The sequence below is a fragment of the Macrotis lagotis genome, chromosome 3 (genome assembly GCF_037893015.1).
Source record: "Macrotis lagotis isolate mMagLag1 chromosome 3, bilby.v1.9.chrom.fasta, whole genome shotgun sequence".
NCBI lineage: Eukaryota > Metazoa > Chordata > Mammalia > Peramelemorphia > Peramelidae > Macrotis > Macrotis lagotis.
Genome location: NC_133660.1, coordinates 287,766,384 through 288,054,741, shown reverse-complemented (window position 1 = coordinate 288,054,741; position 288,358 = coordinate 287,766,384). Strand labels below are relative to the sequence as shown.

At 39.4% G+C, this 288,358-nt stretch overlaps 7 protein-coding genes and 2 long non-coding RNA genes across 17 annotated transcripts; 7 read left to right on the top strand and 2 right to left on the bottom strand.

Annotated features, from left to right (window-relative positions):
• Positions 1–6,650: 6,650 nt before the first annotated feature.
• Positions 6,651–18,136, bottom strand: LOC141518971 (membrane-spanning 4-domains subfamily A member 6A-like). Of its 2 annotated transcripts, XM_074231395.1 has the most exons (8): positions 17,856–18,136; positions 16,242–16,503; positions 15,419–15,581; positions 13,430–13,561; positions 11,027–11,083; positions 9,377–9,589; positions 7,421–7,522; positions 6,651–7,257 (listed from the first exon to the last, which is right to left on the bottom strand). In XM_074231395.1, exons 3-8 carry the CDS (start codon positions 15,563–15,565, stop codon positions 7,162–7,164), a joined length of 747 nt encoding a protein of 248 aa, XP_074087496.1. In that variant the 5' UTR covers positions 15,566–15,581; positions 16,242–16,503; positions 17,856–18,136; the 3' UTR covers positions 6,651–7,161. The 2 variants fall into 2 exon arrangements, with proteins under 2 accessions (XP_074087496.1, XP_074087495.1); XM_074231394.1 differs by lacking the exon at positions 16,242–16,503 and having other exon boundaries at positions 17,856–18,133.
• Positions 18,137–45,326: 27,190 nt separating this feature from the next.
• LOC141518970 (membrane-spanning 4-domains subfamily A member 14-like) lies at positions 45,327–57,252 on the top strand. Of its 2 annotated transcripts, none has more exons than XM_074231393.1 (6): positions 45,327–45,587; positions 46,928–47,062; positions 47,766–47,801; positions 50,644–50,796; positions 53,693–53,794; positions 55,901–57,252. In XM_074231393.1, the coding sequence occupies exons 1-6, from the start codon at positions 45,444–45,446 to the stop codon at positions 56,039–56,041; spliced, it is 711 nt and encodes a 236-aa protein (XP_074087494.1). In that variant the 5' UTR covers positions 45,327–45,443; the 3' UTR covers positions 56,042–57,252. The 2 variants fall into 2 exon arrangements, with proteins under 2 accessions (XP_074087494.1, XP_074087493.1); XM_074231392.1 differs by having other exon boundaries at positions 47,766–47,819.
• An 8,056-nt stretch (positions 57,253–65,308) lies between these two features.
• Positions 65,309–72,736, top strand: LOC141518968 (uncharacterized). Its single transcript, XR_012477324.1, has 3 exons — positions 65,309–65,364; positions 68,251–68,403; positions 71,681–72,736. It is a non-coding gene; the product is annotated as an uncharacterized LOC141518968 (long non-coding RNA).
• LOC141518969 (uncharacterized) lies at positions 72,010–277,375 on the bottom strand. The gene is made up of 3 exons (XR_012477325.1): positions 276,599–277,375; positions 193,962–194,054; positions 72,010–72,207 (listed from the first exon to the last, which is right to left on the bottom strand). It is a non-coding gene; the product is annotated as an uncharacterized LOC141518969 (long non-coding RNA).
• Positions 73,997–86,010, top strand: LOC141517180 (uncharacterized). The gene is made up of 2 exons (XM_074228036.1): positions 73,997–85,756; positions 85,845–86,010. The coding sequence occupies exon 1, from the start codon at positions 73,997–73,999 to the stop codon at positions 84,452–84,454; it is 10,458 nt and encodes a 3,485-aa protein (XP_074084137.1). The 3' UTR covers positions 84,455–85,756; positions 85,845–86,010.
• On the top strand, positions 118,522–172,215 carry LOC141518965 (membrane-spanning 4-domains subfamily A member 14-like). 5 transcript variants are annotated; one of them, XM_074231386.1, is made up of 6 exons: positions 118,522–118,797; positions 118,882–119,019; positions 120,433–120,483; positions 122,018–122,170; positions 122,569–122,673; positions 165,157–172,215. In XM_074231386.1, the coding sequence occupies exon 6, from the start codon at positions 165,309–165,311 to the stop codon at positions 172,026–172,028; it is 6,720 nt and encodes a 2,239-aa protein (XP_074087487.1). In that variant the 5' UTR covers positions 118,522–118,797; positions 118,882–119,019; positions 120,433–120,483; positions 122,018–122,170; positions 122,569–122,673; positions 165,157–165,308; the 3' UTR covers positions 172,029–172,215. The 5 variants fall into 5 exon arrangements, 4 of the variants coding, with proteins under 4 accessions (XP_074087487.1, XP_074087488.1, XP_074087490.1 ...); XM_074231389.1 differs by lacking the exon at positions 165,157–172,215 and adding an exon at positions 141,200–141,286 and having other exon boundaries at positions 118,525–118,797; XM_074231388.1 differs by lacking the exon at positions 165,157–172,215 and adding an exon at positions 134,599–135,335 and having other exon boundaries at positions 118,525–118,797.
• LOC141517179 (uncharacterized) lies at positions 151,944–153,571 on the top strand. Its single transcript, XM_074228035.1, is given in 3 exon segments — positions 151,944–152,015; positions 152,458–152,604; positions 152,606–153,571. Coding segments are annotated over 3 exon segments (1,011 nt in total). The 3' UTR covers positions 153,398–153,571.
• On the top strand, positions 187,761–200,743 carry MS4A5 (membrane spanning 4-domains A5). Of its 2 annotated transcripts, none has more exons than XM_074231391.1 (5): positions 187,761–188,040; positions 189,255–189,383; positions 191,005–191,061; positions 191,812–191,964; positions 200,611–200,743. In XM_074231391.1, exons 1-5 carry the CDS (start codon positions 187,891–187,893, stop codon positions 200,623–200,625), a joined length of 504 nt encoding a protein of 167 aa, XP_074087492.1. In that variant the 5' UTR covers positions 187,761–187,890; the 3' UTR covers positions 200,626–200,743. The 2 variants fall into 2 exon arrangements, with proteins under 2 accessions (XP_074087492.1, XP_074087491.1); XM_074231390.1 differs by lacking the exon at positions 200,611–200,743 and adding an exon at positions 196,956–197,104.
• MS4A1 (membrane spanning 4-domains A1) lies at positions 220,120–236,568 on the top strand. 2 transcript variants are annotated; one of them, XM_074231384.1, is made up of 7 exons: positions 220,120–220,324; positions 224,454–224,631; positions 226,246–226,368; positions 227,240–227,296; positions 230,455–230,685; positions 233,447–233,548; positions 234,912–236,568. In XM_074231384.1, the coding sequence occupies exons 1-7, from the start codon at positions 220,155–220,157 to the stop codon at positions 235,092–235,094; spliced, it is 1,044 nt and encodes a 347-aa protein (XP_074087485.1). In that variant the 5' UTR covers positions 220,120–220,154; the 3' UTR covers positions 235,095–236,568. The 2 variants fall into 2 exon arrangements, with proteins under 2 accessions (XP_074087485.1, XP_074087486.1); XM_074231385.1 differs by lacking the exon at positions 220,120–220,324 and adding an exon at positions 220,349–220,882.
• Positions 277,376–288,358: the final 10,983 nt, after the last annotated feature.

Sequence of the window (288,358 nt, the reverse complement as noted above, 5' to 3'; positions counted from 1 at the left end):
TGTAGAAACTATACTCATCCAGGACAAAATGAAAAAGACACATCTGGGAAGAAATTCATTCAAAACTATATTTCCTAAGAATTGACTTGGTTAGGAATTGGTTATTGGTGCCAAATTGGTGTCCACAAAACATTCCTTATTATAATAACCTATATATGATAAGGTTCTTGAGACCACTTGTGACTTCTAGTCTTCAGTGAATTTGGGGTAGGGAAAGATTTTGAATTTTTCTACCACAAACTAGGGGAAAGATCTAACATTATTTGTCTTAGACACTAAAAAGGAGAATGAATTCCCTATACTCCAGTCAGTTCAAAGTAATATCCAATCCTAATCTTCAAGTCTCATCTACCTGACAGATAATAATGATTGAAAAAGGAGAAAATGTGTAGCTTTGCCTTTAAGCTCTGATTGGTTTTAGGAGATCTTCATCTAAGTGACTTCATATTAGAATCTATCATTATAAGAATAACAATAATGCACAAAAGAATATAAAGTTTACAATGTCTACAAATTCCAGGTATATCAGGTCAGTTAAAAATTACATTCATTTCATAGCGTTTTCAATCCTTTTATATAAAAACTGTAGAGCAATTTCCCTCATATGAACAATCTGAAGACCATATGCAGACCATGCATTAGGAATTGAAAAATGAAAATGATTGTGGCACCAAAAATCTTTTCATCGACTATCATTGCAATGTTAACTGTATTTGAGATGATCATTTATGCAAATGATTCCTCTTCTGAGTAATGAAACTGGAGGTTTGAAGGTTTAGAGACTGGAATTAAATGCAACTCATTTTTAGAAAATTTATTTATTTAGTATTTCATTTTTCCCCAGGTAACATGTAAAAAACAATTTTTAAACTTTCATTTTTAAAACTTTGAATTCTAAATTCTCTCCCTTCCTCCCTCCCTATCATCCTTCTTTGAGAAAGCAAGGAATTTGATATAGGCAATAAATGTAGTCATGCAAAACATTTCTCAAATAGTCATGTTGTGAAAGCAAACACCAACCCACTCAAAAAAAAGAAACTTTAAGGAAAATAAAGCTTAGAAATTATGTTTCAGTTTCTATTCTGAAAACTATCATTTTTTTCCTCTGGGGATGAATAGTATTCTTCATCAAAAATCAGCCCTTTAGAATTGTCCTGGTTTATTGTATTGTTGAGAAAAGTTATCATAGCTGATAATCCTGCAATATTTCTATTTTAAATTCCCCCTATCAGGTGGAGGCACTGGTGGAAGAGGGTGAAGTGATCCCTCATAGTCAGAGATTCATAATTAATAAAGAAGACATAGATTGATCAGCAGATTTCCCTATCCCAATACATTTCACTTTGTAGCTCATGTAAGTTTTCCAACTTTTTCTGAGTGCATCCTATTCATCATTTTATAGGAGAGTATTATTGCATCATAATCACACACCATGATTTGTTCATCCATCCCCTAATTGAAGAGCATCCTCTCAGTTTCAAAATACTTGCAACCAGAAAAGAACTGCCACAAATATTCTTGTACATATAGGTCTTTTCTTTTTTTTTTCCATCTCTTTTGGGATACAGACTTAGAAGTGGCATTGCTAAGTCAAAAGGGTGTGCATCATTTTATAGCCTTTAGGGCATAGTTTCAAATTGCTCTTGAGGATGGCTGAATCATTTAATAGAATCCACTAACAGTGCATTCAGGTCTCATTTTCCCTACATCCCCTCCAACAATGGTCACTTTAACTTTTCTGTCCAATTAGCCAATGTAATAGGTATAAATAAAAGTATATCTATATTTCATATTGGTAAAATTATTTTATATAGTAAGATTATTTTAATTTGAATTTCTTCAATCATTAATGAGTTAGTACAATTTTATATGTCTATAGCAAGGTATCACCCCCCCCCCTCGATGTCATGTTCAAGAATGAAGGACATTCCTCAATGGGAGAAATAGTCAAGGAACAGGAAATTTCCAGATGAAGAATTAAAGTTAGCTAAAGTCATATACAAATTCTCCAAATCATCATTGATTAGAGAAATACATGTTCATATGTTCATATGCCAAATTAGCTCAGCCATTCCCCAATTGATGGACATCCTCATGATTTCCAATTCTTCATTCTCATAATTCCCAAAAAGAACTTCTATGAATCTATTTGTAGATATAAGTCTTTTCCCCCTTTTTTGCTGATCTCTTTGTGATACAGACATAGAAGAGTGATGCTTAATTAAAGGGGATACACAGTGTTATTGCCCTTTGTGTGTAGTTTCAAATTGCTCTCCAGAAAAGTTGGATCAATCCACAACTTCGCTAACAGTGCATTAGCAACCCAATTTTCCCACATCCCCTCTAAGATTTATTATTTTCCTTTTCTATCATATTAGTTAATCTGATAGTTTTGAGTTAGTACATCAAAGTTGTTTTAATTTGCATTTCTCTAATGAACAGTGAAATAGAACATTTTTAAAAATGATCATTGATAGCTTTAATTTCTTCATCTGAAAACTGCCTGTTTTATACTTTTTGACCATTTAGCAATTGACCATTTAGCATATTCTTATACATTTGAATCAGTACTCAGGTATTTTAGCAATGAAATCATTATCAGAAACACTGCAAAAATTGTTTAGGAGTTTTCTATTTTCCTTCTAATCCTGATTGCATTGGTTTTGTTCACATGAAAATTTTTCAATTTGTTTTCACTGAAATTATTCATACTGTTTTTTTTATAATTTTCTCTATCTCTACTTTGGTCATAAATTCTCCTTTGCTCCATAAATCATCGGATAAATGATTCTTTGCTTTTGTAATTGGCTTATGGCATCACCCTTAATGTCTAAATCAGGTTATTACACATTTCTTAAGGATGATACTACATGCTAGGAAATGTGTTAAGTTCTAGGATTGCAAAAAAAAGACTAAGAAAGTCTCAGTTTTTGAACATTTCACAATTCAGTGGGGAGACCTGAGACCACAGACTTTAGATAAGGATTCTGAATGTAAGACATCAGAGATATCAGATATTTAGAAGAAATTACTCTTTGAGTGAAAAAACATGAAATGACTTTTGAGCTAAGGTCAAAATTTTTTAGCACATAATTGTTGCCTGGTGTTATTATTCTTCTTTTGTTCATGTTCTTCCATGGAAATGGAGAAGAATACAGAGCTCTAAGTTGAGCTCCAGAAGGAAAAAAAATGAAAAAGAGAGAATGACAACTTTGGAAGCTGCACATTCAGAGTCTATTTAATGTTGAGAGTCAAGGCAGGGACATGGGCATGAATCCTTCCTTCCCCAAGAATTAACAAATTCTGCTTCTTGCCTTCAGCTCTATCATTTCTTGAATTGCATCAGTCCTGCCAATGGTACCAGTGATGAGGCTCCAGGGAAGCCAGGACAACTACTGAGGCATAAGATATCCTGAATTTTAAATTCCTCCCTATCAGATGGAGGCACTGGTGGAAGAAGGTGAAGTGATCCCTCAGGTCAGGGATTCATAATTAATGAAGAAGACATAGATTGGCCAGCAGATTGGCCAGGTAAGACCTTTATCACATTGCCTTTTTAAAGTCCTGGATACTGTTGTTTCTCTATTAATACCAGGACATTCCCTAAAAACACTGGAAATGACTGTGACAAGATGTCACTTCTACTTTTCTTTTTTTAATTTTGGGTAAGAAAGTATTCTGATTTCCTTATATTCAGCAGTACTTTTTTTTTTTTTAGGTTTTTGCAAGGCAAACGGGGTTAAGTGGCTTGCCCAAGGCCACACAGCTAGGTCATTATTAAGTGTCTGAGGTCGGATTTGAACTCAGGTACTCCTGACTCCAGGGCCGGTGTTCTATCCACTGCACCACCTAGCTGCCCCTCAGTGCTTCTTTCAAATAATTTTCAGTTAACTTACATAATGATCTGAATAGTTCATAAAAAAAGAGAACCTTGAAATATCTAAGATCAAGTGATTAAATTTTTTTTTTAGTTTTTTTTTGCAAGGCAAATGGGGTTAAGTGACTTGCCCAAGGCCACACAGGTAATTATTAAGTGTCTGAGGCTGGATTTGAACTCAGGTACTCCTGACTCCAGGGCCGGTGCTCTATTCACTATGCCACCTAGCTGCTCATCAAGTGATTAAATTTAAAGCATAACAATAGGGTGGAGAATAGTGAAAATTTTTCCCCCAAAGAAACCTATTGCATGAAAGATCACCCAGTATCTGGAATCCTACAAATACATAAATAATATAGGCTGCATTTGTGTCTCCGAAATGACTTTTAGAGATTCTTAATTTGTATGTTGTGTTTATATCTTCTACTGATGTCAAATATTTGTATCTATGTGTTTTTGTCTATGTGATTCAATAAATCCCACTTCATCCTTCACAGTGGTCCCCAAAAGAATCTCCAAATGTCAGTCCCAAAATCAAATCATCAATCCAATCCTGTGATTCTTAGTCAGATTTAGTCAAAATAAACTGTTTAATTAGTACTGTAATTAGTGCTTTAATTAGTGCTCTGTAAAGACATGATTACCTGAAAGACTCAGATTACTTTATGAAAATACAAAAAGTAGGACTTTGGAAAGAGGGAATCAAAGAAATATTTCTTTTTATGTGGTCAAGAAATCGTTTTAATATTATCTGTTCAAAAATGGAATTGTTTAGAAATATACTAGTATTTTTGAAAAAAGAGAAATACACCAGCAAATATACTATAATTATATAAAAAAATCAAGGAGCTTGATTTGTGCCCCAGGGAGAATTTGTGCAGGTTCATTGAAGAAAAGATGATCTGGAGAGGAAGATGGAAATGCAGGAAGAAAATTTCCATTGAGAAATAGATCATCTTTGCCTTACAAAATGCAAATCCTTTCTTTTAAATATCTTCCATAGAAGATGTCTGAAATCATCATGGCCTTAGTACATCTAACTTTCAACATTCACTCTTATTAAGTAACATGTTCTCCCTTTCTGTATTGGAAACACAAACTCCAAGATCCATGTTCAATCTGAACTGTGGCCTGAATTCAAGAAGACAAGCCATCTGCTGCTTTGATTGTCCCCCACTGACCTAGGAGCTCCCTGAGAGCTGGACTGTTCTTGGTCTTTCTTTGTATCCCCAGTCCTTGCCAGAGACACCATAGCCACCCAATAAACACTGACTGACTGACACTAGGCAGCTATAGGTCCTTCAGTGCTTGCATTATCTCTCTGGAGGATCGTTCCTAGAAGAGGCTGAGTGAAATTGCTGTTTGGTCTGATCTCCATCAGGACCACAGGGTCTTATCTATCTAAGGCCAGGGACAAATTGGGGCCAGAGGCAGTGACCCAGGAGTGGGGACCTCAATGATCTTTTCAGACAGATTTCTCCTAATCTCCTTCATGGAGTCTGAGGACAGTTGATAACTCCCAAAAAAATCAACATTCCACCCCACCTTGATGTTATATGTACCCAGCATACAGTTCCCCCCCATACTACCACATCTTCGAACCCACAGCTTTGGGGGCGGCTAGTTGGCACAGTGGATAGAGCACCAGCCTGGAGTCAGGAGTACCTAAGTTCAAATCCGACCTCAGACACTTAATTACCTAGTTGTGTAACCTTAGGCAAAGTCACTTAACCCCATTGCCTAGCAAAAAAAAAAAAAAAGAATCCACAGCTTTGGACAAGGTTCAACTCAAAGGGGGTTTCCTAAAGGAAACTTTTCCTGATTTCCCCATTTGCTAATTCTGCTTGTCTCTGTCTGTCTTTACCCCTTTCTCCCTTCCTCCATGTCTATCTCTCTCTCCATCCCTCTTGCTGACTCCTCCTATTTCTCCCAGTCTCCCTCTCCCCCTCTCTCCTTCTTTCCTTTCTCAATGCTTCTCTGTCTCTCTCACTGTCTCTCTGTCTCTGTCTCTGTCTCTCAATTACTTTGTCCTTTGTAGCTCTTTTATATAATATACTCACTGGTGGAATGGAAGTTCCTTGAGTTTGGAGACTCTTTCACTTGTGAGCTTTTTATCCTGAGCCCCCACCCAACACAGCATCACCTGAGCCCAGGTGAGTTGTTCCTCCCCCCTGTCACTTCCAAGGATCTGCTTCAGTTCTTTCTCTTCTCCCTTCTCCTTCTCTACTTTACCTGGCCTCCTTCCATTTCCCTGCCAGCTTCTTCTTCACCTTTTGTCTCTTTCCTCCTGGCCTTGCTATTGCCCCTATTGCACGAAAAACTTTTGGGACCTCTGAGGAACCGAGCTAAGATATAATAGCAGAATTCTCTCTCAAGATAGAATTGTTCAGTGGAAACTAGGTCTAATCCAACTCGGTCATTGCTGTGCCAGATTCTCAGGGCCAAGATCAGGAGGAGGCTGTAAGCATCAGCCTTTGGAGAAACAGTCATTCCTGGACCAATTGGGATCCATCTTCCAAAGTCCATGTACGTGAAGAGGGCAGACAGATTCTAAATGGCAAGGGAAGAGGGAGGGCCAAGAGGAGCAATGTAAATGTTGAATGTAGATCCCTGCCCTTCCTTATTTTGAAGTAAGGAAGGATGTGCCTCTTTCTCTTCCAGAGATAGGCCCTGGCTCTAATTTCTGGTTTCTAAGCACTCTCCTATCATATCTCCCTTGAGGTTTCCTATTCCTTTAAAAACACAATTGAGAAGCAATGCAAAAAACAAGTCTTAGAATATAAAAAAAGAATTTATTAGTAAGCAAATTGCACCAGCATTCCCCTGATTTAACCCAAAATCTCATGTCCTTTGCATATAAACAAGCAAAGTGAATGTGGGAAACATCACCACCTGGAGAGAGACTGGGGTCTTAGCTCTCTAGCCCAAGTCTAAAATTCAGTAAGAGTTGAATGTAACAAAGAAATAATTGACTCTATTTCACCAGAAATAGCATCAGCATTCACCCCCCCCCAACCATCATCAGGTCACCCAATGATAGCGAGGGGTGGGGTGGAGGGGTAAATGCTCCTTAGAGATGATTTTTCTCAGTAACCCTCCATTAGGCTGAGCCAAGGACGAACATAGGAAATTCATGACCCATGTAGAAGAAATGTTTACTTTGAAAGGAACAAACATTTTCTGCCTCTCCATCTGAATCTGGAACTTGCAGAACCTTGGATCACATTGACTCTCTAATGGGATGGTGATGTCTAAAACCCGCAAAAGGAAGCCCACCTCATCTTCTAAACAGAGGGCTCCAGTTCCTCATAGTTTGACTCAGAAAATGGTGTCCTGAAGCTGGAATTGATATGGCGACCATGTGGTAGGAATAGGACACTCTGGAAAGAGGTAAAAGGAACTTGGTCAGACATGTCCCTCTGCCTCCAACCCTCCAGGACCTTATGAGGGCTGTCTACTTCAGCAAAGATGTTCCCTTGTCACCACCCACCATCTGGCCTCTCCCAAAGAATCCCTGCTTGGCGTGGTGGGAAAGGCACTCACCCCACCAGAGTCCCCTGACAGTCTCCTCCATTCAAAGAGGGCCACAAACACGGCACTGCATAACTCCAGGCCACTGAAGATCAACATCACAGACAGTGTTCCCTGTGAACACAGGAAGGATGGTTTTGGGGTCTTGGCCTTTCCTGAGACAAGGAATTTTGGGTTCCTTTGGGCAATGACCTTAATGACAAAATCCATGGAGCATTCACCCAAGAATCATGGACTTCCAGGGAGCAAAACAGAGGCCCCAGTGAATCCTTATCTGCCATTCATTTTCCTTCAGGTTGGCATAACCAAGGCCTTGAGTTATTCACAATTATATTCACTTTCCTAACAGACACAGTCTTGGAAAAGTGGGCCCCTTAGAAACAGGGACTATATGCTGATCATTTCCATGGAATCAGTTGACTTTGGGGCCCAAATGACTTCTTTGGGCTTCTCTATAATGCTGAACAAACAAAATACAGTATGGCAGAAGATTTTCGTCCCTCAGTGGATGTATTCACAGAAGGCCCAGAATGCAATCCCAGAAGTTAATGAAACATCAAATGACCTATACAGAATGCATCTGAAACTGAACCCTTTTTTGACCTATAATTTTTCTTCTGATTAAGGTGAAGAAAACAAATTAGTCTTATCTAAGGGAAATTTTAAGTTCCTTAAGGCTATTCAGATTTGGAATAGCTGTGTAGGGAGGCTTCTGAGAATGTTTTTCTCTCTCTTCCCACCCTCCCACTTTCATTGCACCTAGTTGCATCTACCATATGATGCTGGGGTGAGTCCCATCCACCATTGCCAGCTGGAGGCTGAATGTGGGTTTCCAGTTGGAGGGAATATTTCTCTCCTCCTTCCATCACATTGTTCAGGTAGGTTTGAGAAAAGCTATAGAGAGAGAAAGTCTTTCCAGGCCCTTCATATGTCTATCCAGGCCAAGGTCACAGTGTACTCTAAATTTTTTCCCACTTTCCCCACTGACACTATGTATATTTGTGGGAGAGTATCTCCTACACTAATGAAGGAAATATTTTGGAACTATCATCCTTGCTGTGTTATTTGAATAAATGCCTTTGAGTGGATATAATAGGATGTCTCCTGATTGGCAGTTAATAGGAAGCAAACTGGGGGCCTCGACCATGTGTATTATTAGAATTAACTACCCATAGGTTACTACTAGAACCCAAGGTAGCAGTCCACTTTGAGGTACTTAGTCTAAGAGATTGAATGGAAGGTGGGCAGTGTTTCCAAAGGAAACAGCTTATATGGCTGCTCCCAACCATGCTTTGAAATGTTTGGTCTGAGGAATCAGGGGCTCTCAACCATGAAAATTCACTGGTAAACTGAGGTGGTGTGCAATGGAATATTGGCTTGGGAACCAATGAATGCCCCTCCAATATGCTTCAGAGAATGGGTACTAAGGAAAGTGAAGAGCTCTCAAGGAGCCAAACCTATAAGAGGGGATGAATGGACTTATGGAACCTCCATTAGACTGGGGGAGGGGCTAACATGAAGGGTTTGTCAAGCCAGGACAGTGACTTATCATTGAGAATTGCTGGGGACAATGAGGACTGGAGTGACTCTCTCCTCCTCCCTTCCCCTCTCCCAGCCTCTTCCCTTCATCCCTTCCCTTCTCACACCCCTAAGCCCAACTTTCTATGTTCTCTGAGGATCTAGTTCCTCAGTCCTAACCCAAGGCCTGGAAAGGAGGAGATCTCAGAGCCTAGTCTATTCCATATGCCAGACCTGCCTCCCCATAGAATGGCTCTTTTGATTATAAGATTTCCCAACTCCAGGGCTTTCTTTCTTTCTTCCCTCTTTGTAAACCTTTGAACTTTCCTCAGAATCTACCAGACTAGGGGTCTCCCCAGCATTGGTAGCACCTCTTGTCATCAACAAGAATTCCAGAAATAGAAAAAACAATCACTGAGAAAATTGGACACTGGATCCGAAAATACTTACAGTGAGGGCAGAGCTGGCTATTTGGCATGGCCAGTCACTGAGGTAGTGATGGTGGTAAAGATCATAGTCTTGTCTTTCTTGGTTTAAATGGTTGATTTGTTCAATGCAATGAGCTAGATCCTTGTGCAGCTCAGGCAGGACGACTGAAAACAAGAGGATCCCAGCTGTGGCCTCAACACCACTGATCATGTTTGCAGCCAGGCTGGCACGATTCTGAAGGAGAAAGTCCTGAGTGACCCACCTGGGAGCCAGGAAGATGGCAGAGAGATGGCAGCCTGAGCTCACAGCTGGAACACACCCTGGAAACCCTCAAATCTCTCCCTCACCCTGAAGAGGAGAGAGGGGGAAAGGGATGGTGCCTCCTCAAATGTTACTATCTGTGTCTCTGTCTGTCTGACTCTGTCTGTCTGTCTCTCTCTCTGTGTCTCTATCTCTCTCTGTCTCTGTCTCTCCCCTCCTCCTTCTCCTCCTCTTTCTTCTCCTCCTTTTCTTCCTCTTCTCCTCTTTCACCTCCTTCTGAAGTCTAGTATGGTCCTACTATGCCCCACCATGTCCTCTGGGTTGGGGAGACAAATTCACATAGAAGAAACGAATTGACCTTGAAAAATACAAATTAACATTATCTGTGTTTTGTCACTAGATATTTTGTTAAACATTTCCCAATTTTGTCTTGTTTTTTTTTTAGGTTTTTGCAAGGCAAATGAGGTTAAGTGGCTTGCCCAAGGCCACACAGCTAGGTAATTATTAAGTGTCTGAGACTAGATTTGAACCCAGGTACTCCTGACTCCAAGGCCGGTGCTTTATCCACTATGCCACCTAGCCACCCCTCCAATTTTGTCTTAATCTGATTCTAGCTGTGTGGGGCACAAGGACCCTAAGTTTGAGAACTTTGGCTTTCACCCAAGTGGGCCCCAGGAATCTCCCAGAAGCACAGGTCCTCAGAACAAGACCATTTGTCTGACCATCTAGGCTGAGAAGTCTTCTCTCTCAACACATCTAACTAGTTATTTATCATACACTGTTAACATTCTTTCCTTTCCAATGCAGTCCATTCTATTTTGGGACAGCTTTAATTATTAAGAAATTCTTTCTTTCAACTAGATAAATCTTCTTCTTTCCAAGTCCCCTGCTTCTGACTCCTCCATTTCTCCTGCCTAGCTCAAAACCCCTCTCCTACCCTTTCCCAGGAGCCTCTTCCCAAAAGAAGGGAGAGAGAATAACCAGGTCATTCTCTGTCCTAGTGTGGTTTCTCTCCACTTGTTGGAAATCCTGAAAAGACCTTGCCTCAAGGGTGGCTCTTGGGACTTGCCTCAGAAGACCAAGGTACTGAGGTCCAAAGTGCTCCATGAAGGGCTGTCTGTGCATTGGAAGGAGAGAGGACGAGAAAACCCTTGGGTTTTCTAGACCAATATGTTCCTGTGTTACCTTCAGGAATGATGGCCTCTTTCTGTACTAAGTTCTAAAGCCAAGGAATCATTGAGTTTCTGGCCTCTCATTTTATAGATGAAGAAGCTGGAACCCAGAAGTGGAGGGAAATGGCCATGCCCAAGCTAAGTGCACCACTCCATGCCTGGAAGACTTGCCTTGCTGTGCGAGGCTGATGGGACTAGTAGCTGGCTCTCCCTGTCCTCAGATACCTATGATACTCACCAAGGATTTCGTCTTTTCCCTTTCTGATGCTATAGAGAGTGAGCCAGAAATGATAAACTGTAAAGGAGAACAGAAAAGGTCAGTTCCAAGGGGTCACTTGGCCAGGGATGCTCCCATTTGCTAAGGGGACACAATTTTCTACAAATTTATCTGCTGCCTGAAAGCAGATACCTTCTGCAGCCGTGATCATCATTTTGTCCAAATACTTTTGTCTGACTGAATGGGACAAAAATTGCCAAATACACAGAAACTCAGGTAGAAAAGGCCTTCAGTGGCCTTCTAGCTCAATTCATGCTTCAGTGAGGCCAGACTTGGCTTGAGTCAGCCTTGCCTCCCAACAGAAGGGAAAAGAGAAAGCTCCAGTCAGAGCTATGCACCATCCTAGTAACCAGAAGGGGTTTGGAAGGGAAAAGCTTGGATTGTGTTCAGGGCTTAAAAGTGGGCACCTTATGGACAAGGAGGGCTTTGCCCACGATTTAAAAAAGTGAGTATGGGGAGAGGTGGGGTGAATAGGAAGCAATGGGGCGAACATGCTGAGTCCTGAAGGGAATGGCCCACATGGGGCAGAAGAGTCTGACCAAGACAAGGGAGCCACAGGAAAACCCATGAGGCAGAAGGGAGTAGGGAACTTGGGCCCTCATCACCCTTCCTGTATCTAGCCTCAGACCTCCACAAAACCCCTTCTGCACAGCCAAGATGTCTTCCTAGGACAGAGGACTGAGAAGGGTTCATCTTCTGCTAATAAACTTTGAATGACTCCCCATTACTTGCAGGGCAGATCTTCTGTCTTTTCTGGAACATGGACCCCTTGGGTAATGTCTGCTGAAACATTGTCTGCTCTGAATTCTAGTTTTCGAATGCGTGAAAGGGTGAACCAGGAACCCAGTTCGTGAAAAGCAATTATCGGGTTAGTAACCCTTGCTCTGTGCACACTCCTCAGTTTAGAACATTTAACCAACCCAATCTGGTGCCAACCTACCTTTCCAGTCTTGTTCACCTTCCTCTGAAGCAATATGGCTCAGGAGGAGGAGGGTTGAGTTTAGAGTCAAAGGGCCTGGGTTCAGATCTTCCCATAGCCAGTGACCACCTGTTTTATTTGGGATAAATGGGAGAGCCTCCAGGACTCAGCTCCAGTCCCCCTATCCCATAGCTCTAGTCTCAGATCCTGAGACAGTCTCATTGCTCACTCCCCCCTCTAACCAAATTAAGTCATCCTTTGGGGCCCAGACTCTACTCCCAGGGCTGGATGGCCTTCCCTCCAGGGTAGCCGACTCCCTAAAGTCCTTCCCGATGCCCACAGCAGGAAGGACCAGCCTCCAGCCCCTCTCCCCTGGCTCCCTCTTCTTCTGTGACCTGGGTCACCTTGGGGCATACTTGTTCAGGTGCCACAGACCCTCAGGAACCCCCAAGCCTCAGGAAAATAAAGAATGTCCTTTTTTGTCACCTTTCCCATTCCTGGAATCTAGCCTGGGGGCCCACATATAGTAAATAGGTCTAGTCTGGGGGCCCACATACAGGAAATAGGCCATGAATATATGTTACACAGATTTGAGTTGAAAGGCAGCAAGAAAAGAAACCAGGCAGCCAAAGCAGGGACCCCTGAAGATCACATGAGAAGCTGGGCAGGAATTAATAAAGGGAGCAGTAGGGAACCCCTAGAGGTTGAGCAGCAGTAGAGTGGTCTGGATAAAAATAGCTTCAACCAGACCGTCGTGAGGCAGTTACTGAAGTCCAGGTCTAAGATACAGGGCAGGGGACAAAGAGAAACTAGAGGGCTGAGCTTAGAATCAGGAAGACTCATCTTCATGAGTTCAAATATGGCCTCAGATGCTCCCTCACTATGTGACCCTGGGCATGTCACTTAACTCTGTTTGTCTTTGTTTAATCAACTGTAGAAGGAAAAAGGAAACCAATCTGGTATCTCTGCCAAGAAAACCCCAAATAGGACCATGGAAAGTCAGACACAATTGGATAATAAAAGGAAATGAATAGACCTGAACATCAGAATACAGAAAGAGTTGCCGGACTTAGGTATACTTTCTTATCAAAAAATGAGCAGATTTTCTAGAACCATATTGGTTCCCCTGACTTTAACAAATTTTGAAATAAAATATATCTTCTTAATGACTAGGGGAGAGAGTGAAGGGAAGGAAAAAATTTGGAACTGAAAATAAAATAATTAAATTTTAAAGATTCTATAAATCAAGTTAGTAGGTCACCTTCTGTCAGGTGTTCTCCTCCCCCAAAGTCTTTAAGATATAGAATGAGACTCAGTCCCCCAGTGCCTCCTGAAAAGTCCCAATATGTTAGGGAAACAGTTGGACAGAGAGAAAGGTATCCTCAAGGCTTGCCTTCCTCTTAAATGAGTCACCTGGAGGAAATCCTGGAGAAGCTACTACTTACCGACACGCTGCCTATAAATGGGTAGCCAGACTTAACGATTTTAGAATAGGAAGGCTGGAAGGATTCATTGTGCAAGCACGCCAAAATGATCCCCACACTCAAAATCATCAAGCCAGTCAAGATCTGGATGGTCTGAACAGAAAGAAAAATAAATGGAAAGTTTTTTGGACAGATTCATTTTTCTTCTCAAGGGACAGAGAGAATCTCACCCGGAAACCCCCAATAAGTCAACACAATGACTAAGATTCTTAACATGAATTTTAAAAAAGTAGTATTATTTAAATTACATTTCAATTTAATTAGTTTCCTTTGTAATTCTATGTCTTTTATTTTTTGAATCTAAAAACAGGATTCTGAGGAATTCTCAAGTTTCACTACACTATATACCAGGGGTTCCTGACAAAAATAGTTTGGAAGTCCCAACCTTGACAAAGTTTGATTAAAACAGGGGATCCAAGATACCATGCTGGATGGCCTGCCCTCCAGGGTGGCCCACTCCCTAAAGTCCTTCCTGATGCCCGAGAGGTGATCCATCTGAAGCCACAGCTCAATTCTGCTCTGATAACAATTCCCATGCTCATTCACCAACCTTCTACAAAGCCCCCAATGTATCTGCTACCTGAAAGCAGATACCTTCTGCAGCCATGATCACCATTTTGCCCAAATATTTTTGTCTGACTGAATGGGACAAAAATTGCCAAACACACAGAATCTCAGGCAGGAAAGGCCTTCAGTGGCAGTCTAGTTCAATTCACCCTTCAGTGAAAATAAAAGATTCCTCATGACACCCACTGTTCAAGAGGTCAACCAATCCTCAACTAAGACTTCCCCTCACTTTGGACCTTTATAGCTCCCGAACAAACCATATTTAAATTGATCCTTTTGCTGCTTCTCCCCATCTTCTTTTTTAATGCCCACTGAGGTCAAACCAAACAAGACTAACCCCCTTTTCACATCCTTTCAGATAACTTATCAGTAGCTATTACAGGTGTTCTCAAGAAATATCAACATTTCTATCAAGAGTTTAGGCTCCAACTTATCAATGTCCTTCCCAAAATGTGTCACTCTGAACTGACAATAAGACCTTAGCTTTGGTCTGGCCAAGGCAGAGATCAGGGCTGAAATCCAAAGATATGCTAGTAACCGTTTAACAACCAACCCTCCAGGGCAGAAAAGTGTATATGGAAGACACTCTGAAGTTTAAATGACCTTTTTAATATTTTTTCCATCACTTTCCTAAATCTAGAAAATCAATAATACAAAAAGAACAAATTTTCATTTGTAATGTTTGGCAATATTGCAGGTGCACTTAAAATAGAACAATCAGTAGGCACAAGTCATCAGAGCTGTTCTAGGGCACCCTCCTTCCATCTCCTTGATCCTTAGACACTGTGTATTAAAAGAGCCTTGGCTTCCAGGACTGCAAGATTGTGTTTCCATTGTAGTCATTTCTGGTCAGACCGCATCTGGGCAACAGGGCTCAGTTCCTTGGGCCACCTACATCCAAGGTCATGGCTCTTCATCTCCCCCTTGTTCAAGCACTATCCCAGATGAAAGAGATACACAATGGGGAAGTGGAAAACAATCATGCATTGTAAGATGTGCCTCCCTTCTGTTTTCTAATATGGTGAGGTCTCCAGTCACATATCCTCATGAAAGGAGTTGGAAGGGCTTTCATAACCAGTGGGTGTGATAGTGAGGAAGGAAAGATTGTATAACTTTTCCTGAAATTCTTTTTCTGCAAGGGGCCTGGATGAGGAAGTTGGGCCTTTCTCTGAAATGCTGCCCCAATACCTGCAAAGCTGTCACAATTTTCAGTTCCCTAGGTCTGAGAAGCACAGGCTAAAGGTTCCTCCTCCTCTCCCCTCACCCCCAAATCTACCAGTTGTTCCTGGAGCTCAGCTAAAGGATCTCCAAGCCTATGGTAGAATAAAAACTTGAGATGTGGTTGGCTTCTCCCAGACTCTCTTTAAAAGAAGGGGAACTTACCCCAAGAGCTTTGGACTCCTCTTTAAGCCTTTTTCCAAGGTTGTTGTTTGCTTCAGAGTTAGATGCAGGCTGTTCCATCTGGGGGATACTGATTCCATTGGGGGTTACAATCATGAACATGCCAGAAGGTACAGCTTGGGAAGTCATGTTGTCTCACCTGGTGCTGGAAGAGATAGCAAGGGGCGGGGCGGGGGGGGGGGGGGGGTCCAGACTACTACATGAGCCTCGGGCTTCCCATCTGGCATTCTCCCAGGGGAATCTGGGAGAACTTGTCATTTGGAAAGTGGGAGAAGAGAGTGGAGGTAAGCATGGAACCTGCCATGGAACCTTCTCTTTGACAAAGAATGGCCCTTCTCCTTGTCAGGCCCACCCTCCACATGTGCCCTTAATCCCTCTTTCCCATCTCCCCAGTAGATAAGCATCCTTAATCCTGTCCCTTCTCACCTATTTACCAAACAAGGCAAGCAACTGAAGATTTGCAGAGTGTTCTACAAATAATAATGTCTTTTGATAGTTGAGCTAATCACAACCCTGGAAGGTTGATGCCATTATTATTCCCACTTTACAGATGAGGAAAATGAGGCAGACAAAGGTTGTGACTTGGTTAGAGACTTATAGTCAACTTGAGTCTTAAAACAAAAAATCCACTAGACTTTCTTATGATCTCAAGATATATGTGTCTTTTCGTGTATAGACAAATAGATGGATCCTGGAAAACCTTCTCTTTGCTCATTGTCTCTTCTATTGATCCTCTCACTACTCCAAAACTTTAAAATCTAGCTTCTGAGCTCATCATTCAAAAGAAACTGTTGTCTCCAATTACCTGTGACCAAATGAGAAGATATTTGTAAAGTATTCCAAAAAGGGTCTGACATTATATGTGCCCTCTGGATGAAAATGATGATGATCTCCGAATTGTCAGACCTCTTTTTCAGTCCTTTCTTCACCTCTCTGCTGCATTTAAGTGAATCCTCTTGTGTTTTAGATAAGTAGACTGAGGTCTTGGGAACCTCAAGGCAGTTCAACTGATCCCTCCAGTTTTACAGATGGGTAAGTTGAGGCCAAGTTGCCCAAGACCACATAGACTGTTGAAATCAGAAGTGAGATTCAAAGTCAGAATCTCTGAATCCAGAGCCAATGACCTTTCCATTTCATCATGCTTGGCTTGGAAGTCGTCAGAGGGGATTTAACTATCAGATTACCATACAAAGGGTTAAAGCATGGGGCCGCTAGGTGGTACATGGGGCGGCTAGGTAGTGCAATGGATAGAGCACTGGCCCTGGAGGCAGGAGTGCCTGGGTTGAAATCCAGCCTCAGACACTTAATAATTACCTAGCTGTGTGGCCTTGGGCAAGTCACATAACCCCATTGCCTTGCAAAAAAAAAAACCTAAAAAAGGGTAAAGCACTTGTAGATATTCTCCAAAGACACTGGATTATGAATTGATAGCAGGAAGGGAACCCAGGGATCAACATTCAGGTCAGCTCTCTCAGTTTACAGATGAGGAAACTAAGTGTTACAGAAGTTAAGGGACTTGTTTGATGTCACAGAGGAAAGAAATTGATGGGCTGAGACTTGAATTCATCCTTGTATCCAGAGCTCTTTGAGTCCAGAGTTCTTTCCCACTAAACCACACTGCCCTCCAAATACCCTCTTTCTGGTTCTGTGTTCTATGGTCTAAGTCCCCTTCAACTCTGACATTCTCCATCTGCTCTTGCCCAGCTAGGAAACTTTATCCATGGCCCAGTACCCCACAACTCTGGTGAGAAGATTCTGAGACTGCATGTTGAGGTTTTACAGAATCCATTATGAAAAGCTGAAGGTGTGGCAATGATAATGCTGAACAATGCTATTTCAGCAATGGCTGGCCTAAATCTCTATCTGGACACTTGTTTGGGCTGAACCACTGTAGATCCCTTTGCTTTCCTAATCTCACAAGCATGACAATCTATTTTGTTGTTTTGGGGTTTTTTTGAAACTTCTCCTGCCCTTGATTATGGCTCTTCCAGATAGTTTTCTCATCTGTAAAAGAGGGCTCATATTACTAATAAAACCCAGCTTATAGAGTTGCTGCAAGAATGGAATGAAATGATTTGAAAATCTAAGACTCTCAATACATGTCATCTATTACTATGACCTACTGTCATATGTACTCCCATCACCTTACCATTTCCCTATAATACTATAACCAAAGTTGGAATGGGACAGGTAGGGTAGGGCAGTGAACAGAAGTCTGGATTTACATCAGAGATCTTTGATTCAAATCCCAATTCATTCACTACCTGTGTGACTTTGGCCAAGTTAGTTAACCTCTCTGAGCCTCAGTTTCCCCATCCATGGCCTCTAGAATCTGTTCTACCTTAAAATCCATGTTCCTACGATTCCCTAGAATCACAATGAGGGATTCAATCAAGGAAAGAGGATCCATGACACCTACCTGCCCCTTCTTGCTGAGTTTCTGCAGAGATGTCTGTTAGTAGGTTAGGATGGTTTCCCTCTGCTGGGGAGATCTGGGGTCCGGAGATGGGGCCTCCCTCTGGGTGTACAAGTCCTCAGTAATGAATCCTTGGAGGCTTTCCTGTCCCTTCCTCTATCTGGTATTTACACTCACACAGGATGTGATGCTTGCAGCAGAAAAAGCTGATTTATGTAAAGGGTACATGCTTCCTTCTTCTGAACAGCACTGAATGTTGATAAACCCCTCAAAGAACAAACAGTGACTTTCATCCCTTGGATGAGATCACCAGAAGATACTCCCTCCCTTTTCTTGCAATCAGTTTTAGGCAAACTGGAGGCAATTGGACCTCTCTGCTGAAAGATTGAACCCTCATTTCTCTCCTTTGTCTCACTCCATGACTGGGACTTTGATTTGGATCTCCAGGCTCTAGAACAGTGTCTACATAGATATCAGGTGCTTCATAAATGCCTCTTTGATTGATTAATTGGTGAGCAGTTTTTCTTTCCATTTTGGCTAAATTTGAAGAAAATTACAGCACTTTTTTTTTAACTGGGCTTTGTTAAGTGCATTTTATTTTTCATTTTTTTCAGTCATGGTCCAAATATCCAAATACCTTGTTCTGATACCATCTTCTTGTTTTTAGGCTTTTGCAAGGCAAAAAGTGCCTTGTCCAAGGCCACACAGCCAGGTAAATATTAAGTGTATGAGGACAGATTTGAACTCAGGTCCTCTTGACTCCAGGGCCAGTGCTCTATCCACTGCACCACCTAGCCAACCCTGATACCATCTTCTTTAAGCTGATGCTTCAACCATGATTTCCTAATCTTTGACCTTACATTCTAGAATGTTTATAGGTGTATTATCTGTCTCTGCTTCAATTCCCAGAAAGTCAGATTCCCCCAGTTTCATGAGTTTTGAGATGTCCTGGATACATAAATTAGGAAGAAATCAGAAAAAATATCTGCCTTGGAACTCCTCAGCAGAGAGAATCAGTTATCAGAACTGCTCATCTCCTGTCCCTCTGGTCATTCCTGGCTGACCCCTCCCCTAATAACCCTCTCCCTGTTATCACTCCTTGGAAAAGAAGCTGCTTCAGATTGAAATGGCCCCCAAAGAGACTTATACACAAGGGAATACAGGTAAATATTTAACAACCAATTCCAAAAGAGTAGAGAAATCTACACAGGAGCCATGTTTAAGTTTAACTAGCATTACCAGCATTTTCTTCATCACTTTCTTAAGTTTAGACAGTCCACAAAACTAGAAATTCAGCCCTAATTTGTAGTGTTTGTCAATGCCAGAGGCATAACTGTTCATACCCCAAATTTATCCCAAATATGCTGGCTCTAGCATAGCCCTGCTCATACCTATAGGATGCCAACAGAAGAAAGTGAACAGGAAGAATGGCAAGGGATCTGAAGTCACATAGCAAAGGACCTTGATGCCATGTTCATCCTCAGTGAAAGTGTCTGATATTATGACTGAAAAAATCATGCTAAAAAGCATGGGAGCAAGGATGCGTTCTTGTTTCACTCCATTCATGACTGGGAAATCTCAAGAGAATTGTCCACTTTCCAAAACCCGGGTAAGTATGTGGTCATGAGACTGACAGACAATACTGATGAACTTCTCTGGGCAACCAAATTTTGACATAATTTTCCATAAGCCCTCATGATTGATGGAATCAAAGGCCTTGGTCAGATCTACTCCTGGCATTTTTCCTGGGGTTGTTGGACAGCAAACACCATATCAACTGTTCCTCCATCCTTTCTGAAGCCACACTGGCTCTCAGGGAGATAACCATCTTCCAGGTGAAGGATCAAACTATTGAGGAGTCTGGCAAGAATCCTCCAGGAATGACTAAAAGAAAAATATCCCTGTGATTGTCACAGGATAATTTATTCCCTTTACCTTTATAGAGCTGGACGATGGAAGCATCCTTGAATTCTCGGGGAATAATCTCTTCATGCCATATAACCTGGAAAATTTCAGCCAGCTTTTGGATGAGAAATGATCCGCCCATCTTGTAGATCTTAGCTGGAATAGAATCAGCACGGACATTCACTCAATTTCCAGTTCTTTGCCACTATGAACATAGTTGCTATGAATATTTTTGTACAAGTGATGTTTTACCCTTTTGCATGATCTTTTCAGAGTATAGACCCAGTAGTGGTATTTCTGGATTAAAGGGTATGCACATTTTTGTTGACCTTTGGGTGTAATTCCAAATTGCTCTCCAGAAAGATTGGGTAAGTTCTCAGCTCCACCAACAATGTATTAGTGTCCCATATTTCCCACATCACTTCCAACGGTGGTCATTGTCCTTTCTGGTCATATTGGCCAATTGTCTGCAGCTATTTTAAATGAAATTTATGTATCTATTCCTGGTCCATTTTGTTGGTAATATGTCGAAATGCAGATGATTTATGTGGATTTATTTTACATTCTGCAGTTTTGCTGAATTTGTTCATTGTTTTACCCAGGTTTTTAGTTTATTCTCTAGGATTCTCTAAGTAAAACATCTTATCATCAGCAAAATAGTGATATTTTTGATTTCCCATTTTTTCCCTCATTACCTATTCTAATTTCTTTAATTTCTTTTTCTTGTCATTGCTATAACTACCTTTTCTGGTATAATATCAAATAAACATTTCTAGTTTAGAGAGAGAAATGTGCATATTAGCATACTTCCTCATGCCCTTGTGTCTCTCTCTACAAAAGATCTAATGTAATATTTATCGAAATCTTGAATAAGGAATATGTCACGCCATGTGAAAATACAATTTTGAATTTACATTCTCCTCCATCAAATAGAATAACAACTACTTAATTTTTGCTGAACCTGTTCAGTTTCTTTCTTGTTGACTTATTTCCCTAAAGTATCTGAAGGGAGGAAAAATTCCATAATCCATTCTGAATGGGAAAAGAGACTGCTACTTTTAGATGGAAACCATTGTGCCAATCTCTTTCGGGGATGGGGAAGTCAAAGATTTTAACTAGAGAAAAGATACTTTTCTGATTGTTCTACATTTATCATTAAATTTGTTTCCCAGAAACCTTAGCCTGAAGGCAAAAGTCTGGAAGGAATTATAGGCTAGAAAAATTAATATTTTGGAAATAGCATTCAGTACATGGTCAGATCACCTATAATGGTGTGGATTAATAGGGACTGCTTCAGGGGAATTCTTGACTCTGGAATTCTCTCCTATGCTCCAGGAGCTGCCTCTATCCCATAGTCTTCTCTATGAAAACTCTTTCTCTGCCTGTGTGGCCAACCTGTAGGTGAACTCCTGGAAACTTCTATTTAAAGAAGTGCCTGAGTCAGTCAAGCTCTACATCCACTTCTCACTCTCCATTGTTCCTGTGTGGAACCTTCTCCCTCTACCCTTAGATTTCAGCTCCCTTTTATGATCTCTTATTGTACTCCATTAGAATATAAATTCCTTATTGGTAGGTTCTATCTCTTTGTTTATATTTGTATTCCTAGTGTTCCCTAGAGGCCATAGCACATAATATGAATTTAATAAATACTTAGTGACTTTTTGACTACAGTGTTAATTCATATTGCCATTTTGTTATACTGTGTTTATATTATGTAGACAATGTATTATATTGTATAAGTTTTCTCTTATGGATTCAGCTGCAGTTGTTCTACATCTGGCACAGTTTTTTCTATTCTCTCTCTCTCTCTCTCTCTCTCTCTCTCTCTCTCTCTCATTTTTGGCAGGGGGAGGGAGTTAGCTGGATGTGGGGGAAAAATCCAGTCCTCCATTTTGCTGATCTTATTCCCTGGAAGTCCACAATGTGTTTTTTTTGGGGGGTTTTTTTTTTTTTGGTATATCACAAGATGCTTCCTCCTTGGAGAGTCTTGTTTCCAACAACATGGGGAGAGCTGTTAGCCAGCCTCAGGTGTTCACTGGTTCCTGTTTCTTTTTTCTTTTCAATCACGTGCTTCTAACCCCAGCCTCTGATCACAATGTGGTTTATTCTATTTAGAGTTAGCTTTCCTAATGTGGTCTAGTCAATCTTTGCTTGTTTTTCCTTTTTTTCTACTTCCTTACCATCATCTAGAAACCAATCATTGTGGGATCTCTGAGAGATTTACTAAGACCAAAATCTAATCATATAGGAAAAGAAATTCTAAGTTTAGGCTAATGGATGTATTCCTTTTCTTTGGGTTTGCTCAGATAGGTCATGGGAAAATGTTGATTCTCTTTATTAACAAGACTAATAATATGGAAATTGATATTTCTTTGACCAGGCTTTGAGTGACCTAAGTCATATAACCCCCAAAGTAGCCCACTTCCCATTTGATTGACTAATATAAGAGCTGATTAGACATCCCTCAGGAACATTTCTTTGAAGGGCATCTGAGAGGATCAAATGACCATCCTTTTATTAATGATCTTCTGCTCTGCTCTTATTAATTATTAAAATGATTAAGTTACACAGAAACTATGACTTTTTTAAACATCACAAAATCAACAGTGATTACAAAAACACTGTGTGGGGGAGAGGGCATGGGGAGGAGGGAGAGAGAAAAAGAAAGAGAGAGAGAGAGAGAGAGAGAGAGAGAGAGAGAACTTTCAATTTTGGAGAATGTAATGGTAGCTTATTTTAGTTCCTTGTATTTACCTGCTGATCTGTGCATCAATGGGATGTAGGGTGTATTGAAGGAAAACTAGTACCTCTAGTTTGAGTGCTGCTGAGACCTTTTCAGGGCTACTTTCCACCTTTTGTGTCCACCTGAACCACCTAACTCTCACCTGTAGCTCCAAGAAACTGTGGCATGCATGGTGGTCCACCCCATTAAATATTTTCCACAGATAGGCTGAACTGGGTTGAGAGTAACTGAGGGAGTCTCAAACTCATCTGTGAATTTTATGGAGTGTTCACCCCAAGCTTGTGAAGTCTTCTACTGGTGGAATGGGCAGATGAGAACAATGATCATGTAGGCAGCTAAAGCAGGTGCTGTGGAACTCTTAGGGTTTGGTTAGACATTCAAGACTCTAAGGGCATCCACAGCATCTAGAGCCATCACCAGTTGTCTTGACTCTGTTTTGCCACACTGGAGCATGATGACTTTGGAATAGAGTGAGGTGGATAACTTATGCAGTTCTACCTCACTTAAATCCAATTTATACACACATCAAAAGACATTACCCATGCCATTTTACCATTCTTATCTCAAAGTCCTCTTGGTGACAGACATATGATGAAGCAGCAGGTGCAGATACACTGGGAGCTGTAGTCTCAACCCTGCACATAGGAGGCCCAGATCATAGGATCATTTCTCCACTGCAAGTGGCAATGAGATTCAGCAGCAGCCCTGACTGAGCATTCCTTTTAAAAATCATACTGCTCACATCCTGATGTGAGGAAGGGGGTTAGAAAAGGTGCCCTAAAATTGTTTCCTTACCCAATTCTGGCCTGATTACTGTGGCAGGTAGAGATCCCACAGTGTGGGCAAGACACAAGAAAATCTACAAAAACTTCTTCAAAGAAGATTCCATTCACCATCAGTGCATGGAACATGCACACACTCATAGACAACACAAGATCAAATAGACCTGAAAGACTCAATGTTAGAGACATCATCCTAGAGAGATGAACTGAGCACTTCCATATTACTCTTAACTGACCATCATCAATCAATGCAGAAGCCATTGACTGTTTACTTCAAGTTGTAGTCAATCAGTCCCTAACTGAAGTTTCACCTGAAGAAAATGTTTTGAATGGCATTAGACTCCTTTCAAGTGGCAAAGCTGGGAATGGCTGAACAAATTGTGGTATATGTATATTATGGAACACTATTATTGTATTAGAAACCAGGAGGGATGGGGATTCAGGGAAGCCTGGAAGGATTTGCATGAACTGATGCTGAGCTAGATGAGCAGAACCAGAAGAGCGTTGTATACCCCAGCAGCAACATGGGGTTGATGACTTGCTCATTTCATCAGTGTAACAATCAGGGGCAATTTTAGGGTATCTGTGAAGGAGAATACTGTCTGTATCCAAAGAAAGAATTGTGGAATTTGAACAAAGACCAAAGGTTATTAACTTTAATTTTAAAAATAGTTAACTTATTATGTAATTTTGCTATCTCTTATATTTTATTTTTTCTTTTAGTATATGATTTTTTTCTCAATACATTTAATTTTGATCAATGTATAGCATGGAAACAATGTAAATACTATCAGACTGCCTTCAGTGGGGGGGGAGGGAAGTGAGATAAGGGGAAATTGTAAAATTCAATAAAAAATAAAATAATTTCAGACAGTATAAAATAAGTGGAAATCTATCTACCAAGACATATTGGCAAAATTTAATTGCTCACAGCTGAGTCAGTGCAATAAAAATGAAAATGCTACCTAAATCAATTTACTTATTCAGGATCATACCAATTAAACATAAAATATTTACTTTATAAAGCAAGAAAAAATAAGAACAAAATTCATCTGGAGGAAAAAAGGTCAAGATTATAAGAATATCAATAAAAAAGAGTTAAAGAACTAGTATTGTAGGAAGCAAATGAACACAGTTAACCCAGTGTTTGATAAACCTAATGATCTCAGCTAATAGGGAAATAATTCATTATATGACCAAAACTACTGGAAAAAACTGGAAAGTATCCTGGAAGAAAGTATATACAGAACCATATCTCACTCTATATTTACTAAGATAAGTTCAAAGTGAATACATGATTTAGATGTAAAAGTTAATATCATGAGCAAATTAGAAGAGCATGGAAGAAATTATCTAACATATTGAGAGGCTGCAACACCACTACTAGATCTATACTTAAAGAGATCAAAGAAAAGGGAAATTTATACATATGTGCAGATATAGTTCCAGCAGAACTGGAAACTGAGGTGGTATTCATCCATTGGAGAATGGCTGAACAAGTTATGGAATATGAATGTAACATAATACTGTTATGCCATTTTTAAAATGATCAAGGGTATGGTTTTAGAAAAACCTGTGAAGATTTATATGGGCTGATTCAGATAGAAGTAAGTAGAACTAGGAAAACAATTTATACAGTAATAGCAATATTGTAAAGACAGTTGACTATGAAAGATTTAGAAATTCTGATCAACATAATGACCCATCAAAATTCCATAGAATTTCATGATGAAAAATGCCATCTAATTCCAGATAGAGAACTGATGGGTTGAGTATAGATTGAAGAATTATTTTTCTCCTTTTTCTTTTTTTCCCCTCAAAATGTGACTAAAGAATAATTATGTTTTGCATTAATTCATATGTGCAATGGGTATTATATTGTCTTCTCAATAGGAGGGGGAGAGTGTGGAGGGAGGGAGAAAATTTGGGAATTGAAAACAAAAGAAAACTGAATAATTATAAAAATTTAAAAAGAAAAGTTAAGTGGCTTGTCTAGAGTCTATCTTTTTTTTTAGGTTTTTGCAAGGCAAATGGGGTTAAGTGGCTTGCCCAAGGCCACACAGCTAGGTAATTATTAAGTGTCTGAGACCAGATTTGAACCCAGGTACTCCTGACTCCAAGGCCAGTGCTTTATCCACTACGCCACCTAGCCACCCTGTCTAGAGTCTATCTGAAGTGGGTTTAAGAACCTGACTCTTTCAGACTCTAAGCACACTATCCACTCTACTATCTCTACTAAAAGAATGAAAATGAAAGATAAAAATTTATGAATGCAATTCTTAAAAATAAATAAATGAGAAATTCTTTGATTTAGATTAAAATTAATTTTAAAATGCTTTTAGAAGACTTGTGCCTTAAATGAAGAGTAAAGAACATTTTTCATTGACATTGGGTTAATAGTAAAGGTGAGAAAACCCCTCTAGTATGTTAGCAAAGGGGCTACAGGAGAAATCTAGGGTTGGTAGAAGGGAAGAACTGAAATGGGGAGAGGGGAAGAAAAAGGGATCTCCATGCGTTGAGGGGATGGGGTCTTGAGGAACACTCCTACAATGGAAGAGGTAAATATCTGTGCTGGAGATCTGGTGATCAGTTCAATCTAGAGGGAGTATAGGGAGAGCTCTTCCCCTGAGAGATAGCTGTGTCTCCATAGATGATATCTTGCCTCAGGAGAAGGGAGATCAGAGTTCCTAGGAGGAGAAAACAAGAAGTGGGGGAGGGCATAAATTCTGAGAGAAGTCTAGTGGATCCCATAGCAAGTGAGAATATCTAAGGGGTAGAATTTGCGTATTTTGGTACATAATAATTTTTACTAAGGAGGCAATGCTTCAAAACTTGAACTGATGTTTTCCCTCATGAACTGATATTTTCTCTTTTTTTGTAATTTCTTTTTTTAATTTTCATCCATTTGTACATGCATAGTTATAGTTCTAAGTTACAAAATTTCCTTCTACCGTTTCTTTCCACACCCCTCCCCTCAGTAGGGAACATTTAGGTTAGCATTTTACAGACATATTTTGTTAAATATATTTACAAATTAATGATTTTTGGCATGAGGAATTAGGATTAAGGGAAAGAGATACATAAGAGATAATTTTTATAAAGTATTCATCAGATTCGGTAGGGGTGTTTTTGTTCTTTGTGTTTTTCTTCCTCTGGTTGGGGATAATATAGACCATTACCAGTCTAATATAGTTGTGCTAGCTTTCTGGACTGTCCAGAGGAATTGTTTCCATCAAGGCTGCTCATCTCATAATGTTGATGTGTACATTGTTCTCTTGGCTCTAATCCCTTCACTCATCATCAGATCCCATAAGTCATTCCATGCTTCTCTAGAGTCAGATCATTTATGGTTTCTTATAGAATAATAATTCCATTGTATTCATGTACTATAACTTGTTAAGCATTGCCCAATTGATGGGCATTCCCTCAATTTCTAGTTCTTTGCCACTACAAAAAGGGTTGCTATAAATATTTTGGAACATGTAGGACATTTTCCACTTTTTTACAATTTCTTTTGGGTATAGCCCTAAAATTGGAATTGCTGGGCCAAAGGGTATGAACAGTTTTATTGCTCTTTGGGCATAATTCTATATTGCTCTCCAGAAAGGTTGGATATGTTCACAACTCCACCAACAATGCATCAATGCCCCAATCCTCTCCAACACTGATCATCTTCCCTTTTTCTCATCTGGGCTAATCTAATAGGTGTAAGATGATACCTCGTCATTTTAATTTGCATTTCTCTAATCAATAGTGATTTGGAGCATTTCTTTATATGATTATATATATATATATATGTATATATACATATATATATATATATATATACACATATATCTTTAACTTCTTCATTTGAAAACTGTCTCTTCATATCCTTTGACCATTTCTCAATTGGGGAATGACTTGTGACCTGATAAATTTGGTGCAATTCTCTATTTTAGAAATGAGACCTTTATCAGAACTCCTTGTCATGAAGATTGTTTCCCAGCTTTTTAATTTCCTTCTAATTTTGTCAGGATTGATTTTATTAGTGCAAAACATTTTTAACTTAATTCAGTCAAAATCATTCATTTTGTAGTTTATAATGTGCTCTAATTCTTGTTCGGTCATAAATTTATCTCTTTTCCATGGATCAGATAGAGAGAGTATTTTTGCCTATTAATTTATCTATGGTATCACTCTTTATGTCTAAATCCTGTACCCATTATGACCTTATTTTGTTATCAGATGTGAGATGTGGTTCTATGCCTACTTTTTGCCATACTATTTTCCAGTTTTCCCAACAATTTTCATCAAATAGTGAGCTCTTATACCAGAGGCTGACGTCTTTGAATTTGTCAAACAGTAGATTGCTGTAGTCATTTACATCAGTTTCTTTTGAACATTTCCTAATTCACTGATCCTTTACTGTGTTTCTTAACCAGTACCAGGCAGTTTTGATGATTGCTGCTTTATAGTACAGTTTGAGATTTGATAGAGCTAGGCCACCTTCCTTTACATTATTTTCATCAGATGAACTGATGTTTTCAAGAGTCACCACGGAGTGAGGAGAGAGAGAGAGAGAGAGAGAGAGAGAGAGAGAGAGAGAGAGAGAGAGAGAGAGAGAGAGAGAATTTTAAACTTGAATACAAAAATAAGAAAAAAAAACATAGCCATGTGTACAGGAGAACTAAGAGGATTTAAAAAATGAAACAATAAATTTCCATTTCAAGGAAATCTATATAATATAGCATCTTTCCACATCTTTGTAAATCCATCAGCTCAGCATTTCCTCCACTACAGCAATATTCCAAATCCTATACTGTCTAATTATTTTAAAAACTCTAAAACAATATGGAATAATGTTGTTGACATACAGTCTAGTTTCCCTCTTTTTCATCCTTGATTAAATCTAATTTCACTTTATCTGAGATTATGATTAATACCCTTGCTTTTGTTTACATAAATTCTATTCCTGATCTTTATTTTATGTTTGTGCGTCTCTCTCATTTTTATAACATTTCCTGAAGACCAAATTCTTCCTGATTCCTCTGTTTCACGCCTCCCTGCTACCTTGCCCTCCTATTCCTTAACCTAGAGAATTTCTTTCTCACACACTTCTACTATGCTGCTCTATTCCTGTTAATCTACACACTCTTCAAAACTACCCCCTTACCCTACCCTCACTCACAGTCTTATCTCAGTACCTTCCCTACACTGGTACCCTCTAATATTTTTCTGAATTTGCAAGGCTTTTATATGCTTTTAGATTTTAAATATCTATATTATATATAGATATAGATAGATAGATAGATAAGCCTCCTCCCCACCTAATTCCTCTATATTAGCTCTTCTCCCAAGAGATACTCTTTTTATCTTTTCCTACACTATATTACTTTTTCCTGATCATATTCAGCTCTTCCCCAATCTTTCTTTCACACTACCCATTTACTAATGATAATCTTAGATATAGTTTACCTTTCTACATATAAAAAGAAAATAATTTGTTTTTAATGAGTCCCATGTAATTATTTCTCTTGTATCTTATATGTCAAACTTAAGTTCAGGGCTTTTTGCAACAAAATTCTGAAAGTCTGGCAATTCACCGACAGTCCATTTCTTTTTCTATTCACCCAGCCTCGCTGGGTGTGATATTTTCAACTGCCACCCCAGTTCTTCTGGCTAGGAGAGGCCAATTTTTTGTTGCTTCAATAACCTCCTCTGAAGATAAAGTTGTTTTTTCTATTTCCAGAGCAAGTGACTATGGTTGGGTTCTTTCTCCTTTGCCTGCACATTTTTATTTTATTTTATTGGGTGTTATATTCACCTCTAGTCCTGAGGACATGGTGCCTCTAGCCTCAGGTCCTTCTTACTATCATTCTTTGAGCTTTGTCCCGAGCCCAACAACCTCTGGACTCCTGTCCTCCATCCAAGCCACAGCTAGGGTATCCCACTCCACTATGCTGGGGATGATCTTGCTCCCTGAGAAGCGTCCAGGAGCTATAATCTTCTGGAGCCCAAACCAAGAACTGGATTCTCCTGTGAGTGTCCACAGCTCTCCACTCATTCACCTGGCATGTGCTGGTTCCTTCAGGTGTCTAAGCAGTAGAGCTGGGCCTGCCGTCCCTTGGCAGTAGAGGTTTCCTCACTCTTCCCCCATCAGACCCCAACTCCCTGAACCTGTCTAGGAATAAGAGTTCTTGTGTGGCCGAGGCCAAGGCTACCTCCAGAGCCAGCTGGCCCCAGGCCTTGCTATTTATTCTGTCAGCAGAGATAGCCTGGACCTGTTTAGACTCATTTAGGTCTGGGGACCTTTCCCCATTTCTTTTGCAGTCGTCCCAGGAAGACAACTGCTCTTCCCCAATGGAGGCCCTATGTAGTCTTAGTTTGTGGAGGAAATCTGACTTACTCTGCCATCTTGCCAGAATCCTCTACTCACTAATTTTTTTAAGTCAAAGGAAGGATTTCTAACTAGCTGAGATGGAAAAGAAGAAAGAGGAGAATGAGATAAGAAAAAAGAAAGAATAATAAAGAAGTAAAAAAATGTAAGAAAAAGCCCCAAATCAGGCAAACCATTTGTCAGTGGGAAAGGAAGGGCAATGAGGGAAGTGATACTGTAGTAATGAGTGTTGCATCAAAGTAGTTTGGGGAGGGGAGGAGGGGGTAGAGTAAGGACAGAAATGAGAAAAGAGAACCAAAACTTAGAGAAATACCAAAGCAGTGCTATAGCCGCAAATGGAGAGGAAAACATTTACCTCTTATAATTTTAAAAAAGAATGGAAAACAAAGAATAGAGAAAGGATAAGAAAGCAAAGCTCCATATTGTTTCTCCTTTTTTTAATAACTGGAGGAAAAACCAATGAGTCAAATATCAAGAGTGTTACATGCAAAATAAATAAATAATACAAATATATGGGGGGCAGCTAAGTGGCACAGTGGATAGAATACCAGGCTTGGAATGTGGCCTCAGACATTAATTAGGTGTGTGATAATAAGGAAACTGAGGCAACCAGGAAGAAGTGACTTGCCCAGGATCACATGGCTTGTTAAGTTTCTGAGGTCAGATTTTTATCTTACTGATTTCAAGTCCAGTCTCTGTGCTCTATAGCTACTTGCCTACTTGGCTTAATATTTGGCCACAATGAAATTAAAATGTTAAAGATCATAATATAAAAAGTAAGAAGAGAAGCAGATCTTGTACTTTCCACAACAACTATAGGTAGATTAAGTATTTTTAAAGAAACAAAGGACTGCTGTTTTAAGAGGACATTCGGGTCATCCATTTCATCCTGAGCCACTGCCAGAAAATAAAGTAGATAGATTTGATTATCTACAAGGTCTGCACTACGGTCAGTGCAGTGTCAGAAGAGAAAAGGGGCTGTTTTCAAAAAATCCTAAAAAAGTGAAATCAAGTAATGTTGATAACAGATTGGACACATTGAGATAATAGGACAGGAGGGTCCAAGATGACTCCTAGGTTGGGAGGCTGAGATGCTTCATGGAGCCTGCGGGTCCAACTTCCCATCTCTGGAGCATCTACAATGACGGGGGGTCTCAATACTTGTCACTGTTGGAGAACTCTGAGGTTGGGGAGGTTCCTTCTCTGGATCTGAAATCTAGCTTCTTGGGTTTCCCCCAGTTAGTCCAAACTTAGCTCTGGAGCCACAGAGAATGTCCCTGCCTGCCTTCTGTCCACTTGCCCCCATCCCCATTTTCTGGGGGACATGAGGATTTGTCTACCTTGGGTCCTCTCCTGGTCATTCTGTGCCCCAGATGTGTGCTGAGGAACTGAAAAGAGGTAAGGAAAAATGGAGACAGCAATAAGGCCAAAAGCATGTGCAGGTGTAGGAGGTAGACAGAGGGGGCTGGGGCACTGGGGCAGGTCACAGTGGATCTGTTGGGCAAAGAGACGGCTTTGAAGACAAGCATCCCTGGATCAGCTCATAACTGACCTCAGGCAAGGCAATGAACCTCCCAGGCCTCAGGTTCCCTATCTATAAAACTGGCCTGCTGGTCCTTCTGCCAGTCACTCCAGAGGGATGCTTGAGGGGCCCCTGCTCTGCAAGGCTTAGGAGCCATAGAAACTCGAGGGGGTATCTGTCCATTCAGACAAATAACAATTCTAGAGAGCTTTAAAAAATTAGTACAGCCCCAAGGTTATATGAGTCATGGACTCCTAGATTTAGGGCTCAAAGAGGTCTTAGTTATTCCCCAGTCCCAGCCTTCATCCCACAGAGGAGGTAAGAGTATACAGAGAAATCAGGAAGAGAAGTTCCAGAGGAGTCCTGGGACTTGACCACGGCCACCAGCCTGGGAAGGGTCTGAGTTAGGCCTCCCCGGACATCAGTGACATCCAAATTCTCATTTTACAGTTTAGAATTTGGGGAATAAAGACCCCCAAACTCTGGTCAGTGTCTGTTTTCCTTGGCCCCTTCTCAGTCCTCTGGGAAGTCCCCGGAGCAGGGTCTGTCACACTTTTGCATTTGTTTCATCGGCTTAGTCTGGTGTGAAGCACATGGTGAGTGCTCGGTCAAGGCTTCATTCATACATTCATTTATTTGTTCCTTCACTTGTTCACTCATTCATTCATTTGGTCATTCATCTGTTCATTAGGTCATTCTTTCATTCATTTATTTGGTCATTTGTCCAGTTATTAATTCATCATCCACTTAACGAGCCGTTCATCTAGTGCCCACTCCACCTGGCACCGGCCACTTTTGTTCACTGTCATGGGAGGCAGGGGAGGATGAGGACTGCAGCCCCTGTATCACAGGGACATGATTAACTCTCAGAAGCAAGTGTGGTGAGGAAGAACATCTGAATCTTGGACCTGGGGAAGGAGCTCATGATCTGGGCCTCAGAAGGCAGTCTCTGGCAGTGCCCATCAGCTACTGCCACCTTCCTGAGGGAGGAAGGGCTGCCCTGGCCTGAGCCTGGCACAGGCTGACCTGAGCCATGGACAGGACTTCTATGGGAGCCCTAGTGGGGGTGGGGAGGTGGGGCTGGCCAGAAGAGTCCTGGAGTAAGAGTACAAAGTCATGGCCTGCACACCAAGACACACATGCATCACAGACACATGCACACTGCAACAATGCAGCACACACACAACACAAAGCATGAAAAACCCAGTCTGTCCACACTACAAAGAATATGCACACTCATACCCAGTGCACACATGCTCACACAGCACAAAACATACAGAACATTCAACATGTGGACAGTACACATGTCTACAACCCAATGCACATATACAACATACAACCTGCAACACAGTAGACACGTAACACACAAAACAGATACAACATATAAACAATTTCTAATACACACAACACACCTACACACAAAATGTGCACCCCCACACACACACACACATGTTCTTTTCTCCACCTGCATTTTCTAGAACATGAGCTCCAAAGAGTCCAGGTCCCCAGAGTCAGTGTAGACTTCTTCCAGGGAGCAAACTGAGTCCCCATCAAAGGTCTCCCTGGAGGCTGGTGGAGGGGGGAGTCCCTCTCTCCAATAGCTCTTCAGTAGCAACTTCAAGGCAAGGGCCTGGCAAATAACACCAAGAAAATCCAGGTGCTCCATCGGCCAGCACCACACCACCCATATATTGGTTATAGCAAGTGGAGAAGTATAAGTTCACTTCACTTGGCAGTGTCCTTTCCAAGGAGGTTCACATGGACAATGAGGTTGACATTCGCATTGTCAGAGCTAGCTCGGTGTTTGGGAGACTCCAAGAGAAAGTGTAAGAGAGAATAAGTTTTACACTGACTACCAAAGAGAAGGTCTACAGAGTCCATGCTGACCCCATTGCTGCATGACTGTGAAACCTGGACAATCTACCAGCGCCATGCCAGGAAACTGAGTCAATTCCATTAAAATGTCTTAGAAGATTCTGAAGATCACCTGGCAGGAGAAGATACCAGACACTGGGGTCCTTTCTTGAGCTAAACTGCCTGGCATTCCAACATTGCTACAGAGAGTGCAACCAACATAGACTGGTCACAGTGTTAGAATGCCAAACCTACACTTGCCAAAAAGGTGAAACCCACCTGGGATCATAAAGAATTGAAAGGGCCTAAATGGCAATAGGTAAGTAAGTAGATAGATAGATAGATGATAGATAGATAGATAGATAGATAGATAGATAGATAGATAGATGAATAAATGAAATTTTTAAAAATAGAAAAGGGCCTAAATGGAAGAATTGGGCAGTGCCAGCACTGAGAGCAATCCAACCCTAGGTCTGGTGGCCTGAGGAGAGGGAGTAGGTAACTGGGTCTCATACCCATGAAGGTTGGAGAGAAAGATTGGCTGAGGAGAGGCATGCCATGCTGATGAGATTCTGTGCTGGCAGTTGTCTGAGACCAGCTAGCTGAGGACCAAGAGCAGAAGCCTTGGCTTCAACATTAATCAGTAACCATCTAGTAACTGCCAATTTTATGACAGGCTCAAAGGACACAAAGACAAAAGAATGAAATAATTTCTGCTTGTGGAGAGCCTGCATCCTAATGTGGTAGATAAGTACAATTCTAACTGGATACAGAATAAATATGTCTAAATAAGTAGAAAGAGGTTCTTGTAGAAAGGGGCAGTGGATAGAGCACCGGCCCTGGAGTCAGGAGGACCTGAGTTCAAATCCAGCCTCAGACACTTAATAATTTCCTAGCTGTGTGGCCTTGGGCAAGTTCACTTAATCTCACTGCCTTAAATAAATAAAATTTAAAAAAAAAGGGTACTTGAACAAGAGGTGAGAAGCTGGAGGAGGTGAGGCAGAAGGGAAGAGGACATGCTTGCTAGCTAAGGGAGACAAGCATGGAATGGAAATGGTAAAATGAGATGGAGTTCCATGTGTAAGGAACAAAGAGAAGGACCTTTGGACTGAACGACAGAGTGTTGGAGTGGCGAGAAGCTAAAAAAGGACCAGTGGCTGAAGGACTCATGAGTCTAATCTTAAGTAATAAGGAGTTGCTGGAGTTTATTGAGTGGAAGAGGAACATCGTAAGGATTCTGCTTTGGGAAAATCAATCCATTTGGAGCTGTGTGGAGAATGAAAAGAAGTAAGGTAGGGTGAACAATTCAGGTGAGATGTGAGGAGACTAGAACCTAAGAAAGCATCTGTGTGAGTAAAAAGAAGAGGTCAGAGGTCAGAGGTGTTGCAGGGGTAGAAACTGCAAGGTCTAGCAGTATCAGATCTTAAACTATACAACAAAGTAGTCATCATCAAAGCAATCTGGGATTGGATAAGAAATGGAACAGTTGATCATTGAAACAGATTAGATAAACAATCTACAGAAGCAAATGAGCATGGAAACTTAGCATTTGATAAACCCAAAGGTCTCAGCTACTAAGGCAAGAACTCCCTCTTTGGGAGGGTGGGGTGGGAAGGAACTATTGGGAAGACTAGACTTTCAAGCAGAAAGTAGACATAGATCAACATCTCAAATGCACTCAAATTGGGTACTTGGTTTAGACAAAAAGGATATTCTAAACAAGGGGAAGGGGATGGTTTCAGAAAAAATCTGGGAAGATTTGATGTAGAGGGCAGTGAGAGAATCAGAACAACTTACACAGTAAAGGTAATATAAAGGGTGAAAGACTTAACCACTTCAATCAATAGGTGGCTACAAAGGACTCATGATAAAAATACTATCCATCTCAAAATAGAGAACTGATAGACTCAAAATGTAAATTGAAGCATCTTTCTTTCTAGGGATATGGCTAATGTGGAAATATTTTTCATGATTTTATATACATAATTGGTATTGTATTTCTTGTCTTTTCAGCGCAGGAGGGAGAGAGGGAGAAAAATTTGGAAATGAAAACAAAATAACATTTAAAAAAAAAGAAAAATCAAGATCTGGCAACTGACTGGAAATGAGGGTTGATGAGAGAGTGAGGAGTCAAGGAAAACATAGAAATTGGTTGGTTGGTTGGCTGCCATTCTTTGTTGTGAAAAGATCTAAAATGACATCAGCATGTTGAAGTCAAGGTACAGTATGTCCAACTGTGACTTATCAGACCAAAATGAGCTAGGAAAGCCTGACCATAGGTCAGGAACAAAAAGTCCATAGATGCCTAGAAGAGACTAGGAAAGAGAGGCTTTAGGAGACCTGGGGGACTAGACCTTTGTAAGAGGAATGCATGGCAGAGGGTTCCTTTTGCCCAGCAGTTGCCAGAACCATGGAGAAAAACTGAGCTCACTCAATGCTAGTTAATAATGTTGTGCCTTCAGGAAAGTCACCAGGAGGCGTGTGAAAGGAACAGTCAAAGATGCAGAAGAGTTTGGAATCAAGAATCCTGAATATTTTCAAAGTGTGTTATTCTTCTCTTTTAAGTCCAAAACAGAGCAGCCATGAAAATCTTCTCAGCTCTGATTGGGAATTATCATTATCTCCAGAAGTTTCTTAATTAACAATTTTTGTTTGCCTTATTTTTTTCAACAAAGAATTAGGTATATGGTTTCAAGATGTGTCAGCTAAGTTGTTTCTGTGTATTACTCAAAAACCTACAGTGATGTCTGAATTAAGAATACTCTCTAAGAGAAGACTGAAATAGAAAGGATCTTGTTCTGGATCTGTGCCATCTTGGACTTCTGGGGTTGGGATATGGAAGAAATGAACTCAACCACAGATTTGTACATCAAATTAGGAGAGGTTCTCTTGGAAGGATAAGCATGTGTTTTCATCTAGACCCAGTTCCTTTCTCTGTGGAAACCCACTTACTAATGACTTTTCTAGAATTTCAACCCAGTGGCACAGAGTGTCTAAATTATAAGGTTGATCTTGGACCAAATTGTGCTATCAGTTTTCATCTAGACTTCATCTCCCTTATTCTATCTTTCCCTCCCTTGTTTTTCCATCATCATTATTATATGATTCCTGATATGATCTCCTTGGCTAGACAATCCCAATCCCAGTACCCCAAGGTCTAATTGTGCCTTTCAGTCTAGACCCCTTACCTGCCATTTATCTCTACCCATCTTGGTCTCCTGTCTTCCAAAGGGTCTGAGAAGAATGTAAGAATATCTAATCAACTCATCAAGGATAATTTGTTCAAAAGAAAGGCAAAGATTATACCATTAAGCATCTTTTAACCTCTTCTCCTAGATAATACATGCATTTTTAGCATGGGCCTTCTGAAAATAACATCCCAATATCTAGGGATGTGTTCCAAATACTACGGAGAGAGATGTCCAGCTAGGCAGAGAGAAGGTTAATGCTGTGGCAGGTTACAAGAGACCTGGGAGACAGAAATGACCTTGAAGAACCTGTAAAATCACATCTATAACCTGCTGTTATATTTTCTGTGGCACTCTGAGCCTTGAAGAGAAAGGATTGAAGGTCCCTAGGCCATGTGTTTCATCTTATACCCCAGTAGGTCTGATCATGCATCTACTTTATCACGTCCACTATCCTTTGATGGAAGAATGCCAGGAGACTCAGTGACTACCACCACCCCCAACTGCCTGCTGTGATATCTGAATAGGAACCTATAAAATCTTCTGTTTAGCTTTCAAAGCTCTTTATGCCCGGCCTCCTTTCTTCTTTTCTAGACCTTACTTTTTTCATCAACCTTACTTCCCCGACATGCTCTCTGTTCCACAGAGCACTCCTAGCTCCTGACTTGGAGCATTTTCCCTGGCTGTCTGTCCCTCTTGTTGGAATTCTAACCCTCCTGGCTTCCTTTCTAGGTTCAGCTAAAATCTGCCCTTCTACTCTACAAGAATTCTTTCTAAGTTTCCCTTTTCCTCCGAGATGATCTGCATTTCATCCTGATAGAGAGTTGTTTGCATCCTTTCTCATATTAAAAAGTAAATTCCTTGAGAACAGGAACTGCTTTTGCCTTTCTTTGTATCTCCTGCACTTAGCCAAAGGGACAGCTGAAGGGACTCACTGTTCATGACAAGCACAAAGACAGACCCCCCTATTCTATACATAAGTCTACTTCTCTATAGTGAATTTGGGATGTGTTCAGGTGGTGCATAAGGTGTCCAGGGAAGACCAGCTCCTCTGGTGGGAGGAAGGCCCCTTTCAGGGCTGCTCATCCACCTTTGGTGTTTCCTTGGGTCTCAGCTCTCACCTGTGGCTCTAACTTTTGGTAAACTGTCACAGGAGATGAGCTAAGGTGAGGGAGAGCTGACAGGCCTCAGACCCATTGGGTAGGGCTCACTGCATCCCAGGCCATTACCAGTCTTCCTGTGCCTTGCCAATTGACTTCTAGAGATTGAGGCTGACAACTTTGTGCACCTCTGCCTCACTTAAATCTAATCACACATGAGTCAAAATGTCACCCCATGATGATCTTGGTCTTCTTTGAAAACCAAGAACAAACAACAAAAATGTAATCAGTTATTTTGTGTCCAACTCTTCATGGGGATTTTGTGGTTTGTCATTTCCTTCTCCATTTCATTTTATAGTAAGACAAACAGGATTAAGTGACTTACTTAAGGTTACTGAATTTGGATTTGAACTCAAGATGATGAGTCCTCCTGTACCACTGAGCACCAGTCTGGTCGCCTTTCTCTGTGTTACTTTGTCAGCACCCTTCCTAAACACGATGCCTAGGTCCAATGCAGTGCCACTCATCTCAGAGGCAGCTCCTGGCCACAAATTCAGAAACAAATTCCAGCAGAAAGGTGACAAAAATATAGAGAGAGAACATCAGTGCGTTAGTAAGACCCCAGGAAGGAGATAGTAGCATTAGGAAGGAAAGGTGAGAGGCTATTACAATAGCCCAGAAGAGTAGAATCAACAAGACTAGGTGACTGACATGATATGAGAGGTGAGGGAGATAATGGCTACCTGGATGGTGCTTTGGGTATCTGAAAAGTCTACTGGCCCATGGATACAGGTTTCGCTCCCTCTTTGAATTCATAGACATTGCTGCTACTTCACCTCAATCTTCTTGTTTTCTCTTATCATATAGGGCAGTTTATCAGTTGATTGACTTCTGCACTAATCATACAAGCTGGATACAAAGTCATCAGTAATGAGCCTTAGGTGAGTTAGTAATCCTAGCATTAGTATGTGTTAAGAAGACTGTGTGGGGTGGGGCATTCATAAACTCCCATAGCTCTCAGGAATTTCAAAAGGCTGTGCTGGAACCCCATTCTTACCCAGCTCCATACATATGGTTATATCCACCCCATAGTAGAAAATTGACAAGGCTGAGTTATTCACTAGTTCTTGAGGTGGATCACTGTCTTTTTTAGATAATTCTAATTATTAATGAACCTATCCTTTTTGAGATAAAACCTGCCTCTTACAAACTTTACTTACTGGTCTTATTTCTGCCCTTTGGAATCTGGTATAGAAGTCGAAATTTCTTTCCATTTGTCATCCCTTTAAATACTTGAAGCTAGCCTTCATATCCTCCATCCCTCATATCTTCTCATCTCCAAAGCTAATATTCTCAGTTCCATCAGTCCATATCATATTAAATGGCATTTAATCAAATGAAATTCACTAAATACAGGTAAGCACCCATTATTCTGGAAACCAGGGATACACGTTCATTCAGCCTGCCTCTGGGCAATCCCTTTATCAACATGCTTCCTTAAATCTGGCACCCCAAAACAGATCACAGCATCCAGATGTGATGTAGCCAGGGGATACAGTACAGAGAAAATGTTATCTCCCAGTTTCAGGAAGCCATGCATCTACAGGTGGTCAGCCTAACATAACACTCAGATTGTTAACTTGTCGAGTTGAATGAATCGTTTGATACAATAGAAGTTTCCCAACAAATACACAAGCAACCCTCACACAAAGGATGCTTTCCCTAAATTCTTAAGCAAGAAAAACTTAGTAGAGTGCTTATGATTTATAGTATCCAAATACATCATCATCGAAAAGAAAGGCCTCTCAGAGACAACTGGAACCATCTAATGTTCGTGACTTTTAGATATTGGATTGTCTATCAAAGATACTATCCAGGGAGAGGATGTTTTACAGAATTAGAAAAAACAATTAGCACAATTTTAATAGAGGAGAGGAAAAAAGGTCGAGAGCTTCCAAAAAAATCATTAAATAGAGTAGGAATGACATTGACCTGGCATTATCAGATCGCTAACTATCTTCAAAGTCTCTAAGCTGTTGGACTCCTATTTGCTAAACTGAAGGGAAGAGGAGGAACTAAGTTTTCGAGGATTTCTTCCAGTTCTAATACCTATACCTAACTGCAAAATCCAAATTAATAACGAAAGAGAAGAAATGCTAGACTACAAGATATAGCTCCCCCTTGGTTTCCTATTGTGGTCCTTGGTTCTAATAAGACAGCTTATAGGTTTGAAACATTCATACCCAGATACCTCTGAACCATGTAAAAGTAGCCAGAGTGGCTAGGAATGGGGAATAAATATGCTTTTGGGGAATCTTCTGTAATGTTGAGTCAAATATAGTGAGCAGGGAAGGGAAGGCATTCCTACTAAGGAAGGTGATTCTAGAGATAACCCTGATAAGGAACCACATAGAAAGATGATATCAAGGAGAGCGGGACATTATTATTCTGTTTTATTTATAGATTGTGGATATCATGGCTTCAAATTCCCAAGCACCAGAGACAGTTTAACTACAAAATCCATATGGTAATCTTGCTAATAAATCAAACAAATATCAAGTGTTAAGTTAAAAAAAAACAATTTTTTCTTCTACCAAGAACATCTAAGAAAACAAAAGGTACTGCTCTTTAGCATCAAGATTTTTACATTCTTTATCTAGAGTATCTCAGGGTTCTCTGTATCTTATACAGTGAGTCACTAATCTTCAATAATAATGTTTATTTGAACCTTTCTGCCTCATTTCTGTTCCTTTCATCATTTCCTTGAGAGGAGAACAAGACCTATGGGGCAACATAGACTTTTCACAGATGTAAGCCAGGAAGAAAACCATATAGGGTTATGTTGATGAGTATCAGGAAGACACATGACTGCCCAACATACTGGTTTGTGATTAGATGGCAATTTCCAAAGGGAAATGAAACTTGGGGACCAATTTGGGATTCCTTTTTTTCCTGGAATTAAAGCAAAAAGGGGATTTGAGATCAAGGCAAAGATTTTTGTGACACGAATATGAATTTTTTTCTACCCTACTCTTGGCCCCATACTGTTCAACAACTTATCTAGAATAACATAGACTAGTGAGAAAACAATAGGACATAAAAAGAACTACTTTACATCAGTCCATACTTTCTTCTAAAATAAAATTAACTAAATCTAAAGTTATTCTCATTCAGAATAATTTTACTTGGTGGGGGGGAATAAAATAAAATATAAAAAAATATAATAAAAATTGCCTGACTGCAAGATAGGACAAAAGAAGAATTGAACAGGAGAAGCAAGATAAAGTATTTCATTAGAGAAAGGAAGGAGTGAAAAAATAGAGGAGGCCCTTGGGAGAGTAGGGGATGTATAATGATCATCGGGCTACAAGGCAAGGTATATGTTCTCCAGGACAGATATCAAGTTTCTGATGGACTATCAGACAAAGGGAATTAAAGATTTCCAACCTTACCTGGGGCAGCATAGGTCTTCCACTTCTTAGAACCAAGTGAAGTTGGCTGAAAAAGAGGTAGCTCCCATTCATATGGCACTTTATGTACTATAAGTAAAAAGCACTAAAAACATAGTTAGCCTCCCTTTAGAGAGGAAGAAACTCAGAGGTACAAAGAGGATTCAGAAACCTGGGCTTTATCTCATGTCATCAAAATTTAGAGGACAATGGTCATTCTCACACTCCTTGTGCAGTTTAAAAATTACTGAGCTTAGCAGCTAGTAAGACTTAATTACCATAGAAAATATTGTCCTCATTTTACAGACTAGGGGGGCACTAAGGTTTTGAGAGGTTAAATATCCTGGTCATGGTCACATAGCCAGTAAGAGTCAAGAGTGGCACTGGAAACCTGGCCTTTAAAGCACTATGGCAGGATGCTGGAGGCAGTTTCCTCTCCTCAATGACCCAACCTGGGTGATCTTTCTTACCTAACTCTCCCCCCAATTACTTTCTTTCTAAGGAGTAGTTTTCTCAACAGTGGCCTTGTGGGGTCCTATGATCACCACTCTTGTCCTCCCCTCCACAATCCTTGGTTCAACTAAATTTGGTTTAAAAACCACATTTCTTCCTGTTTACCCCAAATGGCAAAAAAAAATTGAGGTTCAGAAAGATGATTGCTTGGTCAGGGTTGGGGAACTAATAAATAGAGTAATGATTTAAACCAGATTTTCTGACTGCAGGCCTGCTGTTCTTTCCATCATACCATTCTGTCCCTCCAGGGGGAGACTCAATTCTTGAGGTCCTATATTTCATCATTTTCACAACACAGAAAATCTTTCCAGTTAACAAAGGAGAAAATTATAATTTACCTGCTTCTCTTTTTTTTTTGCTTTTCCATCCTCCCAAAGAGTCAGTCTACATACCATTGTGTCCAAAGTCTGATGCCAGAATTCTGAAAAAAAAGATCAAATTCAGTTCAGAGACATTTGAAATGATAAACTAAAGCAAAAAGAGCATCAGCGCAAAATCTAAATGGGAAAAGACTAGCGAGACATGGACTAATAGAGAAGAACACTTAGTTCACCCCTCAATTAACAAACAAGATCAGTACAATGTTGGGAAAAACCCTGCCAATGGGGGCTTCCTCTCTCCTAATCTTTTGTGAAAGTCCCTTGACATCATCCAGCCCAGTCCTCTCCATCGCACTTTACATATATGGAATGGCTTAAGACACACCATCCCACAGGCAGAGAATGTCACCAAATGAGTGGCAAAGGGTCTCTTCAACCTTTTTTTTTTAACCCTGTCAATGAAAAGGAATAACTTTTAGGTACAACATACATAATAGGTAACCAAAGAGCTTTTTCTCTTGAAGATGAACCCTACTACCCCACCACAACCACCACCACCATCATAGACAGTCATTCTTACCCAGGGTATCTGCTTCTGAATCACTGTCTTCTATAACATACCAATTACAACCATACTGGGTTGTGTACTAGATGGGTTTTGCTTTTTTAAGATAGTTGGAGAAACCAGAGATGGGTAAGAGAAAAAAAAAATCAATCAAAGGAGATGGATGAACAGAACCAAGAAAGGAAAGCAAGAAGTAGTCCAGCTGTGCTACATGTCTCTTAAAAAGTCTTTAAATATTCTATAAAATGCATTAAGTCTAATCCTGTTTGGAAAATCCAATGAAAAAAGTCCCAAAGTCACTTTTACAGCCAAGGTTGTTATAGGGGAACAGAGAGGTCTTGCTAGCACTGGAGATGGAGTCTGGTGAGGAGCATCTCTATAGAGGTTTCCAGTACCCAGGGACTGTGTCAGTGGCAGGATGAGGTTCAGACTCAAAAGGGGCACAATTTCATATACAGTGGGAAAACAGGTACCAAACCGCAACTTTGTCACCCACTCCCCAATCCTGGGCTGCAGATCTAGGGTCGATTGATGAGGGGACCTGTGTGTACAGTGAATAAGGAGCAATTGTGGACTCTGGTACCAAAAAAAATGAAGAAGTTCAGAAGCAATGGATGGCTTGGTCCCTGGAGGCAGGGTCTTCATTACAGCTTCTAGCCCAATCTGAAGCCTGCTTAGCAAGTTTCCCAGGCCAAAGATTCACTATTCTCAACCAAAGGAACATTCTGACTGACTCAAAGGGGCTGAATCCAGATGCATATACTATGGTTCAGATTCAATCCCAGGTCACAAACTTGCAGAGTTCACATAGAGGAAGGCAGCCTGAAGAAGAAAAAAGAAAAAACCCAGTCCAGACATAAATTCAACTAGAATTCCTGCAATAGATGAAGAGTTCAAAAAAGATGTTTGCACTTTTTTTATAAACAGAGGACAAGAAGAAAAAAATTGGAAGAGAAATCAAAAAAATGAATTATGAATGAAATGAATAGCTTAACAGAAAAACCTGCCCAAGCAACAAAGTCCTCAAAAATTAAAATGGATCAAATAGAATTCAATGACTCCATGAGACAAAAAGAATTATTAATACAAAGTCAAAAGACTGAAAAAATAGAAATAAATTTAAGGCATCTCATGGCCAAAAAAAAAAACTGACCTGGAAGACATATTAAAGAGAAAACACTTGAGAATCACTGATGTACCAGAATACAATGACCTAAAAATAGAGTCCAAACATCATATTTAAAGAAATCTTAAAAGAAAACTGCCCTCAATCTTTCAGAACCAGAGGGAAAAGCAGAAAATAGTTACTGGTCACAAATAAATATAGACATAGATAAAGATATAAATATACCCATTTAAATATTATATAGAGAGGTAGAGAGATTGTTTTTATGAGATGGCAAAAAATGGGAAATTTGAAGGGTTGACCACCATTTGGAAAATAATTGAATAAGTTATGATATATAAATGTAATGGAGTATTGTTGTGATATAAGAAAGGAAATGGTTTCATAGAATCCTGGGAGACCTAAAGGAACTGATGCAGAGTAAAAGCAACAGAACCAAGAGAACAATTTGTATACTAGCCATAGGGTAAAGGCAACTTTGAAAGAGTTAGAAACTCTAATGGGTGTAGTTGCCAAACAATTCCAGAGGACTAATAATGAAATAAGCTAGCTACCTTCTAATGGAGAAGTGATGGACTTGAGTACAGAATGAGCCATACCACTATACGGGGATATATGAATTCCTTAAAAAACATTGAGCAATGCAAAAATCACACAATCAAAACTACAGGTCTTATGGAAAGAATTGAGTTAGGAATGCAATACTTAATTTTAAAAGATAGGAATTTAATAAGAATGGTAGCACAGTTTGATAGATGTTAAATGGTTAAGAAATAAATAGTACAATAAATAGTGACTATGTCTGAAGCCTTGGGCTGATGCTCATCCTGTCACAGTTCCCATGGAGCCTAAGCTAGCATAGTTGATACCTATAGGTAAGAAAGGCACATAACTGAGAGGCAGGGGGACACAGCATGCACCAAGACCAAAGCTGAAATGGGTGGATGTGGACCTGCCCTCCTCCACCCATTGCTCTTACTTCACCAGAAGATTTACAATAAATAATGGCACTTTGTCTTGAAAAAGACCAGAAGTTTGCTAGTGGGAGTGGGTCCTGGAAGAATTGTGACTTGTGAGTAAAGTTATGTGATTTTGTGTAGTTTTGTTATGAAACAGTATAGTTTTGTTCTCACTATTTCTCTAGGAGGAAACTGCATATTAGCAAAACAAATTCTAGCTTTGCCTTAATTGTTCTGTTAATCATGTTGAAACAAATTCATGTTTTTAGAACAATACAACAGAAGCAATGGATAGCTCAAGCCCTGGAGGTATGTATATATGTGTGTCTTTGTGTGTGTGTGTGTGTGTGTGTGCATGTGTGTGTGTATAATGTGTATGCGATCTATTTCATTGTGGAAATTTATTTTGCTTGATTTTCTTTTTGTTTCATTGTTACTTGGGCAGTAGGGAAGAGAGGGGAGAGAGGTGAAAATTTTCTGTTTGAAAAAATAATTTTGAAAAAAAGGGTAAAGAAGGGGCAGCTAGGTGCTGCAGTGGATAGAGCACTGGCCCTGGAGTCAGGAGTACCTGAGTTCAAATCCAGCCTCAGACACTTAATAATTACCTAGCTGTGTGGCCTTGGGCAAGCCACTTAACCCCGTTTGCCTTGCAAAAACTAAAAAAAGGAGGGAAAGAGACAAAAGTGATTGAAAGGATGGAAAACAAGTCTTATAATGAAATTTAAGAGAAATGAAATTTCTTTGCCTAGAATAGAAAGTTAAGGAGACACCAAACATAGTAAAGACGGTATTATAGAAGTGATATTAAAATAACATTCTCCATGTCCATTAAAAAAAACAGAGGAGATGAACTTGAAGTAAAAAAGAAATACTTCATGAGTTTCTTAAGCATGAGACTACTCTGGGGAGTTAAGAAGTCCTCAGGGATATCCAAGTTCTTCACCTGCTTGGTCATGGAGGAGCCAGATAAAAATTCTCAAGGCTCCTCCCAGCTCCATGATTTTATGACACTAAGGTTCCAGAACTATGACTCTATGGCCCTGTGACTCTAAGATTCTAATGTCTAGTCCAGGAGCAGCCACACTACCCAGGTGACCTTGGCATAGAAGCAGAGTATGATCTTGGCTGGGATGTTGGCCAGCCAGTTCGTTTAGCATATTCCTGTCAAACAATCCATTTCCTAGCCATGCCACCAAAGTCTGGCATAGGGGATACCCAGGAAATTCCCAGGAATACTCTCCAAACAGAAGAGATAGTCATTACTGCATTTCCCTACAAGCCTTCTAAGACCCTATTGAACTTCCTGAAAGGGGAGCCAAAGATGATGGGGGTAAGTCTGATGGCCTCCAAAGTGGAGTTTGGGAGAGAAATCATTACTTGCTTCCTGGAGCAGGTCACTCATCCATTTACTTAATAGGTGTTTATGAAACACCTATAACGTACCTATGCTGAGGACACAGACACAAGGAGATTGCATTTTATTTCTTTCTATGTAACTGCGGCAGTGGATAGAGTGCCTGGCCTGTAATCAGGAAATCTCATCTCCCTTGAGTTCAAATACTAGCTGTGTGACCTTAAGCAAGTCACTTAACCCTGTTTGCCTTAGTTCCTCATCTGTAAAATGAGTTGGTGAAGGAAATGGCAAACTGTTCCAGTATCTTTGCCCAGAAACCCCAAAATTGAGGTCACAAAGAGTCAGAAATGATTAAAAAACAATTCAACTTCAACCTTGTAACTGTTGATCAGTGAACTGGGAAAGTAGGAGATAGAGCACCACGTTTGAAAAGTTCCTGGTTCAACTCTTCCTGAGTCACTCTGCCCCAATGACAGGCACATAATTCCAAGGTTGATCAACTTTCTAGATTCATATTTTAAACAGGATAAAGCAGGAAAAAGTTTATATATTTGGTCTGAATTGTCCTAATGCACTTAACAAGAGATGGTAAGTCTTTGGGTTGGTTGCATATTAGCAAAACAAATTCTAACTTTGCCTTAATTGTTCTCTGTTAATCATGTTAGAACAAATTCATGTTTTCAAAACAAACATTACATAAGAACTCTCACCCAACTGTAGGAACCTTATCTATCTCCATTTTGTATCCCCTCTCCCCAACAAAGCTTTTCCCACAATAGGTAATTATTAATCCTCATTGATGAATGCAAATACTTATATATGATATTTCTCTATTTCCTCCTCCTCCTCCTTCCTCTCAGAATTTTGTAACTTAGTTGCCTTACTGATCTCAGAAAGAATTTTCACCAGTGCAGTTCTGAGTCACAGTTAGGGCCAAGTCTTCCCAGATCTATCCTCCCTTGACATAGGTGAACGTAATTCTATAAGAATCATAATCACCCAAAGGATAGTCTGAGACAAAACCTAAAAGTAAAAGGGGGAGTAGAGCTGGCCTCAGGACCAAAAGTCAGGCCCTGAACTGACCTCAGGACCAAAAGTCAGGCCCTGCCTTCAAAGAGCTCACAATCAAACAGTCCTAGATGGAAAGGAGAGAATCATCTTATAATCTGAAAATAACCAAGAATATTCAGCATCCTCCCCTTTCCCTGTGCCAGGAGAGCCCTTTCTGAACTCTCAAAGAAAGATTAGGCTGAATTTCTAAATTAGGCTAAATTCTAAACCAAATTTCTCAACATGATCTATTTCTCTTAATTCAGGTTTTCCAGATTTTATTGGGTGTTCTTATCACTGTAATGGGGTACATTTTATGGAGCAGTATCAACAGACTCCGCCTTCAAAGGAAGTTTCCTATTATCTTTGTCACAGGGTATCCATTCTGGGCAGGAGCATGTGTGAGTATAGTCAACAATATAGAGACAAAATAGAGGATTCATTCAGAAGCTCCCAGCAGTTTTCATGAGCCACCCATAGAGTACACATGAGAAGCTGGGGCTAAAGATGACCAGGGATGAGCAGGCATATCCCCATAGCATCCATGAACCAGTACATCAGTAATCAGACCTCAGTCATTCTACTGCCATGACCCTGGAGGTTGGTCTCACCTTGCCAAACTATGGGCATTTACCTGTCAGCATAGCAGCAATCTCCCTGAAACCTCTACTAATGACAGAAACCTTCTGTGATTGAAGGCTCTCATTTGGTTGTCAGAGGGGGTGGGCCCAGTTCCTCTTCTCCCAGAGGAGGGAGCATGAAGTTGTGGACTTCTGTGAAAAAGGTTACCAATTTCCCTGAGAGGTGCCTGTTTGTTTTAATTTCCATTGCACTCTCAATGAGAGAAGATTCTTGTCAATCTGAAGAACCTAGCCTTAGGAGGCTTAATTATTGAAGATAGTGAAAAGGGAAGGAAGGAATGGTGGGTCAATTCCTCAGGGTTGAAGTTTGATATCTCCATAGAGAAGCTATCTGCATCATATTAGCATCAGATTAGCTATGGTGACTGGTCAAGGAGGGGATGTCAGTCAGTCAACAAATCTTTTTTAAAATATAAGCTTCAAGATCTACTTAGATCCACTAACCAATGTATTCTCTCAACAGTACATTATTACAGGATACTTCACAATTCTTAATGAAGTAAGATATCCTCGCTGGGTAAGAATATCCTCTTGACATTTCAAAAATTTTCATGTAATTTAATCACTCCTGTTTAAATGCTTTCAGAAATCAGTAGGCCTATAGTGATTTTCCATAGCCTGTCTAAATAGAAATCACAATTTCTATTTGTTAAGGCGTCAACTCCCTATGTTATTATATAGCACTGCTGGGGTGAGTTTGAAATACCAAAATTCCCCTGAAAAATTCTCAGAAGGGAAAATGAGGGGGAAGCTAGGCAGTGCAGTGGATAGAGCACCAGCCCTGGAGTCAGGAGGACCTGAGTTCAAATTTGACCTCAGATACTTAATAATTACCTAATTGTGTGACCTTGGGCAAGTCACTTAACCCATTGTCTTTCAAAGAAAAAAAAGATAGAGATGATAGTACAGAACCAGAATCATGAACTCCCAATATTGGAAGAGACCCCAATACCCATACAATCATAATAATTAAAAATAATAATAGCATTTATTTAAGTTTTGTAAAGCACTCTGCAAATATAATTTCTCTTGAACCTAGGAAATAGATGCTGTTACATTCTTCAAGAACAGAAAGATTCAGTGATGCACAAAGTTACAAAGTATCTGAGGCTAGATTTTAACTAGGGTCTTCCTGAGTCCAGGTTTAGTGTTCTATATGCTGAGCCACCTGGCTATGCTACCATCCAACCCATTCTTACTATATTTTTTGGCAAATGGCAAAAAATGTGGTCATTCAGTCTTTGTTTGAAGATCTCCAAGGAGAAGGAATCTGGTTACTTCTAATTATTAAGATGTTTTCCTTAACATCAAACTAATCTACCTCTGTTCCACTTGACTCTAACCCCTCATTTTCTTCTGGTCCTAATTCTATCCTCTGGGACTAGGTATACTCCCACCAAACTTCTACATGAGCCAACAACCAGTCACAGACTTGAAGACCCCTTTGGTGAACCTCTGTAGTTTTAACAGAGTTTCTTCAAATAATTTTCACATGGCATGAAAGGAGGGCTTTCGTCATGATGGCTTTCCTCCCAATGGCCTTCCTAAATGGTCTCATCTCACTGAACAATCTTCCAGAAAGGGTCAGACCAGACAGGGTAGAGGGAGCTATCACTAAAACCCTCAGGGCTGCTTCAGAATATTTGTTTTTTCAGTCATCTGATCTTATAATTGCCATGATAATTCTTTGAACCTCTGTGTAAGTCTTTGTGGTTGATCACGAAGATATACATACATATATATATATATATATATATATATATATATATATATATATATAGGAATGGATAGAGAGCTGATCTCAAATCCTCAGTTCAAAATCCATCTTTGATGTAAACTAGATGTGTGACCTTGATCGAGTTACTCACCTCAGTAATCTCTATAACTGTTAGTTACAGAGAAGATGCCAACTGCATTTGTAGAGGGGGTCACCTCACATGAGTTCCCTCTATCAATGGAATCACAAGTCCAGATTCTATTCCTACATAACATCATAGTCTATTCAGGATATTTGTTCTAGACTTTAAATATCCTATTTAATCCTGACTCTGCTATCTGATATTTTAGCTCTTCATTCGAGAGTTGAATCATTTACCAAACATATCCATATTTTCATCCAAGATAATAATAAACACATTAAATAGAGGGAAAAGTCTAAATCTCTCAGATTCTTCAATGGATATCAATTTCCAAGTTGACATCAAATGAATAATGATGACTGTATCTGTAGCCATCCCACCAGTTCTGAATTCAATGAATTACACCATCAGCTGGTCCACCTTTTCTACAAGGACCATATGAAAAATTTTCTCAAATGCTTTGCTAAAAGCAAGTTAAAGCCTATCTACATAATTCTCTTGTTCTACTAATTGAGTAACCATGTTTAAAAAAGTTAGATAGGTGAGAGTGGAGGGGGGAATAAGATTGTCCTAATATCACTCTAATAATATGAGGCCAACTTTTAGTGATCAAAATTGACTTTTCTAGGGTTATGCAATCATTTCAATATTATGTTCTTGAATTCTGTCAGGAATCAATGTCAAGTTCACTGAATTCCAGTTTGAAGACTCTATTCTTTACCCTCCTCTTTTTCATAGAGGCACTAATTCCCCCCTTCTTCCAACCTGTAGCTTCCTGTTGATTATAATCTTTCAAAACTCTGTAAGGGTCACTTGGCAACATCTGTCAACTCTTTCAGTAACATAGGAGGAGATTCATCTGAGTTAGATAACTTGGAATTTTGTAAAGTCAGGGACTCTCAATCTCATTATCAATTGTATCAACAGCCTATTAGTCATATATGAGTCTTTCCCAGTTCAAAGGATATTCTCTTTGGCAATGAATTAAAAAGTTACATCATAATGGAGCAAGTCTGTCCTTTTAAATTCTCATAGTCCCATCTCATCTGAGTTTCTTCTAACTCTTTCCTTATTATTATTCATTATTTGGCCTAACACTTTCCTCCAATACAAATTTGTAAAACAAAACAAAATCACTCTTCTTTGTCCTTATTTTTGCTGAAAGTCTCATTTGGTTCAAAGTGTACCAATCTTCCAAATTGACCTTTTAATTTTGCTTTGTTAATGCTTATTTCTGACTTCGAGGCATTCCTAGTTTCTTTAAGCATGGTTTTATTTCTCTTTTGAACCACTCTGGAATTTCTTCCTCAATCATCCTCATCCACCCCTCCTACTTTGATTTCCATCTCCTCCTGGGAGCCACTGGACTCTTTGCCATCTCTGCCTGATCAGGGCCCAGTCACCACAGGGTCTCTGATGTCTTTCCAGATGGTATGGGGTGGGAAACTGAGGGCTATGTGCTGAAGGCTTCCTCTCTTCCAGATGCGCATAAGTCTCTATGTGGGCGTGGTGAGCACCGTGGTGGCAGCAGGAGGGATTGCTATGATTCTTTACACCTTCCATGAAGACAATTATTTCCATTGCCGGATTCCTATCAAGTCGGGCATATGTTCTATTGGGAGAACACTATTTCTAGTAAGTGGTTCTGTCCTGGATATCAAAGTCCCACAGGGCTAGACTGATTCCATGGAATAGTAAGGATTCATTCATTCAATCCCTGGAAGTTGGGATTTTATTCTGATTTCATTTGGCAACTGTGGGGATAGAGTGTGGTGTGGTAGACAGTTGACTCTGAAGCCAGAAAGACCTGGGTTCAAATCTTTCTCTGATACACACTTCATCATGTGGCCTTGGCCAAGTCACCCCCTCTCACCAGACCTCCAGGGTTCCCACTGTAGAGACAGAGCTGATCTTCATTGTGTGAGAAGGCTGGAAATTTCCTATTCCAATGAAATCACAGGTCAAACCCCTCTCAATAGGCTAGGGTGGAAAGGCAGTTAGGTGGTGCAGTGGATACAGCAATGACCTTGGATTCAGGAGGTCAGAAGTTTGAATCCAGTCTCAGACACCTGCCACTTACTGGCTGTCTGACTTTGGGCAAGTCACTTAACCTTGATTGCCTCACATCTGGACCATCTCCAGTTATCCTGATTCATATCCAGTCCACTGGTCCCAGATGCTCTGGAGGAGAAGGTAAGACTGGTGACTTGGCACAGTCCCCCCCCACACACTCAAATCCTATTCATGTGCTTGTCATGATATCACCTCCCTGATGTCATGGTCTTCTTCAAAAATGAAGGACAAACATTAGGCTGGAAATATAAATGAAAAAATGATACAATTCCTAACTGAATGAGTTTTTCATTCTCTTGGAAGAAAAAGTCAAGAAGACCTTAAAAGTTGGAAAGAGGGCTAAATAGCTGAGCTGCGTGTTTGGAGGATAGGATGTGATCAGGAAGGCCTTAGGTGGTAAATAGCACTGGGATTCCATGACAGAAAAGGAAGGTGTGAATTGTCAACATGTAGAACCATCTGTCAATGGCATCTTAACCAAAATATTCTAACAGATTGTTAAAATGTTACCATTGGCCAGAAAGTCTAATTCTTAGAGGTGGAAGGGCCCCTGAAGATGTCTCAAGAATGAAGTTCCACATCCAGGTCTTCTGACACCAAGCCTAAACTTTTCACTCTGTTGCACTCAAAGACATGGGGCAAAAATGTGCTGGTGGGAGGTGAGGAACAGCGGAACCTCAGAAAAGAAGTCAAACACTATTTGTCCATCAGGAACACACTTCAGCCTCACTGCATGAGGCAGAATCAGAACAATGGATAAAAGTCACTAGCCTCCCCCACCATTTAACTTGCATTTATTTTGTATAGTTAGAGGATATGCTAAAATAGAAAAGTGGTATCTTCTCTGATAATTGCAAATTCTTTTGTGGTTGTTTTTATACTCCTCTGGCAAAGAACGCAGCACCAATAGTAATAGATAACAATGCAGGTTTAAGAAAGTAAAAACTGAAAAGAAAACATTAATAAAATCTGAATCTATGATCAAAATCTATTAATTCCTGAATGGTTCAGATGAGGTAAAAAATAGAACTTCCCCAAATACTGAAATACCAGAATTTGGAGTGAGTTGATAAATCCTAAGAGAAGTCAGCTTGCAATATGGAAAGAGAAGTGTTGTTCCAAAAAGGAAATAGCAAGCTTGCCCAACATATTCTTTTATGACATCCAAAGGGGGAAAAAAATGGTTTCAAAATTATTTGGATAAAGTAAAGACTTGCAGAGTCAGTGAATCAGTAAAGACAAGAAGGGGAATTTGAGTCATATCCATAATCATCAGCAAGGGTAGAAGAACTTTCCTCAATACATGCTTTGGTGCCTTGGTCTGAAAGGTCTACAAGAGCCAGTGTACCCAAAGAGGCCTGAACTGGAGGCTCTTTGAAATATTAGCCATTATGCTAATAGAATTAGGGCTTTTAGATTTTCCAAGTATTTGCTAGGTTGTATCTCAATTGATCCTGACAATAGGTAGATCCTGAGGTAAAAACTGTTATTAACCCTTCTTTCTACAGATGAGAAAACTGAAGTTCAGAAAGATCCCATATGCCACAGGGAAGGAGAGTCAATGGTGAAATTCAAACCCAGGGTCAATGCATTCAGGAATCCCCATCTTCATTCTGGCATATGTCAGAAAATAACCCCAGTAGGATAATATAGAGATCTGGGGTGGGGGGAGAATCTTAGCACATCATTGCAAAGTATAGGCATATTCCAGTGACTAGACCATTGAATGACAGAATGAGAGAGAACTAGAAGGACCTCAGGGGGTCTCTCAACCAGCCTCCTCTTCATTTGACATTAAGAAAACAGGTCCCTAGAACTTCAGGGGCTTGGCTAAGCTCATTCAGAAATTGGTGTCAGAGGGAGAATCTGAATCCATATTCTCTGATCAGAGAGCTAGCATTCTTACACTGCAGATGAAGAAATCATGGTGATTGTTACTGTTTTGTGATTCTTATCCTCTCTGAGTCTTTTGCTGACAGATTCTTCAAGTTCAGGTGTCTTTGGTCTACTAACTCTTCTCCATAAACACACCTTCTTGATTCGATGTGCTACTTCAAGAAAGACTTCTGCATCAGACCGGGGGCTGCTACCATTCAAGCCCTCCCTTTTCCAAAGCTAGGTTGATGGGGAGTTAAGAGAGTCCAGCACCAGAACATGCAGGGTATGCCTACAAAACACAGTGAAGCTGCAGGGTGTTGAGAAACCAAGTACCCAGTCACCAAGGCATCTTAAATCTATTTGGAGAGTTAGATCTGAACCCTTAAACTGTGGGGAATTACTTAAATCTGTCTTAGAGGCAATACAAAAAGGAAGGTCAAAGTGGCCCAGACAGTATGGGGTTACCCCATAAAATTCTCTAATGTCTGCTTTATTTTGGACACGACTCTAATCTGGCAACTCTAAGGAAGCCCTCTTCCTTCTTGACTATTAATTCTCTGTTCTTTATTTTGTTCCATAGGGACTGTTGGCTCTGATACTTTTCCTCACAATTGCTGAATTGTGCATCACTGTGACGGTCTTAGCTTTTAAGACCAATTTGATATGGAGAAATGCCGAAGAGGTGGGAGAAAGAGAAGCTCAAAGTTGTGCTGTTGTGATTCTCATGAGTGATGACTAGTTTTAGGAATTCATTATCCTCATCCTCATCATCATCTTTATCCTCCTCATTGACATCACCATCATCATCATCATCATCATAGATAACATTTTTATAGTGCTTTGTATCTCATCATGACCAGGCACTCTGATAAGTATTTTATAAATATGATCTTATTTGTTCTTCAAATCAACCCTGGGAGGTACCATTAAGTGGAGGCTACTGAGATAAAGAGAGATTAGGCATGACGTGCCCAGGGCCACACAGATAAGTATCTGGGGTTAAATTCTAGCTCCATCTTCATGACACCATATCAAATAGTCTATCCACACTAGGGCCATCTAGAATGTGACATGATCTGGCTCTAGATAGATCAGAAGGGGTAAGCAATAGGAGCATGTCCAATGAGGAAGATAGGATCCCAACTTCTCCAACCCATCCCAATGGTTAAAACCTCCCTTGTATGTTCCACTTCCTACCCATTTTTTCAACCACATATATAGTCCTCCAGCAATATATTGACAGTAGGGCAGGGCAGCAGGACACCTGGTGTTACAGAATTTGAGTGTAGAACAAGTGCTCCCATCTTCATTTGAACTAGAACCCCCATACCTTCATTCCTGACTAGTGGTCAAGAAACCATGCCTGAAGATCTTCCTTCAGGAGGGTCCCATCAAAGGCATCATCTCTCCCACCATTTCTAGACAGCTATGAGGAAGATTTTCCAGATGCCAAGCCTAAATTGGTCCTTGGCAACTTCTATCATTGCAACATTGTTCCAAGTTCTTATCCTGACCGGGGTGGGGGGACCCCACAGAACCAACCTTGTTCCTTTTTCATAGAACAGTGATCACATCCCTTCCTGAGGCTTTTCTCTAGAATAATGTGTTCCAGTCTGCCCACCATAGTTTAGTAAGGATTGATTTAAGTACTGGCAGGGGTCCCATGAAAGAGAAGTTTGGTTGGGTCTGTTTTTCCTTGTGCCAAAAGACAAATGTTAGAGCATATATATAGTAACACATGTTATCAGAAGAGATGAGTCCTCAAAGAGACTTGAGAGTTCATCTAGCTCAGTGTTGGGACCCTTTCCTTCCAGAAGAGGGAACAATGGGCCTTGATGGTGCCCAAGGTCACACAAGTCAGAATTTGATAACAGATGCTCTGACGTTCAATTCAATCTAAACTCTATTTCCTGTGAGATCTCAGGGAGGAGAGAAGAGGAGCAACCATTTATAAGGTGCCTCCTATGTGCTGGGGGCTATTATCAACCCCATTTTACAGTTTAGGAAACTGATGCACTCAGAGGTTAAGTGACTTGTCCAGGTATCTAGTGAATACAAGAGGCCACATTTGAACTCAGGTCTTCCTGAATTCAAGTCCAGAGCTCCATCCATTGTGGCATCTAGCTGCCTATTGCCTATGTTGGAGAAGATAGTCAGGTACAAGGTGGGTTAAATGTCCTCTGATGACACTTTCAACTTGGGGATTTCTCTGAGCCTGAGTGAGATAGACATGGTTATATAATATTCAGCTTTCTCTTACAGATGACTCAGGTCCAACTAGAGTATAATAATACCCTCTTTAAAGGGTCTTGTATTTCTATGCTCATCAGGTAGCTCAGTTTTGGGACATAGTGATCACTTAATAAATGCCCCCATTATACTCCTGATTAAGTTAATAATATAGATAAGATGTCTGAAATGGGAAAGGTGGTTAGTAACATCATGCATTTAAGAGAAAGAATGGAAAATCATCAGGTCATTAAGCATTGAAAGGGATCTTGGAGACACTCAATTCTCCCACTGTCATCTTATGCCACAGGCAATAAAGGGGAGGCCCAGAGCAGTGAGGAGGTTCCACCAATAGTAAGTGGAATATTAAAATCAATATATAGGTTCTCTAACCCTATACCCCACCATCATCCTCCTGAGGCTACTGATTAGAAGGCAGGGAGGATGTAGAGATACTTAGCAATCACTGGAAAGACGCAGGAAGCTCAAATGAGAAACAGTGGGAAGAAAGATGATACAAGGACTGTGGTGAATTTAATGGGTCCTGTTTGTTTTATAGGTAGTGTTTTTCTTGCCTTCTGAAGGCAAAGAACTTGGACATCATGAAGAGGAAAGATTCCAGTTCCAGATTCAGGCAAACCCTGTTGGTCAAAATGAGAAGGACCTCTCTCTCTCCTTAACTGGAAATTATACTTATTAAAGCTAAGAGCTATAAGAAGCCCTAGAGCCCACTTTCCCCTCCCTTTCATACTTCTCCCTCTCTTCTTCCCTTGTCTCATTCTTCTCTTTCCCCTTTCTCTTTAACTTCCCCCTAAATTAGAGGAAGAACCCAGAGAAAGTCTCTCTCTACAAATTAAATTAACTTGGAGAATTTACAAAAATCTCCCCTTTCAACAACAGAAGTTCACGCCAAGAATCCATTCTAAGTCACCTTTCTCCAGGTCATTTCAACAAGAAGATGCAGCTGTGTTCCCTCTTTTGCTGTTTCAAGATTGTTAAAAGAATGAAATGAAGTTCTACCACCTTCTGACCCAAGTTCACCCAAGAGAATTCTGAGGTCTCACTTTCTCCAGCCCAAGTTCAAAGAGAGAAGTCTTACCAAGGCCAGCGTGGTCAAGGTCAAGGTCAAGGAGAGAATCCTTAGGACATAGTTTTTTTTCCCAATTCAAGGTCATTGAGACTATCTGCTAAAGTTCCCCCCCCACTTCCTCTGGACCAAGTTTATAGATAGAATACACTCGAGTTCCTCTAACACCTAGTCACAGCATAGAAATATTTCAATCACTTCAGTCTGATGTCATTCACTGCAGTATCTAGTTTTAGTGATTAGGTGAAAATGTTTAAAGCAAAAGATAAAGGACAAGGAGACCCCCCCTGCCGAGGGAACTGGGTCACATTTTTCTTTTGTTGGTCCAAGTTCCAATGAATGCAAAACTTGGGCAATGTTATCGAAGTGATGAGATTGGGCTGGGGCCCTTCCTGTGATGAAGTCAACCCTAGTAATAGAGAAAGGAAAGTAGTCTTACTCAATTGTTTATAGAGATGACCTCAATAAGGAATGGGATCAGAAGAGGATATAGAAGAGGGTTCTGGTATTCTGGTAGGTTTTTAAACCATCAGTGTTTTTTTTCCCTGCTTTCAAATCCCCAAGCACCAGAAATGGGCCAGCATAAAAGTCAGTCTGAAAAGTTAAAGGGTCACCTGAGCTGTCCAAGGAAATTAGCCCTTCAGAGAGGAAAACCTATAAGTAACACACATAGAGGAAAATGAAACAAAGTCAAACCAGGCTCCTTGGTATTGGGAAGAATGTTTTTCCTTTTCCTGAGTGCTTCTAACAACTCTGCAGTCTTCCGCCTGTTCCCAGCTCCCCTGGAATGAATATCTGATTTTGAACAATTACTTTTGCAAAAACATCTTTTGTCTCAAACTGTCTTTCAATTCTCCCTTTGCAATTTTAAGTGTCAAGACATCACTTTAATCCAAGAGCATTTATTAAATATCTTCTCTATATCTAAAACTATGTAGGCACAGGGATACATAGCCAAAACCACCCATATCCTCAGAGGATCCAATCTGCTCTGGTGGGGAAAAGGAAGCACACTCAAATAGAGAACACGAGGTTGCTTTGGGGAAAGTCATTGATCTGACTGGGGGAGAGTGTTAAGGAAATAAGGTAATCTTAAAGCATAAGCCTGTAAAGGAACTAGAATTTGAAGGTCTGAGGGTGAAGAAGCATGGAGATCAAACTTAATAAAGGACCAGCAAAATACTCCTTTCTCAGGTAAAAGGGAAAGAAAGTTAAAATTTGTGCAGGATCGACACAGCTTCTGATCCAAATCTCTTTTCCTTCAAATCCCCAACATTATGGTCATCTTAGTTCTCTCCTAAAAGAATAGTGGGTAGTTAAGAGAACTGGGCTTAGAGTCAGAAAAGGTCAGATTTGAACATAAAGATGGCAAATCACTTAAATCTTGTTTGCCTCAATTTCATCTGTAAAATCAGCTGAAGAAATTGACAAGTCCACCAGTCTCTTTGACAAGAAAACCCCAAATGGAGTCATGGAGAGTTGGAGATGACTGAAATGACACAATATTTTCCTCAGATAAGTGAGGTTATCAGATAAGAGCTACTCCATACCACATTTTAAAATCTATATTGTATTCATTCCTTCCATGTTCTTAGGGAATTAAGCAGACCTCCTCCTTCCCAAAACTTACTTTTCAATTGATGCCTTTGGCCCCATTATTTTCCATATCCATCAGATCTTTCACTTTTATTTCTCTCCAGTCTCTCCATTGACTGACTGTCCTAGTTTCAGAATAATTCAGTTTCTTACTCTGCACAAGTCATTGAACTAGGAGATGGGGATAGATAGATAGCAATGATACAGCCCACACCCTCAAGGAACTTCCATTCTATTAGGGAACATACCAAAGGATACCATAAAGATTCAGGCTGAAAGACAACTGAAGGACTTGTGGAGAATGCCTCCCATTCTCAGAGAAAGAGATGATGGTGTCTGGATATAGACTGAAGTATACTTTTTTAACTTTATTTTTCTTGAGGTTTTTTTAGAGGGAGGGGTCTATGTTTTTTTTTCACAGAATGACTACTATAGAAATGCTTTGCATGACAACACATTTTTTTTAGGGTTTTTTCCCCTAAGGCAAATGGGGTTAAGTGACTTGTCCAAGGCTTCACAACTAGATAATTGAGTGTCTGAGGCCGGATTTGAATTCAGGTACTCCTGACTCCAGGGCTGGTGCTCTATCCACTGCACCACCTGGTCACCCCTGTGACAACACATTTTTAACCTATATCAAATTGCTTGCTTTCTCAATGTGGGGGAAGAGGGAGGAAGGGAGAATTTGGAACTCAAAGTTTTAAAAATGAATATGAGAATTTTTATATGTAACTGGAAAAACTAAAATATCAAGTAATTTTTAATACAAAATTAAAAATTAAAAAAATATGACTGGAATGAAATGGAGCTTCTTCAAAAAATTTGAAAAGTTGAACTGACATTTCATTTGACTTGCTTAAGAAAAGTCTAACCTTAAAGGCCACATAATTCAACTGAAGATGCCAGGGAGCAGGAGGCAGAAACAAAGGAACAGTTATATCTGAGCATTGGTAGGAAGGGGGAGTCCAGCATGGTGTAGCCCTTCTGGGTCCAAGCTTCAAAGAAATTTGTTCAGCTCTGGGCCATGGCAGAAAAATAGATCTATTATAGGGTAGAAAACTTAAAACTTTTCTCATGGAATATTCAGTTAGCAGACAATCTCAGAGGGAGAAGCTTTCAGAAGAGGGAAAGAACAGGAGTAAGTAAGAAGATACCAGGCAAGATGAGGAGAAATAGATAAATCATGACCTGTTGATAAAAAAGGAAGATTAAGCCAGAAAAGTCAAAAGTTTGTCCAGAGCTGCTCATAAACAAATCAAAAAGTACAAGATATTTGGAGGAGTTATCTGTTGTTTAGCTCTCAATCTTTTCCTCAAGTATACTATGAAATTGTTATCAAAAGTTTTCTTAAAATCTAGGTAAACTATATCCACAATATTCCCTTCATGTAATAATTAATAATCCTGTCAAAAACTGAAATAGATAACTATGGATGTGATTTCCCCCATTGGCTAAAACAAATTCTACAATGGAAAGCTCACTCTCTTTCAAGGAAAAAAAAATCACCAGAATAGGATCAAAATCATAACACTTCTGGTGAGTGCTCCATAGACTGAAACATGAAATTAGAAGCAAGACAAAAGACTATATTAACTGCTGTATTTTTTTTTTTAGAGAGATTGGCAGAAAAGTGTTAGGTAGTGTATTTCCTCCATACCAAGTATATTTTATCTCTGGGTTGGCATTATGGTGTCTCTCAAGAACCCTATGAATTCTTCCAGTAATTCTGCGAGAAAAATGCTTAATAGCCAATGATTTGGGAGGGTTCAGATTTTTCCCTTTTTCTTCTGTCCTCACTTCAAGACCTCAGGCTCTGAAGGTTGAACTAAGCTTCTCCTCTAACCAGCCCCCACCCAGTTGGAGCAGTTTTTGTACTCTACTCAGATTTGGAGATAAACTTTTTGAATAGAGTGCTGAAGGCTTTACTTCAGAAATAAATGAGCCTCAGTGAAATATTCATTCTCTCATTAAAGGTTAACCAATTATAGTTGACTGTCACCTTTAGGACCACTCCTTTTTGAAAGGACATTTAAACTGTGAGCTTTATCCTCATGAATGTCTTGGGTCTAAGACCTTCCCATCTATCTATTATTATCATTATCATTATTATTAAAATGATTAAATTACTCAGAAATTATGTCATGCAACCCACATCTGTGGGCCCAAAGCATTTCCCAGTGGGGTCAGTCTTCTATTCATTATTCCATTGATCCTCATCCAAACACTTCCCATCCATTCCTACTCACTATTGCCCCAGAGTTCTCCTTCTTTCTGTGGCTAACCATCTTTAGAAAGTCATCAGGGGTGGCTAGTGGATAAAGCACCGGCCCTGGAGTCAGGAGGACCTGGGTTCAAATCCGGTCTCAGACACTTAATAATTACCTAGCTGTGTGGCCTTGGGCAAGCCACTGAACCCCATTTGCCCTGCAAAAACCTAAAAAAAAAAGTCATCATTCCTTTTCCTCTCATCTTCTTAACTTTACAGACCAGCTTCTGACCTCATTCAGTTGAAGCTGTTCTCTCCAAAGTGACTAATGATCTAATTCTCAAATCCAGTATCCTTTTCTCAGTCCTTATCCTTCTTAGCTTCTCTGTACAGGCTTTGTTATCATTTGAACTTCTCTTTCATGTTCTCTTCTCTCTAGGATTTTTGTGAAATGGCTCTCAATTAGTTCTCTTTAATATACACTTTAAGAAATGTCAGACCACATATGGCAGAAACTCATGGGTTCACATTCAATCCTCTTTGGTGTTCTTTTTTAAAATATGAATGCTTGTGTTTGTCTTTATTGTTTGTCTTAATGAGAATCAAATTCATAACACAAAATGAAAGACAAACCAGTGTCCAGAGATAGAGCCTGGAGGTCCCTCCCAAGCCCATGGTTCTATGACTCTGGTGTTCCATGGCTCTTATGACTCCAGGATTCCATGCTTTCAGGATTCCAATAGAAAGCAAAGGAGTAGCTTACCAGCCCAGAGGAGAAGCAGAATGTGACGTGGGCGGCAAGGCTCATCTGCTTAGACAGAGCAGATTTCTGCCCCAGAATGAATTCCAACATCATGGAGGCAAAGCCGAGGACCAAAGAAAAGATGAAGACATTCCTGAACCCTTGCCATAGAGAGAAGCTAAAAATGACTGCAGATCCTTATAAATGTCAAGATTTCATGCCAGGCTTACTTCAAAGGAAGCCAAGGTTGATGGGGGTAAGTCAGATGCCAGCCCTTGATATTACAGAGGAGGCCAGTCCACACTCCTTTTGGTCTTTTAAGTCTGGGTGACTCCAGACTGGGGAATGCAACCTGCAGAAAGCAAAACCACAAAGAAGGGACCACAAAGAACAGTTTAAAAACTTTCCTCATAGACTATCCATGAGACATTCAAACCCTAATCTTCAGTTTTCTAACCTTAATTTCATTTTCTATAAGACAGTTAACTGATTTTTTAAAAAGGCATTTTGTTGACATACAAAATGATTAAAAACAAAAGTTCGTGGTTTAAAAAAGAAGAAAAAAGAAAAAAAAACACTTTTCCTGAGTTCAAGGACTACTTCCTGCATGGGGACAGACATTAAGAACAGCTGATGGAATGAGTAGAGACACACACTTAAATCCTGTCCCTTTCTGGGGCAGAATACAAACAATGAACTAAGCTGGGTCTGGGGACTCAGAAACAGAACTCTCTCCCCTCAAGGAATTTAATATTGAAAGGGGAAGATAAGGTCCATCCCCAATTATTTGCAGAATACAAGTTCTCTGGGGAGGGAAGAAAAAGGGGATCAGTCAAGACCTCAGAAAGAAGGCTAAATTGAAGCTGAGTTTAAAGGAAGCTGGAAATTCCAAGGGAGAGACATGGAGTGGGAGATGATTTAATACAGAGAGAGTGCCAATACAAAGGAAGAGAAATAGAAGCTAGAATGGTCTATGTGGGGAAGTACTTAAGCAGGTCAGTGTGTCTGGATCATACAACATGGAGGGGAAATAGGTCTAGCAAGACTATCAAGGAAGGAAGGGACCACGTTAAAGAATATTTCAATTCAAAAAATTCATATTTGAGCCATAAGTAATCGGGGTTCACACACTTTTATTAGGTAGGGGATGATACTTTACAAAGATCCCTTTAACAGCTAAGTATAGGGAAATAAGATGGAGAAAAGGGGGGAGTTAAGGTAAGAGGACTCAAAAGGAAGGCACTGAAATTGTCTGGGTAAACTATGAGAAGGTGGCCATATAAGAGGGGAAAGAAGAGAGAACCTATGAGATGCCAAGGGAAGGAGAGATGGCCAGATCTGGCCAGTGATGGGACCATAGGCAGTAATAAGGATGCTCTTCATAGGGGCAGCTAGGTGGCACAGTGGATAGAGCACCAGCCCTGGAGTCAGGAGTACCTGAGTTCAAATCTGGCCTCAGACCCTTAACAATTACCTAGCCCTGTGGCCTTGGGCAAGCCACTTAACCCCACTGCCTTGAAAAATCTAAATTAAAAAAAAAAAAAAAGGATGCTCTTCAGAACTGTCGAAGTATGGATTAGAAATGGGGGTGGAGGGGAGAATAATTCTATTTCCCCAGTGGAAATTAATCCATTCACAATGGTAGACCAACTCTAACCAGAGGAAGACAAACAAAGCATTCCATTGTTTCACTAGGAAGTTTGGCTTCTTAGAAAAGGTATTTTAAATGTTTAATACATAAGCATACTCTCACCAGTATTACCCAGAAAGAAAAATCAGATGGTCCGACCCTTCTATTAGGCTCCCTTTCTCTCCCCCACAATCTTCTCTGTTATTGCATGAAACACAACTCCTAGAAGTTTCTAGAACCTTAGTCTGGGAGGCAGGATCTAAAAGAAAAGGGAAGGTAGATCAGAGTGGAGAGAGGGATTATGAAAGGCAGCCATCAAATACTGTCATTTTTTAATTCATCAAGTCATCAACACAAACTCGGGTCCTCAATATTTTTCCTAGATTATTTTGGGGGTACATAAATTCTTATTTTTTAATATTTTATGTTTAATACTTTAATATTTTATGTTTAACACTTTTCATTTTCAATTAAGTTTCAAATTCTCTCTCTTTGCCTCTCCCCCATCCACTGAGAAGGCAAGCAATGTTATCAAATTGCAGAATATAAAACACATTTCCAATTGATAGGCATACCTTCAATTTTCAACATTTTGCCAAAGCAGAAAGAACTGCTATGAAATTTTTGTACATATAGGCCCTTTTCTTTTCCTTTGATCTCTTTTGGGTACAAGTATTGGTAGTAGTGGTACTTTGAGGTCAAAAAGTTGGCACCATTTATAATACTTTTTTCCCAGAATGGTAGGACCAGTTCACTAGTCCACTAATTAGTGTCAATATATTTTACGCAAATCTTCTATCATTTGTCATTTCTGATAAACATGATAGATACTTTAGAAATGTTTTAATTTGCATTTCTCTTATAGCGATTTAGAGCATTTTTGGTATGACTAAAGATAACTTTGATTATTTCTTTTGAAAACTTCCTGTACCTTTTATCCATTAACTCTTATTTTTTTTATAAATTTGACACAGTTTTATACTCAATATATTTTTGAGAAATGAGGCCTTTATTAGAGAAACTCACTATGTCCAGAACTGAATATAGCACCTTGCACAGAGTTTATTGACTTTCAGTGAACAGAACTGTCATTGCAAGGGGGAATTCTCTTTGTCCTGTGCCCTTAGTAGCAGCCTTATTCATCAGAGGGTAAGGGATTCCCATGTAAAATCAGGGTAAGAGCTTGATTGAAAAAAGAATAGAAGATTGATGGGTAACAGCACCTTGTTTCTCAGGGCATTTCCCCACCCTCCACTTATGAAAGAATCATTGAGTTCTCTTCCTGAGCTCCCAAATCTGGATCAGGATTCATTTGTTTAAAAAAGAATCTACTTTTGCACCCATTTCCAAATTTTTCATCTTTTTTTTTTACACAGGTTCTCCAGATTCTGATAGGTCTGCTCATCACTTCATTTGGAGCCTTTTTATTTTCAAATACCAACAAAATTGGCCTTCCAAAGTCAAGTATTCATCGTTTCTTTATCACAAGGTATCCATTCTGGACAGGAGCATGTGTGAGTATAGTGAACAAAATAATTTGGGAATCTGGATGGAAAGCTTTTTTGAAATTCTCATTAGGGTCCAGGAACCTATCCATGTAAGTGAGATGTTGGGCTTGACCAATTTTGTAAAGGATTGTGAAAGGATGAGGAAACCCATCTGTCTCATCCCACGCTAGGCACTGATGGGACAGAGCCAGGGATTAGTGGGTGGTACCTCACTTGTATCTTTTGGCCAGTCACCTGTCCAGTTTTCTAGTAATTTCAGAATCTAACATTAACAGTAGAAACCTCTCCTGGATCAAAGTATATGGGAAACAGTCTTCTTCTTCTCCTTGGAAAACTGAGTAAATAATCAAAACGATTTGGAAAATGTGACCCTTGAAAGCCAACATTGAAAAGAACAAGACTGATGGCTAGTAGAATTCCACATTTAACTTGCTCCTCAGGGCTTTCTTTCCAATTTCCCTTTTCCATGTGTTCTCTTCTAAAGGCACCACCCTGATCCCACCCCTGCTTTGCACAAAGTCCTTCTCTCTCTTCCTATGTCTCTGTCTTTTTCCTCTGCCTCTGTCTGTCTGTCTCTATCTCTGTCTCTCAGTCTCTGTCTCTGTCTGCCCTCTATTTTGAGCTATTCATATACATAACCATTCTGTCTCTCTGTCTGTCCATCTGTCTTTCTCTGTCTATCTTTACCTCTCTCTTTGACCTTCCCAATGCCTACTTAAGAAGGTAATCCCTGCTGATCCTGGGATTCCAAACCCTTCACCCTCTGGTCCCCTCATACACAACCATTATTTATATACTCTACCTTTTAAAACCAAGTGGACCACTACTCTCCATTGTGTTCCCATTGATACCTAGCTCTTCCGTGTTTCGGGAGTTTGATTCCCTGCCCCTCTCTGTACCAGGTCTGGAGAGTCCTCTCCCATCTTTGAGACCAGGTGAAAGTCATGAAAACTATTTCGATTGCCTCAAATGAAAGTGATCTGTCTCACCTGAAATTTCTCCTGGAACTCTGCCTGGATTTCTGTCTTTTGTTCCTATAATATTGTTACTCATATTCCACTTCTGGAACCCACTAGAGTATCTCTCTGCTGCTTTGTGTTACTCTGATGTCCTGAGCTTTTGGTGATGGTATCAATCAAATGATGTGGGGCATCTGAAGCCACCTGGGATCCACTAACAAATTTACTCTCTTCTTCACAGTACACCATTACAGGAGTCTTTACCATTCTTAATGGTGTGAAATATGCAAGTCAGGTAAGAACCGGCACGGGATTCAAATTACATAGACGATTTTACCCATTTAAAGATGTACCCAACTCACTGAGAAAATGCTCATTTTCTATGCCACATCAACTCAAAAATCATGCCATTTTTATTTACTGATATCACTGTCTTTTCGGATTCCTGACAACATCTCATGGAACCACAAAATTTAAGAGTTGGAAGGGACCTCACTAGTCATCTTTGCCAGTCTATACCCCAGGGATTATCCAGTTATTAGATAAAGATATCCAAGGAAGAAAGCGTAAATCCAAAATCACTCGGTTAATAAATTATAGCATTTGTCTTCAGGAAATCCAGACTATGAAAAGAGATCCCAACTGCAATCTGATAAAAAAAAAAAAAGAAATGGGAAAGCATTGATTTCTTTGTGGTCTGGAGCCCAACTTTCACATCAGCATCCCCAGACTATTTTCTCCATCTCCAGGGATGCATGCTGTTAAGGCTGTTAGAGCTCAGAGGAGAAGAGATGTTAGCTGGGAACCACAGCATTGTAGCTGCCAATATAGCACATGTTTAATAAATGGTTATTCCATTTCATTCCAGAGTCATTTTAGACTTGTCTTCAGTTCAAGATTAAATTTTCCTAAGGGCAAGATGCAGGTCCCAGTATGGAGATGTAGGCTCATTCTATGAGGAAATTACAGAAAGGTGGGCCGAAAAATTAATCTTTCTCTGTTGCAATGAGACATCAATCACTGACAGAAAGCAAACTGCTTCAATGACTAATCTAGAGTCTGGTCTGCAGCACGTGGGACAGGTGACATGCTGCCTCAAGATCCTCTTCTCTAAATTAAGGAAACTGGATAAGGTCTAATGTAAGGTCCTTACTAACTTGAAGGACTGGGTGCCTCCCCCATGATTCGATTGTGATATTTTTGGTTCAGAGATCAAAGATGCACTTTATATGAGTTAAGCCATGAATGATTATTAGTGTCTGCTCCTTGCAAAGCACTGTCCTCGGTGTGGGGGATAGAAGGAAATATGGAAAAGAGTCCCCAGGTATTGACAGATTCACATTTTCTTAGAGAAGGGGTTCGGTGGAAGGGACTTCTCTCTCTTTATTCTATTTGGAGCTACTCACATACTCATATTCTCTCTCCATCTGTCTTTCTCCCTCTGACCCTATGTCTCTCTGTCTGTGTCTCTTTATCTGTCTCTCTCAGTCTGTCTCTCTGACTCTCTCTCCTCTCTTCCTTCCTCTCTTGTTCTCTTTCTCCTGCTCTCTCCATATCTACATCTCTGTCTCTATCTTCCTATGTCTCTGTCTGTCTCTCTGTCTTTCTCTCTGCCTCTCTGTCTCTCTCTTTGCCTCTGTCTGAGTCTCTATCTCTGTCTGTCTCTCTTTGTCTGCCCTCTCTTTTGAGCTCATTCTGTCTGTCTCTGTCTGTCCTGTCTTTCTCTGTGTGTGTGTGCCTGTCTGTCTATCTCTTAGCTTTCTCTATTCCTGTCTATCTTTCTGTCTGACTCTCATTCTCTCTGTATATATATATATGCTCTCTTCCTCTCTCTTCCTATCCATTTTCTCCAGCAACATCTCTTATCTCTTTCTCTGTCTCTCTGTATCAGTCTTTCTGTTTCCGACTCTCCTCTGTTTCTCCTCTATTTCAAGATATTCATACACGAAAGCTTTTTGTCTCTCTGTCTTTCTCTCCCTCTGTCCCACTGTCTGTCTGTCTCTCTCTCTCTCTCTCTCTCTCTCTCTCTCTCTCTCTCTCTCTCACACACACACACACACACACACACACACACACACACATACTTTCTCTCCTCTCTCTTCTCTCCCTCCCCTCTTATTCATCTATTTGGAGCTACTCACATAACCTTTCAGAATTCCTTATGCCCCTGGACTTTCTACCATATTTAAAGTTTAACGTGAATTTTCCACATCGACTCTAAATATTAGGCAGTGATATCCCTGACTCTCCAGGAACCAAACAGGAAGCCTCATTTTGAAAAATTCTTATAAAAAAAGACAACCCTAAGTTTTGAAATTAATGGAAAAGCAAAACAGATTGAGAGAAAGCTTTTAATCCTAACAAAGAGGTTTTCTCAGAATGAAAAATAAAGGCTGGATATGTTCTATAGCTATAGTCACTAGTGTCTAACCTTAGTGTCAATTGAATGTTTTCTTATTTCTCCACCTCCCATCTTCTTCCAATCTCACCGACTTTGTTTTTAAAGGTACTGTTATATTGTCCACTACCAATATGAATTCAAGTTTGACCTTGGACATTTACTAGCTGTATAATCCTGAACAGGTTACTTTACCACTGTTTGTCTCAGTTTCCTTTCCTGTAAAATGAGGATAATAATATTATCTCCCTTCCAGCATTGCACTGAGGTTAAAATATTTATAAAGCACATAGAGTCCTGATTGTTAATGTTAAAGTAGGTGCTGTAGAAATATTTATTCCTTTACCTTTTCCACTTCCCCCAGTAGGTTTGCTTCTATCTCTGCCAAATATCTGGGGAGCCAACTCGGGCCAATCTGACTTCACTTGTACTTCGTAAAGATGATTTCATTGAGCTTTGAGACAGTGAAACTAGATTTGATTAATTTGGCTCCAGCCCCCAAAATACAGAGAGCTGGCATCAACTGGGGCACAGTCACAATGAGGTTTCCTGGCTCCCTGCTCCTGCCATTATTCTCAGTCTAGGGATTCTGGGCTCCCCTACAGCCTTGTCCAATTAGGACATCCAGTATTTGCCACAAGCAACTGGTCTAAACTCATCTGGAGCCCTGGGGACTGAAGTCCTGAAGTGTGGGTCTTAGGCTACAATGCTCAGAACTCTCTCCCTTCTGGTCCCAAATGGGAAAGACCCAGTGGCTGGGCATCTGCTGTCATTCTCTTCCAGGACCGTATGAGTCTTTACATGGATATTCTCAGCGCCATGGTCTCTGCATCTGGGATTGGCATCCTCTTCTACAGCTTATCTGTCCATCAGTTACTCCAATGTGTTCGCCCTTCAGCAAGCAGCATATGTATCACAAGTGAAATTGTTCTTCATGTAAGTAATTGTAATCCCTTTATTGAAATCTCTTGGAGCAATCTGACTTGCCCCCTAGATGTTCCACCATTTTCAGTCTGACCCTGTGACCCCCCCCCCCCAATTTGATGTTTTCTTGGCAGAGATACTGGAGTGGTCTGCCATTTCCTGCCACAGTGTATTTTACTATAGGTGAAGAAACTGAGGCAAACATAGGGTTATGCGACTTGTCCGGAATCACACAGCTAATAACTGAATCCAGATTTTTACTCAGAAAGATGATTCCTGATTCCAGGACCAGAGTCACCCTAGATGAAATGGAGCTAAAGGAACCCCCCCCCAGCAATTTAGACTGTGAGTCCTGAGGAAGCTAGATGATAACCTGAATAGAACCTAGCTCACAGGGTTGTTAGGAGGTACAGTGAAACAACAGACAATTCTGAAAGCTGAAAGGACTATGTAACTGCTTATAATAGTGATTGTCAGCACTGTGATGATCAGCACTATCTGATCATCCCTGGGACCTGGCAAGTACCTTCCCATGGCTGGGGCTTCCTGTAGTTTCCTTACAGAATTCCATTAATCCTCCTGATAACCCCACATTGGACATACAGGAAAACAAGATGTAAAGATGGTAAATGGTCCCAAGGGAGGCAATGTGTGGGTTGGTTTCAGTCAGGTCTTCCTGGTTCCAAACCTCATACTATACTGATTCTATCACACTGCCTTTAAGATTTCTTCTAAGTCCTAAAATCATTCCAAAGTTTTACTCAATCAGAAATGCCTCTTTCAGGTGGCTAGGTGGCGCAGTGGATAGAGCACGTACCCTGGAGTCAGGAGGACCTGAGTTCAAACTGAACTGCAGACACTTCATAATTACCTAGCTTTGTGACCTTGGGCAAGCCACTTAAGCCCATTGACTTGCAAAAACCTAAAATAAATGCCTCTTTCCATTCTACTAGGCAGCTAGATAGTACAGTGGATAGAGCCCTGGCCTTGGAATTAGGAAGACAGGAGTCTGAATCCAATCTCACACACTTGACTCTTGCTAGCTGTGTGACTTTGGGCAAGACACTTAACCCTGAGTGCCTCACATCCTGGGCCATCTCCAGTCCTCAGATTCCTATATGGCCACTGGACCCAGATGACTCTGGAGGAGAAAGTGGGGCTGGTGACTTAGCATGGCCTCACCTCCCTGACATCATATCTTCTTCAAGAACAAAGGACAAACATCATCATCACCTACTCCCTAAAAGGGGATGAAGCTTTCTGGAGCTCCAAAGGAGTTCCACTGACTACACTTCATGATTTCTGCCCATGGATCTCAGTTCCTCAGACTTTTTTTGAATTAGGACAGAAACCAAGGCAATTGAGTATCTCCTGGGAGACTCTAGTTTTCTCCATTCTCATTGACTCACAATAAGACTGAAAAAAAAGTTCTTGCTTTTCCCCATCAAACAATGCATCTGTGCAGCAAAAAGTTTGTTATTCAATCAAATAACTGAATCTATTCAATTGTGTGGCTAGTCAAATCACTAACTCAGAGATTACTAGAGGGAAACCAAAGGGTCCTCAGTTTTCTGACTCAGTGTGGGAAACTACTATCCTGTCCTCTACGCTTCTGATACTTAAAAGAAACTTGATTTACACAGAAGTAAAGGTAAGACTTTAAAGGGTCAGAGTCATTCTCCTATGAGAACTATGTTTTCAAGGTTTGGAAGCTAGCTAGACGGCAATAATGTAAGTAATTGGACATTTTTCTGGAAATTCAGGTCTATAGGGATTGGTTCCAGGGACTCTTTGACTTAATAATTATATTCAAATAACCTGGAAAAGGATTTGACAAGGAAGTCAAATCACATCATAGAAAATTTTACAAGATTCAAAGAAGAATATCTCCTAAAAGGAGATAAGAAAATGTCCCTCCCTTTCTTATCTGCAAAGGGAAAAGACTAAGTGTGGGAAGATTATATATGTTTCACACTTGTTCGTCAAGTTTTGAGGGATGTCTTTATTAAGTCTCTTTTTTTATTCTTTATTATCATTTTGGGAGAAGAGGCAAGGGGAGGATCATACTTAGAAACAAAGAAGATTTCATTAAAAAATATACTTGATAAAATTTTAAGAATCTGTTTTTAAAAATCACGTTTAAAAAAAATCCACTGTAGCAGGGCTAGGTGGCCCAGTGGATAAAGCACCAGCCCTGGAGTCAGGAGTACCTGAGTTCAAATCAAGCCTCAGACACTTAATGATTACCTAGCCGTGTGACCTTGGGCAAGCCACTTAACCCCATTGCCTTGCAAAAAAAAAAACTTAAAAAAATCTGTCTCATGAATGTTTCATAACAAAGGGTTGGAGATTCAGATTCATTGCAACCCCTATTTGAGACAGCAAAAGGATTGCTGATGTCAGAGAGACAAAGTGGTTTTAGGAAGTCATTAATAGGATTGGAGATTCTAGAAAAAGGAAAGGTACTTGGACTGCTCAGCCTATAGACCTTGGCTGGAGAATTGTGCTCCAGCTTAGCATCACATTATGAGACAGTCACTAACAAACTGGAGGTAGTTACGACATTGAAGGACCAAGACAAAGAGAAAACCAGAACCATGCAATATAAAAAAAAAAGGTTGAAGAAATTGGTGGTGCTTATACTGGACAGGAGAAAATTAGGGGCAGCCATGAGTGCTTGCTTCAGATGACCTAAAGGGTTCTCATCTGGAAGAGATTAGAGTCACTAGGATTCAATGGTTAGATTCAGGCCTAATTACAATATTAAATTGACATAGGGACAGCTAAGGGTAGAGTGGAAGCCTTAAGTTCAAATCCTGCTTGTGTCAACCTTTTTTTTTTTAAGTTTTTGCAAGGCAATGGGGTTAAGTGGCTTGCCCAAGGCCACACGGCTAGGTAATCATTAAGTGCCTGAGGCCAGATTTGAACTCAGGTCCTCCTGACTTCAGGGCCGGTGCTCTATCCACTGTGCCACCTAGCCACCCCATGTCTTAACTTCTTAAGAGACTTAAACAAATCACTTATCCTCTCTCATCCTCTTTTCTCATTCATAGCGCTTTGTAAACCTTACAAATGCTACATGAATGTTAGTCATTATTTACTGCTGCTGCTTTTGTTGTAATGATAATATGATATGGCACCAGTAATGTGTCCATATCCTATGCCTGCAGAAGCAGGTGAAGTATGTTGTCCTTGCTCTGCTTCATGACTTTCCCAACACCAATCAGGTACCCACTGCCTCAAGTCCTCTAAAAGGTGGACATCTCTACTCTGTTCACCTCTCTTGCAGGGTGTCCTGTGCATCTTGCTGATCCTCACAGTCATCCAATTCTCCATCGCCGCACTAGTCTTAGTCTTAAAGTGTAAAAGAACAAGTGAAAGCCCTGCAGATGAGGCCTGCTCAACATCTTTGAGAGAACCAAGACAGGTTGTGACATCTTGGAAGGTGACTGGGCTGGCATCTTCTTTAAGATGCACTCAGGGAGTGGATCAAAGTACAGGAATCCTTTGAGAAGAAGATGGAGTGGGAGGTAGGGAGTATCAGTAAGGAAATGGAGGGAGATTTTTTCCCACCTTCTGGGGATCCTTGCTTCTTCCAATTTCTAGAAAGGTCTCTTCTCCTTTTGTGTTTCTTTCACCATACCCAGAGCCCACATACCAAACTGCTACTAAAACTAAAATGGTTTTTAGGCCTGAGCTTTGCATTCACTGCCTTTGTGACCATGGGCAATCATTCAACTTGCCTGAGTCTGTATCCTCTCTGCAATTTCAGTGGTGGAGAATAGCTGAATTTTCTTTACATGTAGACAAAGCTTCCTATAAAACAAAAAAGATGAGATGAGTACCCAATAATTATTGCAACCTGGATCTTTCAGGGAAAGGAAAATCTAACACTTCCCATGAGATCTTAAATTTTTTATGATTACTACCCAAGGATTCAATTATTCTGTACATATAGTATCACCAAACTCCCAAAAGATAAAAAGAAAAGAAGTTTTAAAGGGAAATGAGAATACTTTGACAAGACCTTTGCCCAAGAAATTCATCCCTTAATGGTCCCCTGTATTCTTAGCTGGACCAGTTTCTGGATATCTTGGCTTCACAGGGCCTTTACTGTACCTTTTTCAGCATGGCATAACTGCTAGAGGTAGTATATCACTGGTATATCCTTTGAAAAGCTGGGTCATTTGTGTGTCTGGGAAGGATTTATAAGTCTAGAAGAGTACTACCCACATTCCATATTGAGGGCAGCCCACATCCAGAGTCATCCTTGAATTCAATTTCCTTTTAAAACATTCAATAGCATGGCTATAAAATATGGCATCCCATCCAAGGGTGCTATGGAAAGGAATAAAAATAAAGAATATGAGCTATTTGGTTTTAGTTTATTTATTGTTCTGCTTAAAAATACATATTAAACCAAAGAAAAGAACAAATTAGGTCTCATTCAGTAATATAGCCTTAAATTTCATTTTGGTGGTGGATTTTCATTTGCCTCAGTGAGGAGACAGTCACTTCTTCCTTTGGGTGACTCTAAAACAATTAGAGTTTAACCTGTTTGAGAGAGCAGAGAGGGATGTTTTTACTTTGCTAGATTTAATTTTTTGTTTTGTTTTGCTAGTAGAGAAATTAATGAGGGTCTTTCCCTAAATACTCTACTGAGCAAAGGATTTACCTGTTAAGGCAGGAAATGGGGTGAAATATGATCACAATGGAAGCAGAAATGCCCCAATAAGAGGGGGAAGAAAGGATGATTTGATGATGATGAGAGAAGACCTTAGAAAAGGCTGAGAATCCTCAGAAACAGGTAGAGAAAAAACTATGGGAAAGATGACTCTCACAGGAAATGACTTTAGGGAAATTAATATCTGTCATTTCTGGTTGACTTTATAGAATTCGTATTTCCCATCTTCTGAAGTCAAGAAACCCAAACAAACTGAGAATGTGGCAAACCAGTTACAGATCCAGATTGAGAAAAATCCTTCTGACACAAATGAAGAAAAAAAATCAGTCTCCTTGATTAGGGGCCATACTTTCTTTAAACTAAAAGCTTTGGGAAGCCCTGTCACCCACCCACCTCCTTCCTCTTCCCCTCCTCCTCCCCTTCCCCCTCCTCCCCCTCCTCCTCCCCCCCCCACCTTCTCCAAGAGTACCTGAAGAATCATCGATTGGATTTTTAACTTCAGTAGTAAATTCACAGCGCAACACTTCATCTTCCACAAGTGAATCCATGCAAGTTTCCTATTTCTCTACTACAAATTCATCAAGTACTTTGACACAACAGTCCTCTTTATTAGAACCACTTTCAACAGACAAATCTGTGCAAGTTTCTTCATATTCAGATCTAAGTTCGGGGGGGGAAATGACAGAATTTCCCCCTTCTTCCAGCACAAGCTCAGTGAGTGAGTCCACAAAATATCTCTCTTCCTCCAGCTCAGAAGATCCCCTTTCCTCCAAACTCGCAGCAGCAAGCATATCAGTGCAATTTCCTTCTATCTCAAGCAGGACTATATCAACAGAAGATACCAAATGTTTGGATTCACATTTACTCACCAAATCAGTCCAATGCCCATCTTACTCGGATGCAACTACAGCAACAGAAACCATGGAAGATGCCACCTCTACAGACACCTTTGCATGTGCATTGACTAAATCAATACAATTTCCTTCAGTCTCATTCACAGCCTCAGCCACAGGAGTGACAGAGGAGACACCTACGGACCTCTCTGCATCGAACACATCTATAGAATTTCCTTTGGTTTCAGGCACAAATTCAGTCACAGAAGTGACAGAGGAGACACCTACAGACCTCTCTGCTTTGACCAAACCGATACAATTTCCTTCCATCTCAAGCACAGTTACAGCCACAGAAGTGACAGAGGAGACACCTACAGACCTCTCTGCATTGACCAAATCCATAGAATTTCCTTCAGTTTCGGGCACAGCTTCAGCCACAGAAGTGACAGAGGAGACACCTACAGACCTCTCTGCATTGACGAAATCGATAGAATTTCCTTCAGTTTCAGGCACAGCTTCAGCCACAGAAGTGACAGAGGAGACACCCACAGACCTCTCTCCATTGACCAAATCGATAGAATTTCCTTCAGTTTCAGGCACACCTTCAGGCACACCTTCAGCCACAGAAGTGACAGAGGAGACACCTACAGACCTCTCGGAATTGACCAAATCGATAGAATTTCCTTCAGTTTCAGGCACAGCTTCAGCCACAGAAGTGACAGAGGAGACACCTACAGACCTCTCTGCATTGACCGAATCGATAGAATTTCCTTCAGTTTCAGGCACAGCTATAGCCACAGAAGTGACAGAGGAGACACCTACAGACCTCTCTGCATTGACCGAATCGATAGAATTTCCTTCAGTTTCAGGCACAGCTATAGCCACAGAAGTGACAGAGGAGACACCTACAGACCTCTCTGCATTGACCAAATCAACAGAATTTCCTTCAGTTTCAGGCACAGCTATAGCCACAGAAGTGACAGAGGAGACACCTACAGACCTCTCTGCATTGACCAAATTGACAGAATTTCCTTCAGTTTCAGGCACAGCTTCAGCCACAGAAGTGACAGAGGAGACACCTACAGACCTCTCTGCATTGACCAAATCGATAGAATTTCCTTCAGTTTCAGGCACAGCTTCAGTCACAGAAGTGACAGAGGAGACACCTAAAGACCTCTCTGCATTGACCAAATCGATAGAATTTCCTTCAGTTGCAGGCACAGCTACACCCACAGAAGTGACAGAGGAGACACCTACAGACCTCTCTGCATTGACCAAATCGATAGAATTTCCTTCAGTTTCAGGCACAGCTATAGCCACAGAAGTGACAGAGGAGACACCTACAGACCTCTCTGCATTGACCAAATCGATAGAATTTCCTTCAGTTTCAGCCACAGCTATAGCCACAGAAGTGACAGAGGAGATACCTACAGACCTCTCTGCATTGACCAAATTGACAGAATTTCCTTCAGTTTCAGGCACAGCTTCAGCCACAGAAGTGAAAGAGCAGACACCTACAGACCTCTCTGCATTGACCAAATCGATAGAATTTCCTTCAGTTTCAGGCACAGCTTCAGCCACAGAAGTGACAGAGGAAACACCTAAAGACCTCTCTGCATTGACCAAATCGACAGAATTTCCTTCAGTTTCAGGCACAGCTTCAGCCACAGAAGTGACAGAGGAAACACCTAAAGACCTCTCTGCATTGACCAAATCGACAGAATTTCCTTCAGTTGCAGGCACAGCTACACCCACAGAAGTGACAGAGGAGACACCTACAGACCTCTCTGCATTGACCAAATCGATAGAATTTCCTTCAGTTTCAGGCACAGCTATAGCCACAGAAGTGAAAGAGGAGACACCTAAAGACCTCTCTCCATTGACCAAATCGATAGAATTTCCTTCAGTTTCAGGCACAGCTTCAGCCACAGAAGTGACAGAGGAGACGCCTAAAGACCTCTCTGCATTGACCAAATCGAAAGAATTTCCTTCAGTTGCAGGCACAGCTTCAGCCACAGAAGTGACAGAGGAGACACCTACAGACCTCTCTGCATTGACCAAATCGATAGAAGTTCCTTCAGTTTCAGGCACAGCTACAGCCACAGAAGTGACAGAGGAGACACCTACAGACCTCTCTGCATTGACCAAATCGATAGAAGTTCCTTCAGTTTCAGGCACAGCTTCAGCTACAGAAGTGACAGAGGAGACACCTAAAGACCTCTCTCCATTGACCAAATCAATAGAATTTCCTTCAGTTTCAGGCACAGCTTCAGCCACAGAAGTGACAGAGGAGACGCCTAAAGACCTCTCTGCATTGACCAAATCGATAGAATTTCCTTCAGTTTCAGGCACAGCAACACCCACAGAAGTGACAGAGGAGATGCCTACAGACCTCTCTGCATTGACCAAATCGATAGAATTTCCTTCAGTTTCAGGCACAGCTTCAGCTACAGAAGTGACAGAGGAGACACCTAAAGACCTCTCTCCTTTGACCAAACCAATAAAATTTCCTGCAGTTACAGGCACAGCTTCAGCCACAGAAGTGACAGAGGAGACACCTACAGACCTCTCTCCATTGACAAAATCGATAGAATTTCCTTCAGTTTCAGGCACAGCTTCAGCCACAGAAGTGACAGAGGAGACACCTAAAGACCTCTCATCATTGACCAAATCGATAGAATTTCCTTCACTTGCAGGCACAGCTACAGCCACAGAAGTGACAGAGGAGACACCTACAGATCTCTCTGCATTGACCAAATCGATAGAATTTCCTTCAGTTTCAGGCACAGCTTCAGCTACAGAAGTGACAGAGGAGACACCTAAAGACCCTGCACTGACCAAATCGATAGAGTTTCCTTCAGTTTCAGGCACAGCTTCAGCTACAGAAGTGACAGAGGAGACACCTAAAGACCTCTCTGCATTGACCAAATCGACAGAATTTCCTTCAGTTTCAGGCACAGCTACACCCACAGAAGTGACAGAGGAGACACCTACAGACCTCTCTGCATTGAACAAATCGATAGAATTTCCTTCACTTGCAGGCACAGCTACAGCCACAGAAGTGACAGAGGAGACACCTAAAGACCTCTCTGCATTGACCAAATCGATAGAATTTCCTTCACTTGCAGGCACAGCTACAGCCACAGAAGTGACAGAGGAGACACCTACAGACCTCTCTGCACTGACCAAATCGATAGAATTTCCTTCAGTTTCAGGCACAGCTTCAGCTACAGAAGTGACAGAGGAGACACCTAAAGACCCTGCATTGACCAAATCGATAGAGTTTCCTTCAGTTTCAGGCACAGCTTCAGCTACAGAAGTGACAGAGGAAACACCTAAAGACCTCTCTGCATTGACCAAATCGACAGAATTTCCTTCAGTTGCAGGCACAGCTACACCCACAGAAGTGACAGAGGAGACACCTACAGACCTCTCTGCATTGTCCAAATCGATAGAATTTCCTTCAGTTTCAGGCACAGCTACAGCCACAGAAGTGACAGAGGAGACACCTACAGACCTCTCTGCATTGACCAAATCGGTAGAATTTCCTTCAGTCTCAATCTCAGCTTCAGCCACAGAAGTGACAGAGGACACACCTAAAGACCTCTCTGCTTTGACCAAATCGACAGAATTTCCTTTGGTTTCAGGCACAGCTACAACCACAGAAGTGACAGAGGAGACACCTACAGACCTCTCTGCTTTGACCAAACCGATACAATTTCCTTCCATCTCAAGCACAATTATAGCCACAGAAGTGACAGAGGAGACACCTTCAGACCTCTCTGCATTGACCAAATCGACAGAATTTCCTTTGGTTTCAGGCACAGCTACAACCACAGAAGTGACAGAGGAGACACCTACAGACCTCTCTGCTTTGACCAAACCGATACAATTTCCTTCCATCTCAAGCACAGTTATAGCCACAGAAGTGACAGAGGAGACACCTACAGACCTCACTGCATTGACTAAATCAATAGAATTTCTTTCAGTTTCAGGCACAGCTTCAGCCACAGAAGTCACAGAGGAGACACCTAAAGAACTCTCTGCTTTGAAAAAACCAATACAAATTCCTTCCATCTCAAGCACAGTTATAGCCACAGACGTGACAGAGGAGACACCTACAGACCTCACTGTACTGACCAAATCAATAGAATTTCCTTTGGTTTCAGGCACAGCTACAGCCACTGAAGTGACAGAGGAGACACCTACAGATGTCTCTGCATTGACCAAATCAACAGAATTTCCTTCAGTCTCATTCACAGCTTCAGCCACAGAAGTGACAGAGGAGACACCTACAGACCTCTCTGCTTTGAACAAACTGATACAATTTCCTTCTATCTCAAGCACAGTTATAGCCACAGATGTGACAGAGGAGACACCCAGAGACCTCACTGCATTGACCAAATCGATAGAATTTCCTTTGGTTTCAGGCACAGCTACAGCCACAGAAGTGACAGAGGAGACACCTACAGACCTCTCTACTTTGACCAAACTGATACAATTTCCTTCCATCTCAAGCACAGTTACAGCCACAGAAGTGACAGAAGAGACACCTACAGACCTCTCTGCTTTGAACAAACTGATACAATTTCCTTCTATCTCAAGCACAGTTATAGCCACAGATGTGACAGAGGAGACACCCAGAGACCTCACTGCATTGACCAAATCGATAGAATTTCCTTCACTTTCAAGCACAATTACAGCCACAGAAGTGACAGAGGAAACACCTGCAGACCTCTCTGCATTGACCAAATCAATAGAATTTCATTGGGTTTCGGACACAGCTACAGCCACAGAAGTGACAAAGGAGACACCTTCAGACCTCTTTGCAGTGACCAAATTGATACAATTTCCTTCACTTTCAAGCACAGCTACAGCCACAGAAGTGACAGAGGGTATACCTACAGACCTCTCTGCGTTGACCAAATCGATACAATTTCCTTCGATCTCAAACACAGCTACACCCACAGAAGTGACAGAGGGCATAGCTACAGACATCTCTGCATTGACCAAATCGATACAATTTCCTTCACTCTCAAACACAGCTACAGCCACAGAAGTGACAGAGGGCATAGCTACAGACCTCTCTGCATTGACCAAATCGATACAATTTCCTTCACTCTCAAACACAGCTACAGCCACAGAAGTGACAGAGGAGACACCTGTACACCTCTCTGCACTGACCAAATCGATACAATTTCCTTCTATCTCAAACACAGCTACAGCCACAGAAGTGACAGAGGGGATATCTACAGACCTCTCTGCATTGACCAAATCAATACAATTTCCTTCGCTCTCAAACACAGCTAAAGCCACAGAAGTGACAGAGGAGACACCTACAGATCTCTCTCCATTGACAAAATCGATAGAATTTCCTTCAGTTTCAGGCACAGCTTCAGCCACAGAAGTGACAGAGGAGACACCTACAGACCTCTCTGCATTGACCAAATCGAAAGAATTTCCTTCAGTTGCAGGCACAGCTACAGCCACAGAAGTGACAGAGGAGACACCTACAGACCTCTCTGCATTGACCAAACCGATACAATTTCCTTCCATCTCAAGCACAGTTATAGCCACAGAAGTGACAGAGGAGACACCTACAGACCTCACTGCATTGACTAAATCAATAGAATTTCTTTCAGTTTCAGGCACAGCTTCAGCCACAGAAGTCACAGAGGAGACACCTAAAGACCTCTCTGCTTTGAAAAGACCAATACAAATTCCTTCCATCTCAAGCACAGTTATAGCCACAGATGTGACCGAGGAGACACCTACAGAGCTCACTGTACTGACCAAATCAATAGAATTTCCTTTGGTTTCAGGCACAGCTACAGCCACTGAAGTGACAGAGGAGACACCTACAGATGTCTCTGCATTGACCAAATCGATAGAATTTCCTTCAGTCTCATTCACAGCTTCAGCCACAGAAGTGACAGAGGAGACACCTACAGACCTCTCTGCTTTGAACAAACTGATACAATTTCCTTCTATCTCAAGCACAGTTATAGCCACAGATGTGACAGAGGAAACACCTGCAGACCTCTCTGCATTGACCAAATCGATAGAATTTCATTGGGTTTCAGACATAGCTACAGCCACAGAAGTGACAAAGGAGACACCTTCAGACCTCTTTGCAGTGACCAAATTGATACAATTTCCTTCACTTTCAAGCACAGCTACAGCCACAGAAGTGACAGAGGGGATACCTACAGACCTCTCTGCATTGACCAAATCGATACAATTTCCTTCACTCTCAAACACAGCTACAGACACAGAAGTGACAGAGGAGACACCTACAGACCTCTCTGCATTGACCAAATCGGTACAATTTCCTTCCATCTCAAGCACAGTAATAGCCACAGAAGTGACAGAGGAGACACCTGCACACCTCTCTGCACTGACCAAATCGATACAATTTCCTTCACTCTCAAACACAGCTACAGACACAGAAGTGACAGAGGAGACACCTACAGACCTCTCTTCATTGACCAAATCAATACAATTTCCTTCGCTCTCAAACACAGCTAAAGCCACAGAAGTGACAGAGGAGACACCTACAGACCTCTCTGCATTGACCAAATCAATACAATTTCCTTCAGTCTTATTCACAGCTTCAGCCACAGAAGTGACAGAGGAGACACCTAAAGACTTCTCTGCTTTGACCAAAGTGATACAATTTCCTTCCATCTCAAGCACAGTTACAGCCACAGAAGTGACAGAGGGGATACCTACAGACCTCTCTGCATTGACCAAATCAATACAATTTCCTTCGCTCTCAAACACAGCTACAGCCACAGAAGTGACCGAGCAGACAGCTACAGACCTGTCTGCATTGACCAAATCGATACAATTTCCTTCGATCTCAAACACAGTTACAGTCACAGAAGTGACAGAGGGGATACCTACAGACCTCTCTGCATTGACCAAATCCATACAGTTTCCTTCCATTTCAAGCATAGCTACAGCCACAGAAGTGACAGACAGGATACCTACAGAACTCTCTGCATTGACCAAATCGATACAATTTCCTTCTATCTCAAACACAGCTACAGCCACAGAAGTGACAGAGGGCATACCTACAGACCTCTCTGCATTGACCAAATCAATACAATTTCCTTCCATCTCAAACACAGCTACAGCCACAGAAGTGGCAGTGGGGACACCTAAAGACCTCTCTGCATTGACCAAATTGATCCAATTTCCTTCAATCTCAAACACAGTTACAGTCACAGAAGTAACAGAGGGGACACCTACAGACCTCTCTGCATTGACCAAATCGATACAATTTCCTTCTATCTCAAACACAGCTACAGCCACAGAAGTGACAGAGGGCATACCTACAGACCTCTCTGCATTGACCAAATCTATACAATTTCCTTCCATCTCAAATACAGCTGCAGTCACAGAAGTGACAGAGGGGATACCTACAGACCTCTCTGCATGGACGAAATCGATACAATTTCCTTCCATTTCAAGCATAGTTACAGCCACAGAAGTGACAGGGGGGATACCTACAGACCTCTCTCCATGGACCAAATCGATTCAATTTCCTTCCATTTCAAGCATACCTCCAGCCACAGAAGTGACAGAGGGGATACCTACAGACCCCTCTGCATTGACCAAATCGATACAGTTTCCTTCGATCTCAAACACAGCTACAGTCACAGAGGTGACAGAGGGGATACCTACAGACCTCTCTGCATGGACCAAATCAATACAATTTCCTTCCATTTCAAGCATACCTCCAGCCACAGAAGTGACAGAGGGGATACCTACAGACCTCTCTGCATGGACAAAATCAATACAGTTTCCTTCTATTTCAAGCATAGCTCCAGCCACAGAAGTGACAGAGGGGATACCTACAGACCTCTCTGCATTGACCAAATCGATACAGTTTCCTTCGATCTCAAACACAGCTACAGTCACAGAGGTGACAGAGGGGATACCTACAGACCTCTCTGCATGGACCAAATCAATACAATTTCCTTCCATTTCAAGCATACCTCCAGCCACAGAAGTGACAGACAGGATACCTACGGACCTCTCTGCACTGACCAAATCGATACAATTTCCTTCACTCTCAAACACAGGTACAGCCACAGAAGTGACAGAGCAGACAGCTACAGACCTGTCTGCATTGACCAAATCAATACAATTTCCTTCGATCTCAAACACAGTTACAGTCACAGAAGTGACAGAGGGGATACCTACAGACCTCTCTGCATGGACCAAATCAATACAATTTCCTTCCATTTCAAGCATACCTCCAGCCACAGAAGTGACAGACAGGATACTTACGGACCTCTCTGCATTGACCAAATCGATACAATTTCCTTCTATCTCAAACACAGCTACAGTCACAGAAGTGACAGAGGGGATACCTACAGACCTCTCTGCATGGACCAAATCAATACAGTTTCCTTCTATTTCAAGCATAGCTCCAGCCACAAAAGTGACAGAGGGGATACCTACAAACCTCTCTGTATTGACCAAATCGATGCAATTTCCTTCTATCTCAAACACAGCTACAGCCACAGAAATGAAAGAAGGGATACCTACAGACCTCTCTGCATTGACCAAATCGATACAATTTCCTTCGATCTCAAACACAGTTACAGCCACAGAAGTGACAGAGGGGATACCTACAGACCTCTCTGCATGGACCAAATCAATACAATTTCCTTCCATTTCAAGCATACCTCCAGCCACAGAAGTGACAGAGAGGATACCTACAGACCTCTCTGCATTGACCAAATCGATACAATTTCCTTCGCTCTCAAACACAGCTACAGCCACAGAAGTGACAGTGGGGATACCTACGGACCTCTCTGCATTGACTAAATCGATACAATTTCCTTCAATCTCAAACACAGCTACAGCCACAGAAGTGACAGAGGGGATACCTACAGACCTCTCTGCACTGACTAAATCGATACAGTTTCCTTCCATCTCAAACACAGCTACAGCCAGAGAAGTGACAGAGGAGATACCTACAGACCTCTCTGCACTGACCAAATCAATACAATTTCCTTCGATCTCAAACACAGCTACAGCCACAGAAGTGACAGAGGGGATACTTACAGACCTCTCTGCATTGACCAAATCGATACAGTTTCCTTCAATCTCAAACACAGCTACAGCCACAGAAGTGAAAGAAGGGATACCTACAGACCTCTCTGCATTGACTAAATCGATACAGTTTCCTTCGATCTCAAACACAGCTACAGCCACAGAAGTGACAGAGGAGATACCTACAGACCTCTCTGCATTGACCAGATCGATACAATTTCCTTCCATCTCAAGCACGGCTACAACCCCAGAAGTCACAGATGGGACACCTTCAGACTTCTTTGCATTGAACAAATCAATGCAGTTTCCTTCTGTCTCATTCATAGCTACAGCCACCGAAGTGACAGATGGGACACCTTCAAACCTCTTTTCATTGACCAAATCCATACAATTTCCCTCAATCTCAAGCACAGCTACAGCCACAGAAGTGCCAGATGGGACACCTTCAAACCTCTTTTCATTGACCAAATCAATACAATTTCCCTCGATCTCAAGCACAGCTACAGCCACAGAAGTCACAGATGGGACACCTTTGGACCTCTTTGCATTGACCAAATCAGTACAATTTCCTTCCATCTCCTTTACAACCACAGGCTCAGAAGTCACAGATACACTACTTTTAGGCCTCCTCTCAAGGACCAAATCCATGCAGTTTCCTTCTATCTCTGGCACAGCTTTACCAACTGAAGTCACAGAAAGTCAATCCATGAAAGACACCAGACTTTCAGACTTACTTGCACTGACCAAATCTATGCAATTTCCTTCTGTCTCAGCCACAGAAACCATAGATTCAGGCCTCCTTTCTCTGACCAAATCTATACAGTATCCTTCTATCTCAAGCATGACAACACCAACAGAAGTCTCAGAAAGTCAACCTATGGAACATATCACAACTTCAGGTTGTCCTGCATTGACCAAAGCTGTTCAATGTCCTTCTATTACAAGCATGACAACACCAACACAAGTCCCAGAAAATAAACTTGCACTGTCCAAATCTATACAATTTCCTTCTATTTCAGACATGGCCACACTAACAGCAGTCTCAGAATATCAATCTAGAGAAGACTTGGGCCTACTTGTACTGTCCAAATCTGTACAATTTCCTTCTATCTCAGACACAGCCAGAAAAACAGAAGTCCCAGAAACTCCTCGGCCATCCAATTTAAGTTCACGGACCAAACAATCCACTGATATTGTCCCATATTTACACTTAGCTGACCAGACCATGTCTGTGCTACCTTCACATCACTCTGTCTCACCTGAACCCAAGGATATTACGGAAGCTCCCTCTACTTCCAATTTAATTTCATTGACTGAATCCCCTGATATAGCCCCACCTTTATACTTAACTGACCAGCGCATGTCTGTGCCATCTTTACATCATTCTGTCTCATCAACATCACAGGATATCAGAGACACTCCTCATCCATCCCTTTTAAGTCCTGAGAATGACCCACCTTTAAACTTAGCTGACTGAACCATGTCTGTGCCATCTTCATGTTATTCTGTCTCATCTGCACCAAAGGATATCACAAATAATCCTCGTCCATCTCTTTTAAGTCCATCACCTGAATCCACTGATATTGTGTCACCTATACACTTAGCTGACTGAACCATGTTTGTGCCATCTTCATGTTATTCTCATCAGCACCACAGGATATCAGAGAAACTCTTTGTCCATCTCTTTTAAGTCCATCACCTGAATCCACTGATATTGCCTCACCCATATACTTAACTGACCAAACCATGTCTGTGCCATCTTCACGTTATTCTGTTCTAATTATGCCAATCTAATTTACAGAAAATCTTCCATCTAATTTCAGTTTAGTGACTCAATTCCCAGAAGATACCTTATCTTTTGACTTACTTGATGTGACATGTATTCAGTCTCCAAGTTCTGTCCCAAATAAACCAAAGAAAATCCCATAAAAACCTCTATCCAATACCAGTTTAGGGACTCAGTATGGGGAAGATGCCATATCTTTTGGCTTACTTAACTGACTCCACCTTCCTCTGTCCCCACCATATCAAAGGAAATCACAGAAGTTTCTCATCTGCCCAATACCTCAATCCACTGAAATTGAAAATACACCAAAGAAAATCCTTCTGTACCAACATTCAGTTGAGTAACTCACCACGGAGAAGATGTCACACCTTCACCTGACATGACTGCATCTGAAAATCTCCATTTTCCTCTGCCCCAGCTACTCAAGTCACAGAAAATCATCATTCACCCATTGGAAGCTCATCAGCTCAATCTTCTGAAGCTGTAAAAACTTTAGCTGTACTTGATCTGATCACATTTATGCAATCTCCACATTCTTCAGTCCTGACTACACTAACTGAAATCTCAGATAATTCTCCTTCACCCAATAGAAGTCAATTGACTGAATCTATTGAACTTGCCACAACTTCAAGACCACTTTCACTGCACAAATCTGTGCAACTTCTTTCTGTCCCAGGCTCAATTACATCAACAGAAGTTCCAGGAAATCTTTCTTCAACCAATATAAGTTCAATGATTCAAGGCACTGAAGATACCCCATCTTCAGTTCCACTTTCACTCTCCAAGTCTGTGCAATATTCTTCTATCTCAGGCTCTGCTGTCTCAACAGAAGTCCCAGGAAATCAACCTGCCTCCAATATTAGCTCAAAGACTCAATCTGTGAAAGGTGCCACATGTCCAAGCCCACTTTCACTGACTAAATCTATACAATTTCCTTTTAACTCAAGCTTGACTACCACAACAGAAGTCTCAAGAAACCTTCCTCCATCTATTGTAAGTTTAATGACTCAATCTATAGAAGATGCTACACCTTCAAGCCCACATTTACTGACCAATTCTGTGCAATTTCCTCCTATCTCAGGCCTGGTCACCTCAGCAGAAGTCTCAGGAAATCCTCTTCCATCTAAGTGCAGTTATTCAATCTATGGAAGAAGTGACACCTTCAGGTCCACTTGCCCTGAACAAATCTGTGCAATTTCCCTCTTTTTTCAGGGCCAAATAAATCAAATAAAACCATACAAATTCTCCCTTCCTCTTCCAAGTCAAGTTCCCTCATGGAATCTATGGAAATTCCCATTCCCTCAGTCCCAATTGTCTTGAAAAAAATCTTTGCATTTTCCCTCTTTCTCAGGCCCAAGTGTACCAATAACTATCACTGAAGGTCCCTCTTTCTATTCAAGCTCATCAAGGGAATCTATAAAAGTTCTAATTTCTGAGAGGAAATCTTTACAATTCCTTTATTTCTCAAATTCTATTCCAGCAAGAGAATTTGTAGTAAGTCCCTTTACCCCTTCCTCAAGTTTATTGAGGGAACCCATAGAAGGTCCTTCTTCTGGACCTATTACATTAAGCAAATCTTCAGAAATTCCTTCTTTGTTAGTTTCAAGTTTAATCAAAGAACACAGTCTACCTTTGACCAGATCAAATTCAGGGACAAAAATTAAAAAAGGATCATTCTCCCTCTATTCTATTATCAAAAGATTCCATAGGAGTTCATTCTTCATATAGCCTAATTTCAGAAAACAAAATTCTGCAGTTCCTTATGTTGAGAGATTTTTTTCAAGTAAAGTTATCCAAATTCTCTCTATATGAAATAATTTTAGTGTAAGACTATAGAAGTTCTGCCTGCCTTCAGCTCAAATAAATCAGGAGACTGTATAGAAGAAACCCCATGCATCTAGAACAATTTCAGTTCATTCAGCTGGAGTCATGGAAGAAGTGGTGTCTTCCCCAGGTCCACTGAAATCAAGGGAATACATCCAAAACACCTCAAACCTAGGTCCTCTTTCAGTTAACAAGTCCACCCAATTTCCTTCTTCCTCTGATGACCATGTAATGAATAACACAGAAGAATTTTCATCTTTACTGCTTCCATTTTGTCCAACAGAATCCAGGCAGTTTTCTGATTTCTCTGACACAAGTAGCCCAAAAGAAGAAACAAAAGGATCTTCTATTTCTTGTACCTATTTTAGTGAGCAAACTTCTAGAAGTTTGTCACTCCTCTGACAATAGTTTACCAAGAGAAACTTTACAAGTTCCTTCCACTGGCCTTGTTGTCACAAAAACCAAATCAACACAAACAAGTTCCATCTTTGATGTAAATTCATCAGCTGGAGGCATGGAAGAAACAGTGTGTTTCCTGATCTCCTGAAATCAAGGAAATCCATCTAAAATATCTCAAACCTAGGTGCTATTTCAGTTAACAAGTTCAGCCAATTACCTTCTCCCTCTGTTAACAGTTCAGTGAATGACACAGAAGTAGTTTCAATCTTTATTACTTCCATTTTGTCCAACAGAATTCAGGCAGTTTTCTGATTTATCTGATTGACATAAGTTTACCAAAGAGAGACACACAAGGACCTTCTCTCCTTGTACTTATTTCAGTGAGCAAATGCACACAATTTTCTCACTCCTCTGATAAGAGTTTACTAAGAGAAACTTTTACAAGTTCCCTCCAACCTTCCTATGATACAAAGCAAAGCAACACAAACAACATCTTTCTTTGATGCAGATCTAAATCTATGTATGGAAGAAGTGATATCTTCCCCAGTTCTGTTGAAATCAAGGGAATCCATCCAAAAATACCTCAAATCTAGGTGTTATTTCAGTTAACGAGTCTACCCAATTTCCTTTTTTCCCTCTAATAACATTTTATTGAATGACACAAAAATTGTTCCATCTTTTTTGCTTCCTTTTTGTCCAACAGACTCCAGGCCACATCCTGAATTCCTTGACCCAATTATAATAAAAGAAGACACAAAAAGGCCTACTATGCTTTTACCAATTTCAGTAAGCAAATTCAAACAATTTTCTCACTCCTCTAATAAAAATTTAATAAGAGAACGTTTACAAGTTCCCTCCACCTAACATGCTGCCACAATGAGCAAATCAACACAAACTACTTCCTCCTTTGATGCAAGTTCATCAGATGTAGGCCTAGAAGAAGTTACGTCTTTCCTGGGTCCACTAAAACCAAGGAAATCCATCCAAAATTCTTGGAACCTTGGTGTTCTTTCAGAAAACAAGTCCACCCAATTTGCATCTTCCTCTGATAACAGTATCTTGAATGACACAGAAGTTGTTCCATCTTTTTGCCTACTTTTTGTCCAACAGACTTAAGGTCACCTCCTGACTTCTCTGACCCAAGTTTACCAACAGATGTCACATAATGACCTTCAATTCCTGAACCTATTTCAGTGAGCAAAAGCTCACAATTTTCTCATTCCTCTGACAAAAGTTTACAAAAAGAATCTTTACAAGTTCCCTCCTTCCTCCTTGTCACAAAAAGCAAATCAGTACCATCTACTTACTTCTTTGATGAAGGTTCTTCAGCTATAGACAGGGAAGGAGTTGTGTCTTTCCCTCATCTACTGAAATCAACAGAATCCATCCAAAATTCCTCACACCCAGCTGCCATTTCAGTTAACAAAATCACTCAGTTTCCTTTGTCCTCTAACACCAGTTCAATGAATGACACAGAAGAAATTCAATCTTTGATTCCATTTTGTCCAATAGAATCCAGGCAGTTTTCTGATTTCTCTGATACAAGTATACAAAAGGAGGAAACACAATGACCTTCAATTCTAGAACCTATTTCAGTGAGCAAATGCACAGTTTTCTGACTCTTCTGACAAAAATTTGCCAACAAAAACATTACAAATTCCCTCCTTTTACCTTGCTGCCACAGAAACCAAATCAAAACAATCATCTTCCTCCTTTGGTGAAGGTTTATCAGCTGTAGGCATGGAAGAAATTATGTCTACCCTGGATCAACTGAAATCAAAGAAATCCATCCAAAAGTCCTCAAATCTTGCTATTACGTCAAGTAGCATGTCCACTCAATTTTCTTCTTCCTCTGAAATCACTTCAAGGAATAATACAGAAGTTTCAACTCTCTTGCTTTCATTTTTGTACCAACAGAATCTAGGCAGCTTTCTCATTACTCTGACACAAATGAACTAAAAGAGAACACACAAAGGCCTTCTATTCTTGTACCTATATCAGTGAGCAAATGCACACATGTTTTTCACTCCTCTGACAAAAGTTTACCAAGAGAAACTTTACAAGTCCCCCCCCCACTTACTATGCAGCTACAGAAACCAAATCCACACAAATATGTTAATCCTTTGATGTAAATTATTCACCTTCCCTGGGTCCACTGAAAACAAGGGAATCCATCCAAAATACCTCAAACCTAGGTGCTATTTCAATTAACAAGTACACCCAATTTCCTTCCTCTGATGACAATTCATTGAATAACACCTAAGAAGTTCCATCTTTTTTGCCTCCAACAGATGCCAGGCCATATCCTGATTTCTCTGAACCAAGTCTCCCAAAAGAAGCTACACAAAGGCCTTCTATCTTTGAACCTGTTTCAATGAGCAAATGCATGTGATTACCAAGAGAACTTTTTCAAGTTCTCTCCACCCATCTTACTGCCACAGAAACCAAACCAACAGAATCTATTTCCCACTTCAATGCAAGTTCATCAGCTGATGACATGGTAGAACTTATGTCTTCAACAAGACCACTAAAAACAATGGAATCCATTCAAAATCCTTTAAAACTTGTTATTTCAAGCATAATGTCAATTTGATATCCTTCTTCCTCTGAAATCAATTCAAAGAATCAAACAGAAGAAGTGACATCTTTGATTCCATTTTGTCCAATAGAATCCAGGCAGCTTTCTTGATTTATCTGACACAAGTCTACTAAAAGATGATATGCAAAGTGAACCTATATCAGGGACCAAATGTATACAATTGTCTCACTTCTCTGACAAAAGTTTACCAAGAATCATTCCACATTCCCTCAATCAACTCTGAGGCCACAGAAAGCAAATTGAAACAACCTACTTATTTCTTTGATGCAGATTCATTGGCTGTAAGCAGAGAAGTTTTACCAACCCAGGGTCCACCAAACTTTCAGGAATCCATCCAAAATCTCTCACACCTACATGTTATTTCAGGCAGCATGTCAACTCAATTTACTTCCTCCTATGAAATCAATTCAAAGAATGATACAGAAGACGTCCTATTCTCCAGTAGAATTAAGGCAGTTTTCTGATTTCTCTGAAACAAATATACTAAATGAAGGCACGCAAATGCCCTCAATTACTGAACCTATTTCGGTGAACAAATACACCCAATTTTCTCACTCAGACAAAAGCTTACCAACAGAGACATTTCAAGTTCCCTCGATCCATCTTGCTGCCACAGAAAGCAAATCAAAACAATCCTCCTCCTTAGATGCAGGTTCATCAGCTGTAACCAGGGAAAAAGTTATGTCTTTCCCAGGTCCACTGATATCAATGGAAGCCATCCAAAATTCTTCAAACCTAGTTACCATTTCAGTTTAACAAGTCCACCCAATTTCCTTTGTCCTCTAACTCCAGTCCAATGAACAACATAGAAGAAATTCAATCTTCATTGCTTCCATTTTATTCAATAGAATCCAGTCAGTTTTCTGACTTCTCTGACATGGGTACACCAAAAGAGAACTCTCAATGGTCTTATAGCCTTATACCTATTTAAATGAGCAAATGTACACAATTTTCTCACTCCTCTGACAAAAGTTTACCAAGGGAAAGTTTACAAGTTCCCTCCACTAACCCAGATACCAACAGAAAGCAAATCAAAATAATCTTCTTCCTCCTTTGATGCAGGGTCACCAGCTATAGACAAAGAAAAAGTTCTGTCTTCCCTGGGATCACTGAAACCAATGGAATCCATCCAAAATTCCTCAAACCTTGGTATTATATCAGGCAGCATGTCCCTCCAGTTTCCTTCTTCCTCTGAAATCAACTCAAAGAATGATATAGAAGTCCCATCTTTCTTGCTTGCATTTGGTCCTAAAGAATCCAAACAGTTTTCTGATTTTTATGACACAAGTTTACCAAAAAAAGACACAACAGCCTTCAATTTCTGAACCTATTTCAGTGAGAAAATGCTCACAAATTTCTCACTCTTCTGACATATGTTTGCCAACAGAAATATTACAAGTTCCCTCCATTTGCCTTGCTGCCAAAGAAAGCAAATCAAAACATTCTTCCATTGATGAAGGTTCATCAGCTACAGGCAGAGAAGTTATATCCCTGGGTCAACTGAAATCAAAGGAATCCTTCAAAACAATTCAAAACTAGCTGCTATTTCAGTTAACAAATCTATCCAATATCCTTCCTCTGAAATCAATTCAACGATACAGAGGAATTCCCATCCTTACTTGCTTACATTTGGTCCAAAAGAATCTAGATAGTTTTCTGATTTCTATGACACAAGTCTACCAAAAAAAGAAACTCAACAGCCTTCAAATTCTGAACCTATTTCAGTGAAAAAACATGCAAATTTCTCAGTCCTCTAACAAAAATTTTCCAACAGAAACATTACAAGGTCCCTTCTTTTACCTTGCTACCACAGAAAACACATCAAAACAATCATCTTCCTCCTTTGGTGAAGGTACATCAGCTATAGGTATAGAAGAAGTTAGGTCTTCTCTGGATCTACTGAAATCAAAGGAATGCATCCAAAAGACCTCAAACCTTGATGTTATATCAGGTAGAAAGTCCACTCAATTTTATTCTTCCTCTGAAATCAGTTCAAAGAGAAGTCCCATCTTTCTTGCTTGCATGTGATCTGAAGAAAGCCAGACACTTTTCTGATTCCTTTGACACAAGTATACCAAAAGAAGATATACAAAGATTTTGTACTTCAGGGAGTAAAGACACAGAACTTTCCCACTCCTCTGACAAAAGTTTACCAGCACAAACTTTTCAAGTTTTCTCCACTCACCTTGCTGCTACAGAGAGCAAATTGACAAAAATCTACTCCCTCCTTTGATGTAAGCTCTTCAGGTGCAGGCACAAAAGCAACTATATCTCTCTCGGGTTCACTGACAACAAAGGAATCCATCCAGCATGCCTCAAACCTAGGTACTATTTCTGTTAAGTCCATCCAATTTTCTTTCTCTGTCCCAGTTCACTGAGTATGAATGTAGGAGAAATTTCATCTTTCTTGCTTCCATTTTGTCCAATAGTTTTCTTATTTCTCTGATACAGGTCTATCAAATGAAGATACATAAAGTCCTCCTTTACCTGTACCTATTTCAGTGAGCAAAAGCACACAATTTCTCATTATTCTGACAAAAGTTCAACAGAAACTTTACAAGTTCTGTTCAACTATCTTAATGTCACAGAGAAAAAATCAGCACAATGTACGAAAATTTCTTCTTTGATGCTAGTGCAACTGTAGTCATAGTACAAGTTATGTCTTTCCTGAGTCCTCTGAAATCAAAGGAATCCATCCAAAATCCATCAAACATAGGTATTTTTTCAGTTAATATATTCACCCAATTTCCTCCATCTGAAACCAGTTCAATAAATGACATAGAAGAAATCCCATCTTTATTGCTTCCATTTTGGTTAATAGAATCTGGGCAGTTTTCTTATTTTTCTAACACAAGTCTACCAAAAGAAGACTCCACAAATGCCTGATATTCTTAGGCCACAATTTTCTCACTCCTCCAACAAAAGTTTACTAAAAGAAATTTTACAAGTTCCATCTACCAACTTTATTCTCCCAAAGAGCTGACAAAAATCTTTCTTTTATGGAAGTTCACCAGTTCTAAGCATAGAAGAATATATCTGTCTTTCCTGAATTCACTGAAATCAAGGGAATTCATCCAAGATACTTCAAACCTTGTTACTTCAGCCAAGTCTACCCAATTTCCTCCTCTTTTTCACTGGAAATTAACCAAGCCTAAGTTTGCAAGAATTTGCATCTTCTCAAATTCTAACTTCATCAAAGGAATCTACATGATACTACTACTTCTTAAAACAAATTTCTGAAGAGAAACAGATCATCAACCAAATGCATAGAAGCCATGTCTTTTTTTGTTTTTATCAACAGATCTATTCAAGTCTTTGTTAATTCAGTCAAGTCCACTCTGTTCCTTTACTTCTATGACCCTGGTTCATGAAGCATAACACACAAGACATTTCATCTTTACAAATTCCAGTTTCACATAAAGAGTTCATGCATGATCCTGCTTTCTCTGTAACCAATTCATCAAATTAAGCCATACAAGCTTCCTCTCCCTACCAGACCTTTGCAGTGACCAAGTCCACACAAGTTTTCTTCCTTTTGTGACCCAAGCTTATTAGCTGAATGCACAAAAGTAATCATATCTTTTCCAGATCCACTTTCATCAAGGAGAGTTACAGAATATTCCTCAATCTTGCTGTTATTTCAGTCAGCAAGTCTACCTAATTTTTGGCTTTCTCTGACAGAATTTTGTCAAGCATATACACAAGAACTTCATCTTCCCAAGTTACAGATTATTCATATGAATCCATGTAATCTTGCTTTCTTGGAAACAAATTCATCAAGTATGCTCTATCTGCCATGCTCTTACAGTGACTAAATCAACAAAATTTCCTTCTCAAGTTCACCAATAGTATGCAGAGAAGTTATGTCTTTTCCAAGACCACTTTCATAAAGGAAATTCATAGATGTCCCCACACATTTTAGTGTTATTTCATTTAGCAAGCATAAACAATTTCCTTCTTTCCCTGACCCAAGTTCATTGAATGTGAACACAGAAGAAATCAAAAATTTTGCTTCCACTTTGCCCAATGAAATCATGAATTTTTCTGAGAAGACATGCAAAAGCCTGATAAGCTTGGACCTATTTCAGTGAACAAATGCACAGAATTTTCTGATTTATCCAATTAAAGTTCACCAAGAGAAATATTAAAAATTCACACGTAGAACAGATCCACAAAAGTTTTTCTTTGATCCAAGATCATCAACTATAGGAATAGAAGACATGAGGCCTTTTGAAGATTCACTTTTATCAAATGAATTAATACAATATCCCTCAGTCACTCCATTTTCCTCTCAACTTCATCAAATATATGCATACATGATAGTTCATCCTGCAAATCTCCAGCTTTTTTGAATGCATGCAGCAGTATCCTGCTTTCTCTAGAATCAATAGGAGAAGTGGTACAAGTAACCTGCAATTTTTTTCCTCTGACCTGAATTCATTGAATGTGAAGATGGGAGTTCCATTTTTCTCACTCCCATTTTGTTCTACAGAATCCAGACAGTTTCCTGATTTTTCTGACAAATCCACAAAGAGAAAATGAATTCTATTTATCCTTGGACATGTTTCACTGAGCAAACACATTCAGTTTTCTCACTCCTCTGAAGAAAGTTAACCAACAGAAACTTTACACATTCACTCTACCTTCCTTGTTGACACAAGGAACAAATAGATGGAACCTACTTCCTTCTCTGATGCAAGTTCATCAACTATATCCACAGAAGTTATATCTTCCCCAGGTCTATTCTCATTAGTTGAAACCATGTGATGTTCCTCAACTTTGATGCTGCCTCAAGATTTCCACCCAATGTTTTTTCTACTGACAGTTTCATTGAATGTGAACAAATGACACCGAAGTTAGTTTCACTGAGAAAATACACAAAATTCTGATATCTCTGACATTAATTCACCAAAAGAATATATATGCAAGCTTCTACCTATAATATTGTTATGGTGAACAAATCCTGCATAAGTACTTTCCATCTCTGATTGAAGTTCATAATATGCATAGAATTTGTTTTCCCCCATGTCATTTTTCATCAAAAGACTATCTACTCATCTGCTATAGATTCTATTTCAATGAGTAAAGATATTCTCTCTCTCTGACCCAAGTCTATTGTACATATTTGTAAAAGATATTCCATCTTTTCCAGTGTCAACTATCAAGAGAATACAAGTTCCTGATGTCAATGACAAGTTCATTAAGAAAAGTTGTAAAAGATCCCTCTTGCCTACCAAGCTACTTCTGTGAGCTAATTCAAATAAGTACCTGCTTTCTTTGACCCATGTTCATCAACTATGTGCTCAGAAGTAGTTAATGTCTTTCCTCCATCCACTTTTATCAAGAAAATCTATTCAAGATCCTTATTTGTCCCACACAAGTTCCCTCTAACTTTGGCACAGTTTCACTGAATAAGTACACACAATGCTCTTTTTTCTCTGATTTAACATAATCAAACATGCACAATGAAGAAATTCTGTCTTTTTCATTTTTCTGATGCCAATTTACCCAGAGGGACTTTTACAAGACCATCTACTCTATGCTGTTTCTATGAGCAAGGTCATACAAGAACTTCACTTTTTGCCCGACTCAAGTTCAAAACAGAACTGCCTTCTTTCTCAACTTCAGATTCATCAAGATAATTTCTACAAATTTCTGATGCCTCTACTTCAAGTTTGCTAACAAAACTAGTTTAAGATCCCTCTACCTCTAGCAGGCAAGTCTGTATGTCAGTACTTCTGCTGAACTGTGAACATTCAACAGACCCATCCAATTTCCCCCCCTTTCTCTGACCTAAGCTCAATAAAAATATGGCCACAGGTTTCTTATTTCTCTGACCCACATTCATCAAGGAAATGCACAAAAGTTCTGCCTTCAGTCAGATTCAGCTTCACCAAGGCAATTCAATAAACTTCGATTTCAGTGAAGATCACCAAAGGAACGCATACACATTCTTTCATCTTTGGTGGTAGCAGTTCCTCCTCCTCCTAGATTACAAACATCCAGCAGATCTCAACAAATACATCTGCCTTTGACCTTTCAGTGAACAAATCTACAAGTTTCTTCTTCCTCTGATGCAAGTTGAACAAGAAAATGTAAAGAATGTCTATTTCATCCAGTTTCATCAATAGTGTCCACATAGCCAAAGGTTCTGGAATTCTCTAACACAAATTTGCCAAGAGAATCATTAAAATTACCCTCCATCACTGGCATTATTTGACAAGGTAAATCTCTGCAAATTCCTTCTTATTCTGATCTATGTATGTCAAAGATGCCTGTCTAATTTCCTTCTTTCTCCAGACTAATTTCAGTTAGCAAAACTACACAAGTTTCTTCCTTCTTTTCCTTAAGCATATACAATTTTCAACTTCCAGATTCAAGAGAATCCTTACAAATTCCTTCTATCTCCAGCTTAGGTTCACCAAGAGTAACCATACTGATTCCCTCCAATTTTATCTCAATTTCAGACAGAAAATCCATAGAAATCTTTTTTTTCTTTCATCAAGTGAATCTAAAGCATTTCTATCTTTCCTAGGGTCAGGTTGAAGAGAATTCCCACAAATTATATCTCCAGCTTAATTTCAAGAGAAATTGCACTGATTCCCCATGATTCCAGTCACATTTCAGACAACTAACCTGTGCAAGTCCCTTAATCCTATAATCCACATATATTAAATAGATCCATCCAATTTTCCTCTTTTTCTGGGACTATTTTTGTGACCAAATATAAGTTTCTCCTTTTCCTAAAACAACTATATCCGAATGAACACATAATTTTCATTTTTCTTAGGGTCAGTATAAAGAAATTCATAAAAATTCATTTTATCTCCAGTTCAAGTCAGCTCCCTCTGATTATGGTACAAATTCAGACAATAAATCTACAAAAAAAAATATTATTTTAATCTCAAATCTAAGGCCACCAGCCAAACACAAGGAATTTTCATCTTCCTTAATCCCAATATCAAGAGAATCCATGTAAAGTAGCTGAGGTTCACAAAGAGAACCCATACCCATACCCTTGAAATCCTGCATTATGAAGGGGAAAATTCTGTTCAAGTTCCTCCTTTAAGTTGAAAACAAAATTGAACCAAATCTCATCATATGCTGACTAAACTTTAGGAAAAATCCATATGCCAACTCCTTTGTCAAAGTCCATCTAATTATTCCATGATAACTAGCAGTCACTCAGAAAAAGATTTTTTGTAAGTTCCTTCCCCAAATCTCAGTTTTACTAAGAAAATCCATATAAGTATCTGTGTTCTTCAAGTTCAACAAAAGAATCTATGAACTATCTCTCTTTCTCCAGGCCATTTTCAGGAAACACAGACCTGCCAATTCCTTTTTTCTCAAGTTCTAATTTACCTTCCAGAACCAGGGAAGCTCTACACTCACACTCGAGTGAAAGAAAAGGATCCATGCAGGTTGATTTTCTCTAGACTGAATACAACAAAAAAATTTCTTTAAGGCCCTCACCCTCTCCTGCCCAAACTCAAAGAATGTATTCAAGCTGTATATGTTTCCAAACTGAGCTCAATGAAGAAAACCACTCACCAAGAAAGAACTGCCCCTACATTTCTTCCTCATGTAATCCTTTCTTCTAGGTCACTTCTCCAAGAAATCTACCTTGACCCCTCCATCTAGAAAGGCTCCTTCCCTCCTCCTTAAATCTCTGATAGTCCTTTGGGACATTATCTATGAATTTTCCCTAGCGTCCTTGATATACAACTATTTGTAAGGATAATATAAAATTGAATTGACCATCAAAGTAAGATATCAAACAGTAATATAAATTGACTTATAATAATAATAAAGGCCTGAGATTTTTCTTCACTCAACAAAGTCACCTAGCCAGATTACAAATTGGTGGGGGGGGGGGGGAGGAAATAGATAAGTATATTATTCCTATAGCATTAAATATGATCTATGTGGTATAGAATCATCAGTGGCTTATATCAATAAAAACTAAGGTCAATGGTATAAAACTGGAAACATTTTTGATTCATATGTCAGTCAAATTCAATGCTAACTCTTTAGACCAAAGATATAAATAATAAACATTATCACTGATTCGTAATTTAAAGATTAATTGGCAGAGGCCCTGGAATTCTAGAATCCAGCCCTCTCTTATATCAACTAACTCTAGATACAGCTTCAGTTATGTGAAAGTCTTATTTGAGAAGCAATCCATTTTTACCTTATCAACTGAGGCCTCCTGTTCCTAGGAGATCTTTTCCTAAATCTAATGTAAGAATATAAGTTCCTGATTTCCTCAAGTTCCTTTTCATCATAGGCTACAGTTCAGGGGAGATCTCCATATAGACTATAGTAAGGAGATTTTGGGGACCAGTGGAGTCCTGCTGGAATGGAGAAAGCCCTGCTTACCAATCCATCAGTATCCTGGACATAACCAAATAATGAAAATGTCCTAGGATTTCACTGAATTATATGAGAGGATCATCCATTTGGAGATGGCAGAGTCCTTAGAGGTCATCTAGTCCAACCCCCTCATTTCAGATTTGAGGAAGTAAGATTCCTGGAACTTAAGTGACTTGCTCAAGGTCACACAGGTAAAGGAAACATCACTGGTAGAATTTGAATCCAGGTCAGTGAATCAAAGCCAAAGCATGTCTTTCACTATAGCATAGCAGCCTCAAAATAGTTGGATGTTTTCTCCTATTAAGCAGACTACAAACATATTCTGTAACTCTCTTCTGTATTCTCTCATGAGTTCTAAAGGATCTATCCAATGTGAGAGATAACCTCTTCATTTTTCTGTGACATCACCTAAATTCCAGTGGAGTTCTTGGGTTGTTTCTCTTCCAATATAACAAGTCCATCTTTGGGGAATCACACAATGCCTAATACCATCTATTCATCTTGTTTTTAATGTTTGTCTCAGTTGTTCATTTATTGGCTCGTTCCCATCTCTCATGAAATTATTAATAGTTCTATGCAAACCATTTCAATTTGTGAAACAAAGGTCTGAATGCATTTTTTTTCTTCTTGGGATGGGAGGTAACCAATAAGAAAACCCTAAAGTGGGAGATGGAGTATCATGGGCAAAGGAAAGGAAGAAGGCCAATGATGCTGGATCATGGTGAATATGGGAAGAAGTCAAATGGAAGAAGGATGAAAAGGTAGCCAAAGATTAAACAGATCTTTAATGTAGAGGTGTCATATCTTATCGTTCAGGAGACCTATCTTCAAATGGAGTAGTTAGGTGGTATAATGGATAGAGCTTTGGCACTGGAAGCAAGAGGACCTGAGTTCAAATCCAGCCTCAGACATTTAACTAGATGTATGACTCTGGGCAAGTCACTTAACCCCAGATTACTTACTCCACCACCACTACCAAAAAAAAACAGTCACTCTCATTGATTATATGACTTTGGACAAGCTTCTTAATCTCTGTTTAACATTCTTAATTACACAGAATGGCTGGGAGAACACCCCAGAAATTACAGATGCTTTATATGCTGACAAAGGAATTTTAATAATGGAGGTCAAGTGGTAGTCCAAACTGGAGTAGAGCATTGAATTAAAGATTTAAAGAGCTTACTAGATGCATAAAGACATAATAATTTGAGAACATAGGCAGAGGAGAGACAGCCAAGAATCCTAGTCCATATTTTAGACTTTCTTTGTCCTTGTTCAGCAATGGGCATCAAGCTAGGGATTTATTAGGGATGGTTACTAAGATCATTTTATAAGTCTCACAAAGACAAAGTAATCTTAATGGTCTAGGAGACCTTATGAGAAATCCTCACTATTCAGTCAACAAGCATCTATTAGTGCCAAAAATTAAGTGCTAGGCCTAAAAAAGGAGGCTAAATATATGATTGACATAGGTCATGCTACCACTGACACCAGGAATAAGAAGAGCCAACATTCTAATTGCAAAGTCACCAAGGGAGAAAGTTAACCTACCAGACTTACATAGTATAAAAGTAAATTTAGATGGAAGGTAGTTGTAATGGTGGCACTGTGCAGAAGGTGGCGTTTAAGGAAGTCAGGGGGTACAGGTGGGAATAGGGGGGACTCTTGAGATAGGAGGTGACCAATAAGAAAACCCTAAAGTGGGAGATGGAGTATCATGGACAAAGAAAAGGAAGAAGGCCAATGATGCTGGATCATGGTGAATATGGGAAGTCAAATGGAAGAAGGCTGAAAAGGTAGCCAAAGATTAAACAGATCTGAAACTTGATAAGAGGAGGTATGGGGTCTTGGTGTTCTACTAGTCCGGTCCTCCCCCCTCAAAAAAAATTTAAAGCTAAACAGAAAATTTTCCTATTCTATTAGAATTATTCAAGGAAAGGGTTAACAATGTTGAGACTTGTACTTGAAGAAGCTCTTTTGAAGTTGAATTAAAGATAGATTAGAATGAGATAAAATCAGGAAAACCAATCAGAATCTGATTGCAACTATCCAGAGATGAGAATGGTGAGAGTCTGCACCAGGGTGGCAGCTATGTGAGGAAAGGGAAGAGATCATATATGAGACACATTGTGAAAGGAGAAATGACTTAGTTTCACAAGATTGACTATGTAGGGTAAGTGCAACTGAGTAGTCAAGGATGATATGATAGCGAAATACAGATACTGCTTAAGAGTAGTTAGGGAGCTCAGGAAAGGTTGATTTGAGCGGGGAGGAAATGAAAATTCAGATATGTTGAGTTTGAGATGCTTAGAGACATTTAATTCAACATATCTACAGAGGCAATTGGTGATGGAAGACTAAAGTCTGAGAGATGAGAGATTATAGATCAAGAAATATGCATAGAGGGGCAGCTAGGTGGTGCAGTGGACAGAGCATGGCTCTGGAGTCAGGAGGACTTGAGTTCAAATACAGCCTCAAATACTTAATTGCCTAGTGTGTGACCTTGGGCAAGTCACTTAAAAACTCCATTGCTGGGGGGGTTGGGGGGGGCAATGGATAGAGCACTGGCCCTGGAGTCAGGAGTCCCTGAGTTCAAATCCAGCCTCAGACACTTAATAATTACCTAGCTGTGTGGCCCTGGGCAAACCACTTAATCCCATTGCCTTGCAAAAAAAAAAAAACCTCAAAAAAACTAAATAAAAATAAAAACTCCATTGCTTTAAATAATTTTTTTTAAAAATTGAATAAGAAGAGAGGTAGCAGGCGAGACCTGAGGTGATGAAAAGCAGACAGATCCCTGAACGACATGTATCATAAATAGACATGACCTGGATAACAGCCAAAGAGATTATAAAGTTGTGATCAGGTTATACAAAGACCTGGAGAGGACAGAGTCACCAGGAGAGGATGGCTAGTAGTATCAAATGCTGCAGATAAGTCAAAACTGAGAAATGTTCAGACTGTACACTCTATCTCATGCCTTTACTCTAGGCTAATAATCTGCTTCCCAAACTTTTAATCTATTTTCTCTTTCTATTCAGATGATCTATGATATACTATAGCAAGGCATCAAAGGTCAATTTTACATGGAGAAGAGAACAGAGTTTACATGAACCTCAAAGCAGTGAGGCCAATGCCCACTACACTCTGATGATAAGATCGCACTATCAGTTTCTTTCTATGATATTAGTCATCCAAATATCTCCATCAAGATATTTGCTCTTTCTGGTTCCTTGAGTCCCTAACCTGAGCATATATTCTTAGTATACAATGATATTCCCCAATCACCCTTTACCTGCCTTGGGCTTTATGAAGAAGGTGTATTTTTCCACTTATCCTGGGTAGAGGTCTCATTTAACTATTTTTCCATGAGGTTAAATTTGTCTTTTAGCACTTAAATCTCTGGGGAAGCTAGGTGGCACAATAGATAGGACATCACACCTAGAACTGGAAAGACCCCCTCTTCCTTTTTTTTTCCATTGTAAAATTTTATTAAGATTTTTGCATCAAGGTTTATTAGGCATATTGATCTATAATATTTTTTTATTTGTTTTGGTTCTTTCTGATTTAGGTATCAGCATCATGTTAGTGTCATTAAAGAAATTTGGAAGGATTACTCCTATTTTTTTAATAGTTTATGTAGAAAAGGAATAAATTGTTCCTTAAATGTTTGGTAGAATTCACTTGTAAAGCTGTTTGGAGTTGGAGACTTTTTCTTAGAGAGTTTATTGATAGTTCTTCAATTTCTTTTTCTGAAATGGGATTGTTTAAGTATGTTATTTCCTCTTCTATTAATCTGAGCTATTTATATTTTTGTAAATATTCATCCATTTCTTTCAGGTTAGTAAATATATTGGCATATAGTTCAGCAAAGTAGGTCGGAATTATCTCTCTAATTTTTCTCATCATTGATAGTTAGCATAACTTTTTCATTTTTGATACTGGTAATTTGGTTATCTTTCTTTTTCTTTTTAATCAGATTAACCAATGGTTTATCTATTTTATTAACTTTTTTCATAAAATGAACTCTTAGTTTTATTAGATCAATGGTTTTCTTTTCAATTTTATTTATCTCTCCCTTGATTTTTCAGAATATTTAATTTGTATTTAGTTGGGGATCTTTAATTTGTTCTTTTTCTAGCTTTTATAGTTGCATACCCAACTCATTGATCTCTTCTTTTTTCATTTTATTCATATAAACATTTAGAGATATAAAGTTTTCCCTCAAAACTGCCTTGGCTGCATTCCATAAATTATGGTATGATGCCTCATTATTACCATTTTCTTGGATATAATTTTGATCATTTCCATGATTTGCTGATCCAGCCATTATTTAAAATTAAGTTATTTAGTTTCCAATTAATTTTTTGTTTATTTTTCCATGACCTTTTATTAAACATAACTTTTATTGCACCATGGTCTGAGAAGTATGTATTTATTATTTCTGCCTTTCTGCAGGTGATTATAAGATTATTATGCCCTAGGATATGGTCAGTTTGGGTATAAGTGCCAAGTACTGCTGATAAAAAGGTTTATTCTTTTTTATACTCATTTTTCTCCAGAGGTCTATTATATCTAAGTTTTCCAAGATTTCATTCACCTTCTTAACTTCCTTCTTGTTTATTTTGTGGTTAGATTTATCTAGTTCTGAGAGGGAGGTTGAGGTCCCCCATTATTAAAATTTTGCTGTCCTTGTCTCCTTGTAATTCATTTGGTTTTTTGCTCTAGGAATTTGAATGTTTTACTATTAAGTGCATACATGTTTAATAATGATATTGCTTCATTACCTATGATAAGATTTCTCTTTCTGAGTTCAACTCAGTCATCAGACACTTCCTAGCCATGTGACCCTGAGTGAATTGCTTCATCCTGTCTGCCTCAGTTTCCTCATCTGTAAAATGAGTGGCAAACCACTCCAGGATTTCTGCCAAGAAAATCCCAAATAAGTCAGGAAGAGTCAGCACAACTGAACAAAATAATGGTATTTAAATCTCTTATTCCTTCTGCTTGTTTCCCATCCTCTATCCATTTTCATTTAAAGACATTTAAAGTCATAGTGTTTGCTGCTAGGTCCTTTCTTAATTTTTTTTCTGCTCCTGAATATCTGGGTATCTTTACCACCTTTCTTTTTCTAATACTATCTAACTACTTAGATATAATTATAGATGGTATAGATATAAATATAGTATATAATATATATATATATGTATATATGTAATCATGCCTGTTTGCTCCCCATTCCCAACTCAGAAAGTCCCTAATCTTTCCTCCAATTAAAAATCAGATTACCTAATTTTGTATCTTGGCTAATTGTTCTCTTTTAATTAATTGATCTTATTTAATTATTTTCAGTGCAAAAATTCTGGGTCTCCAACACACTGAGACTCACCTTTTCATATTCTGGGTCCAGTGCCAAAGCTGAGGAAGGTGACTGGTCCCAATTTGTTATGCAATAGACTTGCACTGCTTAATAAATTGATATGCTCTGAAGCTTCCTGTCATTTCACCTTAAAGCACTTTAGTTATATTATTTCATTTGATCCTCATAACAATCTGTGATGTAGTTGCCATTATTATGCTAGAAAACTGAACTGAGAGGTGAAGTGACTTTCCAGATTCACATGGTGAGGAAGCACCTGATGTAGGCCTAGAACCCAGGTCTTCCTGCTTCCAAGACCAGGACTCTATCCACTTGACCTCCAAACAGTAAGCAGTAATGTGACAAGAACAGTTGATGACAGGGGAGGGCCAAAGTGGGTCACAGTTTCCTTCCTGATGATGAAAGAATGGGAGGAATCCCACTGGGGGAACTCATTGTGGTGAACTTTTAGAAGAACACAGACAAAGGCTGCACAGAACCAGAGGCATGAATGGGCTGAGTTTTTCATCACTGGAAATGCAAAGATAAGAATTACATGCATGACTTCCAGGAACTCAACATTCTACTAGGGAGACATGAAAGTCTTATAATAATAGTTGCAAGTTATATAACACATGAAATTCAGGACAGTGCCTGATATATAACAGGTACCAATACATGATTGTGGAATGACTGATCACATCATTTTGTAGAAGAAGAAAGTGAGGTTCACAGGTAGAAAATAAAAGCTACAGAATTATAAACCAGGAGATGCCAAGTTCAAAATTCTCTCCACTGTCTACCATCAATCAACTAATTAATAGGCATTTATCAAGAATGCCATTAGTATGAATTCTCTTTGAGGGAAGAGATTGTTTTTAACTTTTCTTTGTATCCCTAGTACACAGAATGGATGGTTGTATTGTATTGTATAATATTGTATAATCTATTGTCTGCTATGCAGCGATCACTAGGGATGCAAAGGAAAAATAACAAACAGTTCCTGACTTCAGGGCGTTTGCATTCTAATAGGGGTAGGGATGGGAGAGAAAAAATACATAGATTACTTACAAGATAAATATAGAATAAACAGAAAATTGCCTTAGAGAAGTAGGCCTGTACACAGAAAAGAGTGGGAGAAGGACAGAATTGGAGAAGTCATAATAAAGAAGGTGAGATTGGAGCTGAGTCTTCAAAGAAATAAGAACTATGAGGAAAGCATAATGCAAGCATTTGGTCCAGCCAGTTTGGAGGCATAGAGACAGGAGAAGACACATCAGGTAGACTGCAGAGCACATGAATGGGAATAATGGAAAGATAGGAATGAATCATAACTGAATAGTTTTAGATATCAAATGGAGAAGTTTCTATCTGATCCTAGAGGTATTAGGGGGCCATTGTAGTTTATTCAATAAGGAGGAGTCATAATAGCAATTCTGTATTTTAAAAATCACTTTGGAAGCTATGTAGAAGATGGATTGGAGTGATAAGAGATGTGAAAGGTGCCTCATTAAAATGGTATTGCAATAGTACAGTTGAATGGCAATAAAGCTCTGGATTAGAGTGATGATTGTGTAGTATGTATCCCACCCAATAAATTTCAGATATCTCTCAAGGTATGACATGTTTTTATTCGATTCCCATTGGAAGCGGGCATTAAATCCACAATGTGAATGGTGGAGAGAGGCAATGAGTACAAGTAGCAGAAGCAATATATGTGATTCCTAAGCATGCCCTCCCCCACTAACCTTGTTCTCATTAGCTGAAAATGTGATTTTACATTCTAGAAGTGAAATCTAATTCAAAGCAACAAACTGGAGAACAAATAAACAAGTTTACTTATTATTATTTTTTTTTGCAAGGCAGTTGGGGTTAAGTGGCTTGCCCAAGGCCACACAGCTAGGTGATTATTAAGTATCTGAGGCTGGATTTGAACTCAGGTACTCCTGACTCTAGGTCCAGTGTTCTATCCACTGAGCCACCTAGCTGCCCCAAAATAAACAAGTTTAAATGAAAACATACTTGCCCCTAGGGGCCCAGCTGCCCCATGGACATATAGCAAGGGGATAAGATAAGATATTTTCTGAGAAATATTCCTTCACTTGCTCTCTAAGAATTGTTTGTCTGGTAAGGCAGGAGGAGAGAGGAAGAAGAAGCGGGGGGGGGGGGGGGTGACCCTGTAAGAAATCTCACAACTTAATCCACTCAGTCCCTCCTCTTTTATTTTTATGAGATTTCTTCAAATTTTCATAATACCAATTCACATTGTTGATGTATCTGGTCATTGCCCTCAGGCTCTTCTCCATCCCTGGTGTTGAGAGGAATCCATCCCTGTCCTTTTAGGATTAGCATTTTTGTCTGCCTGGATGTTACTGTCCTGAGTTACTCAAGTTATCAGTTGAATTAAACAAGGCAAACATATTGATAGTAGGATAATTCCACTGTGAGCTATTAAGGTAAACCAGAAGATCTGTTTCCAGAAACTTCCCCCAAACCATGACCACCACAAAGTGATAAAAAAGAGAGTTCCAAGTCTGTACCAAAACATGTGCTAATTTCCTAATATCTTTGGTAATTTCTTTTACCAATTGTCCATTGTCATCAATCTTAATACAGCAGGTAGATAAATTCATTTTCCCCACATACCCCTCCTTCAGCTAACAAGTAGTCTAACACTAATCTATGTTGCAGTACTGCTTCTCTGGTCTGAGTGGCTTGGTCAGCCAGGAGATCTAGTTCCCTAGGTGTTTGGTTAGTAATAATTTCTATAACTGCTTGAGCCTAATTATTCTGTTCAACATATAAATAGGGGTCCTATATCCCCAGCTCCCATCTTGGGCCCAAGTTGCCAGACCATACACCTGGATAATTCTTTTGGGTGACCACTCATTTCCCCATCCATTGGTATCTCCTGTCTGAGTGACAGATGTATCTAGGCTATGTTTCTCTCTTCTTAGATCATCATATAATTGTATAGCCAAATGTTTCCCCTCCCTGGTCTGGTAGAAAGAAGAATTTAGGTATAACCAATCCTATATAGCAGTTACTGGCTCAGTTCACAGGAAGATGAGGATAAGCCATTAATCCACATATCCAATAATGGCCCTTTAGTGCTGGTTGGATATTGTAAAGGGTTAAAGTTAAGAATGCTGGCCATGAAGTTCTCTTAAGAAAACATGAGACCCAGATGTTTGCACAAGGTCAGAACACTCTGATAACAGCCAATATCTGAGTGTGCTCTGTACTCAGGGAGGAGCTCTGGTCCTTCTTTACTTAACCATTATCTTACTCCTTTGAACTTGATAGAAAAGAGAACATATAGTGTGAAAGAGGAAGCCTGGGAATGATCTTTGAGTTATACTGTTTTCCATACCTAAGAGAGGCCAATAAAGTTCAAGAAGTGTAAGGGGTTAATAGACAGAGTCATGAGGAGTTCATCCTGAGAGTCATTGAGACCTGGGACAACAGGAATGTCCATACCAGAGTGCTCTGAACTCAGGAAGGAGCTCTGGCCCTTCTCTCTCTTTGCTCTCCTGCCTTTCATCCTTATCTTGTTGAATATTCTCAGGAAGGACCTTTTGTCCTTATCCCTCTGCCTTTCATCCTCATCCTGTGGAAGTGTCTCAGGAAGGAGTTTTGGTCCTTATCTCTCTGCCTTTCATCCTTATCTTGTTGAAGATTGCACATATTCCAGGATACACCCTTTTGTGGAATGCCCTACACTTTCACAGCGCCTGGAGATGAGGAATGCGTATACAGGGGGACTAGGCTTATATATACCCTGACTCAACTATGAGAGTCAGAGATGTAGCATTTACCTGCAATAAACTCCTTGTTTATCTCTCACTGGCTGACTTTCATTATTGAACATGCGGGTCATGTCCGGCAGTGCCCTGAAGAGCTGTGTAAATTAGGCTGAGGCCCGGCTGCCCAGAATGGAATGCAACAGAGGAGTGGTCTCACATACATAAAAAAGGACTGTCTACTTGCAAAGGCAGAGATGTAGTGGCCTGTTAATAAAACTTGTTGCTCATCTCTCCTGATTTGGACTCTCATTATTGAACATGCTGGTTGTGTCCGGTGGTGTCCCAAAGACCTTAGAAAAAGGTAGGACCCGACTGCCAAAAGGAAAAGTCAAAGGACTTTTCAGGATATCACAGAATCAAGGGGAGGTTACAGATATAGATCCCTTTACTACACAATGTATACATAGGTGAGAGATGGTGGAGACAGAACTGGTCTAGTGTTTCTCCTCTCTTCTCTTCTCCCCTAGAGACATCCGATGTCCTTCTGCATCTTCTGAATCTATTCCAAAAAGTCCTCTCCAGGTCAGGTGACTAATTGAGACTTTGTCTTCTGGTAAAGAAACTGCTTAACATTTTACTCAAATCAAAACACATGTTTTCATCACAAAACAATGAGATTTTGGAGCTTATTACAATTTACATTTTGCCTTATTGCCATATTGATACACATACTTCACTTTAATACAATAAACTTCCATTAGTGTTTTACTACATGAGCAAACTCCCAATGAGAATTATCACATTGATTTAAGCTTGTAACATACATTCAGCAATCATTTTAGTTCAGAGTACCCAGCATATGGTTTAAAAATAAAACAATCTTAACCTTTGCTCTTACTACAATAATGACTCAAACATCCTTAAACAAAATGAATTTTTTTCCAAACTATTCCTTTATATACTACATATTTTCCTTTTCCTAATATACTTATCTGACTCACATTCCTTTCCTTAAACTAGTCCTTAAAACTGTAATTATCCTAAGAATTTCCCATTCTTCTTATCCAAATATCCCCTCTAAATAAAAATTAAAGAAACTTAATTCCTATCTTAACATGTAGCTGATAGCAGGTGTCAGAGCCCCATACCTTATCTAACTGGCTATTAAATCCAATTCACCTAAAACTTTTTCTGTTTTGCTTAGTAACTATAAAGATCCAGGACATTAAAGGAAAGTTCCTTTATAAGTATTGGATATCAGTGTCCAGGCAAGAGGTCATGTGGGTAGTCAAATGTCTTAGGCCAGATTTATCCTTCAAGGTGAGATATTATCCAAATGTCATTGTGGAGAAATCAAATTAAAAAGGTCCAACTTCAGGCCATACTGAGAAGCTGCCCCTTTGAATGTACATCCCTGTCACCTGACATCTTTAGCCCACTGGCCTCCTTGGCTCCAAGAACATAACATTTACCCAGTAGCATTTCCTTTTGCTGACCATCCTGGTATCTGACACACAAAAAAAGAGAGAAATGACTTAAAAGTCCTAAGATCTAAAATAGTTGTTTTACCTAATTAAATTTCCAAGTGAATCTACTTCACTATCTGGTTGGGGGGGGGGGTCACATTCAATCCAATCAGTCCCATTCACTATACATATATCACATATATAAACTCTGAGTGTCCCTGTCAGCAGAATACATTAAATAGGATTACTTTCTAAACATTCAAAAAGCAGTCAAGTTCCCCCAGCATCTGAAGTATTCCTTGACATACCAAAAAAAAAAAAAAAAAAAAAAAACTTCCTTTCAAATATGTTTCATATTTCAACCAGAAGGTCTATTCTCCTGGTGGCACTAACTTCTAATCTTCAGACCCACATCCCTTTATCTGAAATCATATCTGTTTTATTTCTGGATAAAGATGGTATGTTGGAGGCCTCTTGGCTAACCTGTTGTATTACAATAAATGAACACCTCCTTTGGCTAGGAAATTATTTTAAAAATTCTCACACAACAGCCAAAGATTATCATAGAAAAAAATCACAAATTATTATCATCATTGTCTTTTCCATGTTGCTCAGGTGCTTTTACTTCAAAGCAAACAACCACAACTTTGAGATTATATATATATATATATATATATATATATATATATATATATATATTTAACCACAAAAATTCCAATTTATATATAATTGGCATGTTTTTATGCAAACAATTCTCTATAATAAACCTGTTTAATTAGTAGCCATGTTTGAAATACAAATTATTACTTTCCAGAATTCATTCAATTCATTAGAATATCTTAAGGATCTCCAAATTTAACAAAACAGTAATAAGTGTAACACATTAAGAACTAGATTTCACAAAATAATCTTTCCATTATTACTTTCATACCTGGACCTACAGATCTGGAGCAAGATCCAACATATCATTTAAAAATTTCAGGGAACCAGAGGGTGATGACCTTTGATAATTTCTCTCATTAAAGCAATCAATCATTAATTCCAGGTTTGACATCATTACAGTAAAATAGTTTATATTTCCAAAAGTAGATCACATTTGATAACACTCTTCAATATCTTACTCATTGATAAGTCATCTAATTAGGGTTACCTAATTTTAATTTCCTAGTCTCTCACATTCAACATTATTAGAAAGGGTATCTTGCAGGTAATATATACCTCCCAATCTCTTATACACTATCCTTCTGAATCTGCAGAGGGTTAAGGTAAGGGGAAGTAGTAAAAGGAGGGGATCCTATTCTTCCCTCTTTTCCTCCTTCTTTTCCTTAGCCTTGTTCTCCTGATTCAAAAACAGCTTTTCCCTGAGAAGCCATAAACTGGAATATACTACTCCCTCCAGGTTAACATTAACAAATAGGTTCAATTTTTCACATACCCAATCTTCAACAATGCCATAAGATGGACTGCTGAGTCCGGGGGAGGGAACTCAGGCCGACATCAATATGATGCATAAGCTGGTTCATTTATTGATTACAGGATACATACTTTTATACTCTACATTTACGTAACCAATTACATAAGCGTTTTAGCAAGCATTTTTTTCACATGCATACCTTGTGTATGTCTTAGGTGATTGTTTTGAGAACCAAACAGTGATTTGATAAACAAAGTGCAGAAGGTAATTATCTCAGAATGCGCTATCTATCTGAGCCTGGGAATACACCTCATTAGCTCAGACATGTAGCTACTCCCTTATCTAAGCTCTGAAGCACATCTTGATTGTTAAAGCACATAACTATTTCTGTGTTAACCCTTCATAGCTCTTAGCCTGGAATACATATGACACAACAATAGACAAATGGTTCCTTCTCCTATATCTTTATTTCCCCATACAAGACAACAATACACAATCATTTTCTCCTTACTTTTCCCTTTATATTTTGGCAACTTATTCCAATCACTTAATCTTCTCCCTAAGGGACTATCTACTAGTATCTCTATCTTATTTTCCACGGTAGAACCTTGGACTGGGCCCTTCCCATTCTAAATATTGACAAGACCTCTCAGGATCAAGTGCTTTTAGATACAAGTCTCTTATGCCCAATACGGTAGGGTCACCCCCAACCTTCAGTCACCCAGATTGTCCTGACCCTCCATGAATCTAATGTCTTCATATTCCAAGGTCTAAGTTTACCTTTTGGGCTTCTGTGCACAGAAGTTGTCGACTACTGTCCTCACCAACCAGAGTTTCAGCCACGGATTTACTTTTTTCTTCTGAGTTTCTCCGCTTTGGGTAACTTGCACAGAGGGGAAACTGAGGCCCTCAGACAATGGCAAACTTCCAAACTAGGGCAAGGCACCTTTTGGCCAAGTTCTGAGAGGCCAAGGGCCCCTAATGGACATGTAATCCAGGGCCAAGTCCCTGAACTGTGTGGTGTGTACCCCCACCCAATAAATTTCGGAGATCTCTGAAGGTATAAAGAAAAAAGCTTTTATATGATTCCTATGGGAAGTGGGCATCAACTCCACCATGTGAATGATGGAGGGAGGCAATGGGTACAAGCAGTAGAAGCAATATATGTGATTCCTAACGTTCCCCCCCCCACTGACTTTGTTCTCATTGATTGAGAATATGGTCTTATATTCTAGGAGTGAAATCTAATTCAAAGAAGCAAATTGGGGAGCAAATAAACAAGTTTAAATGAAAACATACTTGCCCCTTGGGGTCCAGCTGCCTGATGGACATATGGCAAGGGGATAAAATAAGATACATTCTGAGAAATATTCGTTCATTTGCTAAGAATTATTTGTTCAGTGAGGCAAGAGGAGAGAGGAAGAAGAAGGGCAGGGGGAAAAAGACCCTGTAAGAAATCTCACAGCTTAATCCACTCATGATTGTGTAAGCTAAGAAAAGGGGACACACATGAGATATGCTGTGAAGAAATTATAAGATCTGACAAATGATTAGATATGTGGTGTGAAATAGAAAGAGTAATCAAGGAGGACACTGAGGTTGTGAATCCAAATGAATGGAATGATGGTGTTACTCTCAGCAAAACAGAGAAATTCAGAAGAGGGGTAGATTTGAAAGGAAAGGGAAAGATGAGTTCTGTTTTAGACACAGTGAGTTTGAGATGAGTATAGGTTAACTAATTCAAAATATCCAATAAGCAGTTAATGATGAAGCACTGGAGCTTATGAGGGAAGTGAAGGTTAGAAAAAATTACATAGGAGTCATGTGCCCTTAAATGAGTTATCCCTATGCTTAATAGAAGGTATGGTATAGAATTAGCATTTAATAAATATTTACTGAATGAATTAATCTGCACAGAGATGATAATGAACCCATTGGAATATAGGCAGAGAAGAGGGCCTAAGAAAGAGCCTTAAAGAATTTTGCCATGAATTACACTCAAAGGGTAATAAAAGTGTTCACCCCTTTTGACCCATCAATACTACTATTGGATCTGTATCCTGAAGAAATAATGAAAAAGAGAAAAAAATTCCACACATACAAAAATATTCTTAGCAGTTCTTTTTGTAGTAGCAAAGAATTAAAATTGAGGGGATGTCCATCAATTGGGGAATAGTTGAACAAGCTATGGTATGTGAATGTGATAGAATACTATTGTTCTAAAGGAAGTCATGAGGGAAGGGATTTCAGAAAGCCTGGAAAGACTTGCATTGAATTGATGCTGAGAGAAATGAGCATAACCAGAAGAACATTATACACATTAACAACAACATGGAGTGATGATCAACTATAGTGGACTTGTTCATTTCAGTAGCACAATAATCAAAGGTAATTCTAAAAGACTTATGATTGAAAATACCATCCATATCCAGAGAAGGATCAAAGTTTACTATCTTCAATTTTTAAAAGTTGTCTTACGTATTATATCATTGTGTTTTCTCTAATGCTTACTTTCTTCCTTTTAGATCTAATTCTTCTCTCGCAACACCTTCCATTTCAATCTATATTTAGTATGGTTACAAATGTAAGGCCTAAATCTGATTGCTTTCTATCCCAGGGAAGGGGAAAGGAAAGGAGGGAAGGAGAAAAACTATAAAATTCAAAACCATGAAAGAAATGATTGGTAAAAACTATTGTATGTCATTAGAAAAACAAATAAAATACTTATATTTAAAAAAAAGAACTTTGCCATGGACAAAGATCCAGCAAAGAACAGTGGAAGAGAGCAAAGTAATACAAATCACAGTCACGGAAAGGAGAAAAATGTCCAGGAAAGTGCTCAGCAGTGTCAAATACTGCTAAGGGCTTAAGGAAGATGTTGGTCAAGAAAATGGCATCACATGTAGAAATTAAGAGATCACTGATAACTTTGGAGACATCAGTTTCAATTGAAAACCAGACCACAGAGAATTTAGAAGAAAAGAAGAAAGGAGAAGGTGGAGATATTGGTTGTTTATGGCTTCTTCAAGCTTAGATGAAAAAGTGAGAAGAGATAAAGGACAATAAAGAGTGAGCATGGTAGATTTAATGAGGGGTTGTTGTTATTATTATTATTACTGAAGATAGGCATGCTGGTAGGTAGCAAGGAAGGAGTCAGTATTTAGAGAGAGTTTAAAATATAGAGAAGGGATAAAAAAAGCAGCAAGCTGTTGTAAAAAAAGTGGTATGGAACAAGATCAAGGGTTGGTTTTGACGAGAAGAGCCATCTTATTATTAGAGAGGGCTGAGGAAGAAACTAATTTGGAATGGTACAAAGAGATGTGAGATGGTACAAAGGGGAGATAAGGGAACTTCTGATAAATAGTTTCATTATTTTTAGCAAAATGTGAAGCAAAGTTCTCAATAAAGAAAGTTGGAGGATGGTTGCTTTGAAAGGCTTAAGAGAATAAAAAGTTTGGAACAGTTATGATCCTGACTTAAATCAGGAATTATTTAGAGAAAAATGATAGAATTATGTTGCTATAATGAGGGCCCAGTTGAGATTACCTAACATAATCTACATCCAGTTAACATGATGTCATAATATCCTCCAGTTCCATTCAGTAGTCTACGTGGAGATAGATGAGAAGAAAAAATATATTAATATGGTTTGACATAACACAAGGGTAAAGGAATAGACAAAGAGTTGAACTGCTTCACCAATGGTCAAAATTAGTAAAGGTGGAGAGTGTAGTCAGGGTTGGGTTGGTGACCAAGAATAATGCTCAGAGATGAAGGGGATAATGGTTATGATGAAAAGTATGTTTTGAGGAGTAAGGCAAAGGTAGAGCTGGAAAGATAAAATATTAATGAAAAGGAAAATCAGAGCTCTTGATCATGTAATTGAAACATCTGTGAATGATGACAAGATGGAGTATGTGGCTATGCCTGTTTCTATCAGAGATGTAATAGAGGACTAGATCATGAGAATTGAATATATTAAAGATCTGGAATGCTGGAAAATGTTAAGAAAGATTCATATATATGTTGTAGTAGAAGGAAGTTGGCGGTGAGGATAGAATAAAGACTCTGAAGCAGTTATTAACGACTTGAGAAAGAAAAGAAAATGTCCTCCTGGGTTCTAGCAGATAAAGGCCATCAGAATTTATTCTAGGTAATAACTTTGAATTCCATGAACCACAAAGAAGCAAAGAATATTATGTTTTACCCACCATGCCTACTGAGTCATGGAATGGAAGGGCTGTAAACCCTGTGCATTGCACTAAGCAACAGGAATAGAAATTTAAACAAGTAACACACTCCTTTACCTCCAGCAGTGAAAGTTCTTGGTGAAAAAGACAAAATATATAGAAGATTGATGACCACGGAAAAGTGTGTGAGGGGAGTAGACTTGGTTCCTCTTCCCAGAGTGTACATTTCTGTTGGCTTTGTTGTTGTTGTTGTTGTTGTTGTTGTTTTTAGGTTTTGTTCAAGGCAAATGGGGTTAAGTGGTTTGCCCAAGGCCACAGGGCTAGGTAATTATTAAGTGTCTGAAGCTGGATTTGAACTCAGGTACTCCTGACTCCAGGGCCGGTGCTCTATCCACTGTGCCACCTAGCTGCCCCCAGAATGTCCATTTCTAGTGACATGGCAATGATGTGTCACATAGGTGGCAGGGGGATCTGAATCAAGCTATTTTTGGTGGGTACTCATTAATCCTGAGATACTAAGACTAGAGGTTAGAATGTTGGTCAGTTTGAAAGGCTTGAATGAAGAAATACAGGAACATGGCAGCAGAAAGAGAAGTCTAGGAGGAGTGAAGGAAAGAAACGAGAGCCATAAAGGGAGCCAAGAATCTAAATAGGGTCATACAGGGAAGCCAGTAAGTACCAAAAGATGAAAGCAGCAAATAGAGGAAGTGTTTCATTATGGAACAGGAGATCCAGAAGTCACAATGAATAATGTACAAATCGATGGGGTTGAGGTAGATGATAAGGAAGTAAGATTTGGGAGGGAGTAGTATTCTTTGGAATCCAAAGATGCAATAAGTCTAGAGAGAAGAGGTGGTGGAAATATGCTAACCATGAATCCAGTCAGAGTACCAATGAGGGTTGTAGATTAATATAAGAGTTACTAAGTTCAAAATCTTTTCCAGAGGTTTCAGCAAGCCTCCCAACTTTCCAGCTTTCTATGTCATGAGATTCTTAAAGATATCTGGGAGTTCAAAGGAGATGGTGTGTGTGTGTGTGTGTGTGTGTGTGTGTGTGTGTGTGTGTGTGTGAGGCCAGGAAACTGAGAGAGGGACTGAGAGATTTAGAAGCCAAATAGGCCATGGTAGTGAGTCCTATGTAATTTTTCCATGATTACATTTTTACAATTTTTCTGTATTTATAAACTTTAAAATTGTATAATACAATTACAATATAACATTACATCAAATTATTACAATGCGCTTTCTCAGTCAAGGAAGGTGATGTAGTTATAACCAAAAAAAAAAAACAAAACCCAAAAAACAAAACCACAGCATAGGTTGGGATATCTCCCCCTAGTTCTGCCATTAATCCCCTGTAGGATCTTAAACAACATCTCAGAAACTGGTAGCTCAGTTATCAGATGAGAAAGCTGGATAAAAAAAAAAAATCTCAAAATGTCCCTTGTATGTCTGACATCTTATCACTTGCCTGAAATTTCAGGTCAAATGCAATGCACTCCATTGTGCTCCAAAAATTGGCAGATGTCTTAGCAGCATCATTTGATATTTTGGAAATAATGGCAGATGAGTGTTGTCCAAGGAGTTTAGGATTAAGAAAAATAAACGGTCTGCTGCAGGGTAGTACTCTTGGTTTCCTATAAAAACAAATGTGCTTGCTCTAAAACTCTACAAAAGGAGAAGCAGGAAAGTGTTAATTAACACTTTTTAGGGCTGTTGCCTGATTTTTATTAGCATTTAAGTTGAAACAAGCTGAGGAGCCATCTAGAGCAACACCTTCATGTAACCAGCAAAGTCATGGAGACCCTAAGGGGCTCTTTTTCAAGTATACACAACTTGAACAGAACAGACTCAGAATTGGAAACCAGGTTTCTCAGTGTAGAATGAAATTCTTTCCATGCTCTGATTCATTGTTCTGATCCTATAGAAATGTAAAAGGGCTTTTTTGGTTCTTTCAGAGCAATTTTAGACTTCTCAGAGTCTAATGCTACATATCTTTCAGGGAGATCTGCAGGTCCTTTTAGGAAGTTGGCACCAAGTAAAAGTGAGATATTTGGTTTGAAATTCAATTCAACATGCATCAATTAAGAAATATTTGGAGGTCAGTGAATATTTGTTCCCTGGTCCATAAAAGAGGAACACAGATTTCCTAGGCAAATACTTTAATCTTGGCCTCAGTTTCTTCATTTATGAAATCAGGGTTTGAGCTAAATAGGTTCTAAGGTTTTTTTAACTCTACAAATATAATCACGGATATCCAGTTGAAAGAGTGATATTCTCTACACCTTAAGAAAGAACTAGGGCTAACATGTGCAAATGAATGGGAAAATATAAGAACTTGGCTCATTTTAAGACAAAACCTAATAATAATGAAAATGATCACAAATTGGAATGGGCAAGATTGTAAGAGAAGAAGAGGGGAAATCAGTGCCAATTTTCCAACAACATAAAGACTGAGATATAAAGAAGGTAATGGGACATGCTGAGGGATGGATTACATGCAAGTATCAATACAAATTGGTATTTCTGACAGAACCATAAGTAATACAGATTTGTAATTCCAGTTGCTAAGGAAGCCAAATCTGGCTGATGTCTTAAATCCAGGTTTTCTGAGCTCCAGGGGAAATCATGCCAAATTGATCTCTATTTATATCAATATGGTGAACATGAAGGAGGGAAGGGCTAATAGATTGCCTAAAGAGGGGTATATTGGCCTAGGTTGGATATAGAGTATGTCAAAGCTCCCTATCAGTCCTGGGATCAATACCTTTCAGTAGGTAGAGTGAGGGACTCTATCAGTAGTGGAAACAAACCATGAGGAACCTTCTCAACCAATTCCAGTTAGGGTGAAATTAGGAAAACAAAAAAAAAAAGACTGTTAGGCTTGAATAAATATAGTTGCTAAACAGAGGACATACAGGACTCCAACTAAATAAAGGAAACAAAGCTCAATAGCAATTTCCTGTTGGGTAAATTCAGGCTTCTTCTATTATCACTAGCTATAGAAAGCTATGATTTAAGGATGGTTAGAATTAAAAAGTAGATGAGGTTCAGAGTAAGGGACTGGATGAGATGACTTCCTACAGTCTGTTCTAACTCTAAGATTTTATGATTAGATAAAAAATTAGTCAAAGTTGTATACAAAGGCACTGCAAAAACATCTTATTTTTATTGACATGGAATTTTATTTACATGCATATGAAAATCGAACAGCAAAGTCTGACAAGGTGGAAAATGATAGAAAAGGGTCCAAAGTTCACCTTAAGTTGATGAAAAGTAGAAGAGAGTATTAGGAAAAACCAGGCATGGTTACCATGGAATATGTAAGCTAAAGCAGAACTCTCCAGGTCCAGAATGAACACTCTCAGCTAAATCTACTTCAAAAAAAATAATAGAAATTCATAGTTGGAAGTAACCTGAGAGGTCATTTAGTCCAAGGTTAGTGCCCATAAAAAAGTTGGAAAGTTTCTAGCAGGCAGTTTCTACTTGAATACTTCTAATGATGAAAAAAATCATTACTCCCCATCCTTAAGGCAACCAAGTCCCTGTATGGGCAGGTCTAATTGTAGGAAGTTTTCTTTTTATTCTTTATGTTGTAATACAATAATCCTACCCAAAACACAACCTATTTTTCCTAGATTTTTTAAACTCCTCTGGGGCAAAACAGGAAAGAAAGTTTATCTCATTTCCTCAAGATAAGTTTTCACATTATTTGAAGATGCTTCTCATGCCTTCTGTCTCTCATCTACCCTGAGATTTTTCTCTTAACTAGGTCTCCTCAGATTGAAACCAAATTTTCTTATGGCCTGCTTTTAAGCCTCTCTTCCTCCCTCTTTGTTCATCTATGGGCCTACCCTAGTTTACCAATATCCTTTCTAAAATCTGGAAGTCACTACAGACACTATCAGATTGGATGTGGATTGTGTGACTGAGGTTTTGTGTATTATTCTCATTAGCACCATCTTACTGAGATAATGAGAAAGGATCAATTGCCTTTAAAAGATAGAAAGTAGTCATTTAAATGAAAACTTAAGAGAAATTCATTTGCTTGAGTTTAAGAAATGACCTGATGAAATAAAAGGAGATCAGAGGATTAGGAGATTAACAAATTATTCTACCTGTCCACAGAAAAGTCAAACAGAGAAATGGACATGAATTAAGCAAGAAAAGAATTCTCTTGGTCAGAAGTCAATGGTATTGGAGAATGGGTTCCTGAAAGAGGCTGGAGGGTAGCCATTCATTCATCAAGGGGCATGGCCTAGCTTGGAAGATCTTTCACCTCTTTCATACAGGAAGCTGTAGGTAGTGACCTCTGAAAAGTTCTCTCTAGCTCTATGACCCTTTGACCTTATCATTCTATTGCTTTATGACCCAATGACTCTGATTCCAATATAAAGAGGAATTGAGTCAAACAAACCAAGTGAACTTGGCAGAGGAGCAAAAAATGATCTTGGCTGTGATGTCAATCAATCCATTTTCTTACCATACTTCTGGCAAAGAATCACCAACAATGTCACAATGTTAAAACCCAAACCCACAGAAGAGAACTCAAAGATGCGCCAAGATTCTTGCCATACAGGGAAGTTAATAATTAGTGCCCTTCCCTATAAAAATCAAAGTTTTATGCCAAGTTTACTAAGAGGGGAGCCAAGGTTGTTGGGGGTAAGTCAGACCTGGTCAAAGGTAGAATTCATGGGGGACTATGTTATACCTATATACTCACCATTATCTCTTTCTCTTTACTAGGTTCTTCAAATCCTAATAGGCTTGATCATCGTTACACTTGGAGTCCTTTTATTTCACAGTTTCACAGAAATCAGGCTTTCAAAGGCACACGCTCCCATTTTATATATGACAAAATATCCATACTGGGCAGGAATATGTGTAAGTAGAATAAATGGAGCAACTTTGGATATAAAGTCAGAAAGACTACTCTGTAATGCCTAGTGAATTCTTTGAGTCCAGTTGTATTAATGGAGTTAAATCCTGGGTTTCAGTAATCCTACAAAGGTTTATAGACAGATAATAGAAGGCCTGCTCTGCAAAATATGGTTAGTAGCAGAACAAAATTAGGGCTTGGCCTTTCCATTCCTGTGTAGTCATTGAGTATTGTAGCAATCCCTATGTTCAGGGGAAATAGGAAAATCAAAATCATATGAAGGACTGAGGCAGCAAACAGTAGTGGGAAAAATAGTGAACCTGAATAATCAAATCCCAGTTGGGGCCAGTACCTATGTCACCTTGTTCAAATTACTAAAATTTCTGTGCCTCAATCCCTTCTTTGTAAGATGTGAGGGATTGGACTAGATGGTCCCTAATTTCCCTTCCAACTCTAAATCTATGATTCTAGAAGTCTACATGATAATAACCAGCATTTAGAGAGTGTTTCAAGGTTTGTAGTATGTTTTATATATGTTAATTTGTTTGATCATCCCAAGGATTCTGTAAGATAGGGGCTATTGTTATCCCCATTTTACAAATGAGGAAACTGAGGCTGAGAGGGGTTAAATGACTTCTTCAGGACCACATAGTCAGTTAATGTCTGAAATGCAATTTGAACTCAGGTCTTCTGCCTCTAGGTCCTGACATGACACTTAATTGATAAGAATGTGGCTGGTGGCCACAACCATGATACATTTCAGGAGCCCTTCACTGTCTGATGACCTGGATTTGGATCCATTGATTATACCCTGGCATAGATTAATCCACTACTCTGAGTACCTCAAAAATATTAATTGACTCTCCACTGCCTCCCTATTAAGACACCTCCTTATCTCAACATTTAAGGCCCCCTACTACCTGTTTCCAGCTCCATCTCATACCCACATACTTCCTATATTTGCCTTTCCATTCCAAATGAAGTTCACTATTTGCCTTCTTGTTCTGCCTTTCTCTCATTACCAAAGCTAGTCTCATATCATTCTCTGCCCCAGGCTGAGCATAGGCTTTCCCCATCTCCTATTTTCCCCTATTCAAATCAAGATAACTACCATCTCTTCCATGAAGACTTCCCTGATTCTTAAAAATGAAAGTTATCACTCTTCCCCAATACTTCATGATAGTCTCTCTGGAGCTCATTTTGCCTTTACTACATTCTAAATTAAATCACAGAACTATCCTACCATTACTTCTTTAGCCTATTGTAATATTTCTTTGCTGAACTGAACTTCTCTGCCTTGAGAATTTTATGATCAAGCCAGGAAGAATTTGGGGAGATGGGGGGAGACAAAACTAAATGTATGTTATGGTCATGAAAGCTAAATCAGATGACTTAACACATTACCCTTCTTTCCATAGTATACCATTACAGGATTCATTACAATTGCTAAGACGCTGTCTGCCCAGAAGGTAAAAAATGGCTTCTTGATGATTCAAATTATTTTCATGATTTAATAGTTTAAAGCCTCTTAACTTGGGGTTCATGAACATTTGTTTAAAATATTCTGATCATTGTTTTTCCACAAAATTGACTTTCTTTGTAATCCTATGCATTTAAAAATATTACTGAGCATAGGTCCATAGGCTTCAGCAGCCTGACTGTTAAAGGACTCCATTCACAACACATAAGAGATAATCCAATGGTCTTGTGATCTCAATGACTTGGAAAATCCATCCAATATTGTAGCTCTTAACCTATTCAAGCCTGCCCACCTTGTCTGCCTTTTCTTTACAATTAACCATGGAGGCTCCCAACACCTTGAAAGACTTCCTTGTGCAATCTTAGAATTTCCTGGTGATCAATGCTCTTAACATGTAATTGATCCAGTTTTCTACCCCACATCCCCAATCACACTTTGATAGAACCCTCTGAAACACTGCCACTGGCCAAATCTTAATCTATACCATGAATGTCTCTGTTGTCTTTTGGATGATCCTGAACACCAAATTTTTGATGAGTCTAATAATTTCAATAGAAAATATCACTGATTCCCCTTCCCTCATCTTCACCCCAAAATCACTGGATCCTCAATTAATTCCCTCTAGGCCAGCACATAAATAATTGAAGTATTTCATTATAATTGTCTACATCATGCTATTATCCTATATGCTTAGGGTTAATAAAATGAAAACATTTACCTGCAGAAGACTACTCTGAATTTCTCCATGAAAATTCTCTAAGAGTGAGAAAGCATCCATTGCTTTAGAGCCTGTGGTATTAATTCTAGTGAGGCATTCTGGATGCTTTTTCACATACTCTAAGATTTGGACAGGTGCTTTTTGTCAGAGATTTTTGGGCTATCTTCAGTCAATTACTGAATTTTTCTAAAAAAAATTTAAAAATAAATCTGGTTATGAGACTAGAAAAGATGGGAAGGAGAGTCATATTTTAACCATTGTAAAAAATATAGAGAATTCATCTTTGTTGGCAAGTACTTCCCTAGTCAACAAGCAAATTGGACTTTTGAAACAAATTTGATAACAATAATTTTGATAATTTGATAAATGCAGGAAAAGAGCTGGGAACAAAAAACTTACATGAGAAAAACTGGTGTATGTGTGTGTGTGTGTGTGTGTGTGTGTGTGTGTATGTGGACCCAGATCTCTTATCTATCATCTTATGAGCTTGTATTTGAGGTAAACACTGGAAGAGCAGAGAAAGAGGCTGAGAAAATGCATTCAGCATCTGCCAAAAGGTTCCCTGGAGCCAGTACAAGGAGAAGTCCTCCAGAATGAATTGGAGCATTGTGCTCAGGGCCTGCTCATCCCTCCCCTCCATGTTCCTGAGATTATCCCTAGTTTGGCTCTGCTTTGGCTGGTTTCTAGCTCTGCCATGTAGGGTTCTGGGTCTTGGACTCCTTCCTTAACTTTAAAGTAAAGTTCATAAATCCTGTACAATGCTGGAAAGGCCAAGGGCTGAGTGTTGTTTCTCCATCTCCTTTAGAGTCACATCAGTCTTTTCCTGGATGGTCTCTGTGTCTTGGTAGCTACATGCGGGATCGGTCTGTTCCTCTACACCCTATCCGAGGATGACTTCTTCCGCTGTGATCCGTCTTTATCCAAAGGCATTTGTCTCATGGGGAAAGTCTTCCTTCATGTAAGTATTCTCCTAAAAAGATGGACATTCCAGACCCTTCCCTGAACAAGCTTTCTCAAGGGCTAGTATGGACCAGTATGTATGGGCTTAGGGAGACAAAAAATAAAATAAATAAAAAAGTCCCTACCCCCAAGGAGCTCACAGTCTAATAGGAGGTCAAGTTCCTATTTTGAAAGTATAAAGTTAGTTGTTCATTTTTTTAAAAAAGCTTAATTAAATTTCACTTCCTTTAGCTTTTTTATTGAATAAAAAATATTACCCCTTGTAAGGGAGGTCAATATTTGTTTGCTTTAAAAATTAAGATAGAAATAAAATTCTCAGGCTGCACATTCTCCTTCCCATAGGCCCATGTGCTTCTCTCCTGGCTAAGGGCTCTCTCCCATCTCTGCCTCTTGCAGGGGATTTTGTCTCTCTTCCTGATCCTCACCATTGTCCAGATGTCCATTGCTGCAACACTGTTAGCCTTCCAGTGTATAGGGACAAGGAAAAATCTTGCAAATGAGGTGAGTTCAACATCACTGGGAGAACTAAGACAGGTTGTGCTCATCTTGGGAGATGAATTGACTTTCAGACACCTTGGTTATTCCAAGAAACTGAATTAAGGCTTAGGAATCCTGTGACTGGGGAGGGGGTGGGGCTAAGGAAGAGACCCTGAATTTGACAGGGGCTTTTTCACTTGGGAAGAAGAAACCTTTCCTTCTGTGACTACAATCTTCATTGCATTATCTTCAATCTCTGCTGTCTACAAAAAAAAAATGACTTTCACAACTATACCTTTCTCTAGTTCATTGATAAAACAAAAGCCAAGTTTTTTCCCACCCTCTGAGAGAAGTCAGTACACAATGACATTTTCGAGTACTCTTCACAAAGAGAAGAAGGTGGTCATATTTCTGGAAGGGGTAGTGTAAGGGAAAATCAATTGTTTGTGTGATGTGGCTTTGATGCCTGCCCAGATCTCCTAGGATGAAAGTATTCACCTGAGACAACCAGATACTTGGCAATGTCTTTCTCTCTCTCCCTTTACCTCTGTGTGTGTGTGTCCCTCCATCTATCTTTCTTTTTTTGTTTTAATTTTTTCACATTACTACAATAGTCATGTTGTAAAAATAAACACAACCCCCCCACACACACACACACACAAAGACAGAAAAACCTCAAGAAAAATAAAGTGAGAGAAAAAAATGTGCTGCAATCTATATTCAGACACCATCAGCTCAGTCTTTGGGATGGATAGCATTCTTTATCATAAGTCCATCAGAGAAATTGCTTCAGTATTTTTCCCCCACAGCTACTACTGCTAGCTGAACTTCCCTCCATCCTAATCCTCCCCACCCTCATTTGTTCTATTGTCTCTCTCCCTTCACCCTGTTCCTCCTCAAAAGTGTATTGTATCCAACTACCCTCCCCCACAATTTTCCTTAACTTTTATAAGCTACACCCCCTTACCTACTCTGGTAGCCTTTCTCCCATTACTTTCCTCTTCTATTTTCTATACATGACTGAGTATTATTTCCTGTCTGAGTCAATTCCAGTGAGAATGATGGCTCACTCACTCCTCCCTCACCTCCCCCCACCTTACACTCTATTGCAAAAACTCTTTTTGACTCTTTTTTGTGGCATAACTTTGCCCATTCTACCTTTCCTTTTCCCTTCTCCCAGGACATTCCCTTTTTACCTATTAAATCCATCTTTATAATATATAATACCTTCATATTCAGTTCCCTCCTGGATCTTGGCTATACATGCTCCTTCTAACTGCCCTAATAAATGAGAAGGTTCCTATGAATTATCAGTATCATTTCCCCAGGCTGGAATACATCTAGTTAGTCCCTCATCATTTGGCCTATCCGTCCTCTCTCTCTTTGCTTCACCTGAGTCCTGTACTTGATCAGACTTTCTGTTCAGCTCTGATCATTTCAACAGGAAAGTTCGAAATACCCCTCTTTCACTGAATGTCTATCTTTTCCCCTGAAAGAGGATGCTCAATTGTGCTGAGTAGTTGGGTTGGATTCCAAGCTATTTTATCTTCCAGAATATCATATTCCAAACCCTATGAGCCCTTAATGTGGGTGCTGCTAAATCTTGTGTAATCCTGACTGTAGTGCCACGATATTTGGATTATTTCTTTCTGGCAGCTTGCAATATTTTCCACTTGACTTGGAGTTCTAGAATTTGGATGTAATATTCCTGAGAGTTTTTATTTTGGGATCTCTTTCAGGAGGAGAAGGATGGATTTCCTCAATTTCTAATTTACCTTCTGCTTCTAGGATATCAGGGCAATTTTGTTGGATTATTTCTTGAAAAAATGAAGTCTAGACTCTTTTTTTATTGAATTACTTTCGAGTAATTCAAATAATTTTTAAATTATCTCTCCTGCATCTGTTTTCCAGGTTAGTTGCTTTTACAGTGAGATATTTAACATTTTCTTCTAGTTTTTCATTCTTTTGGTTTTGTTTTATTGTTCCTCGACTTCCCACAAAGACATCAGCTTCTCTTAGCTCCATTCAACATTTGAAGAAGTTGTTTTCTTCAGAGAGCTTTAGTATCTCCTCTTCCATCTGGCCAATTCTGCTTTTTTAAGGTATTCTCATTGGCCTTTTGGAAAGCTTTTTCCATTTGACCCAAACTAGTTTTTAAGATGTTTTTTTTCTTCAGTTATTTTTTGACATCTTTTTCACCAAGTTACTGACTTGGTTTTTGTGATTTTCCTGCATCATTCTCATTTCTCTTTCCATTTTTTCCTCTACCTCCCTTATTTGATTTTCAAAATCTTTTTTGAGCTCTTGAATAGCCTGAGACCAATGCACATTTTCTTGGAGACTTGGATACAGAAGCTTTGACTTCCTCATCTTCTGAGTGTGTGTTTTGATCCTTCATGGGACCAAAATAATTGTCTATGGTCAGATTTTGTTCTTCTGTGTTTGCTCATTTCTCCAGCCTATGATTTGATTTTAATTCTTTGTTAGGAGACTCTGCTTCCAGGGTGGAGGGTACACTGTCCCCAGCTTTTGAGGGTTTTTGGAGTTGTTTTCAGGGACAGCCCCCCAGGGAGCTCAATTCCTCCAAGGTCTTCTGAGAGACTCTGAATGTTCTCCTGGCTGGTGTTCTGGACTGTGGATGACCACAAGCACTCTCCTCTGACCTGCAGCTATGAGGAGGGTCCCTACCCACTATGGCAGAAAAGCTCCTTTTTCTGAGACTGGGGCCTAAACTATGACCTAGATCTGAGTATGGGGCAAAGTCACAGAGTTCTGCCTCAGAGAAAGCAAAGAGACCTTCTGCAGACTCCCCTGATCCCTTTTCTGTCCACAGACTGAACATTCTGGAAGCAGCTACTGGGTGGTTCCCCAAGCCTGCCCCTCTGGACTGGGCTCCCCTCTCACTCTGGTGTGGTAGAGCTTTCCCAAATAGCTGCCAAATTGTCCTTGGAAATCTCTGGGCTAAGAGATCTGGAAATCACCCTGCTACCTCAGACCCAGTGCTCCAAGGAATGTTCCTGGATGGATGGAGCCAGTTCACACTGGCATGGCCTGGGCTGTGTGGCAGGCCTTTTCTAACAGTGTAGCAAACTGTTCCAACAGATCTTCCAAGTTGTCTTAGACTGGGAAATTGTTTACTCAGTCATTCTGTGGGTTCCACCACTGTCAAGATTGGTTAGTCATTATTTAGAGTTATTTGCAGTGGTCTGGGATAAAGCTGCTGGGATTTCCTGCCTCCACTCCACATCTTCTCCAACTGTCTATGTCTCTCTGTCTCTGTCCGTTCCTTTTTCTCTGTTTTTCTCTGACTTTGTCTCAATCTGTGTCTCTCCCTTTCCCTCTGAACTGTGTCTGTCTCCTTTTTCTGTCTCCCTCTCTCTTGCCCAGTCTCCCTTTCTTTCTTTCTCTCTGTTTCTCTCCATATTTCTCTCTGTCTCTCTGTAGATCCCTGATTTTCTGTCTTTTGCTCTCTCTCTGTATGTCAGTCTTTTGCTCTCTCCCACTGACACCTACTGATTTGTGTGTGTGTACATATATGTGTCCCTGTCTCTCCTCCCTGTCTCTGTCTCCCTCTTAACCTCTTATCTTTCTGTCTCTGTCTCCCTCTGTCCCTCTCTCTACCACTGTCACTTTTCTGTGTTCCTTCATCTGTCTCTTTGTCTATCACTCTACCTCTTTCACTCTGTCTCTTTCTTTTTCTCTGTCTCCCTGTCTCTGTCTCAGTCTCTCTGTGTCTCTGTCTCTCTCCCCGTTACTCTTTTTTCTCTTTCTCTGTGTCTCTCCATTACTCTCTTTTTTCTCTTTCTGTCTCTCCCTCTGCCTTTCTCTGATTATCTTTCTTTTTCTCTATATCTCCCTCGTTCTGTCTGTCTTTCTGTCTCTGTTTCTGTCTCTCTGTGTCTCTCTGATTCTCTCTCTGGCTCTCTCCTTCTGTGTCTCTTTCTTTCTCTCTTTCTCTGTCTCCATCTCTGTCAATATCTGTCTGTCTGTGTCTCTCTCTCCCTCTCCATCTGTCTCTCACTGTCTCTCTGAATCTATTTCTATCTCTATCTCTCCCTCTGTCTCTTCATTTGTCTCTCTTTCCCTCTCCATCTCTCCTTCTCTGTCCATCTCTCTTTCTATCTCTGTCTCTCTCTCTCCCTCTGTGTTTGTTTCTCTCTTGTCTCTGTCTCTATTTGTGTCTCTGTCTCTCTCTCTTCCTTTGTCTCTCACTCCTTTCTTTCTGTGTCTCTGTTTCTGTCTCTCTCTCAGTCTATCTGTTTCTCCATCTGTTAGTGTCTCTAATTCTGTATCTCTGTCTCTTTCTTCCTCTATCTCTGTCCCTCTGTCTTTCTGTTTGTTTCTCTGTCTTTGTACCACTCACTGCACTTGAAATGTACATATTTTTCCATTCCACAATTTATCTTATCTAGTTTCACTGACTTTGATAATCTTTTAATTTTATGTAATCAATATTTCCTGCTTTGTTTCTTATGAATGCCTTTAGCACTTGTGTTTAGCATTCTCTCCTTAGTCTTTGTTATGATACATAGTGTATACTTCCCTCCTGTTCTCTAATTTTTTTTAAAACAACATGACTTTTTGCATTCGGTATGTTTTAACATTATAAAAGTAACTGAGATGCCAAGTTCCTATTTTGGTGGCAATTTCTCAATGAGTTGATTGACTCCAAAAAGTTATTGTGTGTCAAACACTGGGTAAAGTGCTAGAGAACCAAATCAAAAGCAAGAGATGGTCCTTACCTTCAAAAACTTTCACTGTCAAGAATGGGAGATCGATCATGATGGAGAGTAATGGATAATGAAGGATGTTTTGATCTCAAAAGTAGTAGGAGTGGAGAACAAAGAGCAGAGTCAACTGGCACATCTCTTCCAGAAGAAATGGAATATAATATTTATACAGCAAATATCTGAAAAAAGACTACAGAAAGATCTGTGTTAAGGAAAGACAAAAAGAAACAGGATTGAGCACCCCCATCTTCTGTAGGACTTTACAAAAAAAGATGGAAGAAATTCAGTAGTAATGGGAGAGTGATAAGATCAAAAAAATGAACCTAAGGTGCCAGCAAATGGGAGAGAAAAGGTGAAGTCTGTCTACCAAATGAACCTGAAATCATCCTTCTACATTTGGAAGGCATGACAATGAATCATCACAAGCTCCAGTATTTGTGGTCCTCAATTCAGATTCTAACCCAGTCCTAAAAGAAAAAGAACTGGCACCAAACCAGGCTCCAGTGATCACTGTACAGAGAGTTAGGGTTCTGGCATGCACTCCTTGGAATACCAAAAGCCCCAGAAGGAGAAATGAACTACTCAGTTCCTGGGCACCAATACCAGTGGGTGACAACAAAAGGAGTTGGGAAATCCGGGAGGAAGCCTGAGCTTTTTATTGATGAACTAGGGACATAGGAGGTGACAAAATCAATTTCTTATTGGAGACAGTAAAAAAATAAGTCAATATGACAGGCCTTCTAGAGGACCACTATGGGCCTGAGGCAGAAGCCAGGGATCCTGGAAAAGGGCAAGGCCAAGGCATCCCATATAGACTGGAAGTAGCACCTAGCTACAAAAGGGCTACAACCAAATAAAATCTAGTAAATCAGCCAACAATATAAGGAGGAATTTCTAGGAACTCAAAATTCTGAATCGTGAACTTAAGGTTGAATATATCAAGAAATAGGAGAAAATACCAAATAACAGTAAAAAAAACTACTATGGGTTAAAAGAAGCCCAAGAGAAAAACAAGAAGAAAAACAGCAGAATTTCAAAGAAAATAATGAGATTCTCACAAGGATTATAAGAGTGACTAGAAGAAATCAAGGAAAAGATTTTTTTAAATGAAATGAAAAATTAGGAAGGAAAAAATTGAAAGGATAGGTCAGAAGAAAAGCCAGAAACATTTACTCAAGTTGATTGGTTCTTGTCCTTTGTTAGCAAAAAAGACCAAAATGACATCACTTGTGTTTGAAACAAATTACAGTGTGTCTGACTATGGCTGATCAGACTAATATGAGCTTGGAATGTTCTAACACAGGTTGAGCACAAATAGTCCATGTGAACACCTGGGGTGGGCACTCTAAACTTAAAAGATGTCATGTTTCTTTTGAGCTACTTCAATTCTTCCTTCCTCATGAAGAACAGCCCCCTCTCTGATGAGGGCATGCCATGCTGGGTGGTCCTGGACCAGTGTCTCCCATGCTGTATGATCAATTCTAAAGTTCTTCAATGAAACCTTCAGGGTGTTCCAGTATCACTTCTTCTGACCCCCCTTGTGAGTGCTTGCCCTGGGTGAGTTCTCCATAGAATAGTTTTTTTAGTAAGCAACATCTGGCATTCTGTCAACGTGTCCAGTTCATCATAGTTGCACTCTCTGTAGTAATGTTGGAATGCTAGGCAGTTTAGCTCAAGAAAGGACCTCAGTGTCTGGGATCTTCTCCTACCAGTTGATCCTCAAAATCTTCCTAAGACAATTTAAGTGAAAGAGATTCAGTTTCCTGACATGGCACTGATAGATTGTCCAGGTTTCATGGGTAATATAGCAATGAGGTCAGAACAACAGTGGTAGACCTTCAGAACAAACAAAAAAATTAAACACTATTTTTTAAGAACTCAAAAAAAGAAAAGTGCCTAGATTTATTATCTAGAGGGCTAAGTGAAAATAAAAAGAAATCATTATTCACCTCCTGAGTAAAACCCTAAAGATTACAAACAGAAAAAGGGTTCAAATACAGAGGAAATATATTAAAAACAGGAAAGACACTGCTAAAACTATTATATCAAGAGGAGAAAATCTTAAAACATGATATAAAAAATGAAAGAAAAAAGATAAATAATTCTATCCAAGAATAATTCACTCTGCAAAACTGAGCAATACTATTGCAAGGGGGAAAGGATATTTCAGACATGATAAAAGGACCTGAAGTGAATAGAAATTTTGATATGTAAACCCAGGAGTCAAGAGAAACAGAATATAATAAAAAAAAATTGGAAGGGACTAAATTATCCATTGTTACCCACTTGTTGCACTAGGAAGGAATACTGTCCAATCTCTAGACTCTCCCCATAGCAAGGCAAGTTTCTCACTCCTCACTCAATGATTTATAAGCCCCCTCACCAAGCAGCTGTTCCAAATCTTCAGCATTCTCCCAACAGTATCACACTCCATCCTCATCCATTACATGGAACATCTCCCCTCATACTTTGAAGGAAAAAATTGAGGCCCTTCAGTGAAAGCCCTTATCTCACAACACCACAAAATCATGTCCCTTCATTGGTCTTTACCCTATATATTCAATTCTTGTTTTTCTCCCTACAACATCTCTTACATATAACTCCTCTACAATCATTATACATAAGCTTAGTTCAGGAATGCATGACCTTGCACTTGGATTATTGAAAATTCCTTTGAAGATTTTTCTCAAGAGACTTTGAAATTTAAAAAAGAGGGGGCAGCTAAGTAGCACAGTGGATAGAGCACGGGCCCTGGAGTCAGGAGGACCTGAGTTCAAACCCGGCCTCAGACACTTAATAATTACCTAGCTGTGTGGCCTTGGGTAAGCCACTCAACCCCACTGCCTTGCAAAAACCTAAAAAAAAAATTTAAAAAAGAAACTGTCAAAAGATAGAACAAAAAAATGATTTCTGTTGTGAAAAATCTTTTTTAATTCAAGAAATAATAGACATTTGGGTAATAAGATGCATTTAATTACATGAAAATAAAAAATGCTCAACAATAGCATACTTAAAAGAAAATGCATAATAAAAAAAATCATGGCAAATGTCACAGATTGTAAACTCAACTTTTTAAATATACAATGAACTGTTGAGTCAACATGGCAATTCTCAGACTACAGTTGGTAAATGGTATGAACAGAATTTTCACTCCAAAAGAATAATTTCACTCCAACAGAATAGTCACTCCAAAATGTTCAACTGCTGAGAGGCTAGGTGGTGCACCAGCCCTGGAGTCAGGAGGACCTGAGTTCAAATCTAGTCTCAGACACTTAATAATTAACATAGTCATGTGACCTTGGGCAAGTCACTTGGCCCTTGTAGAAGCCTTGCAAAACAAAATATTCAACTACAGTAATAATCAATGAGATACAAAATAAAACACTTCTAAGCATCTCATGATTTGGTGATTAATAACTAGGAAATAATCTAAACTGTACAATATATTAGCAAAATAGGCATAATAAATAGATCAACAAACCCCTCTAGTCAGTCCCAAAACCCTAAATACAGAGACAGATTTTATGTATTAAAAACAATTACTCAAATAACACCATCAAATAATTAAAAGAAAAGATTTAACTAGGATAGAAAAATGGGTAGTCTGATTTCTAAATGGAAAAATGATTAGGAATTTTCCAAGTTGAGAATGCTGAACAAGTGCAATTTTCTGAATTCAGAAAAAGAGATGTTCCACTCCCCTCAAGTATTTGCATTCACTCAAAGAAAACAATAACTGATTGGCCAGTACAGGACCAGTTTTCAGATAAGACATAAGGGTTGCATGAGATGTTTCTTGTCTTTCATTACTGAAAAAGACCAACCTTGCTGGAGAGCAATTTGGAATTATGCCCAAAGGGCAACAAAAATGTGCATCCCCTTTGATCCAGCAATGCCACTACTGGGTCTATACCCTGAAGAGATTATGAAAAAAGGGTAACAGCATCACTTATACAAAAATATTCATAGCAGCCCAGTTTGTGGTGGCAAAAAATAGGAAATTAAGTGAATGTCCTTCATTTGGGGAATGGCTTAACAAACTGTGGTATATGTAGATGATGGAACACTATTGTGCTATTAGAAACCAGGAGGGGTGGGAATTCAAGGAAGCCTGAAAGGACTTGCATGAACTGATGCTGAGGGAGATGAGCAGAAACAGAACATTGTTCATCCTAACAGATGGGTGTGATAAACAACCTTAACGGATTTGCTCATTCCATCAGTGCAACAATCAGGTACAACTTGGGGATATCTGCAATGGACAATATCATCTGTATCAAGAGAAAGAATTGTGGAGTTTGAATAAAGACCAAAGACTATTACTTTTAATTTTAAAAAAATTATCTTATTATGTAATTTTGCTATCTCTTATACTTTGTTTCTTCCTTAAGGATATGTTTTCTCTCTCATCACATTCAACTTAGATCAATGTATACCATGGAAACAATGTAAAGACTAACAGACTACCTTCTGGGGGGGCTGGGGGGAGGGAAGCAAGATTTGGGGAAAAATTGTAAAATTCAAAACAAATAAAATCTTTCTTAAAAAAAAAAAAAAAGAAAAAAGACCAAACTATCACCACTATGCTTGAGACAAATGAGTGTGTCCAACTGTGTCTGATCAGGCTAATACAAGCTCAGAATGCTCAACCACAGGTTGGTAGAACACCTGGAGTGGGTTCTCTAAACTTACAGATGTCATGTTTCCTTTGAGCTACTTCAATTCTGCCTTCCTCATAGAGCACAGCATCCTCACTGATGAGGACAAGTCATGCTGGGCAGTGCTGTGCCAGTGTCTCCCATGCTGTACAATCAATTCCAACTTCTTGGTATCACTTCTTCTGACCTCCTTGTGATTGCTTGCCCTGTGTGAGTTCTCCATAAAATAGTTTTTTGGTTAAGCATATATCTGGCATTCTCTCAATGTGTCCCAGTCCATCATAGTTGCTCTCTTTTTAGTAATGCGGAAATACTAGGCAGTTTAGCTCAAGAAAGGACTTCTGTGTCTGGTATCTTCTCCTGCCAAGTGATCTTCAGAATCTTCCTAAGACAATTTGAATCGAAGTAATTCAGTTTCCTGAAATGACTCTGGTAGACTGTTCAGGATTCACAAGTATATAGCAATGAGGTCAGCAATGGCTCTGTAGACCTTCAATTGGATACTTAGTCTAATAACCTCTTCTCTCCCACACTTTCTTTCGGAGTCTCCCAAATACTAAGCTAGCTCTGGCAATGTGTGTGTCAACCTGAATGTCAATGTGTAGCTCCCTGGAAAGGACACCACCACCAAGGTAAATGAACTTGTCCACAGTCTTCAAAACTTCTCCATTTGCTGTAATTGATGGTCTCACATATGGATGGTATGGTGCTGGCTGATGGAGCACCTGGGTTTTCCTGGTGTTATTTGTAGACCAAAATTAGCACAAGCAGCAGGGAATCAATTCATACTTTGCTGCATCCCAACTTCAGAGGCTGCATTGAAAGCACCATCATTTGCAAACAGAAGATCATGCACCAACACTCCTTCCACTTTAGTCTTGGCTTACAGCCTTTTCAATTTGAAGAATTTGCCATCAGTGCTGCAGTTAACCTTGAGGCCATGTTTATCCTCAGTGAAGGCATTTGATAACATGACTGAAAACATTTTGCTAAAAAGTATGGGAGCAAGGACACATCCTTATGTCACTCCATTGGTGACTGGGAACTCTTGAGAGCATTGTTCACTAACCAGAACCTAGGCATATATACCATCATGGAAGTGACAGGAATTACTGATCAACTTCTCTGGGCAACCAAATTTTAACATAATTTTCCATAAGCCCTCATGACTGATGGTATCAAAACCTTGGTCACACCTACAAATATCGTACACAAGACCTCTGTTCTGCTCTCAGCATTTTTCCTGGAGTTGTCAGGCAACAAACACCATATCAACTGTTCCTCACCCCTTTCTGAAGTCACACTGGCTCTCAGGGAGGTGACCATCTTCCAGGTGAAGAATCATTCTATTAAGAAAGCCTAGAAGCAAGAATCTTACCAGGAATGACCAAAAGAGAAATAAGCCCATGATTGTCACAGAACAATCCATTCCCTTTACCTTTATAAAGATGGAGGATGGAGGCATCCCTGAATTCTTGAGGGGTAACCTCTTCATGTTTTATAACCTGGAAATTTGCAGTTTTTTGATGAACAATGGACCCTACATCTTATAGAATCTGGAATAGAATCAGCTGGAATAAAATCAGCACCAGATGCTTTGCCACTTGAATGGAGCCTAATGGCATTCAAAACCTCTTCTTCAGTTAGAACTTCAGCTAGGGGCTGATTGACTACAACTTGAGGTAAATGGTCAATGGCTTCTGCATTGATTCATAATGTTAAGAAAACTTATGGAAGTGTTGAGCCCATCTCTCTAGGATAATGTCCCTATAGTTAATCAATGTGTATGTAAACAGAGATGCACCATAGGTCTTTGGCTCATAAATAGCCTTCAAGACATCATAAAAGCATTTTGGTTTGTTACTATCTGCATAAAACTAAATTTTGTCTGCCTTCTTAACAGTATTACCCTTCACTATGACCACTCCAGAAAAATGTATATTCCATTCCAGTCAGCTGGTCTTCATTTGTCAGCCTTGTTTCACTGGGAGCTGCTAATTGTTTATGATACCTGCTGAATTCTCTTGCAACAAGAGCTGTTCATCCTTCGAGTCTATTGGATCTTGTGCTGTCTATGTGTGGGCACACATTCCATACTTGAATGGTGAATGGAATCTTCTTTGAAGAAGTTTCTGTAGATATTTTTTTTGGCTCAAGTGCACAGGGGATCCCCATCTGCCATAGTAGTAAGGCCAAGGTTGGGTAAGCAGACAATTTTTAAGGCACCTTTTCTAACCACTTCCTCACACCAGAAGGTGAGCAGTGCATTTCCTTCAAAGGACTGCTCAGTCACCCAGGGGGCTGCCAAATTCCATTGCTGCTTTCAGTGGGAAAATGATCCAGTGACCTGGGTCTCCTGTGAGCAGGGTTGTGACTACAGCTCCCAGTGTATCTGCACTTGCTGCTTTATCATTTGCTACTAGCCAACAGGACTTTGAAATAGGAATGATAAAATGGCTGATGGTAAAGTGGGTGATGTCTTTTGATGTGTGTGTATATATAAATTGAATTTAAGTGAATAGAGCTGCATAAAGTCATTGGTCTCACTCTCTCCTCTAAAGTTGTCATGATCCAGTGTAGCAAGACAGAGTCAAGACAACTAGATGCAGCAGCTGACCTTAGTGTCTTTGATGTCTAACGAAGTTCTAAGCTCTCCACAGCACCTGTTTCAGTTGGCTTCACCTGCTTTAGTTGACTTCCTGGTTATTGAAACAAAATGTTCTCATTCACCCATTCCACCAGTGGAAGACTTCACATGCATGAGACATATAATTGTGAGGAAACTTCTGTAGCAATCCCCTGACTATCAGGGGATGGATTCAGCTCAATGAGAGAAAAGAAAACTCGCACCTGGATGGAGAATACCAGAAGTACAACTGGCAGAGCCAGTTTACTGAAAATATCAAACAGTTCCTATAGAAGAAAACCACAAAATTAGCATATGTGATAAAAACAATGATGTAACTTTGTTATGGGCAGAAATTAACCCAGCAGGATGTGACCCAGGTCAAGAAGTTTGGAAACAGGGCTTATTGAATAGTGAGATCAAGAATGACACAATTGTGTTATCAAACCAAAGTTCCATGGAAGCTTTCAGCTCAAGGGTCAACAGAGCTCAGGTTATTTTGGCCATGACTGGCCTCTTGACCCCAAACTCACTTGAGTGGCCTCTATAAACTCCCTTGGATCAATTTTTGGATCTGATTGTGTTTCTGATCAGCATAACCTAGGTCCTTAGTTAAGGGTCTCTAAGCAATATGTGGAGGTGATCCAGCTTCCCAGAAATGCAAGACTAAGTTCAAACAATGTAATAAAGTTTTCTCATAATTTTTACAATTGAATAAAGTCTTCTCACAATTCAGAAATTGGATTAGATCCATAATTTAACAGAAATGGAACTGATCTAGTTCCAGAATTGAGTCACAAAATGGAACAGAGTCACTATAGTTTACTCAATTTCCACAATTCCCCCTTTTGATTCATGGGGGATGGGCCAGTACATGGATCACTTATCTATAAGTCAAATTTATAAGGATTTTCAAATATTCATAATCAGAATTACATAAATCAGGCTACAGATAAAACTAGAAGTTCACAATGGAGTAGTTATTTTGAGGGGAAGATAAATATGACAGCAAGGTAACAAAGAAAATGTAAAATAAACACCATGAAAGAAAAGGCCAAAACAATACAGACATTATTATCTATGCTAAATAACATCATTTCCTTGTATCCTAGTGACTCACTCCCAATATCCATTTAATAATTTCATCTTATTTTGAGTCCCAGGTATCACCCATTTGGCCATCTGATCCCTGGAGATACCTTCTCTTGAACATTCTGGAATAGGACTCATTCTTAGAGCAGCTCTGAAGGGGACTCTGCTTCTCTGGTTCAAAATCACTTTTAGAAATTCCTAGGTAATTCTGTTAAAATATGCCAGTAACAAGTCTCAATACAATTTGGTACAATTCCTTAGATCTAGTTTTCCAATAACTAGTTCATGTAGTGAAAACTAATTCAAGTCTTATGGTTCTGATTCTATTAACAAAGAAGCTAAAAGAACATCATCAAATTAGGGAAACATAATTCACACAAAACTTCAGAGAATTTCAGTTTTTATATACCACTAGCTATTTTTAGCTTTACGAAAGCCTGTAGCTGAAAAAAATATATTTTTTAAAAAATGAATGAGGGTCTAAGCTGTAAAATGAATCCTTCTGTCCTTTAAAAGTATCTGACACTTTTAAAAATAAGAAAATAATTTTACTTTATAATTATCAAGGCAATTTTATATGTAAAATCCTTTATTCAATATTAAGAACGTGTTATTAAAAACATAATCAAAACCTGAATTTCCAAACTAGATATATCTGGGATACAAGTTCATAGTTCTTAGAGAAAACAGTATAATCCTTTTGCTTTTTCAAAATCTATTATTCCATTTCATCAGAAATTTTTCCATTACAATTTGTCTTCTAACTTTGTCTAATTTTTTTTTTAGGAAATCATGCCTATGTTATAATTTGACCACAAATAAAGATTAAAATGTTAAGATTTTTCACTCTTAAATATTATCATTTTTCCAGCAATCTATTGAGTACTGTACTTAAAACTATTACTCAGGTACTCTGATTATGAAAATTTGCTATGAAAGGAAAAGGTAGGCAGGAGTTCTAATAATGTCTATCCTTGTACACTCAAGGGCACAGAATGACCTAACATATATCATAAAACAGGAGAAAATGTCCTTTAGCTCCATTTGATTCCAGAGTTGTATCTGATAGACAAACATGTAGTCATAGGACATCAAAAGTTGATCAGGATGAACCAAATGCAGAAATTTCCTATTGAGAAAGAAGGTGGCACAGTGGATAGAGCACTGGTCTTGGAGTCAGGAAGACAGGAGTTTGAATCCAAACTCAGAAACTTGATTTGTACTAGTCGTATGACCTTGGGCAGGTCACTTAATTCTGAGTGCTTCACATCCAGGACCCTCACCCAGTTGTCTTGATTCATATCTAGCCACTGAACACAGTTGGTTCTGGAGGAGAAAGCAAGGTTAATGATTTAGCACAGTATCCCCCCTCAAATCCAATCCATGTGCTTGTCATGGTATCATTTTCTTCAAAAATGAAGGACAAAAAAATAGTTAAGAAACTGAGTTAAGAAGATACTCCCTGGGGCCCCTAGGTGGCTTAGTGGATAAAGCACCAGCCTTGGAGTCAGCCTCGGTTCAAATCCCATCTCAGACACTTAATAATAATAATTACCTAGCTGTGTGGCCTTGGGCAAGCCATTTAACCCCATTTGCCTTGCAAAAACCTAAAAAAAAAAAAAAGATCCTCCCTTCAGCCACACCAAGGTGATTTTTTTTCTACCTTTTCCAGGATCAAACACAGTTCCCCCCACCCAACTCAGAGATGGGGTATTTGTTTCTTTTGCTGAAGGGAAGAAAAAAGCAAAAGAAATAAATGTACATCATAATTTAGTTTTATATTTGTAAGGACTGGCATGTTTTACAGATTTGCAATTTTATGTGCAATCATCTTGCTTTTTTTTATGGGATTATAGAAATGCTTATTTTGCTTCATATATTGAAAATAAAATTACCAGTGTAATACAAAATAAATATATAAACATTTTTATTTATAAGTTCTTTCTCTGGATGCAGATAGCATCTTTCTTGATATTTTTAATTTGTGTATGATAATAGTCAAAAATGACTTAGTCACCCAAAGTCATTCTTAAAATAATAGAGCTGTCACTATATATACAGTGTTCTCTAGATTCTGCTCACTTTGCTCTTCATCATTTCATGGAAGTCTTTCCATGCTTTGCTAAGATCATTGAGCTCATCATTTCTTAGAGCATTGTAGAATTCCATCACAATCATACACCACAACTTATTCAGCTACTCTACAATTGATAAAGATACCAGGTATTGCCAGTTCTTTGCCACAACAAAAAGAATCATCCCATTCACATTAAAAGTTATGTTTACAATTTGGAAATTTCCTTAGATTTCTATACCCTTCCATATGCGCATATTGTTATCTATGCAACCCAGATAAGAGTAAGGTTTCAACAATACCAGCCTTCCACACTCACTTGTTTCCTCTGAATTAGTTGTTCTTTCATATTCCATTTTTATAATTACTCTTTTATCTTTTCCTACCCAATTTTGTTTTTAAAAATCACTCCATGTTACAAAATTCAGGCCCAACCTTTATTTCAAACCACCTTAATAATGATGACAATTTTAAGAATAGTGATTATATTTTTATTTAAAATAAACAGTTTAACCTTAATGTGTATTTTATAATTAGTTTTTAATGTTTTCCTTATATTTTGGGGGGATCTTTTGTATCAGATTTTCCAATGAGTTCTCTTTTTGTTAAAAATAACTGAAACACTTTCAGTTCATCAAATATTTATTTTTCTTTTCATTCAGGATTATTCTCAACTTTGTTGAGTAAATATTCTTGGATATAAACCCAGCTCTTTTGTTCTTCAAAATATAATGCTACAAGATTACAGTCTTTTACAATAGAAGTTGCTAGGTCTTATGAAATCCTGGCTCTCTTTTCACAGTATTTAAATTGTTTCTTTATCGTTGCTTACACTATTTTCTCCTTAATCTGGGAGCTTTGAACCTTGGCTATAACATTCTTCTAAGTATTCTTCTTGGGATCTCTTTCAAGTAATGAAAGGTAAATTGTTTTCCACACCCACATTGCCCTCTTGTTCTAGAACTCAAGGGCAATTTTCCTTAATAATTTCCCATAATATTACAACATTTCATTATAAATAATTATGAATTTATAAGTAAAATTTACTTATAAAAAATAAAATAAAACCAACATTGAGGTTCCAGCATATAATAGATATGAGTTAACTCCTGTTACTGTATTGAAGAGGGACAGAGGGAGTGGAGAGAGAAAATATAATAGATGGTAGTGGGGAGGAATGGACAGAGGAAATTACAATCAGCAACAGCAACTGTGGAAACATATGGAAGTAACTTCTATGATGGACTTATGATAAAGAATATGACCCACCAGAGACAAAGCTGATGGTATCAGAATACAGACTGAAACACATTTTTTCCCTCTTTATTTTACTTTATTTTTCATAAGGTTTTGTATTTTTGTGGAGGTGGGGGTATTGTGTTTACTCTTCAGCAGGAATATTTTGGTAATGTGTAAATAAAAAATAAATAGAAATAAAATAATAACATATCAAATGTCATATATTTAAAATATGTTACTTATCAGATGTCATCAATTCAGCTGAATTCATTTCCAAATTATCTCATATATAAAATCATTAATATGGCATGTTATACGAATCACATCTAAAACCAGATTTGCAATTATATATGCAAGAAAACCATAAAGAAATTATAACAATAATCTACATTTACATAGTATTTAACCATTCACCAGTCATGGTATAAAGTACTTCTCAATAGCTAGATCCTTAAAACAATATTGGGAGTTGAATACCATCATTATTTTTCTCTCTACAGATCAAGAAACTGGGGGTAAATGGAGATAATACTCTTAAGATTACCCAACTAATAAATTTCTGAGCCCAAAGTGTAACTTTGGTTTCCCTGCATTTTCCCAGTATTTTTTTAGATACTACAATTAATAAGAGAACACATTTGAAAAGTCAAATCTATTTTTTTTGTACTTCTACCTTCTCTTTCCCCTGAGGCTCTGGTCAGCCAAATGTGGCTTCCAAAGCTGCAGATTTGTATTCTTGTCTGTTTGCTTTAGAGCACTTAAGATTCTAAAGGCTGAAGAATATGCTTCTGGAATGGTCTTTCAGGGATAGAGTCTTATATTTCCTAATCATATTTCAAACTATATGACTAATCTTCATTCCAAAGAATTTCTCCTTTGCGATTTAACATAAAATTTTACACAGCCCCAATGAGTTACTGTTGCCCCTTTAGGTTCCTAAAACCATACAAATGTTTGGTTTCTTTCTAAAATCCTTTGGCAAGCTTGCTTCTTTAATTTACCTAAACAATTAATATAAAGTTTTGAAAATTCTACTCCAACCTTTCCCAAAGATATTCCTAGTTCCTGGTCACCTCCTCTACCCCATCATTGTGAATCTGGGCCCAGGCACAGGGGTGTGGAGGTAGGTAGCCCCACCTTAGGGACTTCTCTTCAGTTAAAATCACCCTTTCCATTCCTTAATTAAATTTTACTCATTTTAAAGTTGTTTTAAACAATTCATTTTCTCAGGGAGGCTAGGTGGATAGAGAGCACCGACCTTGGATTCAGGAGTATCTAATGAGTCCAAATCCAGCCTCAGACACTTAATAATAACCTAGCTGTGTGGCCTTGGGCAAGCCACTTAACCCCATTGCCTAGCAAAAACTAAAAAACAAACAAACAAACAAAAAACAATTCATTCTCTCTTTTCATAATCAAGAAACAGCTAACAAGAGATAGCTATAAAATACAAAAGGCACACCTGCTTGTTTGGGGTTTTTTTTCCTTCACTCTGGGATTACTTTCAAACAAGTTGCCTTCCTTTAGTACACTAAACTAATAGGTTTATCACTCTAATTTAGAGGAAAAGTGATCTATGTTTTATCTACTCCAAAAACTTTTACGGAATTTGATTCTTATTTTTTCCTTAAAACAAACTCAAAAGAATGATAGCCAAAACTCATTAAGAGATTTCAACATATGTTAAGCTTCTGCTAAGTAGAACAAAAAGAATGAGGAGTTCTTGGAATTACCTAAAGCAGAAGTTCTGTCTTATAATCTTAAAATGTTTAGTCTCCAAACTCCTTAATGAGTAATGATTAATAATTAATCCACACATCCAAACTCTACTACAATGTCCTTAACAGTTCTACAAACTAGTAAAACGTTTTACTTTTTTTGTTTATATGGCTTTAGCTCTGTAATTTAAACATGACTAGGGTTGAAATCATAGAGAAAAAAATATCTTATGGGGTTGGGTTTTCTTTCTAAGCTAATCTCCCAGAGAAAGCCTATAGTGGGAGTTCATCCTGCTTATTGTGTAACAGAAAACTGCTTCAAATATGAAACTTCATTAATCTTTCCTAGCATTCTAAATTCTTAGACTGCAGCTTTTTAGCAGTTTTTCTGACTGGTTGCATTTTCCTATTAGAAATCTTAAACAGTTGCAGAAGTATAAACAATACTAAACATGAAGCAAGACAAAATTTTCCTACATTTTACAGAGAAACAAAAACACAGACAAAAAGGTAAGACACACATAAACTTGATAGTTTTGATTTATTCAATTTGTAATAATGAAAAAGGAGTCAAATTAGGGTCAAAACAAATTACCAGTTGAATTTCTTGAGATTTATGCAAAATATCACATAATTCAATTGTGCAGCCTGCTTCCTAAACTTCCCATGTTGGGGAAAAACTTATTTCTAAACTTCCCCACTGCTGGGAGGAGATCACTAGTATAATCCTATACTTACACCCAAACCCTACAATAATCTGGAAAAATATGGGTTTGAAAGCAGGAGTTGAAATTTTGGTGGTCTTTCAAAAAAAAAAGTGAAAAATGAACTGAAACACCCTAAAGCAGGTGTGTCCCACCCACAGCTATAAGGCAGTCCTCAAAGTCCATACTTTATTACCTTATTGAATTTTATTATTATACTCATTGATAATATGGGTCACCTTGTAGTCGTAAATAAAATGTGGCCCTTGACAAGCTTTTGCTGGTCAATACAGTCCAAAAGTGTTAAAAGGTAGAACACCCATGCTCTAGGGAGTTTTTCACAAAGGGTATTGTCCTGGGGGTCAGAGTCCTGCTTCAACCCAGCCTGATTTACCAGAAACTGTGGTGAATAATAACTTGGGAAATGTTCTGAGCTATATCATTTATTAGAATACAGAAAACAGTGAAATTACTCAAATAACACCAATTAGGTAAAAGAAAACAATTCACCAGGATACAAAATTAAGCAATCTGATTTCTATTTGGAAGGAAAGACTAAGAACTTTCCAAATTGGGAGGAAGAAGGCAAACAGGTTGTTCAATTCCAAGAAATCAGAAAAAAGTGTGTCTCACTCCTCTAAGTTTCACTATTATGTTAAAGGAACAAAGAAACAATTAACTGATTGTCCAAAATGAGGCCTGGTGTCAGATAAGACATGCTTGAGATGTATCACTCTGAGAAAACTCCTTTGCACCAATCTTGTTAAAAACAAAGCAATTGTCTCACAATTCCCATAACTGAATAAAGTTTTCCCTGAAGACATAAATTGGACTCATAATTGAATAGAAAAGAAACTGAATTACCTTCAGAGCTGAGTCACAAGATGGAATCAGTGTGATTCCCTTCATTCTCAGAAGGCCCATCAAATAGACAAAAATAATTAAAAGCAAAAAAAAATTCTTCTGAGTTTTTAGAAGATCCTCTAATTCCATTATTGGAAATAGGGTTTTTTAAAAATACCATAAAAAGTATTCTGTGTCAAGATTTTCCTATAAATATTACATCTGCTCAAACACATAATTACTGGGGAGATTGGCCAAAGAAAAACTTCAATCTCTAGAACATGTATAGATTTACCCTTCTTGGTGAGTTTTATGACCACTATTCCCTGTCTATCTTTAATCCAACATGTGAAAGGTTAGTGAGACTACTTCCAGTCATAAGTTATAGGGGTTGATACTGTGGAGTCTTCTAATTGGCTGAGGAAATAGAAATGAAGGGGTATAGAAAAGGTTTTAGAAGATGATTATAGGACTCACTTTATGGCAGATTTTGAGGGAGAAGAATTCCTATGAGTCGCTTAGTATTTTACTGTTTCATGACCAGTTCCTAAAGCATTTGTCTTTCTTCTTCCCTTGTCTCATATATGGACCAGGCTGCAGCCTTGAGAGCTTTGACAGGCTTAAATGGCTATCAGAGGTTCTCTTGGTTAGTGGAGTGAGCTGCAAAGACAGTAGCAACAGCAGTGCAATTCAGTGAAGAGCTAGCCCTAAGGAGCATCCTGCTTGACCCACTCCAGCAGAGAACTAACTGAGCATACAATTAATCCTTTTTTATGTCTTCTCAGTTCCACCTCCTTAGCTAATTAGAAGACTCTCCACCATCTTTAACCTAAAACTATTCACCAAAAGTAGGGTCACCAAAACTCCACATGTTGAACTGTAAACAGGGAATTGTATATATGCTTTAGGTAAGCCTTCAAGAAGGGCAGATCTGAGTGGAACCTCTTTGGTCATTCCCATAATTACACATAAAAAAAACCTTATATCTAATAGAGGGATCTTAAGAAAAATGTGAAATATTAATGTGACAGAACATTATAATTAAGATAAATAGCTATTAGCTATATAAATAATAATAAGTAAATAAATAAATAAATAAATAAAAGTCAAAGAGTGGGATCAGAAGAATGAAACATATATATATATATATATATATATATATATATATATATATATATATATATATATATATATATTCACTATGGCCATATAAGAAGATACTACCCTACAGGCGAGGAGGAGTGGAGGAGTGGAGAGAGACAGACAGATAGAGATTAGAGATAGAGATAGAGAGAAATATAAGAAAAGTACATGAGAATGAATGAACAAATGGTCAAAATGTACAAAAGAGGACAGAGTTGTAATAAATGAAAATGTTATGATGCTTTATTCATTGAAAATAATTAATTTTATGCTCCAAATCATTATTTATTAAAAAATACAAATTAAAACAATTCTGAGGTATCATCTCACACCTATCAGATTTGTTAAGATGACAAAAAAAGAAAATGATCAATGTTGGAGGGGGCGTGGAAAAACTGGGGCACTGATTGTTGCCCTGTTAGTGTAGTTGTAATCTGGAGATTAAGGAGAGCAATTTGCAACTATGGCTACTGGGCAATAAAAGTGTGCATAACCTTTGATCTCGCAATGCCACTATCTCCCAAAGAGATCCCAAAAAAGGGTAAAAGATTCACATGTACAAAAATATTTATAGCAGCTCTTTTTTTATGGTGGAAAAGAATTGGAAATTTAGGGGATGCCCATCAATTGGAGAATGGTTGATTTCCCAGTTGTGCTGTATGAATGTGGTGGAATACTATTATTCTAGAAGAACTATCAGCCAGAGGACTTCAGAAAAACTTAGAAAGTCTTGCCTGAATTGATGGTGAGTGAAGTAAGTGGAACCAGGAGAATATTGTACACACATGGCAACACTGTGAGATGGATCAGCTATGATGGATGCAGCTCCTCTCAACCCAATGATCAAAGACAATTCTGAGAGATCTGTTAGGGGAAATGACATCCACATTCAGAAAAAAAAATGAGTGTGAACGCAGAACAAACTATACCATGTTCACTTTTTAAAATTTCTTTTAAGTTCCTTCTTTATCATGATTTTTCCCCTTTAGTTCTAATACCTTTTTCATAACATGACATATATAAATATGTTAAACCCAATTATACATGTACAAATGATACCAAATTGCTCAATGTCATGGGGAGGAAGGAGGAATGGAAGAGTGGTAGAAAATATAGGACTTAAAAGTTTGCGAAAGGATAAATCCTGAAAACCACCTTTGTATATTACTGGGGAAAAAAATTTAATTTTTTTAAAAAGAAATATTTTAAAGGAATAATAGTCTTGGCACAAAACATAGTATTGGGAAGTAGAAAGATACATTCAATGGAGATGACAGCAGTGGAATTGATAACCTGTCATTTCTTGGCTTTATAGGTTGTGTATTTCCTGCCTTCTGAAATCAAGGAGCCCAAAAAAACAGAGAATGTGGTAAACCAATTGCAGTTCCAAATTAAGAAAAGTACTACTGACCAAAATGAGGAAAATGTATCAGTCTCCTTAATTGGGAGTTATACTTTCTTTAAACTAAGAGCCTCAGGAGGTATTCAGGAGGTTCTATTGAAGCCTCCACAGCTTCCACTACCTATATTACCTTCACATTCCATCCAAAAAGAAGATTCACACACCTCAATTATAATTAAAGAATCCATGCGAATGTCTACATGTGATATTAGTCCACAGGAATCCATGCAAATTTATTTCTCTACCACAAGTTCATCAAGTGTGTCATTACAAAAATCAGTTTCCTTACCTTCAGTTACAAATAAGGATTTGCCGGTTTCTTCATCTTCAGGGCTAAGTTCACCAAGAGTATTAAGAGAGGTTTCCCCACCCAGCCCAAGTTCAACAAGTGAATTTAAAGAAGCTTCCCCCCTTTCCACAGAACTATCTGCAGTGAATGAATCCATTCAAAGCACCTCTTTCTCAGGCCCAAAAGAACTAAAACAAAATACAGAAATTCCCTCTTCCTTGACCAGTCCAAGTTCAAATGAATCCAAAGAAACTCCCATTTCCACAGGACATTCTGGAGTGAACAAATCTATTCCACTTCCCTCTTTCTCAGATGCAAGAAAACCAATAAAAATCACAGAAATTCTCCCTCCCCCTTCCAGCCCAAGTTCAACAAGTAAATTTACAGAAGCTCCCATTTCCACAGGACAATCTGGAGTGAACAAATCCATCCAATGTCCATCTTTCTCAAGACCAAGAAGACTGAAACAAATCACAGAAATCCTCTCTTCTCCAAGTTCAAGTGAATCCTTAGAAGCTCCCATTTCCACAGAACTACCTGGAGTGAACAAATCTATTCCACTTCCCTCTTTCTCAGATGCAAGAAAACCAATAAAAATCACAGAAATTCTCCCTCCCCCTTCCAGCCCAAGTTCAACAAGTAAATTTACAGAAGCTCCCATTTCCACAGGACAATCTGGAGTGAACAAATCCATCCAATGTCCATCTTTCTCAAGACCAAGAAGACTGAAACAAATCACAGAAATCCTCTCTTCTTCTCCAAGTTCAAGTGAATCCTTAGAAGCTCCCATTTCCACAGAACTATCTGGAGTGAACAAATCTATTCAATTTCCCTCTTTCTCAGATCCAAGAGAACCAAAAGAAATCACAGAAATTCCCCCTCCCCCTTTCAGCCCAAGTTCAACAAGTAAAATCACAGAAGCTCCCATTTCCACAGGACAATTTGGAGTGAACAAATCCATGCAATGTCCATCTTTCTCAAGCCCAAGAGGACTAAAACAAATCACAGAAATCCTCTCTTCTTCTCCAAGTTCAACAAGTGAATCCTTAGAAGCTCCCATTTCCACAGAACTATCTGGAGTGAACAAATCTATTCAATTTCCCTCTTTCTCAGATCCAAGAGAACCAAAAGAAATCACAGAAATTCCCCCTCCCCCTTTCAGCCCAAGTTCAACAAGTAAAATCACAGAAGCTCCCATTTCCACAGGACAATTTGGAGTGAACAAATCCATGCAATGTCCATCTTTCTCAAGCCCAAGAGGACTAAAACAAATCACAGAAATCCTCTCTTCTTCTCCAAGTTCAACAAGTGAATCCTTAGAAGCTCCCATTTCCACAGAACTATCTGGAGTGAACAAATCTATTCAATTTCCCTCTTTCTCAGATCCAAGAGAACCAAAAGAAATCACAGAAATTCCCCCTCCCCCTTTCAGCCCAAGTTCAACAAGTAAAATCACAGAAGCTCCCATTTCCACAGGACAATTTGGAGTGAACAAATCCATCCAATGTCCATCTTTCTCAGACCCAAGAGGACTAAAACAAATCACAGAAATCCCCTCTTCTTCTCCAAGTTCAAGTGAATCCTTAGAAGCTCCCATTTCCACAGAACTATCTGGAGTGAATAAATCTATTCAATTTCCCTCTTTCTCAGATGCAAGAAAACCAATAGGAATCACGGAAAATCTCCCTCCCCCTTCCAGCCCAAGTTCAACAAGTAAATTCACAGAAGCTCCCATTTCCACAGAACTATCTGGAATGAACAAATCCATCCAATGTCCATCTTTCTCAGATCCAAGAGAACCAAAAGAAATCACAGAAATTTCCTCTCCCCCTTCCAGCCCAAGTTCAACAAGTAAAATCACAGAAACTCCCATTTCCACAGGGCAATTTGGAGTGAACAAATCCAGCCAATGTCCATCTTTCTCAGGCCCAAGAGGACTAAAACAAATCACAAAAAAAGAAATCCCCTCCTCTTCTCCAAGTTCAACAAGTGAATCCTTAGAAGCTCCTATTTCCACAGAACTATCTGGAGTGAACAAATCTATTCAATTTCCCTCTTTCTCAGCTCCAACAGAACAAAAAGAAAAAACAGAAATTCCCCCAATTCCCCCTTCCCCTTCCGGCCCAAGTTCAACACATGAATTCACAGAAGCTCCCATTTCCACCAAATTATTTGGAGAGGACAAATCCATCCAATTTCCCTCTTTCTCAGGCCCAAGAGAATTTAAAGTCACAGAACTGAAAAATAATGCAGAAATTCCCCCTTACTCTTCCAGCCCAAGTTCAACAAGTAAAGTCACAGAAGCTCCCATTTCCACAGGACTATCTGGAATGAACAAATCCATTCAATTTCCTTCTTTCTCAGACTCAAGAGAACTAAAAAACATCACAGAATTTCCCCCTTCCTCTTCCAGTCCAAGTTCAATATCTAAATCCATAGAAGCTTCCATTTCCACAGATCAATATGGAATGAACAAATCCATCCAATGTCCATCTTTCTCAGACCCAAGAGGACTAAAACAAATCACAGAAATCCCCTCTTCTTCTCCAAGTTCAAGTGAATCCTTAGAAGCTCCCATTTCCACAGAACTATCTGGAGTGAATAAATCTATTCAATTTCCCTCTTTCTCAGATGCAAGAAAACCAATAGGAATCACAGAAAATCTCCCTCCCCCTTCCAGCCCAAGTTCAACAAGTAAATTCACAGAAGCTCCCATTTCCACAGAACTATCTGGAATGAACAAATCCATCCAATGTCCATCTTTCTCAGATCCAAGAGAACCAAAAGAAATCACAGAAATTTCCCCTCCCCCTTCCAGCCCAAGTTCAACAAGTAAAATCACAGAAACTCCCATTTCCACAGGGCAATTTGGAGTGAACAAATCCAGCCAATGTCCATCTTTCTCAGGCCCAAGAGGACTAAAACAAATCACAAAAAAAGAAATCCCCTCCTCTTCTCCAAGTTCAACAAGTGAATCCTTAGAAGCTCCTATTTCCACAGAACTATCTGGAGTGAACAAATCTATTCAATTTCCCTCTTTCTCAGCTCCAACAGAACAAAAAGAAAAAACAGAAATTCCCCCAATTCCCCCTAACTCTTCCAGCCCAAGTTCAGCGAGTGAATTCACAGAAGCTCCAATTTCCACCAAATTATTTGGAGAGGACAAATCCATCCAATTTCCCTCTTTCTCAGGCCCAAGAGAATTTAAAGTCACAGAACTGAAAAATAATGCAGAAATTCCCCCTTACTCTTCCAGCCCAAGTTCAACAAGTAAAGTCACAGAAGCTCCCATTTCCACAGGACTATCTGGAATGAACAAATCCATTCAATTTCCTTCTTTCTCAGACTCAAGAGAACTAAAAAACATCACAGAATTTCCCCCTTCCTCTTCCAGTCCAAGTTCAATGACTAAATCCATAGAAGCTTCCATTTCCACAGATCAATATGGAATGAACAAATCCATCCAATGTCCATCTTTCTCAGACCCAAGAGGACTAAAACAAATCACAGAAATCCCCTCTTCTTCTCCAAGTTCAAGTGAATCCTTAGAAGCTCCCATTTCCACAGAACTATCTGGAGTGAATAAATCTATTCAATTTCCCTCTTTCTCAGGCCCAACAGAATTAAAAAAAAACACAGAACTAAAAAAAAACACAGAAATTCCCCCTAACTCTTCCAGCCCAAGTTCAGCGAGTGAATTCACAGAAGCTCCCATTTCCACAGAATTATTTGGAGAGGACAAATCCAACCAATTTCCCTCTTTCTCAAACCTAAGAGAATTTAAAAAAAAAACAGAACTAAGAAAAAATGCAGAAATTCCCCCTAACTTTTCTAGCCCAAGTTCAACAAGTGAATCCACAGAAGCTCCCATTTCCACAGGACTATCTGGAATGAATGGATCCATTCAATTTCCTTCTTTCTCAGACTCAAAAGAACTAAAAAAAAACACAGAAATTCCCCCTAACTCTTCCAGCCCAAGTTCAAGTAAATCCATAGAAGCTTCCATTTCCACAGCACTATCTGGAATGCACAAAACCATTCAATTTCCTTCTTTTAAGGGCTCAAGAGGACCAAAGAAAATCACAGAAATACCCCCTTCCTCAAGCCTACATGCAAAGGGCAAATCCACACAATTCCCCTCTTTTTCAGGTCCCAGTGAACCGACAGAAGCCAAAGTTCCTCCTCCTTATTCCAACATAAGTTCAAGTGAATCCATGGAAATTCCTCCTTCTTCTGGCCTACTTGCCACTATTAAATCTATTAAATCCCTTTCTTTCTCAGGGTCCATTTCACCCATAGAAATTAAAGGGGTTCCTTCTCTCTCCTTCAGCCCAAGTTCAATCAGTGAATCCATAGAAGTTACACCATCCTCAAACCTAATTACAAAGAGCACATCTGTGAAATTCCTCTGTTTTTCAGGGGTTATGGCACTAAAAAAAATCAAAGAAATTCTCCCTTCCTCCTCCAGTCCCAGTTCAATCAGTGAATCCATGGAAGCTCCCCCATGCTCAAGCCTACTTGCAAAGAGTACATCTGTACAATTTCCCACTTTCTCAGGTGTCATGGCATTAAGAAATATGGAAAAAACTTCCACTTACTTCTCCAGCTCAAGTTCAAACAGTGACTTCCTAGAAGGTCAAACTTCCTTAGGTGCAACTGTAACAAGCACATCTGTACCATGTCCTATCTCAGGTGCCAGTGCAAAACAAGAAAACACAAAATCTGAATCTACCAAACATTCCTTTGGCTCAGATTCAATTTCAAAAAGCAAAACAGTGCAAACACCATCACTGATTAAAGCCAATGTACCTCTTCAAAGTATGGGAATTGGTCAATTTTCACACTTCAGCAAAGTGAATAAATCTGAACAAGCTACTTCTTTTAAAAGTCTAAATAGTGTTAAAGCATACACCCAAGTCCCTTCTTTCTCTGAAATAATATCAGTGAATGTGAAATGTACCTCAGGTGCAAGTTCCCAAGGAGAATTTTCAAATGAAGACCCTTTCTCCAGGCAATCTTCACAGAAAAAATCCACCGAGGTTCTCTCTACTTCTGACACAAGATTTTCAAGAGAGTTTCCCTCTTTGACAGATAGCAAATCCACAAAAGAACATAGTTTTTCTGACCCAATTTCACTGAGGATCTACACCAAAGACATTTTCTCCTCTTCAGTTCTAGAATCATTAAAAGAATCCATACATGATACCAATTTGCTCGATAAAACTTCACCAAGAAGTGCAAAATATGTTCCGCCCTCTTCCAACATTTTAGTGAGCAAATCTAAGGAAATTTTTGCTTCCTCTGATCTAAATTTGGCAACTGTTGACAAAGAAGCAGTCATGGCTTTCCCAAATCCATTTTCATCCAGAGAATCCATGCACATTCCCAAATTCTCAGACTCAGAACAACCACAGGAAGTCATTCAAGCTATTTCAACCTATCATGCTTTGTCAGTGAGTGAATCCACACAAGTTTCTATTTTCTCTGACCCACATTTGAATTCCCCCATTGAAATGTCATCCAAAGAATCCATGGAACTTCCTGGTACCTCTGCCAAGAGTCCTTATCAAGATGCCACACAAATTCCCCCTAGGATTTATATGCTATCAGTAAATAATTTCACCCAGATTACTGTTTCTAATCAAAATTCATCAACTGCTGATGAAGTCATGTCTTTCCCAGGGCCATTACTATACAGAGAATCCATGAAAATTCTTGATTTTTCAGAGACAGGATTACCAGAGGAAGTCATTCAAACTCATCATACAATGAACAAATCCACACAATTTCCTATATTTTCTGATCCAAGTTTACTGAAACTAAGGACAAAAGAACTTCCATCTGTCCCAATTGTAATTTCATCAAAAGAATCAATTCATATTTCTGATTACTCTGCCAAAAGTTCAAATCAGGAGGCCTTGCAAGTTCCCTCTAACAGTTCCTCTATTTCACTAAGCAAGTTTGAACAAGTTTTCACTTCCTTAGACCCAAGTTCATCAAAGATTGTCAAAGATGATATGTCATTCCCAGGTTCATTTGCAAATAGAGAATCCACTCAAGTTCCCACTGTCTCAGGCACAGGATTACCACAGCAAGTCATTCAAGCTCCATTAATCTATCATGATATGTCAGTGAGCAAATCCACACAAGTTTCCATTTTCTCTGAACCCAGTTCACTGAAAGTAAGCACAGAAGAACTACCATCTTTCCCAAGTATTATTTCATCAAAGAAATCCATACACATTTCTGATTTTTCTGCCACAAGTTCAAAACAGGAGGCCTTGCAAGTTCCCTCTAGCAGTCCTCCTATTTCAGGAAGGAGGTCAACACAAGCTCCTGCTTCTTTTGACCCAAAATCAGCAAGAATAGTCACAGATGTCATATCATTCCCAGGTCCATTTTCTAAAAAGGAATACATGGAAGTTTCTGACTTCTCTGACACGAGATTACCACAGGAACCCATTCAAGTTTCTTTAAACTATGCTACTACATCAAGACCACCTACACAAGTTCCTACATGGTCTGACTCAGAGGCATCCACAATTAACCAAGAAGTGCCATCAATCCTACATATAATGTTATCAAAAGAATCTATGAAAGTTCCTGAAATCTCTGTCAAAGGTTCTTCTCAAGATGCCATGCAAGTTCCCTCTGGAAGTCCCAAACTTTCAGTGAATAAACCCACAGAAATTTCTGTTTTCCCAGAACTAGGTTTCTCAGATGCTCTTGACAAAGAAGTCATGTCTATCTCAGGTCTAGTTTCAGACAGAGACACCATGCTTGATTTTGCAGACAAAGAATTACCAGAGGAAGTCATTCAAGTGCCTTCTACCTACGATGCTTTGTCAGTAAGCAAATTCACACAAGTTCCTTTATGGTCTGACTCAGGGTCATCCAGCAAACTCCCAGAAGAATGTACATCAGTCCCACCTACAGCTTTATCGAGAAAATCTACAAAAGTTCCTGATAGCTCTGACACAACATCTTATCAAGATGCCATACAACTATCCTCTAGGATTCACAAACTATTCCTGAGTAAGTCCACACAAATTTCTGCTTTCTCTGACATAAATTCATCAGCTCCTGACAAAGAAGCCATAGCTTTCCGAGGTAACAGAAAATCCATGCAAGTCCCTGGTTTCTCTGATACAAGATTGCAACAGGAATCCATGCAAATCCCCTCTGCCAAATCTCCTCTATCGCCTAGAAGATCCACACGAGCTCTTATTTTCTCTGACTCACATACATTCACAACATTCATAGGGGAAAGTCCATTATCCCCAGTTCTAGTTTCATCAAGTCCCTGGTTTCTCTGATAGAAGTTCACCTCAGCAAACCATGAAAGTACCCTCCAGCCTCCATGCTATTTCATTGAGCAAATCTATACAAGTCCCAATTTCTGACCTACGTTTATCAACCATTTATCTAGAAGAAATTCTCTTTCTCAGGTTCATTTTCATCTAGAGAACCCATGCAAGTTCCTAACTTTTCTCATATACATTTACCAAAAGAAATCATACCCTTTACCCCTTTTGCTCTTGCAATGAGCAAATCTATTCAGGTGTCTTCTCTCTCTGATCCAAGCTTAACAACTATATGTGTAAGAGACAGTTCATCTTTCTCAATTCCAATTTTGTCAAGAGCATCTATGCAAGTCCCTAAGAATAATTTGCCAAAAGAAGCTGTACAAATTCCTTCTTCCTATCCTGCCATTGCTATTTGCAAGTCCACACAAATTCCCTCCTTCTCATCCCAAATACGCATAGAAGATTGTCCCATTTCATCCAGAGAATCCCTACAAATTCCTTATTTTGATGACACAAGTTTACCCACAGAAGAGAAACAAGTTCCCTATACCTCCAGTACTATTTCTATAAGAAAATCCACACAAGTCCTTTCTTTCTATGGCACAAGCTCATCAAGCATAGTCATAGGAGATATTCCATTCTTCATTGTTCCAATTTCATTAAGAGGTTCCACAAAAAATCCTGACTCCTCTGACATAATTTCAACAAAACATGAGCAAATTTCCTTGGTCTCTAATGAAACTTCAATGAGGAAATCTTCACAAGTTTCTTCTTCTTTGGTACTATATACATCAAACAGATCTATCCAATTTCCCTCTTACTCAGGTCTCTTTTCTTCGAGACATGTACAAGTTCCTTCTATCTCTACACAAGTTCAGCAAGTGAATCTTTTGGAGTGCTCTCACGGTCAAAATCATATTTAGTAAAACCTCCCAAGGAATTTTCCACTTTAATTAGGGGAGTTTCACTGACCAAACATGGGCAAATTCTTTCTTTCTCTGGCACAATTACATCAAAGGAATACATGGGAATTTCCTATCCTTCAGGTCAAATATTCAATATGAGAATCAGAGGAAATTCACTCTGTCTCAGGTTCAACTTCCACAAGAGAATTTATGGATATTTCCTCTTAACATTACATTCAGAGAGAGCATCCATTCAAAATTATTCTGTCTTTTATTTGAGGTCAATAGCAGAAAGAGATGCTGCTATTTACAGACTAAGTTCAGCAAGAAAAATGAGAGAAGTTTATGCTTTCACTGCTCCTACTACCTCAAGTAAATCTTTGCAAGTTCCCTCATTTCCCAGAATAAATTTTCAAACTCTTTTTCCCTATGGCCAAAATTTAGAAAGCAAATCCATACAATTTTGTTCTTTCTCAAGTGTCTGGACTTCAAATGAATCTATGAAAAATCTAGTATTCTCTGGAACAACTTCAGGAGGAAAATTAATACAAGGTTTATATCTCTCTATTCCAAATTCATTAAAAGAATCCTTTGAATTTCCCATTGTCTCTGGACCAAGTTCAACAAGAGAAACTGTAGTTCACCTTTCTTCTGTGTTAAGCTCAACAGGCAATATAGAAAAGGAGGGTGTATTTTTGGCTACTTCAAGCTCACCTGGTAAATTCTTAAATGGTTTCCATTCTTTGATACCCACATTATTGAGCAAATCCATACAATTTCCTTCTTTAACAGTTACAAGTTTGGCAAAACAATCAATGGCAAAGTCAAGGCAAGAATCTGGACAAGGTTCAGTTCTCTCTTATCCAGATTCATTTAATGAATTCCTTGAATTTCCCCATGTTCACTGAACTTAGATCAACAATGGAATCTTTAGAAGTTGCTATTTCTTCTATCTTAAATTCAACAAAAGAATTTTCAGATGAGAGTTTAGGTTCTGCCAGACCAACTTCAACAAAAGAATCTCTGCAGTCTTTTCAAAGAAAATTCAAGAACACTTCTCTTAGTCCCAAAATAACATAATTGAGCAAAACAATATAATTTCCTTCTTTCACAGGTCCAATTGATTTGAAAGAATATATGGAAGCCACTGTGTCAAGTTCAAAAAGAGACTTAATACAAGGTCCACTCTTCCTTGTCCGAAAACCACTGAAAGAATCTTTCAAACTTCCCATTTTCTCTAGGCCAAGTTCAAAAAAATCTTTAGAAATAACCCCCTTTATACTTCAAGGTCATCAAAAGAATCTATGGAAATTCTACCTTCTTCTAGGATAAGATCACAAAGAGAATTCATAGAGAGTGAGAGTACTAGTTCTTATACTACAAGTTCAAGAAAATCAAAAAAAGCTTCCTTCCATACAGTCATAAAGAAGTAAACATACCCATACAATTTCCTTTGTTCTCATGCCCAAATGTTTTGTCTGTTTCAAGTCCAACGACAGAGTGCATACAATGTCTGGATATGACAGGAAAAGAATTAAAAGAATCCACAGATATTCATGCATTTTCTAGGTCAAAATCAACAAGAGACACATTAGAACTCCCCCCTTTATCCCCTATAATTTCATTAAGAGAATCAAGAGAAATTCTTCCATCCTATAGCTTTAGATCACACACACACACACACACACACACACACACACACACACACACACATTATATATATATATATATATATATATATATATATATATATATATCAGACAATAAGAATGCAGATTCTCCCAGTCTAAGTTCACAAAAAGAATAAAAACAAGCTTCAATTCCTTATAGTCTTAAGTCATTGAGTGAAGGTATACTGTTTTCATCCTTCCTGAGACAAAATTTGTCTATGAAAAGCTCACAGAGAAAGTCCACACAAGGATCAGATTTCACTGAGTCAAAATCATTTAGAGAACATTTGGAATTTTCTACTGTCTCTGAGTCAAATTCAATCAGAGAATTCATAGAATTACCTTCTCTTTCCACCTCAATTTCTATACAAGGAGCAATGGGAAATGTTAAATTTGAGGTCTCCAATTCAAATTACAGAGAAAAAGTATATGAAATATTATACCCCAAGTGAAAAAACAAACTTCCATTCCTTCCCAAATTGTCTCTAAATCAAAATCACTGCAAGAATTGTTGTATTTTTCCATCATCTCAGGGTCAAGTTCAGCAAGAGATTCCTTAAAGGTTTCTCCAATTTCCACTTCAACTTCTTCAAAAGATGTTGAAGAAGATCTTCAGTCACCTAGCTCAAGGTTTACAGAGAAAAAGAATGTTCAGACTGACATCCTAATTTCACCAAGGGAATATAAACAAGTTTCCCTTCCTTCTAACCTTAGTTCACTGAGTAAATCTAAACAATTATCACCTTCTTTAGCCATAAGGAATTTGCCTGTAGAAAGTTCATGGAAAGAGTTCACAGAAGGTATAGCTGTCTCTGACTCTACATCATTGCAAGAATCTTTAGATACTTCCAATATCTCTGGACCAGGTTCAGCAAGAGTATACTTAGAAGTTCCCCTTCACTGACCTTCAGCGTCTTCACAAAGAGCAGCAAAAGATCTTCCATCATCTAATTTGAGGATTCCAATAAAAATGCTGGAGGAAAAAAGTGTACTCTCAGACACCTCAACTTCACCAACAGAATCCAAACATGTTTTCCTTCAAGTCTTATGTTACTGAATAAAGTTATACAAATGCCTTCTTTCTCAGGCACAAGAGATTTATTTGTGCAAAGCTTGAAGAAAGAGTCTGCACAATATCCACATTTCTATTATTCATTGGTAGAAAATTTGGACATTTCAACTATCTCTTCATCACATTCAATAAGAAAATACTTTCAAGTCCCTCTTCCTTCCATTCCAGCTTCTACAAAAGAATCTGAGGAAGCTCTTCAATTATCTGGCTCAAAGTCTCCAGAAGAATGCATAGAGATCAAGAGTGCTCAGTCTGCCATTCAAAATTCACAGACAGTATCCAAAGAAGCTTTTAGAAAAATGTCACAGAGCGAAGCTATACAGCATCGTTCTTTCTTAGGCATGAGAGTTTATTCTGAGGAAAGCTCATGGATAAAAGTTATACAAGGCTCAAATGTCTCTGACTCAAAATCATGGCAAGACCATTTGAATGTTCTCATGACCTCTGGGTCAAGTTCAACAAGAGAATGTGTAGATCCTCCTCTTCTTTCCATTTCACCTTCTTTAAAAATAGCTGTGGGATGTCTTCCATCATCTGACTTTCATTCTCCAGAAAAACTTGCAGAGAATAAGAATGTCTAGTATGAGACCCCCAAGTTCCCAAACAGAATCCAAACAAATGAACTCTTATTTCAGCCTTAAGTTGTTGAATAAAGTCATATACATTCCATCTTCCTCAGGCACAAAGGATTTGTGGAGAGTATAGACAATGTCCAGAAGTCTCTGACTCAATTTCAGTGCAAGATTCTTTGAGCATTTCCATGACTTTGGATCCAAATTGAGCAGGAGAATCCTTAGACATTGTTCTTCCTTCCCCTTCAACTTCTTCACCAAGAGCTGCAGAAAGTCTTCTGTCATCTAACTTGAAACCACCAGACAAAATTGCTAGGGAAGAAATTGTCTGCAGTGGCAACATGAGTTCACCAAGACAGTTCAAACAAGCATCCTCTCCTCATAGTTATACTTCAGAAAACAAAACTATACAATTTCCATCTTGTTCAAACCAAAAAGTTTTCTCTCTAGAGACCTTCCAGAGAGAGTCCATACAAACCCCAAATTTTTATGAATCAAAATCACTGAAAGAAGCTTTGGACAGTTCCATTATTTCTGGGCTAAGTTCACCAAGAGAACCTCTATGAATCCTTTATCCTTCCATTTCACATTCCACAAAAGAACCTTCATAAATTTTATGTTATCTGGTTCAAGGATTATAGAAAATGCCCAATGGATCATTCGAAGTTTACAGACAGAATTCAAACAAGTTCTCTCTCCCAAAATGTCACTGAGTAAAGCTATACAGTAGCTTTCTCAGACACAAGTTTTAATTCTATGGAAAGTTCATGGAGAAAGTCCATAAAAGGTATAGATGTCTCTGAATCAAAATCATTACAAAAATCCTTGGACGTTTCTATTATTTCTGGGCTATGTTCAACAAGACAATCCATAGAAAGCAAGTTTATTTCCACTAAAGATCTTTACAAGGAACTACCAATGGACTGCTATCATCTACTCTGAAATTTCCACTAGAAATTGCAGAGAAAAAGAGTGTCCAGTCTGGCATCCCAACTTCAAGTTTCCCTTCCAGTCTTAGCTTATCAAGGAAAGCTATACAATTTCCTTCTTCCTCAAGTCCAAAGGATTTGCCTCTCATAGAGAGAAGCCAAACAGGGTCCAGATATCTCTGCCTCTAAATTATTTCAAGAACCTATGGAAATTGTCATTATCTTTGTGCCACATTCAGAAGAATCCTTTGAAGTTCCTCCTCTCTCCACTTCACTTTCTCCACAAAGAACTCAAGATCTTCAATCATTTGGCTTGCTATCTCTGGAAGAATTTGCAGAAGGCATTCAGTCTGCTCTTCCAAGTTCACCAACAGAAATCAAAAAAGGAAACCTTCCTTCTAGAGAAATGTCTCTACATAAAGCTTATAATATTCCTTCTTTCTCTGGCACAAGGATTTATTCTGTGGAAAGCTCATGGAGAGAGAGGCGGAGACATCTGCAAGAACCTATGGAAATTTCCATTATTTGGGGGCCAAGTTCTATAAGAGAATCATTTGAAATTCCTCCTCTTTCTACTTCATAAGAGGGTTCAGAGAGACTTCAATCATCTGACTGCTAACTCCAGAAGAATTTGCAAAGAAGGAGGGTATCAAGTCTGACACCTTAAGTTCAAAACAAGCAATACCTCCTTTTAGAAAAAAATGATACTGAATAAAGTTATATAATATCCTTCCTTCTCAGACATAAGGAATTTGTCTTCAGGATACTCACAGAGAGAATCTATAAAAGGTTCGGATATCTCTGAACCAAAAGTTCTGAAAATAAATCCTTGAACTTTTCCATTATTTCTGGGCCATGTTCAAGAGAATCCAAAGAAGGTGTTCTTTTTTTTCCACTTCAACTTTTTCACAAGGAGCTACTAAAGTAGATTTCCAATAGAAATGACAGAGAAAAAGAGTGCCCGGGGTTCTGACATTCCAGTATCATCAAAAGAAAACAATTAAGTTTCCCTTCCTTCAAGTCTTCATCTATCAATGAAAGCTATACAATTTCCTTCTTCCTCAGGCAGAAGGGATTTAACTAAGGAAATCTCATCAGGAGATTCTGAACAGGGTCCAGAGGTCTCTGCCTTTAAATCACTACAAGAACCTTTGGAAATTTCCATTATATTTGGGCCACGTTCAGCAGAATCTTTTAAAGTTCCTCTCCTTTCCACTTCACTTTCTTCAGGAAAAAAAAAGGTATTCCATCATCTTATTTTTTAGCTCTGGAAGAATTTGAAGGGAGGGAGAGCATCCAGTCTGCTATCCCAAGTTCACAAGTACAAAACAAAAAAAATTTCCCTTCCACCTAGAAAATATTCACTGAGCAAAGCTATGCAATATCCTTCTTTCTCAAACATAAGAAACTTTTTTGTGGAAAGCTTTGAGAGAGAGTCCACACAAGACTCCAATTTTTATGAATCAATATCAACAGGTGAAACTTTGAATTATCTCCATTATTCCTGGGCTGAGTTCGTCAAGAGAACCCCTCCAAATCTCTTTTCCTTCCACTTCACTTCTACAAAAGAACCTGCTGAAAGTCTTCTATTAGCTGGCTCAAGATCTTCAGAAGAAGGTACAGAGACAGAAAATGTCCAGTCAACCATCCAAAGTTTAAAGACTGAATCCAAACAAACCTTCCCTCCTGAAATGTCACTGAGCAAAAATATGCAATATTCTTTCTCAAGCACAAGGATTGATTCTATAGAAAGCTCATGGAAAAAGTCAATACAAGGTCCAGATGTCAATGAATCAGAACCATTACAAAAATCCTTGGACATTTCTGTTATTTCTGAACTATGTTCAGCAAGAGAATTCTTAGAAGTTCCTCTGCTTTCAACTTCAACTTCTTCACAAGGAGCTACTAAAGATGTGCCATCATCTAGTTTGAGGTTCACAATAAAAATTACAAAGAAAGTGTGTATACTCTGACATCTCAATTTCATCAAGACAATCCAAACAAGTTTTCATTCCTTCTAGCCCTAATTTACCAAGGAAAACTATACAACTTCCTTCCTCCTCAGATACAGATTTGTCTATGGAAAATTCATGGGGAGAATTCAAAGAGGGTTCATATTTCTCTGCCTGTATGTCATTGCAAGAGCCTGTGGAAATTTCTGTTATCTTTGGGCCATGTTCAGCAGGAAAATCATTTGAAGGTCCTTTTATTTCCACTTCACTGTCCTCACAAGAAACTCCAGAGGGTCTCCAATCATCTGGTTTGCTATCTCTAAAAGAATCTGCAGAGAAGGAGGGCATCCTTTGAGTTCACAAACAGAATCCAAATAGCTACACTTCCTTCTAGAAAAATGACACTGAACAAAACTATACAACACCTTTCTTTCTCAGACTTGAGGGATTTTATGTGTGGAATACTCACACACAGAGAGTCTAAATAAGGTCCAGATGTCTCTGAATCAAAAGCATTTGAAGAATCCTTGGACTCCCTTCTTTTTTAAGTCAAAAAGTTTTCACTCTAGTAAGATTGCCGAGAGTCAATACAAGACTCAAATTTCTATGAATCAAAATTAATAGAAGAATCCATGGATGTTTTTATTTTCTCTGGACAAAGAAAATTCTGACATACACACACACCCTCTTTCCATTTCACTTTCTACAAAAGAACCTGAGGAAGCTCTTCAAATATTTGACTCAAGGTCTTCAAAAGAATGTGTAGAATCGAAGAGTATTCAGTCTGCCATCCAAAGTTCACAGAAAAAAATATGAACAAGCTTCACTACCTTTTAGAAAAATATCACGAGCAAAGTTCTACAAAATCCTTTCTCAGGCACAAGGGATTTTTTTGTGAAAACTTCACAGAGAGAGCCCATACAAGGTCCAGATGTCTCTGAATCAAAAGAATTAGGAAAATTCTTGTACATTTCTATTATTTCTGGGCTACATTTAACAAGAGATTTCTTAAAAGTTCCTCTTCTTTCCACTTCAATTTCTTCACAAGGAGCTGCAGAAGGTTTGCTACCAACTAGTTTGAGATTACCAACAGAAAGTAAAGAGTCTGACAGTAAACAGTCTGACATCCAAACTTCACCAAAAGAATCCACACAAGTTTCCATTCCTTCTAGCCTTGATTTATCAAGGAAAGCTAAACAATTTCCTTCTTCCTCAGGCACAAGAAGTATTTCTAAGGAAAACTCAAGGAGAGAGACCAAACAGAGTAAAGATATGTCTCTGCCTCTAATTCATTGCAAGAAACTTTGGAAATTTCCATTATTTTTGGGTCATGTTCAGGAGAAGACTCATTAGAAGTTCCCCTCCTTTCCATTTCACTTTCTTCGAAAGAAGCTCCAGAGATTCTTCAATCATCCATCTTGCTATCCCTAGAAGAATTTGCAGAAAAGGAGGGTGTCAATCTTCCATCCCAAGTTCACAAATAGATTTCAAACAAGCTTCCCCTCCATCTAGAAAAATGTCATTCAACAAAGTTATACATATACTTCTTTCTCAGGAACAAGGGATTTTTCTGCAGAAAGGTCATGTAAAGGGAACATACAAGGTCCAGATGTGACTGAATCAAAATCACTGGAAGAATCCTTGGACTTTTCTGGTATTTTGGGGCCAAGTTGTACAAAGGAATTCTCAGAAGTTCCTCTTTTTTTTCTCCTTTAACTTCTTCACCAGGAGGTGCAGGAAGCCTTCAATCATCTAGCTTGACATTTCCAGAAAAAAATCATAGGGGAAGAGTGTGTCCAGACCAGAATCCCAAGTTCATCAAGGCAATCCAAACCAGCTTCCTCTCCTCTTAGCTTTAGTCCACACAGCATAGCTAAACAATTTCCTTCTTTTCTAAGACAAAAAGTTTTATTTCTGGAATCTTTCCAGAGAGAGACCATACAAAACCCAGATCCCTATGAATAAAAATTAACAGGAGAATATATGGATCTTTCTATTTTCCCTATGCCAAATACAAGAAGAGAATCATTACAAGTTCCTCCTCTTTTCATTTCACCTTCTACAAAATAATCTGAGAAAGCTCTTCAGTTATCTGGTGCAAAGTCTGCAAAAGAATATGTAGAAACTGAGAATGACCAGTCTGCCATCCAAAGTTCACAGTCAGAATCCAAACAAGCTTCAGTTACTTATGAAAAAACTTTACTGAGGAAAGCCATACAATGATCTTTCTTTTTTTCTTTTTTATAAACATTTTATTTGTTTTCCAAATATATACAATAGTAGTATCCACCTATCATTTTTGGAAGGTTGTGGATTTTACAATTTTTCCCCCACCCTCCCTTCCCTCCGCCCCCCACAGAAGGCTGTCTGAGAGTCTTTACATTATTTCCATGCTATACATTGATCAAAATTGAATGTGTTATAAGAGTAAACATAAGAGTAAACATGAACCCCCCCCCAGAAAATGAGAAACCTCAAGAAGAGAGAGAGAGAGAGAGAGAGAGAGAGAGAGAGAGAGAGAAAATGAACTTGAGTCTGTGTTCAGATTCCAATGTCTCTGTCTCTGGGGTGAGTTGCTTTCTTTATCATAAGTCCACCAGAGAAGTTGCTTCAATATTTTTCCCACAGTTGCTATTATAAGCTGTACCTACACTTTATTCCTCCCCACTCTCATTTATTCTATTCTCTCTCTCCCCTTTCATCCTGGCCCTATCCAAAAGTGTGTTGTATCTAAGTACCCTCTCCCTCAATCTTCCCTTTCTTCTATCACCTATTCCCCCCTTTGCTCCCTGCATTCCCCCTTATCCCATCCCATTCTTCTCATTTTTCTCTAGGGTAAGATAGATTTCCTCATCCTATTAAGTGTGTATGTTATTTCCTCTCTGAGCCAATTCTGATGAGAATGAAGGCTCACTTATTTCCCTTTGTCTTCCCCCTTTTCACACCATTGTAAAAGCTTTTTCTTGACTCTTATGTGAAATTTCTTTTTTTAAGGTTGTTCTTTTTTTGCAAGGCAAATGGGGTTAAGTGGTTTGCCCAAGACCACACAGCTAGGTAATTATTAAGTGTCTGAGACTGGATTTGAACCCAGGTACTCATGACTCCAAGGCCGGTGCTTTATCCACTATGCCACCTAGCTACCCCTATGTGAAATTTCTTAACTACTTCTTCATCTCCTTTCCCTTCCTCCCAGTACTTTCCTTTATCACCCATTGCCTCCATCTTTTTACTATAATATGCCATTATATTCCTCTCCTTCCTATGTCCTGTCTATATATGCTCCTTCTAACAGTTCTTATAAATGAGAAAGTTCATATGAGTTATCAATATCTTCTTCCCATGCAGGAATACAGACAGTTCACTATTATTAAGTTCCTCCTAGTTAGTCCTTCTCATCCACCCCCTCTATGGTTCATGAGATCAAACTTTCTGTTCAACTCTGATCATTTCAATAGGAAAGTTTGAAAGTCCCCTGTTTCAATGAAAGTCCATCTTTTCCCCTGAAAGAGGATGTTCATTTTTGTTGGGAAGTTGATTTTCAGTTGTAAACCAAGATCTTTTGCGTTCTGGAATATCATATTCCAATCCCTACAAGCCCGTAATGTAGATGCTGCTAGATCCTGTGTAATCCTGACTATGGAGCCTCAGTAGTTGAATTGTTTGTTTCTAGCAGCTCTTAGAATTTTCTCTTTGTTTTGGGAGTTTTGGAATTTGTTTATAATATTCCTGGAAGGTTTTCTTTCAGGAGGTGACTGGTGAATTCTCTCGGTTTCTAGTTTACCCTCTGCTTCTAGGATCTCAGGTCAATTTAGACTCTTTTCCTGATCGTGGATTTCAGATAGCCCAATAATTTTTAAATTATTTCTTCTGGATCTGTTTTCAAGGTTGGTTGTTTTTTTTCCTAATGAGATATTTCACATTTTCTTCTAAATTTTGGCTTTTTTGGAAGAGTTTTATTTCTTCCTGATTTTTTGCAAAGTCATCAGCTTCCTTTAGTTCCATTCTGCATTTGAAGGAGTTATTTCCTTCAGAGAGCTTTTTTTAATCTCCTTTTGCAACTGGCCAATTCCGCTCTTTAGTGCATTCTTCTCATTTACCTTTTATTTTGCTTTTTCCATTAGGCCTAAACTGGTTTTTAACATATTATTTTCTTCAGTATTTTTTGTATATCTTTCACCAAGCTGTTAATTTGGTTCTCATGATTTTATGCATTGCTCTCATTTTTCCTCCCAATTTTTCCTCCATCTCCCTTAATTGCTTTTCAAAGTCTTTTTTGAGTTCATCCATGGTCTGAGCCCATTTTCTATTTTTCTTGGAGGTTTTAGATAGGGAAGCTTAGATTTTGTCACCATCTGAGAATGTGTTTTGATCTTCCATGGGACTAAAGTTATTCTCTATTGTCAGATTCTTCTTTTTATGTTGTTTATTCATTTCCTCAGCCCAAGACAGCATTTCAAGGCTTTGGGGGGGGGGGGGGGGTTGGAGACACCCCACTGGGACCTTCATACCTCCAAGGTCTTATGCTCTCTTGCCTGTGCTTTGATATGTAGATGACCACCTCACTTCCCTCTGCCCTAGAGCTATAAGGAGGGATCCTGTTTGGTTACTTAGTATGGAAAGCCAAACTGCAACAGGTATCTGAGTGTAGGCTAACAGCAGAGTCCTACCCCAAGGGAGAACAGAGAAATTTCTGCAGTCTTTCCTGACCCCTTTACTGTCTCTGGGGGTACAGGCTGCTTTCTCCAGATTCTCGCTGCAAAGTCTGTGGCCAGTGCTCCTCACTCCACACTCACTCTGGTGGAGCAGAGTTCTCTCCCTGCCCCTTCAAGCTGTTGTCAGTAATCTCTGGGCTGTGTTGGGCTGGACTGAGCTGAGGCCAAGGCTTTTTTCCAACCCCTGATCCTGATGAAACACACCTTTCCCGTGGAACTTCTAAGTTATCTTGAACTGGGAAAATGTATCACTCAGTCTTTCTGTGGGTTCTACCCCTCTAAATTTTGGCTAGAGTCATAATTTGTTGGCTTTGGGAGTTTGGGGGAGAAGGAGTTCCTGGGAAATGTTGCCTTCACGCTACCATCAATGTTGTTCTTTCTCAGGCACGAGGTATTTTTCTGTGATAAGCTCATGGAAATGATCAACAGAAGATCCACATATCTCTGTATCAAAATCATTACAAAAATCCTTGGAATTTTCTGTTATTTCTGGGCCAAGTTCAACAAGAGAATTCTTAGCAGTTCCTTCTCTCTATACCTCCAGTTCTTCAAAAATATCAATACATATTCCCACTTCTTCTGGCCTAAAGTCATCAATAGAATATGAAGGGAGTGAGCATGCTCATTCCCCCAGTCCAAGCACAACAAGAGATTCACACAACCTCCTCCCATTGCTAGCCCTAGATTACTAGAAAAGCCTATTCCATCTCTTTTCTCAGGACCAGGTGTTATAAAACAAGAAGTAGATGATCCCTCATCTTTTGTGTTAAGTTCACAGAGAGAACAAGAATCTTTTAATTTTTCTATTATCTCTGGATCAAGTAAGTACCAGAAGAGAATCCTTAAAATTTCTTCTTCTTTTCATTTCAGGTTTTTCAACAGGAGTAGAACCTGGTCTTCTATTATCTGACTTAAAGCCTCCAGTCAAATTGGCAGAAAATGAGAATGTTTGTCCTGCCAGTTCACATTCAGCCAGAGAATCCAAATCAGGCTCTCCTCCATCTAGTCTTATACCACTGAATATGGCTAGACAAATTCCTTTCTCAGGTCAAAGGGTTTTGTCTTTGGAAACTTCAAGAAAAGGGACCATACAAGGCCTGTATTTCTCTAAACCAATTTCACTGCAAGAACATTTTGCCTTTCCTATTATCTCTGAGCCAATTTCACCAATGGAATCCTCCAAAGTTTCAGAGTTTTCCACTTTAATTTCTTCCAAAGGGACTACAGAAAGTCTTCTACCATCTGGCTTAAAGTCTCCAGTTGAACTGGCAGAAAATAAGAGTGCCCAGTCTATTACTGCAAGTTCATCAAGGGAATTCAAAAAAGGTTTCCTTCCTACTAGCCTAATGCCATTGAATAAAGCAATACAGATTCTTTCTTTTTCTGATCCAAGCCTTTTCTCTGTAACAAGTTCAAGGAAAGAGTCAATTCAAGGTCAATATTTCTCTGAACCACATTCATTGCAAGAATCCTTTGACTTTTCTATTATCTCTAGGCAAAATAGCGCAAGAGAATCCTTGGAAGTACCTCTTCTTTCCACATTAATTTCTTCCAAAGGAAGCTTCGAAGGTCTTCAATTATCTGGCTTACATTCTCCAGTAGAATTTGCAAAAAATGATAGCACTCTATCAGTCAGCCTTAATTCACCAAGAGAATCAGCACAACTTTCCCCTGCTGCCAGTTCTAGATTACTTAGTAAGGCTTTTACATATCCTTATTTCTCTGGACCAAGCACGTCCCAGAACTCCATGGAAGATCCTGATTTTTCTGTGTCAACTTCAAATAAAGAATCAATACAAGATCCTACTTTATCTGGTCCAAATTCACTAAGGGAATCCTTTGAATTTTTTACTCTCTCTGAGTCAAGTTCAACAAGAAGAGAATCCTTAGCAGTTTCTTCTCTCTACACCTGCAGTTCTTCAAGAATATCAGCACATGTTCCTACTTCTGGCCTAAAATCACCAATAGAATATGTAGGGAACGAGCATGCTTGTTCCTCCAGTCCAAGATCACCAAAGGGATCTGCACAATCTTCTGTGTCAATCTCAAAGAGAGAATCTATACAAGGCTTTGATTTCTCTGGAACAAATTCACTGAAAAAATCTTTCAACTTTTCTATTATCTCTGGACCAAGCACTACAAGAGAATCCTTAACATTTCCTCTTTCCACTTCAACTTCTTCAACAGGAGATATATCTGATCTTCCATCATCTGGCTTAAAGTCTCCAATTGAATTGGCAGAGAATGAGAATGCTTGGTCTGCCAGTGCACATTCTCCTCCATCCAACCTTTTGTCACTGAATAAGCCTATAAAAATTCCCTCTTTCTCAGGGCCAAGGGCTTTGTCTGTGGCAACTTCAAGAAGAGGGACCATACAAGGTTTAGATTTCACTGAACCAAATTCATTGCAAGAATCTTTTGTCTTTCCTATTAACTCTGAGCCAAGTTCACCAGGAGAATCCTTGGAAATTCCTCTTCTTTCCACATCGACTTCTTCCAAAGGAACCTTCGAAAATTTTCAATCATTTGGCTTATGGTCGCCAGTAGAATTTACAAAAAGAGATAGCACTCAATCAGCCAATCCCAGTTCACCAAGGGAATCAGCACAACCTTCCCCTGTTGCTAGTCCCAGATTACTGAGTAAGGCTTTAACACATCCTTATTTCTTTAGACCAAGTACATCCCAACACTCCATGGAAGATCCTGATTTTCCTATGCCAATTTCACATAAAGAATCAATACAAGATTCTGCTTTATCTGGTTCAAATTCACTAAGGGAATCCTTTGAATTTTTTGCTCTCTCTGAGTCAAGTTCAACAAGAAGAGAATCCTTAGCAGTTCTTTCTCTCTACACCTGCAGTTCTTCAAGAATATCAACACATGTTCCTACTTCTTCTGGTCTAAAGTCATTGACAGAAAATGAAGAGAATAGAAATGCTCATTTTCCCAGTCCAAGTTCACCAAGGGCATTTACACTACCTTCTCCTATTGTCAGTCCAAGATTACTAAAAAAATCCATGCTATCTCTTTTCTCAGGACCAGGTGTTCTGAAACAAGCAATAGATGATCCTCCTCCTTCTGTGTCAAGCTCACAGAGAGAATCAATACAAAGTCAAACTTTCTCTTTCACAAATTCTCTGAAAGAATCCTTTGAATTTTCCATTAACTCCAGGTCAGGTTCAACAAGGGAATCTTTAGAAGATTCATCCCTTTCCATTCCACATCCATTAAGAAGATCCACAGACTTCCTTCCTTCCTTTGGCTTAAGGTCCCCAGTCAAATATTCAGATAGTGAGATTATTCATTTTCCCAGCCCAAATTCATCAAGAGATTCTGGGCAATCCTCTCCTGTCACCAGCTCTAGATTACTGAAAAGATCTGTAGAATTTTACATTTTCCCAGAATCAGTTGAACAAAAACAATCCATAGACATTCTTCCTCTTTTGATCTCAAGCTCACAAACAGAATCCTTTGATTTTCCCATTTTTCCTATTTCAAGTTCAATAAGGGAATCTGTAGCTGCGCCCCCTCTTTTCATTTCAAGTTTTCCAGAAGAAGCAACAGAAATTCTTCCTTCCTCTGGTATAAGGTCATCAATAGAATTCAAAGAAAGTGAAATTGCCTCTTGTACCAGCCCAAGTCCACCAAAAGAATCTGAACAACCTCCTCCTGCTGCCAGCCTTGGATTACCAAGTAAATTGTTATTTCCTCCTTTCATAGGATCAGATATATCTAAACAGTCCATAGAAGGTCTTGCTGCTTCTCCGACAAGTTCACAGAGGGAATCCATACAAGGCCCTTCATTATCTTCCTCTAATTTTATGAAAGAATCCATAGAAGCCCTCTGTACCTCTACTTTTAGCTCATCAAAAGGAGCTATAGCAGTTCTTCCATCCTCTGCTGTAAAATCAATAGAATTTGAAGAAAATGTGACCGTATTTTCTTCCCCAAGTTTCCTAAGAGAATCTGCACATCCTTCCTATACTATCAGTCCTAGATTATCAAGTCAATCATTACCATTTTCTCCTTTTTCAGGAACAGGTGTACCAAAACAAACTATGGAAGTGTCTCATTCCATCTCAAGTTCAAGGCGAGAATCTATACAAGGACCCGCTTTCTTTGCCCTAAACTCACTGAGCAAATCCTTTGATTTTCTAATTTCTGGACCAACTGCAGTAAGAGAATCAATGGACATTCCCCCTCTTTCCACTTCAACTTTCTTGAAAGATTCTGCAGACAATCTTTCTTCTTCTTCTGGCCAAAAGTCACCAATAGAATATTCAAAAAGCGAGACTGTCCATTCCCCAGGTAAAACCTTGCATTTTCCTTCTTTCTCTGGACCAAATGTGTCAAAACAATCCACAGAAGTACCTGCTTCTATCTCACATTCAAGAAGAGAAGCAATACAAAGTTTTGCTTTCTCTATGCCAAATTCACTGAGAGAATCCTTTGAATCTCCCATTTTTGCTGGACTAAGTTTTAAAAGAGACTCTTTAGAAATTCCTCCTCTTTCCACTTCAAGTTCATTGAGAGGACCTACAGATGCCACTCTTTCCCCTGTATTGAGGCCTCCAATAGAATATTATGAGACTGAAAGTGTCTATTCTGCTAGCCCAAGTTCACCAAGTGAATCCAAACAAGTTTCCCCTACCTCCAGTCCCATATTATTGAGTAAAACCTTTCAATTTCATTCTTTCTCAGGATCAAATGTGTCAAAACAATCCATGAAAATACCTGCAGCTTCCATGCCAAGTTCACGGAGAGAATCGATACAAGGTCCAGATTTCTCTGACCCAACTTCACTGACAGAATCCTTTGAATTTCCTGTATTCTCTGGACCGAGCTCAATAAGAGAATTGTTAGCAGTGTCCCCTCTTTCCACTTCAAGGTCCTCAAAAGGTTCTAAACACATTCTTTCTTCATTAGGTTTAAAGTCACCACTAAAATATACAGATAGTGAAAGTGTTCATTCTGCCAGTCCAAGGTCACCAAAATCCAAAAAACCTTCTCTTCCCTTCAGTCCAAATTTAATTTCTAAATACACACACGTTCTTCCTTTTTCAGAGTCCAATGTGGAGAAACAATCTATAGAATTTCCTGAGTTCTCTGTTTTAGGTTCACAGAAAGAATTTATACAAGGCCCAGCTTTCTTTGATTCAAACTCCAAGACAGAATCCTTAGATTTTCCCATTTTCTCTGGGGCAACTACATTAAGACAATCTATAGATCTTCCTCTCTCTTCTCCTTCAAGCTCTTTGAGAACTACAGAAGTGCTTCCTTCATCTGGCTTGAGATTGCCAACAGAGTATGCAGAGAGTGAGACAGCCAATTCTTTTAGCCCAAGTTTACCAGGAGAAACTAGACAACCTTCCTATGTTCCAAACATAAATTTAGGATCTTTGCAGTTTCCTCCTTCTTTACAACCAAGTATAGCAAAACAATCAATGGAAGTTTATGTTTCCTCAATGTTAAGATCAGAGAGAGAATCCATACAAGACACAGTTTCATCAGCCCCAAATTTACAGAGAGAATCCTCGGAATTTCCTATTTTCTCAGGACCAAGTTCAATAAGAAAATCCTTAGAAGCTTCTCTCCCTTATTCTACAAAAAAATCTTTACTGTCCATTCCAATTTCTGACTTGACATCAGTGAAAAAATCTGAAGAGAACAAAATTTCTGCTACAGTCAGTCAACATTCAGTGAATGATCTCATGGAAGCTCTATCACACATGGGCCTAAATTTCAGGACAGAACTCATACAAGTTCACCCATCCTTGATCACTTCTCCTAGCCAAAGTTCACAAAGAGAATACATGGATTTCTCTCCATCCAACATCGCTCAGAGAGAATCCATTCAAACTTCAGCTACTTCGAGGTCAAGTTCTTTGAGAGAATCAATAGTGAGTCCTCCCACTGGTATCAGCTTCCAGAGAGAATTGGATCAAGTCTTTTATTTGTCCAATCCATGTTCACAGAGTCAATCCATGGATCTCCCTCCCTTCAGCATCAATTCCCAGAGAGAACTGATTCATGTCCTTGTTGATAATTCCCCAAGTTTGCTAAGAGATTCTCTAGGTTGGTCTCCATCCAATACTGGTTCCCAAAGAGAATCAATTGAATTTCCTGATTCTTCAATTCACAGTTTACAGAAAGAATCTATGGGTCTCCCCTCTTCTCATATCAACTCCCAGAAAGAATCCACTCAAATTCCTATTTCTCCAAGTCCAAGTTCACAAAGAGAGTCACTTGATGATGCTCTTCCCAGCATAAGCTCAGAGACAGAACTGATTCATTTTCTCCTTTCTAAAACAACAAGCACACTGAGAGAGTCTCTAACCCTTCCTCCCAGCAGTACCAACTCTGAGAGAGAACTTATTCAAATCCCTGTCTCTTATAATCAAAGTTCACAGAGAGCCTCTATGGGTGATCTTCCCATTAGCATCAGCACCCACAGAGAATTGATTCAAGTTCCTGTATCTCACAGTCCAATTTCACAGAGAGAATATGTGAGTCTTTCACTCTCCAGAATGAGCTCCCAGAGAGAATCAATTCAAGTTGCAGACTTCAAGAGTATAAGGGCACAGAAAGAATCAATGGATCTCCTTTCTTCCAGCATCAGCTCTCAGATAGAAAACATTCAAATTAATGATTCTTCCAGCCCAATTTCACAGAGTGAGCTCATGGATCTCCCTCAGTCCAGCATCAGCTCTCAGAAGCAATTCATTCAAGTTTCTGCAGCTTACAGCTTAGGTTCAGAGAGAGAGTTCATGGATCTCTCACCCTCCAGAATTAGCTCCCAAAGAGAGATCACTCAGGTTACTGATTCTTCTAGACAAATTCCACAGAAAGGGTTCATGGATCTCCCTCCCTCCAACAACAGCTTACAAAGGGAATCTATTCAATGTACTGATTCTTACAGCCAAATTTCACAGAGAGAGTCCATGGGTTTCCCTCCCTCCAGTAGTAACTCCCAGAAAGAATTCATTAGAGTTTCTGCTGCTTCTATCCCAAGTTCACAAGGAGAGTTAATAGTTCTCTTCTCCACTAATCCAATCATCCAAAGAGAATCCATGGAAGTTTCTACCACTCTTGGTGCTAGTTCATCAGAGAAATCCATGCGAAGTCCCCTTTGCTCTACTCAAAGTTCTCCAAAAAATTTCATAGATGTAATTCCTTTATCTGGTCCAGATTCATCAGAAGAATCTGTGGGCACTCCTCTTTCCCCTGGCCAAAGTGACCTGCAAAATATCACTGATGCTCTTCCTTTGTCAGGCTCAGTTTCATCAAAAGAATTCACTGGTGTTCTTTCTTCCCCTCCCCCCAGTACTACAAAAGAATTCATAGAAATTCTCCCTTTCTCAAAGCTTTTACCAGATGAATCCATAAACAATTCCCTTTCCTCAGAGTCCCATTCAATGAGAGAATTAGATCAAGCTTCTAGAGAATACTCACTGAAAGAATACTTTGACATTCTCCCTTTCCCAGGACATAGTCCACCAAGCAAATCTACACAAACCTATGCTCCATGTCAATATTGTTCAAAAGATGCGCATAAATTCTTTAACATTCAAGGTCCCTCTTATTTCACAGACCATCAAAGAGAACCCATGCAAGTGCCCTTTTCCCCTTGTCCAAGTTCAGTGAATAAATGTATACCACCATCTTTGGCCTCCAAAAAAGGAAAATCTATAAAAGCTAAAAAGCCTTCCAAAGAGGAAGGAGAACCCATGCAGATCCCATAATATTAATGGAAACATCAAAAACTGTTTCCAATTCCCCTGCACCCACTCAGACCAATGCAATCAAGTCCAGTAAACCATGCTATCGTATACTATACTAGGATTCTAAGACTTGAATAGAAAGCAAAACAACAACTTTGGTCCCCATTAAAAATAAAATAAAACCAACTAAAACATAACAAATTTTAATTGAGACTTTTATTTACTAAAGAAATCTCCCTTTTACAATACTCAATTCTTTTTTTTTTTAGGTTTTTGCAAGGCAAATGGGGTTAAGTGGCTTGCCCAAGGCCACACAGGTAGGTAATTATTAAGTGTCCGAGACCGGATTTGAACCCAGGTACTCCTGACTCCAAGGCCAGTGCTTTATCCACCTAGCTGCCCCAATACTCAATTCTTGATGCAGTTGTTTGGCTGCACGAATCGAGTATTGGGCCTGGAGTCAGACTTATCTAGTTCAAACCTGGCTTCAAATATAGTATGACCTTAGGCAAATCACTTAATCCTGTTTATCTCAGTTTCCTCATCTGTATTATGAGCAGGAGAAGAGAATGAGAAGCCACTCCAGTGTCTTTACTAAAAAAAAAAAAAATCCCAAATGAGTCAAAAAGAGACACCAATGAACAATAATCCTTGCAGATAAATACTAAACATACCAATCTTTCTCTAATGACTCATTTTTCCTCCTTTTTCCAAGGTCCTATAAGTCAGAAGGCCCAAGAATTCATTGCTTTTTTACAAGCCATGAAAGGGCTCAGGGATGGATGGATGGATGGATGGATGGATGGATGGATAGGTCAATGAAAACTCCCATTTTTTTCCTTCTCTACTTTATGACTTTCTTATAGTCTTTTGAATTCCTCCTTTCGTTCCCTATTCCTTTTCTTTTACTCATTTTATCCTTTGTTTTCTTTTTCCTTTCCTCTATTGCTCCCTTTCCTCTCTCCTATTTTTCTCTACTACTTTTTGTACCTCCTTTATTCCAACTTCCACAGTCTTCTCTTTCCTTTCTTTACTCCTCCTCTTCCTACTCTTTCCTTCCCTGTCTTTTGCTTCTTTCTCCTTTTCCCCTTTTGCTTTCCCCTCATTTTTTCTTTCAGAATCATTAAGAATATATTATACATATACGTGATGGAACACTATTCTGTTAGAAACCAGGAGGGATGGGAAGTCAAGAAAGCATTGAAGGATTTGCCTGAACTAATGATGAGCTAGAGGAGCAGAACCAGAAGAACACTGTACACCCTAACAGCAACATGGGGGTGATGATAAACCTTAATAGACTTGCTCATTCCATCAGAGCAACTATCAGGCACGATTTTGGGGTATCTGCAATGGAGAATACCATCTGTGACCAGAGAAAGAATTGTGGAGTTTAAACAAAGAGCAAAGACTATTTAATTTTTAAAAAACCATTATCATATGTAATTTTGCTATCTCTTATACTTTATTTTTTTCCCTTAAGGATAAGATTTCTCCTCATATTCAACTTGGATCAATGTATACCATGGAAACAATGTAAAGACTAACACTGCCTTCTGTGGAGGGGGGAAGGGAAGCAAGATTAGAGGGAAAATTGAAAAAATTCAAAATAAATCATTTTTAAAAAATATTATACAAAAATCATTGTGATAAATACACAGAAAGACCCAAAGAACATTCACATAATCTAAGAGTTGGAAAGGATCAAAACTACCTAACTTAATCTGCATAGGAATAAAGAATTCCTTCAAAAAAAATTAACATCTGCAACAAAGGAAAAATCACTAGGCATTTCATTCACAGGTAGCTCTAACTTTCAGTACCTTAGTAATGAAGACAAAGTTCCTTTGTACAGAGAATTTATAAATTGGAGAGAGACCTGGGGAGTGGGGTATTGAGTAATAAGTAATAGTTTTAAAAGCATTTTTAAAGCTCTGAAGAATGATCATTTCTGACTGGAGTATCAAGTAAAGTTTCTAAGAGGTATCATTAGAACTGGACCTTGAAGGATAGTCAGGATTTGTAAGAAGTGAGAACCAGAAGAATTCTAGGCACAGACTGAAAAGCAATGGAAAGCACATAATGTAGTCCATTTTGGCTGCAGAATGGGACTTATGGTGGGCAATCATGGGAAACAAGGGTAAGATGAACAAAATGAAATTTATAGGAAATGTTAATGCCTAACATGGAAATATGTTTAATCAAGTTATAATATCAGATTACTGGCCATCAAGGGGGGAAAAAGGGAGAAAAATGTAGACCTCAAAGTTTAATAAAAAAAATGAATATTGAAAACTATTTTTGTATGTAGGAATTTAAAAAAAAAACAAAAAAGTTCTATACTTAAACTCAAAAAAGCGTATAAGTACATGATGGAGAACACATACCAAAAAGCTGTTCATTTGAAAAAAAAACCCACTATATTATACTGGATAGATAAAAAGAGAAGGAATGTGAGTTCTTTCATGTAGGGAGGAGACAGAGGAGATTGCCCTGGAGAGCTGGAATTTTTTGTTTTGGTTTGATGTTTGTCCTTTTTTGTATCCCTAATGTCTACCACAGAACATTGTCCTTCATTCTCCAAGAATAATATCACTAAGTTAAGAGACAATCTGCAGTGTGTCCGACTGTGATCAATCAGACCAAGTATGAGCTCAGAATGCTCTACCACAGGTCAGGAACAAATGGTCCATGTGAACACCTGGAGTGGGCTCTTAGATTTGGTTTTTTCAGGTTTTGTTTTTGAGCTGCTTCCATTCTGGCTCATTCACAGAGCACAGTGCCCTCTTTGATGCAGGCACACCATGCTGGGCACTTGTTGTGCTGGTATCTCCCAAGTCAAACAATCAATTCCAAAGTTCTTTCAAAAGATCTTGAGAGTGTCATCATATCACCTCTTCTGATCATCAGGTAAGCACTTTCATTGAGTTCTCCATTAAATAGTCTTTTAGGCAAGTCCATCAGAGTTGCTCTCTCTACAGTAGAGTTCGGGTGCTTGGCAACTTAGTTCAAGAATGGACTTTAGTGGAGCAGTTAGATGGTGCAGTGGATAGAGCACTGGCCCTGGAGTCAGGAGGACCTGAGTTCAAATTTGACCTCAAACACTTAACAATTACCTGGCTATGTGACCTTGGGCAAGTCACTTAACCCCACTGTCTTGCAAAAAACAAACAAACAAAAAAAAAGAATGGAACTTAGTGTCCAGTACCTTATCCTGTCAAGCAATCTTCAAAATCTTCCTAGGCCAATTCAAATGAAAGTGATTCAGTTTTCTGGCATGGGGAAATTCAGAAGTTGCTAAATGAAAAATGAGAATGGAGTTTACCAGGAGCTCTAAGAAAGCAGCATTTAATTCCATCAAAAGTAAAGTACAGGTGAAGTTTAGAGAGATATAGAATTCTTGTCTCAGTAAGAAGGAAGATGAAATTTGATTTTACACAGAGAGCAATCATCCAAAGCACTTTTATGATGTCCTGAAGGCTGTTTATGGGTCAAAGATGTATGGTGCATGTCAGCTCCTCAATGCTGATGGAACCACATTGATTTGTTAGAAAGACATGATTCTGGAGAAATGAACGGAATCCTATAAGGCAAGGTTCTGCAATCAGTGGAGGCAGGAGACAGTCAGTACTCTGGCCCCATTGACAGGGGTGGACATGTGCTAGCTCTATTAGGCTCATATACGACAACTCCTGACTGATACTATGGTGCCTCCCCAGTCATGGACCCCACCACAGGTCACTGCAATAGAATGCTAATATACCCTCTCAATCAATGCTGAAGCATTTTACTGTTTGCCTCAGGCTGAAGTCAATCGCTCTCTAGATAAATTTCCAACTGAAGACAAGGTTTGGAATGCCATTACCCTCCTCTCCAGAGTCAAAGCACCTGGTGTGATTCTATTCCAGCTGAGATCTACAAGGAGAGGAATACATTGCTCATACAAAAACTGAATGAAATTTTGCAGGTTATATGGCAAGAGGAGATTATCCCACAGGAATTCAAGGATGGCTCCTTCTAGTTCTATAAGGGTAAGAAAATAGATACCCAGAGACAGATAACTGTCTTTGTCACTGCTGGTAGGAGTTTTGCCAGAGTCCACCTCAATTGGTTTATCTTCACCTGGACCCAGTGTGGCTTGCATACAGTAAGTGCTTAATCAAGGCTTGTTGATTAGCACACTCAAAGCCAAGAAGGTAATAGAATTCTCTTCACTCCCTCCTACTCAGGTCATATCAAGACAATTCTTCCAACCTTTGAGCTCTCCCTTTGCAAAGCCTGAGTTAATGAGCTGGAATACTTCCAGAGAATGAACAGCGTCCCAAGAAACCAGGGATTTTAGCCTAGAAAAGAGGAGACCTAGAGAGTAAGTGATGTGTATTGATGGGTTTATAAGAGGGATTAGATTCATTCAGTGTGATTCCAAAGAGCAAAACTAGGGCAGATAGTAAGAGCTTTTACCTATATAGTTTTTGTAGGTTTAACAAGAAACTTTTTTTCCAAAAACCTTTTGAGGTTAATGGTGCAGAAATAATTCTATCCATATAACAGATTTGTAAATCCAAAATTATAGAGGCATTACCAAATGCTCCACTGCATAGCTGATAAGTTGAAGGGGCAGTGTGTGAGCCCAGATCTTCCAAGTTGAAGATCAGTGTTCTTTGTACTCTACCATGCTGTCCCCAACTGGCCAAAGTTCTTCAGCTAGGTAGCACAGTGGATAGAGAACTGGCCCTAGAGTCAGAAGGACCTCAGTTCAAATCCGGCCTCAGACACTTAATGATTACCTAGCTGTGTGACCTTGAACAGGTTACTTAACCTCATTGCCTTAAATATACAGAATTTTAAAATCCCTTTTATGTGATTACAAGATTTTCTTTATACTTAAATAATCTTATAAATTCCAAAACTCATATCCCAAATAACCTTAAATTATTTTCTTTTCAAAACCTGAAAAGTTTGCAAATTCATTTTATCTTTATCAGTGCTCTACCTTAGAAGAGCTTTTATCTTTATTGATCAAAATTTCTTAATATCAGAACATTTAGGAATACTACAACATCATAATCAAAATTGTACATTCTTACAAACCCCTTATTCAGTTATATGTATTTTCAAATTATTTTGCATAGAATATTAACCCACTAAAGAATGATCTAATTGAAGAAACTATAATTAAAAAATTACCATTTACCTAATAGTTGCTTTCATATCAAATTTTTCATATTATGGGGTTCATTACTTTCCAATCAATTCACTGCCAGATATTGCAAAAGTGGCAGTCTAATGCAATTTTCAAATTACCCAACCTCATTCAAAAACATGTCCCCATTTAAACTTATAGCTCTCTATACTTTTTTCTCTTCTTACATTGATTTCTAAGTCACTTTTCAAAGCTCCCAAACTCCATCACTTTTCTTATACAAAGTCAAACCTGCTCATACAGTTTTTCTTCAGGCTTTACCCAATTTCCATACTTCACAAATGGTTCACAAACCCCAATATTTCTCTATATGCCTTTTAATTTTCCCTTGAAATCCTTTTTATTCTCTTCCCAATTCTTTCAGAACCCATTACGCAGACTGAACTACTTACATTTTCCCTTAACATTACTGTTCCACTATTCTTTTTCCATTAGCTCTTTATTTTAATATATACTGTTCTTATTTAGAACTTTATTTTCACAACTATATAGACCACATTATAATACACCTTTCCACCTTTCCATTCAAAGTTTTTAATATTTAACACTTCTTGATTTTAACTGGTATAACTTTTGAAAAGGCAGTCACTCAAAAGTCCACAGCCTAATTAGAATAGCCCCTGCCCGCCTCTTCAGCTAAAATAAACCAATAACTTCACTCATAAGAGAACAGGACTATATTTTTTCAGAGGGGAAGGATCCTCTGTTCTTAAATTGTCCTATTATTTTCTGTAATAATCAAATTATATACTTTAGAATGAACCTGACTCTCTTTTCTTCCTGGAATTTACTTCCTTAAAGCATTCTCAATGTAAAATAGCATTTTTTTATTTCTTTATATAACATGATTGATAATACTTACTGTCTATGTTGTTTCTTTTGACTCTAAATAAATTCCCTTTTTAGCACTTGCTTTATCAAGTTTCATTAAACAATTTCCTTTCTCTTTTTTTTTTTATTAATTAATCCTTTTTTTTTTCTTAATTCCTCTTTTCTACTATCTCCAAAATCAAGAGATAAAATCCAGGACTACAAGCAGGCAAGAGGTGTGTGTGTGTGGGGGGGGGGGGGGGGGGAGCATTCTGGTAGCTCAGAATTACAGGGAGGAAGCAAGTCAACAGCATTTAATCATTTTCAACACTTTTCCTTGATACTTTGGTACTTCATCCCAATTGCTAAGCCTATACCCTAGAGGTCTCAGTCAGCACTTCAAGGGTAACGAGGTTTCATTGCCACTTAACCTTGAATTTGACAAGCCCTCCAGACCCCCTGCAGACTTAAACTGCTTGGAGGTTGTCTCCAGAACCCCTCCACAAACTTTGAAGCATTTCCCCTGCCTCTAACTTCACAGACCCAAGCTGTCTGGAGGAAAGGCAGAGCTGCCAAGTCACCCAGGGGCTCACTGAATCTTGTCCAAGTCCCAGAGTCACAGGTCTACCTTGCCCCGGTTAGTGTGCACAAACTTTCATGACCTGATGGTACTGTTTCCTTGAGTCAGCTCCGGCAATGGCCTGTCTCCCTTGTTGTTTCTGCCTCCCGAGGTCTTCCGATTTTCAATTTCGCTCAAACTAAGTCTCTCTTCCAGATTCCTCCCTACTCCCCAAGAGAATCTGCCTGGGCACATGAGCTGCTGACAATATCCAGCATGGTCTACTCATGTCTAGGTCCAGGAGAGTCTTAAGGAGGTGATTCTTCAAAGCCAATGCACCAAAATAGTGTGGGATAAAAATATAATAAAAAAAATTTTCAGAGATTGGATGTGAGAAAAAAGAAAGTTTTTGTTTATGAGAGAGAGAGAGAAAGAGAGAGAGAGAGAGAGTGAGCACACACTCAAGTCAGAAAGCCACACTGAAAACACAAGAAATTTGGTTTACAATTTCTAACTACAGTTTTCTTCCTCTTCTCCACTTCAAACCATTGGTTGAGGTTTTTTGGGGGGGGAGTACAATCTATTCACAGAAATCTACCCCAGCAAGAGACACAAAGAAAGGAATGTAATATTTTCAAAATTTGTCTCACACCAGATGATGGGATGACCTGGTCGGAGTGACCTCATATAGCTTATTTTCACTAGGAATGGAAATAGTAATAACAAAGTTTTCATGGTCATGATGTTGTTCTTCAGTTAGAAAAACAGTCTTATTGAAAAAAGCAGGATGTCCTGGTTGCCTTGGAATGCAAGGTTTTTCTTGACATAAATAGTTCTTTAACCCTGAGAGGACTTCAACAGAAATTTTCCATGCATGATCATCTACTAGATAATTGTCTACTGAACAATGTACAAATAATATAATCGACATGAAAGCAATTTCCATTTAAAAATCAATGTTTATTAAGTATTTATAATGATAAGGCACAAAACTGAATCATGCAATCAAATTAAGTTTCCCTTTAGTATTTATAGCACTTAACAACCTAAATCCAGGTACCTTTCCAGTGTTGCTCTGCACTTCTGCCATTCTCACATTTTATTGCTATTTGCCCTTCATTCTCAAAGAGAATGATACCATGACAATCGTGGGACTTGAATTTGAGTGAGTGGGCGTTGTGCTAGGTCACCAGTCTTACCTTCTCCTCAAGACCATCAAGACATCAGGGAGGAATAATTTAAACTTTACTGTCTCATGTAGACATTTCTTTTTATTTGATTTATTCCAGTTTTCAGGGAACCAGTAACTTTGATCAGGTTTATCACCTTCTCCACTAAGTTGTTCATTCACCTTTAAATTCTCCTCCAAACTTTTTCTTTAATTTTTAATCTCTTGTTTAATTTTTTTCCTAAGTATTCATATTGTACTTATGGGAAATTCTTTTGTCTTTCATTTTGCACTTGGCAATCGTTATGAATTTATTGGTTCTTTCTTTGGGTGGAATCTCTATATCTATAATAATTTTGGATAAGTTCCTTTTTTTAAATTCTGATAAATATTTTTAAGCTTCTAAGTAGCATGTGAAGGGATTCAGAATACCTGAATTCACAGCCAGGTTCATACAGCTACTAATTGTGGGACTTTGAGTAAATAACTTAACCCCTGCCTTAGTTACTACATCTATAAAATGGAAGCTGATTTTATAAATAAAATATTTATTTTATTTTCATCTGTAAAATAATATTAACATTTAGCTCCCAAGGTTGTTGTGGGAATAAAATATAAATGTAAAGTGTTTTGCAACCATCCAAATGCTAGATAAATACTAGCTCTTATTAGTATACAGAACCAGTGTTTTCTTTCCTATATCCTCTTGTCTAGCTTTCAATCTTAAATCAATGCTTCCTGACAAGGTCAAGGTAGACTTTGGGATGAATGGTTTTCCTTAATTTCACAAAGGGCCCTTGAGTTCCTGTACTTTCCACATCTGGACCCAGAGCTTTAGATGCTCCCAATGTCTCTGACCCATTGTTACATATAATGTTGCCTTTCCATTTTAGATATTGTTTAGCTTATTAAGGAAAGGTCCGTTTATTCCTGAACTTTATAGTTTTTTTTAATAAATAAGTACTATATTTTATTTTAAAATTTTCTGCTATGATTTTATTGTTATTAAAATACTCTTCTCACTTGTGAATCCATCAGGCCCTGGAGATTTTTTTTTTAGGGAGTTCAATAATGGCTTGTTGAATTTCTTTTTCTGAGATAGGGTTGTTTAGATATTTAATCTCTTCTTCAATTAACCTGGGCAAATTAGAAGATCAAGGACTAGTCTACCTGTCAGATCTATGGAAAGGGGAACAGTTTATGACTAAGAGTTGAAGAATATCACTAAAAACCAATTAGATGATTTCGATTACATTAAATTAAAAAGCTTTTGCACAGATAAAACCAATGTAATCAAGATCAAAAGAAAAGTAGTAAATTGGGAAACAATCTTTACAACTAATGATTCTGACAAAGGACTCATTTCTAAAATATACAGAGAACTGAGTCATATTTTTAAAACAAAAAGCCATTCCCCAATTGACAAATGGTCAAAGGATATGCAAAGGCAATTTACAGATGAGGAGATCAAAGCAATCCATAGCCATATGAAAAAATGCTCTAAATCATTAATTATTAGAGAAATGCAAATTAAAGCTTCTCTGAGGTACCACCTCACACCTCTCAGATTGGCCAGTATGATCAGGAAGGATAATGATCATTGTTGGAAGGGATGTGGGAAATCTGGGACACTATTACACTGTTGGTGGAGCTGTAAACTCATCCAACCCCTCCGGAGAGCTATTTGGAACTATGCCCAAAGGGCAACAAAAATGTGCACACCCTTTGACTCAGCAATACCACTACTGGGTCTATACCCTGAAGAGATGAGGAAAAAGGGTAAAAATATTACTTGTACAAAAATATTTATAGCAGCCCTGTTTGTGGTGGCAAAGAATTGGAAATCCAATAAATGTCCTTCAATTGGGGAATGGCTTAGCAAACTGTGGTATATATATGTCATGGAACACTATTGTTCTATTAGAAACCAGGAGGGATGGGAAACCTGGAGGGATTTGCATGAACTGATTCTGAGTGAGATGAGCAGAACCAGAAAAACACCGTACACCCTAACAGCAACATGGGAGTGATGTTCAACCTTGAAGGACTTGCTCATTCCATCAGTGCAACAATTGGGAACAATTTTGGGCTGTCTGCAAAGGAGAGTGCCATCTGTATCCAGATAAGGAGCTGTGGAGTTTGAACAAAGTACAAGGACTATTCCCTTTAATTTGGAAAAAAAAAACCCAGATATCTTATTGTCTGATCTTGTTACCACTGAGAATTCTGTTCTCTTTAAGGATATGATTTCTCTCTCATCACACCCAATTTGGATCAAGGTACAACATGGAAACAAAGTAAAGACTGACAGAGTGCTATCTGTGGGGTGGGGGTGGGGGGAGGGAAGCAAGATTGGGGGAAAATTGTAAAACTCAAATAATATCTTTAATAAAAATAAAAAAATAAAAATAAATATTCTTCTCCATAGATTTTCTTTTGAAACCAATTATTCATTCCTACTATAAATCTAACTTAGTCATGTGTATGTTGCTACATTTGCTAGAATATTTGAGGTTGTAATATTTTATTTATATATATGAGATACATATTTTTCTTTCTTTGATTTATATCTGCCCGTATCAGAATAATATTTGTATTATAGAAGTAAATTAAGAGGATCCCTTCTTTTTATATTTTCTTTTTTTAATGTGATTTTATTTTATTTTATTCAATTACATGAAAAGGTAGTTTTCAACATTCATCTTTTTGTGAGCTTTTGAGTTCCATATTTTTCTACCTCCCTCCTTTCACTCCCCCCTCCCCATGACAGTGAGTAATCTCTTATGGGTTATACATGTACTATTCATGTCTAACATATTTCCTTACTGGTCATGTTGTAAAAGAAGAATGAGAACTAAAGAGGGGGAAAAACTATAAGAAAAGGGGAAGAAAAGTATAAAACAAGTTTTAAAAAGTGAAAACAGTTAAGTTTTGCTCCACATTGAGACTCCCAGGATATGAATGGCATTTTCCATCATAAGTCTTTTAGAATTGTCCTTAATCACTGAACTACTAAGAAGAGCTGCATCCATCATAGTTGATCATCACAGAATGTTGCTGATTCTCCTGATTTTGCTCACTTCACTCATTATCAGTTCATGCAAGTCTTTCCAGGCTTTTCTGAAGTCCCCAGTTTATGAATTCTTATAGAACAATAGTACTCCAACATATTCTTATATCATAATTTGCTCAGTCATTCCCCAATTAAGGGGCATCCCTCAGTTTCCAGTTCTTTACCTCTACAAAAAGAGCTGCTATAAATATTTTTATACATAGGTCTTCATTTATGGTTTCATAAAGCAATTATATAACATTGAATTCATTGTTTTTCAAATGATTGATATAATTCAATTGTAAATCCATCTGGTCCTAGGGTTTTTCTCTTTCAGCATTTATTGTTTACTCAACTTCTCTTTATGAGATTAGATTATTTAAAATCTTTATTGTTCTCTTAATCTCAACTTTTAAACTCTTTAATGTTCATTTATTTCATTTACATTGTTTTGATATATAATTATGTAAAAATATGTTCTAATAATTTCCTTTGTTTCTCATTTATTTCTTGTAATTTTACCTTTTACATTTTAATGTATCATTTTTTAATCAAAATAGCTAATAGTGTAGTTAATTTAGGAGTTTTATAACATCTTTTATTTATTAATTGAATGCTGTTTTATTTTTATTTTAGTTTAATTAACATCAGAATTTCTATTTTGATATTTACTTATTGTAATAAAATTTGTTGAGCAAGGGGGATGCTATAAATGCAATTCATTTTATTGATCAAGTATTTTTGATTGATTTTTTTTGTTGATCAAAGTATTTAAAATTTCCCCAAAGACTGATTCGGTTATATCTCAAAAGTTTTAGGATGTTATCTACTTCAGTGACAAAAATTTTGTTGTTTCTTTGATTTGTTCCATGACCAAAACTTCTTTAGGATTAAGCTATTACTCTCCAATTTATAATCATTTCTTTAAAGATCTATAATAATTTTTACTGTATTATAGTCCCTAAAAGGTATGCTTAATATTTCTGATTTTCTGAATTGTTTAAAAGGATTTATGCCCTAATATATGTCCAATTTTTATAAAATTACCATATATGATTAAGAATAATTACCAAAGATTTATTTTATGTATATATACACACACGTGCACACACACACACACACACACAGAACTTTTTACAATTTTATGCAAGTCCTTGATTTCCTTCTTGTTTATTCATTAGATTTGTCCAGATCGAGATCATCAACCATTCTAATTTTACTATTTTTTCCTGGCAAGCACTAAATTTTTTTTAAAACATTTAGAAGGCAGAGTATATATTTCCCTCTTGAGGATAAAAGTATGCATTGCAGTCTGAAACAGTTCTGTTTTGTTTTGGTTTTTGCTTAGTTTTTTTTCCCCTTTTTGGTTTTGTTTCTTTTTTCAGTGTTCACTTAAGAGGGCTAAACCACTTGCCTTGGGTGTGAATATGAATTTCCCTGTATCACAGTGGTTCAGCTTGACCAGATATAAAGCTGTAGGTAAAGCCCTTCTTTGGGCCTGGAAGCAGTTACTATTCTAGAACTTGTTTAAACTTGCTGATGCTTATGGAAGTCTCAGATTTGGCAGGAAGCTAGCATTATTCTAGGGCATAGTGCACTACACTTTTCTATCCTACATTACCTCTCCAAGTTTTTCCAAATTCATGATCATTGCTTCCATGACACTATCTATCTAGCTCATCCTCTGCCATACCCTTTTCCTTTTGCCTTTCCCAAGATCAGGGTGACCTTTCAGCGAATAGACTGAATTAATTTCTTTAATTATTGGTTGATTTGATCTCCTTGCTGACCAAGAGACTCTGAAAAGATTTCTCCAGCACAATACAAGTGTTCATTTTTTAGTTCTTGGTTTCCTTATAACCCAACTCTTACAGTCATACAGTATTACTGAAAAAAACAAACAAACATAGTTTTGACTACATGGGCCTTGCTTTCTTTCCAAAGAGCAGGTGCTGTCTGCAGTAATCTTTGCTTCCAAAAATAGAAAATTTCTGTTTCCATTTCTTCTCCCTCTATTTGCCAGGAAGTAATGGAGCAGTTACCAAGATCTTAGATTTTTAAATTCCCCTCTCCCTGTTCCCTCTCGATTCTCTATTAATCTTAATGTATGTCTATACTAGACTCTGTGTGTGTTTGTGTGTGTGTGTGTGTGTGTGTGTGTGTGTGTGTGTGTGTGTTCAAACCTCTTTTGTCTGGCTCAGATGAAGATCAGGCCCATGCTACAACTTGTTCACTTTATTGGGTGCTCCACTTTAAGGACTTGCTTACCAAGATGTATTCAAGATAAATTCCACTATCTTCTTCTCTCTTACCTGGTATATTTCTATTTCTTTTTTCTTTTGCCTCTTATGATCATCAAATATAAGACTTTTTTTTCTAGGCCCTCTAACTTATTTACTCCCTTCATGAAACTCTATGAGCCTAACCATGGTTTCTTGTTCTTAAACTCTTCCTTTTGTTTGCTTTTACTTGAAAACCATGAATTTTGGGAGAATTCCTCAGAGTTTCATTATGAGTTTTCTTCCAGGAAATTACTGGGATATCATTTCTATTTTCATTTTGTTCTGTGGTTCTAATAGGTAGGGGCAATTTTTCGCTCATCATATCTTGAAATATTGTTATCTAGTTTAGGGGTAATTGATTTTTTATATTAATTTTTTTATATTTCAGGTAATCTGATGATTACTCAATTACCTCACCTTGACCTATGATTCAAGTCAGTTGTTCTGGATCAGAAATACTTTGCATTTTCTGATTTTTGTTTCAGTCTTTCACTTTTGTTCTGGTATTCCTTGTTGTCTTATGGAGTCCTTGATCCCTATTTAATCCAATCTAATTCTCAAGGAATTATTACTTGAGTAAAGCTGTGAACATCCTATACTGAAATCTCTATTCTTTTTTCCATTCCTTCAAGATCTTTCTTTTCCCATTATTTACAACTGACACATACATATACAATTACACACACACACACACACACACACACACACGCACACACAAATATATATGTGTGTATATCTGTGATTGTAAATATATACCTGCACAACATCAACAACCACATATTCAAGAAGTGTCAAAAGGACATCATTCAGGAGAGGGGCAAGGGGGAAGGAGAGCATAATAGTAATCAGATTAACAAGGGATTCTTTAAAATGGGGTAGCCCTTGCCCTGATACTCATGAAATGTCAGACAACCTAGAGCAGGAATTGTTAACCCTTTTAGCGTCCTTACGCCTTTGGTGACCTGGTGAAGCCTGGGGAACTCTTTCTCCAAATGCTTTGGAAATGCATAAAATAAAATACATTGAATAAAGAATGGAAACCAATTCTATAAATATAAAGATATCATTTTTAAAAAAATTAACGGTCTCCAAGAAAAGACCCCAGCATGAGAACTGTCAACAGTCCCCAATTACTTGTTCCTGGAGTAGCTTCTCTGGAAACAATCTAGGAAAGAATCTCAAAGGCATAGATGTGCTGGCAGTACACCCCTAGAAGTAGTAATAACAGCAGGGTCCCTGATCTGGTGCACTCCATTAGATGCAGTCCTTCTAGAAGACGAGTGACTTCTTTGGCTATAACTAGCCTTTCAAATACCAGAGGTTATACATCCCCAGAACACCTGAGTTAGACTATGGGTTTGGAAGTAGTTACTGAAATAGAATTCAATATAAAGCTGACTCACAACCAGAAAACCAGGGGGAGAAGAGATGATGAGATTGATGAGGAAAAACAAATATCGATCCCAGGAAGGGGAACAACATTGGAACATTAAGCCTGATAACCTCTCACGAGTACAGGACTGAAGTTCACAATCAGTCTCAGTGTGACCTGCATCAAGTCAGTCTCTGTCTGCCTCATCTTGTTTAAATAGGGGGTAATAATAGCACCTCCCTCCCAGGGTGGTTATAAGGATCAAATGAGATCATAACTGTCAAGTGCTAGAGAAATGCTGTTCATATTTTTAGGACAGTAAGGTGACTCAGTGGATAAAGCTTTAGACCTAGAGCCAGGAAAAACTGAGTTCAAATTCAACCTCAGATACTTCCCAGCTATGAGATCCTAAGCAAGTCACTTTACCCTGTCTGCCTCAGTTTCCTCATTTATAAAATGAGCTGGAGGAGGAAATAGCCAGTCCTCCAGTGTCTTTGCCAAGAAAATTCCCAATGGGATCACTAAGAAAGGAATACATGGGGGTAGCACAATGGATAGAGAACTGGACCTGGAGTTAGGAGGACCTGAGTTCAAATCCGACAACAGACACTTAATAATTGTCTAGCTGTGTGACCTTAGGAAAGTCACTTAACCCCACTGCCTTAAATAATATTTTTTAAAAATTCAAGAGTGGGATATGACTAAAACAACTGAACAACAACTAAAACAACTGACTTTATAGTGATATTCTTTTCTATCACAACAATAACTGATGAAATGAAAAATAGTCACAGTCACAGATGGTTTAAGTGGATCATCATTGGATCGAAAGTGGCAAATGCTATTAGGCACCTCCAAGACCTAGCTGCCAAAGCAGTGTTGCTTTCTGAAGAGACTAGAACCACATCATAAACCCTCTGACAAGAAGAGGGTGTCAAGCTGGCAGACCTCCAAGGGCCCTTTTGGCCCTGGCATCCTCTGACAAGCCCTCAGCATTGAGGCGCTCTGAGAATGGAATGAGCAAGTGTGAGTCCTAAATGTTCCTTCAACTTCCTCCCCAAAAAGAAGAGACTGAATGAGATAACATAGTTGAATTTCATGTTGGAGGAGACCTCCATGACTAATCCACCAACCCCTGGGAAGAAGAGCTCCAGAAAGGAAAGGAGGCTCCTCCAAAGACGAGGCCAGATGGAGTGGGAGACCTCTGAGCCTCAGGCCAAGCCTCCTCCCCAGTCTCTCTGGTGGCTCCTTTCCAGCACTAGCATTCCAGGGTTCCATGACACTGTGACTCAATGACTGAAGGATTCTAATGTGATGTACAGCAAGAGTCCAGCTCTCTAGGTGAACCTGACATAGAAGTGGAACATGATCTTGGCTGTAATGCCTGTCCACCAATTTTATTGACATTATTTCTGAGGTGGAATCAGCTACAGGACCATGGAATCCAAAACAGCAACCACACCCAAATCAGTGCTCCTGCTGCTACCTCAGGAGGTTTTCAATGTCCAGAGCGGGCTAAAAACAACTGCTTTTGCCAATAAATCCGGTCTAAAATATTTCCTTGCTACAGAAATGAGGGTCATGGGGGTAAGTCAGACTCATGCCACATTGTAATTCGTGGGGTGGGGGGAAAAGGAGGGTACAGGAAGACTAGGACTAGGGAGTCATAGTCTTAAGAAGGGAACTGATTGCAAATCTGGGTCAAAGACCTACTGAATGTTAACAAGTGATGTGATCATTAGCAGATTCTCAGATACAAATCTTTCTGGTTGACTGCTTATATATTAGATTTCCACCCAGAATTATTCATATTCATGTCCATACATAGTGGGTGTGCAGGGAGGAAAAAGGGCCAGGAAGTTGATCCCATATAAGAGAAATGCTTCCCCAGGCAAATCTAAACTCCCAAGTCTGAAACGTGTTGAGGAACTGGATTTGCTATCAAGTGAAGTAAAGGAGAAGGTCCTGCCTCAACCTTCCAGGTTCTGAGATCAGAGGCTAATTCAAAGTATGCCAGTATTGTCCCTTGCAATGACAGAAAATGAGAAGGGATGCAAAATGTCATCCAATCTAACGCTGTTGCTAAGAAATTGGAAGGTCGAGTAAATGATCCAAGCTGCCCATGGGACCACAGTTCAGAAGTAGTTGAACCCTGATTCCCAAACCACAGAACATTCTTTCCTCTGAGCACCAAGAGCCTTTGCAGAAGCATTTTTAAGTCCATAGTTGAGCTCCTAGTCAAGGTGCATTGGGATAGTCTCCAAAACTTTTTCCCAGAAGAAAGAATGAGGGCTTCTAGTCTCCAGGTTGTTCCTTGTCATCAACAGGATTATTAATCAGACTAAGGACCCAGGACAACAAAACAAAGATAAAAGAAAAGAGCTCATCACAGCAGAGAGATTGCATCTATGGGCATCAAGTCATTGGCATGGGATCAGAGATTTAGAATGGGCAGGGACTTCAGAGGCAAATGAATACAACCCCCTAATTTCAGTTAAGGGAACTGAGGCAGAGAGAGATAAAGTGACCTGTCCAGGGACACACAAGAAGAGAGTACCCAGTGTTCTTTCCACTGGGCCAGTGTTTGCCTTCTTGTCTCAAGCCAGGGTTCTCTTTGTCTTACTGCTGGCAGCTCACCACTAGCCAGAAGGAGAATGAGGATGTGGGGAAGAACAGAATGTTGAAGGGAAGCAATATGTGGAAGAGCCAGGAGAGTCCTAACAGGTGTTCCCAGACTTCTACCCTCCCCCCCCCCTCCCCCGTGGAAGCCCTTGTTAATCATGATGCTCTTTCTATTCCAGGCTATTCAGGTTCTAATTGGCCTGATGAACTTTTGCTTTGGGGCAGTCCTCATTTTTACTCACATCTCCCCATACCCACGCTTTTCCTTCATCTTTCTCACAGGATATCCATTCTGGGGAGCAGCATGTGTGAGTATAGCCAATAGAAGAACTGTGGGTACAAAAATTCCCAAACCCCTAGGAGTCAGAGGAAGCTTGAGTCAAGGGCTCTACCCAAAACCTCTGCCCTACTTTCGTTATCACAGGACCCAAAAGCCCACCATTACAGAGACTCATTCTCTCTCTCCTCACACTGTGGTCACTGCCCTAACTTGAGCCCTCTAGACCTCTCACCTGGACAGCCTCCAAACTGTTCTCCTTGCCACATAGCTCTCTCCACTCTACTCCATTCCTAACATGGCTCCCACAGTGGGGCTTCAAATTAGAGCACAGATCTATCCATGTCCATTCCCTGCTCAAAAAGCTCAAGGAAAAGAAAAAAATGTCTGTTTGCCATTTAATGATTTTGACACATTTCCCAAGTGAGTTCAACATTACTCCCTTTACCAAATGTGATCCTGCTAGTATTTGTAATGGACACCCCCCATCTTTGGTCTCCACTAAGGGCCGTTGACTGAGATTCCCTCCTCACCTCGGACTCTTAGAATTCCATATTTCTTGCTTAAGGACCAGTTCCTCAAATCTCCCATCCCATAGAAAGACTCTGTGGATAATTAGGCTTCTTGTAAGTCCTGGAGGGCCACTCCAATAAAGGGCCTGTGTTTACTGACCAATTTATTGATCTTGAAGGCTACTGTTCTAAGTAGAAGTAGTTCTCATCCTAATAATCATTTACTATGTGCAGAAGAATCCCACAATAACAGAAAATAATTCATAAGAAGAATATCTTTTGAGCACCTTAAGGTTTGCAAGCACTTTACAAATAAGATCTCATTTTATCCTCAACAATCCCAGGAACTACGGGCTTTGAGTACCCCCACTTTAAAGATGAGGAAACTCAGGCAGACAGAGTTTGGCCAGGGTCATACAAGGGGTCATAAGAGTCTGTGGCTGCCATTGGACACAGATTTTCCTCACTCCAGTCCTAGCGCTCTGCCCACTGTGACATATAGCATCTGGAAAAGACCTATCTGCCAAGTGGTCATCCAGCCTTTCCTTGAATGCCTCTAGTAGAAGGGGAAGGCAATCCACTCTCCTCCTGGACAGGCCTCACTGACAGGCCGTCCAGCCTAAAGTAGTCTCTCTGGATCAAGCAAAACAGAACTAATCGATCCCTTTACCCAGGAAAGCCCTTTCAAATTCTTGAAATCAAAACTTTGATCCTCACAACCATCCTGTGAAGTGGCACTGTATTACCCCCCTTTTACAGATGAGGAAACAAAGCCATGAAATGTTTTGTTCAGTGTCTCATAGCTAGTACATGGAAAGGTAGAAAAGTTGATTCAAGCCCAGGTCTTCTCCTAAGGGTTAACGTAAAAGGAATCATAGAACTCTGGAGCTGAAAGAAACCTCAGAGGCCAGAGAGGAAGAAATAGAGGCCCAGAGATGCTAAACAAAATGTCCAAGGAAACTGTTGTTTAGTGTCAGAGTTGAAACTATTTTCCCTTGCTGCCAACCTTCCCACTCTACCACACTGCCCTGAAGATGGGGGAAGGCCCCTGGAATAAAGGAGCACTGTTCTAGCAAGGAAAAATGACATAGGACCCAAAAGAGAGCTCAGTAACTAATGGATTCTCTTTTTTCTTGCCAGTACATTAATTCAGGATCCCTCTTAATTGCATTTGAAAGAAGAAGCACGAAATATCTTGTAAGTTTCATTTTCTCTTTGTTAATCATTTAAAAAAGGAAAAGGTTTAATTCCCAGATTCACAAAGGGTTTCCAAAAACTCACTGGGCCCACCAACCAGCAACTTGGTCTCATCTATCTTCCACATCGCTGCTTCCCACTGTATTTCACAGGCTTATAGAATGCCTGAGATGAAAGAGGCTTTTTCAGCCTTTTCCTTTTCCAGACATACAGAGCTCCAGAGAGAGAATGAACTGCCCAAGGTCAGACAGTCAAAGGCAAAAGAGGACCAGGCCTCTGGTGCTCCAAGGTGAAGGTCATTTACAAGCTGCCATTCCTACTCTATCCCCAAATGCTTTCCATTTCAGCCCCTGTCAAACAGGGATTCAATGAGTTTCAAAAGCATGCTCAATGAATGGACTCATTTAGTGGTTAATTACTGTTTGCAATTTAATTGGCAGTGAGATACAGGAAGTGTTTTTGTTTTTAATCTTTGTAAAGGGATAAAAAGTAGAATGTCTATCAAAAAGATCTAAAACCAAACCAATCAACCCACTGAGTCTCTGATCTTTATTCAGAAGAAAATATTTTAGTTTAGAAGGTTTCACTAAAGCAGTTCATATGGAAATTCTGTCTTTGGATCTATTTTGGAGGTTCTGTAAAGTTTAGTTTTGGGTTTATTATGGCAAGAGCTTATAAGGTAACTTGTTGTCCTACAAGAGGTAGGGCCTTTGGTCCTGACTATTTTCAAATGCTTTTTTTCTCTTTCAGGGACAAATAAGTCTGATTATGAATACAGTGAGCTCTGTGGCTGCACTGATTGGGATAACTCTCCTCTCATTTGGCCTCATTCTGGATAAGAACTACTTGTGTGGTTATGTTGGTGGAGGCACTTTTTGTGCTGGAATCACCATCATTTTAAATGTAAGTATCCCGAGTCCTTCAGGAGAGGCCTAAAGGTGTGAGCTGAGCTTGGATTCCAGTGGACTGCAGTGTGGATGAAAAGATGTGAGGCACTGCTGTATGGGATCAGAGGTTTTAAAGCTAGAGGGGACTTGAGAGTTTATCTAGTCTGACCCTCACATTTCACAAAGATTAGAAGACTCAAGGTCACAACAGAGTCAAGATTCAAACCTAGGTCTTCTGACTTAAAATCTTCCAGTTGCATCACTCTCTATATCTAAATGAGCCCTTTAGATTTGGAAAAGAATCGAAATTTAAGAAATTGTCTTTATTAGACAAAAGAAGGTTTCTCCCAGCTCTTGGTAGGTCACATTGATGGCCAAAAATCTACTTCCTAATTTTCCTCCAGGCTTATAATTCCACACATGCAGATTGGCAACTGCTATACTATCTCTGGGTCATTTCCATTTTAAAATCATCTGGGGCACCAAGAGAGTCCAAGACTGTCCCAGGATCACACAACTAATATGTGTCAGAAACAGAATTTGCAACCAAGGTCGTCCTGACTCCAAGGTCAGGTCTCTTGCCACTAATCCATGTTCCCATCTCAAGTCTGAGTTTATAAAATGAAATATCAATTTGATTGAAGGTTTACTTGTTGTCCTCAGTCATCTTGAGATTGAGATTGTAACATCCCTGACCTCCTCGGCTATAGCAGCATAAATTATTAGGACAATATTAGCCATTATTATTTTGAAAAGATCAATGTAGTCCCCCACCCTTTCCTGTAGACAGGTTCTTCTGGCAGTCAGACAACTAAGATTTATTAACTGCCTACCAAAGTGCTCTAATGGGAGTATGGATTTACAGACAACCAGCTGTACACAGGATAAAACAGGGAGCGTGCTCTCCAAGGGAAAACACTAAGATTAAGAAGAACTGGGGAAGGTTTCTTGCCCATGGTAAGCTTGGAGCCAAGAGCTGCAGGGAGCCAAGGAAGCCAAGAGGCAGAGACAAGGAGCGCATCTGTCTTCCAGGCCGAGACAACACTATCCCCAGGCACACGGGCTTACTTAACTGCTTGGTTGGAAAACCTCCTGAATTATCCATAATTCTGACTAGCTTTATCCATAATGCTGACTATTTAGGGGTCAAAATGCTTGACTAATAGGATCCCCATTTTATCCTCACAATAACCCTGGGAGATTGTTGCTGCTTGGTCCTTCCAACAGCATCCAAATCTTTATCCCCTTTGGGGTTTTCTTGGCAAAGACAGTGGCGTGGTGACTTGCCATGTCCTCCTCCAGCTCATTTTACAGATGAGGAACCTGAGGCAAACAGAGTGAAGTGATTGGCCTAGGGAAAGGTAGCTAGGGTCTGAGCCAATGCTCCCTCCACTAACCTCCTAGCTATCCATCCTGGGAGGGAGAGCTGTCATTAACCCCACTTTGCAGCTGAACTGAAACAGAGGTTCAGTGATTTTCTCAAGTTCAATCTGTGAGGTTGGATTTGAACTTGGTGTTCCTGATTCCAGATCCATCAGTCTGTGCACTACCCCCCCACCTTCTTTTCTAAATCCTCATCCTTGGCCTCTCCAGCACTGGGCATCACTTTGAATATTCTCTCCTCTCTTAGCTTTGATAAGTCTGCTCTCTCCTGGTTCCCTTCCTACATATTGATGGCTCCTTCCCCTGGGTCTTTGGTGTGTTGATGGCACATCCACAAACTGGTGACAGCCCTCATGCTTCTCTCTGGGGTTCTCCACTCTCTACTCCTAGTCTGACAACTTCAATAGCTCTTAGGGGTTCAATGATCATCCAGATGCACATGAAGTCCAGAACCATCTATTGAGACCCGATCCCTTTTCTGAGGTCCAGCTCTGAATCCCTTGCCATCTAATACTGATATCCTTTCAGCATCTCAAACTCATCATGTTCAAAACAGAACTTTCCCAAAAACCATTCCTTTTTTCTCAGCTTCCTTGTGGCTGTTAAAGTCATGATCATCATTCTACTTACCTAGGCTCAGGATGTTAGCTTTATTCTTGACTCCTCATTCTCAGCCCATGAAGCTGACAGTCCTGGGTGCTTGTCATTCTCTCTCTAAGATATCTGTTGGAAATGAAATCACTCAGATGCAAATCACTCAGACTCATATTTCATCTCACTGGTTTCTTTGCCATACAGCCTTACACATTCCAATCTATACTCTACATTCCAGCTATCCAAAGTGTGGCCAGTGGGCCACGTGTGCCCCCCCCCCCCGCCTATGGGTTTACGGAACACTTTAGTAAATGAAGCCTAGCTACCACAGAGCTCTCACTAATGTGGCAAATCAAATATATATATATATATATATATATATATATATTGTTTATCATTTCAATAAAAACTTTTAAAAGTAATCCTGCTCTACATGAGGGTCAAAGGTCTGATAGCATCCCTCACATATACTCATTCCAGAAATGCTAGAAACTCCAAATAAAAACTTCTCACTTTGGCCTCCAAAGCTCTTCACAACCTTGTCCCATTTTTGATTCTACTTGAATTGTACTATGTTAAAGCACGTTGTACTCCTGCCCTCCCCAAAATCTGGAGCCTAGGTCATTCTCTGTTCTTCCATGTGATAATTCCTTTTCCATCTTCTTGCCACAAGACTGGATATTCCTCATTCTTGAAAGGTTCTCCTTTTACACCAGGGCCTCCAGCTTCTCTGACTTCCTTGAAGGCTCAGCTCAAGTCCTATCTTTTCCAGGTTTTTTCCTACCATTCCCACCCCCACTCTCTCCATCCCCATGAAAGTTACCTTATGCCTAATGACTTTGTTTGATCTTGTACATACCTCTCTCTATGTGCATCATCTCCTATCTTAGGAGGCTAAGTTCTTTGAGGCTTTGTGTTCCCCTTAAAAAAATATCCTCACTACTTAGCCCAATTAAATACATGGTGTTAAATACACATATGGCTGTGTGATGGCCTACAGTCCTGTTCTGTGAGGATAAAAAACAGAAGTGATTATAATGCCCTTCTCCACAACATACATACATCCTAATCCTGATGCACATGTCTGACAAGTAAAAACAGAACCAATGGAGCAGATGCTAGCAAGTGGCACAGCATCCTGGAAGGAGCATTAGGAGAGTTTTGGAAACAGGAAGTCTAGGGTTCACATTTAGCCTCTGACACTGACTAGCTTGGAGATCACTTGAAACCAGTTTCTTTCCTCATCTGAAAAGTGGGTGGTTGTGCAATTCCAGTGGGATGATAGGGATAAACTTTACATATATCATCATACATGTAAAATATTCTGCAATCTATAAAGCACCACATAGCTGTCAGCTGTTATTAGCAGGAACTACATCTGGAACAAAAGCCCTGACCACATCAAGAACCAAGGCAGCAGATAACTGAAGTCTCAGGCTCTTGAGGACTCAGTCAAGTAGGCCATGAGGAATCTGTAATACAGATAAAGGAGCCTTTCTTCACCTGGAGACCTAGAACAAGGGAAAGACTTCCTGATGTTCACCCTTCTCCCATCTGGCCTAAAAGGATAAGGCTAGTAAAGGCTAAATTACATCCCAGCTTTAAAGGTCTTTAAATAATGTTTTCTGAAAAGATCAAGAAATGAATGTGATAACTCATGAAAGAAAGCCTTGTCCCTGTTTCTGCCTTTTCTTTGTGGGTGTATCTGGATGTATGTCTCTGCAGGCTTATTTCTCTGTGTCTTCATCTCTCTTTCCTCCTCCTCCTCCTCTTCCTCATCATCATCATCTCTGTCTGGGTGTCCTTCTCATTCCCTCCCTCCCTCCCAATGTGTGCGTCTCTATCTTTCCCTGGCTTAATGGAGAACTGTGATTGATGTTTCTTTCTTTGTTGCATCTGCCTCATACTTAGTTTAGAAAAAGAATGAACAAAAGATTCTCTATTCAATTTCTCATCCATCACTTAATCAGCAAGCATTTATGAAATGCCTACTACCATCTGCCAAAGCTAGGTGACTACGGACAGAGCCCCACAAGCAGTATTCAGAAGAGATATGGGGGAGAGAGCTGCATTAGGAGTGAAGATGTAAAGTTGCATAAGGCCTTGAAAATCTTCTAGTTCTAGCCCCTCATTTCAAAGAGGACAAAACTGAGGCCCAGACAGGTTACACTCCGCATGTGGTATCAGAGATGAGATCTGAGATTAGGCTCCCTGACTTCAAAACTAGGAGGATACCATACTACCTGGGAGAGGGAGCTGGGACTCACGAAAGGGTCACTAGCACTAAGCACCAAAAAAGCCAGAAGTGAAACAACCCCTATCTTCAAGGACTTAGCTCTACCTTTCCTTCCTTCCAATCTATGGGATTCTGGTTCATTCAAAAGGGGAAAGAATGGGAAGAATGCAACAAGTAAACAGAGATAGCCTAGTACAGGAAGCAAAGCACTGGCTCTGGGGTTACAGGACCTGGGTTTAAATTCCATCTCTGTTACTCCTAAAATGTGGCTCCCTGGGCCTCAGTTTCCTTCCTCAGTTTCCTGTAAAATGAAAGGGTTGGGCTAGATGACCCCCTGAGGTCCATTCCAGCTTTTGACTCTGGTGTCTAACCTAGTTCCTAAAAATAAAGTGGGGGTTCAATAAATGTTTACTGATTGGATACCCCACAAAGGGGATCAAGAATGACCTCATGAACTGAATCGACATGGAAATAAAATCGATGTGTCAGGTGCTATCCTGAAGGCCCAAAATATAAAGAAAAACAATGAAACAACTCCTGCCTTCAAAGAGTAGTCACCAGAAAATAATGAACCAAATTCAGGTGCTTTTTTTCTTCCCATGTGCCTACATTAACTCCTCCCCAATGGACCAGAAGTCCTGAATGGACTGATGAATGGGTGGATGAATGAATGAATGAATGAATGAATGTCTGAAGGACTACCATCTCCCCAAACTAAATGTTATAAGCATTTTATGACAATAAGCTCAGGATTGTTTTTAATTCTATTATCATTTGGTTTCCATCTTTTGTAGGGGATTTTGGGTTTGATGATCACCTTCGCTATCCTTGAACTCTTCATTTCTCTGTTTTACTCAGTATTCAGGCACAACTTGACCTGTGCTGATACTGAGGATTGGTTTTCAATAGAAGTGTGAAAATAAGGATGTGTGGTGGCTCTCTTTGAGGTAGTTTGACTCTAATGGCTCAACTGACCATAACAGAAGACTTGACACCTCTAGCTAGCTCCCTGGAGAAGAGTAGAGACCAAGAAACATGGTCAGCCCCTCCCTACCCCCCCAACACACACACACACACACACACACACACGACAGATAGGCAGCAGATCACAGAACCCAGAACCCAGCCCACAGAGCAGGGCAGTTCCGGAGACCAGATCCTAAAGTCAGCTCTGGCAGGTTCTCTAGAACTCCTCCTCACCAGGACTCCTCGCCTAGCCAGGGTCTCAGGGAGAAACACTGAACTGAGAGTCAGCAGATCTGGAGTCAAGTACTGACTCCATGGCCTACTAGCTGTTTGACCTTGGGCATCCCTCTACCTCCCTGGGTCTCAATTTCCTTATCTATAAAATGAGGGGAGTTGAATTGTATGACCTCTGAAATGCCTCCTAGTTCAAGAACAATGAGCCAGTGCTCCTAGGTCCCTTCCAGTACTAAAATCCTGTTGCCTAACCAAAAAATTAAATTAGCAAGAATATGTCACATATCAGTTCAGTTAGAGATTAGAAAGAAAATTCCTTTTTCTCACATTGAGTGAATTTACCCTTACTATAATATATATACATATACAAAATATATATATATATATTATATATTTTGTACACACAGTATAAGTGTTTTATAGATATATATATAGCTATATATAGATATAAAATATATAACTATATATGTGTATATATCACTAATAAAAAGAAAACTATCAAGGACCCTCATTTACTAGGTCCCAAGTTGATTTAACCTAGAATATTACTTTGGTATACATCTTGCCCCCAAACTAATCAGCGTTGCCCAAGAAGGCAAGTGGCACTGACTCTTTCTGACCCACCCAGCCAAAACCTTACATTCTCTTATCCCTGGGACTGAATAAACTATACTGGCAGCTTTGGTATTTATGAATACAATGATTCTTAATATACTACCACAAAGAACCATCCACAAGCCCAAGTCTGGTATAAGCACTGGATTTTAATTTATTTTAATTTAATTTAATTATATACATGTTCAACTTATAACGGTTAAACCCAGGGCCTCAGTCCATTCAGAACAAATGCTTTGGTTACCTATGTCAATCACACTGAAATCCAAACAATTTCCCAAGTAGGAGGTAGAGGCTGGAGGGGGAGATGGGAAGTGGGGAGGCAAAACTTGGTACCTGAGTTAAAATCCAACCTAAGACACTTAATAATTAAGTCACTTAACCCCATTGTCTTATAAAAAAGCAAACAAAAAAATTCAACAGTACTAGTTGAAGGGGAAGAAAAGAAAGCAGCATCTAATTGCCTGTGGGGTGGGGAGAGAAATTTTTAAATGAAATAACAAATGTGGGGCGGGGGAAAATGTAAAAAGAGCCACTATGAATAGGGCTACTTTTCAAAAAACTAAAGAAAAACAGTTCTACATTTACAGAAGAATGGGAGAAAAAGCCAAACCTTGAAAAAAATATTGGAGACAAATGGAGGAAAATCTAAATCTAATTCAATACTTTAATGGATTAAATAATGGATTAAATAATACAATAAATTATTAAATAATACAATAAAACAAAAGAGAATTTGAGTGTAGAAGCATAACTCTAATCTGTTGATTACAAGAAAATTTAAAAGACAGAGGCATACACAAAATGGTAATGAAAGGTTGTAAAAATGTATTGGGAATCAAAAAAGGAATTGCAATCATGTTGTCTAACAAAGCAGAAATAAATATTCAAAAAATAAAAAAGAATAAATAAGGGAACTACATTATCCTCTTATGCAATATTATATACAATAAACCAAAACCAATTATAAATTCATATACTCTAAATACACTTTATAAACACCTTGTTTCATTTCCAAGTATACTACTGGATCACATTACTGTCTATACTGGGTGGGGGGGGGCGGAGAAACAGTGCTAGATCAGAACTAAAACTGCATCCTCTTAGAAATCCTTCATTTATTACCAGTAATAACCTCCACAAAGATTTAATCTTTTCAACTACTATTTTCAACAAATCAAGTTGATAAGAAGCTCTTCTACTTAAGTCCTCTGATCATGACACAGAGCTGACAATGAGTTCTCAAGAAAAGACCAGAACACAAGGGCTAGCAAATTCTACAAAGCTGAAAAGATTTTAAGTTTAGATCTGGTGATATATTTGTATAACCAAGGAACAACTTATCTAAATTTAGAGAGGCTAATAATCAAATTGACCAACGAACTCTCCAAGATCACTAAATCAAAGATGGAGAACAATTTCAGCCATGGAGGGAACAGAGCAATAGACAAATCACAGATCCTATTAAGTATATTATTAGCACTTCAGAAATTAAAATTTCAACTACTCTTTCCTTATTCATATTGATACAAGTTAAAACAGCATTCTTAAGGAGCTTTCAAGATGATATCATTCAAATAATGAAAATCAGCTAGGTTTTCCCAAGTAAATGACAGGAACTCTACAAATCTCACTTAACATTTTCTCATGGACAAGATTAAAAAGAAAAATGAAAGAAAAAAAAGACCAAAACCTCCCCACCCAAACTAAGAGAAAATCTGAACCAACAAATCAGTTTGAAATATATCTCTCCTGACCACATTTTTGCTACCAATCCCGCAAGCTGGAAAGTGCCATCACCTCCCTTCCTCTGCCTCATTTAAGGCCAAATATTTCTAGAAAAAATTACTTTCCAAGATAGAAAACCTACAAGAAATTTATTCTATCATCAATATTTTGAAAAACAAACAAAACTTGAAATTACTATTCCCATCTAGAAGTGTATACTTACAAGTCCCTAATCTCATCACAGGGTCTCATGGGGCTGGTGCCACTTGCTTTCCTCATTTCTTCTGAAGTTAAACCCTCCTTCCACTAAATAATGAGCACAAGAGAATCATACATTGCACACCACATTTCATTTTCTTCTTTGAATCTTCACATATTCTTTGAATTTTTGACATCAATGCAAACTGATCATACAAAAATATAAAGACCATTTACTAAATCTTAATCATTAATGTCTAAATTCATGAAAGTCTGAGTGACAAGAAAACATAGTCTAAAGCAATAGTGACAGGAGACTTCAGTGTTCGATGTCAGTTTTGGATAGACCCAACAGAAAGATTAAAAAAATGAAAATATGGAAATGAACAAGCTGCTAAGAACCTAGAGCTAAAAGATATTTAGTGGATTATAAAAAGTATAGAGATTTCTCAGCACCATATAGAACTTTTACAGAAACTGACTATACATTAGGCCACAAAGATACTGCAAATAAATGTAAAAAAGGAAGGATAATAAATATATCCTTTATTTAACTATGCATATGGTTTGATTAAACATTACTACTAGGTCTATACCTTGTTGCATGCCTGCCAGCTAACTTAGCTGTTACTCATAACTAAAACTTGTCTCAGATGAACTTTGGAGAGGCAGGAGACAAAGATGACAAATTCTCCATTTATTTTACAGAATGCAAGAGCTTAAATATCTCTTAGTCCCTGGTTTACTCCCAATTCACATGGCAATTAGCAAAGTAAACAAATGCCTTCTTGGACAGCAGGTGATAAAGTTTACTTCTTCAGGTTAGTACTTCTCACTTAATGTTGCTATCACCAACCTGGCGTTTACACACTATGCTCCAGGAAGCAGCCAAAGAGGAGGAACAGATAAGAAGATCCAGACAGCCAACCCAGAAAATTAGGTCAAGGGTGTACCTGGGCAAGAGGACCTCTAGGCCATTCCCAGTCATGCAGTGACTTCTCTGTGACCCTGAGTGGGATAAAGTCTGAATTCAGTAGAATATTAAAGATTAGAAAATAGTTGAACTATGTGCCCCTCCTCCCTTGACAAAGCAACTTCTGGGATATTAGTGAAGAGTCAACTAATCCCATTTTATCTGTTGAAGTCCAGATGTCCATTCAATTCCTGAGGCTGAAGGGATAATCCTGTTTTGGTTTGAATTATATACTCTTTGCCTTAGATTAACTTTCATGTCTAAATTGTGAAGACCATCCCTCATTAATGGCGGGGGGGGGGGGGGGGGGGGGGGGGGGGGGGAATCAAGTTAAGATAAATGTGATTCTTGGGTCTTTTGCTTTTGCCTAAGTCTCTCTCTCTCTAATTAACTGGGGCCTATTCCTCAAGAAACGAATAAAGTTTTCTCTTCATACCTTGAGAGATCTCTGAAATTTATTTAAATGGTATTCATCCCACACGATTTGGGGACTCGTATGCGATTGCATGCCCATTGGGGACCTCAGCCTCTCAGAACTTGGCAAAAAGGTGCCCCTGCCCAAATATGACAGTTTGCCATTTTCTGGGAAGCCTTGGTTTCCCCTCTGTGCAAGTGACCAGAAGTGGAGAGACTTGGTAGTTAGAGCAAATCCGAAGCAAGAACCTGACCAGCCAGCGAGGATGAAGAACCATCATTAACTTCTATGCAGAGACCCAAAAAGAGTTGCAAACCCAGACCTTGGAATCTGAAGGCACTAGATTTCTGGAGGGTCCATTTGCGTGACTGAAGATTGGGGGTAACCCCTTCCAGTTTGAGCATAAGAGACTTGGATCTAAAGGCACTTGACCCTGAGAGGTGTCTGTTAATATTTAAAATGGGAAGGGCCCTGTCCTAAGCCTTCCCCTACTGTAAATCAGGTAAATAAGACTAAAACATAAACGGAAAAGTAATAAGAAAATGATTAAGTATTATTGTCTTGTATGGGGAAATAAAGATATAAGAAGAAACACATTTGGTCTGCTTTTGGAAGAGATTGTCAGAGGAGAGGCTGAAATCTCCCCTCTTGGTCTGTGTTTTGAAACTGTCAGGAAAATTCTGTTGCATTTTGTGTGATCTATTGTGCCTTGTCTGTCTTTATGTGTTTAGATTGTCTATTTACTTGTGTGATTTCTTAAATGGGAAAAGGGGGAGGCTGTGAATTCCCCTAAGGAGTTCCTTGGGTAGCCTCATGTTGTTATTTTGGATTTTTAGGTAGTATTCATCTAACTATCATTGGCTCTCCCCTTGAGTCTGCTTTCTGCCTGTGTTACAATGGATAATATGATCCCTCCCTCCTCACTCCTGGGTTGAATCTTGAGCACTTAAAAGAGGGATTTTTATTTTGATTAAAAAGGAATGGATTATTGTGTTAAACTGACTGAGGCCAAACTACTCACCCTGTTATTCTACCATTATGAGAAGAACCCCCCCTTCCCTGTTTATGTTCCCGTTTCTTCACAGTTCTCTGTGATTCTGTGCTACCAGAGTGTTTCCCCCACTCTCTTTTAGAAAAAGATCTAAGAGAGAGAGAGAGAGCGAGAGCAGAAAGAATTAATAAAATGAGTGTTAAAAGCAACCTTATTTTGAAGTTAAAGAAACAGGAAAGAGACCATGAATATTATCATGGAAAGAAATGCTATTTAATTTGAAAAGTTGTTAGAAAATAAATTTCAGACAGACAAGAAAGTCAGGTTAATCCTAAAGTTAATTTGTTGTAAGATACAACAGGCAAGGGGTGCTAGGTGGCATAGTGGATAAAGCACCAGCCTTGGAGTCAGGAGTACCTGGGTTCAAATCCCTTCTCAGACATTTAATAATTACTTAGCTGTGTGCCTTGGGCAAGCCACTTAACCCCATTTGCCTTGCAAAAAAACCTTAAAAAAAAAAAAGATAGAACAGGCTAAAGGGAGGTTTCTCTAGCCAAAGAGAATCTGATAAACTATCTTTATATATAGATAGAGCAGATAAGATTTCAGACAAAGGGATGAGGCCTGTAGGGTCATAGTTAGAATACCTGGTTCTAGACAAAGACCCAGGAAGGACACTCAATAGAGTTTTAGGTGGGGGTTTCATTAATTGGGACTCCATTAAGACTATAATTAGAATTTAATGAATTATATTCACTGGAAGTTCTAATTAGGTAAAACAACTATTTTAGATCACAAGACTTTGAATCAATTTTCTCTTATGTCAGATACTAGGATAGTCAACAAAAGGAAATGCTACTGGGTAAATGTCATGTTCTTGGAACCAAGGAAGCCAATGGGCTAAAGATGTTAGGTGACAGGGATATGCAGCCAAAGGGGCAGCTTCTCAGTATGGCTGAAGTTGAACCCCCTTGACTTGATTTACCCAAAAATGACATTTGGATAATGTCTCACCTGGAAGAATAAATCTGACCTAAGACATTCAACTTACCCACATGACCTGCCTGGACACTGTCCTTCAATACTTATATCTATGAAGGAATTTTCCTTTAATGTCCTGGATCTTTATAGTTACTAAGTAAATTGGATCTAATAGCCAGAAATGGGTTAGGTGTCTGGCTCTGACACCTGCTATCAGCTACATGATAAGATAGGAATTAAGTTTCCTTAGTTTTTGTGTTAAAGGGGTTATTTAGGTAAGGAGAAGAATGGGAAATTCTTAGGATAATCACAGTTTCAAGTTCTAGTTTAAGGAAAGTGAGTTAGATAAGTACACCAGGAAAAGAAAAATATGGGAATATTTGGGAAAAAAAATCATTTTGGTTAAGGATGTTTGAGTCAGTATTGTGATGAGAGCAAAGGTTAAGATTGTTTTAAGCCTGATGCAGGGTACTCTTAGAAAAAATGACTGTTGAATGTATGTTGCAAGCTTAAGTCAATGTGATCATTCTCATTGGGAGTTTGCTCATGTAGTAAAACACTAATGGAAGTTTATTGTGTTAAACGTGAAGTATGTGTGTCAATATGGCAATAAGGCAAAATGTAAATTGTAATAAACTCCAGAATCTCATTATTTTGTGATGGAAACATGTGTTTTGATCTGAGTAAGATGTTAAAGCAGTTTCTTTACTAGGAGACAAGGTCTCAACTAGTTACCAGAACTGAAGAGGACTTTTTGGAACAGACTCAGATGATAGAGAAGGACATTGTATGTCTCCAGGGGAGAAGAGAAGAGAGGAGAGACACTGGACCAGTTCATCTCTACCATCTCTTGCCTATATATACATTGTTTAATCTGTAACTTCCCCTTGACTCTGTAAATGTGACAACCCTACTTATACCCTTCTTCTTATGGAAAAGAAAAGGGGAGGCAGGGTGAAAATGTTCTCCAATGAGAGAGAAAGAGGGAGATTACGGGTTATTAGTAAAGGTGGGAGGAGAATCTAGCTGAGAGAAGCCCAGTCTTTTGGTGTGGCTAACTGTTGGACTTGTGGTAGTTCACAGCAGTTTGAGAACTGGCCTTGGGTGGCAGTACCCCTGGGTCTGGCTTAGATTCTCAGTCCCTGATCAAAGGTGCACTCTGGCACAGGATTCTGATTCAGACCAGAGAAACACCAGTGGCATATGACTGAGTCAGTCAAGGGTGACTATTATTTATAACTGACTGGCCAGGATATTTGCCTGGGGAATAGCAAATATCTGGATATGTCCAGAAGCAGGGTATATATATTCAGGACTATACAACTTAAGAGATAGGTGGCCTCAGACTCATGTGAGATTAATAATGGAACCTGGATCCCTTGTAAAGATGCGCAAACTGGAAGACTTGTCAAGGGAAACTGATTATGAGTTAGTATGGACTTGCAAGGAAATCGCCAATTGCAAGAAAAATAATTTAAGGAACATTACTAGGTATATTAGCTATTCTTGGGGTTGGTTCAATAGCACAAAATCAGGAATTTATTTTGATCAATTTTGGAGACAGGAAGACCTTTCTAAAGACATTGGTATAAAAATTTGCCACTGGAAGGAGGTATAGCAATTTTAGAAATGTACCTATCATCATGGTAATTATAGGGCTTATCTAAAAGGGTCCCTTGGAAATAAGGAGGTGATCAGGGAGTTGTATTTAGACTTAAGGGCCTACTCAGAAATTTGAAGAAATCAAAATAAAAGAGAAGGGATTTTGTGGGATTTCTTCAGTAGATTATTTATAGATTAGAAAATAGTTGAACTATGTGCCCCTCCTCCCTTAACAAAACAACTTCTGGGATATTGGTGAAGAGTCAACTGACCCCATCTTAGCTGCTGAAATCCAGATGTCCATTCAACTCCTGGGGCTGAAGGGCTAATCCTATTTCAGTTTGAATTATATACTCTTTTCCTTAGATTAACTTCCAAGTCTAGATTGTGAAGACCACATCCTGCATTAATGAGGGTGGGTCAGTGGGGGGGGGGGCAGGAACTGAGCTACAATAAATGTGATTCTTGGGTCTTTTGCTTTTGTCTGAGTCTCTCTCTAATTGATTGGGATCTGTTCCTTGAGAAAGGAATAAAACTTTCTCTTCATACCTTGAGAGATCTCCAAAATTTATTTAAGTGGTATTCATTCCACACAATCCTCAACAGTCTCTTACAATAACTAAAGTTGTCATAGAAAGTAGAAAAAGATACCTATGTGTAAAAATATACAGTTCTTTTTATGATGCCAAATAATTGAAAACTAAGGGAATGTCTAATGGGAAATAGCTGACACAAGTTATGGTATGTGAATGTGATGTAATACAAATGTGCTATTAAGTAGCAATGAAAGGGGGGAGCAGCTAGGTGGTGAAGTAGATAGAGCACCAGCCCTGGAGTCAGGAGTACCTGGATTCAAATGTGGCCTCAGACACTTGATAATTACCTAGCTGTGTGGCCTTGGGCAAGCCATTTAACCCCATTTGCCTTGCAAAATGCTAAAAATTAAAAAAAAAAGAAGCAATAAAAGACATGACTTCAGAAAAACCTGAGCAGGCTTAGTGAAACAAAGTGAAATAAACAAAATAAAGAGAAAAATGTATAAAATTACAGCAATATCATAAATATGACCAACTCTGAAAGACAGTAACTCTTGTCAACAAAATGACCAACCACAATTCAAAGGGACTCATGATGAAACATTTTATATCCTTACAGAGAGATGGTTAATAGATTCAGAGGACAAATGAAAACATTTTCTTTTTGTTCTTTTTTGATTTGGCTAATAAGTACTTTTGTTTTGTATAACTAAGATAATGGTATCTGATTCTCTTGCTTTCTCAATTAGAGGTAGTAGGAATGGAGATAATTTGGTATTAAAAATAAAATAGAATTTAAAATATTTTTAATAAAAATCAATTGCTCTATATTGAATCATCTCTTACATTCTGCAGTATACATGGCAATGTTCTTTTTTCTTATTTTGTATTTAATTTTAAAATAAATCTTTAAAATATTTAACAATAAAAAAATAAAACCCTCCTCTCATGTTCAACTATAGAATATGCAGAATTCTTGATTTGTTATTTTGGGTTTTTTTTAAAGTGAACAAATAAGAAAAATAAAAACATTCTTTATAGATCATAATAATTTTTTTTTTAAAAAGTCATTGGTTGGAGACAACTAGGTAGCCCAGTAGATAGAGTGCTGGCCCTGGAGTCAGGAGGACCTGAGTTTAAATCCAGTCTCAGATGCTTAATAATTACCTAGCTATGTGACCTTGGGCAAGTCACTTAACCTCACTGTCTTGCAAAAAAAAAAAAGTCATTGGTTCAGGGGCCATAAACAAAAGACACAGATCCATATGGAGCTTTAACACTGAAATACTAAATAGTGAATGGGTTAGAGAGCAAATTATAGAAACAATAAATATGTGGATGACAATTATGAGATGAAATATAAAGAAAGACAATAAATCAGCTAAAGCAATTTACAAATGAGAAAAATTCAGCCAAAACATCCATCATTGGAAAAATCATATCCCTATAAACATACATTAACAAAATAGAAAAAGAGAAGATTAAAAACTTATTATGCATTTTTAAAAATTAGAAAAATCAAACATGAAGTAACTACAAAAGAGAAGATATTAAAAGTTAGGGGATAAATATATAAATTTAAAACCAAAAATAACATAAGTAGGTACTTTTTAAATACTGATAAAATTTTTAAACCTTTATTTAATCTCAAAAAGAAGAGAATAAAATAGAGTGGTGAATGAGTAGAATAGATTAGGTACAATACAAACAATAGTAAATGACTACAGAAATCTACTAGTTGATAAATCCAAAGACTCCAACTTGTGAGCTAAGAACTCACTATTTGGGGGGGGGGGGGGCAGAGCCAAGATGACCACAGGAGAGGATCCTCTCTTAGGTGCTCTCTCTCTGATATTTCCAAACTTATAAATAAAGATTCAAACTGAATTTTCAAGAGACACAACCCACAGAGGGATTCAGTGAGGCAATTCTCCAGCCCAAAGTAGCCTGGAAAAGAGCGGAAAGGCTCCGCTCCATAGGGTTAGAGGGGTGGCCCACCAAAGTGAAGGAATTTCAGCCTCCAGGGGGCAGCACCGGGGTGCTGGGAGCCGTGGTTCATGGCAGCTGGGGCAGTTTCCTGAGCTACACCCTGAGTGGCACCAGGCACAACTTGGGAGATCAACAGGGGGACCTCTGCCAGAGCAAGTGCATGAAGCCCAGACCTCAGGGCACTCAGGAAGCAGCATGGCAGCCCAGATCCTGGAACTAGAAACAGGAGAGACTGCCGAGGTCTGTCCTCTGTCCCTGGAACAGGACTCTGAGGCTCTGACCACATTCAGATCCTGATCGTAGTCTAGGCCTCCCATAGAACAGCAGCCCCCCCCCCCCCCACATCAGCCTGTGGCAGAGGGGTGCACTTGTGGTCATTCACAGACCAGAAGGGAAAACAGAGCCTCACACGTGGAGATCCTTGTGGGGGGAGGGGTGTCCCAATAATACTCAAAAGCTCAAGAAGCACCCTAAAAACAGGCCCAGGCTGGAGAAATGAGTAAACAGAGAAAAAAGAAGAACACCATTGAGAAATACTTTGTCTATGATCCCAAGAAGGATCAAAATATTCAATCTGAAGATGGGGAAGTACAAGCTTCTGCATCTAAAGACTCCAAGAAAAACAGAAATTGGACTCAGGCTATGTCAGAGTTCAAAAAAAGCCTTTGAAAATCAAGTGAGGGAGATAGAAGAAAAATTGAGAAAAGAAATTAGAGAGATGCAGGAAAAACATGAAAATGGAGTCAGCAGCTTAGTCAAGGAGATCCAAAAAAAATGCTGAAGAAAATAACTTGTTAAAAACCAGCATAGGTCAAATAGATAAAACAGTTCAAAAAGTTACTGAGAAGAATGCTTTAAAAAGCAGAATTGGCCAGATGGAAAAAGAGATAAGAAAGCTCTCTGAGGAAAACAAAACCTTCAAATGTAGAATGGAACTCAGAGAAGCTGATGATTTTATGAGAAATCAAGACAGAATACTTCAAAACCAAAAGAATGAAAAGTTAGAAGAAAATATGAAACATCTCATTGAAAAAACAACTGATAGGGGCAGCTAGGTGGTACAGTAGAAAGAACACAGGCCCTGGAGTCAAGAGTACCTGAATTCAAATCTGGCCTCAGACACTTAATAATTACCTAGCTGTGTGGCCTTAGGCAAGCCACTTAACTCCATTTGCCTTGCAAAAACCTAAAAAAAAAAAAAGATTACAATTGTTTCTGTTACAATCATAATTCTCTACTTCAAGTCAATTTACATCTCCATCCAAATTCTTTCTGTTACATTCACAATTCTCTTCATCTTTCCCCAACATTTCCTAAGATTTAGACAAAGTATCCACAAACATATTTGAGCAAATAAAGTCCAGTGAGACTGATACCAGTAAATATAGACATTCAACAAAATTTGAATGGGGACCAAAACACAGGAGGAACCTCAAATTGAAACTGAAATACAAGCTTAGATGGACCTAAAACAAGATCTGGGTATGGATATAAAGGTTTTGGGTGAAGTTCAGAAATTGAGGAAGCCAGTATCTCCTGAGTTCCTAGAGTTTTACTGGGTCAGGACAACAGTCAAGATGTAAACAACCTCTAGTATCATAAAGCTGGATATAAACAGAATAACAGATTGTAAAAAGCATAATAAAGCATTTTCCCACAATATCATTGTTACCACTATCATCATTCTTAGAAGAGATCACCAACAACTGAGTGGGAATGAGTTGATCAGATTGATGTAGAGGCCTAGTCTAGGATTTAAGGATGTGTGAATGAATTCATTGAAAAGACATACTCTTGACCCAAAAGTATTTAGGGAAAAAAGATTTATTCTGTTAATATAAGAAAGTAAAGGGATTAAACAGTACTGGGAATTTATTAAGAAATTAGGGACAAGGGCAGCTAGATGATGTAATGGAGCACTGGCCCTGGAGTCAGGAGGACATGAGTTCAAATCTAGCTTCAGACAATTAGTACTTATTAGCTGTGTGCCCTTGGGCAAGTCACTTAACTTCATTGCCCCATAAAAAAAAAGCAAACCAAAAAAAGTAACTTTTTAACCCCATTGCCTTAAATAAATGAAATTTTTTAAAAAATAAAAAAGAAATTAGGGACAGTGAGAATAGTTGACTGTAGGGAATAAACTACAGAGAGAGTAGCATGCAGAGAGAAATTAGGGACAGCTGCAAGGTGACTAACTGGATGAATCAGCAGGGAATGAGGGCAAGGTTCATAGAGGGGAGCAGGGGATGAAGGCAAGGTTTATAGAGAGGAGCAGCTCAGGGTGAACTATTGGGGAAGGGGTAGAAGAGGAACTGGGATATTTATATCTCAGTACCCCTTTTTGATGGAAGAGTCTTTGGGTTGAAGGAAGTCAAGTTCCCAACTTCAAATATCTTTATCTGAATATCAAAATATGCTGGATTGAAGTGCCAATTTCTCCTCTCTAGTAAGATAGCTTTCACTGTGTAGGTTTCAGGTGGCCCAACAATGGGAGTTATTTATTGAGATAACAATGGGATGGAAATCAGACAGGCACAGGATATACAAGGTCAGCAAAGAAGAAAATATTTGGCATAACATTTTTCTTGGTCTAATATTTCCTCTACTAGAAGATTACTTTCCTTTCTCCATCATCCCACCTAGTAGTAAAGGCAATAGGAGAAACAGAATAAAAGAATGAAAGAATTTTTAAAAGAAATAGTGGGAACAAACAGGATCAAATGAAATTTTAGGGGCTTGGCACCTCTGTCATTGAATCCAGGTAGCCTTCTTTAACATTGCTGGTACCACAGTTCCCATCCCTCACCTAGGCTCCTAATTTAAAAGTCATTCATCTTCCTACAGTCCTTTCCCTTGTATTCACTTCACAATAAACCCATCAAATGGGTCAAGTTCTCCCCCATTTCACAGGTGAGAAAACTGAGGCTCAGAAAGATCAAGTGATTTCTCCTTGGTGTTATGTTATAAAGGCTTTTGACTCCAAGTCAGGACTCTGCAGCACAGTACATAGAAAGTTGAATACCCAGGTTCAAATCCTTAAGATACTAACTGTCTGGTCCTACAAGAGTAATTTAACCTCAGTTTCATCCTCAGTTTCTTCATCTATAAAATAGAGATAATATTACCTAATACACAGGGTTGTTATAAAAATCAAATGAGATTAGTGCCTTGTAAACCTTAAAGTACTAAAGAAACAATACCTGTTGTTATCATCACTGTTTTTCCACTCCTGCATTGCCTTCTCTGTTCCTCACATTAGTCATGCCAGTCTTCCTCATTCTCTGGCTTCCTTTAAGATTTAGCTCCAATACCTCCCTTTACAGGAGGCAGTCTTTCTTACTTAGTCTTCCCCACTACTAACTCCTTCACCTCCAAGTTATCCCCCTCCAATATGGCAGTCACATTGCTGCCCAGTTTAGGGAGCCTATTCTGCTGCTGGCAATGTCATTCCCCCCCCAAAAAAAAATTTTCCTTTTTATTACTATAAACCTGACAATCATAAAAATTTTCCAATAAAGATAAAGTTTGATGAGATATATGTAGTAGAGGAAATATCTGCTCCCTCTACACTGGCCATGTCCAGTAGTTAACCTCTGAGCTGGCCTTAACAGACATTGTCCAAACTATTGAGATGAGGTCAGTGAACTTTTAGTAAAGTACCTTGCCCCTCCCTGGGAAGGATGAGGTAAAGCTCTGCCCCCAGGCACAAGACAAGGCCCTATCAACAAAACAATGAATCCTTGCCTTAGGCTTCAAGAATTAAGTCTTTGAGTTACTTCCTTCCCCTCATTTGCATATCCATAATTACCCTATCTCTGCCCTCTGAGTTACAGCTCCCTAAATGGATACCTAATGACCTCATCTTCCTTCCTTCAGTAGAGTGGAGGCCAACCCAGCATGGGGGTTATCTGGATGTCCCATATAATCTTTCAGGCCCCCATACTCTTGTTTACTGATTATCCCCTCAGGGCAATTGGCTGTTCTAGCTGCTAATCTCATTCCCCAGCTTGTGCTAACCTCATCAATACCTAAATGAATGTTTTTTTTGTTCCTAAATTCTTTTGAGTGAGCTGATCTTTTAAGTGAATTTCTTCATGTTCTACTTGTTATAAATTGGCTCATGAATACTTAGTCCAGAATAATTAAAACGTCTTTTTTATTAAGGTATCTTAACAAAATGGCACATCTCTCAAGATGGGAGAGAGTGATGGAGAAATCCCAAAATGCAAGGTCTTTTATGCACTTTGAAAGGCTTTGTTCCTGTCCCCTCATGCCAATCATAGGCTGGGGTCACAATCTAAGAGATACATTGATCCCCCATACATTTCCCCCATCCTGCTCATTAAACTAAGGAGCAAGAACACCTAGATTTCTTTGAGCTTACATAAAGGAGAAGGTCCAGACATGGAGGCTAAATCTTTTATCTTAACTCAGTACCTGCCCATAGGCAACAATATAGACAGACCCTAATCTTTGTAATGTAAACTAAGAATCCTCCCTTCCTATTCTTGTGGAACCCAAACAGTCACATATTCTTCACAATTCCCCCCTTTTCTTTTATAATAAGAATTTGGGGTTCCACACCTTATTAAGTGATTTCTTTCTTAAATCACAATCCTTGTTATTGATATGACTACAGACTTTTGCTTCTATCAAGCTTTTAACTTCCTCATTATCAGAGATAAGGACTCATCCTATTTTCCAGGTTTGTGCAAGAGCACATGCCAACTTTCTGATGTCTTTTACTATTTACCTATTGACATCTATCTTTAGGCAGCAACTTGATAGATTCAATTTACCACAAACTCCTCCTTCTCCAATCAACAATTTTTTTTACATGGCTTAGCCAGCCAACAAGTCCAAGGCCCTAGCTGTCCAATTGGTAATTTTTCCAGTTTAGAATCTAATCAGGTTATAAATTGGGGTTCCATAGCCCTAACTCCCATCCTGTGCCCAGGTAGCAGGTCCATAAGTCTAGATAATAACTCCCTGACCAACCCTTGGCAGATGGGTGTATGCAGCAATTTTCTTTACCATAATGGATTCTGACAAGGGATCCAGGTACATTACATTACATCTCACATGAGTCTCAGTCCACCTATCTCTAAGTTGTACAATTCAGAAGACAGTCATTTGCTACTACCAAGGAAAATATCCTTTTCAGACTGATAGTCACCCTGAACTGACCCTGTCATAGGCCACTGGTGTTTCTCTCCTCTGGATTAGGAATTGAGAATCTAGGCCAGACCCAGGAGGACTGGCACCCAATGCCAATTCTCAAACTGCTGTGGACTACGACATGTCCAAGTTAGCCAAACCAAAAGACTGCGTATTGACTTCTGTCAGCTAGATTTTCCTCCCACCATTACTAATACCCCATTATCTAAAACAGAGATAGGACTCTCCCTAGATAGGAGATACAGACTCATGTAAGATATCATTATGCCACCCAATATTCTCGATCTCCTTTTCTCTCACCTTCACCCTGCCTCTCCTCTTCCTTTTCATAAGGAGAGGGGCATAAGTAGGGGTGTCACACTTACAGAATCAAGGGGAAGTTACAGGTACAGACTCCCTGATTAAACAATGTACACATAAGCTAAAGATGATGGAGATGAATTGGTCTAGTGCCTCTCCTTCTTTCTTCTCTCCCCCCACCCCGAAAACATTCAATGTCCTTTTGCATCTTCCAAAAAGCTCAGGTGACTTTTTTGAGACTTTGTCTTCTGGTAAAGAAACTGCTTAACATTTTACTCAGATCAAAACACATGTTTTCATCACTAGACAATGAGATTCTGGAGCTTATTACAATTTACATTTTACCTTACTCACTGTCATATTAACAATTAACTTCCATATAAACACAATAAACACAGTAAACTTCCATAAGCCTTTACTACTTGAGTAAACTCCACTGAGAATGACCACATTAACTTAAGCTTGTAATATATACATTTCTTAACCTTTTGCTTACATTACAATAATGACTCAAATATCCTTAATCAAAATAATTTTTTTCTTTCCCAAAATATTCCCAAAGAAACTATAGATTTCCTTTTTCCAGATGTATTTCTCTGACTCACATTCCTTTCCTTAAACTACACCTTGAAACTGTAATTATCCTAAGAATTTCCCATTCTTCTTACCTAAATATCCCCTCTAACATAAAAATCAAGGAAACTTCATTTCTATCTTAACATGTAGCTGACAGCTGGCGTCAGAGTCACACACCCAAACTATCTGGCTATTAAATCCAATTGACCTAAAACTTCTTTTTCTGGTTTCCTTAATAACTATAAAGATCCAGGATATCAAAGGAAAATTCCTTTATAGATATAATTACTGAATGTCACATGTCCAGGCAGAGGTTATGTGGGTAGTCAACCATCTTAGGCCAGATTTATTCTTCCTCATTTGGAAGAATGTCTCATTTGACATTATCCAAATATCACTTTGGGGAAACCAAGTCAAAAGGGTCCAGCCTCAGGTCATACAGAAAAACCACCCCTTTGACTGTCCATCCCTGTCACCTGACATCTTTAGCCTATTGGCTTCTTTGGTTCTAAGAACACATTGACTCAGTAGCACTCCCTTTTTGCTGACCATCCTGGTATCTGACATAAAAAGAGAAAATTGATTAAAAGTCCCATGATCTAAAATTGTTGTTTTATTTAATTAGAACTTCAAGTGAGTCCAATGCACTAAATTCCAATTATAGTCTTAACGGGCTTCCAATTAATTAAAGCCCTACCTAATGCTCTGAGTGTCCTTCCTGGGTTCTTGCTAAAACCAAGAATTCTAACCATGACTGGCTCTACAAGCCTCTCCTACCTCTTACTCGAGGCCTCTGATTTCCAGACTCACTCATATCCCTTTGTCTGAAATTGTATCTACTCTATCTCTATATAGAGATGGTATATCAATTCCCCTTGGCTAGAGAACCCTCCTTCTAGCCTATAATATTTTATAACAAATAAACACCTCCATTGATCAGAAGATTGCCTATCATCTCCTAAATTCTCACATAACAATTAAGCTCATATTACATAAGTGCTTTTACTTCAAAGCAAACAACTATACATACATACACACACACAAACATACACACCTATAATCTATAACATATATTATATATTTTATATATATGGAATACACACACATATATATATATATATATATGGAATACACATACATATATATAGGATATATATATATATATCTCCAAAATATTCCCAATTCAAATATATAGCTAGAAATTTCTAAAGATAAACTTATTTAGCTACTAGCCATCCTTAACATACAAATTATTTTTTTCTTTTGTTTTTGCAAGGCCATTGGGGCTAACTGACTTGCCCAAGGTCACAGGGCTAGGTAATCATAAAGTGTCTGAGGCTGCCTTTGAACCCAGGTCCTCCTTACTCCAGGACCAGTGCTCTATCCACTGTGCCACCTAACTGCTCCCTAATATACAAATTACTTTTCAGAATTCTTTAAAACCTTTAGGACATCTTGGGTGACTTTAAATTTCCAACATGTGTTATTAATTCCAATATAACAAAACAGTAATAAAAACGACACACAAATGACTAGATTGTACAAAGCAATCCTTCCATTATTGCATTATTCATGAACTCACAGATCTACACCAAAAGGGGTCATTTTTTTGATATTTCCCTTATTGCCCTTCAAAACAATCATATATTCCTAGGTTTTGACAATATAGTATTTAAAAAATATTGTAAATATAATCTCTTTGGAAAGAGATTACAAAAGAATATTACATAACTGATAAATACATCCTACTCATCAATAAGTCAGCTTACAGTGGAACCACATAAATACTATTTGTTCAGTTATTCATCAGAGCCCCCCACATCAGCTGTCTGCAATTACCAAAAAGAGAAATCTACATTCTTTAAAATTAAACATACGTTATTAATTTACATTAAACATGATTCTTATTTAAACATCTCATTTCCCTTAGAACATGAGCAAAATAAATATCCCACTACCTTTATACTTTTGTCTTCCAGACCTTTTTACCCAGATCCTCTCAGAATCCAATCTCATACATATGATACATTTAAAACCCCAATGTAATTACAACTAAACTTCGCAACAGTTTGATAAAAAGCTTTAGAGTGCTGTGTACAGAGAATCCAGCACTCACTTCCCAAAACTCCATCCAAAATAAATAATACAATTGTTATTATTAGGCTTAAAATTAAAATAAATTCGAAATTTTTCCCAAAAGAAATTGTTCTTAGTAACACAATACCACTCTCCTTTACTTTAAAGGTATTACAGTGAAATTTTAAATCCCAAACTACTTTAACAAGTTACTCACGTTCTGTACAAATTTTGTCAGAGTGTAACAACACTAATAACCCTCTTTTAAAAATACGCAGAGTGATTCCCAAATCCAGTTCAGAAAGGGGACATGCTCAGAAATGGCTCAGAGAGGAAATAACATACATACTTAATAAGGTATAGAAATCTATTTTACCCTATAGAAAAATGAAAGGAAAGGGATGGGATGAAGGGATTAGGGGGACAGAAGGGGGAGAAATAGGTAATAGAAGAGAGGGAAGTTTATAGGAAAGGATACTCAGATACAAGACACTTTTGAACAGGGACAGTGAAAGGAGAGAGAGAGAATAGAATAAATGAGAGTGAGGAGAATAGACTGGAGGGAAATAGAGTTAGTAATAGCAACTGTGGGAAAAATACTGAAGCAACTTCTTTGGTGGATTCATGATGAAGGCGATTCATCCCAGAGACAGAGCCATTGGAATCTGAGCAGAGTAAAGTACATTTTTTTCTCCCTCACTATTCTTGAGGTTTCTCATCTTTTTGGGGGAGGGGTGTTTATGTTTACTCTCACAAGAGTATTGTAATAATATAAAATAAATAAACCAAAAAAACCAAAAACACTGAGAGTCATCACTCTTAGGCCACATGGTCAGAGCAGAGACATTCATTAAACATAATTTCCTTTCAATAAATGTGTCTCCTAACTCCTGCAGTTTGTATTTTCTTCCTTTCCCAATCACATATCACACCTGTGACGGGGTATCTTTCCCTTTAAGACTTAGGCACTTCAAATCTCCCAGTTTCCCCCACCCTCTGTGGGTAAGTGGGGCACTCTTCAGCTGAACTCAGTTTGTAGTTTAAGTCTTAACAAGATGGAGGGTGGCTAGGTGGCGCAGTGGATAAAGCACCGGCCCTGGAGTCAGGAGTACCTGGGTTCAAATCTGCTTTCAGACACTTAATAATGACCTAGCTGTATGGCCTCGGGCAAGCCACTTAACCCCCTTTGCCTTGCAAAAAAAACAAAACAAAAAAAAAAAGCTTCAATAAGTCTTAACAAGATGGCAAATGGGATCACGTGTTTAGCCTACCACCCCTTCCCCTATTCCAGGGCAAAGTCTTTTATGCACTTTTTTATTTTTTAGGTTTTTGTAAGGCAAACAGGGTTAAGTGGCTTGCCAGAGGCCACACAGCTAGGTCATTATTAAGTGCCTGAGACTGGATTTGAACCCAGGTACTCCTGACTCCAGGGCCGGTGCTTTATCCACTATGCCACCTAGCTGCCCCTCTTTTATGCACTTTGAAAGGCTTTATTCCTGCCCCCTCATGCCAGTCATAGGCTGGGGTCACAATCTAAGCGATACATTGATCCCCCATACATTTCCCCAAACTTGCTCCTTACTAACCAGTAAGAACAGCTAGATCTCCTTGAGCATAAAGGAGGTCAAGACTAGGTTAACTTAAAAACAGATGGGGCCGTTTTTGATCAAATGGAGACTAAATCTTTTATCTTAACTCAAGCTGCCCATAGGCAGTTACATAGGCAGACCCTAGGCTTTGTAATGTAAACTAAAAATCTTCCCTTCACATTCTCGTGGAACCCAAACACCCCCATATTCCTGACACACTCAATCCCCTAAAACCTTGAGCTGAACACATTTTCCAGCAACAAACACACAGAATACATACATATATATATGTATATATATATGCATATGTGTTTGCATACATATATAGTACATATACATATATAGAGTTGTGATTATGTATGTGAGTGTATGGGATCCCTGGCTCCCTTTTCACTCTCTGAGGAATAATAAGGCTCTGTCCCTTCAGCCTTATTCTTCCTTAAATGCCTTAAGACTATGACTGAAGGAAGCATTCTCAACAAGTCCATTCATATTCTGCATCTGCCTACAATAAGAGAACCCTAGGGACTTTCCATCCTGACCCTTTTTCGCACCTTTGGGGTGTCTTATGATTCTTGTGAGGTGATCTCTTCATGGAAAAATAGAGCTACAAGACTGCCACTACCAAAGCTGAGGACATGGTGTTATCAACTTGGCAGTTTTTGCCTTTATATTCTAGGCAACTAATCCCAAAAAGAGCTCAGTCTCTACCTGGAGCTCCAATGCATGCTGCCAACTAGAGAGAAATAAATATTTCCTCAATTTCTTTTTGTCTTATAAAGTTAGTATTTCTTGAACCATGTCAAATAACTGTTATGACAATGGAGTGTCTTGCTTGTCCTTGATCTTTCTGAGACATTATGACTTATAATGAAGTAGGGGAATTGTTAAGAGAAATATGTTCTATAATTAATCTGCTCCCTCTGTACTGACCATATACCTATTAACATCTAAGCTATGAGATGACTTCAAAGAACTTTTTAGTAATGAGTCATGCCCCTCCCTGGCAAGGACCCAGGCAAAAAACTAACCCCTATCAATAAAACACTCTATACCAGCCTTAGCCTGATGGGATTAAGTCTTTGAGCCACCACCCCTCATCTTCATATCCCTAATTACATCATCTCTGCTCTCTTCTGAACTTTCTCTGCTTCCCATTTCTCACCTCCCAAAGGATCTTACCTACAGCTGCCAGATGAATAAGGAACCATTGATTCATGACCCTGGCCACAAAAATGTCTGATATCTCCCTATTGCCTCTATAATAAAAATGTGATTTCTGTTGGGGCCCTCTACAATCTGGCTCTAAATCTTTCCTTTCTTCTAGACCTGCTTCACCTTATTCACCTTTGTTAGGATCCACCTGTTCCAGTCAAACTGAACTGCCTGTAGTTACCAGAAATCAGCATTCTTCCTCATAGTTCAGTGTATTTGCATCAACTGTTCCTCAGGTCTAGAATTTTCTTCCTCTGTCTCACCTCTCCAAATCTTTCTTTTCTGTTAGCTCTTCCCTCCAACATTAATCTAATGGAATCCCATTTTCCGAGGATCTCAAACACTGCCCCCCCCACACACACACACACAGCATTACAGAGTCTCAGTTGGTGTCTTTTCATCCTGGAATCATTTATTCCCTTATCCTCCCAATTTCAAGCGGTTTCTCCATGAAAAATTTCTTTGTATTCCTCATATTTATGTATTTGGCCAGACCTCTAAATCAACAATCCATCTCCTCCTACCCTCACTCACCAGATGTGAACTCTTGGAGAGCAAGAGCTATGTTGTTCCTGTTTTTAAAGCCGCATCACCCAGCAAAGTTCTTTGCATTTTGTAAGGTATTTTATAAATAAGTCAATAAAGCATAAAAAATACATGGCTATTAAATGTCTATTGGGTTAACTTGACTGAATCCTAAAAATAGTACAGGAAGAAACTTGTTTATGACATCTTTCTCTGAGCACTGAATATAGTATATGTTTACTGAATTTAAGATACTATTAAATTACCACAATTATATCAACTATTTTATATCTAATATATCAGACATGTATTGATTAGTGGCTTACTGACATAGAAATCATGATTCCTGAGGGACTACTAAAGGTGGGGAGCAGAGCATGAGGTAATATTCTGTCCCAGTCAAATATCCATTGGTTGATTTCATCTTTATTGACTGCTGTCAGGGAATGTCCTGTGGAAGACGGGTGCTGGGAACCAGAAGAGACATGTCCCTACTCTCAGAGTGGACAGGTGCATGCATGCACAGACACACACGTGTTAATTTAGACTGGTAAAAAAAGGAATGTCTTCATTGGAAGTCCCTATTCCAATGAAATCCCAAGATTAGTTAAAATACAAATCTCCAGTCCTCACATGATACTTCATAAAATGTTTGTAGAAATGAACTAAATGATTCTACACACCTGAAAGGTAAATAAGTTCATGAGGTACAGGATTGCTTGTTGTGTATAGCCCAAGGGATAACAGAATGAGTCATATCATAGTCATTAATAGAAAACCTCTGTGATCTGAAGACCCTTTTGGTAAGAGTATACTAGTAAATGTTTAACAACATGCTGCAGGGAAGAGGGGGATTGAAAACAAGGTACACACCTTTGAATTGAATGTGCATCATACACATTTTCTCCAATACTTTCTAAAGTCTGAACAGTCAACAAAATAAAAAATCAAGACCTGATTTATAACTAATTTCTAGAGAGGGCTCTGATACATATTTCCTCTTGGATCCTAACTGCAAAGATAATTCTTCCCAAGTCCCCCACCAAAATGAAATAAAAGGTAAAAGTGGCTTCCTGCAGAAGTCATTATCAAAGTGCAGAGGTTTCCCATAAGCCCCTTCTTCGCCTCCAGAGCCCTCATTCTACACCTGCCCTCTGGGTGGGGACTTCAAAGATCTTCTAATTCAGGCCTAGCACAGCTCCCCAGGGTGCCCCGGGGAATCCTTTTCAGGAAGTGAAACTAAGATGCTTCAGGAGGTTTCTTTTTGCAGCATCTTCTGGGGTGACTGGTGATTGCCGGGCATGGGATGAGGGGGTCTACAGCTGGGTATTTCCTGCCACCTGCCTGGGTTCAGCCTAATCTACCCAAGAGCTCTCCCATTTGCCTTTACACCTACCTGCAGAAGGCTGGCTGGCAAGTTCCTTTCTCTGGCTGTTCTGAGCCCATCCATTGGACAGCCCCAACAGGACCCCACAGGTAGGTGGACTTATCCCCTTTAACTAAGAGTAGCAAATGAGACAGTGGCCCAGCATATTGGACTGGGACTAAGATTTAGAAGCCTCAACTTCACCTGAGTGGTAGGCCTTTCCACTCTTCTTCTATGGGAAGTGAGAAGAAACTAAGAGCCAATGAGAGGTGGTAGAAAGAACACCATACTGTCCCCTGGAACCTCAGGCCTTTAGTATAGATACTCATTAGTCTCTGGAGTCTTGGACCACTGGGAACTTCAGTATACCCACTGTTAAGATGAAGAGACTAAAACTGGGTGGAGAAATATAGGGCAGTCAGCAAGCAATCAGGAGCCAGGCACTCTGCAGAGCCAAGGGGGACACAAGGAAAGGTGAAAACAGAAAAGAAAGAGTCCCCTAGCAGGAGTAAATGGGAAAACACAGACAAAAGTACTTACAATCCAAATAAGATCTGGATACCTTCAGAAGAATGGAACTCAGAGCAAGGAGGCCTAAGGAAGACCTTTTCTGGAGAACAGGATTTCAGTGAAGACTTGAAGGAAGCCAGAAAAGTCATAAGACAGAGGTGAGGAGGGACAACATTCTGAGCCTGGGGAATGCTGGTGAAAGCTGGCCAGAGTCTGGAGACAGAGGGGCATATTCAAGGTACAGCCAGGAGGTCAAGGTCTCTGGATCAAAGAGAACATAGTGTAAGATGACTAGAAAGGCACAGAGCAGCTAGGTGGTGCAGTGGATAGAGCATGGGTCCTAGAGTCAGGTGGCCCTGAGTTCAAATCCAGCCTCAGACACTTATCAGTTACCTAACTGTGAGACCTTGGGCAAGTTACTTTAACCCCATTGCCTTGCAAAAAAAAAAAAAGACTAGGAAAAGTAGGAGAGGATCAGATTGGTGAGGTCCTAGAGCATCAAATAGAGCCCTAGAGAAACAGAAAAGATGTTTCCTGCAATCTTCTCTGAGATCATCTGTGAAACTTGGGAAAGTGACTCTGTAGAGTTTACATGAATTTTAGTGGAACACAGGCAAGGGCTCAGCCCCAAATGTCTGTGATTGCTCTAGTCTAGGACTGGAAGGGACTCTGGAAGGTTCTACTTCAACTCCCTCACTGGATAGATAAGAAACCTGAGGGCAGGTAAGGGTCACAGGGGCAAAGGTGAAAGGTTTGGGGCTTCATTAAAAGGTGACAGTTCACAGGAGTCTAGTCTGACCTGGTAACCTTGTGAGAAGGATTAACAGATGAAGATCCTCCTTGAAAACAATTGGATCTAGGGAGGAATGAGATGATGGGGAGGGAAGGAGAGGGCCCTGACACTAGTCTCAAAGGGTTAAAGATCTCCTAGGCTATCCAGTTCAACATCCTTCAAGTGGCCTGCATCAGGTTAGAGAGAGCAAATTGCACTGATAGCCACAAAGATCACATTTTGTAAAATAGCAAGCCTTCCCAATTTAACCCAAGTGCAGAGCAGGTCTACCCAGAGAAACTGAGGAGGATAAGGGAGTTGTGGAACAGGACCGTCTCAAAGTCTAACATCAGACTGTTTCAGGTGGGCTTACTGCAAAGATGCTTCTACCTCCCCACCCAAAGACAGATCTGACTCTATGTGATAGAAAGCCCATACTGAGATCAGTTCTCTTGGCAGCTCTGAGCAGTCACCAACAAGTAGTTATCCAGTCTTTGGTATATTATTTCTATTGAATATTGTGGTGAGAGGGATGGAGGGTGAGGCCACCTCATCACATGTTCATTCACTCAAGAAAGGGTCCTTTAAGCATCTTAAGAGGAGGAGGCAGCCACCCTCCAGCCTCCAGTAGCCCTCTAGACACAGCCCTTTCCATTCTTTACCTCTTTTGTTCCTCACAAGAATACCAAAGAAGCTGTGACCCGGGAGGAATGGGACCAAGCCCCATCACCCTCTAGAATTGGCTTGGGTGTATAAACTGAGAACAGGGTCTCAAATTTGGCAACCTCCATTTACTCTAGGGACACTGACCTTATGACCCTGTTTTTTTTTCTACAATTGCAGATTCAAGAGACTTTGTTCTGTTGTCTAATTGGGAGTTTATAGTTTGGATTTTTGTGCTTATCTTAAAAGGTCTCAATATAAAGCAAAGGTTCTTCACCTTTTGGGGGTCATGGTTCCCCTGTGGATCCTTTCTCAGAATAATGACTTTTTAAAAAATCATAATTGAAAGAAATACAAACTTTCAGTGAGAAGTAACTGAAAATAACGTCATTATTTTCCATTTGAGTTTACATAAATTGATTCATGGATATCTTGGAAGTCTGTAGACTCCAAGTTAAGAACCCCTAGTCTGAAGGTTCATTTTAAGAAGTACTTTTAAAAAACAGGAAAAAACAAATTGTACTGATACAATCATGTCACTGGGTACAAGGGATCAGCAATTTTATAAACCCTACTCCAAGGGTCTTCCACAATAGCATGAATGTCCTGGAAGAGTCACTTCACCTTTCTGGGCTTTCAGGGGTTCTTCTGCACATGAGGGACTGGAACTTACGAATTGTCAGGAGCCCTAGCTACCAAAGAAAAGGCCACTCCTTCCCTCAAAGAGGGCTTGAGGGTCCCCCCTTCAACTCCAAGTCCACAGGCTGATGGTCTACTGAAACAAACAGATGTCTGGTGTTGGCCTCTGGTCCCCACAAAAGCACTCCCCAGAAAGTGGAGTTTGGTTGAAAAGTGTGAGCCAACACCTCAGAAAGTCTTGAATCTGGTCAGCCCTGGGCCAACAAGAACATCTGAAGCTCTGGCATCACAGTCTGCAAAGTCCTTTGGAGCCAGTGTTTAATTTGAGACTTTAATGATTCTGTGAAATGGGTCTTACAGGGATGCTGCTCCAGCTGAGGTTGTTGAGTCCTTTCAGTTGTGTCAGACCCTCCATGACCCCATTTGGAGATTTCTTGGCAGAAATACCAGAGTGGTTCTTCACTCATTTTACAGATGAGGAAAACTAAGGCAAACTGGGTAAAGTGACGACTTGCCCTAGGAAGTGTCTGAGACTGGATTTGAACTGATTTGATCATCCTATTAAAAAACAAAGAATGGGGAGGAGGTTTTACATCCAAGTAGCCCCTTCTGCCCTTCCCTAGAAAGTGGCTGGCCCCTGGAAGAAGGGTATCTTTCAGCCCTAGCCCACTTCTTTTCATCCACTGTAGCACTTTGAGGTTGGTTATGCACTTCACATACAGCCCAGCTAAGTGTCAAAAGTCTCACCTGAGCCCAGGTCTTCCTGATTCTAAAACAAGTCACCAACAAAGCTTGAAAACACTGACCTTGTACATGACCTTGTTGGAACCTTCCAAGGGCCCTGGGGGAGAAATGTCTCAAGTACTACTATCCCCATGAGACAGATGCAGAAATTGAGACTACGAGAGGGTGTGTGCAGACACCCCCTCCCCCCACACCTAGTAAGTGTCAGAGACAGTGGGGCCTCTAACCCAGAGTCAATAGAAAGGGAGATTTGCCCAGGGACATCCAGCTACCCAGCTATCAGGGGCTGTATTTAAAATCTTTTCTTCTTGATGTTTTCTGATGATATGGTGGCACCCTCTGTGGTAACTGCTTATAGAATGCTGAATAGAAACTGAGGAAGGCTAAATAAAAAGCCAGTCCCAAGAGAAGAGACAGCAGAGGTCCTCAGAGAAGCTGACTTCCCTTGACACCTCCCAGAGTCAGTCACAGCTTCCCTAGGCCTCAGCTGTCCAATCTGTGCAGCAAGGGGACTGCCCACTGTCTGACCAGAAGGCCTCCAGGAAGCCCATGATTCAAAGCACTCACCTCTTGGGTAGATGGAAGAACTGGAGGACCATAGAGACTGAGGTGGGAGGAAGTTCAGAGGTCAGTATTTTACAGAAGTGAAGAGCATCCAGCAATGGGATTTGAACCCACAACCTCTTGACTCCACTGTCCCATGTTTAGTGACTAGTCCCACAGCTTGAAGGGTGGACCAAGGAGAAAACCACTTCTACACCAGGCCCCAGACAAAATATCCAAGAGGGAAGGTCTAGGGAGGGTAGCAATGAGCAGCTGGCTAATGGAATAGCGCATCTGCTCGTGTTGGGTAGCGCTGAAGCACCCTTCAAAGCTGAAGCTCCTTCACCTTGTCTCATCCTTTCTTACAGGATCTCTGAGAACAAAATGATGACCCCAAGAAGTTCAGTCAGTGGAACTCTACTGGTTGATTCCATAAAGGGACCCACTACCATACAGCCAGGTCAAAAGATGGTCTTCAGGAGAGGGTCCCAGTTACAAAGTCCTCCATTGCCAAGTTTCTTCAGGAGAGAGTCCAAAGCTCTTGGGGTAAGTCTATGTCCTCCTTCCCCAAATGCAGTCATTTTCTCCATCAAGATCGACTCCAATACATGTCTGCCAAGCACCTTGGCAAAGCATGACTATGAAGGCTCCTCTCCTTGAGGTATATCAGGGAGGCCACAAGGACAAGAGATGAAGGTTCCCCCATACCTTCACCCCATGTAAACACAGTCTGTATAGCTGTAGATAACCAGGCTTGATAACCAGGAAGGAGTCAAAATTCTTCCACTTCTTTCAAGTGTTTTTTTTTTAAGGAGAACACAAGAGTGTTCTGGTGCCCTAGAATGCCCTCTGCCACACTGCCAATACTCTTTTTACAGGTGAGGAAACTAAGGTATGAGAAAATTAAGTGGCTGGCCCAAGCTCACACAGCCAGTAAATGTCTGAGCAGGGACTTGAATGCAGGTCTCCCTAAGTCTGTGTCAAGAGTGTCCTACCTACGAGACCACGTTCCAATTTGGCACGACTCTGTTTAAGATGATATTTTTCTTACTTGAAATTGAAATCTCTCTTTGTATATACCTTCTTCTCTCTGATCCTAGTTCTGCTCTCAGGGGGTCAAGCAAACTGAGTCTCATTGCCCTTCTTCAAAGACACCTAATTTAGACTCTTTAGGATTCTCTTTTCTCATGGAAAGATTCCCAGTTCCTTCAACTGATATGTGGGGAACTGCACTTCAATGCTCCTCATTGGCCACAGCTGTAAGACCTCCTCCCATCCAGCAGGTGCTTACTAAATATCATTCCTCTGGCAGCCGGACTCTCCAGTGCGCAAGCCTGACCAGGTCCTGCTATCCACAAGTGGGGAGCTTCCCTTGCCTGTCCCAGTCAGGAGTCACTACCCTGCTGGTTTTATCTCCCACAGAATCTTATGCAGAGGATGCACAAATGGACCACTATCTCTTGAATGATGCTTAAACCTCAGTCCTTTTGTAGAGGCACGATTACAGTCACTCATGGCTTCATCCCCAATTCCCTTATCTGCTACTGGCAGTGTCTGTCTGAGTATCCGGCTCCTCATCTGTCAAACAGGGAGAAGTGGACAAGCTTAGGTCTGACCTAGATCTAGGATTCTCTGAGCCTTTATTGAGTGTCTGCTTTGTACCAGGTTCTGGACAAGATGCATCCAGGGAAGGAGACAACCTCTTCTCCCAAGGAGAACACATTCAGGCAGGGGTGACAAGGGCAGATTGAGGTCAATGCCAAATAAATAGATGAGAAATGCTTCCGGCCCCCCCTCCCCAGACATCTGTTTCCTAAGGCCAGAGACCTTATATTTTCTAAACTCTGTGTCCCCCCAGCCTAAGAACTGAACTCTGCATATCCTGCTGCACCCAAGATTGTAGTGGGAAGGGGAGTTTCAGATGAGGAACCTTCCTCTCCCATCAGTAGGAAGGAAGGAAGGAAGGAAGGAAGGAAGGAAGGAAGGAAGGAAGGAAGGAAGGGAGGGAGGGAGGAAGTAAGGGAGGAAGGGATGGAGGGAGGGGGAGAAGGAAGGAAGGGAGAGAGGGAAGGAAGAGAGGGGAAGGAGAAAGGAAGGGAGGGAAGGAAGGAGGATACCCCTTTCTGTCCCTTTTCATCACATCATTCTCTCACACTCTAGGCTGTCCAGATCTTAATTGGCCTGTTCCACCTTGGATTGGGGGGGATTCTGCTGATGGTGCCTATGGGCATGTATGCTGCCATCTGTGTGACCGTATGGTACCCTTTCTGGGGAGGCATTATTGTAAGTAAAAAAACAAAACAAAACAAAGGTCATTGGGTTATGTAGACAAAGCTCAAGATGTTCCCATGAGAATTATCTTGATCAAATCTATATCCAGAGAGAAAAGCATAGATAGGAAAGAGGCTAGTTTGACTGTAACAATTCCACAGAAAGTGAAGATACCAATACAGTGCTTAATTTTTCAAATTGTGAATTAAAAAATTGCCTGAAAACAAGGATAGTGGCCCTCCACTAATTACAGAACTCTGGAACCTTAGTATTGAATGGCCTCTAGAATATCCCTGAGAGTCATCAATTTCAAGAGATAAAATGATAAAAGGAAACTAATGAGGACATAAAGTAGAACCCAGTCTCCACTTCCCAGGGGCTCATTCATTTCTCAGTCTCTGCTAGGAGGGATTCTGATCCTTCTCCCAAAGGTCATGGCAGTTCAAAACACTGGCTTTCCCCATTTCTATTCTCCTTCACCTTTATGTATGTTTTAATTCTATAGAAATGGAGCCCTGTGGCTACATAACTTAGAAAATACAAATTAAGTGTTACATTTTTATTTATTTTGTTAAACATTTCCCAGTTACACTGCCCACATATCTGAGTCTGACACTCTTCCATAGAATATGTGAAGAGAAGAAACATTTTAAAAGGGTAGAAAGGTCCACTGAGTCCAAGTTTTGAAAGGATTTGCATGCTGAACAGAGAAGTTTATATTTGTTCATCAAAGAGACTAGACAAAATTAAATGGGGGGGAGAGATGGAGGAGTCCAAAGAGCCTAGATGTATGACTTCTTGGCACTTTTGTGTACAGGATGACTGTGGATTGGTTTCTCAGAAGACAATAGATAATCATGGCCTTTTTTTTTTCCTATCACAGTATATCACCTCTGGATCATTCTTGGTGGCAGCAGAGAAAACTTCTAGAAGTTGTCTGGCAAGTAAAAGTTTTCCCCTCTTTTCAGAAGGATTAGGAATTAAAAGCAATAATTTGGAGATAGTTATATAATTTTATGAACCATATTCCTCGTATAAATAGTGACATAGAATGATATTGCTTGACATTCTGAGAACTGTCTTATGGAGGAATCATCAACCATAGAAGCTTCCCAAAGTGAGGGCCACCTTTCTGGACCAGCACTCCAAAAGGCTGAGGCCAGGAAAACACAGAATGAGCATCTTCTTGGCAGGAGTTTTTTTTTTTAGGTTGTTGTTTTTTTTTTTTTTTGGCAAGGCAAATGGGGTTAAGTGGCTTGCCCAAGGCCACACAGCTAGGTAATTATTAAGTGTCTGAGACCAGATCAAGGCCAGTGCTTTATCCACTACGCCACCTAGCTGCCCCTTGGCAGGAGTTCTTAACATGGGATCTGGACCCTTTGCTTTAATACACTGGTAACTGTTTTAATAATAGTAGCTGCCTTGGTAATATGATGCAAGAAAACCATTTTTCTTTAGAAAGATTTTATTTATTTTCAATTTTACAATTTTTCACCTAATCTTGCTTCCCTACCCCTACTCCCCACAGAAGGCAATCTGTTAGTCTTTACATTGCTTCCATTGTGTACATTGATCTAAGTTGAATGTGATGAGAGAGAAATCATATCCTTAAGGAAGAAACATAAAGTATAAGAGATAGCAAAATTACATAATGACTTTTTTTAAAAAAAATTAAAGGTAAATAGTCTTTTGTCTTTGTTCAAACTCCACAGTTCTTTCTCTGGATACAGATGGTATTCTCCATTGCAAACAGCCCCAAAATTGTGCCTGATTGTTGCACTGATGGAATGAGCAAGTCCATTAAGGCTGACCATCATTCCCATGTTGCTGTTAGGGTGTACAAAGTTCTTCTGGTTCTGCTCATTTCCTTCAGCATCAGTTCATGAAAATCCTTTCATGCTTCCCTGAATTTCCATCCCTCCTGAAGAAAACCATTTTTCTAAGAAAGGATCCATAGCCTTCACCAGACTTCCTGCTAGAGTCACTGAGGAAACAGGAAACCTTTGTCTTAAGAATCTGGAAATTGCTAAATTGTCTTCTTTTAAATAAGAAAGGATTAGAAATCCTTTTTCTCCCCTCCCCCACTTTCTTCTAGAGAAGATGAAAGAATAGGGCAAGAAGAAATGGCCTCCACCTGCAAAGATGCAAGGAGGAAACTTTGGGGCAACAAGCTTCACTAGAAGGGGAGACAGCTATTTAGGAGCTTCCTAGGTTAACTAATTAAGCTCCAAAAATATAGAGATTCCCAGTAGACTAGAGCATTAGCACTGTGGTACCCAGGAACAATAGAGCTAAGGCCCCCCAGGAGATCCTCTTCAGAAGGCTTTACTGGCACAGCACTTTCTCCACTGGAGTGGGTCACATTCTCTGTCCACTAGAGTAGAAACCATGAAAGATGGGACTGAGAAAACTCTTCAAAATCAATTAAGCAGTTAATCAACAATTGTAAATGCTGAAGAAGCCGAAATGAAGACTTGTTCAAATAAAAACAATTGTCCCCTCTGCCCAGCCTCAAAGGCCACCCTTCCCATAAGATGGCTGTCATTCTCTGGCTGCCCAGAGAGCCCAGTGTTTTTGTGCTGAACGAGCCCCTCTGAGCTTCTTCGATGTCTCTCTGAGATGCTGCCCATTTTATGTGACTGCTTGGCCAGAGCCATGTAACACAAGTGCTTTTTCTTCTGACTCTTCTGAGCTGATAAAAATAATATTAAAGGCAGCAAGGTAGTATAGTGGATAGAGTACTGAAAGACCTAAAATCATATCCTTTTTCAAACATAACAGCTATGGGATCCTGGGCAAGTCATTTAACACCACCCCCCCTTGGTTTCCTCATCAGTAAAATGAGGATACATCCCAAGGTTGTTTTAAGAATAATAGAACACACACAAAATACTTGCAAACCTTGAAACTGTGTATAAATGCTAGCAATTAATAATAATATTTGTAATGAATTCCTCCACACAGCCCTATGAAGTAGGCAAATCAAATATTATTTACTTCTTTTTCTGGCCCCCTTGGCTATTGGTCCTTTACTTGGAATCCTATCAGCCTCTCTACTCACTTTCATCCTACCTGCACCTGCCATCTCAGGGTAGAGGAAGAAGAGCTATCTTCAAGTTAATTTAATCCAATCAATATGTATCTCTCTGCCCTAGCACCTGCTCAGGAATGGGATATAAAGCTGAAATAAGCTATGGGCCCGACTATATTCTACTTGGGATCATCTGCCCAGCACATGGGTGAAGAGCCCTTCTATGCGGATGTTACCAACTAAAACAATAAAATAATAAGAACTACTTTATAGAGATGCCTACCCTCAAAGAGCTCACAATCTAGTAGAGGGAAAAGATACCAATACAAATAACTTTTTCTTTTCTTTTCCTTTTAAGAATTGGTGGAGGGGTGGCTGGGTGGTGCAGTGGATAGAGCACCAGCACTGGAGTCAGGAGTGCCTGGGTTCAAATCTGGCCTCAGACACTTAATAATTACCTAGCTGTGTGGCCTTGGGCAAGCCACTTAACCCCATTTGCCTTGCAAAAACTAAAAAAAAAAAAAAAAGAATTGGTAGAGGTGGTATCTGATTTCATAAGTAGGAAAATCTGTCAGTGTAGAAAATCTATCCAACAATGCAGACCAGCCATCCATTGGAAATGCATGGTCTTGGAGAGTCACTGAGACTTGTCCATTTACGTAGGTGAGGCAGGATTTGGACCTAGAGCTTCTCAACTAAAAGCCAGCTCTCAAACCATGACACCACACTACCTCTTGGCGATAAACACATGAATGTTATAGTATAGGTGTATCAGGGAGACAAAATGAGACAAAATGAAGAATTCAAGATCTATCTGTGTAGTATAGTTAGTGGAGCATAAATAACATGGGTGGAAAGGAGTACTAGGAGTCAAGAATTGAAAGCTAGGCTGAGGGCAAACTGAAGAGGGCTGGGAATGCCAAAGGGAGGTGTTTAAAATGCCTTCCTTAAGGCTGAGATAAGAATCTACACCCTCTGAATGTGCCTTCTAATCACTGAATTCTATTATTCCAGAAGCAGGAAAGAATCTAAAGAAGCCCTCCTTACCTTTTGTATCTCTATTCCAGGCCAACATGAGGCTGGGGATGAATGCTCTAAGCCTGTTCTCTTCCATCTCTGGAATTATTCTTTTGATCATGGACATATTTAATCTCACTGTTTCTCATTTTCTAAAACTGCCAAGTCTGAATCTTGGTCATACAGATCAACTAAATGTCAACATATACAACTGCAAGCCAAATGACTCAGTAGAAGAAAACTTGCTGCAGAACTGTATCACCCTTAAGTCCCTCTCCTTGGTAAGCTTCTCCCGGGCTTCAATTCACATCATCTACATTAAGCCAACACACTAGGGCAAAGATACAGAAACAAAACAACTCCCCCCACCCCACCCCCTACCAAGCTGACATTCAAAGAAGGAAGTGAGAGGTGGAGGGAGGGGTGAGACAGGATATACACTTCATTGAAGAAAAAGTAACATACTGTAATTTCAGTGGTGGTGGGTGGTAATTCCCCAGTAATCAGGAAAAGACAGGGCCTGGAAGGGAGACTGGGATTTTAATAGGCCTAGGTGGGGGAGAGGGGAGGCACTCTAGATGTGCGGGGAGGGAGGGGGGCATGGAAGAGGTGAGAGTAGAAGGCCATGAATAGGGAACAGCAAGGATTCCCCTGAGGAATAATTGAAAGTGATTCTGGAAAGACTGGAAGGAGCCAGATTGGAAAGGAGTTCACATTTTATCCTAGAGGCAACAGGGACCCACTAAAGCTCTCTGAGCAAGACTCTGGCAGCTGGGTGGAGGCCAGAGTAGAAAGGAAGGGAACTGGAAGCAGGGGAGGAGAGTCTGCATGCGAGTGGGGACTCTGTGATTAAGAGAAGACCGCTCCATGTCTCTTTCATGAATTCCATTAAAATTCATCACAAGCAGCTAGGTGGCCCAGTGGATAGAGCATGGGCCCTGGAGTCAGGAGGACCTGAGTAAAAATCCTGCCTGAGACACTTATTGGTTACCTAGATGTGTGACCTTGAGCAAGTCACTTAACCCTATTGCCTTGTAAGGAAAAAAAATTCATCATAGTTGCACATGAACATTCTGTCTCATGGAGTATTCCAAAAGTGAGACCCCAGCTGATAGAGACATTTCCCTCCAGGTTCCTTTTCTCTAGTCTTTTCTCATCTACAACCCAGAGGGGAACAGTACAATTATTACTTTGCCCATTTCACAGAAAATGAACTTCAAAGAAGTCAAGGGGCTTCTTGGGGATCACATAAGTCATAAGTGTTATAGTTGAGTCCAAAATCTAATTTTCTCCTGACTCTGTGTCCAATGCTCAATACCACACTGGCTCTCCCCATAGCCATACATCTTTTTCAAAAAAGACTAATTCTAAAGATAAGAGATAGTGACAGTGATGACAGAACCAGAAATGATACAGAATAAATTAGATAGAGATGATATACGTAGATATAGATGAATGATGCTGAAATACATATATTGATATAGATACCAAAACTTAGGGATATATAAAAATACAGATATAGCTATAGACTAGATCCTAGAATCTCTCGTACTCATTCAGCAAGACAGCATGGCACAGTGAAAAGACCACAGGATTTGACCCCAAACCTAATTCTGACTGACCAGCTATGGGATTTGGGGCAAGTTGTCTTTCCTTTGACAGAATCAGCGAATTGGAAGGGACTTCAGCAGAAGGACATGAACAATGCAGTCAATATGTAGTCCCCAATGCAATATTAACAAGTGGTCATTCAGTTTCTGCTTGAGGCCCTCCAAGAAAGAGGCTGCTCATCCGCTTTGGACAGCCTTCAGTTTTAGGATTTTCCAATGCCCCACCCTAAATTAGTCACTTTGCAATTTCTACCTGTTGCTCCTGGTTCTGTCCTACAGAGCCAAAGAGAACAAGGAGAATTCTCCAATTAATGATAGCTCTTCAAAATCCTTGAAAAGAGTTTCATGTCCCAGGACAGTCAGATCTTCTCTAGGCCAAACCAGTACCACCAACTAATCTTTATATGACATGGACTCAAGACTAGCCTGGTTGCCCCTCCTCTGGACCCTCTTCAAGTGCTCCAATGATCTTGAGCCATGACCTCTCAAACCAGACAAATACTTCAAACAAAATCCAGTGAAGGCAGTCACTGGGCCACCTGCCTTCTCCCTGCTAGCTATGCATCTCTTAAGGCAACCCAATATCAAGTTAGCTTTTTTTGGGTTGCCATTCCGCTCTGCTGATTCACAGACAGTTGCTGTTGAATCATCACAATCATTAGACTGAAAGTCCCTCTAGGACATGACTGGTTTTTTTTGCCTTTCTTTGTATTCCCAACACTTAGCAAAGTGGCTGCTTAAAATGTATAGCCACTGATCTAACACTTGATTTGTACAAAAATAATGATTTTTCTTTCTCTCCAAGTAGAAAGCTTCACTCTTATCCCTATTGGATTCCATCTTCCTAGGTTTCACCCCATGCTCTGCACTGTCATGATCCTTTTGGATCCTGCATCTGTCCTACAGTATAACACCTACCTCTTCGAGCCAGATGTGATCTATAAATTTACCAAGCAGGTCTCCTGTGTCTTTATTCAAGTGGCTAAAAAAGAGCCTAGAGGCAAACACAGATCTCTGGAGCTCTCCACTGCAGACCCAAAGTCCTACTGATTATTGCATCATTAACAATCAGTTTTTGAGTCCAGTCATCTATCCAGTTCTGAATTTATCTAATTTTAGTCTCATCTAATTTCTATCTTTCTGCCTTCTCCATGAAACATTTTATCAAAAGCTTAGCTAAAATCCAGATAAGCTGAGTCATTATTCAGTCATTATAACCCTGTCTAAAAAAAAAAAAAAATTTAGGTTAGTCTAATATGACTTATTCTTGTTGAAGCAACACATCTATAAAATAAAATCTTTAGATTGGATGACCTCCAAGATTCTCTCTATCTCTAATTCTGATCCAGGCTTTAGTCTAAATGATCTATGAGGTCTCCTTAGGCTCAAATTCAATTATTTTCTCATTCTTCCTTCTCTGGACATTCTATAGGGAATTTTATCCATCATGCTGATTTTCACTTTTCTCCAAAACTTCCTGTTGGCATGCATTGCAGAGGATGAATGGAAAACTCTGTGCTCTGGTGGCCGAACAGTGAGTATTGGTCTTACTCCAGAACTTTCATGATCATTAACCCTAGAACCATATTCTATTTGTTGTCTTCCTTTATCAAGGCTCATCCTCCACTAGTTTTTGTTCAATACTGGTACAAAATGAAATATTCAACAGTTAATAAAAAGGAGAAATTTAATTAGCTACAGGAGGAACAAGATTCTTAATAAGGATATGCATTAGGACATACCAAGTTGATACAGGTGAAAAAAGCACCCTTGCCTGAGTTACCCACAATGGTCCATCAGCCAAGCACCATACAGAGGGACTGGAAGGGTATGGTGTGGCTCAGCACCCAAGCAACCCAGAAGTGCTATTAGCAGTCTGAGCCCCACAGTCAACCAATTCTTGCATATGGCCTCAAAAAAAAAAAAAAAAAAAAAAAAGAGAGAATCACTCCAAAATGTCTTCAGGGAAGATTGGCTAGGAACCAGAATGTTTCTGTTTGTCCCCTGGTCACTGGGACCCTCATGTATGATTCCATGACCTGACTGAGGTGCTTTTTATGCTATTCTCTAAAATGACAACAATCCTTTCAATGTGAATGGATTTATTCTGTTGCATTGAAGCTGCCCACCATTCTTTCTCACAAAACATACAGTAACAGAACCCTACAATAGAAACATTGACATTATTTGTACCTGCAGCACTGAGCTCCCTCCTCCTTCCCAGATTCAAGGAATACAATCCTTGCCAGGTAACTTTCAGTACAGCTTGACTTCATGCATCATAAGAAAGATGGAAACAAAGAAGTAATGCAGGCCTAAACCTGTAGGACGACAGGAGATAACTGTGGGCAGTGTAAAAACTAACAAAGGTCTGCCACTGACTGTGCTGCATGATCCTGGCCAATCAACTCCTGTACTCTGGGTCTTCTGTGATGTTTGGCCTTCATTTTCAAAGACCAGGACATTAGGGAAGTGACACCAAGATATACACATGAATTGGACTTGAGTAAGGAGGTGCTGTGCTAAGTCCCCAGCCTCACTTTCTCCTCTGGGGTCATCTGGGTCCAATGGTCAGATAAAAATCAGGACTCCTGGAGATAACCCTGGATGTGAGGCAATCAGGATCAAGTGACTTGCCCAAGGTCACACAGCTAGGAAGTATCTGAGGTCAAATTTGAACTCAGGTCCTCCTGATCTCGGGGCTGGTGCTCTACCCACTGTGCCATCTAATTGCCATTTTGTAAAATGAGAGGATTAAACTTAATGGTTCCTGTATTCTTAGCTCTAAATCTATGACCCTATAATCTATTAAATTAAATCGAAAATATGGACATGACAAAGAACTAGGAAGTGCTGACAATAAAGGACAAGAAAAGTAACTGAGCTTTCTATTGCAGAGTGTACTTCTCCTGTCTGCAGAAGAAAGGAAGGAGCAAGTAGTCCAGCTAAGTATGGTGCCCTCCCAACCAAAGGATGAGGAAGATGTGGAAATTCTCCCTACTCAAGAAGAAGACAAAGAAGCAAACTTTCCAGCCCCTCCCCAGGAAAGTTCACCTACAGAGGATGATGGTTGCCCCTGAGTGTGACTGCTTGGCTCTCCCTCCATTCCTCCGATCCTGCCCTCCTCTTCCACATCTGAGCCCCTCCCTGCAGGCATGCACCTCTCTCTGGCTTTGGGTGGGTGGATGGATAGGGAGGACCTCAAAAGCCTTTCCATTTCCCAGTAGGTAATAGATTGTAGCAAATCTGCCTTTGTGTCCTTAAAGAAAGGCAACAGGTAGAGAATAAGCTTTTTGAACCTTTATCCCCCTAAAGCAGATTTTTGTTCAGCTCCAGATTGGCCAAGGTAACTTCTGAAGTCCATTTCAAGTGTGAAATTCAATCATTCTATGACTACCTTTATCTAGGATGGAGGTTATTATTTAGATCAACAAGTTCAAATTTCTCCCACTTTCTTACGGTGAGGAGAAAAGGTCTGCTTCTGTCCTACTCCTACTACTTCTCCCATTCACTGTAAGAGTCAGAGGGATCTTCCTGCTTTCTTTTTCTATGAACTCTTGCTCTTGGCCACATTTCCTGCACAATACACTCTAAATGGATGAGACCTTCATATTAAAAATCATTATTGTTATTGTTGCTCAGTAATTCAGTCATGTGCAACTGAAGAAGGGTGCCTCATAGGGTAGGCACCCCAGGGAAGGGACTGGCAAAGACCATTGGGGGGTTGTTTATAAGTGAAGAATTCATGAGACTCTCTGACTCAGAGAATAAGAAAGGTCATAAATTTTAATTCACAGGTTATTGCAAAATGTTACAAGTTAATTCCCAGAGTTCTTTAAGGAGGTACTGAGTAAAGAAGGCGAGTTGTTTAAGAAGACAGTGAAGTTAAGAAAAGAAGGGGCAGCAGCGGCAGTCATCATGGGGATGGCGGGGGATGCTGAAGCATGAAGAAGAAGAGAACAATTGCAAGGTTGTAGTCTGACTAAAATCCGCAGAAATCAATAGCACAGCTGAGAGTGGGGAGAGCTTTTAAGAATCCAGTCCGCAGTCTAGACTGGGAGGAGTCAGGAGGTAGGGACCCGCCTGAGGTCAGGCATACACCTTGTCAAGCTATGTGCTAGAAGGGAAAAAGAGGGGTGGCGGGGTAAAGAGGCTGAAGTTGGTCCTATTATCTCAGCAGATTTACACTTCAGAAGAAGCTGGTCTATGGGGAAGAAATCAGAGACCCACAGAGAATGCCAGACAAGTAATATTATAGGAAATGTCAGACACATATTTCCCTAATATTTCTTCCTCAACACAACTCTTTGTGAACCCACTTAGGATTTTCTTGGAGTTCTTTGCCATTTCCTTCTGCAATATGTCCCATTTAACAATTGAGGAACTAAGGCAAATAGAAGTTAAATGACTTGCTCAGGTTCACACAGTAAATGTCAGAAGATGGATTTGAACTGTGCCATCTAGCTACCCCATTACTAATCGTATCATTTTAAAAATAGAAGAGAAGCAAATCATACATCTTTCTCACCTCTGAAGAGAATATATATATATATATATACATATATATATGTATATATATATATATATATACATATATATATACTTAAGCAAAAAAGATCCAGAGGCATTTACAAAAGATAACTTTGATAACATGAAACTGGCATGTTCTGATACAGGCAAAATGAATGCGCCTAGGAAAAGAAGGAAATTACTTGAATGGGGGAAAAAATCTTTATATCTAATTCTCTGATAAAGATTTGTTATCCAAAATACATCAATAATGAATAAATATATGCACACATATGTATGTATGTTTGTATATTATATATGTTTATATGGATAAACAAAAGCATAGATTATATATAGATATACATATATAAATATATATAATTTCCCAATAGATAAGTGATCAAAGGGTATGAATAAACAGTTCTCAAAAATGAATAGTAAAGTATGCACAACTACGTGAAAAAATGTGTCAAATGCATCTAGAAAAAAAGAAGAGAAGAGGGACAGGGGGAGGGGAGGAGGGATGTAGGTGATAGAGGAGAGGATAGGTCACAGGGGAGGATAGTCAGATATAACACAGTTTCTTTGTTTACTTTTTGTAAGGTGGTGGGATTGGGTGGCCTGTCCAGGACTATGGGGACGGGTGTTTGCTAGGTCTCTGGGGTGGGATATAGGGGCCAGTGCTCTGTCCCCTGTACCACTCGGCTGCCCCACAGCACATTTTTGAAGAGGGACAGAGTGAAAGGAGAGAAAAAATATAATAGATGGTAATGGGGAAGAATGAATGGAGAGAATCACAATCAGCAACCGCAACTATGGAAAAATATGGAAGTAACTTCTACAATGGACTTATGATAAAGAATGTGATCTGCTGATGGTATAGGAACACAAACTGAAACAAATTTTTTTCTCTTTTTCTTTTACTTTATTTCTCATGAGGATTTATATTTTTGTGGGGGAGGGAGTATTATGTTTACTCTTAAAAATATTTTAGTAATGTGTAAATAAAGAAAATTTTTTTAATGTGTCAAATAGGGGCAGCTAGGTGGCACAGTGGATAAAGCACTGGCCCTGGAGTCAGGAGGACCTGGGTTCAAATCCAGTCTCAGACACTTAATAATTGCCTAGCTGTGTGGCCTTGGGCAAGCCACTTAACCCCATTGCCTTGCAAAACAAACCTAAAAAAAAGTGTCAAATGAAGAGAATGCTCCAAATGCAGAGAAAGACAAACCAAAAGTACCAGGAGGTTTCACCTCACACTCTGAAAATTGGGAAAATGACCCCAAAATATTAGAGAGAATGTGGGAGGACAGACACACTAATACATTGTTAGTGGAGTTGTGGAACGAAATGACTATTTCATGAAGCAGTCTGGAATTATTAAAATGACTAAAACTGTTCATACCCTTTGAACCATAGAATCTATACTGGGCTTATATAACCCAAGGAAATCATAGATAAGCATAAAAGTTCCCGTGGGCAGTGGGGCAGTGGATAGAGCATCAGCCCTGGAATAAGGAGGACCTGAGTTCAAATGCAGCCTCAGACACCTAGCTGTGTGACCTTGGGCAAGTCACTTAACCCCACTGCCTTGCAAAAAAAATTAGGATTAAAATAAATGAACAGAAATATAAGTTAAATAAGTTTATTCTCTAAGATTTGGCAAGAAACTTGTAGGTGGTAGCCATAATGGGAGAGAGAGAGAGAGAGAGAGAGAGAGAGAGAGAGAGAGAGAGAGAGAGAGAGAGAGAGAGAGAGAGATTTATCTCCTTGGAGACCTATCTGTGAGGTAGCAAAGTTTCTGACTGGTCTAATCCTTATCTTCCTGAATTTGTGATGAACATTGAAGAGATAACATTCCATTTATTACATCAGAAAGAAATCAGACCTTTTACCAGGAATAGATATTTGAAATACTCATTAACTTGCTCACCAGAGATAGCAAAACATTTATAGCAGAATTTTTCTGAGAGGTAAGAATTGGAAACAATTCAATTCAGTCCAATCAACCCTAAGAGCTGTGTTAAGTGCTGAGGATATCATTACTAAAAAGAATCCAGTTGCTGCCCTCAAGGAACTGAGGGAGATAATAAACAAAAGGAGGCAATAGAGTGGTGAAATCCAGGCTGGACTTGGTGCAGGGTCTGAGTCCTGAGGAGCTGATGCCAAGCAGGGTGGCAGATGGGGAGCTTAGGTCAGCTTCAGCCCTCTATAAAGGAAGGCACTAAAAGGAGCTAGATACTTCACCCTCCAGCCCTCCATTCAAAGGGAAGATGAGACTGAAGAAGGTAGGGGAATAGCTAAATAAACATCACTGGGGTATCAGAAATAATGTGTATGATGAACACAAACGTATCAGAAATAATGTGTATGATGAACACAAACAAAAGGTCCATATGAATTGATACCCTTTGAAACCCATCTTTTCATGAAGGAAGAAGGTTCACAGGTGACACATTGCCTATATCTCAAACTTTTTCAGTGTAATCAACTGTACTGATTTTTTTTACCTTTAAAAATATTATTTGTTATTTGAGACGGCTCTTTTAAAAAGGGAGGCTATTTGGGATAACTATAATGACATAAGAAACAGAAAAACATCAATAAAAAAAAATTGGAAGGGAGGGAAGAAGAAGGGTTATTTGCCTGTACCAGCGCACCACCATACTCAAAGAGGGACAGCAGGATTGGGAGAGTACTCACTTGCTGTTTTGTTAGTCTCTGATCCAGATGGAGTAAGAATGGAACCTGGGAATGGGATAGTTTTCCAGAAGAGGGAGTCCCTTTTACTGTGTGGTGCCTCAGGGAGAAGGAAACTCAGAAGGCAGCCCCTCAGTGAGGTCTCAATTCCAGCATCCAACCAGTTTACAGAGGAGTACAAATAGCAGAAATCCCAGACCAAAGGGTTCTTTGTTCTAGCTGGATGAGGGGGGCTGAGCCCAGAGATGATCTTCAGTTACTCCAGCCCCTTGAGAGAGACTGGCTGAGACCAGGAGGCAGCAATCCAACTTTGCCTTGAACCAGACCACTTTCGAGGCACTGAAAGATTATAGGGGTCCAGCCTGGGCCACCCCTGAGACCCTGGAAGAACACAGCCCTTAGTGCTCTCAAACAGCAGCAACAGATACAGGCTAGACCCAACCTCCTCAAGAAACACAGAGCACAGCTCTGGCCTCAAGTCTGAAGTCAGAAAAGAGGCTGGAAGAAGGAGCAATTTCTTAAAGGTTATCATAAGGATGGCAGAGAAACTTAAGACACAAACATCAAATAAGATTGACTCCAAAACATCTCCCAGTAACATCTCAGAGGGAAAACAAATCAGTGGACAAAAATTCAACTAGAATTCCTTGACAAGTAAAAAGGTATCATTGGGCCTTATTAGGCCCAACCTCATTTTAAAGGTAAAAATGTTGAACACCCCAGTTTAGAAAGTTTTTACTAATGATATGAGAGAGCTTGAGGGACAAAATTGGAAAAGAAAAAAACTATGGAAGAAAGAATTGGAAAAGAGAATAGACACCAATGATTCCATGAGGCAACAAAAATATTAAAATAAAGTCAAAAAACCTAAAAGTATAAAAGAAAATATCAAGTATTTTAGCAAAACTTACTGATCTGGAAAACAGATCAAGAAGAAAACATTTAAGAATCACTGGACTATGCAAACATAATGAATAAAAAAATCATAGATATCACATTTCAAGAGACTGAAAGAGATAACTGCTCAGATCTCTTAGAACTAGAGAGCAATGAGAAAAGAAGGAATCCAACAATCATCTCCTGAAATAAAACCCAAAAAAGAAAACACTCAGAGACACCACAGCTAAAATCCAGAGTTTCCAAGTTAAATTTAAAATAATACCCTGGATCATAAAGAAGGAATTCAATTATTAAGGACCCCACAGTCAGGATCAAAAGCATAATTGAGCAGTCAATACTAGAAAGAAGCCAAAAACTTGGAGTATAATATTCCAGAAGGTAAAGGATATGGGTTTTACCACCAAGGATAATTTATCCCAACAAAATTGACTATAAGACTACAGGGAGGAAAAAAAGAGTTTTAATGAAACAACAGAATTCCAAGTCAGAAAATAACAGAGCTATATGTAATTTTTGAAGTTCAAATACAGAATTAAAGAGCAATATTGAACATAAATGAACAATGATAAAGGACTAAACTAAGCAAAACTACTTATATTAAAAAATGAGATGATAATACACGTGTCCCCTCTGAACCCTATTACTGGGGTAATAGAGTCTAAGAAGGAATCCACTAAGACAAGGTCTGGGAGGAGTTTTGTTATTTCTTGATTAACTTAAGAAAAGAATGAAAAGAGAAGGCAAGAGGAATGCTTGGGATGGGAGAAAAGGTCAGAAGGTTGGGAAAGATTATTTCAGATATTCAGGATGGGAAAGTAAACATCTACACAGACAAGGAGGAGGATCCAGAGGAGGTAGATGACACTTGAATGTTGCTTTCCTATTAACTCATCAAAAGAAGGAAGATTATGTACAGTTGGGTAAAGAAACCCATTTCACTAAATTGATAAATAAGAGCATAAGAGGAAAAGGGAAGAGGAAGAATAAAAGAGAGAATAGATTGGGACTGGTACTAATCTAAGGAAGGACAAAAACATTTACATCTCTTTTTGAGGTGGCATGAATAGGAATCTTCAGAAGTACAGTACATAAATTGAGAAATGGATGAACAAAATGAGATGTATGGATGTGACGAATACTATTGTGCTATAAGAAACAATGCAAACAAGAATTTCAGCGAAACCTGGGAAGTACGAACTAATGCAGAGTAACATAAACTGAACCATGAGAACAACTTATAAAATGACAATGTGATAAAGGTAAGTTACTCTGAAAGACCTAGGAACACTGATCAACATAATGACCAAACAGAATTTCAGAGGACTAACGACAAAACATGACACCCATCTCCTGAGAGGAAGGTGAAGAGCTAAAACTGCAGAATGAAACATTTCTGGACATGGCAAATATGGAAAACCCTTCAGCTGACATTGATATAGGCCTGAAAGAGGTTTTTGTTTTCCTTTTAGTCTCATTTGGGAGAAAGTTTGGGTAGTGAGAAGGTAGATTTTTGCTGATGGAACAAATATTTCAATAAAATTGAACTAGGGATCTTGAAAGCTGAAACTGATGTAAAAAATATAATAAATAATTAAAAATGATACAACATTATAGAATATATAACAATGCAATAATTATAACAATAAATGAAAAAATAAAACACTTTGAACTTTTCCATTATTACAATACACTTGGACTATGTGTTTAAGAATATTGTGCCTATTTTTGAAATACTGGTCTTCAAAAAAAACTTCCAAATCTCAACTAAGAATTGCTCATCCCCAGGAGCCTTGGATGACAGAATATTGGAGCTAGAAAGGATCTCAAATGACCTCTCAGTTTCCAAGCCATCAAGACCTTTCAGTGGCAGCTAATCCTTTACTTTCTAAGGCAATCTGCTAATTTAGGCCAGATCTAATAGTAAAACATCTTTCCTTATATAATGCCAAATTTTGCCTTTCGTACTCTCTTTCTTGGAAAATAAAAAAAATTCATAGCAGGCTCCTGCTATTTATTAGAGACAAGAAAACTAAAGTGTGGTCAAGGGGAAGTGACTCCTTTGAATTGGGGGCTAGTTTTCTATCTCCCCCAGGGTCCTAACCATCATCTAAATGGTGTCTCTAATCTTGGACCTATCTCACCATTCAGATGAACTACTTAATGTCTCCATTTTCAGTTCACCTTACCCAGAGAAAGGGAACGAAGGGTACCAGCACTGGCATACCCACATGTTTCAGGGTCTCCCCATCTTTCAGTCTTTGGGGGTTTGTTAATCTGGGTTTGGTAATCTCAGGTTCTCAAGCGATAGATTTGAGTGGGAAACTCAATGACTCTGGAGTCCAGTGGCCTGGGTTCCAATGCTACCTCTAATACTATCAGGTGAATCACTTCAGCACCCTGAGCTTTGGTTTCCTTCTCTCAATTCAGGAACTGGACTAGATGGTCTCTAATGTTCCTTCTCTCTCTGGAGTTGTCCTCCAATAATCCTATAAGCAGTCAGGATCAGAACAATATTGAATAAGATCAAGTTGAGGTCCAGCCAGTCTAATGCCTGACATGGTTGTGCCCCAGTCCTGAAGTAAAGCAACACGATTTTAGTCATACAGCCTAATCCTCATTTTCAAAAGTCACAGACAGGCAGTACAACACTGTCCCATGGTCCCTTGAGTTCTCATATATAGCAGGAAGTGAAACCTCAGCTTTCACAATTTTTTTCACAGGAAACAGCTGCCATTTGATCCAACCAAAGGACAAGCTTATCACAGCAACAAGATACGGAATGGTAGAAATCTTCAAATCCCACATTTATCCTCTATCAGTAATGGGTTATACAGGGCAGAGCCCTGGCCTTGGAGTCAAAAGGACAGACAGGAGTTCAAATCCTGCCTCAGACACTTGACACTTACTAGCTGTGTGATCTTAGACAAGTCACTTCACCCTGATTGCCTGGCATCCAGGGTTGTCTCCAGTTGTTCTGATTCATACCTGATCACTGGACCCAGATGGCTCTGGAGGAGAAAGTGAGGCTGGTGACTCAGCACAGCCCCCCTCAAGCAAATGCAATTCATGTGCTTGCCCTGGCATCATCTCCCTGATGTTGTGGTCTTCTTCAAGAACAATGGACAAGCAACAACAACAAAACAATGGTCATGACAACTCATAGAAATAAAAGAATATTTGGGAAACCCAAAAGTAAAGGGGAAATCATTAAAACTTCCAGTAGCAAGGTCAAGGACAATGTAGAATTGATATTCAAAAGGCAAACAAAAGAGTGACAGGATTTCTTTTCAAATATTTAATCGGTTTCTAATAACCCATCAAGCATCTGACTAGCCTTCCTATCAAATTAGAGTTCCCAACCAGAAGAATCAAGAAAGAGTAACAATAACTAACACACACACCCACACACACACACACACACACACACACACACACACCCCTACCTATGTGCATGTGTCTTTGTGTATATCTATATCTATATCTATATCTATATATATACACATATACATACATATATATACGTATGTAGATAAGAGTTAGAGAATTTAAGTTTACAAAATACTTTGCATATATTAAGTCATTTGATCTGATTTGATCCTCACCACAATTACTGTCTTTATTTCACAAGTGAGAAAACTGAGGCTTAAGAGATCTGAAAGACAAACTTGCTCAGAATCTCAAAGTCAGGTCTTCCTGTCTCCAGGACCAGCTCCTAGGCAAGTAGATGGCACAAAGGACAGAACACTAGCACTAGGTAGATCTGAGCTAAAATCCAGTCTCAGATATCGTTTAGCTGTGTGTCCTCCATTGGCTTCAGTTTCCTCAACTATAAAATAGGAATAATAACAGCCCCTATCTCCCAAGGTTGTCATGGAGATCTAATGAGCTATCTGTAAAAATGCTTAGCAAGTGACAGACAAACAAAAGGTGCTTTAATAAATGCTTATTCTTTCTTTCTTTATCTCATGTCTCAAGGCCGATCCATGTCAGCAGCATAAGGGGTTTCCATGAGAGGTCCTTTCAAATAGAAATGTACTTAAATTGACTTCAAGGGTAGAGATGATGATTGAACCCTCAAGACTCAACAAGACCTTTAGAGAGGAGAGGGTAGAGAGAAAAGAGGCGCTTCTACTTTCCATGGGTCCAGTTTGAATTCAGACAATAAAAGCTCTTTAAAGAACACTCAAATCCACAACTTTCCAGCTATCCACAAGATATAGCACAGAGCCAAATGCAAATGATTTCATATCTAATTCAGTTCTCTGTTATTTGTGCTCAGAGTTCGTCTTTAATTACAAGTCGATAGGGAGACAAAACTTGACATCTAACTATGAGAGAGGAAAACTGCACTTTTGAACTCATGAGCTTCTTCACTCGTGACAAAAAAAAGGCTGAGGTTGTTACATAAAATACAGAATTAGTTCACCGAATAGAACTGATTACGGAATAGGATAAAAAATGAAATACTGGACCAAGGTTTGATTTTCACAATATACCTTGCAAACTCAACTCTAATAATAACAGCTTTACTCTTTAAAGTAGGAGTGGCCCTACTTAGCTCTCATTTGAAATTTTACTTGTCACATTTACATGGTTTTATAGGCCCAATGTCATAGATAGGTAGTTTATGACAACCATCAAGCAAAGACCAAAAGCAATTATCAACTCTAAGTTGAAAACAGTGCTTCACTTATCCTCTAGACAGAAATGGCTAAAGTTAAAATAAATGTGTCCTTCTATTCTGTTTGCATTGGCCAAGTCAGCCACTCCCTGAGTAATATACTAGAAACAACAATATTAGTGTGAAAGGGATATCATTGCCTGTATATGTAACAGGCATCTCAAACTCAACATGTGCAAAAAGAGAATTCACTATTTTCCTTCCTAAACCTATCCTCCCTCCAAACTTTCTTTTTTTTTTTTAATTGCAAGCACCACTATCTTTCCAGTCTGTCAAGTTTAAAAACCCCATATTAATTTCTGAGTATTCCATTTCTCTTGCCCACCTGGATAATCTATTGCCAATTCTTGGAGATTCTAACCTTCATAACATCTTATAATATCCCCTTGCCTCCCTTTATACAGCAAATTGCCTGGTTCAAGTCTTCACCATCTCTAATTTGCACTATTACAACAGCCTCCTAACTGGTCTGGGTTTCACAGAATTCAGGAATCTTCCTTTCATGACTCTCCATTCCTTCTAGGACAGAGGTTCTAAGCCTTTTTTGTGTCACAGGTTCCTTGGACAGTCTGGGAAAGCCAAATGTTTTTAAATGCATAGGGTTGCATAAGAAACCAGAAGTTAGTTAATATAAAGATGTATTTCTTTTCCCCATTCATGTTCACAGATCTGAAAATCCATGTACCTAGATTCGATCTACAAATGCTTTGGATACGGTAGGCCTAAGGTTAAGACTATATGCTCCAGGATAAACTACAAATTCCTTCCCAATCTGGCTCCAGCCTGCTTTTCCATACTTATCTCACATCACTCTTCTTTACATATTCTGTTATAGACAATTTGGTCTATTTACCATTTCTCAAAATCATCCTTTCTTCCTATGTTCTACAAAAAAATGTCCCCATACCTGGATAACATTTCTTCTTTACTTGTTGAAAAAAATCCTGATTAGAGATTTTCCCCCTAATGCATCAGGAAAATGAGACCAAAAAGGAGTTGATTACATAGCATGAGGCAAATGCATTGTATGAGACCAGGTGAAGATTTCAAATCACCCTCTGTTTTCATAGACAACTCTTTGCAATAAGAATAAAACAATCCTGAGAAGCCCACATTTCCAAGTGGGAGTGATCCATTGCATCTCAAACTCCTTCCCATTGCCACACAATGGGGAAATGAAATGAGACACAAAGGGGGCGGGATGAAAGCCCATGTGGCTACTGTGACTAGCAGGTAAGACAAAGGACAAAACAAAAGGAAGGATCCAAGTACATGGCCTCTAGACACATACCCAGAAGACAAACAAAACTAGAAACCACTGGCTCACTTGGACTGACTCAAAATCAATGTCAATATTCCTCTTGACCTAAGAAGTTTTAGGTTCCTTCAAGACTTGGCTCTGGTGCCATTTCAAATAAGAAGCCTCTTGCTCCTCCTCATAGATAATGTTTCCCCATGTTAAAATGTCTTCTGTGCATTTGTTTGTATATTTATATACTGTATCAATTGGTAGAATGTACACTTCTTGAAAAAAGGAGCTGGGATAATTTTCCCCCAGTTTCATTTTTGAATCTCCAGCACCTATCATCGAGCCTTGCACTGAATAAATGTGAATGGGATGATGTAAATTGAACTGAATTCTGAAAAGAGCATCTGAGGCATCTTCTATCTGATGTCCATGGAGGTTCTGAGTTGTAAACATCAGTACAGCCAGGTAAGGAGGATTGTGGTTGGCAACCAAGAAGTGCTTAGGAAACACTTGCTAACTGAAGAGTTGACAGATCCACCTCAAGGTTCCAGGTCAGGACCTCCTCCACCATGCTTCCCCAGTCAACGTTTTCATCCAAATGAATTTTTATTACAAGGACTGTCAAAGAGTAACCTTAAAATCAGAAAGGAGTCACAAAAAGGTATAGCCCCTAGAAGAAGGATAGCACATCTTCCTGCACTCATGCCCCTCTTGTCTCAGTGCTGAATACAAGTCTCAGCTCTTTTGCAGCATCAGTCAGCTTTTCAGGAGACAGTTTCCTAGTTTTCCACAGACGGCCTTCCGGGGTGACCAGCCAGCCTCTAGAACTTACTGTATCCATATAGTAGAGGGCTTGGCTTTTCAATAAAATTCTCTATATTTTTGATCCCTAATCATGAAGACTAAGAAAACTGTTCCTCTGGGTGATCAAGGGACAAAATGCTGCTAAGATATGTATGCCTGCTCCCATTTGCAGAGTCAAATAGAAATGGTAATCAGAGCAGCATGGCAGAGGCCTAAGAAGAGCCAAGAATGGGGGAATGGGAAGCAGAGAAGGAAGCCCCTACCCCAAACAACAGAGGCCCTTGTGATACACTTAGGACTGACTGAATCCTTAATGGAGGTTCTGCTTGTTACCTAGATAATCACAACAGGCCCACTTGCAGACGGTTTTCTATAGCACACTACCTCTTCATCACAGTCACAAAAAATGGCCTAAAAAAAGTAGAGAGTACTTGGTGAATCCAGCCACAGACACATGACAACTATTAGCTGTGTGACCTTGTATAAGTCACTTAACTTCAATTGTCTCACATACAGGGCCTGGACCCAGATGGCTCTGAGGAGAAAGTGGGGCTGGTGACTTAGCACAGCCCCCCCAACTCAAATCCAATTCATGTGCTTGTCACAGCATCACCTCCCTGATGTCATGGTCTTCTTTGAGAACAAAGGGCAACTATCATTAGTTGGTGATGAACCAAAAAAGCTCTTATCAAAGTAAGGGAAGACACAGCCCCAACATTTCTACAAGGCTCTTCTCCAGATCCAAGTTAAACTCACACGAGATTCCAGTAAAGATACAAGAGAAAACTCTGAGCTATAACCCAGAAGATCAAGATTAAGGGAAGCATCAACATGTAGACAGTAATCCTGACAAAGATATCTATCTCCGTCATGAGCAATGCCTTTTTAAATAATCTAAATTGGTGATAGGCAGAGAGATGATATTTTACTGATTGCATCGAGCTCCAGAATAATTCAGACCCTTCGCAGTAGGATTCATGGCCATTTAAAGGAGATCAGCCTAACAATCCAAACTGGAAACATCAGGGGGATAAAGACTTCATACTAGCAATAATATTATACACAATTGGATGAGTTGCCCTTTGTTTTTATCCATGTCATCAGAAGGCACTGCAGAGACAATGATCTTAGTCCTGAATTGAAAACAAAAAACTGGGCAAAATGTTCACTGACTCCAGGCTGCTTCTTGAAACAATAATCTTTTTTTCTTTTTTGAAACACCAATATTCTCAATGACAAGATATTAAATGGTTCTTAATTAGGGAACATCAAGGCTATGGAAAGACCCATGGCTTGGCATAGTAGCATGTCTCCTAAAATAATTTATGCTATAAAAGAGTCTCTCTTCTCCACTTCTCTTCATCTCAGAACTCCTTAATAACATCTTGCATGCTACTCTCTCCTCCTTTGCCCTAGTAACTTGATCCCATTCCCTCTAATCTTCAGCAGATTGTATCCTCAATAACTCCCATCTTCTAAAATTTTCAATCTCTATATCAACTGTTTTTCTCCAAATATCCTTCAAGTTTCCCAATCCTTAAAAAAAAAAACCTTTTAACCAAAAAACCTAATAAGTTCAAGTTATTATCCTCTATGTATCTTCTCCTTGCCAGGCAAACTTGCCACCTTCCCTTCCTCTCACTCTCACAAAACCTTTTGCCATCTAGTTTTGAGACCCATCACTCAACTGAAACCACTCTACAAAATTGCCAATAATTTTTCAAGTTCAAATCTGATAGTCCTTTCTCAGCCTTCATCCTTTTCTTCTCCAACTCCAGGCCTAAGTTAAGTTCACACAAAATTAAACAAGTTAAGCTTACACAAACCCATCTACTGTATAGTGGTGGTCACTCTCTCCTTCTGTTTACTATTTACTCTCCAAATTTTCATGAAACTACTTAATCTCTTCTGGTTTGACCTGTTACTTTGAAATCTCCTTGCCAGTTTCCTCACAGACATCACAGCTCTACCTGTGGAGGTTTCCCAGGTGTTCTGTCCTTGGCCCTGTTCCTTCTCCCTTTCTATTCTGTCTCAGTAAACATCATTGATAACCTTAAGTTTAACTCTCATCTATATGCAGATGATCCCTAGATTGAAATATTCAGCCCCAGTTATTCCTATAAACTACTGGTCTATTAGGTATGTAAGACTGGCAGTCCTTAGGACGTGCTAAAACTATTCTTTCCTCAAAAACCTCTCCTTCCAAACTTCCTTCTGGTTGTTGAAGGAACCACACCAGCATTCTTTCAGTGTCTCAGGTTTGTAATTTCACATTGTCCTCAATTCCTTCCTCTCCACTATTCCAGATATCAATCTATTACCCAATCCTCATTGCTCTGGCATCTGACCTCTTCTCTCCTCTCCTCTATTTACAACTTTGGGTCCTCTCACCTCCTCACTTCTCGTTGAGATTACTGCCAACAGCCTTCTCACTGATATCCCTGCCTCAAGTCTCTCCTTCCTCTAGACCATCCCATGCATTGCTAGGAATCACTGAGCCTTTCAGGGCCCACCTCCACCTTTTGCTCCCAGTTTTCTAAAACTAATAGTTACAAAAGTACGTATAAGGACAGAAGTAGTTAAACTCACTGATCATCTGCCTACCTCATACCAGGCTCTAGTAAAGATTCCCTGACCTTTATAACTCTAAAGAAGAATACAAGATTCAATATAGTTCTACAGTTTCTGTCTTTGAGCAATCTCTAGGAGTTCAACAAATTAAATGGAGACAGAAGTAATGGTCTTGGTAAGAAAAAACCCTCAGTAGGAGATCAATGATGGAATTCTTGTCTTCTCTCATCAACAAGCTGTCTACACCTTACTCACACTTCATACTCCCATATAGCTTAGGGGAAACGCCCCTTTTCTCCCCCTGCTCTTCTCTAGACCAACCACCACCCATCATTAGAGGGGTATCATATCTGGTAGATGGGGAATCACAACTAATATTTCTCCCTAGTCCTGATGTCTGGGGTTTAGTAAAACAAACCTAATCCTTCTGCACATAATTACTTTTCAAATATATATATATCATAAGACACTAGGGAATCTCAGAAATCACCTAATCTGCATTATTTTCTAGAAAAGGACCCTGCAGACCAAAGGGGAAAGTCATCCAGACAGAAATCTGCAGAGCAAGAACCCTATTGTTGCCCTCCTACCTCCCAACAAGATACCCCAACTGACTGGCAAACCCCAGGCTTCTCTCCTCTGTTCTTTGTTTGCTGCTCCCATTTGTTGCTTTCAACACAGGCAAGGGACAGAAAAGGCAAAGAAGAACAGGGCAAGCAGCGACTGAAAAAGAAAAGGACTTTGGACCTGCCTAGAGACAGGAAACGGGCATCTGCTGCAACATGGAAAACATTCTATGCCAACTTCTGAGGCGGAGATACACACACACACACACACACACACACACACACACACACACACAAACACACGAACTTGGAGACAAACAGGATAATAGCAGGGGCCACGACAAAAAGGTGAGTCCATGAAACCAGTTCTCTGATACTCTGCCTCTGAATCAGCCTGGACCAGGAAGAGGGGCAAGGGCAGGGGAGGAGGGCAGGGGTGGGGAGGGGGCAGCAACAGGTCTCACTTTAAGGGACAGCTCTCCTACAAGTCTTTAGAGTTGGGGAGGCCAATTCAAACCAATGAAGAAAGCTGGAGTAGATCATAGAGAGAGTGAGGGGAAGGAGGGGGAAGTGACAAATAATAAACAAAATCTTTCCTAGAAGTTAGGCATAAGGAAATGGAAAGGAAAGACATTTGTTACAAGTCTGAAATAAGGCAGGTGGTAGCAGAACAATCTGAAACATGAAACATTAAATGAAGGGACACAATATTAAATACTTAGGACTGGGTAGATTGGGTGGTCTATCAGCAAGGGTTCTAGGGCCAATTGTTGAGATAGGGATGTGTGGTGAGAAGGCTGGCAGCTGAGGCCTTACCTCTGATTATGAAGGTTTAGCATAATTTAAGGTTTACTGTCCAGGTGAGGTCTAGGGTGTTCTATGTCAGGATTGAATTGACCACAGTCCACCCAGCTCTGATCTACATTTTTTTGCAAATTCTCATGCTACAGATTTTTAAAGAGTTAAATATTGCAAGTGAATCAGGCTTGATCTCATTGGCATTTGTAAAACTTAGAATGCCTAGGAGCACATTGGGTGTGTGTTACTGATGGAACCAGCATTAGTGCCAGGTCCTGGGGATCCAAAGACAAAACCAGAGACACCTGCATCCTCACCTCCTACTTCCTCAGGCAACATCTGGGTAGCCTATTTTTTTAACCAGATGATTTCATCACCTAGAAACCATGGCACAGTGAGTAAATGAATCCATCAGAGCAATTTCGGGTCTCAGAGAAGCACTGAAAGATGAGGTGAAGGGACTTTTCCCAAGTCACCCAGGCAAGAGAGTACATAGAAGCAACTAAGTCTTCCTGAGCCTCAAGCCAGTACTCTGGTCTGTTTCTCATACAAAGACAGAGGAACCTCGGTGGCCATGTGTCAATGCTTCCCCTGGCAGCTGGCCTAGGAGCTGAGCCTTAAAAAAATAAGGGATGAGGAGAGGGAGCATCCAGGTGCATGCCTTGTCCCATCAGCCCTGAGGCACAGGAAATGCTAAATAACAAACTGTCCAAGGAGAGTAGGCTGAAAAAAGACTAAAAAGGATTTTCATTATTATGCCAAGTTTATATATTATCTACAGCAAAAATTCTTACTCTGGGATGCATGAGAATAGTTTTTTTTGAGATTTTGCATTTTACCAAAATTGGTTCCTTTTGTATTTTATCCACTTAAAAACCTAAGTCTAAGAGATCAATGGGCATCACCAGACCACCCATCCTTGATCAAGAGACAAGAAGGAAACAAAGCAGGGAAGTAACAGGGAAGATATTTTGGATAGCCACAAAGAGGAATGGATGGGAATAAGAAGCAACTAGATAGCACCAATGCACTCAGGAAGTGTTCCAGGTTTGGGAGTGGGCAGGGAAGGTCTCACCTAGAAAGAACTGACATGATTTAGAGACGGATTACAATTAGGAGCTGGGGGAGAGGCAAAAATAAAAATTAATTATAACGTGGTGACCCCTATCAACCAAAATGGAAAACAATGATAAAAACTAAGTTTCCAAGAGAAATAGACTTAGGTTAGGAAGAGGAGGAGCAATATATTCAACAGAAGGATCAATACTGTTTATCTCTTATAGAAGAGACCCTGAGCAATGATGGCACTTGCCCAAAGTCACAGAGGCATTAAGAGAGCCAAACCCCAATCAAAGGTGTTCTGATTCCAGGGCCAGTGACCAGCCCCTGAGAATCGGCTGTAAAAGAGGGATACAAGTGAGACACTGGCCTCCTCCCCTTCACGGATTCACACCTGGAGGAAGACCCACCCACTAGAAGCATCTCAATTTCCTTCCTCCCTTTCAGCATCCTCTGCATCTGGCTCCTGGCCCTTCCAAAGTCATAGAGCATGATCTCTCTTCATGGCCAAAGCCACTCCTCATTCTGCTTGACTTGGCTCCATCTGACATTGAGAATCCTCCTCTCCTCTTGGATATTCTCTCCTCTCCAGATTTTCATTACAATGCTCTCTCCTAGTTCTTCTCCAAGTGATAGGAACATTCCTTCATAGTCTTCCTTACTGGTTCTTCATCCATGCCATGTCCATTCTCTGTTCATGTCCTTTTGTTCTTCTCCCTTTATACTGCCTTGCATGGTAAAATGGATAATGATCTAGACCTAGAGTCAGGAAGTCTGGAGTTCAAATCCTGACTCAGACACTTACTAGACATGTGACTCAACCAAATCACCTTCTCTCAGTCTGTTTCCTCATGTGTAAAATGAGAAAAAGAATAGAATCTATTTTCTGGGACTGGTGTGAGAATCAAAAGACATGATCCATGTAAATTGCTTTGCAAATCTAAAAGGGTTGCATAAGTACTTATCATTATTTATTACTGACCTTATTTATTCAGTTCTCATCTCTATGCAAGTGAGTCCCAGCTCTACTGAGCCTACCCTAGTCCTCCTGATCTATAGCCACAAATATATGTATATAGCTGCTTCCTGGGCATCTTGATTTGGAATCCCATAAGTATCTTAAGTTCAAAATCCCAAAATAAAATTCATTATCTTTTCTTTTTTAATTTTTGGGGTTTTTTTGCAAGGCAATGGGGTTAAGTGACTTTTCCTATAAAAACTCCACTTTTCTGTACTTCTCTATTACTGTCCTTTCACTCCCCCAAGCCTAGAAGTTCAGGATAATTCTTGACTCCTCTCTCACACTCAAAATATGTATGCTAAATCTTAGTTTTTCTTTCCCAACATCTCTGGAATATTCCCCCTTTTCCCTCCACTCATAGCCACTACCCAAGTTCAGGCCTTCATCCAGCCTCACTTGGATGATAACAAACAACCTTCCTTCTAACTGGTTTTGCAAACTCAAATCTCTCCCTAATCCAATCAAGCCCCTAAGGAGATTTTTCTAAAATTTAGGTCTGACTATGTCTCCCCCTCTCAATGAGCTTCTATGGCTCCAGGATTAAATATAATATAAAAAGTCTCATCCTTGTATTTTAAGCCAACTCCCTCTACAAATTCTATCATCCAACTAACTGTCTTCCTTGTAGTTCTTCAAATACAACCCTTCATCTTCCGGAGGTGTGTCTTTGTCCTAGCTGTCCTCCCAGATCTAGAAAGTTCTGTTTCCTCACCTGCACCTCTCTGCTTCCTTTATGTCTCAGCCCAAAGCCCACTTTCTGCAAAAGACCTTTCTTGGTCCCCTCCAATCTAAAGTTTTCCCTCTCAGATGATCTTCCATCTCCTTTCTATCTTGTACTAAATTTTTTACATTCCCCTCACCTCCTAAAAACATAGGCTCCTGGAGGGGGGCAGGGTAAGGACCACTTCCCCCCCCACTTCTTTGTATACATGGTGCTTAGCCCAGTGCTTACAAACAGAAAACAATGAATAAATGCATGACTGATTCCAGAAGAAATCTTCTTAGGAATTAATAAACTCAGAAGAGATCATAGACCCAGAAGGAGGCTTTGAGGTTACCTGGTCCAGTCTTTCATTTCACAGAGAAACAAACTGAGGCCCAGAAAAGGTAAAAGACTTGCCAAAAGTCACACAGGTTATAAGTGGCAAAACTCAAATTCAAGCCCCCCCATCCTCCATTTTGAAATCTCAGATTCTTTCCATCACTGTCCCATGGGTCTGGGACTTGCCTTTGCTTATAAGGCTATTCAGTGTAAATTGCCCCAGTCAAAACCAGGGCCTGTCACTCTGGGCAGCTGGGAAAGCTTTTACTCTGAACACTTCAGGAGGGTTCACTTAGAGCTAGCAATGACCCTGGTCACTGCAGACAAAATATAGATCTAAGCTGAGTTCATTTATAGAGTCATTTTTCCCTAGGACATTAGCAATAGAGTCATGGTTTAATCCCTGATCTTCTTGTCCAATAGCCTGTACTTGGCTTGGAGACTTGGAGCCAGGAGGACAAAGAATCTCACATCCTCAGGCCTTCCATAGAATAAAGGTTGGTCAGGATGCCCAGAAGGAATCTGTCTCCAAAGAGGGAGAATAAAAATGGGATAGTATCAATTCTCAGTAACTGACAAAAGGGTTTGTGGGCTAAAGTTAGCATTTCCACCTAAGCAGAAGTCTAAACCACTCTATCTAACGCCATCAGTTGGAGGAGACTCGGAAGACATTCATTCTTTTCATTATCAGACTAAACCAAAAGTTAAAAGGGACACAAATCAACTACTCTCCCTGATTCCTTGGGATCTTGGATATAGGTCAAAGTCAAATATAAAGGACTTGGGGGGTTGGCTGCTGTCACCATTTCTGTGTACCCCATTCTCTTTCACTGGCATCAATAATCAAAATTGCATAAGATTTTTTTTAAAATGCCCTCCTGAGTAAATGCATCATCCCTTCATGTGTTTCACAGGATCTTGAACACCATGACCTCAGCAGCTATCTCATGGCCTGACAGAGCTCTTGAAAACCCTCCCAATCCATACTTACCAAGTAATTCTGCAGTTTCCAACTTTTCATATCCTTTACTTCCACTCAATGTGGCAAACCAGGCCATGGTGGGTCAGCATCCTCAAATTGATAGTCCCCAGATCCAAAATACTACATGCACTACAAACTCAGCTATGACAAGCTCAAACTTACTCTTTAAAGAAGGGAAACCACTAGGGGTAAGTCACCTCTCATTTGGAATGTTATTCCTGTATTTACATGATTTAGTGGGCCAGCAGTTGAGGGTGTAGAAGATGAAGTTTATGATTCTCACTGGGTGAAGTCAAATCATAACCATAAAATCCAACCTGAGAGCATAGCTGCTCACTGCTCCCAAGAGAAATGGGCAGAAATTATGGAAACAAAACCTTAAGTTGTGTTTGGAGTTGATTCAACAAAGCCAGACTCAAATGTGGGAATCAAGAGAGCTCAGTCTGGGTGCTAGGAGACAGCAATCGATGATGGCATGGAAGGAGTACCACTAGCAGAGTTCTCTGTCTGCAAAGGTTGTTTGGGGCACCTCCCATCCTGCTCGTTCAGAATTACAGCTTTTCAGATAGGTAGAGAGTATGGTTCAATATCTCCACCCCAAGCCATCTGGAAGTCAAACTCCACAGTGTGACACCTCCTCCATCTGATTTCCCTCAAACAAGGATTGCATCCAGGTCAATTCCATTATGATCTTACACAAAAAAATAAGTATATATATATATATATATATATATATATATATATATATATATATATTTCTCATATCCTGGGCTCCTGTGGCCTCTGGTGAGACCTCTAGACCCCTTCTCAAAATAATGTTTTTGAATGCAGAAGGTAAATAGGATTATGACAGAAACCAATTACATTGAAATTCATTTATCATTTGCTTTTTCAAAACAAGTTCATAAACTCTAGGTTACAAACTCCTATTGTAATGGAACAACATCAATGTTAAATATTTATGTGCAAATTGCATAGCATTGAAAAATTTAAAGAAAAATTATCTCTTTCTGGATATCTAAAAAGAAAGAAAATAATTTGAGGGAACTTTAATATGCCTCTTCCAGATTTAAACAAATATAATAGGATAGCTTCTCCCAAAAAAAGAGAAATTAAAAATTTTAACAAAATATTAGAGAGTTCTTTTGAGATTATTGGAGGAAAATGTTAAGAAATAATCTTTTTTTAAAATTTCATGGAACCTTCACAAAAACTGAATGATGCTAGGGCAAAAAGTTCATAAACAAGTACAAAATCAATGAAAACAATAGCTTCAGTAACCTAGTAATGTATAAACAAACTGATCAGATAATCAGTCTTTCTATATATTACTAAGCAAAATAAGGAAGAAATAATTTTTTAAATTCCATTTAAATAACTAATAAATGGTTAGAACAGACTAAGCACTTATTAAATCAACCTACCAAGACACACTCAAAAGAGAACTATAGTACACTTTTTATAGAAATAAAGTAAGTCTTAAATAATTGAAGAATTCTTCATTGTTCATGGGCAGACATCATCAATATAGTAAAAATAATAGTTCTGCCCATTTAATTTATGGATTAGGTGTTATAGCAATCAAACTGCCCATGGATTACTTTGTAGAACTAGACAAAATAATAGTTATTCATTGGGAGGAAGAATGTTAAGAATTTCAAGGGAAATAATTTTAATAAATGTAGGATTAAAGAAAGTCTAACATTATCAGATCTTAACACATTTTTTAATAAAACAACCAAAACTATATATACAAGTTAAAAAATTATAAAAGTAGATTAGTAGAACAGGGTACCTAAACAATACCTAGAGGCAAATAAACACAGCCTCTCAAAATTCATTAAACACAAGAAACAGGAACAAGAAAGGTCTTCCTATTTGGCAAACACTACTAGGAAAACTGGATGGTAGTTTGCCAGAAAATACTTGTAGAATGTCATCTTATAATATAGTATACCAAAAAATGGAAAAAATGGAAAAAGTCATACCATAGAAGTACTGAGGCTATTTGTTAGTTAGGGGGAGAATTTGTAATCAACCAAGGGATAGAAGAGCTAACAATTGACAAAATAATCATTTCAATTTTGTAAATTTCATGTAAAAATTGAAATTTATAAATGATTTATAAAAATTATTTAAAATCATTTGCAGGAAAATAAAAACCTATGAACTAGAATAAGGAGAGTAGGTATTAAGTGAGAATGAAAATCTTGGCATCAAGCATTTCTGATAAAACAGTGGCACTTCACAGATGAGGAAGCTCCTTCTTCAATGCAGGTGGGACTTTCTCAGAGATTTAGTTTTAAATTTTAAAGAGTAGCTTAGAGCACTGAGAGGTTTACTGACTTGCCCAAGTTACATAATCACTATGTATTGAAGGATAAGAGTCGAACTCAGGTCTTTCTAGATTAGAGGTTATGGGTCGGCTAGGTGGCACAGTGGATAGAGCACTGGTCCTGGCGTCTGGAGCACCTGAGTTCAAATCCGACCTCAGACACTTAATAATTACCTAGCTGTGTGGCCTTGGGCAAGCCACTTAACCCCATTTGCCTTGCAAAAACCTATAATTGATAAATAAATAAATAGATTAGAGGTTATCTGTGCTGTCCTACCTCTAGTCCAATGTATATAGAGAAAGCTTGAGAGGGAAGCTATATAGTGATCAGACACACATAATAATGAGTCATTCTCAATACATAGGGTATGGATCAATACTGCAGTTCATTTCCCTCGTTTCTATGTAGAGGTGGTGGGTTATAGATGAAGACTGCTACATCTTTTTGGATATGGTGGATGTATCTATTTTGCCAATCTTTGTTGTGATTGGGGGGAAGAGTATTTTAGATCAAGTAAGAAGATGCATGTGGTGAAAGTGAAGTTTTAAAAAACTCAATAAAATGATTTAAAAATATTTTTTTCATTAGTTTGGTTTGGTTTTTTTTTATTTGTTTTTAGCAAAAGGTAACAGCCATATTTTTTAAAATCCCAAAATCACTAATAATTTAAAGAAATGAAAGTAAAATAGCAGGGAGGTCCCACCTTGTCCTCATCAGATTGGCAAAGCTAATAAAAGAAATACCCAGTGAGAGGGAAAGATAAATCATGTGTCCCAAAACACTATGGGCTTTTTTTTTTTTTGCAAGGCAAACTGGGTTAAGTAGCTTGCCCAAGTCCACACAGCTAGGCAATTATTAAGTGTCTGCCAGATTTGAACTCAGGTATTCCTGACTCCAGGGTCAGTGCTCTATCCACTGTGCCACCTAGCCACCCCCAACACTATGGGTTTTTGAAATTGTGCATAGCTTCAACTCCTCTTGAAATCAGTTTGGAATGATGTGTAAAAAGTTATTAGATCATATATATCCTTTCCTAAATACTGAGCAATATGTACCAAAAAGGCAAAGAACAGAATGATCCCATGTCTGTGAACATTTTCATAGCATCACTTTTTTTATCCTAGGAAAAAAATGGGAAAGAAATTGAAAATGGCATAAGACATTATGGCATAGAAATGTAATGAAATATCACTATACCACAAAAAACGATAATGAAGAAGAAATGTGGAAAGACACGTATAGATTAAAGAAAGCAGAACTCAGAGAACAATATTCACAGTAGCTACAACAAAGTAAATGAAGGCATCATAATTCAGATTATATCCAGCTCCAATTTCTTGTTTCCACAGTATCACTGATGAAGCTTATTTCCTTCTTTTCCATATGGAGGTGGTGGGTTATGGATGAAGACTCTAACATCTGCTTTGGATATGATAGATTTGCCTCTTTTGCCAATCTTTGTTGTGGTTTGGGGGAAGAGTATTTTAGACCAAGTTAGAAGATGCATGATGAAAGTGAAATTTTAAAAAAATCAACAAATCATTTTAGAATCTTTTTGATCAATTTGGTATGGTTGGTTTTTTTTAAATTAATTTTAGCAAAAGGTAAGAAGAAAAGTAAAACATTGTCCACATGAGTACAGAGCTTCCATAATGGGAAACAAGACTGTGCCATTTAAAAGTTTTTAAAAACTGATTCCAACTCCTGTTTGTGGCTTAAAGGTTCATAGATCATGTTTTCTATGTAACATCTAAATAACACAAAGTATTTCTACGCTTATAAAATGTGTACACTTGATAAAGTGGAAACAAGAGCTTTCCAATGTTCGTTGGGTAGCAAGATGGCACAGCTGATAGGACACTAGGCTTGAAATCAGGATGACTCATCTTCCTAAATTCAAATCTGCTCTCAGACACTTACTAGCTGTGTGAGCCTAGGCAAGCCATTTCATCCTGTTTGCCTCAGTTCCTTATCTATAAAATGAGAAGGAAATGGCAAACTACTCCAGTATCTTTGCCAAGAAAACCCCAGATGGCAGCTAGGTGGTGCAGTAGATAGAGTGTTGAGCCTAGAGACAGGAGGACCTGAATTCAAATCTGACCTCAGAATCTTAATAATTACTGGCTGTGTGACCTTGGGCAAGTCACTTAACCCCACTGCCTTGCAAAAACAAAACAAAACCCTAAAATAGGGTCATGAAGAATGAAATACAACTTAATCAACCAATTAACAACAGCAACAACTCCAAGATTCTGATAAGGAAGGATATTAACATTTTTCATTCTTCTCCATGTTCTCTTTCTATAGGTTATTCAGATTATGATTGCATTAATTCACATAGGCTTGGGGATTATTCTGGGTTTTCTCTCTATAGATGATGATATCTTCGATAATAAGTACATTACTTTGTCCTTCATTGGTGGATATCCATTCTGGGGAGGCGTCTCGGTGAGTAGACTGAAATAAAAGTAGCCTTTAACCCCTTGAAAAACCCCTGCAAAAGTCAAGGATGTGGGTCATTACTTTAGGGATCTAAGATTTCAGCCAGCAGCATTCCCTCTCCACACACAGTTTCACTGATGGGTTAACAAGAGTTACTAAAGACAAAATGTGATTCCTGGATAAATGGTAAAAAGGCTTTTCTCTTTTAGCCTATTGAGCCTCTTTTAAGGGAAACTAAGCATTATCATTATTATTATTTGTAATTATCGTAATACTCATTATTATTGGTCCCATCTAAGAAAGTCCTGCCCTTTGTGGTCTTAAAGGGGTGCCTTCATCACTGAGAGGTAGAACCCAGGCTCGGTCAGTCTGAGGCCTTGAAGTCAGGCATTTGAGATTTCCTGGACAATTCTTAATCCACCTTCCCCCTAATGTCCAGGGATCTCCTTGACTACAGTGGCTAAAAGGATGCCTTAGGGCACTGTGCAGCTTTCACTGTCTTGGAGAGACCACAGGAACTGGAGTTAGACTTCAGGGTTTCTAAGGGCTACGAAGTAAACCATTAATTCTGCCATTGATTCCTAAGTCCCTCCAAAGGCAAAGCACCGTGCTCAGGATGAGGGGAGGAAGTAGGGCAGTAGGAAGAAACAATAGAAAGTCCTCATTCTTCAGGAGATTATTATCTAGTTTGCATGTCTGATTTTTTTAATTGATGGTAGCTAAATTTAAAAACATTATTATTACTGTTATTATTATTATTATTATTCTTTTAATAAAGGAAAACTTATAGGGGTCAGAGAGCTAAACCTCTAGGTACAGAAATGGGTTTGCTTGTTGGGTTTTCCTCCAAGGTATCCCTTTTAAGGTTCATTCAGTATTCAGTCTTTCATCTTTGTGTTTTGTGGCTCCACAAATAGAATCAGGGCATTGGGAATGGGGTAAGGTTGGCAAAATGACCTTGGGGAGTATATGGTGATATAGCCACAATAACAATAAAGTCTCTTAAGGAACAAGGGTACTAACAAGGAGAAAAGATGGCAAGCCAAAATGTTGGTACTTTTAAAATTTTGTCATAGAGGAGAGAAATAGAGAGCTTTAAAAAGACAACTTTGCTGAAAAAAGTCCTCCCCAAAAGATGGAAAAGCCCTTCCTTCTGGCTGAGAGCCTTTTTTCCTTTTTAACAGTACCTATGTTCTGGATCTCTCACAGTAATAGCAACAAGCAACTCATCATCTTGTTTGGTAAGTCACAATGCTCCACTAGGGACTTCTTGGAAGATGACAGTTTCATTCTACCACCAATATGATTTTGGTAGAAACAGAAATCTTGGGAGAAGAACAACATTGGGAATATTTTTGATGATGTCTATCAAATCCAGCTCCATGGCAGTAGAGGAGGTAACACTAGAGGAGATAGCACTGGGAACCTCCTACCAAACTGAAAAGGATTGAGAGTACAGACCCAGACACGTACTTTATTATTGTCTTCAGAGAAAAAAAATCAATGAAACTCAAAGAGGTGCATCATTTCAGGGAGAGTCACTAAGGAGGCAATTGTCTTTTCTTTTATCATTACCCAAAACATAGCAAAAACATCCCCATTTCTCCACTTCCATAGTCCTACCCTCATTCAGGCTCTCACTTCCTCCAGTCTCCTTGTCAAGCTGCCAAGGGGATTCTTGACTGCACTCAGAAAACTTCAGAAACTCCTAATTACTTCTAGGACCAAAAAGAAATACCTTTACCTTTCTACCTTTCCAGACTTCTTATCCATCACTCTATAATGCAGCCATGAGGGTTTCCTTACTCTCTTCCTCTGTCTTTCATGCCTAGAATGCTTATCTTCACCTCCACCTCTTAGAACTCTGAGCTTCCTTCCTTACTCAGCTTAAAGGTCACTTTCTATGGAAGGCCTTCCCCAAAGCCTTCACATCAAAAATTAGATTCCTTCTATTCCATTATCAAATAAGATAACATAGATAACAGGCTTTGCAAACTATATCATTGCTATGATTATTTTCTATGAATCTATGAATCTATTTTCTATCTCAGAAATAATGTTCTTAAAAACAAGGACTGTTCTGGGGTTTGGGGATTTAGTTTGGAGTTTTTCTGACCTTTGTATCTCCTGTATTTGGGATAGTGACTAGCATATAGCAAATTCTTTCTTAAAAACCTGTCAATCGTTCATTTGATTTTACAGTTTTGAAAATGCCCAGGGTCACATAGCTAAGTTAGTGTCTGAAATGGCATCTGAGTCCAAGTGCTCCTGAAAATTTGGGGAGTGAATGGAAGATGGGACTGGATTAGAAGTCAAAATCTGGTTTGAAATCCCTCCTCAGATATTCACTCACTGGTTGAATTATTTTTGCCAGAGCTTCAGAATCTTCATTAGGAAAATGAGAGAGTAGGATCTGATGACCTCTAAAGCCCTTCCTGTAAAATCTATATTCCAATGATTCCAAGACTAGCATTTGATCCAAACACTCAGTTAATGTGAAATACTCAGCTCTCACAGATGTCCAGCCATCTATGGTAGGATTTCATTGGGTTATCTTTCTTTTTCCCCATTTTCTTATGGGATCTATGCTCCCAGTGAACAAAGTCTCTCTGCCACAACAACCCAGTATCTCCTTCTTCTTTAAGAGTCATGGCTGCCCCAAGACACAGAATTTATGACCTCATACCCTCAACTTTTGTAGTGGAAAGGAGTTGAGAATAAGCTTAGATAAATGTTTCCTGGTTGAGTTGGTGTTTATTTCTATGTCTAGGAAAGAACCGCCCCCCTCACATGAGAGGTCAGAGTGGCAAAGGGGCTGCATCTCTGCTATATATATATAGCACATAATGCCCCCAAAAAGGGGAGACCAGGGAAGAAACAGGTAGCACTATATATTACAATACTGTTGTAATCATAATCTGCTAGGATACTAATTGTCTTAAGTCTTTTTTGCATCTTGAACTGTTGTTTTTTCATGTGTAAACTTTCTCTTTTCATCTATATTGTAACTCACAGTAATTCCCATTTCTAGAATGGTTCCAGGTTCCCAAACCCTTCCTCGAAAGAACACTATGAGGAGTTTGGCACAAATATTGACAATTATCATCCTTCAGCACTTCAAGGGTCAGTGATACTGCTGGAGTTGGGACTTCTAGTAACCCTGATCACAATCCCAGGGAGACTGTGGTTGAAAGGCTCATGGTTCTCGACCATGAGAAGTGATAAACTTCTGGTGATAAGCTTCTGTGAACTTTGCTGGGCTGAACTTCAGAGAGTATATGAGGTCCTTTTCAGAACCCAAAGGGAAGCTTTTCTGGCTTGGTAAGTCCTGAGAGAGTCTGGACTTCCTGGCAGGAATACCCTCATGCCACATAAATATAAGCATAAGTAAAGTGCCAGAATATAACTCCAGTTCCCATTGCCCTCAAGAGGGTTTGAGAGGTCACCCAACTTACATGCATGATCACCAGTATCTGAGTCTTCTGTTTCCAAGTCCATTATACTGGGTATGAGACACTGTACATGTAAGATGCTTAATAAAAATCTATTGATTGATTAACTAAACTAAATAAACATTCATTGAGCATTTACTATAGCCAAGAGACACTGGGCTAGATAAAGACTAAAATGAAGTAGCCCCAGCGCTCCTAAAGGAGCCTAAATACCACATGTACACATCTAAGGAGAGATACTGTATCAACCACATCTTACAAAACCATACCAATTGGAGGGATCAGAAAAAGACTGGTGAAGGAAATAATATCGAGATGCTCTTTGAAGGAAATTTAGGAATCCAAGAGGGAAAAGGTGCATTTTGACCACCGAGACTGTCTTTAAGAAGTTAAAAATAGTTTTTAAAATGTAGCCTCCATACAAAGAGCAGCTAGAAGGCCAGTGTTCCTGAAGCAGAAAAGAAGCAATGAATGGGAGTAGCAGGAAACAGCTGAAGAGGATGGTGGGTCTGGTCTCCGCTTTGCCTTGGTATTCATTTGGGATTCACTGGGTAATATGAGGGCCAGAAGTGATATAACACCCACATTCTGGAGCTTCTGAGTCATTTCCAAAGCCAAACATTTGCTATTTATCATCAATTTGACCCTGATAAAGACTTAAACAAGCATAAGTTAACCTCCAGAGTTTGCCCTAATAGGGAACAAGGAATTAGGAAAACTTATTTTAGCCTCTTAAGAAAGAACCAATGGAATTAGGTTAACATAGATGCTTTGTTTTCTAAGTTTGCAGTTAAGCACACAAGGAGGTCTGGCTAGGAATTGGGCCCCGAAGTGAGATTCTGGAACACATAAGGATAAGCATTAGACAAAGGACCACAAAATAATTGGCAGGATCCAATGAGAATAAAGCCAGTTTCACAAATCTCCCAGGCATCCATCACAGCTCTATAGAGAGGTGCTTTTTCAACTCAGTATGTCTTCTTCATGTCACAGTCTCATTAAGGGAGGGAAAAGTGCAGTCAGGAGTTCCATTAGGTGAGGAGGAATGTCCCTTTCCTGACTCAGGATAATGATGCCTTATCTGTTAGCTTGAAGACTTTCATAAAACATGAAGATCTTTCTCCTCTAACTATTGATTCAATGGGGGGGGTATGGTTGTTACAAAAGAGAAGAAGACAAAAATTTATATTTTTGTCTACAAAGAGACCACAAAGCCCAAAACAATAATCCTTTTCTCAACTATATGCAAATCATTCCTGTGGAGAGAATGGGGGAAAGAGACTTATGTTGCAGACAAGAAGGAAGATCAAAGGCAATCTATACATATCTCATTTTCTAGTTTATCAACTAGATAAAATACCTTATGATGACACAAGGATGGAGAGAGAAATCTTTCCTCTGCATCACTCACTGATCCCTTCCTCAAAATGGGTTTATGATAATTAGTTCACACCAAGTACAAAGAAGAGATAGTCAGCATGGCTACCTGAGTGAAGCAGTCCCCCCAAACAGCACTGAGAAAATTGAGTTTTAAAAATTTTTTTTTGTTATAGGGATGACCCTCTGGGAAGGGAAAAAGAGAAGGATTCAGGGCAAAATATAGGTGATGTAAAGCCAGAAGATCAATAAAATTTGTATTTAAATAATTTAAAAATAAAATTGGTTTGTGGAAGAACAGGAACAGGGAACTGTCTTCACCATAGCATCCGTTTTCATGCCCATGGATCACCTCCCAATTATGCTACCTACCAGGAATTGTGCTCCCCAGCTAGTCTAGTGTCTTTTTCTCTTTTCAACAACCAGAACTGTTTATAAACAGAATAAGCTACCTTTAGAGGCAGTGCTAGGTAACGCTGAACAAAGGTTAAATAGCCATTTGCCAGGGATGTTATCAAAGGAATAACTTTTCAGATACAATCCAAGGTTAGAGATCACAGAACAGAGATTCAGAGTCTGAAAGTTCCTTGGAAGTATCTGTCACCAAACATCTCATTTCAAGGAAGAGGAAACTAAGGCCCCTTTTCTAAGCATTTCACTTAAGAGCTCTGGGTAACGCTCATTTATCCTCCTTCCAAAGAACCAGACTCCCTAATCTCAGTAAAAGTTCATGATTGAAAATAGTGCCAAATTGTGTCAGTTACATAGGGCTGTAGAGAGTAAAGAGGTACAACAGGGTATTATTGTGACTGATAAAGATAAATTATAATTCTGTCCTACAGAACTTCTGCTTTTCTGTAGAATAGGAGGTCGGGCTTCAATGAACCAAACAAAGAAATGAAAAACTGCTTGATACTGTTTTTTTGAGGAGACATTTCTTTAGAGGTTTTTATGAGCAGGCAACTTAAAAAAATAAGCAGACTTGAAATTCTGCCACTATATTGTGGAATAACCCCTTTGGGTGAGTCATTTTTCTTGAGAAAAGCATCAAAAAATGGAGACCCTTCAAAGTTTCTACCTCATTTGTGCCAGCCATGACCTGTTCTTTCATATATCACTTTAGGTAAAAGGCATCGTAGGAATGAACATTGTCAGTGCCCTTTGCACAGTAGTTGGCATCATTCTGTTGCTGATAGATATGTTTTTCAATGGTGAAATAATGGATCAAAGCTACTCAACAAAGGTAAGTACTCATCTTTGATCAAGTATTTCCACTTTCCCAAATCTTCATTAAAGATTATCTACTTCAGCTTGCCACCAGTTTGGTGAGATATCAGCAATTATTCAAGCAGGGAAGAATCACTGCTATGACTCCCAACTTTCCCCCATAGCCACTGAGCCTCAGTAAGGAAAGAGAAAGAGTTAAATATAAAAGGAACAGGAGACAAGAAAAAGATCTTTGACCATCCTGCCTCCTCCCCTCCACTGAACTCTTTTTCCATACCACCACTGCATATAAATAAGGGAGAAGAATACCTAAAGCCACTGCTACTTGCCACATCTTTTCCCAGGGTTTACATTCTATAAGGAATGAAATTCTCTAGACTGTGATACGTCATCCAACTCAGAATGGAATCTGACATGACAACCCCACTTTCAAGGAGAAGGATTTGCTTTTTTTTCCTAATGATTCTTGTTAATATAATCAATAGGAGTCTCTGAAAAATTAAAGATCAATATCTCAGAAAAGATGTGCACTGGAAATACAAATAGTTTGCCACATGTAAGCAATAAGGAAATCCAAGGAATGGAAACAAAAGAAGCCATCAAATAATAATGATGATAATAAAGATGTTAGTCCTTCAATCTCAAAGAAGACCATAATATCAGGGAGGTGATGCCAGTATACATGAATTGGATTTGAGTGGGGGGGGGGGGGGGGGAACTAAGCTAAGTTACCAGTCTCACTTTCTCCTCCAGAGTCACCTGGATCCAGTGGCTAGATATAAATCAGGAAGACTGGAGATGGCCCTGGATGGGAAGCAATCAGGGTAAAGAAACTTGCCCAACTAGATATTATGGGGCGCACAAGGATGGAGAAAAAAAATCTTTCCTCTGTATCTAGTTGGCATCAAAGGAATATAATGACAGGAAGAGAAGATGGGCTGGTCACATAGTGATGGTGAGGGATTGAAAGAGGGATAGCCAGAAGGCTACACCAGTACCCTCCAGATGAATAATAATTAAGGAAAGCCTTAATATGTGGGATGCACACTGTGATGAATTTGCAGGAACACATGAAGAAGTGTAATGTAGAATGGGCAGGCCTGGACACTGGCAACCTGCACTTTCCAAATCAATGAGTCCCCAGATCCATTTGAGTTCCTGTGAGATCTTATATAACCAGCAAGACTGGTGTGTTTTTCTATGAGCAGTTTAAACCATGGACAGAGGTGGCTGTCAATCATTACAAGACCCCACCATATGCTATTACATTATCCATCCAGGTCCTTTCTTATTAAGGTATTACTCACTCAAATGATGGTTCATGTATCCACATTATGTCAATTAAATTATAAAAGTGTTATTACCTCCTCAAGTGGTTGAGAAACAGGAAGTTCCATACGCTAAGCAAAATTTTCAGTACCCAAAAGGAAGGGTGGTACCATATCTCTGTCACATGCAGCACTATCTGGAAGCTAAAATTCTCCATGTCAATCAACAAGTATCCAGTGTGTCTCTGTGTGAATGTGTATGTGTGTGTGTGTGTGTGTGTGTGTGTGTGTGTGTAAGAAAGAAATGCAGTCCTCACTCTTAAAGAAGTTACATTCTACAAAGAAGATAACATACACACACACACACACACACACACACACACACACACACACACAATCAGTAGAGAGAAGTTCTAGCAGTTGAAGGATCCAAGAAAATCTTCAGGCAGAAGGTGGGATCTTGGGCTCCATTTTAAAGAAATTACAAATTCTACCAGGCAAAATCAAGGAGGGAACACATTCTGGGCATGAGGGCAGCCAGCAGCCCCAAGGGCACAGAAATGGGAAGTGATAGGACTGCAGCAAGGCAGTGTTTGGCAGGATCACAGAGAGGTTTAAAAGCCAAAAGAGGATTTACATTTGATCCAGTGCCCATGTCTCCAACCCAGAGAAAGCCTCAAGTTCTACCTTTCACCTACTGGCTCTGCACTGTTCATCAGCTCTAGTGGAGAAATTCCCCCAAATGTCTCCTGCTCACTGTCTTCTGGGCCAAGGGGGTGGGCATGTGCTCTAGCCTAGAGGAGGGGTTTGCCTACTACCAACCTCTACAGCCCATCTGAAAAGATCACTGGGACACTCATGGATCACTCTCCACCAGGAGCACCAAGTGAAATCTCAGTTAAGGTTCTCCTATTTCTTCCTACAAAGTCTTCTAAGAGGTCTCCTTTTCCTAATGGAGAGGGAGGAGGTCAGCATGAGAATCTCCAGATAATTTAAACTGAATGAGGCTGAAATAGCTTATTTATTTAAAAGAGAATGAGTGGAGGAAGAGTAGGGGAAAGGAGAAAAGAAAAGAAGAGAAGGGAGGGGAGGGGACAGAGGAAAGGAGGGAAAGCATGTTTTCCTAATTGAGACATATTATCAGCTCAATCTCTATGCTTTCCCTCCATCTATCTATATGTCTTCCAATGAACTAACAATTCTTTTTGTTTCTTCCTATTCTTAGGCTTCTGGACAAGGACTTTCAGGTCTATTGGTCATCTTCACCCTCTTAGAATTAAGTCTCATCAGTAAGATTTCCAGTTTTGCACTCCAAATGCTCCTGAACAATAACTCGGTGAGTAGCTGCAGTAACCAGAATCCCTGCTAAACCAAGTCAGTCCTTGGTCAGTTAAACCCTAACCTTGTTCTCTGAGTAGCAGTTGGACTGAGACTCCTGAGAGAACATTCTGGAGAAACTAAATGAGAGGGAGACATTAAAACTGCACTTTTATTTTCTTTTCCAGCCAATTATGATTATTTCAAACACATATGCAGCCAATTCCCATATTCCTAATGTGTCAACAGGTGGGAACTTGGTGGCACAATGAACAGCATGCTGAAGCCTGGAAGATTTGAATTTAAATACAAGCCCAGACACTGACTAGCTGTGTAACCCTCAGATTCCTTAGTCTGTAAACTGAGCTGAAGAAGATGGCAAGTCACTTCACTTATCTCTGCCAACCCCAAAATGGGACACAGAGAATTAGACACAACTGAACGACAATATATCAACAACCACCCAAAATAGGCTGGCAACTTAGTAAATGTTCACTGGACTGGCCATTTTAAAAAGTTCCAATTTGTGAAAAGTCTCCTCTTAGAAAAAAAACAATCCCTTGCCTTGGAGACTAGGCTCCTCTTTACAAGAAAATGACAATCTAAGGGCTGTGTCTGAGATCACCCCTGAGGATTATCACTGCTTATAGCAAGATCTCTCACCATTTCCCCTTTCTATTGCATACTGGTGCACATGGATAGCTCCAGTGGCCAGTCTTGAAGCCTTTATTCCAACTGAAGACACCACCATCTTCTCAGTCCCACAGCTGCCCAAACTCAGTCATGCTAAATTTCCTCCTCTTACAATCTACAAATCTTGTCACTTCTTCCTCCACACTCTCTTCTAGAATACCCTTCACTCCCCTTACGTAACCTCCAACCTAATACAATAAAGCAGTTCTGCACTAATGCAGGAGGTGTCTCATGGGTCTCCCTGCCTCAAATCTCTTACCGCCCCCCTCCAGTCCATGCTTCACTTGGCTGCCAAAGGGAGTTTCCTCAAGCTGCCACCCTCCCCCCTCCCCCACTACTCAATAAACTCTAGGGACTTACTTTTACTTCCATGAACAACAGAAGTGGGCATTTCATGCCCGTTCCCCTTGACCCCTTCTCATTTCCCAGGCTTCTTCCATTTTCCTTCCCTGTACACACTCTATGACCCAGTCATGCTGGTCTTCTGGAGGGTCCCAGTTCTATCTAGATTTCTTTGCACTGGCTTTCCCCACTCTTGGAATGCCCCCTCCCCACCACCACCACTCATCCCTTATTTCCTTCAAGAGCAAAACCAACCCTTTTTAGGAAATCTTTCCTGGTCCTTCCAGCACAGTGCCCTGCACACAGAAGACTCTTAATAAAGGCATGTTGAAAGGACAGCTAGGTAGTTCAGTGGTTAGAGCACCAGCCCTGGGATTAGGAAGACCTGAGTTCAAATCCTGCCTCAGACCATAATTGCTTAGCTGCGTGACTTGGGGAAAGTCACCGAACCCCATTGCCCCACAAAGATAAATAAATAAATGAAAAAAATGCATGTTAACTGACTGAGTTCTTAGGTTATCTTGCATCAACTCATATTTCCAATATTTGTCAAAATGTTTAAGAATGCTTTATGCTTTAAGCACTTCTTTTGAAGTTGAGAAAATAAATAATTGTCCTATGCCTTTTATTTTGTACTTTGTGATTTCCTTTGTTAGAAAGGTGCCTCAAGGTACTTTTGAGGAGACCTTAAACATGTGCCAAACCTATCAGGGTGGAAGCATATGAGCCAGTCTACATGGATCCAGAGCAGAAGCCCCTTATTGGGCAAAGCAAGTTGGTAAATTTTCTGCAACATCTAGTTTTCTATTATCTCAAGTGAAATGACTTGCCCAGGGTCACATGGCCAGTTTGTGTCAGAAAACAGATTTGAATCTAAATATTCCTTGTTCCAAAGCCAGTGCCCCACTCACTTCATTGTGGTTCTGTTCATCATGGTGTACAGAACAAGCTCTTGATAGGAAAGATAATAAACTAACAAAAAGAAAGACAAAGGCAGCTAGATAGCACAAAGAAAAAGAGGGATCCTTTATTTTTAGATGGGTTTCTAATAGCTTAACTGACAGTACGTGACTATAAATGAGCTCCCAGAGAGGTCTATTTGCCTAAATTTGTCAATGTGCATTATCAATTAATCCTAAATAAAAATTCTTTGGGGAAATTCAAGCCATAATTGGAAATGTGGCTTCAAATTATAATTGGAACTATACTTTTTCTTAAAATTAGGGGAAAGGGGCGGCTAGGTGGCGTAGTGGATAAAGCACCGGCCCTGGAGTCAGGAGTACCTGGGTTCAAATCCGATCTCAGACACTTAATGATTACCTAGCCGTGTGGCCTTGGGCAAGCCACTTAACCCCATTTGCCCTTGGAAAAAAAAAATAATCCTTAAAATTAGGGGAAGTCTGAACATATCTGCAAACAGCACAAGAAAAAATGGTCTATATTAATGAGACAGGGAAAAAAAGCATCAAAGTCCTTATCATGTTCCCAAGTCTACATAAGCTTTAGAAGAAAGGAGGAGGTTGACATTAGGGACTGAGATGGATATGATGAGAGAGTGGCCATCAAGGAAAAGGATTGTTGTACAGTGATGAGGACCCAGGTGAACTTCAAAATCTGCAATTCAATTCAGCATACAATTATTTCAGAGATAATTTATGCAAGGTATAGAATTTTTAGGATCCTGGGATATAAAAGAAAGTAGCAGCTCTTCAGGGCTTTTAGAGTCCTGAATTATGAAATGTTGCCTCTAAAATGAAATGAAATGTTGAAAATTGCTAAAAAATAAAAAGTGACAGAGTCAAACAAGGTAGTGGACCTGGGAGTGGTTTTTTGCTACATTGTGATGATCTTAAAAGAAAAAAGAAAGAAAGATAGGGGAGGATATAGTAGGGAAGAAAAGAGAAGGAAATAAGAGAATTCTTATAGTCTCACATTAATCATGATAGAAGTAGAAGTGATTACAAATGAGGAAGTGGGAGCTGGGTATCCCTTGAACTTCACTTTCATCTAAACTGGTCAAAGGAGGGCAAAAACATATATAACCATAAAAGTTTGATATAGAAATGCATTCAAATTAACCAGGAAAAAGAAGGAAACAAGAAGAGTGCAAAAGGGAAAATAGGAAGGAAGACAGATTTAAAGAGAGAGCATTCATAAATAAAATGAACTTTGAATTCAGAAAATGGATCATAAAAAGAGAGAAAAAGGTTGTGGGGGTGGGGGAGAAAGGGAGGACACACATTCTTGGACATAGCCTATATAGGAATTTGTTTTGCTGGACTCTGCTTAATTATTATGTAATCCTTGGTCTATGGCCATTTGCAAAAGGTCCTCCTCAATAGGAGAGATTGATTATTCCTATATGAAAGATGGAGTTGGTGAGAGCTTGGGAGAAGAGAAATCCTAGTCTTCTGGCCTCCAGCTTTGAGAGGAAGATACCAGGTTCCAAGTTCTCTTTAGCAAGTGGGCCTTAAAGAAAAAGCCAGAGCAGATAGGTGGTGTAGTGGATAGAGCACAGGCCTTTGAGTCAGGAAAACTGAGTTCAAATATAGACTCAGACACTTCATACTTACTAGCAGTGTGAACTTGAGCAAGTCACTTTACACTATTATCTCACAAAAACTAAAAAAAAAAAAATCCTTTGGGGAGAATCTCACATATAGAGAGACACCACCCTCTCAATCATATTCCTATCTTCAGTTTGCTACATTAGAGACTTCAAGGATTTTCCCCTTGGACTAAGAAATTGAGGCAAGATAATTCACCCCCAATTCAATAGCTCATTCTATGATATAGTCTTAGTTATAAATCGTCTGTGATTTCTTTTTTGCTATTAGCTCTCTGAGTGAATGTTTTAGTTATTCATTATGTGTCCTCTCTGAAGACCTAGCTAGTGGCAGGAAGGGAATCAAGACAAAGACATATAATATATAATAACTTGGAGCATTCCTTTTCATTGTAAGGGATAACAATCAGAAGCATAATTTGAATCTAAACAATATTTTCCCTGGACAAATAATATTTATGGGGGTAGAGTTACAAGGGTTTGATTTTTCCATTTTCTTCCCCTGTCCACGCCCCCCCCCCCCCCCCCAGTGCATGGTAGGTGTCAGAGAAAGAAAAAAGTTTATTAGTTGAAAAAGAAATTTCAATTTTAAAAATGATCCAGCTCCTTAATAAAAAGACATACTGCAGAAAATGAGAGTTCTAGTGACTATCTTTCTTGAATTCCTTCTACTGCTCATTATGGTTACTGCTTCCAGGGTAGAAATTTCTAAGTCTTGTCTGCCCATCTCACTTCTAAGGGAGATGTGCACGATTTAATATTAGAAGATGATAGGGCTAAGTTGCTAAGTTCTTAAAACCTGATACAAATGTGATTTATCATTATATTAACTGAATGAGTTAATGTTCAATTTATTAAAGAGCAATTTTCATATTTGTCTTTTAGTTAAAACTTTCCCAAGAAATCTAATGTATGGAGTGGCTAGGTGGCACAGTGGATAGAGCACCAGCCCTGGAGTCAGGAGTACCTGAGTTCAAATCTGACCTCAGACACTTCATAATTACCTAGCTGTGTGGCCTTGGGCAAGCCACGTAACCCCATTGCCTTACAAAAACTAAAAAAAAAAAAAAAGAAAGAAATCTAATGTATGTTTTAAATTTACAAGTTTAATAACTATATTCTCCAGGGTTTTTAAAGTGAAAATAATAAGGGATGGGGAAACATTAGAAACATTCCTAATAAATACAAATAAGAAACTAGGATGCTCACTTTCACATTAATTCCTCCACATCAATTTGATATGTCACTGATGATTCTAGCAATTGAAATAGGACAGAAAAAGAGGAAATGGCAGGAATTATATTGAACATGAAAAAACAAAATATCATTATTTGCAGATGACATAACAGTATATCTGTAAAATCCAGCTGTCCTAACCAAAATATTAATGGGACTGAAATATGACAGCTGTTATCATATCCTCTCACTCCCAAATCTTTTATTCCCCAAGAGAACCATTTCCCTGTTTTACACCCCAGCTCACAGTGTTTTTGAATCCCTTCACCACAGAGAAAAAAATAAAGTTGAAAATTTTATCCCTATTGACAAATAAAGAAAGAAACCCTTAGGATGGAAGTTTTTAACTCCAAATGGGAAAAATGTCAAGTAGCAAGAGCTAGGGAAAAACAGGAAATAAGCAATAAAGAGAGACATTCTATGAAATCTGTGGAAACTTCTGAGGTATACACATGCAAAGGCTTGGAGAGAAGGGAGCAAACAAGTCAGTGAAGAACATAGTGAGTCTACTAACAATTCTCTAAAATTCATCTTCCACGTTAGGTTGAAATTTGTGGATTATTTTTGTCATTTGGCGAGAATCAGTCAGTCAACTGAAAGAAAAATGTCACATTAACCAAATTCAATAGTGGACCTATTCAACAAATAAATGAAGGAACTGAAATCATTGTTACTGTACAAGTATTCATTAACTATCTTCTATTTGCAAAACACTATCTGGGGCCTAGACACAGAAAACCAAACTTGAAAAATAGTTTCTTACTTCAAGACCTTAATAAAAATGTTCACTTTTTTGATAGATGTCTTCAAAAACTAGATGATCACTTCTTGGGCATATTATAGAGAGGATTCTTCTTCAGGTACAGGGAAAAAAGGGGGGGGACTCAATCATTTATTAAGAGAGACACTGTGCTAAGCACTATTCATATATTATCTCATTTGATCTGAACAATAATTCTGGGAGATAAAGCCTGTCATTATCTCCATTTCACAAATAGGGAAACAGGCAGAGATTAGGTTATTTCCCTAGGGTCACACAACTAGTATAGGTCTGATCTATTCACTTAGCTACCTAGCTGCCTAGGTACAACTTGAATAGATGTTCACTTAGCCTAATCTCAAATCTGAGATTCTCTAATTGTTCACCTCAAAATCACTTTCATAATTTTTCACTTTGAATGAAAAAAATGAACGATTTCCTAAGTTTGGAAATTATAGAATGTCAGAGTTAGAATGTCCCTTAGAATCCAGAATTGGAGGACCAGAATGGCCTTGATGTAGAGCTGGTGGATCTTTTCTCAATGTTGGTGTTCTTGGCCTCTCTGCTGCCCAGATTCTCATTCCTTTCTGGATTTGGGGGATACTTTTCTCTTCTGGTATACTTTTTACTTATCTGATGGCTCCTTTAATGGCACCTTTTCTTGTGCCTCATCAAACTGCTACCATGGGGGTTCCCCAAGATTCTGTTCTGGGATCACTTCTCTTATCTCTCAGGGCTCCCAGAGGAGGTCTCATAATAACCTCAACAGTTCCTAAGTGTAAACCATCACTTGCCTCTATGCAAATGATTTCCAGATCAGTTTGGCCAGATCTCTCCCCTGAGCTCAGTCCCAAATCACCACCTGCCTAGCAGACTTTTCAAACTGGATATCCTGGAGACTTTTAAACTCAACAGACACAAAACAAACTCTTTCTCTTTCCCTCTAAATCCTCCTCTCTTCTAGGGAAGGCACCACCACTCTTCCAGTTTTCCAGGTTTGGAGTCTTGACATTGTCTTCACAGCACCTATTGAATCAGTTACTGAGTCCTGTGATTGTAATACCTCTCCCATCTGAAAAGCACTCCCTCAGTCTCCACCTTTATCCAGGCTCTTTGACCAGATTAATACCCCATCTCCTGTTTTCCTGGTCTCACCAGCTCTCCAACCAATCCAGCCCACAGCTTCCTAAGTGATTCTCCTTTTGTGTGAATCTGAACAAGACACTCCACCTAGCCATTCCCCTGGCTTCCTCTGAATATATACAAAGTGGCCCCAACCTAGCTTTCCAGTCTTACTATCTGTGATCCTTCTCTCTCAGTCACTAAATTTCCTGTCTGAATCTTCACACTGCCCATGCCCCTTTCCTAAAAATCACTCTGTCCTTCTGTTTAACACATCCTGTGAGCTGTAGTTCAGGCACCACCTGATGATTGACAGTTACTCAATTCAAATTTTGTTTTCTCTGACCAGCAGAATGATCTTCACACTAGTGAGGACAGAACTAAAATGTCACATGTGAAGGTCATCCCCAAAATAAATAGGAAGAAGTGATGATGATTCCCATCACAAGGTCCAAAGAAACCCAACATGTAATAGCCCTTTAAAAAGAAAATGAGGAAAAAATTCTCTAATAAGTGACCCTAAGTGAATGAAACAGACATGCTTTGAAATTACCCATTAAACTATGGCTTCTTATGCACAATCTGTGAGTTCCTTGCAGGCAGGAATTATTTTTCCCCTTTCTTTGTAGCTCAAGGTGAGCATGGATACCTGTTGCCTATGAGGCATCCGGATCAAAATCAAGCCACTTGAAATTCCATGATCTTGGGGCACAGAAGCTCTCTTTCCAATGGTTAGGATGAAGTAAGACACCACATTGTGGTGGAACAGCAACACAATTAGAGTGAGAACTGATTTCATCAATAGACCCAAAACCCTAAGCTTTGATGGCACCTAGGAAGGAAGTCTCTATTTAAGTGCCATCAGAATCTCTTTCACTTTCCATCAGGTGGTCTAGAGTTAGAAATTCCTATACTCCAAAGACAAATGAAATGGATTTTTTGGATTGATGCTATTTCCCATTTTGTATCCCATTCAAAGACTCAACAACATACAGGAACTTACTTTGCTGTTAATTCTTAGAAGCTGAATGAGCCTGGGAAAAAGTAGGACCGCTAGAAGTCTCAATTTCCTCATATGAAAATTGAAAGTAATAGCAGTATCTCCTAATGGGGATGGAAAATCCTTGAGGGCAGAGTTTTCTCTCTGTCTGAACTTTAATGGTCACTGTTTAACCCACTGCCTAGCATGCAGTAAGCATTTAATAAATACTTTCTCTTTCTTTCTGGTTCTCTATTAATTAACCTAATTAATTAGGCTCTCTATGAGCTTCAGTTTTCTCACCAATGAGGGAACTGAACCAGATGGTCATGATGCTACTTTCCCCCTCTAAATCTATGATCCTAAGAGCTGCCTCTTCCTGGTAAACTTGCTTTCCATGAGCTACACTAAATGAAGGATTATTGGGGGTATAGATGGATAAAACCTGATCAGAAGGAGGAGGGGGGAATCTGTCCTGGTGAAGGGCACCCAATAGCCATTTGCTCATGAATCCAGTCACTATATTTTATGATTATTCTCTAGAAGTTTTAAGATCTTGTTATGAATGGAAGGAAAGTGACTGACCTTATCCCAGTTTCTTTCCTGTGTACCAGTAGTAGTTCTGCTTCTCCCACTGAGCTGGTTGGTTGGCTGGTTGCAGTCCTTCATTCTCAAAAATGGACCAAAATGGCATTACTATGTTGGAGTCAAGTTCCAGTGTGTCCAATAGTGGCTGATATACTACCTCCATGAGCTCAGAATGCTCTACCACAGATCAGGTACAAACAGTCCACGTGAGCATTTGGAGTGGAGCTATCTCTAAATTTGCACATCTCAACCACTACAGCTTTGCTCTGCTCATACAAAAATAGAGCCTTCTTTGATGTGGACACACCATGCTGATGCCCACTTTGCCATCATCTCCCATGTCATGCAAAGGATTCCAAAGTTCTTCAAAGAGACCTTCTTCAATTCTCCACATAAACACCTCTGAGTAAGAGCTTGTGTGTTAAGCCATAAAATAATTGTTTAGGCAAATATACTGTTGGCATTCAAACAACATGGCCAGCCCATCAGAGTGGCATTCTCTGCTGTAGTATGAATAATTGGCAGTTCGGCTTGAGAAAGCATCTTTCCTGCCAGATTCTCCAGAATCTCCCTAAGACAATTTAAATGGAAGCAATTCCGACATGTTCCCGGGAGACCGTCCAGTTTGCACAAGCATAGAGCAATGAGGCCGGCGCAAGGGCAGCTCCCTAGACCTTCAGTTTGGTGGTCAGTCTAGTACCCCTTCTCTCCGGCCCTGGGCGCGCCAGCCTCATCACCCAGGGATTAACTTATCCATGGCATTCAACGCCTGACCCTGGCTGCAACCTGGGGCTCCACACACAGGTGGGGGGATGCCTGGGGTGCACCATCCCCCGGGAACGACAGCCTGGGCGCCAGGACTCGCTGCCCGGAGGCCGGGCCAGGTGCCCCAAGCCGGGCTGCCCCATATTTATACCTTCAGGGCTCCAGCAGGCTGCCCCACTTTCCTCTCCTGCACCCCGCGGGGGTGGGGGCCTGGGGAGAGGCCACCCATATTTGCAGAGCATTCTGCAAGCATTAAAGGGCCCTTTACAGGCCGGAAGGGTTCTGTCCCTGAGCCCCCATGCTGCCTGGGGGCCTGCGTAAGGGAAAGGGGGGAAGGGAAGGAGCAGCGAGGGCGCCCCCCCCCGCAGGTAGCATTAGCTCCGCCCCCTCCTGGTCACGGGAAGGGGCCAGCTTCCGGTCAGTGGCTCTCGGGTTGCACGAAGCCCTGGACTAGTGCGCACGCTCAGAGAGGAGGCCACGTGATCCGCAACTCCCTCCCTCCCTTCCCCAGTTCCGGTCCTCCGGCTGGTGCCACGCACCTCCATCCTGACACGTGGCCCTGCGCTGAGTGCGCATGCTCAAGGAGAAGGCCTTCGCGGGGCCCCTCCGGCGGCCCGCGGTCCTGGGCTGCGCAAGCGCGGTCGAGCCCCCGGGGGCTCGCGAGCGCCCCTAGCGGAGCGGAGGAGAGCAGAGCAGGACGCAGCCGCCATTAGAGGAGCGCAGCACCGGGAGCGCAGCGGTTAGCGGGCCTCGGAGTGCCGGGATGGGGGAGGCGGGGGCCTCAGTTTCCTCTCCTGTAAAATGGGCGGGGCCCTGGGGTGTGGCCTCGGGAACCTCCCCTCCCCCACCCGCACCCCCCCACGTGCACTTCCATGGAAGGAGGCGGGGCCTGTGGGAAATAAATGTGTTGGCGGCCCCATCCCCGAACCTGACACTGAACCCCCCAAATGGAGCTGTAAGCTGGGGTGTCTGCAGCCTGGACCATCAGAAGGCTGGGACCCTCAGGAAAAGGGGAGCCTCGCCACAAGACACGGGGACAACTGGGGGGCCCCTGGGAGGAAGAGGCCAGCCAGGTGCTGTTGGGGGGGGCTCCCCAAAAGGAGGCCTTCCTGGGTACAGAAGGGAAAGATCTTGAAGACCCAGAAAGAAGAGGATCACAAGAGTCAAGCTGTGGAAACAAGGGAATTACAAACTGGGCAGCCCGAAACCCCCCCCCCCCCAGCTGGCCGACCACTTTCCTGATAACCACGAATCTTGGACTCAGCCCCTAAGCATTCCTTTGGAATTGCCTTGGATCCTTGTAATGCTGAGAAAGGCCACGTCGTTCACAAGCGGTTATCATACAGTCCTGTTGTTGCTGCGTAGCATGTTCTGGTTCTGCTCGCTGCACTTTGCATCATAAATTCATCTCCATTTTCCTTGATTTCTCTGAAAGACTTCTGCTCATCATTTCTTCTAGCACAATAGCATGCCATCCATAACTTGTTCAGCCATTCCCCAGTTTCTCAACTTTCAACTTATTGCACTACAAAAAAGAACTTCTTTAAAATGTTTTTTGGGTTTTTTTCCCTTTTTAAAAAAAAATGTCTTTGGGATACAGACCTGGTAGTTGTATTGCTGTGTCTTAAGAGTATATACATTGGGGCAGCTAGGTGGTGCAGTGGATAGAGCCTTGGCCCTGAAGTCAGGAGTACCCGAGTTCAAATCTGACCACAGACACCTAATAATTCCCTAGCTGTGTGGCTTTGGGCAAGCCGTCTAACCCAATGGGGTTAACTATCCTGCTGGTAAACCTCGTTGAATTCTCATTTTTTCATTGAGCAGTTGGAATTAATTGTTCTCTTCTGCCTCTTCTACCAGTGGAAGTCTTTATATGCTTGGGGTAGATAACCCCCTTAACTCAACAACAGATGTACTCGAGGTTAAGCCCACAACTCTAATTGTAATTGTTGAGATGTTTTTTTTTTCCCAAATTGACTTCTTTGTAACTTCCTCCCCTTGCTCCTAGTTTCACCCTCTGCTATTCCTCCTCCACTATGAGGATTCAGATTCTTGAATGGAACCACAATGTCCTTCCTATTTCTCTTCTTCAAGTTCAACATCCACTGTTCCTTCAACCTTTTTTATGCCTTGCAAAAACCTTAAAAAAATAGCATATACAGCTTTATAACCCTTTGGGCATAGTTTCATATTGCCCTCAAAAATGGTTGGATCAGTTTACAACTCCATCAAACAATGCATTAGTGTCCCTATTTCCCCACATCTCCTCTAACACTTTTAATTGTCCTGTTCTGTCATATCAACCCATCTGATAAGTGTCAGGTAGTAAATCAGAATTGTTTTACATTTCTCTAATCAATAAATATTTTAGAGTATTTTTCATATTCGATTAATAGGTTTGATTTCTTCATCTGAAAATTGTCTATTCATAAACTTTAACCATTTATCAACTGGGGAATGAGTTGTATTCTTATAAATTTGATTCAACCCTCCATATATGTGAGAAATAAGATCCTGAGCAGACAAATTTGCTGTTAGAAAACTTTTACAGTTATAATTAGAGAACAATCCTCTCTGATGAGGGCACACCATGCTGCGCAGTCTTATGCCAATGTCTCCCATGGAACAATTAGTTCTTAAGCGAGATCTTCAGAGTATCCCTGGTTTGCTTCATTTTACCCCCATGTGAGCACTTACCTGTGTGAGTTCTCCATAAAATAGTCTTTATGGCAAGCCTATTGTTGTTTGCTCTTTGTAGTAACATAAAAGAGCCTTTCAAAAACCTCTTCAGTCAGCTAAGGACAGACTGACTTCAACTTGAGGTAAACAGTCAATTGATTGATGATCGTCTGTTAAAAACACTATGGAAGTATTCACTCCATCTCTCTAGAATCATATCCCTATCACACTAATCAATGTGGATCCATCAGTACCAAGCTGCACCATATGTCTTTGGCCCATAACTAGCCTTCAGGGCCTCATAAAAGCACTTTGGGTTGTTACCATCTACATAAAACTGAATTTCTTCCATCTCCTTACTAAGCCAAGAATCCTGCATCTCTCAAAGGTTCAGTTATATTTTAGTTTTGGTGGAATTATATGCTGCCTTCTTAGAGATAGATGAACTATCCTGCTGGTAAACCTCGTTGAATTCTCATTTTTTCATTGAGCAGTTGGAATTAATTGTTCTCTTCTGCCTCTTCTACCAGTGGAAGTCTTTATATGCTTGGGGTAGATAACCCCCTTAACTCAACAACAGATGTACTTGAGGTTAAGCCCACCACTTCCCCAGGCAAACCATTCCACTCTCAGGTGAGGCCTCTAATTGTAATTGTTGAGATGTTTTTTTTTCCCAAATTGACTTCTTTGTAACTTCCTCCCCTTGCTCCTAGTTTCACCCTCTGCTATTCCTCCTCCACTATGAGGATTCAGATTCTTGAATGGAACCACAATGTCCTTCCTATTTCTCTTCTTCAAGTTCAACATCCACTGTTCCTTCAACCTTTTTTATGTGATGTGGATGCCAGGCTCTTTGCCAACCTTACTGCTCTCCTCTGATTATTTCCCCAGCATATCATGAGCCTTCTGAAACTGAAGAACCTATAACTGAAAATCATGTTCCAAATTTTTCTGACAAAAACAAAAGTACAGAGAGGATTGGCATCTCCTTTTCCTGGAAACTGGTCTTCTCTTTATATAGCCTCAGGTGACATTCTCTTTTTTGGGCACCATATCATGGTACTTACTTGTGCCCTAAAACTTTTACCTAGGTCTTTTCAGATAAAGCCACTATCTAACCAAGTCTCTTCCCTCCCCCTCCCAGTCTTGTACTTGTGAAGATAATTTTTTTAGTCCTAAGTGTAAATTTTTAATTTTCTTCCTGTTCAATTCCATCTTACATTCAGTCAAATATTCTAGGGGAAAATGTGGATACATGGATATCATAAGCTATGATGTTTCTTAAGAAATAACAACTATGGGGCAACTGGGTGGCACAGTGAATAAAGAATGGGCCCTGGAGGCAGGAGGATCTGAATTCACATGCAGCCTCAGACACTTAATACTTACTTAGCTGTTCGACCTTGGGCAAGTCACTTCACCCCATTGCCTTGAAAAAAATTTTTTTAAATAACTATGAAGATTTCAGAAGGTCATGGGAAGGCATATGGGAACTAATGGAGTAGAGTGATGAAAGAGACATCTACAATGGTTAGCACAGTGCTGTCTAAAAAAGAAAAAACAAAAGTGGACTGCTGTGAGATTGTGATAATAAGATGTGATCCCAGAGAAGAGAGGAGAGAAGAGACCCTGGGAGTAGAATGTTGTATGTACTAACAGATGTAGTCATTAGCTATTTGTAACCTTTGTTTTTTTTTAATGTTTTTTGGTTTTTGTAAGACAATTCGGTTAAGTGACTTGCCCAAAGTCACCCAATTAGGTAATTATTCATTGTCTGAGGCCAGATTTGAATTCAGGTTGTCCTGACTCCAGGGCTAGTTGCTGTATCCACTGCCTCACCTAGCTGCCCCAGTGTTTGTCACCTTTGTACAAAGAATGAATCATGGACACTGGGGGAGGAGAAATATATTCAGAAATGATTTTGATATAAAAACAAAGTTGTAATAAAAACTTTTTTTAAATGCAATGAAATGGAATAGATCAGTCATTTAGGCAGCATTGATGCCTCCAGTGTACTAGGCATTGTGCTAAGAGCTGAGGATACAAAAAAAAAAGGGCAGAAACAGTCCCTGCCCTCAAGGAGCTCCAAGTCTCATGGGGGAGGGGGAGGGGGACTCAGCATGCAAGCAGTTGGATCTTGTAGTAAACAGCTGGATAAATTGGGGCTTCCTTCTCTTAGAGGGAAATTACTATTATTTCTTACAGAAGGTGGGAATTTAATAGACCTAGAGGAGGAAGGAGATTCCTCCAGACATGGGGAGCAGCCTAGTGAAATGCTCTGTCAGGAGATGGGAAATGGGGTGAGTCTCACTAGATCCCAGCTGAGTGTCCACTAAAGTGTTAGCTGAAGGCCGAGAGCTATGGAGATATGAAGTAGAAGCTTGTCAGCTCTAAGCTAAGATGCTTATGAGAGAGGCCAGCATAGACAATGAAATTTAGATATTCACATATACACACATTCACAAACTACCACCTCGAGATCCAGGCCCAACCACTCACAGAGCATCCCTGATGGGAATCTAGGAAAAGGTATTGAAGATTACCATCACTGAGGGTGAGGAAGCCTCACTGAGAGGGATATGTGGAATAGGAGAGTCTGGACCTCAGATCCAAGACCCTAAAGAAATCTGGGGAAAGGCTTCTGCCAGTCCTAGGCTCAGTCACACTCTAGTTGGGCTCCCTTTGAAAGGAACATAACTGCCTCTGACTGAGTGGAAGTGCTAAAGATCTGCTCATCAGTAGTGAACCCAGGTAGTCTGATGGGTTGACCTGCCCATCCAAGACACTTCAGACTACAAGGAACAAGCCTGAGAGAGTGATCCATTCATTATTGACAAGATTAACTTCCCCTTCTCTGTGAAAAGAAAGGACATAGAGGAGGCTGGTCAACTTAGTCATGTGTTTTTTTATGTTGCTCAGGACTAATGTATTTTACATTCATATCTGTTCTCCCAGCCCTGCCCCAAATCTTTAGATTTATGGGAAGCTTGAGCTTGAGGTTCAGGGGAGAATACTTGTAAACACTCTTTTTTGCTATTACATTTTAGTAAAATGTGTTTCTGAAAACTAATTGAGTCTACTGGCTTATTGTTCATGGGAAGCATACTAGTTGGGACTAAAACTATGGTGTTGGAAGGTTCATCAAATACCAGGTTGTGCTTGATCTCAAGGTGTCCATCTGTGGAACCAGCCTGTCAGTACCAGTGTGGGTTAAGGAAGTGAGTCCCTAGAGACCTTAGAAGTCATTAAACCAGTCCCTTCATTTTCCATATTTAAGGAAACAAACCCAAGAAGATGGTGTTCAAACAGGGTCATATAGTTAGTAAGTAGCAGGTCCATGATTTGAATAAAGTTTCTATAGCTTTAAATCCAGAGGGAAGGGCTACTTCTAGGGCCAGTGTATTGAATCAGACTAATCCACTTTAAGTGACACCCAGCCTCTACAGCAGGGTTCATCTTTGTTTTTATTAACCTTTGACTTCCTTTGTAATCACATATTTTTATTGTATGTGCCATGAATTTCTCCAGAGTGTCAGAGGATCCAAGACACAAAAAAAGTAAGAAGCTCTTATCTAGAGTTTGGGAAGGGCAGCATTGGCTGGGTTTCCTAAAGAAAAGGATTTCCTTGAATGGGCATAGTGTAAGTGCAGAGGAGCAGGCAGTGGACACAATCCAGCTAGATGCTGTCTCCTCAGCCCTATGGGTAAACAGCACCAAAATGCTATTTTAGGGACAGCTGTCTGAGGCACTACTATATTTGAGATCTCCCCAGAGATGAAAGAGCTGGATACAGAGCATCAAGGTGGAAGGTAGCCAGTTGTCCTCCATGAAGAAAAGAGGAGATGGGGATCTCCTGCTCAGGGAATGGAAGAAACTAATGAAGTCTATTGTCTTCCCCAGACGGGTAACCAAGACCTAAGTGAGAACCTCCCAAGAATCATCAGAATAGACATGGATCCCAATCTGGGCACTGACGATGCCTCTAGGAGCACCAAAAAATATGGTCAAATATTAGTCTTGAGACAGGAACTTGAAAATGGGAGGGGCACAAATTGTTTTGCCCTCACAATTGATGAGAAACTGATCACAAATCTGGCTCAAAAAAGTGGAGGATTCAGGCATCTGCTAGAATTCTGTGTGTCTAAAGTTCTTGACTTAATACCAATATAATCCTACTGATTCAAGCTAATAGGGAAGACCCTCCTAGAGTTTATGGTAGTGGAGAGACTATCACAAGCCTGAATAACAATAGAAATCCAAGATAAGAAGAGAGTAACTAGTTGCCCTTGATAAATTTCAAGACACCTGACCCACAATGAACAACAGGTGTGATTGTTGAACCACTATCAGTTATAATTAAATTGGAAAATGAAAGAGGTACCACTTTAGAGGTCTTTTTGTCACAATTTTCAAAAAGAGAACAGAGTTTGCCTAGTATAAGCCAAAGCCCATTTTCAATTTCTCTAAAATTCAATAGAGTCAGACTGGTTGAATAGCTGAACTCCAAGAGCAATCATTAGTGGTTCAATCTCAAGGTGGTAGGAAGTCTCTAATGGATAAGACCAAGTACCAATAATTAGCCCTATACTGTTGAACATGTTTATTAAAAATTTAAAGGAAAAAGTTGGCTCATCAGATTTGTACATAAATATGAAGTTGATAGGGATCCCTAACATGCTGGTTGCCAGAATCCAAAAAGAGCTCAGTGGATAGTAACAGAGTCAGGCCAACTATGACCCATAGACCAAATCAAATCCACTACCTGTTTTGGTATGCTGCCAGCTAAAAATGGGTTAAATCTAATAAGATGAAATTTAGTAAGGATAAATGTAAAACTTTACAACTATAAGATAGAAGCATGGATAGATAGATGAGTTTTAGAAAAAAGATCTCTGAGTTTTAATAGACTGCCAATTCAAGATGAGTCAGCAATGTAACACAGCAGACAAAAAAGTTACCACAATATTGGGCTGCATTAAGAAAGGACTAGCTTCCAAGACCTAGGTGGTAGCATGGATAGAAAAACAGGTCTGGAGTGAAAAAGACTAATCTTCCTAAATTAAAATCTGGTCTCAAAATCTTCCTAGCTGTTGTTAACCCTTTTCTCCCTTTAGCTAAAATAAAACGGCAAAGTTAGTTTTATAAATGAAGTTTAATTCTCTAGGATCTTACCAGAAGCCATGGGTGAATGGTATCCTTACAAATGCCAATGTTGACTCAACATTTCAGGAATTTTATGCAATTTAGACAAAGAGCAGTAAAACTTTAGGTGACCAACCATGAGATTTCACAGAGATGACGTGGTTTTACAAATACAATTCTCTCAAATTTTATAATATTTACTGGAAATTCCTATTGAAAAGAATTCCACTTATGCTGAAGAGTAAATGTTTACAAACAACAATAGGATTTTCTCTCTGCTCATCCAGGATGTCTCATCTTAAAGTCTGTTGATCGAGGTACTAATATTGTGATAACCAGATAGTACTAACACAGGTGTAGTCAACATCTTTGGAGATAGGCCTTAGTAACAAATGGCATTTTATAACCCTTAGTTAAAGGTTAAAAGACAAACTTATGATCATAAATATATTTCTCAAGAATTATTAATTCCATCTTAAGGAATATCAGAGGGATGGCTAGGTGGCGCAGTGGATAAAGCACCAGCCCTGGAGTCAGGAGTACCTGGGTTCAAATCCGGTCTCAGACACTTAATGATTACCTAGCTGTGTGGCCTTGGGCAAGCCACTTAACCCCCTTTGCTTTGCAAAAAACAAAAAAAAAATATATCAGGTTAGACACTGTGTAACCCTGGATAAGTCACTTAACCCTATCTGCCTCAGTTTCCTCATCTGAAAATGAGCTAGAGAAGAAAATGACACACCACCTCAGTATCTTTGCAAAGAAAATTCCAAATGGTTACACAGAGTTGGCCAAGACTGAAAAATGATTCATTTAAAGCTTCCAGGGATGAGGAGGTGATCATTCCTTTGCTGTGCTTTTTTTTTTTTACCCTTTACTCCAGTCTTCATCTAGAATGATTTGTGTAATTCTGAGCACCATGGTTTAAGAAGACTTAAAGAAGGATGGTACAGAATCTTGATTCCCCAGCAGCTGGAAATTGAAAGAACTGGGGATATTTAACCTAGAGAAGACTCAGGGTCAGTCAGGCAGCTAAGTGCTGGTATAGAAAGCATGGCAAAAAACCAGTCCCTGCTTTCAAGGAGTTGCCAGGCGACTGGAGAAGACAGGCAGTGTAGGAAGGATAGCCAAGAGCTAGAGGGGAGAAATCTATTGTGTTTGAATCGAGAAACAAGGGGTGGACATTGTAAAAAGGTGAAAATCACCGAATGTGGAGGGGAAAAATTCTCCCAGAGTGGGAACTGGGCCTCAGTTTCTTCAGCTGTAAAATAAGCATTTGGCTCCCAAGGTGGTTATGGGGATTAAATGAGACAAGATCTTTCAAGTGCTGGTGTTAGAAGCTGCCATATAAATTGGTGTTCCTTTCTCTTCTCCTTTCAGCTGCATTTCTCATAGGATACCTTTTTTCTATCTCATCACCCTCAAGGGTGGTTTGAAAACTCCAAACATAATATAAAAAATTGTTACACATCTCATTGAAAATTTTCCATAAACTTTCCATTATAACTGTCCCCTAGGAAGGTCATTTCCCCATTCAGTAAACCTATGTGCACATTAACAGCCTTTTCTACAGAAATAAAGTCTAGATAGTTCATGAACATGAATTTAAAGTGAAAAGGAATAGGAGAGATAATGTTATGCAACCCCCTCATTCTACAGATAGGTAAACTGAGGCTTTGATAAGAGAATAACTTATAGGATCATAGATTTAAAGCTGAAAGTGATTTTTAAAGAGTCTTGAATCCAACACTCATTTTTTGGAGTAGGAGACCAAGACCCAGGGAGGCAGTGTGGCAGGATTCAAACCCGGCTCAACTGACTCCAAATGCAGTCTTCTTTTCACTCTGCTTGCTCTCTGCCTGGTATCACCTCTAAGACTCTTGGAAGATTAAGTGCACTCTTCCAAACTTGGAAGAATGAGCTGCCCAGGAAAGAATCAAGGTTATGCTGTTATGTCTTTCTGATCCAGGCTCAGAGGTATCCTGGAGACATACTTGGAGGACCCATCAAACTTGGTATGAGCATGCCTTAATCCACCATGGAAAACCTTTCTGTTGTGAACTGCTTGATATTGGGGGTGAGTGTAACCCTGGGAACTTTCCATTTTATAAAGATGAATGTAATGGAGTAGTCTGGCTTTGGTGAAGTCAAAGAATAAAGACTTCCAAGGAGTATGAGATGCCAGCCATCTCCAGGTGGCTCACTGTACCTGATACTTAGCAGCAGGACCCCAAAATCAATCTCCCTAAAGAACCTTGGGCCATAAACAGGGCCTGAGACATTTTAGGCAGGCTGTGACCCGCAGCTAACAAGAGATAGTTTTTATAGTTTGATCTGGTCCTATACGTTTCAGGAAAGATTCCTTTGTCCCTTCTCTTAGACACCAAGTCTTTGAAGGCAAAGACAATGTCTAGTTTTTTGTGCACATCCAAGGTAGTGTGAGAAGCCTCCTTTCTGTCCCAAAGGGGGCAGATCCCTCCCTCTGCTGGTCAGACTCCACAGGCAGTTGCTGTGCTATGAGCCGAGTCTACTAATCTTTGACTCTTATAAACTTATTCTCCTCCTAATTTGGTACTAAAAAATGTAGCACAAAAGTGAGTTCTAGAAAATGTTCCATCGTACCTCATATTATTTCATTTAACTCTTAATTTAAGAATCATAACTTCTGTCTGGGGAATGTGCTCCCTCAAGGCATGGACTGGAGAAGCATTCTAGGACTTTGATGCTAGGGATTTCCTGCAGGTATTTAGTGGAAATACTGAGCAGCATACTATCCCAAGTCCATTTAGGGATGCTCTTGGTCATTGACCGAGGAAGTTGAGAGAATAGAGGCAGACTTCCAAATTCAGTTTGGGTCTGTAGCCTCCCTTTCAAAAGTTATACTCCCACAATTGATAGAAATCAGGAGTGATTGCTTGTATTACAGAAACATTTGACTTTGAATGAGAAATTGAAAACTTGCCCTAAAGGAAAGTGGTCAATAGTTGCCAAGGATAAGCTGTTAATGAGAGCTGGGACAGCTGTCCTTTCAAGGAAACTGAGGAGCAAAGAGGTGGCGTAGTTGGTGCTTGGTCACAAGGACAGTGTGTGTGTGTGTGTGTGTCTGTGTGTGTGTGTGTGTGTGTGTGTGTCTGTGTGTGTGTCTGTGTGTGTGTGTGTGTGTGTGTCTGT

Coding starts and splice junctions, on each gene's coding strand:
- LOC141518971 (XM_074231395.1), bottom strand. CDS start 15,565: ATGACTTCCCAAGCTGTACCTTCTGGCATGTTCATGATTGTAACCCCC. Junction 13,562..15,418: donor AGGAGTCCAAAGCTCTTGGG/GTAAGTTCCCCT, acceptor CTTTCTGTTCAG/ACCATCCAGATCTTGACTGG. Junction 11,084..13,429: donor CATTTATAGGCAGCGTGTCG/GTAAGTAGTAGC, acceptor TCTCCTTTACAG/TTTATCATTTCTGGCTCACT.
- LOC141518970 (XM_074231392.1), top strand. CDS start 45,444: ATGCCACCAAAGTCTGGCATAGGGGATACCCAGGAAATTCCCAGGAAT. Junction 45,588..46,927: donor GGGAGCCAAAGATGATGGGG/GTAAGTCTGATG, acceptor CTCTTAATTCAG/GTTTTCCAGATTTTATTGGG. Junction 47,820..50,643: donor AAGTAAGATATCCTCGCTGG/GTAAGAATATCC, acceptor CCTCTCTTCCAG/ATGCGCATAAGTCTCTATGT.
- LOC141517180 (XM_074228036.1), top strand. CDS start 73,997: ATGGAAGATGCCACCTCTACAGACACCTTTGCATGTGCATTGACTAAA.
- LOC141518965 (XM_074231387.1), top strand. CDS start 165,309: ATGGCTAGACAAATTCCTTTCTCAGGTCAAAGGGTTTTGTCTTTGGAA.
- MS4A5 (XM_074231390.1), top strand. CDS start 187,891: ATGGAATCCAAAACAGCAACCACACCCAAATCAGTGCTCCTGCTGCTA. Junction 191,062..191,811: donor GAAGAAGCACGAAATATCTT/GTAAGTTTCATT, acceptor TTTCTCTTTCAG/GGACAAATAAGTCTGATTAT. Junction 191,965..196,955: donor GAATCACCATCATTTTAAAT/GTAAGTATCCCG, acceptor CATCTTTTGTAG/GGGATTTTGGGTTTGATGAT.
- MS4A1 (XM_074231384.1), top strand. CDS start 220,155: ATGAGGGGGTCTACAGCTGGGTATTTCCTGCCACCTGCCTGGGTTCAG. Junction 224,632..226,245: donor GAGAGTCCAAAGCTCTTGGG/GTAAGTCTATGT, acceptor CTCACACTCTAG/GCTGTCCAGATCTTAATTGG. Junction 230,686..233,446: donor CCCTTAAGTCCCTCTCCTTG/GTAAGCTTCTCC, acceptor GACATTCTATAG/GGAATTTTATCCATCATGCT.